The following is a 288,358-nucleotide window of genomic DNA, read 5'->3' as shown; positions in this document are numbered from 1 at the left end:
AAGCTGTCCATGGAGGCCAAGATACTGAAATGCCTCTCCTATACTACAGAGAAACATCAAAATAAAAGGAAAATCTCCAGCTCCTGGCAACACAGAATAAAAACACATTTACCTTTAATGAAACTAAAGTGCTGCCAACATGATAAATAATACTCTCTATAAATTCTAGAAACAATAGATTCAAAGAACTCATTCTCATGACAAAAGAGAAATCAGGATAAGCGTAGGCAGGGCTTTTTTCCAGCAGGATATTGGCTGCTGGGGGATCTATTGAAGCTGGAGGGGATCTATTTTTGCAGGGGGGTCTATTGTTGCTGGGAAGATCTATTGTTGCTGGTAGGAAATCTATTGTTGCTGGGGGTGGATCTTATGTTATGGGGGGGTCAGTTGTTGCTAAAAGGGATCCACTGTTGAGGGAGGGGCCTATTGTTGCTGGCTGCTAGAGGGTCTATTTATGCTTGCTGTGGATAAATCTATTGTTGCTGTGGGGGTATATTGTTGGAAGCAGTCCATTGTTGCTTGGAGGATCTGTTGTTAAAGTGGGGTCTATGGTTGCTGGCTGCAAGTGATCTATTTTACTGCTTTTCTTGTTATCATTGAAAAATTCCGTAAAAAATTAATTAGCAATACAAATGTTACTTGGTTCTGTATTCTCTAGCAGGAAAGATAAGGACCTGTCATCCGCATGGTCAGCTGGGAAATCAGCGGAGAGATCCCCTGCTGAGTGGGTGGATCCGCTGGTGGACTCTGCCAGTGTGAAAGGGGCCTTAGACTTGTATTGGCTCCAAGTGACAAAAAGAGACAGAAATGTTTTCCTTATTTTAGGAGAGGAGAGCGAGTGAGTCACTCAAGGACTACAGAAGAAATAAAGATGGAGGCTGATCCTTGAAACTGAACGTCACCAAAGATGGTATAGTTTGCTTCTTTACAGGTAGCTTGGCCCAATGTAAGTATGCACATGTGATACCTGACCGGCATCTGTGGACGCTGTAAATCACTGTGGTAGCCTCCACGATGGCTGCAATCTTCCAGGTGCTCTGCCATGCGGCTGCCCTTCTGCATATTACAAAGGAGGTGGTGGTCTCTTAGCAGGGAACATCTTGCATTTTTCTCAATAAATGCAAACCATTTTCTGATTGGACAAGGTGGAGTTCATAATGGTACCAACCTTCCTTTCCAACTTGTTTAATCAGAGAACATTTTGCATTCACTGAGAAAAATGCAAAGTGTTCTCTGAATGGCCGCAGTGTGGTTACTATGCAAAAGGGCAATTTACTGCTTTTACAGTACATAGGGCCAACCTGGCTCAGTGTAGGTATGCAAAATATTTCATCTCTGGAGTCGAGCTTTAAAGAGTATCTATGGTCACAATGTAAAATCGTATATTAATTTCTAAATTGTATTTCAATCATTTCTAGCCTCCTCCTATTAATCTGAGCAATCTTGAAGTCCGTAGGCTTACTTTGTGAAGATCCCCACACATTGGCTTTCTTAAAGCCTATGTCACACCTATTTACTTTGTCCTATGAGTAGGCACTGCTGTATCACACATTTCACAGAGCCTGCCTTCTGAGATATAGAGGTTCTGAGAGGAGGAGTTTCAGGACTTAGAGTCAGTACATGAATCACTCTTTGCAGGCAGCAAGGTACCATGGGATATATAGTCCTTAGAAACTGAAAGTAATCAGCAGACAGGAAGCTGCAAAGCATACAGGGAAACCAGGAGGTTGTGGAAAGGGAAGGCCAACGGACAGACAGAACTCACATCACAAAGGAGATTCTTTTAAGTAAGCTTATGTTGGATTGTCAAATATAACTATTGTTTGTATTGTTATTACAATGCTGATGTTTTAAAATTAAAGCGTATGTTAAAGCTAGAAAATTACTTGAAAACCCCGAACATTAAATATTTTCTAAAAGCAGAAAAAATGCTGGCTGTTGCAATTTTTATGTCCCCCAATATTTGTGCAGCCAAAAAAAATTATATATATATATATATATATATATATATATATATATATACAATATCTTACAGGAGTGAGTACACCCCTCACATTTTTGTAGAAATTTTCTTATCTTTTCATGTGACAACACTGAAGAAATTACACTTTGCTACAATATAGTAGTGAGTGTACAGCTTGTATAACAGTGTAAATTTGCTGTCCCCTCAAAAACAAGTCAACACACAGCCAGTAATGTCTAAACCGCTGGCAACAAAAGTGAGTACACCCCTAAGTGAAAATGTCAAAATTGGGCCCAAAGTGTCAATATTTTGTGTGGCCACCATTATTTTCCAGCACCGCCCTAACCCTCTTGGGCATTGAGTTCACCAGAGCTTCAGAGGTTGCCACTGGAGTCCTCTTCCACTCCTCCATGATGACATCATGAAGCTGGTGGATGTTAGAGACCTTGCGCTCCTCCACCTTTCATTCGAGGATGCCCCACAGATACTCAATAGGTTTTAGGTCTGGAGACATGTTTGACCAGTCCATCACTTTTACCTTCAGCTTCTTTAGCAAGGCAGTGGTCCTCTTGGAGGGGTGTTTGGGGTCGTTATCTTGTTGGAATACTGCCCTGCAGCCCAGTCTTTGAAGGGAGGGGCACATGCACTGCTTCAGTTTGTCACAGTACATGTTGGCATTCAGGATTCCCTCAATGAACTGTAGCTCCCCAGTCCTGGCAGCACTCATGCAGCCCCAGACCATGACACTCCCACCACCATTCTTGACTGTAGGCAACTAGGCAAGACATACTTGTCTTTGTACTCCTCGTCTGGTTGCCGCCACACACGCTTGACAGCATCTGAACCGAATACGTTTATCTGGGTCTCATCAGACCACAGGACATGGTTCCAGTAATCCATGTCCTTAGTCTGCTTGTCTTCATCAAAATGTTTGCAGACTTTCTTGTTCATCATCTTTAGAAGAGGCTTCCTTCTGGGATGACAGCCATGCAGATCAATTTGATGCAGTGTGTGGTGTATGGTCTGAGCACTGACAGGCTGACCCCCCATCCCTTCAACCTCCGCAACAATGCTGGCAGCACTCATATGTCTTTTTCCCAAAGGCAACCTCTGGATATGATGCTGAGCACGTGCACTCTTTGGTCGACCATGGCGAGGCCTGTTCTGAGTGGAACCTGTCCTGTTGAACCACTGTATGGTCTTGACCACTGTGCTGCAGCTCAGTTTCAGGGTCTTGACAATCTTCCTATAGCCTATCTTTAGATGCAGAGCAACCATTCTTTTTTTTCAGATCCTCAGAGAGTTCTTTGCTTTACTAGGTCTCAGGTGTGAATGGGGAGCAGGTGTGTTAAATTTGGTGTTATTGCTCTCACTCTCTCATACTGGTCACTGAGGATATGAAAAAAATAATTTTTGCTCTACATAAAGATGGCCTAGGCTATAAGTAGATTGCCAAGACCCTAAAACTGAGCTGCAGCACGGTGTCCAAGACCATACAACGATTTAACAGGACAGATTCCACTCAGAACAGGCCTTGCCATGATCGACCAAAGGAGTTGAGTGCACATGCTCAGTGTCATATCTAGAGGTTGTCTATGGAAAATAGACGTATGAGTGCTGCCAGCATTGCTGTAGAGGTTGAAGGGGTGGGGGGTCAGCCTGTCAATGTTCAGACCATAAGCTGCACACTGCATCAAATTGGATCAAATGCATCAAATTGGTCTGCATGGCTGTCATCCCAGAAGGAACCCTTTTCTAAATATGATGCACAAGAAAGACCACAAACAGTTTGCTGAAGACAAGCAGACTAAGGACATGGATTACTGGAACCATGTCCTGTGGTCTGATGAGACCAAGATAAACTTATTTGGTTCAGATGGTGTCAAGCATGTGTGGCGGCAACCAGGTAATGATAACAAAGACAAGTGTGTCTTTCCTACAGTCAAGCATGGTGGTGGGAGTGTCATGGTCTGGGGCGGTATGAGTGCTGCCGGAACTGGGCAGCTACAGTTCATTGAGGGAACTATGAATGTCAACATATACTGTGACATATTGAAGCAGATCATAATACCCTTCGGAGACTGGGCCGCAGGGCAGTATTCCAACATGTTAACTAACCCAAACACACCTCCAAGAGGACCACTGCCTTGCTAAAGAAGCTGAGGGTAAAGGTGATGGACTGGCAAGCATGTCTCCAGACCTAAACCCTATTGAGCATCTGTAGGGCATCCTCAAAAGGAAGGTGGAGGAACGCAAGATTTCTAACATCCACCAGCTCTGTGATGTCATCATGGAGGAGTGGAAGAGGTCTCCAGAGGCAACCTGTGAAGTTCTGTTGAACTCCATGCCCAAGAGGGTTAAGGCAGTGCTGGAAAATAAGGGTGGTCACACAAAATATTGACACTTTGGGCCCAATTTGGACATTTTATCTTAGGGGTGTACTCACTTTTGTTGCCAGCGGTTTAGACATTAATGGCTGTGTGTTGAGTTATTGTGAGGTGACAGCAAATTTACACTGTTATACAAGCTGTACACTGACTACTTTACATTGTAGCAAAATGTCATTTCTTAAGTGTTGTCATGTGAAAAGATATAATAAAATATTTACAAAAATGTGAGAGGTGTACTCACTTTTGTGAAATACTGTATATATAAATATATACTAAAATGAATTTTAATGCATACGAACACAATATAATACCCAATTTCGGTAATATATAAAAGATGGGGTTGCGTTGAGTAAATAGATACCAAATATGTAAAGCAGGGCTCGACAAATCTCAGGCACCAGGTCGCCATGGCGACTAGAAATTGCTTCCTGGCGCCTTGGGGTTTTGTCAGCCCAATCACTACAGGGATGCACAATTGATATTGTCCCACGCTCAGGAGATACAGTTCCGGGTAATTAGTGTTTGTTACATTTGTCCCTGCTGCGGGCAAGCAGCAGGGTTTACTTGTCAGGTGGAAGCATTCGGGCAGCTGCACCAGAATGCCTTCACACACCCCAGTAAAGTGACTCCCTGTGCGTGCGCCCCTCCGTTGTGTAGCTCGGGCTTCTTTTGCCCATCTGCGGGTCCGGGACCGACATAGAGGGTACCGCTGAGGAGGGAGGAGAGTGGACACACATGCCCTTTCCTGCCCATCTTGTTCCTGACCCAGAAGCGATGTGTATGACAAATCTTCCGAGTCCTGTTGTCAGTGTCCCCGGCCAGGAAAGAATGTAATGCGATCTGTACTGCATTACATTCAGTGGAGCACAGGGGAAACATCTAGGGTCTTTTAGATCCTGGATGTCTCATTAAAGAGAACCTATCACCAAAAAATCATCACATAGAGGACTTTTTGTCCCCTAAGAGGAAAAAAAAAAAATTAAGTTATACCCAAGCACATAAAATCCCACAACCCAAAAAATGTTGAGGACCCCCATCCCCACATATATGCAAGTACAAACAAACACACTTGTCAGTGCACCTATGCATGAAAACATAGATTGCGATACATATGTTACATCGGGCAGCCCACCCAGTTCTAACATGTAAATAAAAAAACAAAAGCTCCAGCTCCAGCTCCAGCTCCAGCTGCTTCTTACCCACAGCAAAGCCAAAGTTTTCCCTTTCTTCCCCAAACACCAGCACTCCTGTGCACTCCCCATCCCCTCCCCCAGCAGACCGGCTGCCGCTGTGCTGAAAGGCTCCCCCACACTCCCCCTCTCAGCACCAGCCAATTTGTGCACATAGTGGCCCACACTTCCCTATCCCCGCCAGTCCTCGTGCGGCGCCAAAGACTATCAGGGAGGTGAGCAGAGTGCAGCCCACACAGCATGCCATACACCACAAGACAAAAACTCCAGCCCCAACAAACTCAAGTGTCAAATCCCCACACCCCAAGAGCCCCAAAGGGACACCAATCCCAGAAGCCAACGAGTGAGAAGCCAACCAGTGGGAAAGATGTCCCAACCGGCAGTACCACAACTGAATGAGACAGATGCCCAACCCTAAATAAATCAAATATTATTTTTACTTGGCTGCTAAATTTTTTTTAGTTGGCTCCTAGATTCAAAGCAAATTAGTCAAGCCCTGATGCAAAGGATCAAAACTGTGTGCGTCTGTGAAATGGCGACAAAATATGGTACCTAAAATTTTTTAATAATTGACACTTTAAAGGTCTTTACAGGTTATTAGTCTAGAGTTATCCATGAATGATGGCCCTAGAAGTATTGCTCTCACTTCAACATTCACGGCAATACCTCACAAATCTAGTGCAATCACTGTTTACATACATGTGCAGACTGAGCTATGTGCGTGTTTAAAATTGTGCGAATGCACGAAAGGGGAGTTGGGTATGCTTTGAAGTTTTAAATTATTTTTTCTTATTTTATTACAATTTAATTGTTTACACTTAAAAATATATATATAACAATTTTACTTTATTATTATTACAATATTACTATTATTATGTGATAGCATGGACAGGTAGATAGAAGTGGCAAGTAATCTTTATTGAGACATCAGGGGTGAATTTGACCCCCGATGTTTCCTCTGCCCTACGCTGCAGTGAATCAAGCACAGACCGTGCTTAATTAGCTACATCCTGGGCTACAGTAGCCAAAGAAAAACCAGCTCTTATAATTTCATCACTTCCAGGTTCAAGAGTCACACCCATTCACTGATGATCTGTGTGTCTAACTATTCCTCTGTTTACTGTTGTCCCAGGCTCCCTGGAAGAAACCAACAGGAACCACCGGAACCAGGAACTAGTGATGTTGCGAACCTAAAATTTGCCGTTCGCGAACGGCGAGCGCGAACATCGGCAAATGTTCGCGAACCGGGCGAACCGCCATAGTCTTCAATAGGCAGGCGAATTTTAAAACCCTCAGGGACTCTTTCTGGCCACAATAGTGATGGAAAAGTTGTTTCAAGGGGACTCACACCTGGACTGTGGCATGCCGGAGGGGGATCCATGGCAAAACTCCCATGGAAAATTACGTAGTTGACGCAGAGTCGGGTTTTATTCCATAAAGGGCATAAATCACCTAACATTCCTAAATTGTTTGGAATAACGTGCTTTAAAACCTCCAGTGTGTGTATACGATCAGGTATGATGTTGTATCGATCAGGTAGTGTAAGGGTTACGCCCGCTTCACAGAGACAGACCAAACTCCCTGTTTAACGCACCGCAAACAACCGCAAACAGACCAGAACCGACCAAAATGGGACAGGAACTGGGCTTTAAGGGTTAGGTTTAGTGTTAGGGGCTAGGGTTAGGGTTACGGTGAGATACTGAGGGTTAGCACTAAAACCCTAAAGTACCCTAACCCTAAGCACTAAAAATAACCCTAACCCTAGCCCTAACCCTAACCCTAGCCCTAAGCCTAATTCTAATTTTGTTTCTGGTTCTGGACATGCTACAGAGCTGAAACTTCACAGGTACACTTTTTAGACCCCCAGACACTGAATCACACAAAAAAAAGTTCTTAAAAATTGTCCTTTTTGATAGAGAGCCAATTATTGGAAAAATAAAAAAAAATAAAAAATTTCTTTGGATTTAGCGTCTGGGGGGTCTAAAAGGTGTACCTGTGAAGTTTCAGCTCTGTAGCATGTCCGGAACCAGAAAAAAATTACCAATTAGGGTTAGGGCTAGGGTTAGGGTTAGGGTTAGGGCTAGGGTTAGGGCTAGGGTTAGGGTTATTTTTATGGCTAGGCTTAGAGGGTTAGGGTTAAGGTTAGAGGGTTAGGGTTATGGTTAGAGGGTTAGGGTTCGGTTTAGTGTTAGGGGATAGGGTTAGGGTTACGGTGAGATACTTAGGGTTAGAGTTAGTAGCCCTACCCCTCTAACCCTAACCCTCTAACCCTAAGCACTAAAAATAACCCTAACCTTAGCCCTGACCCTAACCCTAGCCCTAGCCCTAACCCTAATTCTAATTTTTTTTTCTGGTTCTGGACATGCTACAGAGCTGAAACTTCACAGGTACACTTTTTAGACCCCCCAGACAATAAATCACACAAAAAAAGTTCTTAAAAATTGTCCTTTTTGATAGAGAGCCAATTATTGGAAAAATTAAAAAAATAAAAAAATAAAAAATTTCTTTGGATTTAGCGTCTGGGGGGTCTAAAAAGTGTACCTGTGAAGTTTCAGCTCTGTAGCATGTCCAGAACCAGAAACAAATTATGAATTAGGGTTAGGGCTAGGGTTAGGGCTAGGGTTAGGGTTAGGATTAGGGTTAGGGCTAGGGTTAGGTTTAGGGTTATTTTTATGGCTAGGCTTAGAGGGTTAGGGTTAAGGTTAGAGGGTTAGGGTTATGGTTAGAGGGTTAGGGTTAGGTTTAGTGTTAGGTCGATAGGGTTAGAGTTAGTAACCCTACCCCTCTAACCCTAACCCTCTAACCCTAAGCACTAAAAATTACCCTAACCTTAGCCCTGACCCTAACCCTAGCCCTAACCCTAACCCTAGCCCTAACCCTAATTCTAATTTTTTTTCTGGTTCTGGACATGCTACAGAGCTTAAACTTCACAGGTACACTTTTTAGACCCCCAGACAATAAATCCAAAGAATTTTTTTTTTTTTTTTAATTTTTTCAATAATTGGCTCTCTATCAAAAATGACAATTTTTAAGAACTTTTTTTTGTGTGTGATTTAGTGTCTGGGGGGGGGGGGTCTAAAAAGTGTACCTGTGAAGTTTCAGCTCTGTAGCATGTCCAGAACCAGAAAAAAAGATAATTTTTCAGTAGAGCAGGGATGGTGGGAACCCTCCTTTTTATAACTATATGATCTTTTTTTTCTGGTTCTGGGCATGCTACAGAGCTGACCCTAACCCTAGCCCTAACCCTAGCCCTAACCCTAGCCCTAACCCTAATTCTATTTTTTTTTCTGGTTCTGGACATGCTACAGAGCTGAAACTTCACAGGTACACTTTTTAGACCCCCCAGACAATAAATCCAAAGACATTTTTTTTTTTTTTTTTAAGTTTTTTTTTTTTTCAATAATTGGCTCTCTATCAAAAATGACAATTTTTAAGAACTTTTTTTTTGTGTGATTTAGTGTCTGGGGGGGGGGGGGGGTCTAAAAAGTGTACCTGTGAATTTTCAGCTCTGTAGCATGTCCAGAACCAGAAAAAAAAGATAATTTTTCAGTAGAGCAGGGATGGTGGGAACCCCTTTTACACCTATATGATCTTTTTTTTCTGGTTTTGGACATGCTACAGAGCTGAAACTTCACAGGTACGCTTTTTAGACCCCCCCCCCCCCAGACACTAATCCAAAAAAAGTCATGCCTGCCACCGTATATATCAGTGGTGGGTGGGCAGTGGCACTGCAGTGGGCACAGTAGACTCTGTGGACCTGACAGTCACTAGCATCCAGGCAACTGCAAATATAAAAAAAAATATATATTTTTAATTTGCAAGCTGCTGTGCCACCGTATATATATCAGTGGTGGGTGGGCACGCAGTGGCACTGCAGTGGGCACAGTACACTCTGTGGACCTGACAGTCACTGGCAGCCCGGGCAACTGCAATAATAAAAAATATTTTTTTTTTTTCAATTTGCAACAAGATGCTGTGCCACCGTATATATATCAGTGGTGGGCAGTGCACTGCAGTGGGTACAGTACACTCTGTGGACCTGACACAGCATTCACTGCAATTATGACAGAGGAAAAAAAAAATATTTTTTAAAATGCAAGGTACTGTGCCACCCGGAATGAGTGTGGTGTGCACACAGTACAGTCTGTGGTGGGTCTGTGGCCTCTCACACACAGCGGGTAAGTAACTGCAGTGCACTATATATATATATATATATATATATATATATATATATATATATATATATATAAAAATACTCAAATACCAGCCCTCAAAAGGGCTTTTGGGGACAATATATATATATATATATATATATATATATATATATATATATATATATATATATATATATATATATATATATCACAGAACAAAAAAAATTACACAAATACCAGCCCTAAACAGGGCTTTTTGGGGACAATAGATATATATATATATATATCCCAAAAAACCCTCAAATACCAGCCCTAGGAAGGGCTTTTTGGGGTGCTGTCCTTACAGCAGGAGTGTACCAAGAACACTGGCTAACAACAAGACCGGGAACACTGACTAACTGTCCCTAGCTATAACAGCAGCAGCAGCACTTTCCCTGCTCTCAGTAACACACTGCTTCAGAAATGATCTAAGATGGATGCTGCCCTTGCTTATTTATAGGAGGTGGGAGGGTGTGGGAGGGAGGTATGCTGATTGGCCTGGAATGTGTCTGCTGACTGTGAGGTTCAGGCTCAAAGTTTGCCTCAATGATGATGTATAGGAGGCGGACCGAACATCGCATATGTTCGCCCGCAGCGGCGAACGCGAACATGCTAAGTTCGCCGGGAACTGTCCGCCGGCGAACAGTTCGGTACATCACTACCAGGAACCAGTGTGGGAGGAATGTGTGCAAGCCCTTTTCAGTACTGCAAAAGCGGACTAGATCACCTTTACTGCACAGCCAATCTCCAGCTGTAAATAATTATACCAAACTCATGGTTGCAGAGCAATTAACAGTGTGAACAATGTCAAACAGAAGCTTCAATAATAATAATAATTTACAAACTGGATACTATCAAACCAAATTTTACAAGGTCTCCAAAACCTAGCTGAGAGGGGAAAAGTCTGCAGCTCCTTAGCCCTGACATATGAAGGGAGCCCTAAATACAGGATGTACAGTTGTGTTCAAAATTATTCAACCCCCACTGAAATTGATTGTTTTGGCCAGTTTGACATTGAGTTTGATCATTCAGTCATCCTGCTTACAATTAAATCAAAGAGGCACGTGTAGGTCAGACAAATATAACATAACATTTATAATGAAATAACCACAAATGTCTTTTCTGTGCTCACATCATTATCAGTTTTATTCAACCCCCAAGTGACATTCAATCTTAGTACTTAGTACAACATCCTTTTACAGTTATAACAACTTTTAAACGTGAAGCATAGCTTGACACAAGTGTCTTGCAGCGATCTACGGGTATCTTCGCCCATTCGTCATGGGCAAAAGCCTCCAGTTCAGTCACATTCTTAGGCTTGTGCACTGCAACTGCTTTCTTTAAGTCCCACCAGAGGTTCTCAATCGGATTTAAGTCTGATGACTGTGATGGCCACTCCAAAATATTCCAGCCTTTAATCTGCAACCATGCTCTAGTGGACTTGGAAGTATGCTTGGGATCATTGTCCTGTTGAAAGGTCCAACGTCTCCCAAGCCTCAGGTTTGTGACGGACTGCATCACATTGTCATCCAATATCTCCTGGTACTGAAGCTTCCCTTGTACCTGCAGAAGCAGAACAGCCCCAAAGCATGATTGACCCCCCGCCATGCTTCACAGTAGGCAAGGTGTTCTTCATAGGCCTTGTTCTTCCTCCTCCAAACATAGTGTTGATCCATGGGCCCAAACAGTTCTAATTTTGTTTCATCAGTCCACAGAACACTATCCCAAAACTTCTGTGGTTTGTCCACATAACTTTTGGCATACTGCAGTCGACTCTTCTTATTCTTTGGAGACAGCAAGGGGATGCGCCTGGGAGTTCTGGCATGGAGGCCTTCATTACGCAGTGTGCACCGTATTGTCTGAGCAGAAACTTCAGTACCCACATCTGACAAATCTTTTCTCAGTTCCTTAGCAGTTACATGGGGACTTTTTTCCACTCTACGCTTCAGGTAGCGCACAGCAGTCGAAGTCAGCATCTTCTTTCTGCCACGACCAGGTAGCGTTTCAGCAGTGCCCTTTGCCTTGAATTTGCGAATGATGCTTCCTATGGTGTCTCTTGGTATGTTTAACCGCTTTACCTCTAGCCACTGTGCTGCTACTGCGGCACAGTGGCTCATCATCGTCTAGCGACGTAGACCTACGTCGCTAGACTCCTCCCCTGTAGGCGGCGCTCGCGCGCCGCCGGGGGGCGCGCTCCCTCTGTTTTCATTCACAGCGGGAGTCGGGCCAGGGGAGGAGCGGCGGCGATCGCCGCTGCTCTGCCCCGATCGTCGGGGAATCCAGTTTGGAGATCCGCCCGCCTGTGTAAACAGAGCGGGCGGATCTCCTAAGTGACAGGGAGTGACAGATCGGAGTGTTCAGCATAGCTGAACATCCGATCTGTCCCTGGCTCACTCAGTCAACCCCCCCCCACACGTTAGTAAGCACCAGGCATACATTAACCCCTCCCTCTCCAATAAAATTAACCCCTTCCCTGCCAGTGTCATTTTTACAGCAACAGTGCATATATATAGCACTGATTACTGCAGTAATGTCACTGGTACCCCCAAAAGTGTCAAAAATGTCAGTCAAGGGTCCGATCTGTCTGTTGCAATGTCGCAGTCCCGCAAAAAAAAAATCGCAGATCGCCGCCATTACTCGTTAAAAAAAAAAACACCAAAAATGACAGAAATCGTTCCCTTAGTTAGTAAACGCAATAACTTTTGCGCAAACCAATCAAAATACGCTTATTGCGATTTTTTTTACCAAACATAGGTAGCAGAAAACAAATTGGCCAAAAATTTTAAAAAAAATTGGTTTTTACATCTTTTTTGGGGGGAATTTCATATAAAAAAATGTTAAAAATATTGTTATTTTTTCAAAATAAACGCTCTTTTTTTGTTTATAGCGCAAAAAGTAAAAATTGCGCAGGTGATCAAATACCACCAAAAGAAAGCTCTGTTTGTGGGAAAAAAAGGACGTAAATTTCGTTTGGGTACGGCGTCCCATGACCGCGCAATTGTCAGTTAAAGTTGCACAGCGCCGAATCGCAAAAAGTGGCCCAGACGTAAGACAGCAAAATGCTCGAGTGGTAAAGTGGTTAACATCTTTGCAATCTTCTTATAGCCATTGCCCTTCCTGTGAAGAGTAATCAGCTCTTCTCTTGTCTTCCTGGACCATTCTCTTGACTTCACCATGTTTGTAACCACACCAGTAAATGTCTAGAAGGAGCTGAGTATCACAGTCATTTTAAAGCTGCCTAATTGGTGCTTATTAGGCTTTATTGCTCCCTGACATCCACAGGTGTTTTCAATACCTGATTGAAAACACTTCAATGAACCTCTGTTCTTCAGAGTGGTAGTCTTTAAGGGGTTGAATAACTGTGTCAATGAAGAATTCACAAAAGAAACATTTGCTACTGTATTACAAAATCAATTGATGTCATTTTAGTTGCATATGGTTCTTTAAGAAGTCCTTGTAGGATTTCATTCTGAATACAATTACAAATGTACACTAAACTCCCTAAAACCCTTTACAGCATTGGGGGTTGAATAATTTTGGACACAACTGTATATACTCAGGTAAAATGTAACAGTCCTCCTTATTCCCTCTCACTGGCCAGCAATATACCTGCTGGTGGACAGCTTTCTGCTTTGGAGTTCTCTTAAACAGTTTTTTTTTTTAATCCCAATGAAAAGGGGGTAATCCTCAAATCAAATTCCTGTAGGTCCTAAATTGGGATGATGCTGTCTCTTCATGTGGCAAGAGTATAGCAAAAATGGTGGACAACGGACTCTCATTACTCCTTACTACTACAGTAAGGAGTAATGAGAGTCCGTTGTCCACATAAGGGAGAGACTTCAGAAGTTTGTTCTGAAGTCTCCTCCCTTATGTGGCCATCCAGAACCCTGGACACCAGATGAGGCTATCTCTTACAGTCTACGAGGGTGGTTGCAGCAACTCTGAACACTGTAGAAGAAATTCCACAGATGTTCTGAGCACAGGAGTCCTCTACTGCAGCTTGCTGGGGTCCCTCCACTCCAGGGCATGGTTCCCTGTGCACGGTCAGTGGTCTCTTCAGTTTAATGGAATCTAGCTGGTACAACAGTTCAGTCCCATATCAATGACACAGGGAGCACTGGCACCCATCAGAGTCACCAGCACACCAGCAGTTTCACGCAACACAACCCTCTTCCCCCAGCTTTCCACTTGGGACTCCACCAGATCCCCAGGCTTTCCAGTTCTTTTTTTCCTTTCTTCCACACTTCCCCCTGCATCTTGTCTCCCTGGGACCTCCATTTGCATTGTGAGGCCTTGGCCAGGAAGTGACAGCTTCCAATTTCATGGGGTCGGTGGCCTCTCCTTCAGCAGAGATGATGTGTCCAAGCTAAGTTAATAAGGCTAATAAGGGGGGGCGGAGCCGGCATCCAGAGCGGATGGACGTGTAACACCGCCGCTCTGCAACAATGGGTGGATTTAAGCTATCCCCAGTAATCAAAAAGCTCCTAAAACCGGCCAGACACCTCGGCAGAATACCAGACAGGAGGATGGCAAGCGTCGGTAAACGGAAACAGCGGGACCGGCCGAAAAAGCTAACGGAGTTCTTCTCTACTACTCCAGGCGGCAATAGCAAAGATGGCGCTGGCGCCTGGCCCCGCAATGCTGCCTTACAGGGAGCCGCCACAGCACAGCCTGCAGTAGTGACTAATGAGGTAGGAGAGCTGCATAATGATGCTCATCAGCCACATCCATCCCCATTCACCAGCCCAGCGGAGGAGACTGACAGGAGACAGGGATGACAGGGAGCTGGAGGATACTGTTAATGATGAGGGGGAGGCTATGGAACAAACGGTAACTTATGGCCAGCAACTAGATGCTTACCCCACTACAGGCCAGACTATCACAGACACCGCTATGAAAGACATGATGAGAACCTTAAGGGGAGCACTACAACAGGATATGTCTGCATTCATGAGATCCACTAATAGGGAACTCGCCAAGCTGGCAGACACAGTAGATTATACTGAACACAAGATGGGAGAGATCACAGGGGCACATAATGACTTGGTGGACGCACACTTTGAAGTAGAGGAGGAACTCAAACAACTCAAATTGAAGGTGGCAGACCTTGAGGACAGGTCCCGCAGGAATAACGTTAAATTCAGGGGGCGTGGCTTGGCCCCGGACTGAGATGGCTGCCTGATCTCCTCACTCCCAGCCGATCCAGGGGAAAAAGCCCGAAAATAAGCTTACCCAACCGACCTAACATCTTGGAAAGAGCATGGGGAGATCCTCGGCACACTCCTCTCCCTCCAGATCCCGCTCACCCCGAGCTTCGCCCGCTACAAACAGCCGCAGCATACCCGATCTATTCCGGCAGCAGCAACAATCACGCGAGGCCCCGGCTTCATCTCGGGCCTACGCAGACGCCGCTCGCTCACCGCCAAAAGTAAGTCCTGACAGGGAAATGAGTGGATACTCAACCCCTCCACAATCTTCTGCAGATATGGGGGCTATAGCACCGGCACAACTGCCCCACACAGTGCAAACCCCCCCGCTGAACTTTAATGACCTGAGGTCCATTGCGGACGAGATTAAGTCCTCTCTGGCGGATGAAATTAAGGCCTCATTAGCATTTGCTGTGGCGGACATAAAAAGGGACATCCACCTAATAACTGGCAGAATTGAAGCTGTTGAGGCCAAATCCAACCTTCAAGAAGAATCCATAAACTCTCTGACCTTTACAAGTGAGTCTCACTCGATCCAACTCAAAGACTTAAGCTGCCACATGGAAGACCTAGATAATAGGGGTCGTCGGCATAACTTAAGGATCAGGGGTCTTCCCGAGTCGGTAGAACCTGCTCAAATTACCCGAGCTACAGTGGAAATTTATAATGACATTCTGGGAAGGCCCCCTGACGTGCCAATTGATTTTGAGCGAATACACAGGGCTCTCAGACAAAAACCCAGAGACTCTGACCCCCTGAGAGATATCATTTGCTGTATTGTTAACTACAGGCTGAAGGAAGATATCTTGAGAGGGGCTAGAGACAGACGCAACATATTGTACAATGGAACGGAGATAAAAAATTTTCAAGACTTGTCACCCATCACCCTTTAGCGCAGGAGAGATTTCTTTTTGCAACACGCTAGGCCTGCAACAGATTAACCTCCCAGATTGGTTCAGGAGCCTTCAACCTCCTCATCTTCGCAGAGCCACATCCATGGACACCATACCGGAACGTGAGGACTTCCAGCTGGGACGAAGAAGATCCTCTTCATCACGACAAGATGCCTTACCACAATTGCACTCCAACGACGTTGCTAGCCCTACCGCTTCCCTGGCTCATCGCAGACCCCGAACCGAAGAAATGAACTAGCGGAAGTGTAAAATTACTTATTGAGGAAAGACTCAGAGTTCTGCACTAAGAGATACTTCCTCTCATTACCGCTTACCCTTTCTTCCTGATCTTGTCTTGTCCTTCCCCTCATACTTCTTCTCTTGCTCCTGATCTCTTCCCCCTACCCCCCCCTCTCTCCTCCACCGCTCTTCTTCCCCAGCTACAGGTACCCCAAAAAGCAGAAGATGACATCACAGAAAGAAATCCTACTCTACAGGATTCCCTGCATCTCATCCAATCAAGAACATGGACACCTTCAATCCTTTTGCCTCCCCCCCTCTACTGGACGGTAAACCATGTTATCCTGAACTTATTAATACCTGTAGTCTTCTTCAACTTCACAGACTCTCTACTATGCTTACCCCTTAAGGCCCGGTAATATTCGACCTATCATACCCTCATACCTATCATTTACCCAACCACCCACAGACAGGGTTTTCTGTTGTCTCTCTTGAGCCCGGCCTCCACGCCTTACTCGACAGTTGACAACAGGCTACCTATTCCTGATATCTTACTATCTGAATTCTTCCCAAGTTTTTTACAACTGTCTTAGACTAAGAAGTTGAGCCTATTCATATCCTCATATATGATATCAAGTTAGATGTCTGCTGTGATTATTGATTCTGTTTTATAGAGGTTTACAGGCCCTTATATGGTTATCACACCTGATACTAAAGCTAAAAACTTTTACTAAAGTTATGTGATGATCCAATACGAGGATTGACTTACTAGGGCCCCCCTAAATACAGCCCCCACACCTCCATCTTAGACCCTCTGGAAATTTCTTACAATGAGCCCCAGCTCACAAGAGATTCATCTCAATTCAGATTGATTAAAATTCTTCCCAGTTGGGGCCCTAGTCCTCCGATCCTCGGGTAGGGGACCTATGTTTCTAGTTTTCTTGGTTTATATTGCTTAAATGTATCGTAAATAATTGAAGGTTGAAATATACTTTGTACCCATACCTACTGTCATGGTCTTACCTTCTTGCTGTTCTCCTTCGTTTGACATGTGCTGGCGGCCATCTTGGTTTCTGGGTTTCTTGTAGCCTCCCACCCTGCGGCTCCTCCTTCCCACTGGGAGGAGCTGGATACCTAGCTCATATATATAGGAGGTCTGTGGCTTCAGTTCCCTGCTTGGTCCTCCTGTGTTCACATGCTACTAAGACTGCTGCTACTTCTGGTTCCTGTTCCTGGCTTCGTCTGACTACCCTGCTGGTTCCTGTTCCTGGCTTCGTCTGACTACCCTGCTGGTTCCTGATCCCTGGCTTCGCAAAGACTCTGCATCGGTTTCGCCATCCGTTTGGACTTTTGCTTTACGCTTGTTTTTCAATAAAGCTTTCTTATTTTCACTTATCTGTTGTTGTACGTCTGGTTCATGGTTCCGTGACATTAGGACCAAGCCATGAATTCTGACGGTACAGGGCCATCCTCGCTACCCACGCTGGTTGCCAGACTTGATCAGCAGGATCACCTGTTGGGTCGGTTCGCCGTGGTGTTGCAAACCCTGCTTGAACGCACGGTACCCCAGGCCACGAATTCTGACGGTGCAGGGCCATCCTCACTACCCACGCTGGTTGCCAGACTTGATCAGCAGGATCACCTGTTGGGTCAGTTCGCCGTGGCGTTGCAAACCCTGCTTGAACGCACGGTTCATTTCGCTCCCGTTGCCGATGGGTCGGTTGTCGCTCCTGGGTCCGCTCCTACTGCCGCTCCGGTTGTTGCGCCAGAGTCTACCCCGACACCTGTTGTTGCGCCTGCGGTGTTTCGGGGTATGTCCGGTTCTGCCCCCCTTCCACAGCGCTTTGGGGGAGAGCCAACTCAGTGCCGAGGTTTCCTTAACCAGGTGGGCATTTATTTCGAGTTGCTGCCACATGCCTTTCCTACTGAGAGATCAAAGGTGGGCTTCTTAATCTCGCTGCTCTCGGACAAGGCCTTGGCCTGGGCCAGCCCTTTATGGGAGAACAACAATCCGGTGGTTGCCGAGTTTTCCGGTTTTGTTGCTTCTCTTCGGAAGGTATTCGATGTGCCGGCTCGTGCTGCCTCTGCTGCGAAGCTCCTTATGTCCATCAGACAGGGTTCACGATCCGTAGCTGAATACGCCATTGAGTTTCGTACCCTGGCAGCAGAGGTGGGCTGGAATAATGAGGCTCTGGTCGCTGCTTTCTCTCATGGTCTCTCGGATGCCTTGAAGGATGAGGTTGCAGCTAAGGACCTACCAGTGGAGCTCGAGTCTCTTATTTCTTTCCTGATTTTGATTGACACCAGACTCAGGGAGAGACCTTCCTTTAAGGAGAGTCTGCGGAGGCCTCCTAACAGATTGGCGCCTACCTTTGTTGTCCCACCCGTGCCTCCCTCTCCTCCCACGCCTCCTGGGGATGACTTGTCTGGGGGTGAACCCATGCAGCTGGGGTTTGCTCGCCTGTCCGAGGGGGAGAGGGTACTCCGGAGACGCGAGGGCCGATGCATGTACTGTGGTCTCGGTGGGCATTTTCGGTTGGCATGTCCGAACCGTCCAGGGAAACGCTCGCACCTGAGATCCTGTCGGGGGCAGATCTTGGGTGGAGTCTCCTCGTCCCCGGTTTCCCGTGTTGACAAACCACTGATCACTGTTGTCCTTTCCTGGGTCGGGGGCTCGGTGACGACCCAGGCGTTGGTGGACTCTGGTGCTGGTGGTTTGTTCATTGATAGTGTGTTCGCTGCCGCCAATTCCATTCCTCTGCAGGCTCGAGGTTCTCCTCTGGCTCTTGAGGCGATAGACGGCAGACCCCTTCTGCCGCCACACGTGACTCATGAGACCCTTCCAGTGGGGTTAGCCATTGGTGCCGTCCACAGAGAGTCGGTCTGCTTCCAGGTTATTTCGTCTCCACACTACTCGGTGGTCTTGGGGTACCCCTGGCTCCAGAAGCATAATCCGATTTTCGATTGGAGATCGGCCGAGATCCTCTCGTGGTCACTGCAGTGTGGGGCTAGTTGCATCCATGGGCCTGTCAAGTTGCTGTGTACTTCCTCGGACTCTCTGTTGCCCCCTGAATACGAGGAGTACCGGGATGTATTCGATAAGGTGCGCGCGGTTGCCCTACCTCCGCACCGCCCATACGATTGTGCCATCGAGTTACAATCTGGTGCCGTTCCTCCTCGTGGCAAAGTCTATCCACTGTCGGTAGCGGAGAATGAGGCCATGGAGGAGTACGTGAGGGAGGCGCTTTCACGTGGACACATTCGCAAATCCTCGTCCCCGGCAGGGGCTGGATTTTTCTTTGTGAAAAAGAGGGGCGGTGAGTTGAGGCCTTGCATCGATTACAGGGGTCTCAATCGCATCACGATCAAGAACGCTTACCCGATACCCTTGATTTCCGAGCTGTTCGATCGCCTTAAAGGGGCCACGGTCTTTACCAAACTCGACCTGAGGGCGGCATATAACCTCGTAAGGATCAAGGCGGGCGATGAGTGGAAGACCGCGTTTAACACCAGGACCGGTCATTATGAATCCTTGGTTATGCCCTTTGGGCTGTGCAATGCGCCCGCAGTCTTTCAGGAATTCATCAACGATGTTTTCCGTGACCTGTTGCAGCAGTGTGTGGTGGTCTACCTGGATGACATCTTGGTATATTCTGAGTCCATGGAGACCCACATTCTGGATGTCAAACGAGTGTTGCAACGGTTACGAGAGAACAAGCTGTTCGGTAAGCTTGAGAAATGCGAATTTCACCGATCCCAGGTAACCTTCTTAGGTTACATCATTTCCGCTGAGGGGTTCTCCATGGATCCTGAGAAGGTTTCGGCTGTCTTACAGTGGCCCCAGCCCAGTGGTCTTCGCTCCCTGCAGCGCTTTTTGGGCTTCGCCAATTATTATCGGAAGTTCATCAGGGACTTTTCCATGCTAGCCAAGCCTCTCACGGATCTGACCAGGAAGGGCAGTAATTCCCAGGTCTGGCCGCCCGAGGCCATCCGAGCTTTTGAGGCTCTAAAGTCCGCCTTTGTGTCGGCTCCGATTCTGTCGCATCCCAACCCTGGGTTGCCCTTTGTCCTCGAGGTGGACGCGTCTGAGACGGGAGTAGGCGCCCTTCTGTCTCAGCGTAGAACACCAGAGGGTCCTCTGCTTCCTTGTGGGTTTTACTCCCGGAAACTGTCTTCCGCGGAGTGCAACTACCAGATTGGTGACAGGGAGTTATTGGCCATCGTGCAGGCTCTTAAAGAATGGAGGCACTTGCTCGAGGGTTCGGTGGTTCCGGTCCTCATCCTGACGGACCACAAGAATCTGACCTACCTCTCTGAGGCCAAGAGATTGACACCACGTCAGGCCAGATGGGCTCTGTTCTTGTCACGTTTTAATTACGTGGTCTCCTACCTACCCGGTTCCAAGAACATCAGGGCTGATGCCTTATCACGGCAGTACTCCGACCTGTCCAGGGAGGAGTCGATTCCGACTTCGGTCATACCTCCGAATCAGATCCTGGCTGCCATTCGCACCAGCCTGACCTCTCCCCTGGGTGAGCAGATTTTGGCGGCTCAATCTGGTGCTCCCTCTGGGAGACCCAACGGCAGATGTTTTGTGCCTGAGGAGTTGCGCACTCGGTTGTTGCGAACCTACCATAACTCCAAGACCGCGGGGCATCCTGGAAAGAATCAGCTATCCTGGGCTGTTTCACGTCTGTTCTGGTGGCCTTCCCTACGTTCCGACATCGCCGCATATGTAGCGGCATGCTCCGTTTGTGCCCAGAGTAAGTCCCCTCGGCACCTTCCGTTGGGCCTTCTGCAACCCTTAGCCACCGGGGAGCGCCCATGGTCACACCTGGGGATGGATTTCATTGTGGACCTCCCTGCATCCCGAGGCCATACGGTCATTCTCATGATTGTGGATCGGTTTTCCAAAATGTGTCACTGTGTTCCTCTCAAGAAGTTACCCTCTGCACAGGAGTTGGCCACGATTTTTGCCAGGGAGGTCTTCCGGTTGCACGGTTTGCCCAAGGAGATTGTGTCGGATCGGGGGAGTCAGTTTGTGTCCAGGTTCTGGCGCGCCTTTTGCTCCCAGTTGGGGATTCATCTCTCCTTCTCCTCGGCCTACCACCCTCAGTCCAATGGGGCCGCAGAACGTTCCAATCAGGCCTTGGAGCAATTCCTTCGTTGCTATGTCTCCGATCACCAAGACAATTGGGTTGACCTCCTGCCTTGGGCTGAGTTTGCCAGGAACACGGCGGTGAACTCTTCCTCTGGGACGTCTCCCTTCATGGCCAACTATGGGTTCCAACCTGCCGTGTTACCGGAGGTATTCTCTCCCCAGGATATTCCGGCTGTGGAGGATCACCTTTCCGTCCTACGTGCTTCTTGGGTACAGATCCAGAAGTCCCTTGAGGTCTCTGCGCAGCGCCAGAGACTCCAGGCTGATCGCAGACGAGCGCCTGCTCCTTCCTACCAGGCCGGAGACCGTGTATGGTTGTCCACCCGCAACCTCAACCTTCGAGTGCCCACTCCCAAGCTGGCGCCTCGCTTTGTTGGTCCCTTCCGAGTGCTTCGCAGGGTAAACCCGGTAGCCTATGCCCTTGCGCTTCCTCCTGGCATGCGGATCTCCAACGTGTTTCATGTCTCCCTGTTGAAGCCTCTGGTGTGTAATCGTTTCACTTCCTCGGTTCCTCGGCCTCGTCCGGTCCGAGTGGGCAATCGTGAGGAGTATGAGGTGAGCAATATCCTGGACTCACGCCTGGTCCGCGGTCGGGTGCAGTTTTTGGTTCATTGGCGTGGTCATGGTCCAGAGGAGCGTTCCTGGGTTCCCTCCGAAGATGTCCATGCTCCTGCCTTGCTCCGAGCCTTCCACGCACGCTTCCCTCAGAAACCGTTCTTTACTCCGCGGAGGAGGGGCCCTTGAGGGGGAGGTACTGTCATGGTCTTACCTTCTTGCTGTTCTCCTTCGTTTGACATGTGCTGGCGGCCATCTTGGTTTCTGGGTTTCTTGTAGCCTCCCACCCTGCGGCTCCTCCTTCCCACTGGGAGGAGCTGGATACCTAGCTCATATATATAGGAGGTCTGTGGCTTCAGTTCCCTGCTTGGTCCTCCTGTGTTCACATGCTACTAAGACTGCTGCTACTTCTGGTTCCTGTTCCTGGCTTCGTCTGACTACCCTGCTGGTTCCTGATCCTGGCTTCGTCTGACTACCCTGTTGGTTCCTGTTCCTGGCTTCGTCTGACTACCCTGCTGGTTCCTGATCCCTGGCTTCGCAAAGACTCTGCATCGGTTTCGCCACCGTTTGGACTTTTGCTTTACGCTTGTTTTTCAATAAAGCTTTCTTATTTTCACTTATCTGTTGTTGTACGTCTGGTTCATGGTTCCGTGACACCTACTCACTCGGGTAGACCCATCTTCTTTGCTCTCACCCCTTTAACACACCACTTGCCCCTCACACTAATGTATATACATAAGCAGCAGATACAGGTATACACTTTCCCCACTTGGGCTATTTTTCGTCCCCTTTTACACACCCACCCTACATATGCTGCCGCTGACTTGTCAAAAGACATTCTGACTTCCCTGCCCCATAATAATCTTCCTAGCTCAAATCAGACGATAATCTCTTCACAGTCTCTAAGCTGATTCGCTTCATCGCACTGACAGCCAGATATACCACATCTTATTATACCCCTCAAATAATCCCCCCCTCCACATGCTTGCTGATCAAACTTTCCTCTCGGTTGAGACCCAATCTAGATTGGAAACTTACTCCCCTGGATGGACTGGGCCTCCTGTCTGGTCTCCTTCTCTACCCAGACGTGAAACACGCTTCCAAGAGACAGGTTTGGGATTTCCCCTCTCCTTGTCGCACTTATCCGATTTGTAAAAACACAACTGGAGAGTTAATCCCCTCTCTCTCTCCAGTCTCGGACTACCTCCACACACCTACACACTCTTCCCACCCCCCCCCTCCTCTCCACTCACCCTTCCTGCCCCTACAACGGTGACTCCCCTCGGTCTCTGCCCTTCCCCACTTGTTATACACGCTCACCCTCCTGGCTACATATCTCCATACCAAACTACTCAGCCCCCTATCTAATCATTGACAGACTTCATTCTATACATACTTGAAAATGCCTAACCAACCACAGGCTCCTGACTCCTCGCTACTCAAAATCGTTTCGCTCAACGCCAAAGGCCTAAATATCCCAGAGAAACGCACACAACTGCTAGACCTCATGAAGAAAATGAAGGCTGACATAATTTACCTTCAGGAAACACACTTCCGATCAAATAACATCCCCAAACTCTCGAACCACCTATATAACACCACCTACTTCTCTAATAATCCCCTGGCCAAAACAAAAGGAGTAGCAATCCTTATTTCCAAAAGAATAGACTGGATACTCCATGACTCCATAATAGACCAAGAAGGCAGATATATTTTCTTGAGAGGGCAAATCGGTAGCAAAACATTCACTTTGGCTAACATATACAGCCCTAACTCGGCCCAAGTTTAATTTTTCAGAAATATTGCACACATCCTCTCAGAATTTCAGAAAGGCACAACTATCTTAGGAGGAGACTTCAACTATCCCCTTTACCCACTACTCGACACCTCGACAGGCACCTCCTCCATGCCTTTTAGAGCCCTTAAACAAATTAGAACCCAACTTCAAGACTTGTTACTGCACGACTCCTGGCGTACCCTCAACCCATCCTCCAAAGATTACACATTCTTTTCCCCACCCCACAACAGATACTCGAGATTGGATTATCTCTTTCTATCCCAAACAGACCTGCCTTTTCTCAAAAACACCTCAATTGAACCATTGGTTCTCTCGGACCATCACCCGATCTCCTTGACCATTTCTATCCCCTTGTATAACCCACACCATAACCCAATTCTGGCGACTAGACTCTACACTTCTTAATAAGGCCCCTGATATTGAATATTTAAAAAAAGCACTAACAGACTTCTTCCTCCTCAACGATACACCTGACACCTCCCCAATTAACATATGGGAAACTCACAAGTGTGTCTTGAGGGGCATTCTGATTGCTCTCAAGACCTCCAAGAAAAAAGAAGCACAGGCAAAATCCCACACGCTCATACAAAAAATTAAATCACTTGAATCCTTACACAAACGTACACAGGCCTTGGCCACTTATGGTGAACTTACCCAACTTAGACAACAACTTCTGGAGGATCTACATATAAAAGTAAAGCGCAAATTTATATTGAGACAAAAACTCTTCTATGAGTATGGCAACAAAGGTGGCAGGTACCTTGCGAGAGAGCTCTCCAGGCGAAAAAAGCGGCCTCCACCGTACACTCCATTAAAAATAGTCAAGGACAATCTTTTGCCAACATTATAGACATTGCAGACCAATTTAAACAGTATTATTCCAAGCTCTACAATCTCCCTTCCACCTCTCCAGCTGCAGCTAAGGAATCTCTTATAAATAACTTCCTAACACAACATTGCCCTGATCCTATTCCACGAGATTTTGCTCGAACCCTAGACGAACCCATTTCCCCAGAGGAACTTTCAAATGCGATCAAACAGCTCAAGGTTGGAAAAAGCCCTGGCACAGACGGCTTTACAGCCCCGTATTATAAAACATTTATTCACATCCTCTCTGGCCCCATGATTAAAGCATTCAACTCTCTGGCATCTCCCCCCAATACCCCTAACAGACTCCTAGAAGCACACGTCACTGTAATCCCTAAAGAAGGTAAAGACACTACATCTGTTGTAAACTATAGACCAATTTCCCTCTTAAACGTAGACATCAAGTAATTTGCAAAAATCCTCGCAAACAGATTACTCCCCATCATTCCCTACCTAATCAACAAAAATCAAGTTGGCTTTGTCCCAGGCCGAGAGGCAAGAGACAATACCATCAAAGCCATCAATGTCCATAACTGGATTTCTTCTTCCAAGTCTGAGGGATTCATGCTGTCATTGGATGCTGAGAAGGCGTTTGACAGGCTTGACTGGACCTACATGACTAACGTCTTAAAACAACTGGGTTTCCCAGACAGAATGCTAAATTTCATCTTATCGCTATACTCTACGCCTACAGCCAAAATAAAGGTTAACGGTCACCTGTCAGACGCCTTCTCCATCAGTAGCGGAACCAGACAAGTTTGCCCCCTTTCCCCCATCCTTTTTGTTCTCACCCTGGAGCCGTTCCTTCGTTCCCTAGATTCTAATCCGGACATACATGGAATTAAAATACATACACACTCCTACAAAATAGCCGCCTTTGCGGATGACATTCTACTCTTTTTAAGCAAACCTCTTCTCTCCATCCCAACCCTCTTATCCCAATTTAAATTCTTCCAGTCTATATCCAACTTCAAAATCAATTTCTCTAAATCGCACGCTCTCAACATCTCGTTACCCGCAAACATCGTTACTCAATGTGAAAGTAACTTTCCATTCCAGTGGCAACGGGAATCCATCAAATATTTGGGCATAAACCTCCCCCCTAAACTTTCAGACCTCTTCGACAAAAACTTCACACCCGCGCTCAAAGCCATCAAAGAGGACATCCAGAAATGGAATAGGCCTTTTTTCTCCTGGTTTGGTAGGGCTACAATCATCAAAATGAATATCCTCCCACACATCCTATACCTCCTCCAGACCATCCCGATTAAAATCCCCTCAACCTTTTTCACCTCATTCAAATCTCTATGCACAAAATTTCTATGGTGCCAAAAAAGACCCAGACTGGCATTCGCTCTTCTTTCCAAGCCAAAACTGAAAGGAGGCATAGGTCTTCCCGACCTACAAAAATACCACTGGGCTTGCCATCTCACCAGAATCCTAGATTGGTCCCTACATGAAAAAAATAAAGATTGGGTAACTCTAGAAAACTCTCTTGGAAACACCCCACTCAAAATCCTCCCCTGGTTGGGTTTAGACCATTCCCCTCAAATCCTGAAGTCTCATCCTCTGATTGGAACTACCCTTCGCATCTTCTCAGAAGTTTGCAAACAAACATCACTCTCCTCCATAATAGGTCCCCTCACGCCAATCCAACATAATCCTGATTTCCCACCTGGAATGTCATCCTCCTTTCGTCCCAATCTCTGGAAATTTTAATTAATGCGTGCACACCAATTTTTTAAAGATGGATCATTCCTTGATCGATCCCGCTTGCCATATTCATCCGAAGCATCACTCATGCCACTTTGGTCTTTTCTGCAAACCAGACACTTCCTTACCTCCCAGAAACGTGCGAACCTCTTCTCAAGACAGCTGACACCATTCGAAAGGATCATCCTTACCAACAAGCCACAACGACACTTAATCTCCTTTACATACAATCTCCTCTTCACAGACTCTAGCATACTGAAACCCAAAATCTTAAGGGATTGGAAATCTGACCTAGACATTTCGCTTTCTGAACACGATTGGGAGAACATTTGTTTTATTACCCACAAAAACTCTCTAAATGTCTCAATGCAAGAATCCTGTTACAAAGTTCTAACACGCTGGTATAGGACACCATCTATCTTACACAGGTTCTTTCTGGATATTCCCGACAAATGCTGGAGAGGCTGCGAACACTCAGGCTCCCTACTACATATTTTTTGGACATGTCCGAAAATCCAGCCCTTCTGAACAAAAATCCACGAAATCCTCTCAACTAACCTTGACCTCCAAATTCCATTCTCCCCAGCACAATACTTACTCCACCACACAACAATTCCACCACGCCGTTATTGCAAATCAATGATCCCCTACCTAATAAATGCAGCCAAAGCTTGTATACCAACCCAGTGGAACTCCAAATTCCCTCCCTCTCTGAAAGACTGGATACATAGAATCGATAAAATTGTAAAACTAGAAGAACTGATCGCAATCGCACATGATACAAATGACAAATTCGCCCTCATCTAGGACAAATGGTTCACCTTCACATCATCAGATGCCTATTTATCATCTTTAACCTAATAAGCTATACCCTAGGACACCCGGCACCCTCTAATCTGGCCAGATGTAATTCACTCTCATACAATCATTCTACAGGGAGTCCACTCTTACCCCCAAAACAGGGTAGTAGGTAAGAGTCCTCCCCACTTACCGGTCAAGACTCTTCCCTCTTAGAATGTGCCATACTCACACAGACCCTACTCAATTATGGTTCTCTTCCCCCCCAATACACTCCCATCGACTCTTTCTCAGAGAGGGGCAGAGACCGAGTTGACCTGACCTCCTATATTTTTCCCCTTTCCCACTCACCCTTCCCTCCCCCTCCTCTCCCCCCCCCACACCCTCATACTATACTCTTTGTAAGCCAAACGAGAGAAGTAGGGGACCTATCCCCTTAGGACATCCCCCTCCTCTCGCCCATAATATCTCACACAGCTTCTCCATACCGAAGATTCATAAGCAGCAACATTTCAAGTCTAATATCGTGCAACTCGACCTCTCACATCTTTTGAAAACTCCTGGCACGATACATCTCAACATGCAGCTGATATCCTTACAAACACGATAGGTCTCTAAAGATACACTGATGACTATATCCTCAAGAATACGTTCTGATTGATACTCACAACTACATAAGATGCTCGACTATCCCAGTCGTGTCACGACGATCTGACCCTACGTGCCTGATCGTCTCCCCTTCTTGTAACCAAGGCCTATAACATACAGTGTAACATTATATTCTTTATTGGAGTTTTCTCCTCCTTTTCTCTAAATACTCCCAATAGGTTTTACTTACTACGTTTGTTTAGTATTTAAAAATGTCAATGTGTTCTGTTCAACAAAGTCCGTTTTGCGCTAAGATTGACATGTTTGTTCGTATAGTACGAAACTGAATGTTCTTTATGTGAATATTTGCACAAAATCCATTGTTCCATTTATATGTTGCAATTCTTTCAAATAGCTGTACTTTTGGTCCCTTAAAAAGTGGGAGGCACATATACAAACTGTTGCAATTCCTACACCGGTCACCTGATTTGGATGTAAATACCCTCAAATTAAAGCTGAAAGTCTGCAGTTAAAGCACATCTTGTTTGTTTCATTTCAAATCCATTGTGGTGGTGTATAGAGCCAAAAAGATTAGAATTGTGTTGATGTCCCAATATTTATGGACCTGACTGTATGTTTGTAATATACAGTAAATGAAAACCATATTCTGCTTGTTGCATTTTGCAGGGAGAATTTACCATTCCCTAACATTTGCTCCTGAGAGAAAATAGCCTTAAGCACATTCAACCAGCATGATTAAAGAACATAGAATCATAAGAGAAAAAAACGAAATCGATAAGAACATTTGACCAGAGGAAAAATTCAAGGGAGATCTCTGCACTGTGTATAAAGTGTATGGAAAGTCATCCATTCTTTGGGAAGTTCAGCGAATGGCCAAACTATTGAGTGCTGGGCAAGGGTAGCTCCACTTTTGTGGGGGGGGGGGGGGGGGATAGCAAATAAAGGAAAAATAATATAGCATATACAATTGCAGCACAAGTCATATTGTAATTGAATGTTATTAGAAAATACCTTTTCTTTTCAATCTGTAGCCGCTGTAATTTTCTAAAAAAGGCAATGCAATATGGCTACCTGGAAGTGTTCTGTACTCAGCCCCGTACAGGCAAAGTGACGTAGTACTACGTCGCTAGCCTGAGAGCCTCTAGGGGGCGAGCGCGCGGCGCCGGAGGCGCACTCCTGCCCCCGCTCGTTCCCTAACATGTCCGCGCGTGTGACCAGCGGACCCGATGTCCGCTGGTCACTCGCGATCTCCCAGTGCAGAGGGAGAAAGGCAGGCGGCTAATGTAAACAAAGCCGCCTGTCATTCTCCCTGATCTAACTGCAGAGATCATACGATCCTGCTATGTAGGATCGTATGTCTCTGTAGTTACATCACTAGCCACACCCCTTTACAGTTAGAAGCACACCCCTAGGGACACACTTAAACCCTGCATCACCAATAAAGTTAACCCCTTCCCTGCCAGTGTCATTTTTACAGTGACAGTGCATATGTATAGCACTGATTACTGTAGTAATGTCACTGGTAACCCCAAAAGTGTCAAAAATGTCAGTCAAGGGTCCGATCTGTCCGCCGCAATGTCGAAGTCCCGCAAAACAAATTGCAGATCACCGCCATTACTCGTTAAAAAAAAAAAAAAAAACAATAAAAATGACAAAAATCTTTCCCTTAGTTAGTAAACGCAATAACTTTTGCGCAAACCAATCAAAATACGCTTATTGCGATTTTTTTTTTACCAAACATATGTAGCAGAAAACAAATTGGCCTAAAATGTTAAAAAATTTTGATTTTTACATTTTTTTGGGGAATGTCATATAAAAAAAATGTGAAAAATATTGTTATTTTTTCAAAATTTTCGCTCTTTTTTTGTTTATAGCGCAAAAAGTAAAAATCGCACAGGTGATCAAATACCACCAAAAGAAAGCTCTGTTTGTGGGAAAAAAGGACGTCAATTTCATTTGGGTACAGCGTCGCATGACCTCGCAATTGTCCGTTAAAGTCACGCAGTGCCAAATCGCAAAATAGGGCCTGGTCAGGAAGGGGGTAAAATCTTCCGGGGCTTAAGTGGTTAAAATCCTTGCAATTTACTACATAGATCACCTAGGGGGGAATGTTTTTTTCCCAACAAAAGTGAAGTTACACTTTAAATATTTATCAGCAGTGTTACTACAGCTTTCTGCTCAGGGCTCCTGCCCAAGACACTCAGCTGTCAGCCAGTGCTTCCCGACTGACAGGTGAATGTAAACAAAAAAAGGTGAATGTAAACACAAAAAAAGTCCCACAATATGCAGATCAATGTCAATCACCATAAATGATGGCCACCGACCTGCCAAAAGAAAAACCTAGGCACACGATCCACTCCTGCCAACGCCTAACTGCAAATGACAGCCCCTGGTACCCATCACACAATGTAAACAACAAAGTGAGATCTCCTGAGTGACATCATTGACCCAACATGGACATGTCATTTGTTGTTGACACTGTACTGGGTTGACTATAGGTCAGAGACACTGGCTGGCTACTCTGTTAACACTATGTGGTAGTGCAACAATCCAGTGTCCCTGACCGCTAGTCACACCAGTACAGCGTCACCATATCAGTGCAGCTAGTCAGCATCTATAATCACCACCACACCAGTACATGGCCTTATGCCAGTACAGCCAACCAGTGTCCCTGATCACCTCAATACACCATGGCCAATGTCACCATACCAGTATAAGCCAGCAGCAGTGTCCCTGATCACCACCAAAATAGTACCAGTATCACCTGAGCCAGTGAAGCCAGAAACAGTGTCCCTGATTGCTGCCACACTAGTTCCAGGTGTGCCAGACTAGTGTAAGCCAGCAACAGTGTTCTTGATAACTAGCCAAACCAACCACATTGCCGTCAGATCAGTGTAACTCAGCAACAGTGTTCCTGATCGCAAGTCACACCAGTCCCAGTGTTGCTAGACCAGTGTGTGTCAGCAACAGTATTTCTGCTCACTGCCATTGCCAGTGTCATCAGATCAGTGCAGCCACCAGAAATGTTCCTGAGTGCTAGCCACATCTGTACCAGTGTTGCTAGAGCCAGTAAAGTCATTAACAATCTCCCTGATCGCCACCTCATCATTACATCAAATCCAGTACAGCCAGCAACAGTGTTCCTGATTACCGCCACACCAGTGCAGTGCTGCTTCTGCCTACCACCTGTATTGGCCCTAGTCTATTTCCTGGACAGATCCTTTGCCTGTTTTTTGACCATGTCTCTGCCTGTTGCCTGACCTGACCCATCTAAACACCCCACTGACTATGTTTCTACGAGACACCAGTACCAGCCATCCTCTGCGGACAACTTAGCTCCTGCAACCGCAGAGACTCTTTTTTTGTTTACCATTTGTTTAGCTTCTTGTACTCCCTGGCTAGTGAATATAGCAATCCTGGGTGCAGCCATGTACCAGTAGGCTAGGCTTGCTTGGTTGATAGGAATAGGGACTGTTATAAGTGGCAATACACTAAGCCTGGGATCTTAAAATTTTCTAAAGAAAGGGCCAGTTTACTGTCCTTCAGTCTTTAGAGAGGCCGGACTGTGGCCAGTGGGAGTATAAAATGTCCTGGTATCAGTGGAAGTGAACAATGCCCTATATTTTAGTATTAGAGAAATAGTGACCCATAATTGCTGTCAGTAAGAGAAATATTGCCCTATCATTGGTGTCTGTCAAGGGAATAGTGCCTCATTGTTGATATCAGTGAGAGGAATAGTGCCCCATCATTGGTACTAGTGGGAGGAATAGTGCCCCATCATTGGTATTAGTGGAAGGAATAGTGCCCCATCATTGGTATCAGTGGTGTGTGGGGGGGAATAGTGCCTCATTGTTGGTATTTGTGGGAGGAATGGTGACCTAATGTTGGTATCAGTGGGAGGCAGAGGTGGCTCTAGACTTTGTGAGGCCTTAGGCAAAACTTAGATATGAGGCCACACTCACGCCCATAAACAGAAAAATAAGCGAGGCCTGCTTGAGTAAGGTAGGGCGCATAACGCTGCCTGTGCACAGCAGCGCTAAGGTCCCTTTTTTCCTCAAAACTGGGGTAATGCACAGTGGCAAAGCATGAGTTGTCAGCACCCGGTGCAAAGCAAACCTGTGGACGAATTCTCAGCTCCCTCCAGTCTTGTCACATGACCGCCTGTGTTAGTCAGCGGTGGCTGCAGGGGAAAGGAGAGAGCGCTTGGCATTAGCCAGTAAAGCCTGGAGCAGTGACATCACCCATAGGTTCCCATGTCCCATAATTTGTTGGCGCTCCCGCTCCTCCCCTGCATACACCACTGGCTCACACAGGGGATAATGTCACCAGACTGGAGCAGCCTGAAATAGGTGTATACATCTTTTCTACACAGGTTAGCCAGACTAGGCATTAGGAATGGGACATTTTTATAGGATAGTTAGGTTTGAACTGGAAATTCTACTTCAATCATTGCCCTATTGTTGGTTATTGGCGGGGTTAATTAAACCCTTTGCGCTGCATTAGTGGCCACTGGGAGTGTTTTATAACCCCTTCATAAAGGGGTTAATTAACACTAGCACTGGTGCAACTAATACAGCACAAAGGGGGTTAAATAACTGTCCCCGGTCAATAATGCGCCAGTGACAGAACATTAACCCCTTCTTGCTGCCCTTTACTGACTAATGACATTGTTTAAGGAATTAACCCATTACCCCCTACAGGAGTTAACCAGTCCAATTCACAGGAAAGAGAGGGGTGTGAACAAAAAGGGGGGGGACAAGAGAGAGAGGGGAAACAGAGAAAGGTGGGATGAGAGAGAGAGAGGGGGAAAGGGGGTTATAGAGAGGTGGGCATTGGAGAGAGGGGAGGGCTGAGAGACAGGTGGGTGAGAGAGAGAGAGAGAGAGAGGGAAAGGGGGTAAGAGAGAGAGGGGGGGCTGAGAGAGAGTGGGGGAGTAAGAGAGGGGGTGAGAGAGGGAAAGGGGGTAAGAGGGGGTGGGTGGGTGGGTGAGAGAGAGAGGGGGTAAGTTTAAGAGAGAGGGAGGTGGGAGGGGGTAAGAGAGATGGGGTGAGTGTGAGGTTGCTGAGAGAGGGACTGAGAGACAAAGGGGGCTGAGAAACAGAGGGGGGGGAGCTGAGAGACGGGGAAGTGAGAGAGGGGTGGAGTGTGGGAGAGAGAGGGTAAGAGAGAGATAGAGTGTGAGAGGGGGCTGTTTGTGCTCCAACGTGCATCTCTGCAACCGGTCTTCTGTTCTCCGTGTATGATCTGGCTTGGCTAATGACTCTCCTGGCTCTGGACCCTGCATTGGCAGAAGACCTGGCATCGGCAAACTACCCACTACTGGACTCGACCCCGGCTTGGATGACTGCCTGCTTCTGGACTTGACACCGGCTTTTTTCTGCTCCCACTTCCTCACTCTTGCTGTGCGTTTATTGTTGTTTGCTCCAATAACCTGGTTTATTTTACCTGCATCCCTGTATGGTCTGGTTTCCTGGCACCCTGACAGAAATTAGATGCCTAATTTATGCCTCTCAAAGCCTGAAGGGTCTCCTTAGATTTTGAAACTCTCTATGTGGCTAGGTATGCTACTCCTCTTGAATATGTGGATTCCAAAAGAGTAGCAAAATGTGTTGTATAATTCTAAGTATGTTCATGCTGTGTGCTAGAAATGTCCAATTAATTTTCAACTCTGTATAAAAAAAATATAGGTTTTTATTTTCTTTCCCCAGTTTCCAAAACTTGTGGTAAAAAAAATGAACTCTTCATAAGATTCACTAGGCTTCCTAAAAAATACCTTGGGAAAGCTGCTTTTTAAAATGTGGTAATTTTGTGGGTGTTTCTAGTGTCATAGCACTCCAGGACCTCCAAACATGTGATTGGTCAGGAATTAGTCAGGAATATAGATGCCTAATTTATGCCCCATGAAAACCTGAAGGTGCTCCTTGGATTTTGGGCCCATATATGCGGCTAGGCCGCAAAAAAAGTCCCACGTATGTAGTGTCCCCATACTTGCAAAGAATAGCAGAAAGTGTTTTGGGGTGCAATTCTAAGTATGACGTTGCTGTTTAAGAGAAATATCTTAATAACTGATAGCTGTGAATAAAATATATTTTTATTTTCCTTCTACATTTTCCAAAAACTTGTTGCAATAAATGCAATCCTCAAAAGACTCATCAAGCTTTTAATGAAATATTTTGGGGGTCTACTTTATGAAATGTGGTAGAGGAGAATTGAGGGGGAAGAAGGGTTTGTACCGGGATGTAGGAGGGTTGTGCTGGGACGGGGGTTTTTGGGTGGAAAAGGATTTGTGGTAGGAGGGGAGATTTGGGGGAATGAAGATTTGTGCTAGAAGTGGGAAAATGATTTATACTTGGAGGGATTTATACCTAGAAGGAAGATTGGGGGGGTGGATGTGTGCATGAAGGTCGAAAAATAATTTTTCCTGGGAATTTTGCACTCTTCTGACCCCTACACTGTGTGTTAACCACCATTGACTCCTGCACTCTTTTCATTTTGTACTCCTGACCCCTACAAAGGAAAAGGGTTTAACATGCTGGCCTTCAAGTGGTTGAATCCATTTCACACCTTATGGACCTTTTCTTTACACATTTCTTTGTTTTAAATCACCTGTCAGCCAGGAATCCCCAGCTAACTGTGGCAGGCAGGGATGAGTCACTGGTTGTTTGGATACCAGCGTGTGCGGCTCCCTTAAGTGGAACTTTACCCATAACAACTTTCTTCTTGCTGGAGGCTGCCATTTTTCTGAAGCCCAGAGCCCCCAAACAGCAGTAAATTATAAATTGGAACTAAACCCATTGATTTAATATTTTGAAAAAAAAAAAACAATTGCTGTTTATTCCTGGAATGCTGGGGTTGCTAACTGTCACATTTGCTTTTGTCCTCAACCAAACTGTCAAACCATCAAATGGCTGGTGTCCTAACTAATCACATGTACAGCACCATGGCAGTTGCAGTTTAAACAGAAGCAGCGTCCTTGACTGTAAAAGATAGGCGGGTTTATTCTGCTTTATGGCAGTCAGCAGATTGGCCTCTACAAACTCAGCAGTGCCTAAAAATGCCTAAATTGAAGAACAAAATGGAGGTGAGGTTGATAGGTTAGCAGGCCAACATCCCAATTAATATGAAGAAAGGAAGAAAATGGGTACCCCCTAACTGGACTTTAGCGGCCTGACATGTTCATTAACAATAATGAATATATCCAAAGTCACAAAAATATGTATAAAAAATATAAATCCATATTCATTAGAAATATCAATGTTAAAAGAAACAAACACAAGCAGATGATGTTGAAAGGGTTATAACAATGCATACAATTGGCAAATGTGAACATTCAGCATAAAAGGAAAAGGACTGCCACTGAAAAAAATTGTAAATAAGCAGCCCTAGAAGAAACTCCTTTCTTTAAAGTAGCATAATATACAAGCTACTTTAGCCACATTCTTTCTCAGAGCTACCACTAGGAATATACCTTTTTCTTTTTGTAGGCTTAATCCTCAAATATTATTTTACGCCTTTGTTATGCACTCCTGTCCCTGGTCTGGTTGGACTTCAGTAGACTGGCCCGTAGGCCTCCCCCCACCCCCTTTTTCACTTTCAAGGACCTTAAAGATACTGTCTTTCTGGTTGAGCAAGCGGATGGACATCACTACTGGGTTTTAATCTATTTGGCTGATGTATCTTGGGCTTCTATGTATTGACATGCAAGTGTTTTTCTGCATTTGAGCGACAACCAAAAGATATGGCTTAATAATAACTGTTGATGTGTACATATACATAAATTCCCATTTGCTTCATTTCAGAAATGCTGCACTCTTGCTCAATATACACCCATGAGGAAAGAAAGAAGTTTCTGAAAGGCGTCGGGTGTTTCTCCTAGGGCTGCTCATTTACAATTTTTTCAGTAGCAGTCCTTGTGCTTTTATGCTGAATGTGCACATTTGCCAATTTATGTATTGTTTTAACCCTTTCATCATCAGCTGCTTGTATGTGTTTCTTTTAACATTGATATTTCTAATAAATATGGATTTATATTTTTTATACATATGTAGCAGGTTTTCCAGGCCTGTGGCCTGATGTGGGTATGCCATTGTTACCGGTTACCTCTCCAGCCCATGTGAGCTGCGACCCTGGGTGTGAGAACTGACACATGGACGACTCCGGCATCTTGGTTTTGTGGTTTTTATTGTAGAAAAGGGTATGGGAGAAGGGAATTAGTGGGATACTCCTTTAGGCTTAACTAATTACACTTGGGACTTAATCCTAGAAAAATGCCCGTTGGCGCTTCCTTGACGCCAGCCGACGCCAGCCAACGTTCACTAACACTGAGAACACTCTGTAGCTTGATAAAAGTGCTGGATCCTCGACAATAAGTCCAGAAGACCCAAGACTGTGAATTGTAGAATTACTGACACTGCTGTACTGCAAAGTCACTGAATACTCCCCTCCAGCCTTGCACTGGCTTGAGGTAGTACGCTGTAGATTTCTGTAAAGCTGCAACTCTCAACTGTCACACTCTGTCCAATTCAGGGCCCATATGCAGGTGCCCCTCTTCGGGGTTTACTGACTACGTACCCCCCTCTAAAACTTCAGGGTCCTCAACCTAGGTACCCCCTTTCAGCTAGCTGGCACTGGATCCCAGAACCTCTTCCGGAGTTGTCCCCTCTAACTCTGGCAGACCCCCAGGGGCAATCCGCAGTACTTACGACCTGTGTAGGCTTTCCTGGGCCTGGACCTCTGTCTGCTCCGCAGGCTCTCGGCACACCGGATCCCCTCAGCTCAGCTCAACTCTCTCTAGATTCTCAGGCGACACCCAGAGACATCCACTTCCTCAGACAGTAGGAGAGACAGCTGTACTCTCCCTCCTGGGACTCTGCTGCCGCCAAAGACACCCTGTCACGCACTTCCCCCAAACTTATACCCACTCCCAGAATCCTTTGCAGCATAATCTGCCTTCTGGGGTAGTTGCAAGCTTGGATGTGTCCCCTGATTGGGCTTCCCACACTGCCCTATGAGAAGCCTCTCACAGGAGCCAGTGGGGATACTTCTCCCCTCAGCAGGCACATCTGGAATCCCTGACACCCTAACTAAATAAAATCACAGCCCTGCTGTTAGGCAGACAAGGCCCACTATACATGTACCTAGCACCTACCTGTAGGGTGCTACATATATTTTTGTGACTTTGGATATATTCTTTATTGTTAATGAACATGTCAGGCCGCTAAAGTCCCATTAAGGGGGTACCCATTTTCCTCCTTTTCTTCAAAAATGCCTAAATGGGGGAGCAACTGAGCTTGTGCAGAACCGGGTGAAACAGTGTATTACTGGATTTTAAACAATATTTTTTTGTGTTTTACATAGCTATACCTGCAAAATGGGCCAGCCTGAACTGATCTAGCAGGACTTAATTTTCTTATTAAAATTCCACTTTCACAACCAGGATCCCTGAGCAGGAAACAGTTACATTTAGCAGCGGGAGTAATACTGCTGTTTAAAGTTTCTTTTGCAGCTGCGGTTGGATGTTAACTCAGCCCAACACCCATTAGTTTTGCCGTTCACCAAATCTCCCGAAGAATGGATGAATCTCCATATACTTTGTACACAGTGAAGATATCTCCCTCAGATTATTTCCTTTTCTGGTTGAATGCTCTTAGCCAATAATGATGGGTTATTTCTTCTATTGATTGAATATTCTTTAACTATGCTGGTCAAGTTGTTATTTTCACTTAGATGCTACTGCAGGTAGCGCAATGGAAGAGAGAGGGGTAAAAAGAAGTGGCGGAGCTAGACTTTTAAAACAGGGGTGGCAAGGTATTAAAAGGGATATAAAGGGGATCTATGGGGACCCTGCTCTAAAGGGGGATCTATGGGGACCCTGCTCTGAAGGGGGATCTATGGCATAGATCCCCTTTAGAGCAGGATCCCCATATACAGTGTCTTGCGAAAGTATTCGGCCCCCTTGAACTTTTCGACCTTTTGCCATATTTCAGGCTTCAAACATAAAGATATAAAACTGTAATTTTTTGTGAAGAATCAACAACAAGTGGGGCACAATCATGAAGTGGAACGAAATTTATTGGATATTTCAAACTTTTTTAACAAATAAAAAACTGAAAAATTGGGCATGCAAAATTATTCAGCCACTTAAGTTAATACTTTGTAGCGCCACCTTTTGCTGCGATTACAGCTGTAAGTCGCTTGGGGTATGTCTCTATCAGTTTTGCACACCGAGAGACTGAAATTTTTGCCCATTCCTCCTTGCAAAACAGCTCGAGCTAAGTGAGGTTGGATGGAGAGCGTTTGTGAACATCAGTTTTCAGCTCTTTCCACAGATTCTCGATTGGATTCAGGTCTGGACTTTGACTTGGCCATTCTAACACCTGGATATGTTTATTTGTGAACCATTCCATTGTAGATTTTGCTTTATGTTTTGGATCATTGTCTTGTTGGAAGGCAAATCTCTGTCCCAGTCTCAGGTCTTTTGCAGACCCCATCAGGTTTTCTTCCAGAATGGTCCTGTATTTGGCTCCATCCATCTTCCCATCAATTTTAACCATCTTCCCTGTCCCTGCTGAAGAAAAGCAGGCCCAAACCATGATGCTGCCACCACCATGTTTGACAGTGGGGATGGTGTGTTCAGGGTGATGAGCTGTGTTGCTTTTACGCCAAACATAACCTTTTGCATTGTTGCCAAAAAGTTCGATTTTGGTTTCATCTGACCAGAGCACCTTCTTCCACATGTTTGGTGTGTCTCCCAGGTGGCTTGTGGCAAACGTTAAACAACACTTTTTATGGATATCTTTAAGAAATGGCTTTCTTCTTGCCACTCTTCCATAAAGGCCAGATTTGTGCAGTATACGACTGATTGTTGTCCTATGGACAGAGTCTCCCACCTCAGCTGTAGATCTCTGCAGTTCATCCAGAGCAATCGTGGGCCTCTTGGCTGCATCTCTGATCAGTCTTCTCCTTGTATGAGCTGAAAGTTTAGAGGGACGGCCAGGTCTTCGTAGATTTGCAGTGGTCTGATACTCCTTCCATTTCAATATTATCGCTTGCACAGTGCTCCTTGGGATGTTGAAAGCTTGGGAAATCTTTTTGTATCCAAATTCTGCTTTAAACTTCTCCACAACAGTATCTTTTTAGTTTTTTATTTGTTAACAAAGTTTGAAATATCCAATAAATTTCGTTCCACTTCATGATTGTGTCCCACTTGTTGTTGATTCTTCACAAAAAATTACAGTTTTATATGTTTATGTTTGAAGCCTGAAATGTGGCAAAAGGTTGAAAAGTTCAAGGGGGCCGAATACTTCACAAGGCACTGTATCTCCCTTTAGAGCAGGCCAGGGCAGGTCCCCCATAGATCCTCCTTTACAGCAGGCCAGGGTGAGGTGAGGTCCTCCATATAGATCCCCCTTACAGCAGGCCAGGGTAAGGTGAGGTCCCGTCCCCCATATAGATCTCCCCCTTACAGCAGGCCAGGGTGAGGTGAGGTCCCCCATATAGATCCCCCCCTTACAGTAGACCAGGGTGAGGTGAGGTCCCCCATATAGATCCCCCCCTTACAGTCAGCAGGCCAGGCATTGGGCAAGGGCAGGTTCCCCATGAGATAGATCCCCTTTCCTTTACAGACTTCTCACTACTCAGTCAGTCACTAGTACAGTCAGACAGTACTACAGTAGTAGTCTCTTACCTACCTTTTTTTCACCTGACTCCCCAGGCGAGGTTTTGACCTGGAGCACCACAGACAGACACCAGCTCTCTGTCCTCTCCCCCGCCGCCTTCTTTGCTGAGCCTGAATAATTGATGGCGATTGGCGATGCTGCTGATGCTGAGTCCTGACTGGACTCCTGTCGTCCGACTCCTCCTCTGCTCCTCGCCGCGCCGGCTTCTTCGATTGCTCACTGCCTGGTTCTCTCCCGCGCTGCGCTGGGCGGCCGCTGCACAGGCTAGTCCCTCCCCCAGACAGTCCCTCTCAGTCTCCGCACCGCACGCCTTCCCCACCAGTCTACAGTGGGCGGCACCGACAGGATTGGGTTCGGGAGCTGAGCGGCCAGGGGCAGAGAGCAGCAGACACAGTGGCGGCAGCCATGGCAGAAGCACTGCATGAGGGTGATTAGGGAGTAATGTTTCCAGCGGGGTGGCAACAGGGGTGGCAAGGACTTTGTCTGGGGTGGCAATTGCCACCCCAGCTAGCCCTCTGGCTCCGCTACTGGTAAAAAGAGAGTGGATCGTGCCAAAATTTGAAAGTTGAAATGTACACTTACAGCTAACACTGTCACTAGCATTTCCCAACAGTGTACATCAAACTGGTAGACTCTCTGTTGTTTGAAAAATAAATGAAGTTTAAACAGCCTGTCTTAGGGTATGTGACATATAAATGCAGTAGACTGAGTGCTGACCAGACCTGCAGCTGTATCTCCTGGATGCTGGTAGACAGAATAATACTGCTATTTCAAGCAAGTAATTTGTGATACTGCTGCACAATGACTTCCTCAGCGAACTGTGTGCAAAGTCCATAAAAAGGCAGATCATACCATACACCACTCATTTTTATTCCCCTTATAAAATTTTGCCTGAAGCTGGTTTGGTGACCCTGTAAGGTTACAGTGAAGCCTGAGCCAAGCCATTCCTCTTTTCTGAACACAACCCCAGCTTTCCATCTGCCAGCTCCACATCTGCTCAAGTTGTCTGGCTTTCTGCACGGCTGCATGCTAATGTCAATGGGGCAGTCTTGCAGATAAAGCAATCAGTCATGTGAAAAAGTCAGAGACTGAATCGGTGGGGGAAGTGGCCCAACTGCCTGAAGGAAACACAATTCTTTTCTCTTAAAATAATTCTCATTCCTGCTACAGAACTGTAAGAAATGAATCCAGCAGAGGTGCAGAAATCCACACGTGCTGCCACTGTTTCAATATCATGGTTTAGCTGCCTCTTATTTTCTGCCCCAGGAATGATGGGTTTTAAATCAGAAAGGTAATGTACACAAAATGACCAATTTAAAGGAAAACTCTAGTATATTTAGTGAGAGAACATTATGAGTTACTATTGTAAAAATGACCTGAAAATATTTTTTGATATTGCATACCCATTTTTAGATACTTGGTATGCCATATTTCCATAATGATTTTTAAGATGTAGAGCCCATTCTCAATCTGATTAATAAACAATACAGTGAACTTCCTTGATGAATACTTGCTGAGATAAAGTCACTTGTAAAATTAACCACCAGAGCTTATACCTTTTTCAATGAACCCCCTATACAGGATGATGGACAGGAGTTTGAAAAAACAGTACTCTGCAGATTTTCAACTCTAAATGGATTTTTACAAAAACAGAGGTCAAGACATGCCGTTTGAGTTCCTTATTCAGTTATGAAAAATAAAGTCATTTAGATGATGACCATCCTCTTGAATGCAGCTTTTAATCCTTCGCTTGAAATTGTCCATCACTGGGCCAACAGTTGTTGATCAATCGTGAGCACTTCTTGCTGGATGGCATCCTTTATTCATTCAAATTACAGGGTTTGTGATGGTACACACGGATCTTCAGGTACCCCCATAGGAAGAAATCACATGATGACAAGTCAGGAGACCTTGAGGCCATGACATATATCATGAAACATGAAATGAGGAACCCAGGAAACATGTTTAGAAGAACTTCCATTGGTGGGTTGGCAGTATGTGCTGTGGCACCATCTTGCTGAAAAAAAAAAATTCTTATGTTTATTCGTCGTCTTCGCAGTTCTGGCCATAAGAAGTTGTTCAGCATATGAATGTAACATTCTGAGTTAACAGTCAATGTTACGCCGTTTTCCTCAAAAAAATATGGGCCGATAACGCCAAAAGGGGCAACCACACTGTAACATGTGCAGAGTGGAGAGGTCTTTTGGGAGCCAAGTAATGAAGGTTCTGCTTGTTAACTGTTCCATTCAAATGAAAATGAGCTTTGTCGCTCATCATGATTATTGCATTTTTATTTTCTTCCAAGAATACTTGTAATCTCTCACGTTGAGCTGTTGAACAACCTGCATTTTGTATGGATGGAATCCTAAACCCCTCTGTAAAATGATTCTCACTGACTCAGCCCTAACTCACTTGCATGTCTTCAAGCAGACCTTCCCCTTTCGGGCTCCTAACCAGTGTCTCTCTCACCCTTGAAATGTTTTCCGGTGTCCTTGCAGTGCGGACAGGGCCTGGTGGTCTCTTGTTCATAATGTTTCTGGTTGTTCTGAAATGTTCAATCAACCTGAGGACCGTGTTGCAACTGGGAACAGCCCCATTTTGACCAAAATTGAATTATCAACAAAAGAGCCCCTGAGTTACTGTGATAGACTCACCGCTGCGAAAAAAGCTATTGAAAGCAAACAAACGATGTTGTAACATCCACTGCTTCACTGTGACTGAATAGGCATTCCAGTGGGGGGGGGGGGGGGAGTACACCTAGCTCATCCCCCTCCCCTCACCACTTACCGTGTACTACCTGTTCTGAAAATGTCTGACTCCCGTTGGCCCCCCTGCAGTATACCTGTGCTATGTCCATGTAGGGCAAAGCAATAAGTTCACTTTAATGTCCCCAGTCCAACGGCACATTCTTACCTCACTTTCCTTCATTCCTGTATTGTTCTGTTCCAGAAGCAGTAAGAGAGAACCCAGTGTAAATCCAAAGTCCATCCTGTCAGAGGGAATTTAGAACTAATATGTATACTTTTTTTAGGTTAGTGATAGTAGCAACTATTAAAGTCAACAGATCAGGGTAGCTTGCATTATCAGAAAGGTCTCAAATGATAGTCCCTGTATTTCTGGCTAAGTTTAGGCCCCTTTATATGCTGTACTCTACTGTGTGCTCACATTAATGTGTTTTATTTAGCTGAATAACATGCATTTCATTAAGGCTCCATTAACACAGGCAGCCAGGAGGTGGTGAAAACAGGCAGTTGATCCATGTTTTTACCATCCCCCAAGTGCCCACCTACCAGCAGACACGGTACTGCTCAGGTGAGTACATGGCCACGATGCTTTGCATCATGAGGAGGCAATTTTAATGCAACATGCTAAGTTTGACAGGCAGCATCGTCTGTCAAACTCTCCCATGTAAGTGAATGGGATCCCACTGCAACTGTAAACCAAACGCTTGACAAGCGGTAACGTCTCCTGAATACCTACACACCTCATTTCACCATTCTCTGAAAAGCATTTCACTGCACGGCTAAAAAAAAATATTAAACCTTTTTCTTAATGCAGGGCACCACAATACACTGATGGTACCCATCTTTGAGTTCTGGTGAGCTGAAATGCATGTATGTCCGCAAGCTGCATTTGAGTATAATTCAGAATAAATTGCATTGTAATGTACTACACCACCAAAAGTGTGGTACCAAGCTTGGCAGCACCGCGACTTGAGTCTCACATAACCCTCTTGTATTGTATTGTAACTGTACTGCACTGTGCAAACTGTTGACAACAGTTATATATATATATATATATATATATATATATATATATATATATATATATATATATATATAGTAGAGAGTCAGCCTGGGACAGGCTGAAGAGAGGTTTAATTATAGAGGGCAGTTACTTCCCTTTCAGACCTGTTTATTAGGCAGCTGGTCTGAAACAAGGAGCTGATTGCTAGGAGCTGTTGGTGTGGAGCTGTTTGCCAGGAGTGAAGAGACACCAGTATGCTGAGAGGGAAGCACCATTGCTGTCTGTGACCTCTATTGGGTGAGCAAAGCCTTAGGAGAGACTGTAGCTCGGGCTAGAGCTGTGTTATAAGTTGCCTATAAGCCTGTTTGCTCCAAAGACTGTGGAATATTATTTCAAGACAAGCCTGTCATTTTCTGTTTGTTTTGCTGAATAAAAGCACATTTAATTTCACTGGACTGTCTCTGAGACGGCTGTTCACCCCTCTGATCCCCTACAATATATATATATATATATATATATATATACACACACACACACACACACACATAGAATGAATGAATAATAACAATAATAAAAATAACATCTTAATGCATAAGTGAGAAGCCAGACTTATACAGTCAGTGTTCAGGACCATGGACAGCTATGTAAATTTGGACTTCTCTTTCCATAAAGGCAAGTGAGAATGTCATCTCAGAACTAGTTCACCTACTAGATGACAAAGATGAGGTTGTTCGCACTTTACCTCAATGTTCTTTGTTCATTTGCTGTCACGGATACAATGCATACAAATAGGGAATGACTAACTTCTCCTACGTAAAATCATTGCCCCAAGGGGGGATAAAAGCATCCAAGTTGTCCAGGATTGGTGAGGTTTCTCTCCCTTTACATTCTGGTGACAAATAACAAAACTAATGGGAAATCTTTCCAATTTAGACAGACACAGCAACAAAAATACATTTTACTACTAGAGCGAGTAAAGGTTAGGATTTTATTGCTGTTTGTTTTGATATCCCCATGACCCCTGTACACTGAATTTCTTATTCTGATGTCGCAGACTAAAGCATGAAGAAAAAACCTGCTCAAAGTGTGGGCTGGAAATGGGCTTTAAACACTGCAAAATCATAGTAATAGTATCATTGCAATAGAGTAATAAAACATCATGATAAGGACTCTGATAAATGAGATTGCATTACTCACCATATATACAGAGTTTGGCCAGCAGAGGTCCTCAGCACATGAGGTCCTTGCAAAGTGGTATACTAAGCCAGCAATAGCGGTGACAGTGGATCCCTTGTCAAAATCTTATTTAGAATATTTGTATGAAAATCAATTCATGTGAGGTATTAAGATATGAAGGTATTAAGATACGAAAAACAGTTTAAACCACTAAAATTAGGCAATTGTTTAGTATTAAGACTAAGCAAAAGATCAAAAAGCTTGATAGAGCATACAAAGAACAATGTAAAAGCAGGTTGTTAGCAGTAGATTTCAAACAATCTAAGATAATATCATGAAAATTTTTGTTTTATCGACCACAGTAAAGTATACATCCATTTCTGAGGGAGATTTATATACAGAATACAAAGCACAAATATTTCAACATCATTAAAGGGGACAAATTCTTTCAAAATCTTTTAACAGGGCAAGACGCAAAATGCAGCAACCTACTGCATCCAACCACAAATCACCTGTGATTGCTTACACTGGTCCAAATTGATGAAACTTGAAATATGATTGGTTGCAATGTCTTACTGCACTTTGAGCATTATCATTGTTCTTTGGGCTGCCTAAAAAAATAAGCCCACTTAATATGTTTTTATAATGGGATTCTACATAAAGAAATGTTGTCTCCCTAATTTAATTACGCACTGCCGAAAGCCATAGTGTACAGTAAGACACAGCAAACACGATCTGACTGTACACTCTAAAAGGCTGAAAGCTGCATGAGCATGGTTGCCATGACTTAATTTGAACCAGTGCTTTTTATAAAACGTTAGTAAATAAGACCCATTGCAGCAGGAAATATGGCCACTTGGAGGTTGATAGCACAGCAAAGTTTACTAACTTACTTCTTCACAGCCCTTACCTTAAACATTTCCACTGTGTTGTTTTGAGCCAGCTTGGTACACCTGCAATAACCCTTTTCCTTCTGACTCTGAATTATTCTGAGCGATAAGAAGCTGTTAATAACACTAGAGTTGCCATAGTTACCATGGCACACAATGTTTTGAACATTCTGTAGCACTGATTGCATTTAATCAAACCTCAGTATTATACTTGCCAATACATAACACCTATAGAAAGCCATTCATTACAAACACATTCAGGCTTAGGCTTTATTTTCACTGATTTCAGTACACATCTGACTTTCCACTGAGCTCTACTACGGAAAGAGAGAGCAAAGCCATGTTAGAACACATATAAAGTGCTAGACTACATGTTCTAGACTGCTATCTGTGTTGACCTTAAAGGCAGCCACAGACAAAGATGGTGACCATTCAGCTGTACTACCTAGCTATCCCTATGTAGTATTAAAAATGATTGAAGAGGCTGTAATTTTCCATTTCTCTGCTGACGCATTTTGCCTCTAGTAGTAGAATTTAGCTTAAGGAAAATTGGTCTCTCCGAACTAATGTTAATTCCCCAATGAGATCTGCACTTCAGCACATTCAGCTCACTCTTCATTATCCATGTCACCAGTGGAATCTGTACTCCAGCATACACAGAATACTTTTCAGTAACTATGTCACCAGTGAGATCAGCTTTCCAGCACACACACACAGAGCTTAGTCCCCAATATTAGTGTCACCCGTGAGATCTGCACGCCAATATATACAGCACACTCCTTAGTGTCCAAGTCACCAGTGAGATCTGCACTGCAGCACACAGCATACTTTTCAGTGTTCGTTTCACCAGTGGGATCAGCTAAACAACACACACACAGCTCAGTCCCCAAAATCAATGTCACCAGTGAGATTTGTACTCCAGCACACAGCATACTTTTCAGTGTTCATGTCACCAGTGGGGTCAGCTATCCAGCACACACACAGCTCAGTCCCCAAAATCAATGTAACCAGTGAGATCTGTACTCCAGCACACAGCATACTTTTCAGTGTTCATGTCACCAGTGGGATCAGCTAAACAACACACACACACAGCTCAGTCCCCAAAATCAATGTAACCAGTGAGATCTGTACTCCAGCACACAGCATACTTTTCAATGTTCATGTCACCAGTGGGGTCAGCTATCCAGCACACACACAGCTCAGCCCCCAAAATCAATGTCACCAGTGAGATCTGTACTCCAGGACACAGCATACTTTTTAATGATCATGTCACCAGTGGGGTCAGCTATCCAGCACACACACAGCTAAGCCCCCAAAATCAATGTCACCAGTGAGATTTGTACTCCAGCACACAGCATACTTTTCAATGTTCATGTCACCAGTGGGGTCAGCTATCCAGCACACACACAGCTCAGCCCCCAAAATCAATGTCACCAGTAGGATCCGCACACCAACACATACAGTTCACTCCTCAGTGTCCATGTCACCAGTGAGATGTATACACCAGCATACACAGCATACTTTTCAGTGTCCATATCACTGGTGTGATTGGCTATCCAGCACACACACATCTCAGTCCCCAATACACTCCTTAGTGTCCATGTCATCAGTGAAAGCTGTACACAAGTATACACCGCATACTTTTCAGTGTCCATGTCACCAATGGGATCAGCTATCTACCACACTCCCAGCTCATCAGTCTGAAATACCTATTTCACCCATGAGATTGGCACACCAGCACATACAACTCACTGCACAGTGTCCATGTCATCAGTTAGATCTGTACTCTAGCACACACACACACACAACTCAGTTCCCAATACTAATGTCATCAGTGAGATCTGCATGCCAATACACACAACTCACTGCTCAGTGTCAATGTCAACAGTAAAATCTAAACTGGGAATAAAATTTAGCCCTGGAAATAATTTCATACCAGCCCCATAGCATTATTATACCAGCCCAACAGCATAATGTCATTATTTTCTTGTTTATAAAAGGGAAAACCATGCATTTTAAAGCACATTTGAAGAGTGTATTATATAGATAAGACAGATATGAAAGCATATAGGGCTTGTAAGCTGGGGAACAGGTAGCAGGTGGAAAGCTCCCTGGGATGAGCAGTCTTTCAGGCACAGATACCAAATCCAATGAGGTAGTGACAAACAGTGCGGTGTTTATTGGTGCTATATACAAGTTTATAAACAGGTGCTGTACAGTGCTTTAAGGAAAACAAGCAGGAATAATAATAATAAACAAAAGCCTAGCCGTGTCCCGGCACTTACTACACACAATGCAGTCCCTAACTAATGCCTCGTACACACGCATCGATTATTGGCCGGTAATTTTCGGCCAACGTCCGATCGGCCGATTTTCGGCTTGTTAGTATGATGCACTCGACAACCAACACCAAAAAAATCTGGTGTGCAGGCTATAAAATTTTTGTTGGCCGTCAACATAACGGCCGATTTTCCGTCAGTCATTACAGATTTCGGCAGATAAAAATCTGATGAGCAAGACTGGGCATGCTCAGAGAAGAAAAAACATGTGGAAAGTAAACCAGCACATGACATCACTTCTGAAGTAGATTTTTGTTGGCCGAGAAAATTCGTGTGCAGTCTAGGCACATTCCAACCAACAAAACACAACTTGGACAAAAGTCGGACGATCGATCGGCCGATAATCGTTGCGTGTGTACAAGGCATAACACAGACTGAGCAAGCCTACAGCTTGTCAGCTTCCAAAGACACACACTGACAGTGTTATCAACCTTTTGCTCTCCTAGACAAACGTTGTCTGTGTTCCCAGGCTGAGAGAGAGATGCTGTCTGTCTCAGGTGAGTTTAAATTGGCCGGGGGAAGAGGAGCAAGATCTGAACTAGATCATGGATCAGAGATCCCTAAAGGTATACGAGAGATGCCTGGGTGATGTATAAACCCTGAACAGGACTTTTCCTGGCTCTCTCTGGGACGCTCTGCTACAGGCTTTAGATATATAAGAGTAAATTCCGGCTAAAAGTGGTAAAAGTGTAGACGTGGTACAAGAGATGTCATAAGCAGTGTGGGCATGGTAGAGGAGATGTCAGAGGCTGCGGGCATGGTAGAGGAGGACATGTCAGAGGCTGTGGTCATGATACAGGAGATGCAAGGGGTGCAGGCATGGTACAGGAGGACATGTCAGAGGCTGCTGACATGGTACAGGAGATGCAGGGGCTGCGGACATGGTACAGGAGATGCAGGGGCTGCAGACATGGTACAGGAGATGCAGAGGTTATGGACATGGTACAGGAGATGCAGAGGTTGTGGACATGGTACAGGAGATGCAGGGGCTGTGGACATGGTACAGAAGATGCAGGGGCTGCAGACATTGTACAGAAGATGCAGGGGCTGGGGACATGGTACAGGAGATGCAGGGGCTGGGGACATGGTACAGGAGATGCAGGGGCTGAGGACATGGTACAAGAGATGCAGAGGCTGAGTACATGGTACAGGAGATGCAGAGGCTGCAGACATAGTACAGGAGATGCAGGGGATGCGGATATGGTACAGGAGATGCAGGGGCTTCGGACATAGTGCAGGAGATGCAGTTTTCGGGCATGGTACAGGAAATGCAGGGGCTGCGGGCATGGTGCAGGAGATGCAGTTTTGCGGGCATGGTGCAGGAGATGCAGGGGCTGTGGGCATGGTGCAGGAGATGCAGAGGCTGTGGGCATGGTGCAGGAGATGCAGGAGCTGCAGGCATGGTGCAGCAGATGCAGGGGCTGCGGGCATGGTGCAGGAGATGCAGGGGCTGTGGGCATGGTACAGGAGATGCAGGGGCTGTGGGCATGAAACAGGAGATGCAGGGGCTGCGGGCATGGTACAGGAGATGCAAGGCCTGCAGGCATGGTACAGGAGATGCAGAGGCTGCGGACATAGTGCAGGAGATGCAGGGGCTGTGGGCATGGTGCAGGAGATGCAGAGGCTGCGGGCGTGGTGCAGGAGATGCAGAGGCTGCGGGCATGATGCAGGGGCTTCGGGCATGGTACAGAAGATGCAGGGGCTGTGTGCATGAAACAGGAGATGCAGGGGCTGCGGGCATGGTACAGGAGATGCAGGGGCTGTGGGCATGAAACAGGAGATGCAGGGGCTGCGGGCATGGTACAGGAGATGCAAGGCCTGCAGGCATGGTACAGGAGATGCAGAGGCTGCAGACATAGTGCAGGAGATGCAGGAGATGCAGGGGCTGTGGGCATGGTGCAGGAGATGCAGAGGCTGCGGGCATGGTGCAGGAGATGCAGAGGCTGCGGGCATGATGCAGGGGCTTCGGGCATGGTACAGGAGATGCAGGGGCTGTGTGCATGGTACAGGAGATGCAGAGGCTGCGGGCATGATGCAGGGGCTTCGGGCATGGTACAGGAGATGCAGGGGCTGTGTGCATGGTACAGGAGATGCAAGGGCTGTGAGCATGGTACAGTAGATGCAGTGCTGAGGGCATGGTACAGGAGATGCAGGAGCTGTGGGCATAATACAGGAGATACAGGGCCTGCGGGCATGGTACAGGAGATGCAGGAATATAAAAGAGGAAATATACCCGCGCCCTTATATGGAGCAGCGAACTCAAAAACACCTGAAATGTCTGGTAAAAAATATAAAATACAGAGAGTCGCACTAAAATAACATCAAGGAATCTGCTCTCAAACAGAACCATTTAGTAGAAGTGCATAGTCCAGATCTAAACTTGCAGCATCAATAATGAGATGGGTGGTGTGATCCACTTCTGCGATAGTTCAAGTAAAAATAACGGTAAAATATATCCACCCTGGTGTGTTTTGAGATGACATACAGCAACTTAGTGAATCCATCCACCACATAGAGCCTCTTACCAGAGGGGAGAAGTTAATGCACAGTGAGTAGTTGAGGACTACTACCACCTATATCCAGCACAGCAGCTCCAGTATAATAAGCCACAGGGAGTATACCAACCAATAGATAGCCTCCAACCAGACTGGACAAGATCAGCTCTCACCAGGTACATATGCAGTAGGGAATAAAAACGGGAAAGCCCATAGCGTGATACCGCTTAAAAACAGTTTTATTGAAATGTACAAGTTGCACTCACCCACAGGTGGATAAAACAGGCATGTAGCAGCTAGGAAGCACCAACAGCGGAGCAAACACTTCCGGTTCCCGGGTGTGACAGGTGACGTCGGCTCGACTCCTCCCGAAGCTTTTCGTCGAAGGATGTTGTCAAGGGGGCTGCAGGCATGCTGCAGGAGAGGCAGGGACTGCGGGCATGGTACAGGAGATGCAGGGGCTGTGGGCATGGTACAGGAGATGCAGGGGCTGAAGGCATGGTACAGGAGATTCAGGGACTGCGGGCATGGTACAGGAGATGCACGGGCTGCAGGCATGGTACAGGGGATGCAGGGCTGCGGGCATGGTACAAGAGATGCAGGCTGCGGGCACGGTACAAGAGATGCAGGGCTGCGGGCATGGTACAAGAGATGCAGGGCTGCGGTCATGGTACAGGATATGCAGGGCTGCGGGCATGGTACAGCAGATGCAGTGATGCGGAGGGGTCTTACTTACCTATCGGTGAGGTGCCTTACATTTAAAAATGGCACCACCCGGCACATCAGCACATATCACTCACTCCTCAGTGTCCATGTTACCAGTGAGATCTGTACTTCAGCACACATACATCTCAGTCTCCAATAGAAATGTCACCAGTGAGATCTCCATGCCATTACATACAGCTCACTCCTCAGTGTCCATGTCAACAGTGAGATCTGTACTCTAGCACACACACAGCTCAGTTCCCAATACCAATGTCTTCAGTGAGATCTGCATGCCAACACATACAATTCACTCTTCAGTGTCCATGTCACCAGTGAGATCTGTACTCTAGCACACACAAATCTCTTTTCAGTGTCCATGTCACTGATGAGTTTGGCTTTCCAGCACACATGGCTCAGTCCCCAGTATCAATGTCACCAGTAAGATGTGCTCCAGCACACATAGCTCACTTTTCAGTGTCCATATCACCAGTGAAGTCTGTACACTAGCATAAAAAGCATAGCGGGAGCCAATGGCTAATATGTGCCCATGTTCAACCAATAGTCAATCAAAATTAATCTGTGGTCTAAATGTAATTCTGATTAGTTTCTAGTGGTTGTTGCACACTGTCTTATCAATTAAGCCTCCTTCTGCAGATTTCCCCAAGAGATCATTGCACAAACATCATTGTTACAGTCTCATATGTCTCTAAGCTCGTGCAGAAAAGCTTCAGTGTGAAAAAAATGCACTGATGACACCCATCATAATGCACACAGTGTCATGATGAGATTGATTTACTAAAACTGCAGAGTGTAAAATTTGGCGTAGCTCTACATAGAAACCAATCAACTTCTCGTTTATTTTTTTTTTTGTCAAAGCTTAACTGAACAAGCTGAAGTTAGAAGTTGATGGGCTACCATGCACAGCTGCACCAGATTTTGCATTCTACAGTTTTAGTAAATCAACCCCAATGATTTACATTGCAAAGGTAACTACACCCCAACCAACATCTACAGTGTCCCTCAACACATTGGGGTTGATTTAAGTGCAAAATCGGGTGCAGCTCTGCATAGATACCAATCATCTTCCAGATTTTTTGTCAAAGCCTAATTGAACAAACTGAAATTAGAAGCTGATTGGTTACCATGCACAGCTGCACCAGATTTTGCACTCTACTTTTTCAGCAAATCAACCCCTATGTGATGGTATGAAGCCCTGCCACTGTGAAAATGGTTGAGAAGAGGACAATGGGTTCGCACATATGCAGAGTGCAAGACTCCAGAGTATTGATTATGAGTGAAGAAATATTCATTACCTTACCTGCTGGATCCTGCAAAATATGCACAGTAGACAAAAATGTTTTATGGTGTACACACTATGCATTCTATATTCCTGAACCATTGGTTCAGTTCCTCTTATATCAGAGCAGCCTGCCCCTAGCACTCCCCACTTCACCCATACCAGTTTTATACTCACCTGCTCCTGGTTCATTGAGATATTGCCTACTAGTCTGCCTTTATCCTAACTTGAAAGTCCATAGAAATGAATAAGATTGCAGCCAGTGATATCTCGCTGGTCTGGGGGAAGGTTGAGTATACCCTGGGGGGAAGGGGTTGTTCTGATATAAATGTAACTGCACCTTTGGTCTCTGGTCCTTTTTAAGGTTTAAAGCATGCAGGATCATTTGATAGCTAAGTAATGTGGGATTTACACACTGTTCACACATTTCCTACCTGTAGCAAAATAATACAGTGCAAATTAAGTGATTGCCAACAAGAGGTTAATCTGTGAGTACTGCTGTTTAGGCTTTAAATTGATAAAAAGCTGCGTTGTGCGTAATAAAATGGAATGCAATGAGAGAATTGATTATAAGTCTCCATTTTACTTTGCATTTACCCACAATATAGTCGTATGCATCAGTGCGTGTGTGGGCAGAAAATTTATGAAATAGTCTACATGGGAAAAACATGTTCTGAAGAATGACGTAAGAGACTGAAAAGAACATTAGAATGATAGCCGGGAACAAAGAAGAAGGGAAAAAAAAAAAAAAAAAACAAGGACAGTTTAAGCTGGAGATAAATGCATTTGGATTTTGTGTTCTAGACGAGTGCATCTATCCTTCAAGTCCTAAAATGAAAGGCTTGGTAGTCTGTTTCCTAGGTGATGCCTATGACTCTAAGCTCATATGTTGTTCAGATTTACCCAGTTCAGACACTTTAGAGACAAGATGACAGAACTGCTAGTCGTTCTGTGACTCATGGTTTATTTTGGATTTGCTGGTCATGTCAAAAACAGTCTCATCATGTGGTCTGGGTAATAGTGTGTGAACTGACTCTGCTGAAGCAGCTCAACTGTGACTATGGCTACTGTACAAACAGCCAAAACAAGGGTAATATTTTGCCACCACCTCATAATTAGGTGTAGATATATTCTTTTACACTTGCCCTAAATAAACTTCAAGGGTTACTAATGATGCCTTTACAAATGCTCTTGCCTAGGAACAGGACCAGCCCTACCATGGGTCCTGCTGGGTCCATTGGACCCAGGCAGCACTCGGAGAGGGGCAGTAAATTGACTCCCAAGAGTTTTTTTCAGCAGTTTTGTGTGTCAGTGTGCAGCGCGTTATGGGCGACATTTCCCCATCTCATACTGCAACCCGTAGTGCAAACTGTTGAGTATGAGCGTCTCCTCCGGGGGAATGTCCCTCACGTGATTGCGATGTGCGCAATGACGTCAGACATCAGCGCACTCCATCTCACAAAGGGCAGGCTGGATCTTCTAGGGCGGTGTCCGTGGCAGACACAGGAGTGAGGAGGACTGAGGACAGACAGTGGGTGTTAGGTGGACCGGTCAGGTGAGTTATGGAAGTAGATAACAGTATATATAATATTTTCTACATTTTATATTTATATAAAATAATGAATGGGGGGATCCTTTTGGTGGGCGCGATTTTTTTATTTTGGGGGGGCAGCATTTTGTTCTTGGACCCAGGCAGCACAATGTCTTTGGCCAGCCCTGCCTAGGACGACCTTTTAATTTTGCATGCGGGTAAGCAACAATGGAGCATTTTTTTAATCTAATTAAAGAGGGCAATGAGGAATTGAATTTTGCAACCTGAAAACCACGGGACAACACAAATGTTGCTTCCTGAATGCTTTTTAGTTTATCTAATAGATTTTTAGCTGCTACTCATGAAAATATCTTTAAAATATCCTGTGAGTTAACCTATCATGTACTGTTTTAACCAGTTCTGGACCGGTAGGATTTGCCCCCTTAATGACCAGGCCATTTTTTGCGATTTGGCACTGCGTTACTTTAACTGCATGGTCATGCGACGCTGTACCGAAATAAAACTGATGTCCTTTTTTTTCCCAAACATAGAGCTTTCTTTTGGTGGTATTTGATCACCTGTGCGATTTTTATTTTTTGCGCTATAAACAAAAAAAGAGCGACAATTCGGGAAAAAAAACAATATTTTTCACATTCTGGTATATAACATCCCCCCCCCCAAAAAAATTTAAAAATCTAAATTTTTCATCCTTTTAGGCTAATTTGTATTCTGTTACATATTTTTGGTAAAAAAAACCCCAATAAGCGTATTTTGATTGAAAGTTATCGCGTCTACAAACTAGGGGAAAGATTTGTCGTTGTTATTTATTTATTTACTAGTAATGGTGGCGATCTGCGATCGTAAGCAGGACTGCGACATTGCGGTGGACAGATCGGACCCCTCTGTTGGTTATGCTGCAAGTGTAGCTGGGTGTGCTGCTGACTGCATGTGCCTCTCTCCTTTAATTTCTCTCTCCCATAGTCATTGTGCGGCAGCAGCTGCCTTTCCCCTTAGCTTGAGCCAATGGAAGCATCAGAGAGAGGACTTGCTGTGTAGCAGTGGATCATGAGATATATAATCCTTAACCCCTTTGCGCCTAACGGTAAAATAACTCTTAATGCCTAAGCCCAATTTTGCAACTTTGACATGTGTTAGTAAAACCAAACATGCATCATCACAACTACCAATTGGATTATACCTTGTTTTTTTTTTTCAGGACAAATTGGGCTTTCATTCGGTGGTAAATTGTAATTGATATCTACTGATTTTTTTTTTATTATTATTATTATCTAAGGAAAACTCACCCAAAACAGTAAAAAAAAAAAAACATCTATTTAAAACTGAACTGGGTATTTCTTGGTACTACCATAACCTACCACCAAAAAACAACCTAAAATAAATTCTCCTGCTCCTGACGATCACAGCAATACCACATATGGTTGTTGTTTGTACCCGTAGTATAGCCCAGAATCAATAGTGCGCAATTTACTTTTTTCTTTTTTTATCCTACCTAAAACACACTGACGCTAACACTGATACAAATTTAAAAAAATAAAATCCTGTACAAAAAATACTGAACTTTGACCTTGACCCTTAACCTTGACCTTGACCCAAATATAACCCTGTGACTAACCTAGATCAAACCTTGATCTAGGTATTTTTTTTTTTTGTTTTGTTTTAATTATTATTATTATGATTTTTATTTTTTTCCACACACACTTTTTTTTTTTTTCTATCTCTGCAAGAACAGAGAAAGATACAATGTATCTGTCTCGTCCATTCACAGAGACAGAAGACACAGGTGCGGGCTTCACAGGGACTGATTACTGTGATAGGCAATCAGAGGCTATCACAGCAATCAGGTGACCCGGAATCGGACACTAATTAGGACAGGTCCCGAGGCTCTTGGTGAGACCCATGCAGCACGCTTCCAGCACAAAGGGAGATACTCAAATATGTGGCCCAACTGCAAAAAGGCCAGTCCAGTGAGGCCGCACATTTGTGTACAGTCAGCGTAAAGGGGTTAAAGGGGCACTGCTCAATACAAGTGAATAGAGACAAATGACTGCAGAACTACAGGCACACAATTCCCTGCATACAGAGAAGGAGAGATACAGGGGTTTGTTTACTAAAGGCAAATATGCTGTGCACGAGCAGTTGCTCCAGAGCTTTGTAAATGAGCAGATGCTCTGCTGACTTCCATCATCCAATCATGTGCAAGCAAAAATGCTTTTTTTTTACTTGGGTATTGGGTATTCTTTTTAAAGTGAAGCTTTTCCCGCCAGGGGCGCAGGCCAGGGGGGGGGCGCAAAATACATTGGCAGTGTTAGTGATTTTTTTAGACCTCCGCTCAGTCTGCGCTCCCCAGAACCCCCAGGCAGCATGCAGCTTCATCCAGGTGTAAAACATTGAGAGCAGCTGAGCCAGCAGACCAGGAGACTGAGACTGCCTGTCACTGCATCCCCAGCACACCTCCGGTCTTACACACACTGCTGTAGCCTCAGCATTCTTCCGGCTCTACCGTTTTTTTTCCCCTCTAACAAACTAACAGCTCCTGCAAATGATACATCCATCCTTGCTTCCATGTCTCTGGTCTCTTACTCCGGGTCAGCAAGGAAGGTGGCTCCCTTATTCCTCTTTCCCTGCACCAATTCCCCCTCAATGCCCTACATCAAGCCCTCTGCAAGTTCAGGCCCCTCTCTCTCTGTCACCCCCCTCCTCTCTCTGCAACCCCCCTCCTCTCTCTCACACACCCCCTCTTTCTCTCCCTCTCTCTATCTCTCACCCCTCTCTTTCTTGTTGTTCACACCTGAGACAATGATTGCCCACTAGAGAGCTCTACACTGGGCAAACAAGGGACACATCAGAAACTTTAAATTCCCTTTTATTTTTTGTTCGTTAAATTTTGTAATTTTTCATGGGGGGGGAGGGAGGGGCGATACAGCTCCTCGCCAAGGGCACTGGAGACCCTAGGTACGTCACTGGCTACAAATTGGAAAAATATCAACTGGAACTTTTTTTTTTTCACAATCTAGAACTTGTGCTTCAAGTGCTCAGGAAGTGTACAACTTGTCAGTGAAAATGTGCAGCAAGTTAACAAGACTTACAATTCAAGACTGCCACAAATTTGTGACTAGCTATCCTTGCTGTCTGAGTTATAGTACTGCTAAGACAGGGAAAGGAAAGAAGAAGCTGCTCCTACTGGATGATTCCATTTCGCAAAACCAGATAACAGTAATGTCTCTTCCCTCTTTTAACACAGGGTACTAAACTCAGTGAAATGGCTATTGAAAGCAGGGTCCATATCTTCCCACAGTGGGAAACATTTCCCTGCAAGAACACTGGAGTGACCCCAGAGTTTTTTCTAAAACCCTCATGTTGTGATGGTTGCCAGCTTCATCTCTTTAATGGAGTACAAATTATCAGTTATTTTCTTAACATGTTTCTTGAACTTCAGCTGACAGTATAGCATGCCCAAACACAATGCCACCATAAAGCTTATCAGCTTCTGCTCCCTTTCAGTTGGTAGTCATCAGTCTGTACAGAACAGACTGGAATGTGTACTATAAAAATAAGGGGCCCAGATATTCTCTTTGAGGGAGCTTTTTAGTATGCATCTTGTCCAGCCGTTGATGAGAAAGCAGTGTTGGATCACTGACTAAAAAAAAAATCATTGGCCAAATAATATGCTTGCCTGATTTTGTAATGATTGGAAAGTTCCAACTGTCATGTGGAAGAAGATAATTCCAAAAAAAAGGAAGAGGTGCATGAGTTTAAGAGGATACTAGGGTGGAATGGCAGCAAGGTTGTGTAAGATCAGGTTGTAGTATCTTAAACATTATAAGGAAATGTAGACCCAGATTGTCAAAAGCTTTGTACTTAGGTGTTTGAAACATATTATTTCTCTAGCTGGAACCCAGCGGAGAGACTATTACAGAGAAGTAGGCTTGAAATAACAAGAGGAATATAGATGGACCTATAAGTAGAGCTCAAGATGTAATGAAGTTATGTCAGTGTGTTCTTTGATAGGTCACCGAGGATGGCATTAAAACAGTCAAGCTGAGATATGATGGGGGCATTTTCAGACATTGGAATATTGTGCGTTTCTTAAGCAGACTACTAAGGAAAGATTGGTGGGCCTCTCCACAGCTACAGTGACTAGCATGCAATAGATAATTATCAAGTTATGGCCATGTGCCTTCAAAAATATTGATGTGTTAATCTTTTGCCCTGGAAAACCTTTGCTTTTTGTTTGCAACTGTTCAAGAAATGTACAGGGGTTCCAATTTCTAACATCTACTTTCCCTCTTTTTTTTCCATAACCCCCCTCCCTTTTTTCATGAAATGTTATTTTATTTATTTGTAGCACACTCCTAGTCAGGTGCTAGATAGACAGAATAGTTTTTGGCTCTGTCTGTCTGCTTAACAGCAGAGCAGCAGGCTAAATCTATGTGCTCCCTGCTTCACAAGGAGCAGGATCTGTTAGTTAGGCCTGTTCCATGTGTCCATGTGTGATTCATCTGGGCTGAGGGAGTGTCCACTGTGTCCAATGGGGAGGCCTGTTGGACAGTAGAGGAAACCCAGCCAGTGACACACATGCTTTTGTAGCTGTTTCAGTGGGTTGGCACAGACAAGTGGTGCATCCTGGGATATGCTATAAAAGCCAAGGGCACATGTGGCAGGGGGTCTTTGGGCGGGAAGCCAAGTTCCAGAAGGAGGGTGATGGCTGTCTGCTCTTCTGAAGCTGTGGAAGGTGGTCACAGGCAGTCGGCCTGGTGAACCAGAAAGTGTGGCTGAACCCAGGGGTCCAGTGGAGGCTGACTGGCGGAGTTTGGAGGCAACAGTGACTCTGGAAAAACAGTGTCTATGAGTACAGAGGAAATTGCCCAGGGGTCTGCCAGGAAGGGGACCACTCCAGAGGCTAGAGTCAGCGGACAGGGGTCAGTACACAGGCAGAGAGAGTAAAGTGGGTGCCAATTTTAGAACCCTGAAGAGAATATTCAAGCAGGAACATTTAAGGCATCTTCACTTCAGTAACAGAGTGAAGCAGTGGCCTTGCCGCATTCTACAGTTAGCTGTCCTCAAGACTGTGAATAGTTAATAGTTGGAGTATTCCACTCATCTCTTCTCCTATCCAAGTTCTCAAAAACACAAAGCACAAAAACAACATCCCCTGGATTGTTTATTGACTGTGTTTATTGACTGAGCCAAGAACTTTCATTGCTGTTTATCTGTTGTCAGTTGCTAAAGGTAACCCAGGGCAATCCAAAAAGTGTAATTCTCATAAACCCTCTAGGGGGCAGTCCTACATATTTATATTATTATACAGTATTACTTCATTGTTCCTTTTGTACTCAAAAGTCAAGTTGTGTTTATTATAACATTACATATATTACTATTGTTTGTTGTAAATACCTCTTGTATGTTTTCTTGAGCTGTAGTATCTCATACTTCTTAAAAAAAAAAAAAAAAATTGCATTAGGAAATGTACAAATATTGTAATTGCCAGTTCTTTATACCATTACTTTGTCCTGAACCTCAAGGTTTAACCAACATTATTTATTCAGTTGCAAATTGACTCCAGATTCTCAGTTGACTAGCAAACACAATATCACATTATCAACAACAGTAACTGTTATTTCAGGCAGAAAACCAAATTGGCATGGCAGAAATATGGCAAGTTCTCTTTTACTTATAATAACATATTAAGGAAACAAAAGGACATGAAATTAAATAGCTATTAGATTGTCAGGAACAGGACATCATAGGCAAGTAGGATCTGAAAGTTAAATTTCAGTGTTAAGGCCACTACACACTATAAGAAAATCTAAAGTAAAATAACGTATGATGAACGATCTGCTGATTTTCTGATCGTTAGTATAGCGCTTTCGACAGCCGGATCTTTTGGATGACAAAAACTGAAGGTGCGGGCTATAAAATCTTTATCGTACATTAACTCAACGTCTGATTTTCATTTATTAGTACAGTTTTCGCCTGTAAAAAAATCGTAAAGAGCAAGACTACACAAGAATACATGACTTCTGAAGTTGTATTCTGTTGTACAAACATATTTGTATGTTGAATAACATCTTTACTTTCGAAATGAGACTAGCATGCAACAAAAAATGGATGAATATTCGTCCGATAACCTGATCGTGTGCATGAGGCTTTATCTAATAAGTGGTATAGTTGGAAAAAAAAAAGAGAGGATTGGGCCTTCCTGTGAGATAACCTAGCCTGTCAATCCATTCAGATTGACCAGTTAAATTGAATCCTATTTAACTTGTGGCTCAGTTCAATTAGCAGTCATTGTTTTGCTGCATGATCAGAATTTACTTATGTGAGTTTAAATAATTCATATTATTCGCTTTGCGTTATGGTACGTTGACTGCAGCTGAGCTATTGTGCCCACCAGCAAAATGTAACAATACAAACTCTCTGTGTTGTATTGACTAAATTCAGTTTAAGGAACTCACAAACAAACAATTAGGCTTTGGAAATGTTTACTACCACCAAAAGAGTTTTTTTTTTTTTACCTGATATGCATAATAATGGAGATATCGTATCCTGCAATAATTTATTAGTTACAGGGAAGATAATCTTTTGAATGGGAGGTCCAGATTTATGGCACCCACAGGCATATAATGAATATGCTGGAAATACAGGACAATGCAATTTGTTTGAATTTAGCAGATTGAACTCATGGTAAATTTTGTGACGTTTATAGGCCATCATCCGTATTGTATATGTAGAAAGAAAAAAGAGAGCACCCAAATGTCGGACTGTACAGGTCAGAAACCAACAATTTTATTTTCATTTTATATTGATTTCAATAAAAATGACAATTTTATTAAATATATCACATTAAAACAATAACAAAACTTTGATAAAACCAATAGTACTGGGAAGTTGTACACTTAAGTCAGATGAGAAGGATTGCTGTAGAAGCAGTACTCATAGGCTAATGCGCTTCGCCATGTTGCTTCATTAGGGCTTATGAGGAATACCCAGCATATATCTATAAAGAGACAACGTCATTTTTAAAACATCCATGTAGGTTTCATAAAGCCAACATCATTTATAGTAATCTATTTGTTTCCCCAGGCCCACCTTCACCTTTCTGACTGCAGTTTTGAGCTTCGGGCCTGATAATTGCATAATATATGGTGTTTATTTCACAGTGATTCCTGCTATACTGAAAATATTAGCAACCAGTGATTTCACACATGTAGATGGTCCCCAAGTGCTCTTGATGCTCCGATGCCCACCCAGGGAATAATTTAGCCAGTGCTGCCTTGCATGAAGGTAGGTCTGGAACAAATAGATTACTATAAACAATGTTGGCACTATGTAACCTACATAAATGTTTAAAAAATGATGTTGTCTCTTTATAGATACAGTATATGCTGTGTATGCCTCATAAGCCCTGATGAAGCAACATGGTGAAACATGTTGGCACATGAGGACTGTTTCTACAGCACTCTATCTCATCTGGCTTAAGTGTACAACTTCTAATGCTATTGGTTTTATCAAAGTTTTGTTATTGTTTTAATGTGATATATTTAATAAAATTGTAATTTTTATTGAAATCAAAACTCCTGGTTTCTGGCTTATACAGTCCGATATTTGGGTGCTCTCTTTTTAATTTCTAAAGTTTGAATTACAACTAGTTTGAACTTAGCAGAAAATCATCTAGGTAAAAAAAAAAAAAAAAAAACACTAAGTCAAGCCCATGTGGGTCAAGACCAATGTGTATGTAGCCTGGCTAGTGTTGTTTAGACTGTTGTTCTGTCATTAAAGTTTTGCAGAGGTGTGGACTTGTGAATGTTGGGAGATGTTGTTCCGGGAGGAATAAGGACCATAGACTGCCTTGTAATAAGGCTCTTCTCCCAGGGAGCAATGGGACTCGCAGAGCCTGCTGGGAGTGTCTTTATAAAGGGGGGTGGGACCAACGCTCGCTCTCTTGCCTCGAGGACAGCGTGCTGTAAGCAAAGGGAAGAGCTGCTGCGGAGCGCAGACTAGTAGGCTGGAGGCCTGGCAGAGGACACCGGAGTCAGAACGAGCGGTGTGTGGAAGGATCTCGGTAGTGTGACCTAGTGGAAGGACGTCTTGATAGGCCATAAGAGTCGCCAGAGAGAGCGGGACCTTGCTGAAGGAGACCGGAGAATGGATTTTGGGACCTTGGGTGAGAGAAATCCAGTCAAAGTTCTGACATTACGCTTAGACTGAGCCAAGGCGGGACTGCAGAGCTGTTTAGCAGAGGGCCTTATTAAACATAACGGTCGCCACAGGACACTGTGGTTCCGCATAGTGCGTGGCAGGCAGAAAAGGCCCTAAGCCCTTCTCACAGTGTTAGGCTGCCTACCTACTGTGAAGTACCGGAATCTATTCTCCTCTTTCATCTGTTTGGATTACAAATGCTGGTTATTACCCTGAGGATTACATTTGATTAATCACCTTTACTGTGGATTACAAATACTTTATTTGGATTGGCTGAGGATTCCTTGCCGGTAAAGACTAGTGAGGCCTCACTCATCCTGGAGACTCTTGCAATTCAGTGTAAAGGGGGCCCCCATTAGTATACAGAGTGCACTCTGACAGTTATTTAGTGTAGATATAATATTTTGACTAAAGAGTTATTAATGGTAAAGTTATTCTTTAAGTACTGTCAATCTTGAATTGTGGTCACTCTCTTTCTTACACTAAAGCACAGTGTATTTTCAGCCTTAAAAGGTATCAATCCTCTAGCATATATATGTATATATACTGTGTGTGTGTGTGTGTGTGTGTGTGTGTGTGTGTATGTATGTATGTATGTATGTATGTATATGTATATATATATATATATATATATATATATATATATATATATATATATATATATATGTGAGGATTGTATCTTTGATCCTGAGTGCTGAACTCTACTCAATTTATAGGTTGGGGATTCAGGATCTATACTGTTATTGATGTTCTAAATCAATTGGTCTATTAGCCTTGTTTGTGTATTCTACTAACTGCAAGTCAAAGAGCAGTAAATTTGATTTTTTATTGCAACCTTTCTGTGGTCTTGATTATTTACAATGACAGAACCAATAGTGTCAGGTGGTTTGGAGATCATTCATGGCCATAGAAGTGAAGAGGATACGTCTGCATTAAGCCACTCCCCTGGGAGCAGGGCTACATTTAGGGGCTCGTCCGGGATATCCAGTGCCACTTCAGACCTGAATGTACCTCCGAAGTGTGGTCCTGGAAGTCGCAGGAAACGAACCTACAGAGACCGAGATTAGACGGTGGGTATGGGCCTTAGCCCCAGGTCAACCGGTCTATATCTTGGATGCTCGGGCTGATTATGGCCTAGACATAGTTTAAGCCTTGGTTGAATGGGGAGAAGATGTACCTGACGTGTTCCAAACGGAAGCAGTGTTGCTGGACAAGAATGTTGCAGTTAAAGTGTTTTTGTCCTTGAAAAAGAAGGAGAACCGAGAAGGGAGAGGGCTACCGCTCAGTTAGTACGAGTGGAGAATAGCCTCTCCAGAGATGAGAGTGAAGCTGAGTTGGAGTTGAACCATCAAGAAGAGGCTGCAAATAAAAGGAAAGTCGAGGAAGGTTCACCATCGGCTGATTTGATGCTCCAGGTAGCTCAAGCACAGACCCAAATGTACCAGACCCTTCTGCAGGTCATGGAAGCCCAAGGGAAAGTCCCAGAGACGCGAAAACCCTTCAAAGGGTCAAATTTTTTCTCTCCCCGGGATCGAGGATGTTTCGCTTGTGGAGAAAAGGGGCATTTCAGGGCCCAGTGTCCAAAACGGGGCCTTAGTCCTGACGTAATGGAGGAATTTGTTAAAGGCCATACAGAAATTCTTTCTCAATAAGAAGGCGGAAAACTTCAGGGGACCTCAGTGAAGGAGCCAATTGAGAGTCCCTCTAAAAGTCTGAGCTCCATCAGTTATGAGAATGGTCACAGTGGGGCGGGGTTTGCCTCCCTGTCCCTCCCCAATGCCTCTATATCTTTGTGTGGGCCACCTGGATCTGGCAGAGAGACACAGGGAGTTGGTATCTCCACTCCTCTTTAACAGAGAGAATTGAGAACTTCAAGAACCAAGTCCATCAAGGTACAGACTTTTGAACTCCCCGAAGGCCCCAAGCCCCTGAGGGTGAGGAACTCCCAACACTAAGGCTTGCAGGAAACTGTTCCAGTCCACTAAAGAAATTGTGTCCAGGAAATTAGTGGGACTATCCCCTGTGATGCCACTCCAAGTGGAAGGCGTTTATACAAAGGACTTATTGGACACAGGTGTCCAAGTGACATTGCTCTATAAAGATTTCTACCAGAAGCATTTGAAGCACATCCCCTTATGTAAATGAGAAGAATTGGAGATCTGGGGTCTAATGCCTGAAAAATTCCCCTATGATGGATACATCCCCGTGAAGATATCTTTTCAGCCCACAGTGGGGGTGAAAATGGAAGTGTTCGACACCCTGGCTGTGGTGTGCCCCCAACCACCGGGTGCCAAGCAGAACTCGCTGATTATTGGTACCAACACTGATGTGGTTTGATGGATGCTTACCCCTTTGGCAATTAAAGGGTCAATGGAGGAAGAGGTGCACCCTTAGCTGAGATCAGCTTTCCAGCGGGTGTTGCAAGAGCAGAAGACCCCCGTTGAAGTAGGGAAGCTCTGGAGGTTGGACACCAAAGAGTGGGTGTTGCAACCCGGAGAGAGAACCTGTATGAAGGCTGTGGTGAAGCTGTCATGGGACCAGTCAGGCCCCTTTGTGATGGTGGAAGGGGATCTGCTAGCAAAAGATAGCAGAATTGAGCTGGTGCAGGAAGTGGTCCCAACCAGGGCTCTTCAGAGGGTTGGTGGTAAGATTCCTATAAGTGTTCGGAATATCACGACCCAGCCTATACGCCTAAAGCCTAGGATGGTGATGGGGCATGTGAGTGCTGCCACTCCGCTGTCTCCTCTAGAGATCAAGGAAGAGAAGAATAAGGAAAAGGGGTCAGGACATACTTCTCCTAGTCACCCAGCTGTCCCTTTCAAGTGGGGGAGCGGGTGAAGACACAACTGTCCCGATGGGAGAAGCTGTTTTCCAAAAACGATTATGATGTGGGTTGTGCTGAAAGTGCCCAGCACCAAATTAGTCTCAGGGAGGACAGACCCTTTAGAGAGAGAGCTCGGAGGATACCCCTGAGTGACCTGGAAGACCTTTGAGAACAATTAGCCGAGCTGAAGAAGTCAGGTGTCATACGGGAGTCCCGTAGTCCTTACTCCTTGCCCATAGTGGCGGTCCGCAAGAAGAATGGGACCATCAGGATGTGTATTGACTATCGCACCTTGAACCGTCGGACCATTCCTGATCAATACACTACTCCTCGCATAGAAGATGCTCTTCAATGCTTAGCTGGGGCTAAATGGATTTGTGTGCTGGACTTAAAGAGTGGGTACTATCAAATACCCATGCATCCTGAAGACAGAGAGAAGACTGCTTTCATTAGCCCATCCATTGGGTTTCTTTGAGTTCAACTGCATGCCACAGGGATTAGCTGGAGCCCCAGCAACCTTCCAAAGACTCATGGAGAACACTGTGGGGGACATGCATCTCATCAAAGTACTTGTATATCTTGATGACATTATTGTTTTTGGAATGACTCTGGAAGAACACGTGGCTAGTCTGGAGAAGGTATTTCAGAGACTTCATGAGGAAGGGTTGAAGTTATTCCTGGAGAAATGCCAGTTTTACCAGACATCCATTGCCAACTTGGGTCATGTGGTGTCTGCAGCAGGGGTGTCCACTGACCCGAAGAAGTTGGAAGCTGTCACTACCTGGCCAAGGCCCACAAATGTGACTGAACTGATATCCTTTTTAGGATTCTGCTCTTATTACAGAAGGTTCGTGGAAATCTTCTCCCAGACCCTTGAATGAGCTGCTGAAGAGGGGAACTGAGGAAGAGGGCATGTCACCTCGGAAGATGGAGACGTTGAGGAAAGGACCTAGAGGGTCCAAAGAATCTACCCAAGCTCAGTGGATACCAAGTGTGAGCAGGCCTTGGAAGTTGAAGGAGAGCGTCACTAAGGCTCCTGTCTTGGCCTAGGCAGATCCGACAAAACCCTAGGAGCTACATGTGGATGCAAGCAAAGATGGCTTGAGGGGAGTGCTGTATCAGGAAGCTGAGGGGAGGCTGCACCCTATTGCTTATATTAGTCGCAGTTTGTCTCCATCAGAGAAAAATTATCCCATTTACAAACTGGAGTTCCTGGCTCTCAAATGGGCTGTGGTAAACAAACTGAGAGACTATCTTTATGGAGCATATGTCGTGGTCAAGACTGACAATAACTAGAGTTGAGCGAACACCTGGATGTCCGGGTTCGGCGAGTTTGGCCGAACGTGAAAAAAAAGTCCGTGTTCGTGACCCGAACTTAACCCAAACTTTACCCGATCCCAAACCCCATTAAAGTCAATGGTGACCCAAACTTTTGAGCAGTAAAATGGCTCTAAAAAAACATGGAAAGGGCTAGAGGGCTGCAAATGACAGCAACATCTTCTTAAAAGCATGGCAAGTGCTCTGCAAACAAATGTGGATAGGGAAATAACTTAAAATAACATAAAAAACATAAAAATACAAAAGAATCATCTTCTTGATCTAGGAGGACGAGGCCCATATGGAGTAGGAGGTTGAGGTGGCGGTGGATGTGGCGGTGTAGGTGGAAGCGGCGGTGGAGGAGGACGAGGTAGCCAACACTGGTTTTTGTTTTTAATTATACATGTCTATTCTGCACAAGGTACGGACAAGTCCTGTGGGATCCATGCCTGGTTCATTTTAATGAACGTGAGCTTGTCCACATTGGCTCTGGTCTGTGATAACGCCCCCAGCCGTGCTAAATACACGTTCAGATAATACACTGGCTGCAGGGCAGGCCAGCACCTCCAAGGCGTAAAGGGCAAGCTCAGGCCATGTGCCCAATTTGGAGATCCAGAAGTTGAAGGGGGCAGACCCGTCATTTAGTACGTGTATAGTACGTAAGGAACGGTAAAGAACTGTATATGGTATATGGCAAGGAACGGTGATGCTGGCGGGGGGGCTTTTTTCCCCCTTCTGGGTTGAGTCTGGCCTTGGAAAAGGTATGTGCCCCTGGTTGTGGGCCTGGGCTCTCCCAAAGCTGTCTAAGTTCTGAGGCCTTCTGGTAGGGACGGGGCTGCACTGGTCTTGCCAGGGACCGGGATTCTGAAAAGCCTGTGGTGTATTTGCCCCTGGAGTGGCAGTCCAAGAGTGCCATAATTCACGGTGGATGGCCACACTATGAGTATGGCCAAGGACACTGCACTTCCTACACACGTTTTTCACTGCAAATAAAAACAAAGAAAGGGGCGCACCAGCCTAGCGCATTATCCTCAGCGGGCTTTTAATAACATAAGTTTTAAAATCAGCTACTCACAAACATGCGTAATAATCCAGCATTTCAATTCCATAGAGCAGCATCTTTTTAAAAGTCCAAGTAGCTGATTTTAAAACGTATGTTATTAAAAGCCCGCTGAGGATAATGCGCTAGGCTGGTGCGCCCCTTTCTTTGTTATTATTTGCAGTGTTTGGTTGACCACCCCGGTCGTAGAGGGCAGCAAAGCTTAGCCATAGTGGATGCCAAGTGTGAGTTCCGGTATAGAGGCAGCCCGAGCACCTAGTTCTGAGTGCAGGAGCAGGGTGCTCAGCATCACTATTTTAGTTTCTGGACACGTTTTTCACACCTGCCTCTAGGGCCTTTTGGTCAGGAGTCAGGACCAGAGGAATTTTTTTATTCCTGGCCGAAGGGCCTGCCATAGTATTGCAACGTGGCACTAACCTTGCAATTCTCCACTATCCCTTTCCCCACTTTTATGTGTTGTGTGTCTCACATTTTGTGTTTTTTATTGTGGCGGTACACTTTATTTTGCACAGCGTGATTAGTAGGGTGTAGGTCCTTGGGCCTGTCCCTGAAAGTCTTGGGAGGGGGTGGATATGGCCTTCTGACTTGGTTTGCCCTCTCTCATGGGGGTCTCTCTTCGGGAGAGCCCCACCTAGTACTTGGGGTGGTCTGTTTCAGCAGACCTCCTAAAGAACGGGGATGCCTGGTTTTGGCCAGATTAGCCAGTGTAAGTACCTCAGTCCCTGTCAGGAGCCTTGTGCCCTGGGGGATCAGGGTCAGGGACCATGTGTACACCCTGTGCACTTTTTGTGTTTCACTTTTTTGGTGTGCACTTTTTTATGCACCCACCGAGTGATAGTCTGAGTGTGTTCACACACCAGGGGCTTAAAAAAAAAAAAAAAAAAAAAGCTGGTGGTCCTGGTTGTTGTGGTGTGCCGACAAAGCTTTTCCACATTTCATACATGCTAACCTTGCCTTCTGAGATGCTGGTGGTGCCCTGGCTGCGTTGGCGACCTCCTCCTCCTCCTCTGCCTTCGCCTTGTGCTTCCACTGTGCCCCCGCTGTCAGGTGGGAATGCCACCAGCATTGCTTCTCAACCTTTTGGTGTTGTTATCAGTTATCTGGGTGCCCCCCTGCTGTGAACATGGTTCCTCCTCCTCCATCTCCTCCTCCTCATCCTCCACCTAGTCATCCTCCAGAACTGTGCCCTTGCTGGACAATTGTGTACCTTGCGTTTGTGGGTGCAGGAACCCACCCTCAGAGCCACTTGTGAATGACTGCCCTGAAAGCCTTGGAAATTATCACTGCTCCGGATGCAGAGGCGGTAGAGGATGAGGAAGCGGAGTAGGAGGAGTTAGCAACAGGAGGCAAACTGAAGCGCCCTGCAATCCTCGGTGGTGGAAGTAGATGCGCCAAACAAATTTAAAGGGTGTATCTCACAGTAACATAATCAGCAAACGCGTCAAAATGACTCATTTTCAGAGGTGGCAGGTGAGTTGGGGGCGCAGGAGCGCCGCCCCCCCCCCCCCCCCATCCATGCGTCCGGCCCCCTAATCTGCATGCGGGGCGCCGGACGCATGGAGTTCAATGGGGCTTTTTTTTTTTAAGTCACCTGATTAGAGCCAGAGGCTTCAGCAAAGGGTGGATCCAGGGCGCAGAGCAGTGCACCCCGAGCCCACCCATTGTGCAACAATAGCGAATGAAAATTTACTATTGTCACACGGATCCTCCTTCTGGCCAATCAGGATTGGCCGAAAGGCAAACCCCCTGCCATTGGCCGAGGAGGAGGCGGGAGGACTGAGGACTCGAGGAGAAGCCGCCGCTACAGGTAAGTGCACTTGGGGGGGGCTTTGCACGCTGTTTACTCTGCATTGAAAGGGGGCACGCTGGCATCTGTGCATTGAAAGGGGGCACGCTGGTATCTGTGCATTGAAAGGGGGCATGCTGGCATCTCTGCATTGAATGGGGGCATGCTGGTATCTCTGCATTGAAAGGGGCATGCTGGTATCTCTGCATTGAAGGGGGGCACGCTGGTATCTCTGCATTGAAGGGGGGCACGCTGGTATCTCTGCATTGAAAGGGGGCACGCTGGCATCTCTGCATTGAAAGGGGGCACGCTGGCATCTCTGCATTGAATGGGGGCATGCTGGTATCTCTGCATTGAAAGGGGGCACGCTGGCATCTCTGCATTGAAAGGGGGCACGCTGGTATCTCTGCATTGACAGGGGGCACGCTGGCATCTCTGCATTGAAAGGGGGCACGCTGGCATCTCTGCATTGAATGAGGGCACGCTGGTATCTCTGCATTGAAAGGGGGCACGCTGGTATCTCTGCATTGAAAGAGGGCACGCTGGCATCTCTGCATTGAAAGGGGGCACGCTGGCATCTCTGCATTCAAAGGGGGCACGCTGGCATCTCTGCATTGAATGGGGGCACGCTGGCATCTCTGCATTAAATGGGGGCACGCTGGTATTTCTGCATTTAAGGGGGCACGCTGGTATCTCTGCATTGAAAGGGGGCACGCTGGTATCTCTGCATTGAAAGGGGGCACGCTGGTATCTCTGTATTGAAAGGGGGCACACTGGCATCTCTGCATTGAAAGGGGGCACGCTGGCATCTGTGCATTGACAGGGGCGCGCTGGCATCTCTGCATTGAAAGGGGGCACGCTGATCTCTATGCATTTAAAGGGGACACGCTGATCTCTGTGCATTGAAAGGGGGCACGCTATGCCTTAATTACTGAAGGCCCCTTTCAGACTTTTGTGACCTCAGAGTTACGCAATTTATTTTTTAACGCGTTTTTTGCAATGCCTATTACATTTTTTTGTTTGCGCCCCCCCAAAAATGTTGAGCACCAGCCGCCACTGGTGTTTAGTGAATAGCAGAATAGAACAGTATGTAAAAGGGTGTATCTCACACATACAGATACAGACTAAGCCTCAATTTAATATCTTTCTTTTCCTTAAATGGGTGTTTATTGAATAGCAGAATAGAACAACAGTATCCAAAGGGTGTATCTCACACGTACAGACACAGACTAGGCCGCAATTTAATATTTTTTCCCTATATGGGTTTTTATTGAAAAGCGGAATAGAACAACAGTATCCAATGGGTGTATCTCACAGTAAAATATGCAGACTAGGCCGCAATATAATTTTTTTCCCCTAAATGGGTGTTTATTGAATAGCGGAATAGAACAACAGTATCCAAAGGGTGTATCTCACAGTAACGTATGAATGAAAATGTTTTATTTTTCCCTTTTAATTGGGGATTTTTGAAGAGCAGATTAGAACAGCAGTGTCTAAACACTGTATGTCACAGTAAAATATGAAGGAAAAAAAGTTGTTTTTTTTAAAATCCAGATTAAGCAGACACATATGCACTGAGCTTGCATTACATGGCTGCTACACGCTGCACGCCGCCCACCTAACAGACTGATAAAAGTTTTTTTTTTCTCCCTCCTCCTCACTGGGCTCAGGTCAGGGCAAAAAGATTGTGCACTGCACCCCCACACAATAAAATAGATGTAGATCGCTGTCTGATTAAAGAAGATTCTCCTATTTTTTCCCTGAAAGCAATCTCCAGCCTGCCCCTACAATAATCTCCTATCTCTCCCTCAGCAGCATCAGGAACCTCTCCCTACAGTAGTTAGAGCAGAGTGACGTGCGGAGCTACGTGACTCCAGCTTATATAGAGGCTGGGTCACATGCTACACTGGCCAATCACAGTCTTCTGGCTTCTAACGGCACACTAGTTAAATGCTTGTTGATTGGCTGCCCTGCAGCTGTTGAAACAGCGCCATTAAAACCACGCCAAAACATTAAAACCGCGCCAAAACATGAAATAAAATTACCGAACAACGGACTTTATCCCGAACATACAGTGAAATGTTTGGGTCAGGGTACTGAACACCCAAAAGTCCGGTATGATCCCGAACAATACAGTCCGTGTTCGCTCAACCCTAAATAACCCATTGACTTATCTGCTGACCACGGCCAAGTTGGATGATACCGGTCATAGGTGGCTAGCTGCTCTCTCAGAGTTCCAATTCAGTTTGAAGTATCGGCCTGGGAAAGAAAAACTAGATGTTGATGCGTTGTCTAGACGCACGCATCCTGCTGATAGAAGGGAACGTGAATGGGTGCACCTGACCTCTGAGGGAGTGCAAGCCACCTGCCAAGGGATGGACTATCATCTGAAAGGAGCCATGGGAGCTGAGGTAGCGGGGGTTTACCCTTCAGGGGTGCCCAGATGTTATTGAGACTTAACCCAAGTGAGGAATGAAGAACTTCCTCAACTATCTAAAGAAGATATGAGGAAAGCTTAAGGGGACGATCCTCTGGGAGCAGTAGTATAGAGGGCTTTGAGAACCAATAACCCTAAACTCTTGGTGGAAAGTTCTATAGTGGGAACTAAAGTAGTATATCGGGACTGGGAAAGGATGAAATTGAAGGATGGGATTGTCTACCGAGTAAATGCTGTGAAAGACTTGGATGGGGTGTGTCAGCTGATGTTACCAGAAAAATATTGGCTGACTGTTTTGGCAGCTCTACATGATTCCCATGGTCATTTGGGGCCTGATCGGACCTTCCAGTTGGTCAGAGATAGATTTTACTGGCCATTTATGAGAAAAGAAGTGGAGGCCTATTGCCACTCCTGTATTCACTGCATTCAGAGAAAAACACTACCTCACCGAGCGGCTGCTATGGGTCACCTACGGAGTCATGGTCCCATGGAGCTGGTGTGTATTGACTTCCTGTGTCTCGAACCTGATTTGGGTGGGCTTAGTAATATCCTGGTAGTGACCGACCATTTTACCCGATATGCTCAGGCTTTTCCTACTCGGGACCAGAAGGCTAGCACCTTAGCAAAAGTGCTAGTTGAGAAGTTTTTCATTCACTATGGCTTGCCACAGTGGCTGCATTCCGACCAGGGTCGAGATTTCAAGAGTAAACTGATCAAAAGACTGTGTAGATTGCTGGACATACAAAAATCTAGGACCGCTCCTTATCATCCCCAGGGAGATCCTCAGCCGGAGAGATTCAACCGAACATTGGTAAATATGTTAGGGATGCTACCTCTTGAGAAAAAGCAAAAGTGGAGTGAATATGTTCCAGTACTGGTACATGCTTATAATAGTACTGGCAACGACTCTACGGGATTTTCCCCTTACTTTTTGATTTTTGAAAGAGAGGCTCGACTGCCCATAGACTTGACTTTTGGTACCTCAGTAGATCATACTTCACAAGCTTCTTACAAGAACTATGTTGACCGACTTAGGCGCAATTTGAAGTTGGCTCATGAGAAAGCTATGGAAGCCTCTGCTAGTCGGGAGCAACGAAGTAAGAAAAACTTTGATTTATAGGTGAGGGTGCAGGACTTACAACCAGGAGGAAAAGTACTTTTGAGGAATCTGGGGGTGCCGGGAAAGCATAAACTAGCTGACCGGTGGCGTCCGCAGCCTTTTATTGTTCATAAGAAGCGTCCTGCACTGCCAGTCTATCAAATTCATCCAGTGGGTAAAGTGGAGCCTCTTAAAGCATGGCATAGGAATCACCTGTTGCCCATTGCTGTCAGAACATCAACTGAATGGACTGAGGAGGAGGATACTCCCAGGGTTCCTAAGTTGCGGTCTCGACCTTCACAGGATCCTCAAACTTCTGGTGTGTTGGAAGAAGAGGGTGATAGTGAAGATGAAAGTGTTATCTTTGATTGGTGGTGGCCATCCTTTGAGGAAAATTCTTCTTGTGAACAGTCTTCATCTAGTGCTGATTGGCCCTCTGCCCTCTTCCTAGACGGGAAAATAGCCTGGAGCTCAGCCCACCTATAACTAATGTAGAATCGAGACCTTTGGAGGAAGAGACCATATTGACCCCTAAAGGTCAGTCATAGAATGTCTCTGTGGATTCCCCTTCTTTGGGATTTTGAAGAATCTGTTGTCAAGAACCCAAGTTTCTCTCCCATGGAATTATTTGAAGATCTATATGGGAGTCAAAGTCTGGAGATGCCTGCACTTCCGGATGAAGCGGGCCTTTCTGATGGCAGGCAGAGCTCACCAAAGAGTTCTGAGATACAAGTGGAGGAGGACATTCCTGAAAGTGATAGTGGAATATATTCTAGACTCAGAAGAGAAATACACCCTCCTAAGAGACTAACTTACAGTACTTTGGGGGAAAGTTCTGAAGAACAGATCCCCACAGCACAACGATCCATGTCGTCGGCTGTCTCTTCTATTGACAACTCTCATGAAGAAGGTTCCATTCCACCCACTCACACTATTAGGTTGGCCACTGATCTTTTGTTGGCCTTTTGTGAGAGTGACCCAAATTTATCAGATGACATGTACAATAATTTGTTAGACAGTGCGTTTATTAATCAATTTTCAGTTGCTATGAGTGCTACTTTAGATAGTAATTAAGACTCTTGATATAGATTACTTTTTGTCTACATGAAGAGAGACTTCATTATCTTTGGGGACCAAAGATGTTCAAGTGGAGGGAGGATGTAGCCTGGTCGCAAGGCTAGTGTTGTTTATACTGTTGTTCTGTCATTAAAGTTTTGCAGAAATGTGGACTTGTGATTTATGGGAGATGTAGTTCCGGGAGGAGTAAGGACCATAGACTGCCTTGTAATAAGACTCTTCATCCAGGGAGCAATGGGACTCACAGAGCCTGCTGGGAGTGTCTTTATAAAGGAGGGCGGGATCAACGCTCGCTCTCTTGCCTCAAGGACAGCGTGCTGTAAGGAAAGGGAAGAGCTGCTGCGGAGCGCAGACAAGTAGGCCGGAGGCCTTGCAGAGGACACCGGAGTCAGAGCGAGCGCTGTGTGGAAGGATCTCGGTAGTGTGACCGAGCAGGACGTCCTGAGAGGCCTAGAGAGTCGCCAGAGAGATCGGGACCTTGCTGATGGAGACCGGGGAACAGAGTTCGGGACCATGGGTGTGATAAATCCAGTCAAAGTTCTGACATTACGCCTAGACTGAGCCAGGGCGGGACTGCAGAGCTATTTAGCAGAGTGCTTTATTAAACATAATGGTCGCCACTGTAGTTCCGCATAGTGCGTGGCAGGCAGATAAGGCCCTAAGCCCTTCTCAAAGTGTTAGGCTGACTGCCTACTGTGAGGTACCAGAATCTATTCTCCTCTTTCATCTGTTTGGATTCCAAATGCTGGTTATTACCCTGAGGATTACATTTGATTAATCACATTTACTGTGGATTACAAATACTTTATTTGGATTGGCTGAGGATTCCTTGCCGGTGAAGACTAGTGAGGCCTCGCTCATCCTAGAGACTCTTGCAATTCAGTGTAAAGGGGGCCCCCCATCAGTATACAGAGTGCACTCTGATAGTTATTTAGTGTAGATATAATATTCTTACTAAAGAGTTATTAATGGTAAAGTTATTCTTTAAGTACTGTCAATCTTGAATTGTGGTCACTCTCTTTCTCACACTAAAGCACAGTGTATTTACAGCCTTAAAAGGTATCAATCCTCTAGCGTACAGTGGGGATCGAAAGTTTGGGCACCCCTGGTAAAAATTTGTATTAATGTGCATAAAGAAGCCAAGGAAAGATGGAAAAATCTCCAAAAGGCATCAAATTACAGATTAGACATTCTTATAATATGTCAACAAAAGTTAGATTTTATTTCAATCACTGACATTTTCAAAATTACAGAAAACAAAAAAAATGGTGTCTGCCAAAGTTTGGGCACCCTGTAGAATTTATAGCATGCACTGCCCCCCTTGCAAGGCTGAGACCTGCCAGTGTCATGGATTGTTCTCAATCATCGTCTTGTTGTGCGTTTTGGTATAAAATTTGACTATTTTTAATTTATTACTAAAAGGCGATGTCTGAACTATCAATAGAATTATGACGCAGTGCCTCCAGCCGATTACGGCAAATAATTTAATATCTAAGAAAAAAAACCCAATTAATTTTGTTCAGACACTCATAGTATACCACGCAATTTTCCCAAGTTCTTTTTTTATCAGTTAATTTCTTTTTAAAAGCATATACCAATCTTAGTGAAACAGTCTACAGTAGGGAATATATATATAAGAATATTTATTCGCAAGACATATTTTCACCATAAATGATCATACTTGAGTGACACAAAGAGATAACCTTACATAAAATATCAACTTAAAACGATAAATGCAATGTGATATTTAGCTAAACGATGAAAGTAAAATAAAGCAAGATTATGTATTTCCCAGGTGTAGTATGAACCATAAATTAATATTCTATATAATCAGACCACAATAGTCTGCGAATCACATGGCCGAAAGTCATTCCACTGCAGATGAAGTGAGAATAAGCCATGCAAAACGGAAGACGTAAAATCGCAAATAATGCGCTTAATCTGATATTAAAAATGTTATAAAAACAAAAATCATCTCTTTAGAGAAAAATCTACATATGGTTTATACGGCTGGGATTGTACTTTCGTTACCCTTTAAATACGAAATGTAAAACATTTAAGGAAGTACATAAACAATATTGAATAATAATCAAATAACAGCAAGGCATAATTACCATATTTAAAATGGCCGCTTAGCTTAGAGTAGTAGTTACCAGGTTCCTTTAAGATGGCTGCATTTCCAAGATGGTGGCCAATTAGGGAGGAGCTTTGTTTGGCGTCCCTCAAAGGTTCAGATACATGGCAGATTGAAATGGAGTCGTCTGTGTAGATGAGTCTGTGCATGGCTGTTAGTAGTGTGTATGTTGTAAGTGTGATGTATATTGGGCAAGATATGATGTGTGTTGTGTTGTGTTGTCTTCTATTACATCTCTGATTCCTTTTTATTTTGTGTTGAACAAAAGGGCAGTAAAAATTATCATAAGCCAAACCCAGTGGGAGGAACATTATTCCTATTGGTTGGAACATCTTATTCATTAACTGGTGATGTCATAGGGTGACACCTCTTGGTTAACCAGTATATTAAAATTAATTAAAGATTTCTCCATTTAAGACTATTCTAAAAAACATAAATGTAATCATGCTCTCATCTATGACGTCCATTTAATCCACCAGGTATCTGAATAAAGATTAATCTGGATACCACCATTCTCATATTTAATATCTCTTATGTAATATATATATATTGGATTTTACTCTTTAACCCAAGACTTCAATTAGTAGCAGTAAGAATTATATCGAAAAATATACGGTTATATATATATTGATACACAACAGCTTGTATATGTAACTTGTCCTATACATGGTTACTTCTGATCAGAATATTATCCATTTAGGCATTATTATGTTAACAGTACATTCATGATATGGGGACTGGATTATAAAATATGGGCGAAATTTCTGACCCTTTGACACTACTATATGATAGAATATAATGTACTTCTCAGTAGGAGGTTGTCATAACATCATAGTTCCATAACACCTTTTGTATATGATGGGGCAAAGATATCAATTTATGATTTTCTGAAATTCATTTTGAGATTTGCAGTTCTCATCAATCTAAGTGACAATGTTTATGTGACTCCGTGTAGATTTCAACAACTTTATCCCCCTGTTTGTGTTTAGGTAAATAAATGACAGATTCTAGTCTTTGTCCAAACAGTTTTGTTTGTCCTCTCATGATTTAGACAATGGCTTATTTGCTGGTAGGTGATTGAACACAGGTGTTATCCCGAAATTGAGTTTCGCCCATTGTGTGATAAATGTCTCATGGCCGAACAAAGTTTTATGATCTTTCTGGTTTCTCTTATTCAAAGTTTAACCAACACAATTTCCTTTCGGGGGTAGATGACACAGCTTCTTATCTCAAAGTTCAGGCAAACAAAACCATCTCAAACAATGGACGCAATGTGTGTTTCAAACTGAAAGAGTTTTGACTCAATATGTAGCAAGGTCAATGGGGGCCTCAAAGTTCACAATTCTTGACCTGTAATAATAAAAATTGTATTTCTATTTCGCACTGAAAGTTTAACAAATCCCCCCTCCTTGGAAAAAGTGTGAAAAATGCCGTAGCCATTTGGAACATTTTTCCAAGGCAGACTCTTGAAGAAATAGGGCTTAAATCGGACTTTGACAGCTTTGTAGATAGGTATGGAATAGTTGAATGGGGTGTAGACACCTGCAAGTAGGTGTAGTGACTTCAGTAAACAAGCATGGTGACTCCGAGTGAGGTGTGGATCCAAGGGTGATCATCTGTTGGTCAGTGGAATGTGGATTTCTCCGGGCACTTTTGCCTTTGGCTGTCTTGGCAGTTTCGTCTTGGTAGACCCGCAATATGGGGTATCCCGGGGTCCTTCACACTGTACCCCTCTTTTGGGTGTCTCAGACACATCAGACTCTCGGTTTCCTGCTTACTTCCTGGATCTCTTAGTCCTATAAAGGAAAATTGATTCCATGAGAAAATGATACACACAGTTTTCAGCCATAACTTTTAGTTGGAATTTCAATGTGAGTTAGTATCCTGAGCTTCCTCAGAGTCCTCCTTTTATTCCATCGTGTGATCAGCCTTTTATCTGACCACCATGGACGGTGAGACTATATATGCAACCTTTCCCAGGGGAGACTGACTTCTGGGGCTCATTAACATGGGGACGTATTCATCACCATGGATACCACACATTGAACAATTGAACAGTGATATACTATTTTGTTAGAATTTACCTTCTACTTGGGAGGAAAAAAAAAATATATAATATCCCCCCTTTGGGGCATCAATGCAATTCATGGTAGGCAACAAAACTACCTGACATTGAGGATTCTTCTTGGTTACCGTAATACCACCTTTAACCTCTTGACTTCATTACGTCATTAGGGTTTGATCCTCCTTGTATCACCGCCATTGGCGATATTTTCGAAATGTGCCCGCTTTGAGCGACCTGTTTGAGTCAGAGGGATGAAGTGACCACTGAAAAATAGGAGAGTAGTTATTATCTAACAACCAAGATCCCGGGTATGGATTTCAGGATCCTTAATACTGTGACCTGGGGATAAAATGGTGTTAGCACCTCTGTCTCCTATGCATTAATTCAGTGTGTCCCTCTGATCCCTTGCTATTTGGGCATTTAAAGATTTGTTCCTAAAGAGGAATTATTTTAGTTCGGGCTACAGCACCCTGAGTGACCCAAGTGATCATCCGATCCACCTTGGCATCTACTCTGCTGAAAAACCTTTTCAGAAATAGAATTATTGGCTTTTTTTTTTTTTTTTTATATATTTGGCTCCGCCTCCTGCGGTGCCTATGTCTCTCGGGTACAGACAGATGGGACAGATCCCTATCAGAACCATTTGCTCGGTTCTGGCGGGGTCTGGGCCTTAATGTCTCTTCATCTTCCCGAGGATTTTGGGGAGCCCTAAGATGGGGCAAACCCCTATTTATTTGTGGGGTCCCCCCTTTTGTTGAGGATATTTGGCATAGCGAGGATTTCCATCCTCAAGGGTGAATTGGGCTCTTTGGGGATGCTCCCTGGAGATTCTTTGAACCCTTGGGTCCTGTCCCCTTGGAAAGAAATCCTAAAATGGCCTCTGTTCCCCCCTCCTTATTTGTGGGGTGTCCGGTGTCCTCCTTGAGGTATCCGGTATAAAATCTTGCTCCTTTTTATTTTTATTTATTTATTTATTTTTAGTGTTAAGGTTGAGGAGAAAGGTGTGTTCCTGCCACAATTTTGGTGACAGGCTCACGCCTTTCTTTGTATTCACTGGTCTGTTGGATGGAGTGCAAATTGTCGCTCTCTTGCCAACCATTCCAGTGAACACCCCAACTTGTAGTCCCTGGCCAAACTTATTTTTATATACCTGGCCGATGCCTCAAAGCACAGGGTTTTAAATTCTGGATAGTTGTACTCAGGCTCCTCCATTGAAGGGTGTTAGGCACTTTTGAGTACAGTACAGCAAAAATTCAGTGGGCTTTGGTGCTGTGTACATTTTAAATTATATATAGCAGCTCTAGCAGCGTAAGGGTTTTTTTTTTTTTTTTTTTTTTTTATGTGTGGGCCGACTTTTAAATTACATCCTTGAGGCACAACACAGATAGGCTGTTTTCGTAGACCTCAAGATGATTAGTAATATCTAAGGACCCTTTCTTAATAAAACTCGGGACAGTACTCTTTTTAAAACAAACTTTTTAAATTCTGGAGGTGTATGGTATCTTTTTAGGGGTGCTAGTCTTTTTGCGGTGACCTGATATGACTCATACCTAGTTATGTATGGCTGCCCAATTTCTGCCCTCCTATCTTAGGAATATGGCTGGGGTAGGACGTGGACTCTTTGCCTGACTCTCCCCCCCTTGTCTGGGTCATAACCATCAGACTGGGAGTCATATCTGGGTCTAATTAATTACTTCATTTGATTTATAATGCAGGACTGATAAGCAGTACCCTTTTGTATGGACACCATAACCTTTTTGAACTTTCCTATTTATTTATTTATGAATTCCTGTCCTTACTGGAACTGTTACATTTTTATTTTTATTTATTTATAAATTTTCCACTGCTGGTTACTCGGCAACTTAATTTTCAACTGCTGGTTACTCGGCAACTTCCACTAATAAAAAAAAACATTTCCTTGCTCAAAACTTCCTACTTCTTGCATTAATCGTTTACATTGCTCTTTCAAATGGTTGCTTATATTACAGCTTTCTGAATACAACTTCTGCCACAGTTCTACTTTTTCCTACAGTTTCGTGCTACATTCTCTTAACCTATGTGTCCCAATAGAGGTCACTTTCACCTGCTCAAGGAGGTTCCTTATCTCACTTCTTATTATTTGGAGTGGAGATTAGAACTTTACTAAATTCCTTTTTGCTGAGCCTTATGGTGCAGTTCCTCACAGAGATACAGTAAGATTGGCCATGATTCTAAAAGTATGTGATCACGCTTCCTGACGTCTTTGGGGTTAGAGAAGCTTTTGGTGAGTTCATACATCAGGTTTTCCCCTACCCACGTCTGGTGCCCATTTTTGGCCCGACTTTTTCTGAGGATTTTGGTATGACTCCAACTAGCCTATACATATACCACCATTTTAGACTCAGAGAGGTGTCTCTACATATTCTAGATCTGTGCCGAATCTACTGGGGCTGTGGGATTAACATCTAGCCAGAGTTGGCAGCGTGAACCTTACCTTATGTAGACATTTTAGGGCATTACTATCAATATTCATAATTAAATAATTTAAAAAAAAATTATTAAAAAAAAAATTCTCTCTTTTTTTTTTTTTTTTTTTTGCAAAGTTATTAATTATGTCACCATGATCAAAATTATGATTAGCATATGTAAGAAATTAATGATATCTCAGCAGTGCAACTCCATTTAATATGTTGTGCGTTTTGGTATAAAATTTGACTATTTTTAATTTATTACTAAAAGGCGATGTCTGAACTATCAATAGAATTATGACGCAGTGCCTCCAGCCGATTACGGCAAATAATTTAATATCTAAGAAAAAAAACCCAATTAATTTTGTTCAGACACTCATAGTATACCACGCAATTTTCCCAAGTTCTTTTTTTATCAGTTAATTTCTTTTTAAAAGCATATACCAATCTTAGTGAAACAGTCTACAGTAGGGAATATATATATAAGAATATTTATTCGCAAGACATATTTTCACCATAAATGATCATACTTGAGTGACACAAAGAGATAACCTTACATAAAATATCAACTTAAAACGATAAATGCAATGTGATATTTAGCTAAACGATGAAAGTAAAATAAAGCAAGATTATGTATTTCCCAGGTGTAGTATGAACCATAAATTAATATTCTATATAATCAGACCACAATAGTCTGCGAATCACATGGCCGAAAGTCATTCCACTGCAGATGAAGTGAGAATAAGCCATGCAAAACGGAAGACGTAAAATCGCAAATAATGCGCTTAATCTGATATTAAAAATGTTATAAAAACAAAAATCATCTCTTTAGAGAAAAATCTACATATGGTTTATACGGCTGGGATTGTACTTTCGTTACCCTTTAAATACGAAATGTAAAACATTTAAGGAAGTACATAAACAATATTGAATAATAATCAAATAACAGCAAGGCATAATTACCATATTTAAAATGGCCGCTTAGCTTAGAGTAGTAGTTACCAGGTTCCTTTAAGATGGCTGCATTTCCAAGATGGTGGCCAATTAGGGAGGAGCTTTGTTTGGCGTCCCTCAAAGGTTCAGATACATGGCAGATTGAAATGGAGTCGTCTGTGTAGATGAGTCTGTGCATGGCTGTTAGTAGTGTGTATGTTGTAAGTGTGATGTATATTGGGCAAGATATGATGTGTGTTGTGTTGTGTTGTCTTCTATTACATCTCTGATTCCTTTTTATTTTGTGTTGAACAAAAGGGCAGTAAAAATTATCATAAGCCAAACCCAGTGGGAGGAACATTATTCCTATTGGTTGGAACATCTTATTCATTAACTGGTGATGTCATAGGGTGACACCTCTTGGTTAACCAGTATATTAAAATTAATTAAAGATTTCTCCATTTAAGACTATTCTAAAAAACATAAATGTAATCATGCTCTCATCTATGACGTCCATTTAATCCACCAGGTATCTGAATAAAGATTAATCTGGATACCACCATTCTCATATTTAATATCTCTTATGTAATATATATATATTGGATTTTACTCTTTAACCCAAGACTTCAATTAGTAGCAGTAAGAATTATATCGAAAAATATACGGTTATATATATATTGATACACAACAGCTTGTATATGTAACTTGTCCTATACATGGTTACTTCTGATCAGAATATTATCCATTTAGGCATTATTATGTTAACAGTACATTCATGATATGGGGACTGGATTATAAAATATGGGCGAAATTTCTGACCCTTTGACACTACTATATGATAGAATATAATGTACTTCTCAGTAGGAGGTTGTCATAACATCATAGTTCCATAACACCTTTTGTATATGATGGGGCAAAGATATCAATTTATGATTTTCTGAAATTCATTTTGAGATTTGCAGTTCTCATCAATCTAAGTGACAATGTTTATGTGACTCCGTGTAGATTTCAACAACTTTATCCCCCTGTTTGTGTTTAGGTAAATAAATGACAGATTCTAGTCTTTGTCCAAACAGTTTTGTTTGTCCTCTCATGATTTAGACAATGGCTTATTTGCTGGTAGGTGATTGAACACAGGTGTTATCCCGAAATTGAGTTTCGCCCATTGTGTGATAAATGTCTCATGGCCGAACAAAGTTTTATGATCTTTCTGGTTTCTCTTATTCAAAGTTTAACCAACACAATTTCCTTTCGGGGGTAGATGACACAGCTTCTTATCTCAAAGTTCAGGCAAACAAAACCATCTCAAACAATGGACGCAATGTGTGTTTCAAACTGAAAGAGTTTTGACTCAATATGTAGCAAGGTCAATGGGGGCCTCAAAGTTCACAATTCTTGACCTGTAATAATAAAAATTGTATTTCTATTTCGCACTGAAAGTTTAACAGTCTGGGAAGACCAGGTGATGTCAATCTCAAAGGTTTTAAATGCCCAGACTCATCTGACCTTGCCCCAACAATCAGCACCATGGGATCTTCTAAGCAGTTGTCTAGAAAACTGAAACTGAAAATAGTTGACGCTCACAAAGCTGGAGAAGGCTATAAGAAGATAGCAAAGCGTTTTCAGATGTCCATATCCTCTGTTCGGAATGTAATTAAGAAATGGCAGTCATCAGGAACAGTGGAAGTTAAAGCAAGATCTGGAAGACCAAGAAAAATATCAGACAGAACAGCTCGCAGGATTGTGAGAAAAACAATTCAAAACCCACGTTTGACTGCACGATCCCTCCAGAAAGATCTGGCAGACACTGGAGTTGTGGTACACTATTCCACTATAAAGAGATACTTGTACAAATATGGTCTTCATGGAAGAGTCATCAGAAGAAAACCTCTTTATGTCCTCACCACAAAAATCAGCGTTTGAACTTTGCAAATGAACATATAGATAAACCTGATGCATTTTGGAAAGAAGTTCTTCGGTCCGATGAGGTTAAAATTGAACTTTTTGGCCGGAATGAGCAAAGGTACGTTTGGAGAAGAAGGGGCACAGAATTTAATGAAAAGAACCTCTGTCCAACTGTTAAGCATGGGGGTGGATCAATCATGCTTTGAGGTTGTATTGCAGCCAGTGGCACAGGGAAGATCTCACGAGTAGAAGGAAAAATGGATTCAATAAAATTTCAGCAAATTTTGGATGGTAACTTGATGCCATCTGTGAAAAAGCTGAAGTTAAAGAGAGGATGGCTTCTACAAATGGATAATGATCCTAAACACACCTCAAAATCCACGGGGGATTACATCAAGAGGCGTAAACTGAAGGTTTTGCCATGGCCTTTACAATCTCCCGACCTCAACATATTTGAAACTCTATGGATAGACCTTAAAAGAGCAGTGCGTTACAGACAGCGCAGAAATCTCAAAGAACTGGAAGACTTTTGTGAGGAAGAATGGGCAAAGATACCTCAAACAAGAATTGAAAGACTCTTGGCTGGCTACAAAAAGCGTTTACAAGCTGTGATACTTGCCAAAGGGGACAGTACAAGATATTAACTCTGCGTGGTGCCCAAACTTTTGCAGACGCCATTTTTTTGTTTTCTGTTATTTTGAAAGTGTAAATTATGGAAATAAAATCAAACTTTTTTTGACATAACATAAGAATGTCTAATCTGTAATTTGATGCCTTTTGGAGATTTTTCCATCTTTCCTTGGCTTCTTTATACACATTAATACAAATTTTTACCTGGGGTGCCCAAACTTTCGATCCCCACTGTATATATATATATATGTGTGTGTGTGTGTGTGTGTGTATACAGTGGGTACGGAAAGTATCCAGACCCCCTTAAATTTTTCACTCTTTGTTATATTGCAGCCATTTGCTAAAATCATTTAAGTTCATTCTTCTTCCTCATGAATGTACACACAGCTCCCCATATTGACGGAAAAACACAGAATTGTTGACATTGTTGCACATTTATTAAAAAAGAAAAACTGAAATATCACATGGTCCTAAGTATTCAGACCCTTTGCTGTGACACTCATATATTTAACTCAGGTGCTTTCCATTTCTTCTGATCATCCTTGAGATGGTTCTACACCTTCATTTGAGTCCAGCTGTGTTTGATTATACTGATTGGACTTGATTAGGAAAGCCACACACCTGTCTATATAAGACCTTCCAGATCACAATGCATGTCAGAGCAAATGAGAATCATGAGGTCAAAGGAACTGCCTGAAGAGCTCAGAGACAGAATTGTGGCAAGGCACAGATCTGGCCAAGGTTACAAAAAGATTTCTGCTGCACTTAAGGTTCCTAAGAGCACAGTGGCCTCCATAATCCTCAAATGGAAGACGTTTGGGACGACCAGAACCCTTCCTAGAGCTGACCGTCCGGCCAAACTGAGCTATCGGGGGAGAAGAGCCTTGGTGAGAGAGGTAAAGAAGAACCCAAAGATCACTGTGGCTGAGCTCCAGAGATGCAGTCAGGAGATGGGAGAAAGTTGTAGAAAGTCAACCATCACTGCAGCCCTCCACCAGTCGGGGCTTTATTGCAGAGTGGCCCGACGGAAGCCTCTCCTCAGTGTAAGACACATGAATGCCCGCATGGAGTTTGCTAAAAAAAACACCTGAAGGACTCCAAGATGGTGAGAAATAAGATTCTCTGGTCTGATGAGACCAAAATAGAACTTTTTGGCCTTAATTCTAAGCGGTATGTGTGGAGAAAACCAGGCACTGCTCATCACCTGTCCAATACAGTCCCAACAGTGAAGCATGGTGGTGGCAGCATCATGCTGTGGGAGTGTTTTTCAGCTGCAGGGACAGGACGACTGGTTGCAATCGAGGGAAAGATGAATGCGGCCAAGTACGGGGATATCCTGGACAAAAACCTTCTCCAGAGTGCTCTGGACCTCAGACTGGGCCGAAGGTTTACCTTCCAACAAGACAATGACCCTAAGCACACAGCTAAAATAATGAAGGAGTGGCTTCACAACAACTCCGTGACTGTTCTTGAATGGCCCAGCCAGAGCCCTGACTTAAACTCAATTGAGCATCTCTGGAGAGACCTAAAAATGGCTGTCCACCAACGTTTACCATCCAACCTGACAGAACTGGGGAGGATCTGCAAGGATAAATGGCTGAGGATCCCCAAATCCAGGTGTGAAAGACTTGTTGCATCTTTCCCAAAAAGACTCCTGGCTGTATTAGATCAAAAGGGGGCTTCTACTAAATACTGAGCAAAGGGTCTGAATACTTAGGACCATGTGATATTTCAGTTTTTCTTTTTTAATAAATCTGCAACAATGTCAACAATTCTGTGTTTTTCTGTCAGTATGGGGTGCTATGTGTACATTCATGAGGAAGAAGAATGAACTTAAATGATTTTAGCAAATGGCTGCAATATAACAAAGAGTGAAAAATTTAAGGGGGTCTGAATACTTTCCGTACCCACTGTATATATATATATATATATATATATATATATATATATGTATACACACAGTGCATTGCAAAAGTATTCAGCCCCCTTGAACTTTTCGACCTTTTGCCACATTTCAGGCTTCAAACATAAAGATATAAAACTGTAATTTTTTGTGAAGAATCAACAACAAGTGGGACACAATCATGAAGTGGAATGAAATTTATTGGATATTTCAAACTTTTTTAACAAATAAAAAACTGAAAAATTGGGCGTGCAAAAGTTACTACTTTGTAGCGCCACCTTTTGCTGCGATTACAGCTGTAAGTCGCTTGGGGTATGTCTCTATCATTACAGTCTCCAGTCATACATCCTGGAAGTTTTACAATTTCTCTTAACACATAACTATTTTTCCTTTGATGGCAGTTTCTACCTCCAAAGATGTGGGGCAGCGATGGGGGCCAAGTTTTCCCCCTCTCTCGCCAACCTCTACATGGGATGGTGGGAGAGACCCCACATCTTTGGAGGTGGTAACCCTTACAGAGACCAGATCACTCTATTTTTCTGATATATTGACGATCTGATCTTTGTCTGCCATCGCGATGTGAATTTGGACGAATTCTTAGTTTATCTCAATCAAACAACATTAAATCTTAAATTCATAGGTCAAAAAAGCTTCAATAAAATTGAATTTTTAGACGTCGCCTTGGACGATTCTGGCAACAAGGTCACGTCTAATCTCTACAGAAAACCTTTATCAGGCAATAGCCTATTACATGCCAAATCCAGCCATCCAGTACATACGATAAAAGGTATACCTGTTGGACAGTTTTTAAGGCTGCGCAGAATCTGTAGTAATATGTCTGATTTTAACCAACAAGCCTTTTCATTGTATTCTCGCTTCCTCGAAAGAGGGTACCCTAAATGGATGCTGGACAGAGCTTATTTTATAGCTCTTAATAGAAACCGTGTTGACCTCCTGTCTGCAGGAAGCTCACGCGAGAGTCCCAACACAGGGGAACACACAGCCCATGATAACTCTCAGAACATCTGTAACTGCAATACATTCACGAACAAACATAGATACAGAAGCAACAAGACCGTTACAAACACAAAGAAATCGTTCTCTTCTGTCACACTGTCTTTGCCTTACAGTTTAGAGTTCCACAAAGTGAAGAAGATAATCCAGAAACATTTACCTATCTTAAACTCAGACGACATCTGTGCCAATATTTTGGATGATGGAGTCAACATAGTAGTCAAAAGAGCAATCACTCTAGGAAACTCCTTGTCACCCAGTCTATATACATCCAAGAAACAAATTACATCTAGGACTTGGCTACACTGTAAAGGCAATTTCAAATGTGGTATGACAGATTGCATCACTTGCCCTCACATTATCCAGAGAGACAAATTCACTTCCACCTATGACAATAAAACATACAATATACAAAAAATCTTCAACTGTAATACCCAATACTTAATTTACCTTATTACATGTAAAGCGTGCTCCGTTCAATACGTTGGTAGAACTACCCGCAAACTTAAAGAACGGTTTAGAGAGCACCTTAGTGATATACGTACACTCAAGTCTACAAACGTAGCACGACATTTTGATAGTGCACATGGGGGTGATACATCCCTGGTACATGTCCAGATCATAGATCATATTACTAGACCCATTAGAGGTGGTGATGTTTTTCGATTGCTCTGTAAAAAGGAGGTCCTGTGGATTTTTAGGCTCCACACTCGTATACCTCATAGCCTTAATTGGGAATGGGATGTTACACATTTTTACGAGTGACATCTCTTTTCCCATGTGAGCCATAATAATAATATTATATATATATATATATTATTGATCTTTTTACATACCTGTTATGACCTCCTTTTTATCCTTTTTCATATTAGCTGAATTCGGTTTTAGGTAGCTCATATATTTACAACCTATAGCCTTTATTACATGTTTTGGTTTTGTCTTTATTGCACCGATGTTGCCAGAGATTTATCGGTCCATGTATGTCAACACATTCATGATGCATCAGGTCTCTGGTTCCCTGCTTCTGTCTCTTGTCTGTTAACTGGCTTTATGGAAATTTTTGTGCAATCAGCCTTTTACTTATTTATTCCATATATGTTTGCCAGTTTGGTTGCCAATAGTACTGCTTTTCAAGATAAATCGGAAAGGGGGTTTTTTCCTTTTTTTGTCTTTGGTACCGGTCTCAAAACTTGATGCCATGGATTTATGATAAATTTTTTGTTATATATCTATGTTATGACACTTTTCTGCTTTTTTGCTTTGTTTTTATGAACATATATTGCCAACTTTTTATATGCATCTGCATACAAGTGTTTTTGCACCTTTACATATATGTATTATTATATTGGCCTATGACTCATTAAAACAGGCAATTTTTGTATGCATATATATATATGTTCTTTATTTTTTCGGAAAGTGTCTATGCATTTACTTTGGTCCATGGCACCAGTGCTATAAGTTTTATTCTGATTTGAGACCGATCCCAATGTTTTTGGACATATTGCGCTTATGGAACACATACATACAGGCACCTGTTTTGGATTCCTTGCAGATTGTTTTATGACTCCAAATTGTTCTCCTTGCAAGTGTTTTTCCACATATATACTACATTTATCCTTCCAATTTTTTGTACTTTGATACACGCTCCTGTCCCAGGATCAACATTTAATATCAATATTGTCACACACTTTATTGTTCATGATTTTCTTCTTTTATTCATTAATTTATTCATTCCTTCACGTATTTCACTATTTACTCATTTGTCACTATCGAGTTTTTCCATATATAACCATATTGGTTTACATAGATAGTGATTTCTACATCACACTTAGCAACACTCTTTACACATAGAAAGAAGTCTATCTTCTTTTCTTTTATATTTATGAATGTGTTTGGATGAATCATTTTGGATGTAGGAAGCACTTCTGCTTTTGTACACACTATTGGTGGTTTCACATTCATATCTGTACAGCCTGTCTCTATGAGGTTCCATTGCGCATACATGATTTTTATCATTCCATTATATATACATTTTCTTTTTATTATTTGTATTAGTCTTATATGTTTTTCCTTCATGATTTCATATTGTATCCCCCTAGTGGGATTCTCATGTGTCATTGATTGTCCAAGCTGTGAGATCGCAGACAGACCGGCTTCTTTTTACCCTTCATTAACCTAAGTGGCACAACCTGTGTGTGATTACACCAATTTGCTTTGTTGGTTTGTCCATCTATTAATATCAGCCGATCTTTGCTATCTCTCAGTGTGGTTATGAGTAAGCGACTGGATATGTCGTGAAACGCGTCAACCTGACACGTCTGTCTGTTTTATTTGAGGAATAAAGAATATCATTGGTTTCATCAAAAACCCTGAGTGCGGTCTCACACTTCAAATTTGCGTATGTCTCTATCAGTTTTGCACATCGAGAGACTGAAATTTTTGCCCATTCCTCCTTGCAAAACAGCTTGAGCTCAGTGAGGTTGGATGGAGAGTGTTTGTGAACAGCAGTTTTCAGTTCTTTCCACAGATTCTCGGTCTGGATTCAGGTCTGGGCTTTGACTTGGCCATTCTAACACCTGGATATGTTTATTTGTGAACCATTCCATTGTAGATTTTGCTTTTTGTTTTGGATCATTGTCTTGTTGGAAGACAAATCTCCAGCCCAAGTCTCAGGTCTTTTGCAGACTCCATCAGGTTTTCTTCCAGAATGGTCCTGTATTTGGCTCTATCCATCTTCCTATCAATTTTAACCATCTTCCCTGTCCCTGCTGAAGAAAAGCAGGCCCAAACCATGATGCTGCCACCACCATGTTTGACAGTGGGGATGGTGTGTTCAGGGTGATGAGCTATGTTGCTTTTACGCCAAACATAATGTTTTGCATTGTTGCCAAAAAGTTTGATTTTGGTTTCATCTGACCAGAGCACCTTCTTCCACATGTTTGGTGTGTCTCCCAGGTGGCTTGTGGCAAACTTTAAACGACACTTTTTATCTTTAAGAAATGGCTTTCTTCTTGCCACTCTTCCATAAAGGCCAGATTTGTGCAGTATATGACTGATTGTTGTCCTATGGACAGAGTCTCCCACCTCAGCTGTAGATCCCTGCAGTTCATCCAGAGTGATTATGGGCCTCTTGGCTGCATCTCTGATCAGTCTTCTCCTTGTATGAGCTGAAAGTTTAGAGGGACGGCCAGGTCTTCGTAGATTTGCAGTGGTCTGATACTCCTTCCACTTCATTATTATCGCTTGCACAGTGCTCCTTGGGATGTTTAAAGCTTGGGAAATATTTTTGTATCCAAATCCGGCTTTAAACTTCTCCACAACAGTATCTCGGACCTGCCTGGTGTGTTCCTTGTTCTTCATGATGCTCTCTGCGCTTTAAACGGACCTCTGAGACTATCACAGTGCAGGTGCATTTATATGGAGACTTGATTACACACAGGTGGATTCTATTTATCATCATTAGTCATTTAGGTCAACATTGGATCATTCAGAGATCCTCACTGAACTTCTGGAGAGAGTTTGCTGCACTGAAAGTAAAGGGGCTGAATAATTTTGCACGCCCAATTTTTCAGTTTTTTATTTGTTAACAAAGTATGGAAATATCCAATAAATTTCGTTCCACTTCATGATTGTGTCCCACTTGTTGTTGATTCTTCACAAAAAAAATAGTTTTATATTTTTATGTTTGAAGCCTGAAATGTGGCAAAAGGTTGCAAAGTTCAAGGGGGCCGAATACTTTCGCAAGGCACTGTATATATATATATATATATATATATATGTATGTATATGTAAATGTGTATATATATATATGTAAGGATTGTATCTTTGATCCTGATTCCTGAACCCTACTAAATTTATAGGTTGGGGATTCAGGATCTATACTGTTATTGATGTTCTAAATCAATTGGTCTATTAGCCTTGTTTGTGTATTCTACTAACTGCAAGTCAAAGATCAGTAAATTTGATTCTTTATTGCAACCTTTCTGTGGTCTTGATTATTTACAACGACAGAACCAATAGTGTCAGGTGGGTTGGAGATCATTCAGGGCCACCAAAGTGAAGAGGATACGTCTGCATTAAGCCACTCCCCTGGGAGCAGGGCTACATGTACATTTTTAATCAAGAAACAATTCAGTCAAATCTGTCAGATCAAGTTAGATAAAAAGCAAAAACATGAATAATCATTAAGCTATTTGCATCTAGAGATTTTCTTGTACCTTCATTGTGTAATAAGTGTTGAAATGTATTTAGCTTCCTAGGCTCAATTAAAAAAAATAATAATAATAATAATAAATGCCTTATTGTAGTTATTATGCATTCTTTGCTTTATAAAACCAAATAATTTGAAATCACTGAATATATTACTGCAAGGTTTAAATGAACTTACCTTACAAATGTTATATTAACTATATGGTAGAGACGTTATTGCAACTCTCTGCACTAGGGACGAGCTTCGAGTTAGAGTCGAAGCTAAGTTCGACTCGAACAACTGTCATTCGACTGTTCGTCAAATGACGAACAAATGTGCTTCTTCGCGGGAAATTTGAGATCCCATAATGCACTGCGCGTGCAGCACATTATGTGATTGGCCAAAGCATGCACCCTGACCTCATGCTTTGTCAATCAAATGATCTCTGCCATGATTGGACTAAAGGCAGGCTGACTTTAGCCAATCATGGCTCAGGGGCCAAGTACACGCCCACACTACATAAAGGCTGCCCGTGCAGCCGCAGCGTGCAGTGTGATTGTGCGGGCAAGGAAACAGGGAGAGGAACGCATTTGAGGTAGGGCGAGAGTAGCTTTTTTTGGAGTTTGTCAGACAGTGCCGAGAGACATTCTTAGCAGTGTAGGGAGAGACAGAAACATGTTTGAGGCAGGGAGAGAATCGTTTCTCTGCAGTATGTCAGACAGTGCCAGTGAGACATTCCTAGCACTATAGGGAGGGCCAGGAACATGTTTGAGGCAGGGAGTGATTCGTTTCTTTGCAGTTTGTCAGACAGTGCAGTGCCAGTGAGACATTCCTAGCAGGGAGGGAGAGAGATTTCTGCTTTTTACAAGTTCAGAGATCAGATAGTGAGAAGTATATTCAGTAGTGCATACCATAGACCATATACCATACATAGATCTCTATATATAGGGCTATCGATTACATCATATCAGTGAGAGTATTGTTAATCAGTCACTTGCGTACATCCTATAAGCAGCACAGCTCATCTATAGGGCTATAGATTACATCATATCAGTGAGAGTATGGTTAATCGGTCACTTGCGTACATCCTAAAAGCAGCACAGCTCATCTATAGGGCTATAGATTACATCATATCAGTGAGAGCATTGTTAATCGGTCACTTGCGTACATCCTATAAGCAGCACAGCTCATCTATAGGGCTATATATTACATAATATCAGTGAAAGTATTGTTAATCAGTCACTTGCGTACATCCTATAAGCAGCACAGCTCATCTATAGGGCTATAGATTACATTATATCAGTGAGAGTATTGTTAATCGGCCACTTGCGTACATCCTATAAGCAGCACAGCTCATCTATAGGGCTATAGATTACATCATATCAGTGAGAGTATTGTTAATCGGTCATTTGTGTACATCCTATAAGCAGCACAGCTCATCTATAGGGCTATAGATTACATAATTTCAGTGAGAGTATTGTTAATCGGTCACTTGTGTACATCCTATAAGCAGCACAGCTCATCTATAGGGCTATTGATTACATCATATCAGGTCATTGAGTATATATTGGTCAGTTGCGTATACCCTATATTGATCTGCATCAACATCATGTCCGAAAGGCCGACAAGGAGAGGCCGACGCTCACAGGCCACGAAAAGAGGGCAAGCAGCCTCTCTGTCACAGTCAACATAGTGCATCCTCTGCAGGCGGGGCACGCCCGTCCTTTATTTCCGGTGCTGCCCGTGCTTTTCAGCCACAACATGTGGAAGAGTTGGTGGAGTGGATCAATGAGCCGTCCTCATCTTCCATATCCTCTGACACCCACACTCACAGTAGTTTTCCTTCCACCGCAGCTGCCAAAGCAGCCCGTTCCACAGGCTCCTTCTCCACAGCTTCTCCCTCGGTCACCCCACCATCATGCATGGAGGAGTCACCTGAACTATTCGATCATAGTGTCAGTAACATGCTGCTGGAGGATGCACAGCAATTTGAAAGCTGTGATGTTGGTTCCCAGGTTGATGAAGAGAATAATGTGAGCCTAGAGAGAGGGGGTGACAATGACGGACAAGAAACCAGCAGTCATGTTGCCACAGCTGAAGCATATTGCAGAGTTTGCTCCAGTGACGAGGAGGGAGGGGATGATGAGGTCACTGACTGTACTTGAGTGCCTGACAGTAGAGAGATGGAGGAGGAGGGGGGGGGGGGAGGATGAAGAGGATGCACAACTCCAACGAGGCAGTATGTGCTCCAGGGGCCACCATAGCAGAATCCAACCTATTGCATCACAGCACAGAGCTCCACAGGTGCAGGGTGCTGCAAACTCCCCGCGGACTCACAAAAGTTTATTAGTGTGGGCTTTTTTCAGCACATGTGCATTAAACCGCAGCGTTGCTGTTTGCAACATCTGTCTAAAGTGGATCAAGCGTGGCCAGAACACCAGCCGCTTGGGCACCACATGCTTGACAAGGCATATGACGACCTGCCATGCAGTCCGTTGGCAACAGCACCTGACAGAGGCACCAGATCAAAACAAGCATACATCACTTTGCTCCTCATCTGTGATCTTTAACCCTACTATACCTCATGCCTTCTCAAATACCAGCATTGAGAGGGATGATGGTATAGTAATGAGTGGCACAGAGACTTGCCCCCAATCTGCTAGCAGTACACCACCACTTGATTTGAGCAGCAGGCAAATTTCACTACCCCAGTTTTTGAACCATAGAAAGAAATTCTGTCCCAGCCAGCTAACAGGGTTCTGGGATGTTACTGAAAAGTCAGGTGACAAATCACATCAGAAGTCTGTACAGGTGACTGGGTTTTTTGGGACAAACCAGAAGTATGGTTCTCTATACTCACCTCTCCTCCAGCAATCCCTTTTCCGGTCCCCAATTTCTTCCCCTGATTTTCTTTTTATCAGATTCAGCATCTTCAGCCATCTTGGATGGCAAGTCCAAGATTACACAACTATTACATAACTCCTATGTACTATATGTGCCTGAAATGCTGCAGAATCTCACTTGCTACAAGGGAGCAGCAAATGAGCAATATCTTACTGGTCCAGCCAGCAAGGAGTGACTACACAGAATAAGGTAGAGTTTGTTAGTGATCTGATTGCTGGAAAGCTGTCACCAGTGACAGAATCACACATGTGACATCAGCCTAAGGAGGAGAGCAGAGGGTGAGTTGCAATGCTCCCTCCTTTATTATTTGCTCTTGATATTGCACCACCTGCTTTCAGCACCTTCTCCTTCGTCAATCGTTTAACAAGGATGTGCTCAGACATGTTCAGACATGAGTCTGAAACCGCCTTGTAGGCAGGGCTTCCACAAAGGAAAATAATTTGTATTAATCTGTACAGGTCTTCAGTGATCAATCATAGACAGTTCTGTGAGCACTAGTAAAAGTCCACATTCACAACTATGAATGGGCCTGTTAGAGTTTACATGAGAGAACTCCAACGGGGAATCCTGGCGATTGGCTGCATGGAGCAGCCCCATTGAAAGCATTGGGTGAGTGACAGCAGACAGTCTGCGTCCAGGGATGAACACCCACAGGTGATCGCTGCATAGCGATTATATGCGAGCGGCCACGATTATCTGCAGCCATACTGCAAATCCTTTCATTGGGGCTGCCTCCTGTAGCTAATCACCAGGATCCCCCACAAATGTTCTGGCACGTAAATGCTGTCCAGCCCATTCATAAGTGTAAATGTAGCCTAAGGCAATCTAGAGATTGTAGTATCACAGTATTATCAGTCTTTTAGTTTCTATTATCAGAGGATATCTTCCGCTACAGGGATAGCGGTATAAATTGTACCCAACCCGTACTATTTCCACTGTATGAGGGGACCTCTTACTCCTATTTCAGGCATGATGTGATAGCCCACACTGAAGGAGTTCTCCCTTGGATATCCTAACTCATCAGGAACCTGCGCTGTCCCTGCGCTGATCTCTTTCCCTAACAAGCGGTTACTAGTCCTTGACTTACTACTCACTCCAAATGATGCAGACCACCCTATTTATAAGGTCCCTCACATAGCCAGGTGCCTTGCCAGCATGATCCTCCACTCTTTTACCCCCAGTGCTAGGGTGTGACTGGATGGTGAGCTGCAAAATTTGATGGAACTGATGAGCTGCTGCTGAGGGAATTTACTATCTGCTGCTAGAGAGAGAGTGAGAGAGAGAGAGAGAGACTGAGCCCTTTAGGGATTGACCATACAGCCATTTAGTAGCCTTACTTGTGGAATGCAATTGTGACTTGGACTGTACTCATGTGTACCAATGTTACAACTGGGCCCCAATGCTAGCCAGCTGAAGAGTTAAGACTAAATAATGCCCCTTTACAGTTGTTCCATAGAGACCTTTACTTGTTCCTTATACTAAGAGGTACCTCTCAGGGGACATTGCAGTATATCATAGCCATTCTCCTAGAGTGCACTCATTAGCTATGGCACTATTATTTGCATTGTAGGTAATGCTTATATGCACTGTTTATTGCTGACTTTGCTGATTCATAAGTTAAGTTTGATCTAGTGGTACAGCACTCTATTCTAAGTTACCTTGGTATAGTGATTATATTGTCTAGTGGACTGTGTTTGAATCTACCTTCAGAGATGGCCTTGCGGTTTGCCCGGCGGGTCGGTTCGCGGCGAACTTTGCTTGTTCGCTGTCCGCCAATCATGTGAGCATATGGCGATGTTCGCTGCCGCCATATTCTTTTACATTGTGAAGAACTTTGATCCATGACACATCCATCAGGTGGTACAGGACAGCCAATTGAGACATTTCAGCACATCGACTTACCCCCTACCTTATAAATAGACCTGATCTGGCTGCCATTTTACATTCTGCCTTCTGTCAGTGTAGGGAGAGGTTTTCTGTGTGGAGCAGGCAGGGCCGGCGCTACCTGTAAGGCGACCCAGGCAGTCGCCTAGGGCGCAACACAGCAGGGGGCGCCAGCATCCACTACACCGGAATTAGTATGGACCAGCGGGTGCGGGCGGTGCCCCTCATGCTGTGCTAGCCTGTTCCGGCTGCGCCCTCGGCCCCCTGGGCACTTTTGAGCTGAGTGACAGTGAGTCTCAGGGGCAGGGCTGAGTGCCAGGATCCAGTGTCGGAAATCTTTGTAGCGGTGGTGCCACGCATATGCACTAGGTTTCCCCTGCCGATGACGTCACCCGGCAGAGAAGACAGGGCAGGGGAGACCTAATGCGCATGCACAAGTCAGGACAGCGGCAAAGTTTGACTCAGCGCCGACTCCGCCAGCCACCAGGTAAGTAGTCACTGACTCCCACTGTCTAAAGGGTTTTTAACCCCTTCCACTTGGGATGGGGGGTGGGAGGATGCCTGAAACACAGGCTCTCTTTTGGTGATGGTGAGGCTCCTCATTGGTTAGGCTCTCTAAGTCTCTATATCATATAGACTATGATATAAAGACTTAGAGAGCCTCACCAATGACTATATCACATAGTATTGTAAATTAATAAATGCAGGATTAATGTATCTGATTCTTGCTTGATTTTTATGGAATGGAAGTATTGATTTTCCTGTATGTTTTCCTAACTTCTTTTTATTAGGTTTGGAGTATAATTTTTTAGTGTGGCTGTTTTTCTTGAAAAAAGTATTCTCTACTTCTCCTGTGCTCCCTGTTTGTCAGATTTTCTTAGGCCTAAAGGCTGCTACATATTTTTGGTAAAAAAAATCGCAATAAGCGTATTTTGATTGGTTTGCGCAAAAGTTATCGCATCTACTAACTACGGGAAAGATTTATGTTATTTTTATTGGTTTTTTTTTACTAGTAATGGTGGCGATCTGCAATTTTTAGCGGGACTGTGACATTGCAGTGGACAGATTGGACCCCTAACTGACATTTTTTACACTTTTGGGGGGACCAGTGACATTACTACAGTAATCAGTGCTAAAAATATGCACCATTACTGTAATAATGACACTGGCAGGGAAGGGGTTAACACTGTGGGTGTTACATCATGGGACGAGCATATGGGGGGGCAGCTTTTTTTTTTTGCCTAGGGCACCAAAAATCCTTGCACCGGCCCTGTGAGCAGGAACAGACTGTCATTGACACAGATCGCTCGGTAATAGGTCCACAAAAGTCCTTTTAAGGACTGGTATAGGTGTACTGTCTATATTCTGTCTTTTGTCAGTGTAAGGAGAGGTTTGCTGTGGGGAGCAGGGACAGACTGTCAGTGACGGTTCACACTGATGCAATGTGGGAACACTGCGAATATACTGCGTGTTCCCGCATCGCATCCGCAGCACAGGCAGTTCACACTGCCATATGCGATATGCTGGGGTTGTCAATTCAAAGTTAACGACACCCCCAGCTCAGATCGCAATCGCAGTGAACACGCACAGGACCCTTTTTTTGGTCCGCAGCAGAATCGGTTTGCATGGTGGTTCACACCAGTGCAATCCGATTCTGTGCGAACTGGCAGATCGCACTGCGATATGCGATCTGAGCTGGGGGTATTGTTAACTTTGAATTGACACCCCCAGCATATCGCATATGGCAGTGTGAGCTGCCTGTGCTGCGGATGCGATGCGGGAACACGCAGCTATATTCGCAGTGTTCCCGCATCGCACCAGTGTGAACCGGCATTGAGTGACACAAATGGCTCGGTAATAGGTCCACAAAAGTCCTTTAAAGGACCGACATAGGTGTACTATTGTTTGGTGTGCAGTATATAGGGGTGTAATACACTTATAGTATACTTTCTAATATAGAAAGCATATTATAGTGTATTTGGGTACTGCAGAAATTTTGCCTCTTTCGCTGCGTTAACTCTGCTACACACAGTGACAAAGGTTACTAGAAAATATTTTTCATAACTGGTGTGATAAACGAGTGGCCCCCCAAAAGGACAGATTAAAGCGGGGTGCTATATAACAATATACTTTCATAATAGTGTATTTGGGTACTGCAAAAATGTTACCTCTTTCGCTGCGTTAACTCTGTTACAAACAGTGACAAAAGTTACTAGAAATTATTTTTCATAACTGGTGTGATAAACCAGTGGCCCCCCAAAACGACAGATTGAAGCGGGGTGTTATATACCTTCTTCCACATATACTGCGCTTCTCTAGAGACTTTTGTCACAGGGTCATTTAAAAAATGACAGGCAGAGGAAGAGGCAGGCCCTTCCGCAGGGGTGGTAGGGGTAGGGCAGGAGCACCAGGCTGAAGCCAAAGTGGGAAGTTGCAGAAAGTGCATTCTATTACGTCAAAGGTCGCACCAGACTTAGTTGAGTGGCTCACTCAGCCTTCCTCTTCTGCACCCTCCTCATACTCTCTATCTGCACCCTCTTCACTCTATGCGGTGTGCACCCCCAAAGACACCACCAACAACACCACCACCACCTCCCCCATATACCCTCCGCTTGAGTCACAGGAATTATTTTCCAATCCATCACAAGACATTTACGATGCGCAGCCATTCATGGCATCGGATCAGGAGGAGGAGGTAGCAACAGCCGCTGTTGCTGCCTACTCCGAGATCTCTAATGTTAGTGGTGGGGAAGGTGACGTCGAAGCAAAATTTCTGCAGTACCCAAATACACTATTATGAAAGTATATTGTTATATAACACCCCAGCTTCAATCTGTGATTTTGGGGGGGGGGGGCACTGGTCTATCACACCAGTTATAATACTTTTTTCTAATTGCGTTTGTCACTCTTTGTAGTTGTAGTATCGCTGCGGAACCGCTCACCAGTCACAATGCTCCACAATACAAATCCACTATAATATGCTTTCTATATTCATCCAGCATTGCGACTTCCGCATCTTCCGGCTCCTGCTCCTCGACGGCTTGATCAAAGACATGACACAATGCACGTTCCAGAAAGAAGGCGTAAGGTACGTTGTCACTGATGGTGCCCTGGCTGCGACTGACCAGTTTGGTGATCTCATCAAATGGCCGCAGAAGTCTGCATGTGTTGCGCATGAGCAGCCATTGGCGGGGTGAAAAAAACCCAAGCTCCCCAGAACCTGTCTTGCCGAAGAATTCGTACAGGTAGTCGTTAACTGCACGTTTCTGCTGGAGCAGCCTATCAAGCATATACAAGGTTGAGTTCCATTGCATCGGGCAGTCACAAATAAGACATCTGACAGGCAGGTTGTGTCGCCGCTGAATGACAGCAAGGCGAGCCATGGCTGTGTAAGATCTTCTGAAATGGGCCGAGATTTTCCTGGCCTGCCGCAAGATGTCCTGGACCCCAGGGTATTTGACAACGAATAGCTGCACGACCAAGTTGAGGATGTGTGCCATGCATGGCACGTGTGTAATTTTGCCCTGTTTCAGCGCGCTCAGCAGATTGGCACCGTTGTCGCACACCACTTTACCAACTGTCAAATTGAGCGATGTTAGCTCCTGATCTGCCTGTGAACGCAAAGCTGAAAGGAGTGCAGGACCAGTGTGGCTCTTGGCTTCCAGGCACAACAGCACAGCACGGCAACGTCTCACCTGGCATGCCAAATAGGTTCTGGGGATCTTGGGTGGCGCAGTGGAAGAGACGGTAGCAGTGGAAAAGGTCAGCCGAGGAGGAGAGGGAGGATGGAGTAGGAGAAGGAGAAGAAGAGGCAGGCCTGCATGCAATCCGTGGCGGTAAAACCAAATCTACACGGGCACCACGGTTTAGATGCTTGACGGTCATCAGAAGGTTCACCCACTGGGCAGTAAAAATTATATACCTTCCCTGCCCGTGTTTGCTAGACCACATGTCTGTGGTCAGATGTATCTTGGCACCGACACTGTGTGCCAGAGATACATTCACTTGCCGCTGAACATGGCCATATAACTCTGGAATGCTCTTCTGCGAGAAATATTTCCTTCCTGGGACCTTCCATAGTGGTGTTCCAATGGCCACAAATTTTTGAAAGGCCTCCAAGTCTACCAGTTTATATGGCAGTAGTTGGCGGGCTATCAGTTCCGATAAGCCAGCGGACAACCGTTGGGCAAGAGGGTTATCTGGCGTCATAATTTTTTTACGCTCAAACATTTGGGCCATGGAAGCCTGCCTTTTTCTAAAAAAACGTGAGGATTGCATGATGGAAGGTGGAGTGGAGGACAATTGTGAGGAGAGAGGAGAAGGAGAATAGGCTGGACGGTGAGAGCCTGGAGTGTGGCTTTGTGGGTTCTGAGGGCGTTGCTCCCACTGGGCTCAGTGATGGGAGTCCAGGTGCCATCTTAGGCCCCTTTCACACAGGCGGACCGTTTAGATCCGCCTGTCTGTTTTTTTGGCGGATCTGAACGGTCCCCCCATGCATGTCTATGGTGCATCGGATGTCAGCACAGACATGTCCGCTGACATCCGATCCGTCAAATCTGGACGGATGGAAACCCTATTTTCCATCCGTCCAGCAGATCGTCCCTAGGTGAGTTTTGGGCTTACCGCAACTTGTGCGTTGACTGCAAAGGCTCCAGCATCAGGGAACGCATAGACCGACAGGTGTCCGACTACATCGGGTTAACGGCCGATGTGGACGCTCTGAGAAGTGATGAAACCCTGACTCCTGGGTGGGCAGGCTAGACCTCTGGCCAGAGCTTGCACAATTTGCAATGGAACTGTTGGCTTGCCCCTCGTCCAGTGTCCTGTCCGAAAGGATGTTCAGCACAGCAGGGGGGATCGTGACTGATAAGCTCACTCGCCTAGCTCATGACAGTGTTGAATACCTAATGCAGTGTTTCTCAACTCCGGTCCTCAGGGCACACTAACAGGCCAGGTTTGCAAGAAAACTGAAATACATCACAGGTGATATCATATGCTGCTCAGTGATTGCAGTATTCTAGTCTGCATCTCCCCAAGGTAATACCTAAAATCTGGCCTGTTAGTGTGCCCTGAGGACTGAAATTGAGAAACACTGGCCTAATGTACCTCCAGCCACAGAAAACCAAGTTCTTTGCTGTCAGGTGAACGCCTGTGGGCTAATTTTTGGGGCCTGTACTGGCCGACAATTACTTCTGTATCCTGTGTATGCCTAATGTACCTCCAGCCACAGAATACAGAGTTCTTTGCTGTCAGGTGAACGCCTGTTGGCTAATAGGGATGATCGAACTTTTGAAAAGTTCGGTTCGACCAGAACACCCGAACTTCACGAAAGTTCGGTTCGGATTTCAGAACCCCATTGAAATCAATGGGACCCGAACTTCGGTAATCAAAAAACACCATTTTGAAGCCCCAAAACCCAATAAATGCCCCTAAAAAGTGCCTAGGGTTCTGGGTCATGCCCCATTAACTATTAATCACACAAAAAAAAGTTCTTAAAAATTGTCATTTTTGATAAAAAAGACAATTATTGAAAAATTAAAAAAAAAAAAAAAAAAGAGATTTTTTGATTTTTACTTTGGATTTAGTATCTGGGGGGTCTAAAAGGTGTGCATGTGAAGTTTCAGCTCTGTAGCATGTCCAGAACCATGAAAAAAAAGAGATAATTTTTCAGTAGAACAGGGATGTGGTTCGGGAGCCTCCTTTAACTTTAACACCTATATGATCTTTTTTTCTGGTTCTGGACATGCTACAGAGCTGAAACTTCACAGGTACACCTTTTAGACCCCCCAGACACAAAATCACACAAAAAAAAGTTCTTAAAAATTGTCATTTTTGATAAAAAAAAGCCAATGATTGAAAAATTATAAAAAAAAAAAAAAAAAAAGAGATTTTTTTATTTTTACTTTGGATTTCAGATCTGGGGGGTCTAAAAAGTGTACATGTGAAGTTTCAGCTCTGTAGCATGTCCAGAACCAGAAAAAAAAAAGATCGTTTGTATTAGAAAACTTTAAGCACAGGAATATGGCTTCTCTGCTGTAACACCTTGCCGGTTTAATAGAAGGCATTTTTTTGGGTTCTTTGCAGTCAGGAAAAACATCTGAACTTGTGTATAGTGGTACTGTGCACAAGTTCTGATGTTTTGCCTGCCTCCAAAACCCCCCAAAAAATGCCAGCAAAAACACACCTGGGCATTTTTTTTTCGACGCTAGCGTTTTTTTTGGCATTTTTTGGGGTTCTTTTGAGGCAGGCAAAACATCTGAACATGTGTATAGGGGGTATATATAGACATATATGTCTGAATATATACCCCTAGACATATATAGGTGTGATAGTAGCAGAAATAAATGCTTGCGCTAATGAAATCATTTACAGTAATATATTTCTGCTACTATCACACCTATATATGTCTAGGGGTATATATTCAGACATATATGCCTATATATACCCCCTATACACATGTTCAGATGTTTTGCCTGCCTCAAAAGAACCCCAAAAAATGCCAAAAAAAACGCTAGCGTCAAAAAAAAAAAATGCCCAGGTGTGTTTTTGCTGGCATTTTTTGGGGGGTTTTGGAGGCAGGCAAAACATCAGAACTTGTGCACAGTACCACTATACACAAGTTCAGATGTTTTGCCTGCCTCAAAAGAACCCCAAAAAATGCCAAAAAAACCGCTAGCGTCAAAAAAAAAATGCCCAGGTGTGTTTTTGCTGGCATTTTTTGGGGGGTTTTGGAGGCAGGCAAAACATCAGAACTTGTGCACAGTACCACTATACACAAGTTCAGATGTTTTTCCTGACTGCAAAGAACCCAAAAAAATGCCTTCTATTAAACCGGCAAGGTGTTACAGCAGAGAAGCCATATCCCTGTGCTTAAAGTTTTCTAATACAAACGATCTTTTTTTTTTATGGTTCTGGACATGCTACAGAGCTGAAACTTCACATGTACACTTTTTAGACCCCCCAGATCTGAAATCCAAAGTAAAAATACAAAAATCTCTTTTTTTTTTTTTTTTATAATTTTTCAATCATTGGCTTTTTTATCAAAAATGACAATTTTTAAGAACTTTTTTTGTGTGATTTTGTGTCTGGGGGGTCTAAAAGGTGTACCTGTGAAGTTTCATCTCTGTAGCATGTCCAGAACCCCAAAAAAAGATCATATAAGTGTAAAAGAGGGGTCCCACCATCCCTGCTCTACTGAAAAATGATCTTTTTTCTGGTTCTGGACATGCTACAGAGCTGAAACTTCACAGGTACACTTTTTAGACCCCCCAGACACTAAATCCAAAAAAAGTCATGCCTGCCTCCAAAAATGCCCGATAAATGCAAGAAAAAGCGCCGTAGAGAAGCCGTATACCTGTTCTAATAAAAATTATAAGAAAATGCTAATTTTTGGGGGGTTCTGGACATGCTACAGAGCTGAAACTTCACATGTACACTTTTTAGACCCCCCCAGATACTAAATCCAAAGTAAAAATCAAAAAATCTCTTTTTATTTTTTATTTTTTTTTTTTATAATTTTTCAATCATTGGCTTTTTTATCAAAAATGACAATTTTTAAGAACTTTTTTTGTGTGATTTTGTGTCTGGGGGGTCTAAAAGGTGTACCTGTGAAGTTTCAGCTCTGTAGCATGTCCAGAACCATAAAAAAAAAGATCGTTTGTATTAGAAAACTTTAAGCACAGGAATATGGCTTCTCTGCTGTAACACCTTGCCGGTTTAATAGCAGGCATTTTTTTGGGTTCTTTGCAGTCAGGAAAAACATCTGAACTTGTGTATAGTGGTACTGTGCACAAGTTCTGATGTTTTGCCTGCCTCCAAAACCCCCCAAAAAATGCCAGCAAAAACACACCTGGGCATTTTTTTTTTTTGACGCTAGCGTTTTTTTGGCATTTTTTGAGGTTCTTTTGAGGCAGGCAAAACATCTGAACATGTGTATAGGGGGTATATATAGGCATATATGTCTGAATATATACCCCTAGACATATATAGGTGTGATAGTAGCAGAAATATATTACTGTAAATGATTTCATTAGCGCAAGCATTTATTTCTGCTACTATCACACCTATATATGTCTAGGGGTATATATTCAGACATATATGTCTATATATACCCCCTATACACATGTTCAGATGTCATGTCTGACATCAAACATGTCCTCAAAAAAACACTGGCAGTGGCAGCCCCTGCAGCATAAAAAATGCTTGGCTGGTGAGAAGCCACATACCTGTCCCGAAGCAACTCAGAGAAATGATCATTTCTCTATAGCGGTCACCCTGCTATGGAAGGGTTTTGTCACCCTGCCATAGCAGTCACTGTCAGTTAACCCTACACTACACTACGGTCCCCTGACACTTAACACTTTCCCTACAGAAACTAAATTTTTGAAGCTAACTTAAGTGTAAAGGAGCACTCTAACTACACTAGATATCCCTTTCCTCACACTAAAAATAGCTAAATGACACTTTTAAAGTAAAATTAACAGAACTGCTTCCACTCTCTTCCATGTCCAGTATAACAATGCTGGGAATATGGCGGGGGCGATCTTATATACTGGGGGGCGTATTCACTAATGATTGGTCTAGGGACCCCCTAGTCACTCCAATCACATTCCTAGCATTCTCCTGCCCCCTCAATTGGCTTTTGCTAATGGTTCTGGTCCAATCACGGGCTTTTAAAGCCCATTTCCTGAAGCATTGCATTTTGGGCGGTTCTGGTTGCCGAATTCCGAACTTTTTGGGCAAAAAGTTCTAAATTCGGCCGAACCTCGAACACCCAATGTTCGGGCCGAACCGATGGTGGACCCGAACCGTTCGATCATCCCTATTGGCTAATTTTTGGGGCCTGTACTGGCCGACACTTACCGTACTTCTTTATCCTGTGAATGCCTAATTTTTCAGACTGGCATTGAAAATCAATGGGTCTGTAAACGTTCCGCTAAATTGTGGAACGGATGCGGACCCATTTTACAGACGTGTGAATGGACCCTATATGTATTTAACATGTATTTACCGGCTGCTGTCAGTTCTGGCTGATTTAGAAAAAAAATAAAAAATGTTTTGGCTGAAAAAAAGAAACATTTTTTTTATGGCAACTTTTCCAATAGCAATACTTCTGGTATGACAGTGTCCATGTTGTGGGACTATGTGTGCACAGCTAGTAAGTATTGTGTGGCTGCAAATATGACCTGGAAGTTTTAAATGTTCGCCTGCCATTAAAGTGAATGGGGTCCGCCGCGAACTTGCGGTTCGTGAAAATTTGAGAAAGTTCACGGATCGCGTTCGCGAACCGCCCCGTCCCATGTTCGTCCATCACTACCTACCTTCTGTGTGCTCATATATGCTCAAACCACCAGTTATTCTAACCCGTACTAATACATTGAGTTTATTTACCACTAAACAGTCCTGTGTCTTTTTCCTGGTGCTAACTAACAGCCGAGTTAAAGGTATCTATGCTTGTGTTCTTGTTCTGAATTTCACTCAACTATGTGTGTCAGAGGGGCTGAGTTTGGTCTTGGAGTCGAGGTGCAGAATACAGGCTCCCGATGTACACAGTACATGCAGCTGCAGGGTAGGGCATGCCTTTGTCACCTAGGATTAGCTGTCTCCTTTGACATCTTCCTGGCGGGATAACGCAGGTGAGTTTGAACTCTGAACACACCTTATCCATCCCTTTTGTTCAATGATCCTGACACATATGGGCTTTTTATGTCCTCTGTGGTCATTCCTCCAGCATGCTTCACTGTCCAATAGGAGTTAAGTTGGATTTCATCATCACCTCTCAGTTTTGTGATGGTAATATGAACTATATGGGTTAATATGAAAATTACTATACAGAGCAAATGGCAAACTTTTGTCCATAAATTGCAATTTCGCTACTATAAAAATAGAATAACGTATAATTCTCTGCATTCCTTTTCCCCTTGGTCAGCTAGATCACACAAGCCAATTTGAAGACATGGGTAACCTATTTCCCTTTCTAACAGGGTGGGCTTGCAGAAAGCAAATGTTAGTGTGCGTTAAAGCGTTTAGGAAGAGCTGACAATTCTATGTTGGGAAAGACATTGTTTTTTTGTTTTTTTTTTGGAATTGGCACATGTCCCTCATGGCAGTGCCCACCTTCCCACGCCTTTTGTTTTATAAAAAGCTTGCTTATTAGCCCTACAAACTTCAATGGGGTTGGCCGTGAAGTTCCCAAAAATTGCTGATTTCAACAGTCCAATGGGGAACTGCTTCTCACATCTTCTCAGAATTCTTGAATTTGAGGCATGTGCCTTATATAAGTCAGCATGCTTGTTCCTACCTTGAAGCTATCATCTCCTGAAAATCTAAAAAGGTTGAAAAGCCAGGCATAAATGCATTTCAGTACTTGTGCTTCCTGATAGCACGCAGTAGTCACATAATAATAATCACTGGAAACTACTTATTTTCCAAATCTGGTTTCCCGAAACATCATTGTGCAAGGTAAACTCATACAATAGTCTCAAATTTCCTTTACAACATCTTCCCCTAACGTTGTCAAGCTCAATCTGCCTTGTCCATATATTAAACTCAACTTCGCCTGAACATTGTGCCTACTTGGCAAACTTTCTCTACCACCACCTGCTCACATAAATCAACCAAATCTTGTTATGTGAGCCATGAATGATGGACCCAGAACAGGATGGATGTTTGAATTTAGACATGTGGACTAACACAAGCTTATTTTTGTAATGTTCATTATGTTTTCTCAGCCCCTATTTTTAGCATTATTTTTCCCTCTGCCACCCTCCCTACTCTTTACTGGAAGCAGCATGTACTCCTACGTATGTCTGCAGTTTCTAAGCAACCAATTTCATTGTGAATACCGATTGGATCAGCCAGCACGATGAACACTAAGGATGTTACACACACATAAAAAAAATAGTGTGAGGATTACAAAGAAAGCGTGGAAAGGAAGTGTAGGAGGTAAAATGAGCAAAGAGAGACTGAACTTGAGAGAAAAACGATGAAGCAACACAGAACAAAGAACAATAACAAATGACTTGGGTCTAGTCACTTGTATTTGACCAGAATATATAGTCATGTCCCTTCCCAGAGAGATGAATGTCTTACTAAATTACACAGGAGATTGTGGATTTCCAAGTATTGGCTACGCTTTTAAATGTCTGTATTATATTTACCCTTGTATAAGGTTGTCCATCTTCCTCTTGCAGACACACAGATAACTGAAACATTTTGAAAGGGATAATATTACATATATCGGTCTCTAGCCCCATTGGGGAGATCATTTTTAACTCCTTGTCCTTATGACACCAATACAAGAAATAGTGTATTAATAAGGTGTTGTCACTAGGACAGGATGTCACAGACAGCAATAAAAGCTTTAGGGGCTTTTCAATAAGGCATTTGCAACACATTTCTTGTGGTGTGAAGGTAGTCAGAAGCCTTGCGGCAAATTCATGAAAACCCTGCCACTTTTTTCTTGTTAGTACTGATGCATGCAACAAATTCAAGTAGCTCTTATTCCCAATACTGTATGACAATTTTAGAAATATCCGTGACATATGTGGCCATCATCCATAATTATATAGTTAAAAAAAGGGAGTAAAAGTTCGGACTATGCAGGCCAAAGAGAGGGAATGTTCATCATCAAATAAAATCCATGTTTTATTTATATCAAAATATAGTAAAAACAATACAAACATTACAAAATGAACAAGTAATATAAAAACAATCCCTGAAAGAGAGGGAAGTATATGATGACTACTTAGTCATCGATATGATGGGGATTTTCAGTGCCAATGCGTTTCACTAATCACTTTTTCAGGGCTGCAAAGACCCTATAGTGCTCATCTCCGGCGGGACACATGCAAGGAATGTTCCTTGGGTGGATGCCAGGACCATATTATAGGAGAACCATCTAAAATTATTCTTTTTGATGTTCTACTATACGTATTCACAGGAAATATAAAGAGGTATGTGCGAGAAAATCTCAATACACATATGCGAGAATATCTCAGTACACAAAGAAAGTTCCTTCAAAGGGATCTGTCCCTTTCTAAGCGAGATAAACGCCCCCTGGAATGGGGGGAGAGAAAAAAGAAGTTACCCCACTACATACAGTGCCTTGCGAAAGTATTCGGCCCCCTTGAACTTTGCAACCTTTTGCCACATTTCAGGCTTCAAACATAAAGATATAAAACAGTAATTTTTTGTGAAGAATCAACAACAAGTGGGACACAATCATGAAGTGGAACAAAATTTATTGTATATTTCAAACTTTTTTAACAAATAAAAAACTGAAAAATTGGAGGTGCAAAATTATTCAGCCCCCTTAAGTTAATACTTTGTAGAGCCACCTTTTGCTGCGATTACAGCTGTAAGTCGCTTGGGGTATGTCTCTATCAGTTTTGCACATCGAGAGACTGAATTTTTTGCCAATTCCTCCTTGCAAAACAGCTCAAGCTCAGTGAGGTTGGATGGAGAGCGTTTGTGAACAGCAGTTTTCAGTTCTTTCCACAGATTCTCGATTGGATTCAGGTCTGGACTTTGACTTGGCCATTCTAACACCTGGATATGTTTATTTGTGAACCATTCCATTGTAGATTTTGCTTTATGTTTTGGATCATTGTCTTTTTGGAAGACAAATCTCTGTCCCAGTCTCAGGTCTTTTGCAGACTCCATCAGGTTTTCTTCCAGAATGGTCCTGTATTTGGCTCCATCCATCTTCCCATCAATTTTAACCATCTTCCCTGTCCCTGCTGAAGAAAAGCAGGCCCAAACCATGATGCTGCCACCACCATGTTTGACAGTGCGGATGGTGTGTTCAGGGTGATGAGCTGTGTTGCTTTTACGCCAAACATAACGTTTTGCATTGTTGCCAAAAAGTTTGATTTTGGTTTCATCTGACCAGAGCATCTTCTTCCACATGTTTGGTGTGTCTCCCAGGTGGCTTGTGGCAAACTTTAAATGACACTTTTTATGGATATCTTTAAGAAATGGCTTTCTTCTTGCCACTCTTCCATAAAGGCCAGATTTGTGCAGTATACGACTGATTGTTGTCCTATGGACAGAGTCTCCCACCTCAGCTGTAGATCTCTGCAGTTCATCCAGAGTGATCATGGGCCTCTTGGCTGCATCTCTGATCAGTCTTCTCCTTGTATGAGCTGAAAGTTTAGAGGGTCGGCCAGGTCTTCGTAGATTTGCAGTGGTCTGATACTCCTTCCATTTCAATATTATCGCTTGCACAGTGGTCCTTGGGATGTTTAAAGCTTGGGAAATCTTTTTGTATCCAAATCTGGCTTTAAACCTCTCCACAACAGTATCTCGGACCTGCCTGGTGTGTTCCTTGTTCTTCATGATGCTCTCTACGCTTTAAACTGACCCCTGAGACTATCACAGTGCAGGTGCATTTATACGGAGACTTGATTACACACAGGTGGATTCTATTTATCATCATTAGTCATTTAGGTCAACATTGGATCATTCAGAGACCCTCACTGAACTTCTGGAGAGAGTTTGCTGCACTAAAAGTAAAGGGGCTGAATAATTTTGCACGCCCAATTTTTCAGTTTTTTATTTGTTAACAAAGTTGGAAATATCCAATAAATTTTGTTCCACTTCATGATTGTGTCCCACTTGTTGTTGATTCTTCACAAAAAATTACAGTTTTATATCTTTATGTTTGAAGCCTGAAATGTGGCAAAAGGTTGCAAAGTTCAAGGGGGCCGAATACTTTCACAAGGCACTGTACATCCAATGTGTGTCAATCACAATAAGTAGAACTGGAATTCCTCTGGAGAAAATACAAGTCCAAAATCCTTACGGAGGATTCCAAGAACTCTTGCATCAAAAGTCTTGCCCTGTGGTTGTCCATATAGGATAACCCAGGGGGCCCTGAAGAAGCGATTTGTGAAACGCGTTGGCACTGAAGATCCCCATCATATAGTGCCCGTCTAAGTAGTCATCATATACTTCCCTCCCTTTCAGGGATTTTTTTTATATTACTTGTTCATTTTGCAGTGTTTGTATTGCTTTTACTATATTTTGATATAAAACATGGATTTTATTTAACGATGAACATCCCTCTATTTGGCCTGCATACTATGATCTTTTTCTCCCTTTTTTAACTGTATGAAAGTATTGTTGAGAATTATTTATAGAAATATAACTATGTTGGTAATAAGGAAAGTGGAAGTAAATAAGACTTATTCCATGTTGGAATAAATTGTTGATTGTGTCGAGTGTATAATTATAGTTGCAGCTTTGAGTCAATTCTGAAACAAAATTTGTCCTTTGAGTTTCTCTGATGCTGATAATTATTATTTCCATTACTTCTTTTATTAGCTTCTATTGCTGTAAAACTCCACAGGAAAGATGCATGTGATAGTTCTGTCAGAGCAGCAACAGTTTCAAAAACACTTTGCCAACATGTCCATTAATCTTTTGCAAGTACTACTATTTGTCACACTGCCGCAAGACAGGTTTCTATTTTTTTTTACACTCTTTATGAATTCCAGGGACTGTCCAAACCTTCCTTAATTGCCAAATACAGGTCAACCCGAACGTCAGTGCATTATTCCGTATGTGTTTTGTGTGTTCTTAAAAGGGAAAAATAATTTTAAAATAAATAAACTCGGTCTGCTAGTCACATGGCATACTCCATTAAAACGAAGTGAAATGCACTAAACTACTGCCCTACATGCTCCATGTTACATTTAAGTAGAGGTAAAACCTGAATGTATGATAATTAGTATGCATGTGTACTGTATATTGTTTTTTGTAATACAACAAACTTTATATGAGAAAATAAAAGAGGCGTACAAAGGCAGAAAATAGTACATTTGTCTCCAGTGCATAATGTTACGATTAGCACTTAGAATAAGCAAGGGTTTGCAGACACCAATAAGTACCAGACAGTGAAATTTATTCAAGGTCAACCGTCAATTATAACAGTGTGGCAAATTGCAGTAGATCAGGTGTACGAGATGTATTCAGAAAAAGTATAACCTCACGTTAGTCCATAAGTGCATGAATTAGGCAGAGGAGGTGGTATTATACATGCTTTCAGTACTCAGATTATAGCTGGTTCTTCCTTGTAGAAGTAGATACCAAGTCTATCCAGCGATCCCAGATTTTGTGATACTTAGCAGGGCACTTTCTGTGTGTATAAATAACTTTTTTGTATGGAAAGGACTGATTGACAGCCATCATCCAGTCCCTTAGTGTAGGTAGGGAGGCCTGAAGCCATACTTTTGCTATCATCAATCTAGCTGTAAACAGTGTTTCCTGTAGGAAAAAGTGGTGATGGCGGTTACTTTCCTGGTCGGGGAGTATCCCCAGTAAACACTGTTTGGGGCATAGGGTCAGAGGTGAACCCATGTCGTGCAAAAACTGAACTATTTGTGCCCAGTATCACTGAATGATCGGGCAGGACCACAGCAGATGGTGGAATGATCCACGGGAGTCTCTGCATCTAGGGCAGGAAGAGTCCTATCGCTGTTTATACTTAAACAAGCGGGTAGGAGTGATGTTGGATTTGGGTAATATATATAACTGTGTAAGTCTATCAGGTTATTTTGGAGAAACCACACACAGCTCAGCTTGGGAGTGAGCTTGCACGTCTGTCCCCATAGCAAGCTATAGCGGCAGGCACAGAAGAGGATTAGCCAAGATCGCCAGCGGGAGACCCCAGAAGTGGAGGTTCGGGGTCGTTCTGTGCAATACCATCGCACAGAGCAGGTGAGTATAACATGTTTATTATTTTAATTTAAAAAAATTTCTTCAGAACACTTTAAGCTTATAAAGGTTATGTAAGATTTTAGTGACTGGGACTAGATACTTCTCATTTCTTTCATTTTTAAGGGTACTAAAATGTACATTGACACAGCTTGCAAAACACAGCAAGGCAGCACAAAAATATCACTAGATCTGTGCATATAAAATAATTAATCATCTTATGGGAATGTGCATTTAGAACCTCTCTCTTACATAACAAGCTGTGTGAATGTACTTAGCTTCATTGGATAGCAAAAACCTTTTTCTTTTTTGTTTGATAGAGAACGGAATGCGTAAAACTCCTGACAAGTTTTTCTTTATCTGTCCATTTTGGGATATTTTTTTCACTTTCACTGGAGGCACTAAGTGAGAGGAGATCTTTGCAAAGAGCAGTCATCACTGGAAAAGGTGTCCCCAGTGGAAGCTTTCTCTTTTATACCTGTTCCATTGACAACCCAAATTTTTTGGATTTTCTCTCACTCTTTGTCTAAGTGGTAATGGTCATCAGGACAAGTAGAAATCTAGATTTATTGATAGAGGCTATGATGAAACTAACCTAATCTCCAACATTAGGGTAGTGACCCTTATGGACAGGGTAGATTTGTTAAACAATACTAGACGCAGAGACTAACCCAATGAACCTTTTAAAAGTTCTTTCATTACTTCTTTCTCCACTCAACATTATGCCTTGAAATAGAGTTTTCAGAAGCATTACCCTTAAAAAGTGTCCTGCGGGCCTGTGCTTCCAGAGCAACCCTGTGTAAGTTTTAGAGGTGTACCATCATTGAGACAGAAACATGCACATAATGTAATAGACCGACCAGTGAGACCAACGTTTTTTATGATTGAAAAGGCCTTTTCCCATGTCGCAGATGCAATTTTGTGCACTTAATTGGAGGAGTATAGAGAGTTTCTGGTCTCATGAAACTGGGCGGGAATATACCATCAACTCCTTCATCACTTGTTCTACCAAGAATGTGGTTTACATGTTGCAATGTAAATGTGGGAAACAATATGTGGGCCAAACTATTAGAGCCCAATAAGTGAGGCTGGGTGAACATGTTGGCAACATCAATAAGGGTTTCCCTGGCCATAGCAGGTCTAAACACTATGACCAGTGTCACCATAGGAATCCTAATAATACCTTTTTTGTTGCCATTGATAAACTGTCCCCACAAACAGTGGAGAGGTTTCAATGTGAGAAGAGAAATCTCTCGAATGGAAACACGTTGGATATATTGTTTAAAATCTTATATACCGTTCGGATTAAATGTCAAATGGGATGTAAATTGTTTAATTAATAATGGTTGATGGTCTTACTAATTGTATTATATTCTTTTATGTGAGTATATAATGTTATTATTTTCAGTTGTATAATTAATTTTTTATTAGGCATTTAGTTGCCTTACGATGTGGTGAGGTACTACATTTTAATGTGTATGGACCCTACTATATTAAACATACAGTATCTCACAAACGTGATTCCACCTCTCACATTTTTGTAAATATTTTAATATATCTTTTTATGTGACAACACTGAAGAAGTGACACTTTACTACAATGTAAAGTAGTGAGTGTGCAGCTTGTATAACAGTGTATATTTGCTGTCCCCTCAAAATAACTCAACACACAGCCATTATTGTCTAAACCGCTGGCAACAAAAGTAAGTTGCCCCCCTACACCCCATAAGTAAAAATGTCCAAATTGGGCCCAATAAGCCATTTTTCCTCCCGGTGTTATGTGACTCATTAGTGTTACAAGGTTTCAGGTGTGAATGGGGGCAGGTGTGTTAAATTTGATGTTATCGCTCCTACTCTCTTATACTGGTCACTGGAAGCATAACATGGCACCTCATGGCAAAGAACTTTTTGAGGATCTAAAAAAAAGAATTGTTGCTCTACATAAAGATGGCCTAGGCTATAAGAAGATTGCCAAGACCCACAAAATGAGCTGCAGCATGGTGGCCAAGACCATACAATGGTTTAACAGGACAGGTTCCACTCAGAACAGGCTCCGCCATGGTCGACCAAAGAAATTGAGTGCACATGCTCAGCATAATATCCAGAGGTTGTCTTTGGGAAATAGAGTTATGACTGCTGCCAGCATTTCTGCAGAGGTTAAAGGGTTGGGGGGGTCAGCCTGTCAGTGCTCAGACTATATGCCTCACACTGCATCAAATTGGTCTGCATGGCTGTCATTATAGAAGGAAGCCTATTCTAACGATGATGCACAAGAAAGCCCGCAAAGAGTTTGCTGAAGACAAGCAGACTAAGGATATTGAATTACTGGAACCAAGACCTGTGGTCTGATGAGACCAAGATAAACGTATTTTGTGTCAAGCGTGTGTGGCAGCAACCAGGAGTACAAAGACAAGCCTGTCTTGCCTACAGTCAAGTATGATGGTGGGAGTGTCATGGGCTGGGGTGGCATGAGTGCTGCCAGCACTGGGGAGCTACAGTTCATTGAGGGAACCATGAACGCTAACATGTACTGTGACATACTGAAGCAGAGCATGATCCTCTCCCTTCGGAGACTGGACCGCAGGGCAGTATTCCAACATGATAACGACCCCAAACACACCTCCAAGACGACCACTGCCTTGCTAAAGAATCTGAGGGTAGAGGTGATGGACTAGCCAAGCATGTCTCCAGACCTAAACCCTATTGAGTATCTGTGGGGCATCCACCAGCTCTGTGAAGTCTGCATGGAGGAGTAGAAGAGGACTCCAGTGGCAATCTGTGAAGCTCTGGTGAACTCCATGCCCAAGAGGGTTAAGGCAGTGCTGAAAAATAATGATGACCACACAAAATATTGACAATTTGGTCCCAATTTGGACATTTTCACATTTGTTGCCACAGTTTAGACATTAATGGCTGTGTGTTGAGTTATCTTGAGGGGACAGCAAATGTACACTGTTATACAAGCTATACGCTCACTACTTTACATTGTAGCAAAGTGTTATTTCTTCAGTATTGTCACATGAAAAGATATAATAAAATATTTACAAAAATGTGAGGGGTGTACTCACTTTTGTGAGATACTGTATATACAAATTTTTCCTTTGATAAAATCTATTCCCTACCAATGGGTATTACTTAAGAAAGCCACTAGATGGCCTTTGGAAATGTTTTTCCTTTTTCTTCTTTTTTCCTTTGAAGATGGACTGGTCTTCTTACATATTGGATGTAAATACAATACCTGTCTGATATGAGTGTTCTTTATAGTCTAATTTGCCCCTCAAGATATATTTACATATGAACTTGCTGTTCATTTTAATTACATGTGGGATATATGTGTTTGCCTTGTGGATTTAGAGAAACCTTCCCCTTTTTTTGCCCTTCTTCTGGTTGGTTCCCTACACATATGACAAAACGCGTTGGGTGGGACCAGACGTGATCTCACCATGCTTTTCGGCCGCCCGCTATTTTGTTATGGCCATTGCTGCAGCAAATGTTTAGATTGTATACATCAGGGGTAATGAATTAAAATTCAAGGAGGTCCGGTCGCTAAAATTTTCTTTGGGCCGAGGTCCGAATCTGAAGTCTGTGCTATGACTCAGAAAGATGGGCAAAACAAAACGTGTCCATCAGCGTTGCTCTTAACATAAAATATGCCCATTAGAGTGTCCCTTAACATAAAATGTGTCCATCAGCGTGACCCTTAACATAAAATAAGGGGCACACTTGATGGGCATATTTTATGTTAGGGGGCACTCTGATGGGCACATTTTATGTTAGGGGGCACTCTGATGGGCACATTTTGTTAGGGGGCACGCTGATGGGCAAAACAAAACGTGTCAATCAGCGTTGCTCTTAACATAAAATATGCCCATTAGAGTGCCCCTTAACATAAAATGTGCCCATCAGAGTGACCCCTAACATAAAATGTGTAAAATGTGCCCATCAGAGTGCCCCCTAACATAAAATGTGCCCATCAGCGTGACCCTTAGCATAAAATTTGTCCATCAGCGTGCCCCCTAATATAAAATGTGCCCATCAGAGTGCCCCCTAACATAAAATGTTCCCATCAGAGTTCCCCCTAACATAAAATGTTCCCATCAGAGTTCCCCCTAACATAAAATGTGCCCATCAGAGTGCCCCCTAACAAAATGTGTCCATCAGCGTGACCCTTAGCATAAAATTTGCCCATCAGCGTGCCCCTTAACATAACATTTTATGTTAGGGGACACTCTGATGGGCACATTTTATGTTAGGGGGCATTCTGATGGGCATATTTTATGTTAGGGGGCACTCTGATGGGAACATTTTATGTTAAGGGGCACGCTGATGGGCAAAACAAAACGTGTCCGTCAGCGTTGCTCTTAACATTAAATATGCCCATTAGAGTGGCCCTTAACATAAAATATGCCAATTAGAGTGCCCCTTAACATAAAATGTGCCCATTAGCGTGACCCTTAGCATAAAATTTGCAGATCAGCATAACCCTTAGCATTAATTATGCCCATCAGAGTGACCCTTAGCATAAAATTTGCCCATCAGCGTGACCCGTAACATAAAATAAGGGGCATACTGATGGGCACATTTTATGTTAAGGGGCAAGCTGATGGGCAAAACAAAAACGTGTCCATCAGCGTTGCTCTTAACATTAAATATGCACATTAGAGTTCCCCTTAACATAAAATTTGCCCATCAGCATGACCCTTAACAACATAAAATAAGGCACAAGCTGATGGGCACATTTTATGTTAGGGGTCACTCTAATGGGCATATTTTATTTTATGGGGCACTCTAATGGGCACAAATGTGCCCATCTGTGTGCCCCTTTAAAAAAATATGCCCATCAGTCTGCATTTTAAAAAAATAAACAACCCCCTAAAAAAATGTGCCCCACATACCTTTGGGAGCAGAAAATGTCAGAGCCAGGAGCAGCGAACATCAGGGGGGCGGGGCGTGCATGTGATGTCATGCCCCAGCTCGCAGCTAGGCTGAGTGTGAGTCAGGAGCCACAGTTAGGAGCAGGGGGCGTGGCGCGCACGTGACGTCACTCCCCAACTCGCGGCTGACTGGCAGGGAGGCGAAGAATGAAGCAGGGGGCGGGGCGCACACACGGGATATCACTGGTTGCTGGGACACCCGCGGTCCCAGCAAACCAATGACTATTTACAGTGGCGGCCTGACGGGTCTGGGCGGAAGCATCGTGCGGGCCACTCCTGGACCGCGGGCCGCCATTTAATGATGGCTAGTATACATGCTCGTTTTTATACTATGATATGTGAGTGCACCTTTTTATTCAATTAAAGCCCTTTTATACAGTATTACGCTATCTTTTATATTTAATATGCATACATCAGTAACGATACTTTGATCTGAAGCACGCCAAGATTGCCAGTGCTTGCATGGTTTTGTTTGGGAAGGTATCTCCCTACAGCGCATTTGGCTTTTTCATTAAATTGGAAGCCAACACACTCTGGTAAGCTGCCATCTTTCATGTTGCTGGTGCTGTACACGAAGGATCTGGGGAAGCTGGCTCTCTTATGCATGCTTTCATCTGTGGCCTTTCCTTTTGTGGAATATGCTCTTCTGTGACACTGGAACCTATTCTTAATTTTTATGTTTTTTCTTCATTTTATTTCTGAACTTCAATGGACTTTTATTTGATTAATTGGAATTTATTGTCACATTATTTTGTGTTACACTTTTATCATTATTTGATTATTTGCTGCACTATATGTATATTGAATACTAGAAAATGGTAAACTAGGTTGCTTTTTACTTGAAAGATGTTCAAGATAAATTGAACATACTGAAAGATAACAATGCAGCAACGCATAAGCACCTTTCAAAAACAGAGGGTAGTAGCACCTTGCTCCCCACAAAGGGAAGCGCTCTAAAATGTTACTACAAGATCCATCTCCTCTTCCAGGGTCTAGTTCACTGCATCCCAGCACCTCCCTAAGGGACTTTATTTATTACCTGGTAAACAGACATGGACATGCATTGCCCCCTGGCAACACCGGGGCATGGCCACTGAGAAAAGGGACTTACACAATAACATAACGGAGGGGTCAGAGATATGCACTTCATGTCAAAGTCAGATTTGTGTACAGTAGGTAATCCCTGCTGTTTACCAATAGGACCTCTACAATAAAAACTTACTGTAAATAACTTTTATATAAAGAAATTAATTTTTTACAAGATAATCAATTGATTAATAAAAGTGATTCTTCAAAGCAAGAATCTGCCAAGTGAAAAATAAGACTAGTGAAAATAAAGTAAGATCCCAAATTGTTATAACGGCATTGTACTGATCAAAGCAATAACATTTCCTACAAAAAACATTAGAGAGGGAGCATCTGTAAAAGAATAACATTGGCAGAGAGATCTAAAAGCAAGCCAAGTACCACCCATACAACAAACCACCATCATTAACCACTTAACCCCGGAGGATTTGGCTCAAAGACCAGGGCCTATTTTGCGATTCGGCAATGCGTGATTTTAACGGACAATTGCATGGTTGTGCGACACTGTACCCAAATTAAATTGATGTCCTTTTTTCCCACAAACAGAGCTTTCTTTTGGTGGTATGTGATCACCTGTGCAATTTTTACTTTTTGCGCTATAAACAAAAAAAGAACGACAATTTTGAAAAAATAACAATATTTTTCAAATTTGTTTATATGAAATTCCCCCCAAGAAAATGTAAAAATCAAGTTTTTTTAACATTTTAGGCCAATTTGTTTTCTGCTACATATTTTTGGTAAAAAAAATCACAATAAGCGTATTTTAATTGGTTTGCGCAAAAGTTATTGCGTTTACTAACTACGGGAAAGATTTATGTAATTTTAATTGTTTGGTTTTTTTTAACTAGTAATGGTGGCGATCTGCAATGTTTTTTGTGGGATTGCGACATTGCGGCGGACAGATCGGACCCTTGACTGACATTTTTGACACTTTTGGGGGTACCAGTGACATTACTACAGTAATCAGTGCTATACATATGCACTGTTACTGTAAAAAATGACACTGGCAGGGAAGGGGTTAACTTTATTGGTGATCAGTGGGTTAAATGTATCCCTAGGGGCGTGATTCTAACTGTGGAGGGTCGTGGCTTGTGATGTAACCACAGAGACATATGATCCTACATAGCAGGATCGTATAGTCTCTGCAGTTACATCAGGGAGAATGACAGGCGGCTTTGTTTACATCAGCCGTCTGCCTTTCTCCCTCTCCAGCGGGAGATTGCAAGTGGCCGGAGGTCACTCGCGCGGGGATGTCAGGGAACGAGCGGGGGCGGGTGCGCGCCTCCGGCGGCGCGCGCTCGCTCCCTAGAGGCTTGTGGGCGAGTGATGTACCGGTACGCCACTTTGCCCAGGAGGGGCTGACCGCCGCAGTATATAGTCGTGCGGCGGTCGGCAAGTGGTTAAAAAAAAAAAAAATATTATTATATCAGCCTGCTAAACAAGTGACTTGATATAATAAAAACAGCTCTTTACTAACCACTTGCCAACCGCCCACAGATATACTGCAGGCTGGCTCGGCTGCGTGAACCAAAGTATGGGTACTTCAGTTTGCGGGAGCACTCCTGGGGGTCGCGTGCCCGCCCCCATTAGGAAGCAGGAAAGCCTATCCACCGGACTGGTGGCCGCGATTGCCGCCGGGCACTCGCGATCGCTCCCCTCTGGGCGAGAACTACGGTCTGCTGTTGTAAACACAGCAGACCGTTGTTCTCTCTGGAATGAACACAGAGAGCATGCGATCCTCCTATTTAGGATCACAGGTATCTGTGTTGATTCCAGAACTACATCCCCCATACAATTAGAAAACACTCCCCTAGGCTCACACTTAACCCTTTGATCACCCGTGGGTTAACCCCTTCCCTGCCAGTGTCATTATTACAGTAACAGTGCATATTTTTAGCACTGATTACTGTAGTAATGTCACTGGTCCCCCCAAAAGTGTCAAAAATGTCAGTTAGGGGTTCGATCTGTCCGCTGCAATTTTGCAGTCCCGCTACAAATCGCTGATCGCCGCCATTACTAGTAAAAAAAAGAATTACATAAATCTCTCCCCTAGTTTGCAGACGTGATAACTTTTGCGCAAACCAATCAAAATACGCTTATTGGTATTTTTTTTTTAACTAAAAATATGTAGCAGAATACAAATTGGCCTAAAATGATGAAAAAATTGGATTTTTACATTCTTTTTTATTGGGAATGTTCTTTAGCAGAATGTGAAAAATATTTTTTGTTTTCAGAATTGTCGCTCTTTTTTTTTAAATAAAAATCGCACAGGTGATCAAATACCACCAAAAGAAAGAGCTATTTCTCGGAAAAAAAATGACATTTTTTTTGGGTATAGCATTGCACGACCGCGCAATTGTCCGTTAAAGTAATGCAGTGCCGAATCGCAAAAAATGGCCTGGTCATTAGGGAGCAAAACCTTCCGGTCCAGAAGTGCTTAAAGGCCCCTTTCACACACGCTGTCCGTTTGTCCGTTTTTCATCCATCTGTTGACAGATGAAAAACGGACATCAATGTATCTCTATGTAAAAACGGATGACAACGGATGAAAGACGGATAACAACTGACAAAAAACGGATGACAACTGACATAGTGTGAAAGGGGCCTAAATAAAAAAGATCAATCCTGGGCTTTTGCCCTTTTACCCCTCTAAGGCTAACCCTGTTCCATTATCACACAAGCACTGAAGAAGCTTGCATATTAGCCTTTACTACTAACAAGGCTTAGGGTGGATATCTTGTTTTTAAGGGGCTGACCATGATCAGAGCTCAATTTTTATATAATTGATAATCAAAAGACAACCATGTGAAATAAACCTTTAACAAGCAGAGATACAGACTTGTTACATGTCATGTCCTCGAATTACTCCAAAATCTGATGTTCTAAAAGGCTCTTCAGTACAGCTGCATTCCTTCGACTAAACTTGTAATTATCCCGCTTGCGGCAGATAAGGACTTTGCTGTGGGTGTTTCAGGAACCGCTCAGCAAGCAACCCCAAAGGCTGTGTTCACAAAGACAATCTTGAGGAGTTGCTGCTGGCTACAGTAAGCGCTCACAGTCATGCCAAATAACATTAACAGGCAAACGTCTGGGAATAAGTATCACAGGGAGTCATTTGGGAAGGACTGATAGACTGTATTTGACCACAACCAGAAAGTAAGACTTAAATTGAATAAACAAAAAAAAAAAAAAAAAAAACTGCAGCTAAAGGGAATGTACAGTATTTTATTAATGCATGCTATTGTCTTATAACCCTTGTTTCTATGGGGTTGATTCACTAAAGCCAAATAGACTGTACACTTTGCAAGTGAAGTTGCACTCACTTTCCCCAGAGCTTAGTGAATGTTGTGAAGCTTCACTTTGTAAAGAATACCCAATCAGGTGCAAGAAAAAAAAATGTTTGCTTGCACATTATTGGATGATGGAAATCAGCAGCGCTTTTCAAGGAGCTCTGGGGAAAAAGAGTGCAACTGCATTTGCAAAGTGCAGTCTATTTGCCCCTAATAAATCAAACCTTATACGTTCGTTGTATTGATATACACTATATTGTCAAAAGTATTGGGACACCCGCCTTTACATGCACATGAACTTCAATGGCATCCCAGTCTTAGTCTGTAGGGTTCAATACTGAGTTGGCCCACCCTTTGCAGCTATAACAGCTTCAACTGTTCAGGGAAGGCTGTCCACAAGGAGTGTGTCTATGGGAATGTTTGACCATTCTTCCAGAAGCACATTTGTGAGGCACTGATGTTGGATTAAAAGGCCTGGCTCGCAGTCTCCGCTCTAATTCATCACAAAGGTGTTATATTGGGCTCGCCTTGAGTGCCCCCATAGTAGGCAGCTCGGCAGGAGGGAGGGGCTAGGAGCGCCGACGAGGGACCCAAGAAGGAGAAGATCTTGGCTGCTCTGTGCAGAACAAATGCACAGAGCAGGTAATTATAACATGCTTGTTTAAACAAAAAAACAAGACTTTACTATTACTTTACCACTTCCTGCAAACCGACGTAGCTCTACATCGGCTCGGAGAAGTGGTTGTACCGGGGTGATGCCTGCCGCTAGAGGCATCAACCCAGTTTTTTTAGAGCCGGCATTCGGCTTTCAGGGGGTAATTGCCGATGTGCCTCAGGAGCTGCTCGGCCATTACCGCAGCAAGCAGGATGGGATGACCCCCCTCCCGCCACCTTCCGAGGCTCTGCCTGGGTCTCCTGTCCCACGGAGAGACCCGAGCAACCAACTGGCACATCCGCCAACTGGTTGGAGCCTCAATCAAAGCCGGATTCTGCATTGATTGAGTCTCCAATGTAGTAACCCAGAAGCAGCATTATGACGCCATGTCCGGGTTACTCGGCGGCTAAAGGCGCCAAATTTGAAAAAGTGTCAGTATTCAAAAATGCTGATTTCAGCATTTTGAATACGTTGAAGTGCAGTGGAGGGGTCTGGTGTCTTTTAGACCCCTGATCCCTCCATAAACACAGGAAAGGAATTGCCAAATGGGACTTTAATTGAAGTGGACACAATAGTCATTAGTGCTCAATGCATATGGTTTATTTTGTAAAACCGACAGACAAGATAATAAAGCATAAATTAATATCTCAGTATAATAAAGCATAAATTAATATCTCAGTATAATAAAGCATAAATTAATATCTCATTATATACATCATACATTGCGTATACATTGCATAGTAATGCAAAATATCAATAAAACATGACATGACAATATCAGTATGCACATAAATACATCTTGTTTTTGGAACTCAACGTGTTTCGTGGGTCGTATTGCCCACTCATCAGGAGTATATGTATAGGAGCATGTCTGAAAAAAATGTAATAAAATATTGTTTGATCAACATGCAGAGTAAATGGCTAATAAAGTATGGCCACTCAAAAAATAGAACCCAAATGGGGAGACACCATACTCACATGACAACCACGCCGTCTTGCTTAAAACAATGTTGCCACATGGCGGCAGCCAATTAGTCCGATATGGGAGCTGAAGGTGTAGGACCCAGAAGTGCTGTATCGGACAACAGGTGAGGGATGAGGATATATCATATGTATAAAATTCTTAAACCTGGCCAGTCTCTGAATGAAAAACATGACCCACGAAACACATCAAGTTCCAAAAACAAGATGTATTTATGTGCATACTGATACTGTCATGTCATGTTATATTGATATTTTGCATTACCACGCAATGTATTGATGTACATACTGAGATATTAATTTATGCTTTATTATCTTGTATGTCAGTTTTACAAAATAAACCATATACATTGAGCACTAAGGACTATTGTGTCCACCTCAATTAAAGTCCCATTGGGCAATTCCTTTCCTGTGTGTGTATACAATTGGGATGGAGGTGTACTCAAAGGCAGTGGAGGCCCATTTTATCCTGATCCCTCCATAAAGAGTACCCGTCACTGCCTATTACTGCCACAAGGGATGTTTAAATTCCTTGTGACAGCAATAAAAGTGATCAGATTTTTTTTTTCTAAAAACTGTGCTAAAATTAAAAAATTTAATAAAATAAATAGGAATTTTTTTTTTAAAGTGCCCCCCGTTGCCGTGAGCTCACGCACGAAAGAAAACGCATACTGAAGTTGCGCCTGCAAATAAAAGGGCTGTTCAAACCACATATGTGATTGCCAGAGTGAGAGCAACAATTTAAAAAAAAAGAGCTACTCTATAACTCTAAACTGGTAACCGTTAAATAATTTTTAATGCATTGCCTATGGAGATTTTTATTTAACCGTAGTTTGTTGCCATTCTGCGGGCATGCACAATTTTAAACAGTAACATGTTAGGTATCTGTTTACTCGGCGTGACATCATGTTTCACAATATACAAAAAGTGGGCTAACTTTACTGTTTAGTTTTATTTAAATGCAGTGAAAATTTTTTTTTTTTTAATGGTGTTTGACAGACCGCTACGCAAATACCGTGTGACAAAAAATATTGCAACAACCGCCATTTTATTCTCCAGAGTCTTTGCTAAAACAATATATATAATGTTTGGGGGTTCAAAGTAATTTTCAAGCTAAAAATACAGATTTTAACTAGTAAACAACATGTGTCAGAAATGGGCTCAGTCCAGAAGTGTTTAAGTGGGTACACAGAGTACTTGTAGTAACTAAACTACTCTGCATCTAGTGGTAATTTGCATATCCCTAAATATAAAATTGTAACAAAAATATAGAGTAGAGATAAAATGTTGTAGCTGCTGACTTTTAAGAATAAGGTACTTACCAGACCATGGAGTACAGCAATGTCTCCCTGCAGCTGATTATTCTCACCGCCGCAGTCTATGGAGTTCCCAGTACCACCATCTTGGATTTTGGGATCGGATTGTGATTTCATAGTGAATCAGAGTCAACTCTCCACTGCGCATGCACAAGATAGTGTGCCACAATGGGACAGGTCCTACCTCCTCCTGATATATGTGACATGTCCCAGGAGGCTACGGGCAGGGAGAGGGGCAGAACATGGGACATCATCCTAACCTAGGCAAGGATTGAGGGAGTGGGAGTGACAAAATTAAATGGTACCTGCTCCCCCCATTTACCAAAAAAAAACTGCAACTCAGTTACAGGCTGTAGGGAAGAAGATAATAGGCAGTACTTCACTTTTTTAATGAAGTTCCACTTTAAATGAGTAAACAATAAAATCAGAATGGTTTGTATTTGCTGAAAATATATTCTAATTTTCCTTTAATTTACTGCATGAGAATTTAGGATTATTAAGGTTCTGTTATAAGTATACAGCATTAGGTCTTTTGTTCAGCCCCGACCATTTATGATTGTACGATTTTACATTTCCATGTGCTTAGTTCATCAATAAACTGGTTGGGTCTGAAAATGTAAATCCTATAGGGATAGGCATGGACACTAGAGATGTCCCAAATTATTCGCCGTCGAACAGTTCCCGAAGAACATCGCTTGTTCGCATTCGCTGCGGCGGGCGAACATACGCCCCCTATACGTCATCATTGAGCAAACTTTGACCCTGTACCTCACAGTCAGCAGACACATTCCAGCTAATCAGCATACCCTCCCTCCCAGACCCTCCCACCTCCTATAAAAAAGCAAGGACAGCATCCATGTTAGATTAATTCTGAAGCTGCAGTGTTAGTTAGAGCAGGGAGAGTGCTGCTGCTGCTGAATTAATACCTAGGCCAGTGTTCTGTGTCCACTCCAGTCCTCAAAGACCCATCTGCTGTAAGGACAGCGTCCTGACAGCACCCCAAAAAGCCCTTTTTAGGGCTGGTACATCAGTCTGCTTTTTATACATATACCTGTATATATATATATATATATATATATTGCAGTTGCTTGCCCGTGTGTGAGAGGCCACAGGCCCACAGACTGTACTGTGTGCACACCACTCATATATCGTGGCACAGTACCTTGCACGCATAGTATCACTAATATTCTGAAGTCTCAGTGTTAGTTAGAGCAGGGAGAGTGCTGCTGCTGCTGAATTAATAGCGAGGCCAGTGTTCTGTGTCCACTCCAGTCCTCAAAGACTCATCTGCTGTAAGGACAGCATCCTGACAGCACCCCAAAAAGCCCTGTTTAGGGCTGGTACATCAGTCTTCTTTTTTTTTTTTTTTTATGTATATATATATATATATATATATATATATTGCAGTTGCCTGCCCATGTGTGAGAGGCCACAGGCCCACAGACTGTACTGTGTGCACACCACTCATATAGGGTGGCACAGTACATTGCAGGTACTGTGCCACCCTATATGTGCCTATACTGTGCCAAGTAAGAGGACCGACCAACCATCTTTTTTCATCTCCCGGTTCCTAAAATCTATTCCATACACCGGCCCCTGATAGGGGACGTAACAGGGATTAAACTGATAAGAATAGTACTACATAACACACCACTCATATAGGGTGGCACAGTACATTGCACAGCGCACGCGTAGTGCCCCAAATTGGAAGTAAGTGGACCGACCAACCATCTTTTTCCATCTCCCAGTTCCTAAAATCTATTCCATACACTGGCCCCTGATAGGGGACGTAACAGGGATTAAACTGATAAGAATAGTACTACATAACACACCACTCATATAGGGTGGCACAGTACATTGCACGGCGCACGCGCAGTGCCCCAAATTGGAAGTAAGAGGACCGACCAACCATCTTTTTCCATCTCCCAGTTCCTAAAATCTATTCCATACACCGGCCCCTGATAGGGGACAAAACAGAGATTAAACTGGTAAGAACAGATTTTTTTTAATTTAAAAAAAAAGAGGACAGTCTGTGCGGAGCTGGGTATTTTTTGGCCGCGTTACTGAACGCTCATGCACAATGGCTGTAGGCTCATGCGTCCTTTTGCAGAGATGACAAGCCTGGTCAGTCAAACCCAAAGCAACATCATCAACCTCATCCCATATGCGTTTTTTCTGGAGCGTGCCCTGCGAAGAGTGCTGGATCAGGCCGTAGATGAGCATGAAGAGGAAGAGTTGTGGTCACCATCACCACCAGAAGCAGCCTTATCGTCGTCGATTGCTGGACCTGCGGCAACGCAGAGAGAGGAGTCTGATAAAGAGGAGTCAGAGGAGGAAGGTGGCTTTGAGGAGGTGGAAGACCAACCACAGCAGGCGTCCCAGGGGGCTTGTTTTCACCTTTCGGGGACCCTTGGTGTTGTAAGTGGTTGGGTGGAGGAAGAGACCTTTAATGACGTCAGTGAGGACAAGGAACGGGACATGGCTAGCTTGGTATCCAACCTTGTGCAAATGGGGAGTTTGCTGTTGTGCAAATGGACTGTTTGCGGTTGTTTGCGGTGCGTTAAACGGGGAGTTTGGTCTGTCACTGTGAAGCGGGCGTAACCCTTACACTACCTGATCGATACAACATCATCACATCACAACGAACATTTGTGGAAATTCGCGTTCGCGAACGGAAAATGTTATGTTCGCGACATCTCTAATGGACACCTCTGTTGTTTTTTTTGGCATGAATCCCAGGATTTAGTTACTCTTTAGCTAAAATAATGTATAAATGTATTGCACCATGATGATGGTCATCATTGGAAGATCTTTGTTCATCCAGGTGATTAAAGAAGCTCCAATCAAGTTTATATCAACAATACATCATTACTCCCAATCAATTATCTAATGTATCATTTTAGAATACATATACCTTCACATTCGAGAGATTTTACTTGCTTTCTCCAGGAAAAGTGAAGATAAAGCTCTTTAACAAAACAAAAAAAAAACAACACTGATGTGGGTTGTGCCTATTCCCTACCCCATCCAGAGATATATAGAAATATATTTTAGGGTCATTTCAAAGGTTGCATTCGATTTTTGGAAAGGAAAGAATTTAATTACCATGTACCTTTTTATATACAACTATTTATTTTAGAATTTTTGCACTTTTTTTTCTTGCCTTTCATACCAATATTCATATTGGATGTCCCATAGTTGCAAATTCTCCATGTACTCAAGTGTACATCATTGTGTTGTAGGTATTTCTTCACACATTTGTTATTTGAAAACCAAAATACATTTTTAAAAAATGATCTGGGTTTAGGTAAACTGAAGAAAAGCTGCAATGGAAACACCATTAAACTGGAAAGTAAATTATTTAACCTAGTTTGAAGCAGATCATCCAGCTTACTCAAACACACTGTACATTTCATAAATTACTTTTTATGTCTGGATCAAACACATTAGAAGTATGAATTTTTTTTCTCATATAGAATTACATTTAACATCCTAATCTCCCAGCACCTGTCTACCAGAAAACTAACATCACTGCTCTCCGCTGTTTGTAAAGAGCAAGTATGATGGTTTTAGATTGTTTGCATGTTTTTAAACCATTATTTCAACATTTCGTACTATTTATAAAAAAATCTTCACTTTACAAATGTACATTTATTACATGGTGCACTAAAGACACTGGATTCACTGCTTTTAATGAGAGGGAAACATACTGTCTCTCTCTAACTAAAAGTCCCAACAGAACCTTTCATAGCAAGGGGGATAAATCACATTTCTGACATGAGTTTTGTATGCAACTTGAGCTTTCTCTATGCAGCCAGGTGCTTGACCAGAGAAAGTGATTTGGGACACTATGTTCCTACTGGACTGCCAAGCCGAATTTAGTACCACTGTCTGCTTCTGGCCAGTAGAGGAACTATAAGCAGAAGTGCTCAAGAGACTGTAGTGTAAGCTGCACTGAACTATGGGAGGTGTAGTTTGGAAAAAGGAAGCCTGCTATGGAAGTTAATATACTGGTAGACTACAATCCCCAGAGATAGAATGTTAGGAGGAGACAGAAGAGTTTTTTTTTTTTTTTTTTACGGGCTGTATACCAAAGGACCTCCTCTTGCTGCGAGGTGACAAGAGAGCAAACATTACTACTGCACACATCTGATTTTGCAACTCTACAGCCAGAGACTGTGGACCGGGGTGCCGATAACCTGTGTGCTCTGACTGGACTTGCCTAGGGGCAGAGCCGCCAAGATTGTCAACCACTGGGGACCTGAGTTGAAGTTTGCTTTATCACTGGGACTAGTGAGAGGCCATTTACTGCTGTAAGCAGAGCCTGCAATTATAGAGAGACTGTCCATTTGCTTAGTGGCTTCACTATTACAATCACTACATGCAGAGTCTAAATGGATTGTACTAATGTACAGCACCCTAAAGAGTGGGTCCCACTGTTAGCTGACTGAAGATGTAGCACCAAGGACTGCTTACCAACTGGCTGCTTTATAGGGACTTTGCCTTAAGCACTCATAGGCAGAGGTACTTCTCTAGGGACATACAAAGATACACAGTTATTCATATAGAGTGCACATTGAAGTGGCTATGGACTACTGATTGCATAGGAGGTAATATGGAATTAGTCAATAGTGCTAATACTGTTTGCTGATACTGTGTAGTGCTGGATTCTCTTTGCTTATTGGATACAGTGCCCTATTCTAAAATGCACAGCTCAATTATAACAATGTTTAACTTACTGTGAGACAACTAATTCTTCTATTTGTTAATTTATGTACAGTATGTATCACCTTTGATCTTAAGATTTGACACACCCACTTGATATACCCACTCTGTTCAAAGTTATCCAGATTAGTGCCTATTTTCTGGTACTGAAACACAGTTTTGTGCAGGATTTTCATATTTGTGCTCCCATAAGTGTTTTCAGGAACCATCCGTTTATTCAGGTGTGGGGCCAATGTTGTTCATGAAGTTGGGGCAAAAACAGAGAGCCCAATATACCAAACCGCTTCTGCGGGGGTAGCTCTACCTGTAGAGGCTCGTCTGGGATGTCTCTGATCTGACAACCAGGACAACTAGCCAGAAACATGGATCCTGTCGCTATCACCACTGTGTGTTGTCAAGACCAGAATGCCTGGTTGAAGTCAATCAAAGTAACCAACATGCCTGGAAAAGACTGCACTGAGGAGCAGATCCATTAATTTGTGATGGCCCTATTCCCTGATCTGTAAGTGTTCGCCCTGGACTTGAAAACAGAGCAGGCCACCTCTCGCACTTTTGTACTGTTAGAGTGAAGGAGAGGAATCCTCATCTGTTTCCAATGGGCTAATCTCCAGTTGAGCAATGAGGCTGAGGCTTGCCTGATTTAGCTAAAAGTGTCAGATACCAACCCAGAAAGTTTGGGCCAAACCACGCCAGAGCCTGAAGTGGTTGCTACCACATCCATAACCCTCTCAGGGTTCCCTCCCACTTTTTTTTTTCACCAATGTGGGGAAGCTGGTAAATCATTTTGTGAAGAATACATTTGTAACAGTCAACTATGGGTACAGAAAACTGAGATTCTTCTCTGGGAAGACCTCCACACCCTTAGGGGAAGGTGACTTAGACACCTGGATAGACCAAGCTGTGCAAGCTGTTGAGGAATGGGAGGCGACTGACACCATAAAGAGGCAGAAGGTAATCAAAAGTCTACAGCACCCACTTTAGATGTTATCAAAAACCTAAAGTGAGACAAGTCAGACTGCACAGTGGCAGAATGCATGGAATTTCTCTGAGAAATTTATAGTAGACTAAAGAACTGTGCATAGCTGATCTACCTCTTTAAACGCACCTATCGGGGGGAGGTGTAAAGTTGTCATCTTTTGTTAAACAAATAGATAAGATCCTACATCAAGTCATCCTAAAGTGTAGAATTGAGACTGAGGGCTTGAGCAAGATCTTACTAACTCAAGTTCTAAAAGAAATGCAACCTCTAGATCCGAAAATATTTAACTTGAGGCAAGGTTCCAGATTGACCCTCTCACCTACTCCAAAACTCTGAAAACAATTCAGGAGGAGGAAGCTTTGATTAATGCCAAGACTCACAAACTTGACATTTCAAAGCAGCCTAGATCATCAGGGAGAAGGCACTATGGCTGTGGAAAAGGTTGACAACTCAGAGTCCAATACCCAAGAGAAAGATATCCACCTGAACTGGCAAAAGGAGTCCTAGAGATGATGGTATGAAAATTAGTAAAAGCCAGCGGAATCCTGCAGTGGGCCCTGCTGAAGGAGCCAACTGGATGTCTTCCTACCATATCCAGCTCAGCACCTAAAGATGCAAGGAAACAACAGTGGGGGGTCCAAAACCCTGCAGATGGTCCCCTCCTGAGCAACAGTCCAACTCACTCCCTATGATTTCATGTATCCAGCCTCATGGAGGCAATGCACACCAATCTCCAAGAACGTCTTTAAAACAGTTACAACAACAGAAGCAGATCAAGAAGTAAGTGTATATTCAGGCTGCTGAACCTACTACCCCAAACAAGTTCCCTGACAAGTTAGTATGGTCATCACCCATAGTACCAGTTAAAGTGGCAAGTATTTATAACAGGGCCTTACTGGGCATAGGAGCTAAAGTAACCCTGTTGTATCAAGACTTCTAGAATAAATATCTGAAACATTTACAAACATTTAAAAGCCTAGAGGGCCTAGGAAGCTTCAAGAGTCAATTCAAGATCAGTGGACTGATCAGTGTGACCAAGCCTTGCAGCAGTTGAAGAGGAGCTTAACAAATGTTAGCCTAGCCTATTCTGTACAAACCAAACCTTATGAACTACATGTCAATCGAAATAGGCTAAACAGTGTGCTGTATCAAGATGCATTTGTGGTTCATAAAGAATGGGATCAGTTACAGCTACCTAATGGGGGGGTCTAGCAAGGGGGCCCCCTGGATGATTCTGAAGACAATTGGCAACTGTTCCTGCCAGAGAAACAACGTTGACTGCCTTGCATGATGATTCTGGTCATTTAGTGCCTAAAAAACTTTTTAACCTGGTGAGAGAGCAATTCTACTGGTCCTGTATGTGGGCTAAGGTTGAAAGTTACTGTCACTCCTGCAAAGGCAGCATACAAAGAAAGACTTTGCTCGCCAGAGTTACCCCAATGAACCATCTCCAATGCCAAAGACCAACGGAGTTGGTGTGCATTGACTTGTTGTGCTTGGAGACTGACTTGAATGGACAGGGAAATGTCCTGGTGGTGACAGGTCCCTTCTCCCATTACGCCCAGGTGACCAACAAGCTTCTAGAGTGGCCAGAGTTCTGGTAGAGATGTTTTTTGTTCATTACAGGCTGCCTCAATGCACCCACTCTGACCAAGGAAGAGACTTTGAAAGCAGACTTATTGCTGGATACTTTGAGCATTCAGAAGTCCAGAACAATCTCATACCATCCTCAAGCAATCCTCCAACCAAAAAGATTCAGCCACACTCTAGATATATTTGGGCTGCTCACAGCTGAAAAGAAACAACACTGGAGCAGGCACATCTCAGCAGTTGTGCATGCCTACAACAGCACTAAGAATGATGCCACAGGGTACTCCCCATAAATGCTCATGTTTAGGAAAACACCTATTTATGGATTGGCCTAGCATTAGGTACATTTTTAGATCAAACATATGCGACATCTCATAGGAGATATGTGAATCGCCTGAGAAAGGAATCTGAAAATGGCATATGAGAAGGCTTAGGTTGCCTCAGGCACTCAAGGTCAACAAAATAAAAAACTTCAATCTGAGAGTCAGGGTACAGGACTTACAGCCAGATGATAAAGTGCTGCTGAGGAACTTGAGTGTCCCCGGGAAGGATAAGTTATCTGACCAAGTCAAATCCTAGCCCTACATTGGCAGTTGCCCGGATAGCTGCCATTACATATCCAGCCTGATGGGAGAACAAGTCAAATGTCTGCCATCACAACCACCTTTTACCCTTGGTGGAAGCAGCTTGCATACCTCCGCAGCCAGACTTGCCACCCACTCAGATTTCTTCTCTGAAGCCATGACCAGTAACTAGATTTCAGTCTTCGCCATCAGACATCAATGAAGGGGAGAGCAGTGAGGAGGATGTGTGCATGGATTGGTTATGGGCATCTACACGCCCAGATGCCACCTGACCCCTTTCTTTTGGGGAAAAAGACACAGGAACCATCAGGTCTGAAGCTCCAGAACTATACAACACGGTCACCAACTGGAAAGCCAGGAAGATCTTCCAACCCCATTGAGGAGACAGAGACTTTTCAATAACACCAGAGATTCAATGAGGAGTCTGCTGAAGAAGGGCCATCCAGGCTGAAATAACAAAGATTGAAAAGAATAATTTACCTTCTCTAAAGACTAACTTATAGCTCACTGGGTGAGAGCTCTGAAGAGACTATCTTTACCACCCAGAGGACTCATGAAAGGTGAGCTTTGCCCACCACAACTTTGATGGGGGGGGGGGTGACTTTAACTTACCCCCTGACACCTAGGAGGGCCATCCCAAAATTGGTGGCTTATGGACAAGACAATCTCTCTCATTCTGATAAGCAGTGAAAGGTTCCTATGCCAAATGTGTATGTATCTGTATGAATCAGTTAGTTTTGTGTAACTGTTAACTTAAGTTTGTCTTTAGTCAATTATTTAGGATTACCTAAAAGTTATAGACCTTTTATGTTGTTGGACTCAGTCCTTCTAAGGTACTTGGCTACAGAGAGCATTTAGGACATGGTGCTGCAGCTGCTCTCTATACTCCCACTAGACTTTATACTGAATTTAGTAACACTGGCCGCCTCTCTCTAGTAAGGGGACACTACAAGCAGACGTACTCAGTAAGCCACACTGAACCATGGGAGATGTAGTTTGGAAAAAGAACCCTGCTATGCAAGTCAATAGACTGGTGGACTGCAGTCCCTGATCCCTGTGCTGTAGACTGAAGGACTCCCTCTTGCTGTGGGAAGACTGGAGAGCGTGCCCTGTTACTCTTGTGCACACATCTGATGCAGCAGCTCTGAAGCTGGAGACTGTGGACTGGGGTGTTGATACTCTGTGTGCTGTAACCGGAGTTACCTAAGGGCAGAACGACAAAGACTGTCAACCACTGGGGACCTGAGTTGAGGTTTGCTTTATAGCTTGGACTGGTGGGAGGCTGCTGTTGCAATTGATTTACAACCGCTAGCAGAGACTGCAAAAAAATAGAAACTGTCCATATACTTAGTGGCTTCTATCACTGCATGCAAAATAGACTGTATTAATGTGCACAACCTTAAAGATTGGGCCCTACCATTAGCTGGCCAAAGGTGTAAAACTAAGGACTGCCTACCAACTAACTGCTTTAATAGTACTTTGCCTGAGGCACTCATAGTCAGAGGTATCTCTCTAGGGACTGGGCCCCACCATTAGCTGGCTGATGGTGTAAAACTAAGGACTGCCTACCAACTAGCTGTTTTATTGGGACTTCACCTGAAGCACTCAAAGCCACAGGTATCTCTCTAGGGACATATAGTAGCTCACAAAAGTGAGCACACCCCTCACATTTTTGTAAATATTTTATTATATCTTCTCATGTGACAACACTGAAGAAATTACACTTTGCTACAATGTAAAGTAGTGAGTGTACAGCTTGTATAACAGTGTACATTTGCTGTCCCCTCAAAATAACTTAACACGCAGCCATTAGAGGCTAAACTGCTGCCAACTAAAGTGGATACACCCTAAGTAAAATGTCCGAATTGGGCCCAATTAGCAATTTTTCCTCCCCGATGTCATTTGACTCGTTAGTGTTACAAGGTCTCAGGTGTGAATGGGGAGCAGGTGCATTAAATTTTGTGTTATCACTCTCACTCTCTCATACTGGTCACTGGAAGTTCAACTTGGCACCTCATGGCAAAGAACTCCCTGAGGATCTGAAAAAAAGAATTGTTGCTCTACATAATTAAAAATTATATGTTGGAACATGATTTAAAACATGAAGAAGCATCAATAAGATTTGTTATGTTAAACTGACAAAATAAATAAAAAAAAAAACATAGAATTGAGAAATAAAGAAATCTAGGAAAATGTATAAGCCTCTGTTTAAAATGCACACATAAATATATTTTCACTGAAAGGTTTTCCAAAGTTATTTTATAGTGCTGCCTACATTTGCATTCACAATCATATCTATTGTAGTGGTGGCTCCCCAGGAGTCCAAAAACCCCAGGGTGCCCTTCTTCTGCTTCTATGGTTGAGAACTCGGCCATGCTGCCCCCTCCTCCTATGCCTTGCTATTAAGGGAGCCCTGATAAACCGATAGGGAGTTGGCAAATTAGGCTTTCAGCTACAGAAACTAATTGAGATTTATATAACAGTAGCTCCTTGGCTTGTGAAACTCTTGTAGTTTTCCTGTAGCGTTATCCATGTACTCTGCTCTATACCTGGCTGATTTCCATTACTGCATCCCATTTAGCACTTTTTATAGTGACTGCAGAATCACTCTAAATTACTCAGAAACTGTGCTATGTATAATCTTATGTTTAATATGTATGTCACTACATATGTCACTACATGGTCGTCCCCCCCCCCCCCCCCCCCAGTGCAGAGGCAGCCAGGGACACAGCAACTGTCCTTTTACTCTGGCTCAGAAATCAGTCTAGGGGATGTCTTTTTGCAATTGCTGAAGTAACTTGTAACAGGTGCGGGATACTCCAAAGATAAGCACAGCTTGCTGAGGACACCTCTCTCTCTGTTGCAACAGCATAGGTAAAAGTGCACTAGGACAATCTAGAGTTGCAAAGCTGGGGACCATGCAGAGGTCTTTAGCAGAAGTAAAGAGGCACTACAGAGTCCTTATACGTACATAGTCCATATGCAGTGCCCAACAAAGTAGTCCAGCATTCAGTCCACGAATGCTCCAAGGGCAAGCAGCCCCCTGGAGCTCACTGATCCATTCTCACTCAAGGAAATGACCCTCTGTTCAGTGCTCCAGCTTTGTAATGGAAACCCAACCACCATCTGGGCACCCCCAGGCTCTCAGCCTGTGAAGCTCTAATTAGACCAAGCTAAACAGTTACTGTGTCTGTGATTACAGCAGAAGCCCCCCCAAGTTTACCTAGCAACCTAACTAGGATGGTGCTACACATATTAAGCTCCTATCACATGCATGCCTGCAAAAGTTTCATATAGTTGGAGTATCTACTCTGTGTGCAGATGGGAGAATAGAAGCAGGAGACAACTGACATCCAATTCTTTCTGCCTCTCCTTTATGAAAATATTTCTATGTAAATGTCCATATAGTCGGAGTACATGAAGGATTTATTAGGCAGTACACAGAGTTCAGGCATGCATCCAGAAGGCGGGGTGGGGGATTCATAAGTAGCTAATTCTAGGTATAGAAAGCCTCATTGTTTTCTATAAAGCAAATATATACTGTAGCGAGGATGTTAAATAAAGTAAACATTTTAGGGTAGTCAGTGGCGATTACCAAGAATCTATTCAGGAGAGACATGTTAGAGAACAGTTGTGTTCAAATGGCACTTCTTGCTAAACAAGTACATGAATACAAAAACATACAGCTCCAGACAGATAAAGTATGCAGCGACAGACATGAAAAATAAATGAGATGGATTAAAACTAGAGTGTGATGTGTATATGACAAGACAGTATGGCCTAAGAGAAAGCCTTAGGGCAAAAACACACAGTGACCTATTACCTGAAACAATTTCAGCCTGGGTATTGCCAATTGAACATCTTTAAGTATAGAGATATGCTGTACTATTTTATTTATGTAGTGGGCAAAGTGTTGACAAAAAATTGAATATTTCTTTGGAATGCATCCTAGACAGTGGGGGAAATTTACTAAACTTGGTGCATTTAGAAACTGGTGCAGCTGTGCATGGTAGCCAATAAACTGATTTCTATGCACAGCTGCATCAGATTTTGCACACTCCAGTTTTAGTAAATATCCCCTGTGTTTTTATTATTCCAAGAGAATGTGCACGTTTGGATCCACATAATTTTGCTTGCCATATGCTTGAAGACCCCTTCTTGAGGTTCTATCCTTAAAGTGGTTGTAAAGTCAGAAGATTTTTTATATTAATGCATTCTATTCAATGGGATAAAAAGCCTTCTGTGTGCAGCAGTCCACCTCAACCCCCCTAATACTTACCTAAGCCCATCTCTAAATATCCACCAATGCCACGGCCTTCCTGGGACTCTCCCAACTGATTGGCTGAGACACAGCAAGAGCACCATTGGCTCCCGCTGCTGTCATTTGAGGTCAGTCAGCCAATGAGGAGAGAAAGGGGCGGGGCTGGGCTGTAGCTTCGTGTCTAAATGGACACAGGGAGCTGTGACTCGGCTCGGGTGCCCCCATAGCAAGCTGCTTGCTGTTGGTGCACTCACCAAGAGGGAGAGGCCAGGAGAGCCAAAGACGGACTCGAAAAGAGGAGGATCCAGGCTGCTCTGTGCAAAACCGCAAAACCAACTGCACAGAGCAGGTAAGTATTATATGTTTTTTTTTTTTTTTTTTTTATTGAAAGATTGTTTACTGATAGATTGTTAATCATACTGACTTAGGATGGCCATGAACAGCCCAACTTTCACAAAAATTGCTCCCAGGTAAAGCATCATTTGCAAACATAATGCTGCTCAGGACATCCCTAGGTGGCAATAAACAGCTATTTGGGCCAATTCAGGTGCTTGCTATTGTTCACAGGTATATTCCAACTCTATGCAGAAGAGGAAGGATCAAAGCACCTGCTAGCATTTGGCATATATATTGATGGGGTCAGGCACTCCACCAACTTTCCATGAGAAGAGGCAGAAATCTCCTTGTACATTGTTCTTGGGGGAGATTTCAGTCATTTTATGGGATGCCTAAGGCAGAGGTCAGGCAAGTGTGTCCCACTGAAGAGTTTCCATAAAGTGATTGTAAAGTCTTATTTGAAAAAAACAAACATGTTATACTTACCTGTTCTGTGAAGTGGAATTGCACTGTGTGGCCCTAAACCTACACTTCTTAGGTCCCCGCTGGTGCTCCTGGCTCCTTCTCCTTTCTGAGTGCCCCCATAGCAAGCCTCTTGTTATGGGAGCAGTACAATAAAATGGCCACTGCCCCCACTCATAACTGGCCTTCGCAGAAAGGAGCACATTGAGGGGAACGCATGTAAAACAGAACCAAAGAAAATTCCCAGCTTAACTTGCCAGCCAGCCTGCTACCAACCAAAATAACTTGCCTAACAGTTTGCATGGGCGTAGGAAACGGGGGGGACACATCCCCCCCAGGAAATAATGCGGGGGGGACAGGTATGGTGAAATCCCCCCCAGTTTAGCAGGACCGTCTTTTCCACTGGGCATGCCCGGCGGTTGCCAAGGGGCCCTACATGGATGGTGGCATGTCCCTGGTGGTCTAGGGCCCCCCCCCCGTTATGTTGTCCGCCGGCCCGGGCCCCCCCTTATTGCTTTCGCCCGCCGGCGGCGGTGGCCGTGGCTTCAGTCTGACTGCAGTGTACACTGGTTGCTAAGGCCAGCCCGATTGGCATCTAGCAACCAGTGACGTTAGCAGAGCAGACCCAGGATGCACGGCGCCGCAGCGGAGGACTCGGAGGAGGATCCTCCTCCTCGTCGGCTCGTCCTCCTCGTCGGCTCGTCCTCCTCTCCTCCCACCGGCTCCGTCTCAACCTGACTGGCTCCGCCTCCACCCACCTCCTCCCATGTGCAGCTGAGCCGTTGTAAAGGTAAGGCTGCCACGGCCCACAGCCTGCCAGGCTGAATGCAATGAATCTGATGATATATATTATTTTTTTAACTCTCTCATCCCCATTTTTATTTATGGATTGTCTCCATATTTGATAGTCATTTCTTTTGCATGTGTGCGCTATTCTTTTTTAATATACATGTTGCTTGGTCCATAACAAACAAAGAGCTGGGGGGGGGCACACCCTGAACATGCATTTCTAAAGCTGGTGCAGCTATGAACCAAGCGACATGCATATTTACAGAGAATAGCGCACACATGCAAAAGAAATGACTATCAAATATAAAGGCAAAAAATGGGGATTTAGTCCCACCATATGGCCATATAGTGCTCAAGCCCACCACTACGCCAAAGTACCCCATTGTCAGTGGGTCCTACACTATCCATAAAAAGAAGGATGAATCCAACCTCTCACCATTGGAGATGCTTACTCCTTACTGAGAGAGATGTGCAACTGCACTATAAGGGACTCCTCCCATATCTGCTTGCTAGTGGACACTGATAGAGTACAGGTGTGGGAGGGTGGGGTGCTCAGCCCCAGAAGTCTGGTCAGGACCGAATACATAACAAACAAAGAGCTGGGGGGGGCACACCCTGAACATGCATTTCTAAAGCTGGTGCAGCTATGAACCAAGCGACATGCATATTTACAGAGAATAGCGCACACATGCAAAAGAAATGACTATCAAATATAAAGGCAAAAAATGGGGATTTAGTCCCACCATATGGCCATATAGTGCTCAAGCCCACCACTACGCCAAAGTACCCCATTATCAGTGGGTCCTACACTATCCATAAAAAGAAGGATGAATCCAACCTCTCACCATTGGAGATGCTTACTCCTTACTGAGAGAGATGTGCAACTGCACTATAAGGGACTCCTCCCATATCTGCTTGCTAGTGGACACTGATAGAGTACAGGTGTGGGAGGGTGGGGTGCTCAGCCCCAGAAGTCTGGTCAGGACCGAATACATAACAAACAAAGAGCTGTGGGGGGCACACCCTGAACATGCATTTCTAAAGCTGGTGCAGCTATGAACCAAGCGACATGCATATTTACAGAGAATAGCGCACACATGCAAAAGAAATGACTATCAAATATAAAGGCAAAAAATGGGGATTTAGTCCCACCATATGGCCATATAGTGCTCAAGCCCACCACTGCGCCAAAGTACCCCATTGTCAGTGGGTCCTACACTATCCATAAAAAGAAGGATGAATCCAACCTCTCACCATTGAAAATGCTTACTCCTTACTGAGAGAGATGTGCAACTGCACTATAAGGGACTCCTCCCATATCTGCTTGCTAGTGGACACTGATAGAGTACAGGTGTGGGTCCATTGGTCCATAGCTGCACTGGCTTTAGATATACATGTTCAGGGTTTGCGCCCCCAATTTTTTGCTTGTTTATTATGTATTCGGTCTGACCAGACTTCTGTGGTTGAGCATCCCATCCCCCACACACACCTGTACTCTATTGGTGTCCACTATCAAGTAGATATAGGAGGAGTCCCCTGTAGTGCATTAGCACATCTTTCCCAGCAAGGAGTGTTGTCTCCAAGGGTAAGAGAGGCTGGATTCACCCCTTTTTTATGGATAGTGTAGGACCCACTGATAATGGGGTGCTTTGACGTAGTGGTGGGCTTGAGCACGATATGGCCATATGGTGGGACCAAATCCCCATTTTTATTTATGGATTGTCTCCATATTTGATAGTCATTTCTTTTGCATGTGTGCGCTATTCTTTTTTAATATACATGTTGCTTGGTCCATAGCTGCACTGGCTTTAGATATACATGTTCAGGGTTTGCTCCCCCAATTTTTTGCTTGTTTATAATGATAATGATGGAATCCATGACACAAGAGACAGACAACTCTGTCCTGGAGGATATACCTTTCTATATATATTGGTCCCTGTAATATGTATATAGTAAGGTATATATCCTCCAGGTAGTAGTTGTACTCTCTTGTAGTATAGTGTTCCCTGTAATGTGTAAATAGTCTATATACATATTACAGGGACCAATATATACTACAAGAGAGTACAACTACTACCTGGAGGATATATACCTTACTATATACATATTACAGGGACAAATATATACTACAAGAGACAACTACCTGGAGTATATACCTTACTATATACATATTACAGGGAATCCTATATACTTCAAGAGACTCTTGTAGTATATAGTGTTCCCTGTAATATGTATATAGTAAGGAATATACTCCAGGTAGTTGTACTCTCTTGTAGTATATATTGGTCCCTGTAATATGTATATAGTAAGGTATATATCCTCCAGGTAGTAGTTGTACTCTCTTGTAGTATATAGTGTTCCCTGTAATGTGTCTATTTTTTTCACGCACACGCACACACACGCACACACACACACACACACACACACACACACACACACTCTCTCTCTCGCAGTTTACTGAAAAAGCATATACCTGGCGAGTAAAAATGCTGTCCCCCCCAGATTTGTGTGGGTTCCTACACCCTTGACAGTTTGCATTAAAAACAGGGATCTAGTTAGCAAACGTTTGCAAATATAAGCATACATGCATATTGCAAATGTTTGTACTGTTGGAATACTGGTGAGGGGACACACTGGACATCTTTGCTGCCAATGCGCTGTATGCTGGGTGTCCAGTGCACTCCTGTGCCTTTAAGGAGGGGTGAACTCCTTCCAGGCTCACCTGTCCTCTGTCTATCTATTATAATGTGTGTGCTTCTACTATGGAGGCTCTCAAATATGTATAGCGTTAGGACTGCTGATAAAAAACGGGGTGCCTTGTTGCAGCCTCCGCAGCTTACGCATGTATTTGCAAATGTGTGCTAACTAAACCCCTGTTTCAACGCAAACTGTTAGACAGGTTAATTAGGTTGGTAGCAGGCTGGCTGGCGAATTAAGCTGGGAATTTTCTTTGGTTTTGTTTTACATGCATTGCCCTTCCATGTGCTCCTTGCTGTAAAGACCAGTTATAGGTGGGAGCATTTGCCATTTGTTTGTACTGTTGGAATATTGGTGAGGTGAGGCACTGGACACCTTTGCTGCCATTGAGCTATATGCTGGGTGTCCAGTGCACCCTTGTGCCTTTAAAACCACTTGCTGACAAGGCCTTTTTTGGAACTTTTTGTTTACAAGTTCAAAATAGTATTTTATGCTGGAAAATTACTTAGAACCTCCAAACATTATATAAACTTTTTTTTAGCAGAGACCCTAGAGAATAAAATGGTGATCGTTGCAATATTTTATGTCACACTGTATTTGCGCAGCTGTCTTTCCAACCCAATTTGTGTGAAAAAATACACTTTAATTAATTGCTTGCAGCAGCTGATTTATAATTATGAAACCACTCCTATTAGTATCACCCAGCACAGAGGCACAGAGGAACAAACAATGATTTCTTCAGAATAACAAAAGGTAGGAATCCGCAACAACGTTTGTTAACCTGATCGCGCCCGCGCTATAGCCGATAGACGGCTACAGCGCGGGCTCTAATTTCCGGGAGGCCGTCTTTAAACGGCCTTCCAGTAACAGGCTCCCCACACACTCCCGCGCGCGCATCGGGGAAAATCTGTGTCGGCCGTGTCCCTTGGACACAGCCAATCACAGATCGTGGTGAATGGCCAATCACAGCGGCCATTTGCCACTCGATCGGATCGTCCAATGAGAGATGATCTCAAATGTAAACATATGAGATCATCTCTCAGTGACAGCTCTCCTTCCTCACACAGAGACTGCGTGTGAGGAAGGAGAGATCTGTGAGTGACATTGAGCGTTGAGAGCGATCTGAGTGCCAATCAGTGCGCCCATAGTGCCCACATTGCCAATCAGTGTACCCACAGTGCCCATCAGTGTGCCCACAGTGCCAATCAGTGTGCCCACAGTGCCAGTGTGCCCATCACAGAGCCAATCAGTGTGCCCATCACTGTCACAGTTCCCATCAGTGTCAAAGTGCCCATCAGTGTGGCAATCAGTGTCACCGTGCCCATCAGTGTCACCGTGCCCATCAGTGTCACCGTGCCCATCAGTCATCAGTGCCACCAGTGTCACGTCTCAGTTTCACTGTGTCAAAAGGGCCTACAGTGTAATCAGTGTCATCTGTGCTATCAGTGTCATCAGTGCCATTAGTGTCACCGTGCCAGTGCCCACAGTGCCATTGTCAGTGTCATAAGTGCCATCAGCATCACCGCTACAGTGTCACCAGTGCCTACAGTGTCACCGTTCCTCGCTGTGCCATCAGTGTCACCGTGCCTCATTGTCAGTGCCCATAGTATCACAGTGCCCATAGTGTCAACGTGCCATTAGTGTCAGACAATGCTGGATATCAGTGCCACCTATCAGTGGAACCTCATTAGCATCCAGCAGTGTAGGATCAACACCACCAACGATGGCAAAGACATTATTTTCAGCTGAGGAGGCGTACAATATCCTTAGTGTGGCCGACGAGAGCAACGGGGAGCTCTGCTTCGGATTCTGACTCCAAAGTAAATTACGAGCCGGTCGTAAGCAGTGGGACGCTGACAGACTCCGACGAAGAAGAATATTGCGTGCCTACCAAACAAAGGCGTTCTGGTGAGGAGGAGGCAGTGGCATCCACCAGCACCACCGTGCCATCCACCAGCACCACCGTGCCATCCACCAGCACCACAGTGCCTCGGCAAGAAAGGCCAAGTACAAGTGGGGTGTCACCTCACCCCCAAAGGGTTAGGACCCATGCCAGCCTTCCCTATGCCCTTCAGAACCACTTGTGGCTTCCTCCTAACTCAGGAGAAGCCATCATCCCCCCTTTCACTGCCCAGCCAGGAGTCCAGGTTAATACTGAGGACTTTGCCCCGATAGACTTCTTCAATTTAATTTTTACAGAGGACCTGCTTTCCTCAATTGTGGCCCAGTGCAACCTGTACGCACAGCAATTTATTCTGAGTAACCCCACGTATTATTATTCCCGTCCCTATGAGTGGAGAGACCTAACAGTGGAGGAGTTTAAGTTTTTTTTTAGGCCTCACCTTCAATATGGGACTCAATAAAAAATGAATTGCGTGCATATTGGTCAACCAAACCCATCTACCACATGCCAATCTACTCTGCAGTAATGCCCAGGACCAGATATTTAATGATAATGAGGTTCCTACATTATAATGACAATACCCAGTGCACTCCCCGAAATTCCCCAACATATGACAAGCTTTATAAAATTTGGCAACTTCTAAATTATTTTTCAGAAATATTCCCTCAATTATTTACCCCAGACCAACATATATGTGTGGATGAGTCCCTTGTTAAATTTACCGGCAGGCTGAGCATCAAACAATTTATCCCCAGCAAACGGGCCCGCTATGGGGTGAAGCTTTATAAATGATGTGACCGAGCCACAGGGTACACATATGCCTTCATGGTGTACGAAGGGAAGGACACCCAGCTGCATCCCCCTGAATGTCCAAACTACTTGGGATCAAGCAGGAAAGTTGTTTGGGACCTCATATACCCTCTCCTAGAAAAAGGCTACCACCTTTACGTAGATAACTTCTACACAAGTTTGCCCCTGTTCCACAACCTTCACAGGAAGAAGACTCTGGCATGTGGCACAGTCAGAAAAAACAGGAAAGGCTTTCCTCAAAAGCTCGTAAACACGAAGCTAAGAAGAGGGGAGACGGCTAGTCTGCGAAATGAGGAAATTCTGGCTGTGAAGTAGAGGGACAGAAGAGACGTCTAAATGCTGTCTTCAATCCACAATGACAACTACGTGGAAGCCCCAAGAAGGAATGGCCCAATCCGAAAGCCAACATGTGTCCACGAGTACAACTTGTTCATGGGGGGAGTAGACTTCAATGACCAAATGATAGAACCCTATCTACCTACAAGAAGAACATACCATTGGTATAAAAAAGTTTCAATTTATCTTTTTCATTTGGCCACATACAATTCCTACATAATTTACCGCAAGTCCACCGAAAGCCCCCAACCCTTCCTTTATTACCTGGAGGAAATCTTCACTGCCCTTATATTCCCAAATGGCCCACCAGAAAACATTTGATCCGATGTAATAAGTAGACTTTCTGAAAGCCATTTTCCCAGTAAAATCCCTCCCACACAAACAGACAAAAGACGGCAGAAAAAATGTAGGTTGTGTACCAGTGCAGGAGTTAGAAGAGACACCCGTTTTATTGTCCCCAGTGTCTTTCCAAACCAGGCCTCTGTATAGAAGACTGTTTCTGCCGTTAGCATACTTCTCTAAATTATTAGTGAAGTATGGTAAACGTAGTCCTCAATTCCTGCCATTTACCTTCACCCCTTTTGCCACTGTATGCTCCTGAACTGACCCTGGCCTGTTATTCAACTACGCCTTTGCCTGCTGCTTTTGTACATATGTCTGCCTGCTCCGGAACTGACCCTGGCTTGTTGTTTGACCACGCCTTTGCCTGCTGATTTTTTACATACCTCTGCCTGCTCTGGAACTGACTCTGGCCTGTTATTCAACCATGCTTCTGCCTGCTGCTTCTGTTCATACCTCTGCCTGATCTGGAACTGACCCTGGACTGTTTGACCACGATTTTTGCCTGCCTCTTGGAGTAGTGGGATTCATACCACAGGGGTCTCACATATGTTAGGGGCTCCAGAATTGTTTTTCTGGATGAAGAAAACACATTTTTTTGTTTTTCTTCTTCCCAGATTAGGGTCTGGAGACCGGAGGCTTCAAAGAGATTTGGGTGGGAGAAGCCTCTTCCCCTGTCCCCATTCTATCCCGACAGAGGCCCTACTTCTGCCTGCAGGACTTACTGCCATCATGCCTCTGCCTGCCGCATGAACTGACCACACCTCTGCCTACTACCTGGACTGTGGACCATGTTCTTGCCTACTACCAGGACCAATATTTTGGCACTGCTCACAATATCCCAGCCTGCACTGACACTGGACTGGTATCCTTACCTGTTGCCTGGACAATTGCATTCACTGTTGCTGACCAAGTCCCTGCCTGCTGCCTGGACTACCAGTGCTCAACTCCTGTGGACAACTGCGCTTCTAAAACTACAGGTAAGCTTTTGTTTACCCTTTGCTCAGCAGAATGTATTTTGGGGTGTATTTCATGGTATGTGCATGCTATGTGTCCCTAGAACACCTGATGATGTTCTTTGCATGTTGGGCCTCTGTATGTGACCAGACTGCGTAAAAGTCTTACACATGTGGTATCGCCATACTCAGGAGGAGTAGCAGAATGTATTTTGGGGTGTCATTTTTGCTATGTACATGCTATGTGTTGGAAATATCTTATAAATGGACAACAAGAAAATGCGTTTTCATTTTTTTTCCACATTTTCCAAAAACTTCTGGAAAAAAAGGACATGTTCAAAAGACTCATCATGCCTCATAGATTATACGTTGGGGTGTTTGCTTTCCAAAATGGGGTCATTTAGTGGGCTTTTCCATTGTGCTGGTGCTCCAGGGCCTTCAAAAGTGTAATAGGTGGGTGAGAAATGAAAAGTGTATTTTATGCTCCTAGAACGCCTGGAGGTGCTACTTCAATGTTGGACCTCTGTATGTGGCCTGGCTGTAAAAAAGTCTCACACATGTGGTATCACCATACTCAGGAGGAGTAGCAGAATGTATTTTGGGGTGTCATTTTTGCTATGTACATGCTATGTGTTGGAAATATCCTATAAATGGACAACTTTGTGTAAAAAAAATGCATTTTCATTTTTTTTTTCACATTTTCCAAAAACTTCTGGAAAAAAAGGACATGTTCAAAAGACTCATTATGCCTCATAGATTATACGTTGGGGTGTTTGCTTTCCAAAATGGGGTCATTTAGTGGGCGTTTCCATTGTCCTGGTGCTCCAGGGCCTTCAAAATTGTAACAGGTGGTCAATAGGGATGATCGAACTTTTGAAAAGTTTGGTTCGACCAGAACACCCGAATTTCCCGAAAGTTCCGTTCGGAGTCCAGAACCCCGTTGAAATCAATGGGACCCGAACTTCGTTAATCAAAAAACACAATTTTGAAGCCCTAAAACCCAATAAATGCCCCTAAAAAGTGCCTAGGGTTCTGGGTCATGCCCCAGGGACTATTAATCACACAAAAAAAGTTCTTAAAAATCTCGTTTTTTTTTTTTTTTTTTTTTTAAAAAAGAGAGATTTCTTTGTATTTAGTGTCTGGGGGGTCTAAAAGGTGTACCTGTGAAGTTTCAGCTCTGTAGCATGTCCAGAACCAGAATTATAGCATACCAAACCTTCAAAAAAATTACTTTTTTGCTTAACCGCACCTTTCTTTTGCTCCTAATCAACGGCACAGCCAATGTGTATGATGGGGACATAATGCAGTGCACTGGGAACAAGATTAGAGTTTTTTTTGGAAAAAGGTGCTGTCTCTTTAAATGTGCATATAATTAACGGGTGTATTTTCACAATGGGGCTATTATTACCAAATGTTTTCAAGAAGTCAAAAGATGTATGTAGATGCACTTTATTTCATGTAAATCTTTAACTTGAATTCTCACAAGAAACAGACATATATGCACGGATACATTGAGGGTTAGGGTTAGGGGTAGGGGCCACAATGTAGCGCAGAGTGAACAAGATTAGAGATGTTTTGGATGAATACTGTTGTCTCTTGACTTTGAATAGAAGTAAAGGATGCTTAAAAATTGGGCCTTTGGTGGTGCCGACGATGCCTTGACACCATAACCCTATGAAAGTGCTGGTCATGAAGGCAATAATTGCCTTTGTAAGGAAAAAAATTACAATGATATGCATCTGTGTGACAGGTGCGCAAAAATTGTTGTTTGGGTGTTGGCGGAGCCATACCACTGTAAGCCCAAAGAGCTGGTGTTGAAGAAGGCGTAAAAATTATGAAGGTGTGCACCTGTGGAACAGGTGCGCAAACATGGTATTTTTGGTGTTGGCGGAGCCTCCCCACCATAACCCCAAAGAGCTGGTGTTGAAGGAGGCCAAAAAATTATAAAGGTGTGCACCTGTGGAACAGGTGCGCAAACATGGTATTTTTTGTTTAGTGTAGCCTCCCCACCGTAACCCCAAAGAGCTGGTGTTGAAGGAGGCCCAAAAATTATAAAGGTGTGCACCTGTGTAACAGGTGCACAAACATGGTATTGTTTGTTTAGCGTAGCCTCCCCACCGTAACCCCAAAGAGCTGGTGTTGAAGGAGGCCCAAAAATTATAAAGGTGTGCACTTGTGGAACAGGTGCGCAAACATGGTATTTTTTGTTTAGCATAGCCTCGCCACCGTAACCCCAAAGAGTTGGTGTTGAAGGAGGCCCAAAAATTATAAAGGTGTGCACCTGTGGAACAGATGCGCAAACATGGTATTTTTTGTTTAGCGTAGCCTCCACACCGTAACCCCAAAGAGCTGGTGCTGAAGGAGGCCCAAAAATTATAAAGGTGTGCACCTGTGGAACAGGTGCGAAAACATGGTATTTTTTGTTTAGCGTAGCCTCCCCACTGTAACCCCAAAGAGCTGGTGTTGAAGGAGGCCCAAAAATTATAAAGGTGTGCACATGTGGAACAGGTGCGCAAACATGGTATTTTTTGTTTAGTGTAGCCTCCCCACCGTAACCCCAAAGAGCTGGTGTTGAAGGAGGCCCAAAAATTATAAAGGTGTGCACCTGTGGAACAGGTTTGCAAACATGGTAGTTTTTTTTTAGCGTAGCCTCCCCACCGTAACCCCAAAGAGCTGGAGTTGAAGGAGGCCCAAAAATTATAAAGGTGTGCACCTGTGGAACAGGTTCGCAAACATGGTATTTTTGTTATAACCAAAATGAGGTTCTGTGAACCTAAACAGAATGAGAGGAGGGTTTGAGGGTGGCACCATGGTCCAGGCTTAAACTGAGGCTCAGCAGCCACATCGCAACGATAGCCTAGTCTACAAGGTCTGCATCAGGTGCATCAAAGCTTGATATCCATGACTGATTCATTTTAATGAATGTCAAACGGTCGACTGAGTCGGTGGAGAGTCTCGTTCGATGGTCTGTGACGAATCCTCCTGCTGCGCTGAATGCCCGTTCCGATAGGACACTGGAAGCAGGGCAGGCCAAAAACTCCATGCCGTACTCGCATGGATATTCATTGAGGGCCCTCTGCTGCGTGTACAGGCGCTGCAGCATAGCCAAGGTGGAGTTCCAGCGGGTGGGCATGTCACAGACAAGGCGGTGTACCGGCAGGTGAAACTCGCGCTGCACTTCGGCCAAACCTGCAGTGGCACTGTACGACCGCCTGAAGTGACTGCACACCCTTCTTGCCATCCTTAGCACATCCTGCATTCCCGGGTACGAGTTCAAAAACCGCTGTACCACGAGATTCAGGACATGCGCCAGGCATGGCACATGGGTCAACTTTCCCTGACGAAGGGTGGCCAGGAGGTTTGACCCATTATCGGTAACCACCATCCCTGGCTGCAGCTGGCGTGGTGTCAACCACCTCTGGGCCTGTGCCTGCAGAGCCCCAAGAATCTCAGGGGCAGTGTGCTGCCTGTCCCCTAAACACACAAGCTGCAGCACTGCGTGACACCTTTTGGCCTGAGACATAGAATAGCCCTTTGAACGCTTACGTGATACCTCATCATATTCAAAGGACCATTCTGCAGTGGAGGGCATGGAGGAGGTAGAGGAGGAGGAGCAGGAGGGGGTAGAAGTGATCGATCTACCTGGATCAGCGACACCACCAGCTGTTTGCAGACGTGGGGGCAACACTGGCTGCAGCACCGAGCCCTGACTACAATCCCTTCCGCTGGCAAGCAGTGTCACCCAATGAGCAGTGACAGAAATGTACCGTCCCTGCCCATGTTTGCTTGACCAAGTGTCAGCCGTCAGGTGTATCTTACGGCTGACTAACTTGGCCAGGGACGACACTACATTGCCTTCCACATGTTGGTATAGGGATGGCAGGGCCTTACGGGCAAAGTAATGCCGACTTGGCACCTGCCACTGTGGAACTGCACATTTTGCGAAGTCACGGAAGGGAGCAGACTCTACCAGGTTAAATGGTAACAGTTGCAGAGCCAGTAGTTTTGCCAAACTACTGTTTAGACGCTGGGCATGTGGGTGGCGGGGAGTATACATTTATTTTTCGTTCCAGCATGTGTGGAATCGAAATTTGGCATCTAGATGTTACAGCTGGTGGTGTGCTGGAGGTAGATGCGACACTGCCTGCTATATCATCATCCCTGTCAGTGGAGGCTGCCAACAGGTGACGAGTGACTATAGCAGGACCAGGAACAGACTGATGTGCAGGTGGAGCACGAGGAGGAGTGCGAGGAGGACTAGGAGGCCGACTGACCGATCTTTGGCCCTTTTGTGGGTTCTTCAAATGCTCCTGCCAACGGGCCGAGTGGTGGGTTGTCAAGTGCCTGTTTAGGCAGCTTTTACCCAGGTGGTTGACATTTTTGCCACGTTTTATACCCTTCTGACAAATCTTGCAGATCGCAACTGTTCGGTCTGCATGGGATGTCTCAAAAAAGGCCCAGCAAGAAGAGGTGTGTATAGTGGCCCGGGAGACAACAGGTGCGGCCTTAGATGGAGCGGGCTGTCTGCTCTCCCCTCTTGCTTGCTCTGCCTCCTCCTCAACCTCAGACTCAACATCAGACTCCATCAAGGACTGAGCATCAGGCGTGGCCCGGGAGACAACAGATGCGGCCTTAGATGGAGCGGGCCGTCTGCTCTCCCCTCTTGTTTGCTCTGCCTCCTCCTCAAACTCAGACCCAACATCTGACTCCATAAAGGACTGAGCATCAGACGTGGCCCAGGAGGCAACAGGTGCGGCCTTAGATGGAGTGGGCCGTTTGCTCTCCCCTCTTGCTTGCTCTGCCTCCTCCTCAACCTCAGACCCAACATCAGACTCCATAAAGGACTGAGCATCAGGCCGGAGTAGATGGCCGACACTGTGGTCAAACAGCTCAGCTGACTCCTCTGCCATGTCTGAAGTTGGGTCTAAGGGAGGACGTGAGGTGGACATGGACTCATCTGTATTTGTTCCGCCAACTGCAGAAGACTGACCACTTTTCTCTGCCTGGGTCACTGTAGTTGCAGATGATGCCGATGATGAGGGTTTGGTCATATAGTCCACCACCTCCTGTACATACTGTGGACGTATAGCTTGGCCACTGCCGGAGAACAATCCAAATGGTGGCCTGGCTGAGGACTGACCACCACGTCCACCCCTGCCTCTAGACACCCTAGAAGCTGTGCCCCTTTCCGCAGCAGGGCCACGTATGCTTTTTCTTGGTCTACCTGGCATATTTGTCACTGAGGCGTTGGCAACTGTGTGCGGTGAAAAACGCACACTGCTATGCGACCCACAGTTGTCGCTGAATACAGCACAGCAGATGCGTGTCACGCACAGTTTCAAAGCCTTTTGCACAGTGGACCTAACGCTTTCAAGAACAGGCGTTAAGTTGTCACTGAGGCAATGTATTTTGCTGCCTAGCAAGCACGTATACCTGCTGTAGATATATCAGCAGCACTGTGCAACGTGCTCACTACACAGAACCTCAAACTTTCACTTTCCCTACAGAAACTCGATTATTACATCTAACTACTGTGGTACAAAGTTCCCTAACTACACTAGATATCCCTTTCCTCACACTAAATAAAAAGCTCCATACAGCAGAAGACTGACACTGTCCCTTAAAAATTTTTTTTTGTAACTCAAAAAACCAGCACAATCGCTGTATCTAACTACACTGGCTGTAAGCTGAATGCAATTCTGCTATATGGAGCTTTAGAACCACTCGTTTATGCAGAAAATGTAGTGTTCCAAAGCAAGAGTCAGGGAAATGCTTCCACTCTCTTCAACAGGCTATGTATCACTGTGCTAGGGTTTAGGCGGGGCTATCTTATATACTGTGGGGCGTATTTACTCCTGATTGGCCTCTGGTCCCCGTAGTCACTCCAATCACGTTCCTAGTAGACTCCTGCCCCCTCTTTGGCTTTTGCTGACGTTTCTGGGCCAATCACGGGCTTTTAAAGCCCAGTTCCTGTCCCAGTGCATTTTGGGCGGTTCTGGTGGCCGAATTCTGAACTTTTACCGCAAAAAGTTCGGAATTCGGCCGAATATCGAACACCCAATGTTCGGGTCGAACCGATGGTCGACCCGAACCGTTCGATCATCCCTAGTGGTCAACAAGTTAGATGTGTAGTTTATGCTCCTAGAACACCTGATGGTGCTCCTTGCATGTTGGGCCTCTCTATATGAGTAGACTGTGAAAAAGTCCCACACATGCGGTATCGCCATACTCAGGAGGAGTAGCAGAATGTGTTTTGGGGTGTAGTGGCAAGCATGCATATGCCATGTGAGAGAAATAACCTGTTGGAAATTACAATTTTGTAAAAAAAAAAAAAATTGATTTTGCAAAGAATTGTGGGAAAAAATGACAACTTCAAAAACTCTCCATGCCTCTTATTAAATACCTTGGAATGTCTACTTTCCAAAAAGGGGTAATTTGGGGGTCATTTGTACTTTCCTGGCTAGTTAGGGTCTCAAGAAATGAGATAGGCTGTCAGTACATTAGGTGTGATCAATTTTCAACGATTAGCATAATAGCTTGTAGACTCTCTAACTTTCACGCAGACCAAATAATATACACTTATTTGGGTTATTTTAACCAAAGATATGTAGAAGTATAAATTTTGGCCAAAATTTATGAAGAAAAATTACTAATTTGCAAAATTGTATAACAGAAACTAAAAAAAAATCATTTTTTTTTTACATTTTCGGTCTTTTTTCATTTATAGCGCACAAAATAAAAAGCCCAGTGGTGATTAAATACCACCAAAAGAAAGCTCTATTTCTATGAAAAAAAGGACGAAAAATTCATATGGGTTCAGTGTTGCATGACCAAGTAATTGTCATTCAAAATGTGAGAGCACTGAAAGCTAAAAATTGGTCTGGGCAGGAGGGGGGTTTAACCGCCTTAGCGGTAAACCCGAGCGTGACTCGGGGTAGGAATTTTCTGCTATTAGCGGTATCCCCGAGTCACGCTCGGGGTCAATGGGCAGAGCGTGCAGACAGCGCAGCGGAGCTTCTCTTACCTTATCCTGGCGATCCAGCGATGAGCTCTCATTGCTGTGACCGCCAGCGAGATCTCCGCCGCTCGTCTGTCGGTAGGAGGACTTCCTAGTTCCGTTCCCTGCAGCAGCAATGCTGCATGGGAGCGGAACCAGGGAGGGAAATTCAAAAAAAAAAAAAAAAAAAACGTTGCACAAAACACATAACACATTTTATATTATATATATATATGCATATATATATATATATATATATATATATATATATATATATATATATATGCAAATATATATATATATATATATGTATATATATATACCTATATACACACACACACATATATATATAAAATTATATTATTGATTCGATTATAATTCATGCGTTATATATATATATATATATACACACACACACACACACATATATATATATATATATATATATATATATATATCTATATACACATATCTATATATATATATATATATATATATATATATATGTACACACATATATATATATATAATATATAGCGCATGAATTATAATCTAATCAATAATATAATTGTATTATATATATATTATATATTAAATAATAAAATAATATTATTGATTCAATTATAATTCACTTGTTTGTGTTTCAAATTTATCACATCTGGGATGTCTACTAGAGTCTTATTTTGGTCAGGTTTAAGTCAGTAATTACTAAGAATTGTAGGCCTATAATACATAACGCCAAATTTCCATGAAAAGAATTGTACCGCTTTTGGAACAGAATTCCTGACAGAATCATACCGCCAGGGAGGTTAAGTGCCCAGTAGGCAAGTGGTTAAAATCCTTGTAATGTACATAGATCATTCAGAGGGAAATGCTTTTTTCTCAACAAAAGTGGAGTTACTCTTTAACCTGCAATCAAGGACAAGTTAAAAAAAATATGGATTATGTTCTGAAAGAGCGACAGCTGTAAAGAAAAGCTGCATTCAGGAACACAAGAGGCAATGGGGTTAATTTACTAAAGGCAAACAGGCTGTTTACTTTGCAGGAGATTTTTTCTTTGCAATGGAATTTACCCTTACTTATAAATGAGGTGAAGCTCTGCTTAATTCCATCATCCAATCATGTGCAAGAAAAAATACATTTTTTTTATCTTTTCTTTGCATGTGACTTGGCTTGCAAAGTGAACAGCCAATTTGCCTTTAATAAATCAACCCCAATGTACCAACAATAGAAGAACAATTGCAACAGAAAGATGGAATTGATTTTTAAAAAAAAGGGATCGTTCCTCTGAAAATGAGGAGTTAAAAAAAAAAAAAAGGGTTTGGGTCCAAAAAAAAAAAAAAAAAAAGGGATTGCTTCTCCAAAAGAAAGTGGTTTAAAAAAAAAATAGATGGATTTGGGTCCAACAGGATAGAGTGATTTGAGATCAAAAAGAGTATTTGTTCATCAAATAGAAGAAAATATGGATTAGGGTATATGGATATTTGTTCCTCAAATAAAAGGACAATTGTGAAAGAAAGATGGTTTTTGGTCCAGAAAACAGAATGTCCCTCCAAAACCTGGGCGGTCAGGAGCTGCGCGGATAACATGCAATCAAGCTGCATTGTTCAAACCTGGTCTTTTTATGATAAGCTCTCCACACTGACTAGCAATTAGTTACAGTTGCTAGAAATCCTGCCCATATGCTAACAGTTATCATCTCCATCTGACCATGTTAGGATGTTATTTGTAACTGCACATCCTGCGTCTATTATGGTTCCTTCATCACCTCACACTCTCGCTTCTCTTTGGTTGTGTAATAGTCCCAACTCTTTTTTTTTTTTTTTCCTTTCTCTTGCTGAGTCCTAGTATGATACAGAGTAATCTGATGGGAGAAAAACATTCACTTGTGTCTTTCTCTCCTCCCACACTCATGACTGCAGCAAGCAGCTACAAGCAGCACCAGGAGAAGGAGTGAGAAGGCAGAGGGGATCTCAGGCGTTCCAGGTTCATTTCTGTGACTCACAAGGTAGTGGCATTATTTCCATCACTCCTGAGCCCAGGGAGATCTTGTGTTGCTGCACCTCTCCTGGGCTACCTTACCCTGACTTTTTCTAGATATTTATTGCTCTGCACTGATACTGAGCAACAAGACCTGCTCTGTGATCTATGTAGCAAGGTATCATTTATGCCTTTATTTGCTCTGTGTGTGTGCTTGTGTGTGTCTTTGGCCTCATCACTGGTACCTAGACACATGTCAATGTTCATCTTATAGAAAGGATGTCTGTCTGCTGAGGATGGCAATGCCATCAATAAGGGGGCAGCACGTGCTGAGATAGTAGATGCTCTCTAGTCAATGTGGCATGATTCTTCAATGTACATTTCAAGTGAATGTGTTATGACCATTCAATTTAGATTTTAGTAGATGCATCCAACTGAATGTGACGTGATTAAATAATGTAGATCTCATTTTTTTTTTTTAACACTTCCGTTTTCAAAAATACATTTTTTTAATGTTAACTTGCTGTACTCATTTCAGTTTTTGCACACTTGCACCTTGCTTTTATTTTAAAAAATGGTCACCATGTGTGCTTTACTTGAGACACAGAATAGCAGCTTTTATCCTTTTCTTCTTCTGCGATTCATCGAGGCTGATGTAGTAAAGGATTTGCAGAATGTTCACACAATAAAATGGGTAAACAATTTCTTCAATCATCAAATCACGTGAAAAGCAATCTTCTCTTTACTTATTAATCTGCACATGATTGGATAATTGAAATTATTATTCGCACAGTTTATTATGCTATGTTATGCCATTGTAAACATGCCTTTTAGAAATGGCCCTTTATACTGTACTTCATCGTTGGTTTGTATGCTTGCACATCAATGCTGTCATTACAGATACATCCATATAATAGCTGTTTCTGTATGGTTTTTTTTTCTTTGTTTTACTTTTTTTTATTGTTAAACATTTGAAATTTTAACTGTGATCCAGGGTATTATCACACACACACACACACACACACACACACACACACACACACACACACACACACACACACACACACACACACACACACACACACACACACACACACACACACACACACACACACACACACACACGTTGAACTGGATGGACTGTTGTCTTTTTTCAACCTTAACTACTATGTAACTATATGTACCCAAAGAGAAGTGTAAAATGTGGTCAAGATTTTGCAAATTATTTAAAAATGTATGATATAATAGAAAGATTTAGCTTTATTATGTACATTGTGAGTCTCTTCAATATTTTAGGTGATTAACTACTAGAGAGTGACAGATTTGAGTCACCTGTGCTGTGCATTCAAAGCCCAGGTCTCTTTCAGGTAGGGCATAGCATGAGGTCATGTAATTAGCAGAAGCTATTCCATTCATGCCTCGTTCTTTCATGTGGAAGAGAGTTGTAGTCAATTTATCACAGTATGGCTACATCAGTGACTTTAGCATTTGTGTTCTGCTGTAACATTTTAACAGAGGGGATTCCATTTCTTCGTATTGCATGCAGCTAGATGCGTGTTTCCAAGGAGACGACTGGCCTGCCATCGTACTTACACTCTCTGCCTCCACTATTTTGGCTTTGTGTGTGTGTGTTTTTTTTTTCTACCTCTTTTGTTGTCTGTGCCCATTTTTCTCCTCTTCTAAAGCTAGAGTTTTTCTTGACATCCAATACAGAGCTGATAGCCTTGGGAAATATCCTGGATCTCTTATCTCATCATAAATAAACATATTTAATGCAGGTGACAGTTGCTTGAGGCTGTTTAGTTGCATGGTGTAGGCACTTGTGGGACTGCGTAGTCTATACACCTCCAGACTATGAAATGGATGTGAATTATTGCTCCAAATGAATCCAAATCCTTTATGAAAACCGTAACTTGCTTTTGGTTGGTTATTTCACATTTGACATAAAGGAGTAACTATATAAACTGCTGTTGGGTGTTGGGTAGTAGAACAGCACCACGTTTTGTAGGTGGTAATGGGGAACTTAATATTACCCATCATAACAAAGGTACAAACAAGTTGGGGTTAGTGGAAATGATTCCGGGCTATGGTGTACCATGGGTTTGGCACATTATTAAAATATCACCCCTGTTTCATGTGTGCTGAAGTGCAGCTTCCCAATGACAGCACTTAGCTGCAGGGAGGCTGTAAACCGTCACCTTTGTAGTGTTGTTCAACACCTTCATGCATATTCCTATGCTGGAGAAGGCTGCAAGTATACATCAGCCCAAATGCATAGCTATGGTTTAGAACAATATAAATATATATATATATATATATATATATATATATATATATATATATATATATATATATATATATATATATATATATAAACACAATTATTATTATTAATAATAATAATATATTTTTAGCAGGCTGTCATTTCATAGTGTATTTTGTTATCCTTTTAACATTTACAAAATGCAATCAATTTGGTAATACATCAGTGATAACCCTTTGTCAGATATAATTTATTATAGAAGCTATTGGGTATATATAGTACAGTTGTGGTAAAGCACTGTGTTCATAGGCTTTATTAATTCCCACAATAAATTATTTAAGCTTGCTTACCAGTGTCTGTAAAATGATGTATGATATGTGAAAGAAAAAGGTTTTCTGGTAGTGTTGAAGTAATGCAACAGCATTGTATCATTATTACCATGACAATTGATGTTCCTGGAGCTCTATAAATCTGCATATGATGTAGACTTCATAGCTGAATTATTCTCTCTATAAAGGTGGAGTATTTTTATGAAAATCTATGTACTGAACTTTTTTTTTTTTTTTTTGTTATTTTTGATTTACAGTAAGTATTGTCAGTTTATTTGGAAAGGTTTTTGAGCCTTCTGCCCGCCCCAGATCCAACCCCCCCCCCCCAACCCCCCATATCAGCCTTTTGTAACCTTTTTGACACGGAGGAAACCTTGAAATATCTTACTGGTCCCAGAGAACCCCTGCTAATAATTAATATAGCTAAAGCTCATTGTACATTAGTGTGATGGTCACTGGGAAGAATGTATAAGTAACGCTGTTTGATGAAATCCACCACCAAGCACCAACACTTAGCATATGCTTCTTATCAGATAGCATGGACCAAAAAATTATAATGGTCAAAAAAGCACAAAATAACCCAGCATCCAAGATAGGCGGTGGCTTCTCAGCAGCAGCTCCAAATGGATTGGGAATAAAAAAAAAATGAACAAGCATAGTGAGGCCTGCTAACATTTAAATCCTTTTATTTAAAAAATATAAGAAGTACCTTTGATGAGTTGTAAACAGGCAGAAATGATTAAAAAACCAGCAGACTATCAGCTCGTGAGAAAGAAACGCAGTGAGTAACAGCTAAGCAAGCGTGATGTCTTCAGTAACAGCCAATACCGACGCGTTTAGTCATCAGTGATGTCTTCCCAGGGCAGGCCGAACTTTAGATACCTATCTGAACATATCTGACATTCAATGTGCCCTGGGTTGCCGGGCTATTTTGTGCTTTTATGATCATTATAATTTATGATCCATGCTATCTGGTAAGAAGCATATGCTAAGTGTTGGTACTTGGTGGTGGATTTCTTCAATCAACTAATTTTTTGCACTTTATGGACACTCTTGTTTATTATTGAAAAATACTTTTTCATTGAAAGGACTTTTTATGTTCACCTAACACTGGATTTTGCACCTATTTCATTATATCACTTTCATATGATTGATTTTTTTCAAAGATACATTTTGCTCATAATTTATTCACTGCATGTTGTTTTCATGCCACATTATTTGCCATATGATTATTCATGATTGCACTATTTGGATTTAGCGCCGCTTCCTATTTATATTGATCATTTACAGCTTTTTTTCCTGTTTTATACTGGGTAGAATGTGCCTTACACTTGTGGTCTTTGGGTAAAAATCAGCTCCTAGCTACAAAGATCATTGTTGTCAGTGATCACTTATCTGAGAGGCAGAATTTGTTCATTGCCCAAGGAACCCCTAGCAATTTCTGGATGAACCCTAGGATGCCATGGAACCCTGGTTGAGAAAGGCTGCTCTAACTAATATCTGCCCAATAATCAGATGGCCTTTACCATGGCATACAGCAACACAAGGAAAACCAATTTTCATGTCCCTCAAAGCTACTGAAAACTGATTTCTGATCAATTGCAATGGATCGTCTCATACTGTTTTATTAAAAGACCCTTCTGTACATCAAGAAGAGATATCTTGGTGCTTGGTGGGTCCTACAGACTGAGTTTTTTCCTGGATTCTTATCTTTTTTGAATACTCCAGCATTAAAATCGTACTGACTTTGCTCTTGCTTACCCGAAAGTTTTGGCTTTCCCTTCCTACCTTTTCATGCTTAGACACCCCCTTTACATAAAATAAATACATAAACATGACATAGACTGTCGGGCAATATAACTGCAGCTCCTAGGAGAAATTCGTTTAATGGATTGCTGGGAAACAGTTGGGCACAAGTATACCATGATAGATATTAGCTGTATTTGATGCTTGTGTTTACATCGGAACAGACAAAACTGTTATGCTCTTGGTTTACATCCAATGATGTAAACTTATAAACTCTTAATTAAAAGAAAATATTGTAGCATGTGTACGATGTGTGAGTAAGCAAACTGTTTCCATAGCAAATTGATATCTACTTGTTTTTTTTGTCACTCCTTTCATAGAACAGTAAGGCCCATATCATACGTGCAATCCTGTTGCTGGTTAGAACATGTGTTTCTGGTTAGAACATGCTAGCAGCACAATCACTATGGAGGACAATTGTGGGCAATGCAACACTTTCCTGTTTGCATGTGTTGCTCTCTCACCAACTGGGTAAGTGAGATATCACTTTCGCTGGTGGTTTACATTCTGCAGTGTTTTCGGCAAAGGGAGAGTAACGTACTCACCCAGCCAGCGAGGGAGCAACATGCCCTGCACATTTTGCAGCCCTATTTATAGCAAGTTTTCACCAGTGAAACAGTCTTCAGGATGACATGGACCTAATACTGGTGGAAATACTGAGAATTTTGCATAGAGGTATGGACCTGTATAACCAATCTGATTTTACTTTTTTCTTGTCCTGTACTAGCCAACTGCTATAGTTGGAACTAATTGGATACTTTAGGTAACACCGACACCTTTTTTTTATGTTTTTAATGAGCCCTTTAATTCGTTTTCAGACATACATAGTTAGTCAGGTTGAAAAAAGACACAAGCCCATCTAGTTCAACTTATAAAAAAAACAAAAAAACAAAACTATACAATGCAATGTATACAAACCTATACTCACAGGTGATTGAGAGGAAGGCAAAAAAACACAGCAAAGCATGATCCATGTTGCTCCAGTGGAAAAAAAAATCCTTCCTGATCCCCCAAGAGGCAATCGGATGTTCCCTGGTTCAACTTTACCTATAAATGTTAGTACCCAGTTATATTATGTACATTTAGGAATTAATCTAGGCCTTTTAAAAGCAATCTACTGAGCTGGCCAGAACCACATCAGGAGGGAGTCTATTCCACATTTTCACAGCTCTTACTGTGAAGAAACTTTTCCGTATTTGGAGATAAAATATGTTTTCCTCTAGATGTAAAGAGTGCCCCCTTGTCCTCTGTGATGACCCTAAAGTGAATAACTCAACACCAAGTTCACTATATGGACTCCCTATGTATTTGTACATGTTGATCATATCCCCCCTTGATTTTCTCTTCTCAAGAGAGAATACAATCATTTCCTCTAATCTTGCCTCATAGCTGAGCTCCTCCATGCCTCTTATTAGTTTTGTTACCCTTCTCTGCACTTTCTCCAGTTCCTCGATTTTCTTTTTGAGAACTGGTGCCCAAAACTGAACTGCATATTCCAGATGAGGTCTTACTAATGATTTGCACAGGGGTAAAATGATGTTTCTCTCTCCAGAGTCCATACTTCTCTTAATACAAAAAAAAAGAACTTTGCTCGCTTTGCAAACGACAGCTTGGCATTGCATGCTATTATTAAGCTTATCACCTACCAAAACCCCCAGATCCTTCTCCTCTATGGATTCCCCCAGTTGTACTCTCCCTAGTATGTATGATGCATGCCTCTCCTTAGCCCCCAAGTGTATGACTTTACATTTATCAAAATTAAACTTCATTTGCCATATAGTTGCCCAATTAAACAGTGCATTGAGGTCAGCTTGTAAGTTGGAGACATCCTGTAAGGACGCTATTTCAACTGCATAGCTTGACATCATCTGCAAAGACTGAAATCGTAATTTTAATCCCAGACCCTATATAAATTATAAAGATTATAAAAAGTAAGGGTCCAAACACTGAACCTTGGGGTACACCACTAATAAATTTAAACTATTCAGAGTAAGAATCATTAACTACTACTCTCTGAATTCAGTCTTTTAGACAGTTTTCTATCCATTTACAATCTTAATTTTCCAAGCCTATAGACTTTACCTTACACATTAGCCGTGTGTGGGGAACTGTGTCAAACACTTTTGCAAAATCCAAGTATACTACGTCCACAGCCACCCCTCTGTCCAAGGTTTTACTTACCTCCTCATTAAAAGAAATCAGGTTTGTTTGACAACTTCTGTCTTTCATGAATCTATGCTGTCTGTTGCTTATGTGTTTAAGATGAATTTACCCTATCTACGACGTCAGTCCAAAAACTGGCCAAGCCTTAACCCTAGTACACACGGCTGAACGTTGGATGGCATCAGCAGGTTCAAAAGAAACCGGCGGACATCTGGTCCGTGTGTACTGGAGTCAATCCGACAGAAGCCAGTCATTCAACCGGTTTCTGTCGAAGGAGTATGATAGAAAAAGGTCTTCCGATTGGCTCCTGATCAGCATTCTCAACTAATGACTGAGAGCACTGATTGGAGTGTTCTGGCGGGGGAAGGGAGGGGATTCCCCCTGTCCGAACACAATAGAACAGCAAGGGAGATTGCTGTACTAACGTTGGAGAGTTAGTACAGCGGCTGCTCGTGAGCTGTCAGTTTTTTTTAGTTTAGCCCTGCTGGGTTAAAAGGAAAAAACTACTTAGGCTTAAATGCGGTCCTAAACATTTTCCCATTGTTTGCGACCACCGAAATTAGCTAATTACATAAGACATTAGGGAACTTCTCCAAGTTTGCTAACCAAAAATGTTCCACTATAACTACAGCTTACACATAGATTAATTGCTAATTCCCACACTGATCCTTTCCAAATTCAGTAATGATTCTGTAGTCAACTGGAAGTTATTACTTAATTGCAAGTTACTGAACATAGCTTATTGAGGCATATAGTTGCAATTTTTCTATTGAATTCCGTGACTAGAAAATGCAATAGAAAAATGCAATTCAAAGATAAATATTACTTATTTCAGAAGTTCATTGAACTCCTAATATAAGAGTTTATAAATACAGTGTAAATAAATAAATAAAGTGTAAACAGCTGTATCTTCTAAAAAAAAGTATACCCAAAACATTTTTTATCTGGAACAAAACTTTGGCAATGCAAAAAGTAAGAAATAAACCCCCATAAAAACCCCATTTTGCATTTATTTTTTGCATTGTGTAAACAGCCACCTATATGCAAACTGTAATGATTTTGGGTCAATTTAGATTTAATCTTCTGTGTGCCTTTCTAAACTGATGGTTTATAATCCTCGCTGTTTACTATTTATAAAAAATCATTATTATACAAACAAGCGAATAAATGTCCCCCCCCCCCCCCCCCCCAGACGTGAGATCCACTGAGAATTGTTCTCTAAGGCCTGGATCACACTTGCAATTTCTGATGCAACTTGTACAACATGAAACTGCATGACAATGGAAACAGCATTGTTTTTAATGGTGGCCCTTCATATCCATGCAGCACAACTGCGATGTGAGCTTGGGGAAGGGTTCTGTGCTACTTTGGTGTGAGGTTGTGCGATTTTCTGGCCCATTGACTTGAATGGGAACATATCAAAAACTCACGTAGATGCGTTTTTGATATACGATTGTGGAGCGTTTTTTGCTGAAGAGTTCTGTCAAAGGTGATAGTAATAGTAAAAGTAGTAGTAGTCGTGTCCAAAAATGCAGAAAACTAAAATCGCATGACAACTGAAAAGTACTTGCACACAAGTTGCACAACACCTGCACTGCATAATTACACCTGTAATCCCATTCAAAACTCATCGTACTAATGTGAACCAGGCCTAAAGCAGGGCATTAGCAGAAGCAGTTTGTCTTCAGACTTTCTGTCCAATCAAAACTTTGTATGGCTTTACTGAATAGCCAGAAATAATGGTTGATTAGTGTCATTCTATTGTGTGTGTATGTTGGACTGGGCCATGGTCTCCCTCCCTCCGAGCCTCCAGCCAGTTGCAGTTTCCCTAACCTCCCACAGTGACTTTCAGCTCCTATAGTATCCCCCTACCTCCCATAGTGGCTTATAGTGCCCCTTCAAATTCCCACAGTACCCCCCATTTCCCTAATAGCCCCCGGCACTCACAGTACCCCCCACCCTTCAGTCCCCCCTAAATTGCTGTAGAGCCTCCAGCCCCCACAAAGCTCTATACTGTAGTCTCCTACATTGCCTTGCAAAGCCCCTAGTCTCCTGGAGAGTCCCCATACATCACAGTTGCTCTCAGCTCCCTCCAGAAACCCCATCCCCTGCAAGGTCACCCTGCCCCATTCAGCATTTAAATATATATTTTCTATGTATTCCCAAACTTTTATTGTATAAGTATATTTTTTTTTCCTTTTTAATATTATGCCATGGAAGGTTTTAGAAAAATCATTTGACCCCTGGTCTCAATAAGTCTGTCATAGAGAAAGATGGCCTGGCAAGAGTGCCAAGATAAAGATACAGATGGACCCTACTTTGTTTAGAGTCCATGACTTGAAGGTAATGATTACATTTTTTATAGGAGTCTAACTATGTCTGCCACTTTCCTTTTCAAAATATATGTATATATATATATATATATATATATATATATATATATATATATATCCATATCTCTTTTATTTTGTATGTTTGGCATCATGCCTCTCACAGTTTTCTTAAAGTTAAGTTCCAGGTATAGTTTGTGTTGCATAATTATATTGGTCTAGCTAGACAAATAAAACTCTGGGATGCCTGTGGATGCTGGAAATGACTGTAGTAGTCACCACTACAGCAGCGAACATTGCGGTCTTCCAGGTCCTGTGCAGGACTGGTGCAAGAATTTTTGCCGCCCTAGGCAAAAAAAAAATTGCCGCCCCCCCATATGCTTTCCCACCCCCCATCCCAAGTTGCTGAAGGGGTTAAAACCAGTGGCGGCTGGTGCTCCATCGGTTGGGGGGGCGGCAGACGGACCTGGCCATGGACCCCCCCCCCCTCACTCCAGAGTCCAGTCCACATCATATCCCTCCCGGGCGCCAGTTCTCTTACCTTTTTCCTCCGGACGGCGACGGCTTACCCCTCAGTCTCCTCCATGTCCCCTCTCAGCGGCGGTCTCCTCCCTCCTCCACCAATAGGATGCCTTCTTCTTTGGCCAATTGGGAAACAGGTCTCAGGACCCGCTTCCTGATCGTCCTGGAGGAGAATCAGTGTGACAATTGGAAATATTAATTTGCTATTGTTACACAATTGGGTGGGCTCAGGGCGCAGTGCTATGCGCCCCGAGCACACCCTTTTTTGAAGCCTATTAGAGCCTCTGGCTCTAATCATGTGCTTAAAAAAAAAAACATCATTGGAATCCATGCATCTGGCGCCCTGCATGTAGATTAGGGGGCTGGACCCATGAATGGGGGCGGTGCCCCTGCGCCCCTAATGGATGGGCCGGCCGCCACTGGTTAAAACCCCTTCAGTGACTTATGGTAAGTCACTTACCTTGGGTCAGGCTCGGCAGGTGCCCCTGCTAAGTTGCGCCCTAGGCGGCTGCCTAGGTCGCCTTACTGATAGCGCCGGCCCTGGTCCTGTGCTGAGTAGCTGCCGCGTTGCATAGTAATCACGGGGAGTTGCTCACTGGGCTTAACTGCCATTCAGAGAATGTTTTGCATTGTTGTCAATTAATAGAAAGTGTTCTTTGATTGGACAAGGTGGAGCGGTGGGGTGTTGATGTTTTGTTGCTGGGTTTTTAATCGGGGATCCTGATATTACCAGTGATTTCTATTGCAGGCTGATAAGCCACTGCATTTAAAATAACAGCACCATTTTCAGCTTGCAATGTGTGCTCCTTCATTAGACTGCTTGGTCACTTATCAGTTCTATCATACAGACAATGCTGCTAAATGTGAGGTAGTGCTTTAACCCCTTGGCGCCGGCCATATGCAAATATGTGGCCTCTCGGTGCCTAGTTTTTAGGGCAGAGGGGGTGCATATTTGCATGAATTGCTGTGCTGAGAGTATGCGCCCTGCACGCTCCCAGCACAATTACCATCCCCTAACTGAAAGCAACGAGCGATCGGGAGTTTTCGGATCATGTGACCGCCATGACAGCCAATCACGGGATCTTAAGCTGCACCCCGCCTTCTGGCATCATAACCCGCTTAAAGGGCCAGGAACTGACAGCGCTAAGAGGTTAAGCATAATACACATGGGCTGAATGTCAGGTGACATCAGCTGGTTCAATAAAAACCGGCCAACATTCAGCCCATATGTACGCCAGCCGGTCCGACAGAAGGCCCCCATTCGCGTGCATGCTGGAAAACCAGCAGCCGATCGGCTCCCCATCAGTGCTCTCAGCCAATGACTGAAGTGTTCAGAGCACAATAAGTGGGGGAGATTGCTGTACTAACATCGGATTGTTAGTACAGCGGCTCTGACTCGAGCTGTCAAGTTTTTTTTTTTGCTTTTAGTGTTGTCAGCCGGCAACAGGAAGTGCTAGTATACGCCAGATCTCCAGATAGGAAATTTTGCAACAGATTCACCAAAAACTATCTGATTATCTGTTGAAAACCAGATTTATGGTTTGCATACACTTAAGCTGGCTAAGTTGTTTTACACAGAGCTATTGGTGCATGCATTGTGGGATATTACAGCGAACATGTCATGATTTAAAATGATTTAACATTGTATATTACACACTAGAGAAATATGTTATGTCCTAGATCTGATAAGGCTTTTCGCATTTAGGCATGGTCTATTTTGAGAGCGTGATGCCCTAGACAACCATCCCCACCACTTTTATAATTAATCATATTGCTGAGGAAATGTTAAATGTCTCTATTGGCTTCAGCATTCTGTCTGCTTTGTATGCAGAGCCCATGTTTAGCTGTGTAGCCCTTTTAAAAAGTCTGAAGGGAAGGATGATAAAGCATGTAAGATGTCTTACAGAGTGTCATAATTCCATTTAGCAGAATCTGTGTACCCTCTTCAACTCTCCAGTGGGGCTTACCCAGTCTCCACTTATGGCCAGAAAATGCAAAAGTGTCAATAGAAGTTGTTACTATGGGGTAGATTTACTAAAACTGGTACAACCAGAATCTGGTGCAGCTGTGCATGGTAGCCAATCAGTTTCTAACTTCAGCTTGTTCAATAAAGCTTTGGCAATAAAACCTGGAAGCTGATTGGTTTCTATGCAGAGCTGCACCAGATTTTGCACTCTCCAGTTTTAGTAAGTAACCCCTATAAGACTTTGCTGCTGTCTCCTCTCTTAGGCTGAACTTTGTTTTTTTCTTCTGTCACCTTGAATACGCACTATCCTAGGCAGTTTGGAAAGAGATTCCCCTTGGGGTGGGACTTTTAAGGCACGGATAAATGTATCACTTACAATAGACATGTATAATTAAATACATTTATTGAAAAAAAAAAAAAAAACAAGTACAAAACATAGATTAAAAACATATGGCAGGTTGTCTACAATACATAGGGTCAAGAGGCAGAAACAGATACCGCTGTACTGAAGGTATATGCCCAACGCGTTTCAGAGATACAGCAGAGTTCCTTCTTCAGGGGCAACCTTTAAATGGCGGCATATACCTTCAGTACAGCGGTATCTGTTTCTGCCTCTTGACCCTATGTATTGTAGACAACCTGCCATATGTTTTTAATCTATGTTTTGTACTTGTTTTTTTTTTTTTTTCAATAAATTTATTTAATTATACATGTCTATTGTAAGTGATACATTTATCCATGCCTTAAAAGTCCCACCCCAAGGGGAATCTCTTTCCAAGTTCTATATTACGGGATGTGGCACATTTAGGTGTGATTTCACATGAGCATACATTATGTATCCTAGGCAGTTAACCGCAAGCATCTTTTCGTAATTTAGTTCTAAATCCTTGCTCAGGGGTCTTCAATCCTGTTGTTCAGGAACTACAATTCCCATCATGCCTAGTCATGTCTGTGAATGTCAGAGCTTTACAATGCCTCATGGGATATGTAGTTCCTCAACAGCTGGAGGGCCGTAGTTTGAGGATCCCCGTCCTAGCTACCTTCTCTTTTATTAGAGTGCGTGAGTTTATTTATTTAAGAAAAAAAAAAGACTACAGCACTCCATCCCACCTCTGTCCCATGCAAAAGTCACTGAGAAGCTCCAGCCACAGAAACAGCACCATGGACAGCTCCAAGCTTCCTCTGTTTTAGCCCAACAAAGTTCTTTCTTTAAAGGAATGTTTAGACAAAACAAATCTTTGACTTTTATCCCATGTGTATAATAACCAGCTATGTGATTTGGAAAAACAAAAAGGAAAATTAAAGTTTGTCCTTATGTTTTAACTGCATGCTGAGGCTGTTAATCCGTGACTCTTGTCAAGTTTAATTTTTAAAGATCCCTTAAGCAGGTTTTAATGTGATTATCCCTCATAGACAACTCTAGATAAGATCACCCAAAAAGGATTTAAAACTCAAATCCCCAAGAAATGTGAACAGTCTGTTAACCCCCATCATCCCTAGACAATGCAGATGTGCTGGCATACACAAAATGAGAAAGAGTTTTTAAAGTGGTATTAAACCCAAAAGCAAACATTTATTATATTGCAGCTTAACCGTTCTTAGATGTGATGGCTGAATTTGTTTTCTTTTTTAGGTTTTCTTTCTTCTTTTTTCATCTAGTGATCCAGCCAGAAAGTCTTTTGTTTTTTAAAAGAATAATCTCTCCTGCAGATGTTTCAATTTACAGGGATGAGACAAATAATTCATCAATGACAGGGGTGCTTAGAATGATCAGCTTTTATTTATGTGAAACCTTTATTCCAAAAGAAAAAAAAAAAAACAGTTTACTGTAACTGATTATAAAGTGTGAGCTGGAGTTTGACAAAATTGTTTTAGTGTATTTAAATCCGCTAGTTCGTTTAACACCACCCTCCCTCCCAGACTGACAATGCTGCTGTCTGCTGTGCCCCCTGTGCTCTTTCATCCAGAGCGGGGGCACTCTAATATAGGAGCTGTCTTACTGGCCAGATCACTAAGTAAAAACAGAGGCAAAAAAGCCTAAAAAAAATAAAACGTATGCAACCACCACATGTAGAAAATGGTAAGTGAGAGAGCACAGGAGCTTATCGGTTTTACATGCCAAATCATTTTTTAATCTTTTAATTTTTTAATGTATGCACATTTTCCACACTACACAGCCAGACTCATAATATATTTGATTTTTTAATAAGTTATTTATTTTCCTGCTTCAGCTTCTTATGTCCCCTCTCTGCTTCCTAACTTCTCATTGGAGAATGAATCTTCATCATCGTCATCTCTGCCTGGTACTAAAGCAGTACAGCTGACCCAGAAAGTAGTAATGCTAAACCATGAAGAAGATGTTCCTGACTAACAAATGACAAATACTTTGGCAAGCTTTGACTTTTAAATAGGTTTTCATAGATTTCCAAATCTTATAGATGTAGATATACATTCACCGGCCACTTTATTAGGGTACACTTTTCTAGTACCATGTTGGAACCCCTTTTGCCTTCAGAACTTCCTTAATTCTTTGTGGCATAGATTCAACAAGGTGTTGGGGACATTCCTCAGAGATTTTGGTCCATATTGACATGATAGCATCACCTAGTTGCTGCAGATTTGTCGGCTGCACGTTCCACCACATTCCAAAGGTGCTCTATTGGATTGAGATCCGGTGAGTGTGGAGGCCATTGGAGTTTAGTGACCTCATTGTCATATTCAAGAAACCAGTGATGAGATGATTGGAGCTTTGTGACATGGTGCATTATCCTGCTGGAAGTAGCCATCAGAAGATGGGTACACTGTAGACATAAAGGGATGGGCATGGTCAGCAAAAATACTCAAGTAGGCCATGGCATTTAAATGATGCTCAATTGGTACTAAGGGGCCCAAATTGTGCAAAGAAAATATCCCCCACACCATTACACCACCACCAGCCTAAACCGTTGATACAATGCTTTCATGTTGTTTTCACCAAATTCTGACCCTACCATCTGAATGTTGCAGCTGGAATCAAGACTCATCAGACCAGGCAACGCTTTTCCAGTCTTCTATTGTCAATTTTGGGTGAGCCTGTGCAAATTGTAGCCTCAGTTTCCTGTTCCTAGCTGACAATAGTAGCACCCGGTGTGGTCTTCTACTGTTGTAGCCCATCTTCTTCAAGGTTCGATTTGTTGTGCGCTCAGATATGGTATTCTGCATACCCTGGTAGTAATGAGTGGTTATTTAAGTTTTTTCCATTCTCCTCTGACCTCAACAAGGCATTTTTGTTCACACTACTGCCACTCACTGGATATTTTCTCTTTTTTGGACCATTCTCTGTAAAACCTAGAGATAGTTGTGCAAGAAAATCCTAGTAGATCAGCAGTTTTTGAAATACTCAGACTAACTCGTCTGGCACCAACAACCATGCCACGTTCAAAGTCACTTAAATCCCCTTTTATTTCCCATACTGATGCTCGTATTGAACTTTAGCAAGTTGTCTTTACCACGTCTAGATGCCTAAATGCATTGAGTTGCTGCCATGTGATTGGTTGATTAGCGATTTGAGTTATCAAGCAACAGAATAGGTGTACCTAATAAAGTGGCCAGTAAATATATATATATATATATATATATATACAAATATACACACTATATTACCAAAAGTATTGGGACACCTGCCTTTGCACACACATGAACTTTAATAGAATCCCAGTCTTAGTCCGTAGGGTTCAATACTAAGTTGGCCCACCCTTTTCAGCTATAACAGTTATAACTCTTCTGGGAAGGCTGTCCACAAGGTTTAGGAGTGTGTCTATAGGAATGTTTGACCATTCTTCTACTCACCTCATATGTGAGGTGAGTCAGGCACTGATGTTGGAGAGAAGGCCTGGCTCACAGTCTGCGCTCTAGTTCACCCCAAAGGTGTTCTTTCGGGTTGAGGTCAGGACTCTGTGTGGGCCAGTCAAGTTCCTCCACCCCAAACTTGCTCATCCATGTTTTTATGGATCTTGCTTTGTGCACTGGTGCACAGTCATGTTGGAACAGGAAAGGGCCATCCCCAAACTGTCCCCACAAATTTGGGAGTATGAAATTGTCCAAAATGTCTTGGTATGCTGACACCTTAAGAGTTCCTTTCACTGGAACTAAGGGGCCAAGCCCAACCCCTGAAAAACAACCCCATACCATAATCCCCCTTTGACCAAATAATTTGGACCAGTGCACAAAGCAAGGTCCATAAAGACATGGATGAGTGAGTTTGAGGTGAAAAAACTTGACTGACCTACACAGAGTCCTGACCTCAACCCGATAGAACACCTTTGAGATGAATTAGAGCGGAGACTGCAAGCCAGGCTTTCTCTTCAACATCAGTGCCAAACCTAACAAATGCGCTTTTGGAAGAATGGTCAATCGTTCCCATAGACACACTCCTAAACCTTGTAGACAGCCTTCCCAGAAGAGTTGAAGCCGTTATAGCTGCAAAGGGTGGGCCAACTCAATATTGAACCCTACGGACTAAGACTTGGATGCTATTAAAGTTAATGTGTGTGTAAAGGCTGGCGTATCAATACTTTTGATAATATAGTGTATATATCTACGTACACTCACACACAATATCTCTCTCTCTCTCTATATATATATATATATATATGTATAGTGTGTATGTATATATAAATAAATAAATATATATATACGGTATATATAATTATATTATTAATTGTAAATATTTTATTAATAATTTATTATTTATTTAATATTATTCACAACAATAGACAGCAGCAATAACTGCCCATCATGGCTAAAAGCCATAAACATCATCCTTAACTTTCCAGGCATGTAATATGGAAAGACTAAGTGACAGATTTCTATTTTCCAGTGTGCTATAAAATCTGACTGACAGCAGTTTTGAGATCAGTGACACAGCATGTCATGTCTTATATGAACTGAATCGGTCACCTTCCATGTGAAAACTGCGAAGTGTGGCCAGTCTCAGTAAGAGCGGCCAAAAAGTGTCACTTTCCATATTCGTATCCACCCAGGTGCACTTTGATGCTAACTCTAAGCAAAATGCTGACTACATGGATGAACTACATACTGTATGTATTTCATATAAACTGATACAGCTGTCAAAAGATTATTAATTATTAGTTCAGCCAGGCTTGTGATTCACACATCTCTGCCACATACTTCAAAGCCAGAGAAGAGATGCTAGGAGCAGCTAAAAAGCTAAACCAGCAAATGGTGGTGCCACCTGCATAGATATATTGAATAATAAGGCTGGCTGAACAGCATTACAAATCCGTTGGCTAGTAAAACTGTTTACATACTTGTAAATCCAATTCAACTGCGTGTTTAGCTGTTTGGCTAGAAATCTATTTTAAAGCTAATTCCACTGGCATCTGATATATGACCTGTATGCATTGATCCAGCCACAAGACCCTGTAGAATTGTGTTGGAACCGCATAGAATTACATAGTCTTCTGAAACTAATACGTTTTAAAATCCTATAAGCATCGATTCTGATATCTCTGAATAGCTAATAAATGAATATATAGAGTATTTCTCAAACAAAACCCAGTACTGTTTGCTTTTTCCATTTTCTGAGTGCTCTATAGCGAATGGCAATGCATCAGCCTGTAAAATGAAGTGTTTGTTGAGGGGAGATTTATGTATATAAATCAAGTTTGCTATAATGCAGGAGACAGACCCTCTCTATTTAATGGCAGGCAGCAGTCTCATCACAGGGACAAGCAGAAATCTAATCTGACATCTGTAGCTCCTCCACAGGGATAATCCTAAATACTTGTGACCTGCCACACACTAGGACTGTGCTTAGCCTGTTCTTTTAGGCATGTCACTTACAGCCAAGATTGCAAAACGTTTATTCCTAATCCCATAATTTTCAAATCCAATTTTGAGAGCAAATCCTAAAAGATCAGTGGGTCACTTGACTTTTCATTGTCTTTTTGTAGACTTGATAAAATGCCAAAAGGGATGTTATCTCTTGATCCCTGTGGCCATTATCAAGGGAATTCCAAGCTAAACTCCAGGCAGATAAAACACCAATAAATGCTGATATATATCTATTAAAAAAATAGCAAAGAACATGCTGACAAAGTGATAAAAGAATGAGCAGAGGGATGAGCTCATTGGTAAGCTGCTGCTTCATTGCTTATTCACAGGCTGGGATCAGAGAGGTGACCGAGCTGTATTACTTCACTACGGTAGAGAAAAGTCAAGTCATCAACCTACCTGTGCTGTCTGCCAGGGTTGTGTAATTCTCAGTACTGGATGAACAGAAATACAAATCCTATGGCAGGGAAAGCAGCTCCCAAATTTGCATTTTAATTGTGGGGTTGATTTACTAAAGGCAAATACGGTAATTGCTCCAGAGCAGAATAAATGAGCAGAAGCTCTGCTGACCTCCATCATTTATTCATGTGCAAGCAAAAATGCTCTTTTTTTTTTCCTGGGTATTCTTTGCAAAGTGCAGCTTTACCTTATTTACTAAGTTCTGGAGCAACTGCAAACTTGCAAAGTGCACTGTCTATTTGCCTTTAGTAAACCAACCCCATGTATATTTAGCTGAAGCTCAGCTTTAAAATGAATCTTCCCTCGCTGGTTGAGATTATATTACTATTATTCTTTCAACTTAACATTTATGTATTGGAAAAGGCTTTTCATTTTCTAAAATGTAAAGAATATAGAAAGAGTAAGCTATTTTGGAGGTTCAAATAAATTAAAAGGACACACTAATCACAGAATCAGTCAATGCATCCACCCAGCGCCAATGCCAGAAAATGAGTGTGGTGTTAAATAAAAAAAAACAACACATAAACTACAAACAACAGCCACTATAAAGAGAAAACAATTTCAAAAACACAATATGCCAGATGATAGTCCAGTCCAGCATTAGCAGCGCTTAAATGCAACTACCCTTAAAATTGCACATAGACAGAAATAAACGTCCATTATGTAGAAAGTCCATAATGACGTAAATTGATGGTAGGTTAAAGTGACAGAGGTGATAAATGTGGTCGGGAAGGAATATACTTCAACTGAGCCGTCACCACACCTCGTGGATAAAACCCCTCAAAGTAGAACCCACCAAAAACCAATGATAATAGGGCACATAACCTCACATGCACTGACTCAAATAACCACCTCCACTCAGGTAATGATGTGAGTAACTCCGGAGCTGTTTACTGGTTGTGGAGCTGACCAAAAGCCTCCCAATTCCACTCGGTACAACATGAGATGACAAGATCAGGATTAATGGAAAAATGAGCTCGTACGTTTTAAATCTTTATTAATAAACTCTTCCAAATTACAAGCCCCCCTTTAATATTGCATTCACAAGTATTATTAAAAAACAGGCACTTAAGATCCAAAGTAGTAATCCAAGCTAGAGCCGAACCACCTCACTCACCGCCCTCCGTCCGGCGGTGGGGAAGCACCGGTAATAGCTACTGACCGTAATGTCTTAGCTGCGTGGTCACGCCCTAACGTTTTGTAATCAACTTCGTCAGAGGGCCTCAGCAACCAATAATGGAGCTCTATATCCAACTGATCGGGGTACCTTGAGCCCTCTTCACAGAGAAGTCATGCCATACCAGCCATGACCAAGTTCCTGCCAGCCTTACATTTTTTTGGAAAGGCGTCGTACAAGATGGTCACGGGTGAGATTGTGGGGATTTCCCTGTCTTTGTTTTCCCATCTCCTCAACAAAGCTCTAATTGGATTCTGTGCAATAGCACCAAAATACATATTTTCCCTGATTCTCGCCAGAATGTGACATTCATGTGAGATACGTGCGATAACTTACTGCATAAGATCATGCAGTGTTTTCGACTAGATAACGCATGCTAGTTCATAACAAGAGTTTCTTTGTAAATTGCACTTTTTTTTTTTTTTATGTTGTGCGATATGTTAGCACTTGAATGCGATAACATATCACTTAGTGAATTGTGCCCATATTTCTACTTTAAGTGAATCGATTATTTGTACAGTAGATGTTAAAATATACGTAACAGAGGTAAACAGAGTTTAGCAGAGCTTGGAGTTTGGGCTTTTATTTATTTAATTGGCCATAATTGTAGTTTATTCTGGCCATTGAAATAAATAAATAAACGTTGAAGTGCTAGATGCGCCTAGCATTTAGGCCTGTATAACAGAGTGTAAAGCAATATTTAAAGCCTTGGTTTTTTTTTAATAACAAACATGTCACACATAACTGCTCTGTTTAGTGCTTTGCACAGAGCAGCTCAGATCCTCCTCTTTTCGGGTCTCACACTAGTGCTCCTGGCCCCTCCCTCCTGTCGGTTGCCCCCACAGAAAGCAGCTACGCTCCCAACCCATGGCTCTGTGTGTCCATTTACACACCGAGCCATGGCTTGGCCCCTCCCCTCCATTTTCTGATTAGCTTCCTGGCTGTGATTGGCAGAAGCAAGAGCCAATGGCTCCCGCTGCTGCCAAAAGCTAATCAGGAGTGCAAGTCCCCGGAGAGGCAAGGCTCGTATGGACATCGCTGGATCAAGACGAGGCTCAGGTAAGTATTATAAGGGGCTAATATTTGTTTATTGTTTATCTACATCATCCTGCACATGCATCCCAGCAATTCTTTTCATCTGAAATCATTACGTCACGCGTGTGACATCATCACAAACTCTAGTCCCTCCCAAGCTTGTACCCATTGCTAGGTTTTTTTAGAAAATTAATAGGATTGTGCTGCTACAGTACTGTGCTTAAAGGGGTGGCATAATACTAGTGACCTTGGTTAGTAAAACAACTGAAATTCCTTCATGGTTTATCCCACTTAAAATATATCTCCCCTGTCTGTTTTTTGGAATGTTATAAGGCCAGCTGTGCACAGCTTTTTAAATTGAAAGTGGTTGTAAAATCAGAGTAGGATTACTGCCACCATGTAAAGACCTTATTTCGGATCGCCTCCTCTGATCTAAGGGGCTGAGATCCCACTTGGACATCAGTGACCTCCCGCTGCTCTCCTCCTCTGATCTAAGGGGCTGAGATCCCACTTGGACATCAGCGACCTCCTGCCACTCTCTTCCTCTGATCTAAGGTGCTGAGATACCACTCGGATATCAGCGACCTCCCGCTTCTCTCCTCCTCTGATCTAAGGGGCTAAGATCCCACTCGGACATCAGCGACCTCCCGCTGCTCTCCTCCTCTGATCTAAAGGGCAGAGATCACACTCAGACATCAGCGACCTCCCGCTGCTCTACTCCTCTGATCTAAGGGCCTAAGATCCCACTCGGACATCAGCGACATCCCGCTGCTCTCCTCCTCTGATCTAAAGGGCTGAGATCACACTCAGACATCAGCGACCTCCCGCTGCTCTCCTTCTCTGATCTAAGGAGCTGAGATCCCACTCGGACATCAGCGACCTCCCGCAGCTCTCCTCTTCTGATCTAACGGGCTGAGATCCCCCTCAGACATCAGCCAGAACTGCTGTGCTGTCCATTCAGCCCCCCCCCCCCACTATAGCCCTTATATCACGAGAGGAGAGCGGTGGGAGGTCATGAGGCGATCTGAAAGAAGGTATTTAGCAGCATCATTTTAAACAAACATTTACACTGTGTAGTGTACCTCGGTATAACAGAGGGGCTGGCAGTAATCCTACACTGACTGACTAGCTACTAAATACGGCAGGAGGGGAGGAGCAGGGAGGAGATTGCTCACAAAAAGGAGATGACAGGCGAGGAGGGAGTGGGAGAGAGGAGAGACTGCAGGATGGGGGAGGCATGTAAACTGACCACGGTATCATTAATCAGCAGCCATGATTACCGTGGTCAGTTTACATAGGGGAACACAGGAACAGGCAGGATCAATCAGGTTTTTTTACAGCATAGAACGGGACAGATTAGACAGCACAAGCTATATGATGTTTAACCTGCTTTAAAGGAACCGGATCTCTCTTTTTTTTTTTTTTTTTTTTTTTTTTAGGGTTATAACCCCTTTAAGTGATGAATCCATTTCCAGCAGATAGTATAGTAAGTAACAAGGTGATAATCAGTACCAATTGTACTGAAAAACTTCCAATGGCCAGCTAAAAGGTATTCCTAAATGTTTAATCTACCATTCGTGGTTAGACATCTGACTGTCTATGAGCAGCCCAACACAGAAGGAGTTACAGGAGTAATTGGGGTTTATTTACTAAAGTTAAATTACTGTGCACTGCAATTGCACTGCAAATGCACTTGGAAGTGTACTTGGAAGTGCAGTCGCTGTAGATAGAAGAGGAAGATCTGAAATGAGGGGAAGCTCTGCTGATTTCTATCATGCAATCGTGTTCAAGCAAAAATGCTGTTTTTATTTTCCTTGCATATCCCCCTCAGATCTACAGCGACTGCACTTCAAAGTGCACTTGCAGTGCACTTGTAGTACTCAGTGGATTTGCCTTTAGTAAATAAACCCCATTGTTTCAACGAGTCTACTGAACCTTTGTTTAGTTTAAAAACATTCAGTCACATGCAGGTAAATTTACTAGTACCAAAACCAATGAACATAAAATGTAATATTATTGCGGATTCCTCTTTCTTAAATATATAGTCTGTATTATGTTTTTGTTTCAGGGTTTTGGTGGTTTATTATCACTTAGTGATTCCACAAGTAACACACGTCCTTTCCTAGATGAGTTCACTCATTCACTCACTATGCTGTATCTATGCAGGGGCAATGTTTTCAACCTAAGCAGGATCAACAGGTATTTTTTAGTTATTGAACAAATAACAAAACCCTTTAAATGGTAAGCGGAGAAGGATCTGGGTGTTCTAGTAGATCATAAGCCTAATAATAGCATGCAATGCCATGCTGCGGTTTCCAAAGCAAGCAAAGTCTTTTCTTGTATTAACAGAGGCATGGACTCCAGAGAGAGAGATATAATTTTGTCCCTGTACAGATCACTAGTAAGACCTCATCTGGAATATGCAGGTCAGTTTTGGGCACCAGTTCTTAAAAAGGATATCGGGGAACTGGAGAAAGTGCAGAGAAGGGCAATCAAACTGATAAGAGGCATGGAGGAGCTCAGCTATGAGAAAAGATTAGAGGAACTGAATTTATTCTCTCTTGAGAAGAGGAGATTAAGGGGGGGGGATATGATCAACATGTATAAATACATAAGGGGTCCATATAGTGAACTTGGTGTTTATTTGTTCACTTTAAGGTCAACACAGAGGACAAGGGGGCACTCTTTACGTCTAGAGGAAAACAGATTTTGTCTCCAAATACAGAAAGGTTTCTTCACTGTAAGAGCTGTGAAACTGTGGAATAGATTCCCTCCAGAGATGGTCCTGGCCAGCTCACTAGATTGCTTATAAAAAAGGCCTGGATTCTTTCCTGGGTGTACTTAATATAAGTGGGTACTAATATTTATAGGCAAAGTTGATCCAGGGAATATCCATGCTTTGCTGGGGTTTTTTCGCCTTCCTCTGGATCAGCTGCGGGTATAGGATTGTGTATATGGGATTGTATGGTTGGGTTTTCTTTACTGTTTTTTTTTTTGGTGGAGCCAGATGGACTTGTGTCTTTTTTCAACCTGACTAACTATGTAACTATGTAACTATGTATGATTAAAAGACCAAAATAAAGCACACATTAGGAGTTTGATACTGTGTTTTTCATAAATTTTAAAGGCCAAACAATAACTCCTCTTGCACATGAATTTATGTTTGCAGAAAATATAGTATCACTAGGACCAGTATAAAATAGTCCTATAAATGAGCATTGTAATGTTCATTTTATGTCTGTGAGCAAATAATTGCAGAAGCCTCAGCAAAATAATTTGTGATTTATAAAAGTATCTTGCAAGAATTCAGAGTAGTCCTATATTTACTGAGCAATAAACTGCACGAAAAAAAAGATTCATTCAATTATGTTATAGAAGCTAGAACCAGTGCAAGAAAGATCCCAAAGATTTTGCGCTAAGCAGTATAGAGCAAATTAACCATTGTCTTAGCAATTTACCATTTTATCTAACAATGTTTTTCCAATGAGTTTATATTTATTCATACATTCAACTGCCTTTTTCTATTATTTAGAATGTATCTATAGCCAGAACTATTTGGCTGTATCTATTGCCTAAACTTTTTTTGGATGGAGTGGGGAGGTTTACAATCTTATTCTGGTTTTTATCACCCTGTGTGTCACTAGGGAGATTTATCCCTCTGTTTGCCTTGTTTACAAATTTTACATGAATAAAAAGTGATGGAACATATAATATTTTGCAGTTGTCGCCAGGGCAGGAAGTGAGGGAAAATCTTCCAAAAGGGACACCTGTTCCGGTGACAACTGTCTGGGAAGGCATTTCCTCTCATTATGGAAAGATTTTCATTGAGCTCTGTCATTTCATTGAGCTTGTTTTGCCTCCAAGACAGGAACTGAGGGGCAGTTTCCCTAATGGAGCAAAAAAAGAAAAATCAAATCCATTAACTATTTTACACTCTATTACTAAAAGTATTGTGACGCCGGCCTTTACACGCACGTGAACTTTAATGGCATCCCAGTCTTAGTCCGTAGGGTTCATAATTGAGTTGGCCTACGCTTTGCAGCTATAACAGCTTCCACTCTTCTGGGAAGGCTGTCCACAAGGTTTAGTTGTATCTATGGGAATGTTTGACTATTCTTCCAGAAGCGCATTAGTGAGGTCAGGTACTGATGTTGGACGTGGAGGCCTGGCTCGCACATTTAACTCTAATTAATCCCAAAGGTGTTCTATTGGGTTGAGGTCAGAACTCTGTGCAGGCCAGTCAAGTTCCTCCACCCCAAACTTGCTCATCCACACTATATTGCCAAAGTATTGGGCCACCCCTCCAAATCATTTGCTGGAGGGGGGTTATGGCGAGGGGTTATTTTTCAGGGGTTGGGCTTGGCCCTTAGTTCTAGTGAAGGGAACTATTAAATAGGAAGTAAACCCTCCTCTGTAACTTGTACCTATAGGTAAGCCTATGATAAGGCTTACCTATAGGTACTGTAATATCTCCTAAACATGTACCGTTTAGGAGATATTTACCTTACATGCAGCCAGTGACGTCACTGGCGCATGCGCTCTGAAGGAACGGCCGCTGGTGCCGTTCCTTCAGAGACCCGTGCCGTGACCGTCGGCTCCCGCGCGCGTGCGCGGGAGTGACGTCACCGCGGCTCCGGTCAATCAGATGGCCGGATGCTGCGATCCCGGAAGACGGGCATCTGGACATGTCGCCCGTCATACAGGTAAGCGGGCAGCATGGCGGGGGCTCGTTCTAAGGTAAGTATTTCATAATGAACTAGTATGCGGTGCATACTAGCTCATTATGTGTTTCTCTTTCAGGTTGCAAAAAGAAAAAAACATTTTTTTTCTGGTTTACAACCTCTTTAAGGTGTCAGCATACCAAGACATTTTGGACATTTTCACGCTCCCAACTTTGTGTGAACAGTTTTGGGATGGCCTCTTCCTCTTCCAACATGACTGTTGACCAGTGCACAAAGCAAGGTCCATAAAGACATGGATGAGCGAGTTTGGGGTGGAGGAACTTGACTGGCCTACACAGAGTCCTGACCTCAACCTGATAGAACACCTTTGGGATAAATTAGAGCTCAGACTGCAAGCCAGGTCTTCTCTTCAACATCAGTGCCTGACCTTACAAATGAGCTAATGGAAGAATGGTCAAACATTCCCATAGACACATTCCTAAATCTTGTGGAAGGGTGGGCCAACTCAATATTGAACCCTACGGACTAAGACTGGGGTCATGTGCGTGTAAAGGCAGGCGTTACAATACTTTTGGTAATATTGTGTAAATTGGCCACTCACCTTAAGATGTGGACCTTTAGATAAAAGGTCTGAACATGCGTGTACCCCTTTAAATAGCTGGGAACAGCTGTAAGCTGTAAATATCCAATGTGGACCTCTCTCCCATAAGTTAGTGAAAGCAATCTACAATGCAGCTCATAAAAAATATAAAAGTAACCCAATAGTTCTCTGTTCAATAGTTCAAATTTTCTCTGTTTAAAAACCTTTAGGTCTCTTTATTTAAAAATGGGACACTACACAGAGTAACGTGTGCATAAAACAATAAACAGAGTGGGATTCACCACTGACACAGAAGTCTCCAGCTGACAGTTTAGGGAGCTGGTGAAAACAGAAGGCGGGGGCTATAAAACAGGGGATCACCTCCGCTAAAGCAGACACCTAAAGGAAGGCTCTGCCCTACTTGTTACATTGGTACACTGGCTTCTTCCAGGGGGAAGAACTAACACAGGAATCAGGTAGTCTGTCAATAGATTGGGATTGCAGGGGAGTGCAAGGAAGGTAAGTAAAAGCTCAGTAGGATCCCTACAGTACAGTGAACCTCTTAGCTTGCTAGGTATGAGCAAAGTATAGGTTGCAATATTTAAAATTTTAGTTTTTTAGGTTTAATGCCACTTTAAAAAGAATCTGCCATTACTCCTCTCAAAAAAAATCTTCTGCAGGTATAAAGTGCATTTGTCAAAACCTGACTCAACCTCCAATATTGCTCTGTACTTAAGTATCTTCAATAAAGCTGTACATGGAGGAATTGCTGTGTGCCAGCACTTAAATATTTTATAAATTGCAGTTATCTAGCAGTACCTGCAAACACCTAGTTGGCATCAAAAAGATTTTCGTCATGACTGAATTAATAGCTGTGCTGACAGCCAAAACTCTTGTAGTGTTGTAGATTGCCCAATTCCTCCTTCCTCTTTCACATTCCTATTAGCCAGTAAGACAACCTATCATAGTTATAGGCAAATAGGAATATGGTGGTTAGTAAATTAGTAGCATGGGCTGACACTACCTGGAAGTGTCAAAACGTTTCCAATCAGAACAGTGTTTGGTTATAATGTCAGGATATTGGAAGTTGCAATAGGTATGCAACTCTCCTTAGTTAGGATTAAATTTACTCTACTGTAACAAGGAGGTCCTGTAGCACTCTTGTTCTGGATCAAAAAAAAAAATCAGGTCACATGGCCCTCGGCAGCTCTGAATTAATTTCAAAAGCAGACAGTGCTTGGCATTTGGTTGCCTGGGTACTAGGTCATGTCAACAAGAACACAGTGAAATCTCCTTGTTACAGTGTAAATGTCTTAATACTCATTTTATTAACCTTACACATCCTCCCTTATGCACTTTGTGAATGCTTAATAAACACAGTCATTACAGAAATTAGATTCCTATTGGCCACTTAGGCTAGGTTTACACTTATGGGTTTTTTAGTGTGTTTTTCATTTTGCAGAAACACATTACAGTCCATTTACACATGGTTTTCTATGGGACATGTTCACATCAATTTGTTTTTCAACCGCTGTGTTTTTGTAAAGGGTCAGGGACTTTTTTTTCCCCCAGCATATTGTGTTTTGAGTGTAATAGACTTTAATGGACCCACACCAGAAACGCAACCAGACCAGCCATCCTCCAAAACTGGAAATCTAAGGTGGTCCCCAATCTAAGCCAAGTTAAACGTAGGGTCACAGAAATTTATAAATACGAGCAGATAATGGTATATAAAGAGAGCAGAGGCGCTCAATTTAAGAAACAATGGCAACCTTGGCGATGCTTTATCCATCCAACATGTATGGTCCCTTGAAAGGAAGCAAAGAAAAAAAAAGGGAAGAAAGTCAGGGGAAAAGTAAAATTCTGACCTGGCTTTGGCAATTCACTTCTTTTCACTTTTTATTTTCTTCACTTTTCACTTGTTTAAGTAATGACAATTTCAACAGTTGTAGCCCATATTAGACCTGGCAAACAGTTGACCAGAGGTATGGGCGAGTATTTATTGAATGTTATGTTGTTTTATATTGGCACAACGTGGACATAGACTACAATTGGCGCTATAGCATCTGTATAATATGGTAACTCCTACAGTATATTGTACCTATGCCAAAATATTACATGCTTATTATTGTAAAATTGTTCCTACGTGCCTAATAGCATAAAGTGGTTAATTCTACTTGTGCCAAAGTTTTTGTAATTGTCGAAAATGCAATAAAAAATTTGTGCAAAAAAAAAAGACTGGGATGCCATTAAAGTTTGTGTGTGTAAAGGAAAGCGTCCCATAACGTTTGGTAATATAGTGTATAAATATATTCTACTTGTTTGCGTCTGCACTGTACTGCAGACAAGAACTGAGAGCAAAGAAGACTACCCCACCTACCAGTCTGATGTAATGTCTTTAGTGGCATGAAGCAAGAACTGTGATCTCTATACTCCAGAGTATTTTAATCAATGAGATCAAAAATTGCTTTAAGCAGGCATATATTCAGTTAAAGTTGAACTTTACCCATAACAACTTGATAAAAAAGAATGTTCTTTAGCACGGAACATACATTCCACATTAATAATTATGCTCAGGGCTTTTTTTTCTCAGAGAATAGGTGCAGGAACTCACCCTCTCTGCATCTCTCCGCCCCAGCCACGCCCAAATCCCACCTTAATCATGCCCAAACCCCACCCCCAGACACATCTTCCTTAGAGGAGAGAAGTACAGTGGCACCAATAAATTGTAATAAGTTAAGGTTTAGAACTGTGTATCACATAAGGTATATGGTTCAGGAATGTGTAACACACAAAGTACAAGACTCAGGAGTTCATAACACGCAGGGCACAGGAGTGAGCACTGTGCAGTTGTGAGAAGTGCGTATCACACAGGGTGCAGAAAAAAAAAAGCAAAAGGGATAGTACTTACATTCAGTGATTACTTATTCAATGCGAAGCATCCCTTGTGCTCAGAGATATGCAACATATAGCCCTGTGTACCGAGTGCAGGGGTCAGGAATGTGAAATACAGAGGTCATCACACAGAATGCAGTGGTAAAGCATTTGTAATATGCAGTCCAGCATACAGAACGCAGGGCTCAGGAGTATGTAATGCAAAACTGTACAGAGTACAGCATTCAGGAGTACCATCCCAAAGCCTTGACTATGTAACATACAGCACAGCATGCAGAGTATAGTGGTTCTGAGTATGTAATGTACAAGGTGTTACAAAATTCTCACCACTGCACTCTGCATGCTGTGCCATACATCTTGGTCACTAAACTGTGTATGCTTTACTATCCCTCCGCAAATTTCCCTGGTCTTCCCCAAGCAAAAATCCCCCCACAGCTTACACCCCCAGTCCACAACTTACCTCTGCACCCTATCCACATTATCTCTGCCCCCTTCTACACCCCCATCTAAATCTCACCCTAATCCACAGCTTTCACCCTCGCCACCCCCCATTTTTCACCTCTGAGCCCCCATCTTCCCCCACAGCTCTCACCTCTGCACAACCTGCCCCGCCCTCCACATCTCTCACTTTGCACAACCTGCCCCGCCCTCCACATCTCTCACTTTGCACAACCTGCCCCGCCCTCCACATCTCTCACTTGGCACAACCTGCCCCGCCCTCCACATCTCTCACTTTGCACAACCTGCCCCGCCCTCCACATCTCTCACTATGCACAACCTGCCCCCCCCCCCTCCACATCTCTCACTTTGCACAATCATCCTTCTACCCTCTGAAGCTCTTACCCCAGTTCTCCTCTTGGTTAAAATCCCCCCCCCCAAGCTCTACTCTCTGCACAAACCCACCCCCTCCCCCCCCCCAACACACACACATTTTTCCAGCTCTCCTCTCATTACAAATCTCCCCCAGCTCGGTCTCATTACAAATCTCCCCCAGCTTTTCTCTCATCACAAATCTCCCCCAGCTCTTCTCTCATCACAAATCTCCCCCAGCTCTTCTCTCATTACAAATCCCCCCAGCTCTTCTCTCATCACAAATCCCCCCACCTCTTCTCTCATCACAAATCCCCCCCCCAGCTCTTCTCTTATCACAAATCCCCCCAGCTATTCTCTCATCCCAAATCTCCCCAGCTCTTCTCTCATCACAAATCCCCCCCCCTCTTCTCTCATCACAAATCCCCCCCGCTCTTCTCTCTGCTTACCCCCCCCCCCCCCCACACACACACAGATACACACAGACACACACACTTGCTTTCCATCTCTGCACATATTCCCCCTCCCCCAAACACTTCTCTCTGAACGAATTCAGAAAACTCTCCCCCTTATTTTCATTCACAGTGACAGATCCGTCACCTCTTCCGTTGTCACTGATCTCTGTGCTATGTGCAGGCTTTTTTTTTTTTTCATGACAGTACTGTGGATTGGAGAGCTCCCCTCTACTGTAGCATAGAGCTGAGGAGGTGTTTCAGGGCTCCTCTGCTCCGTGATACAAAGTCGGAGTTGCAGCAGCAAGCAGGGACAGAAGCTCTCTCCCAAATCACTGCAGCAGCTGCTTTAGGTTGGGACCTGTGGCACTCATTAGGGCTCGATGGCAGCAGCCCTGAGTGTACAGCGCTTAGTACAAAGAAGCCAGTAGAGGAAGTAAGCTGTAAAGAAAACTTCCTCTACTGGCTTCAGTTTTGCATGACAGGTTGAAGAGGAGAGGGCTGCCAGAGGTTCCGGAACACCGTTCCGGCGAGTTCCGGCTGAAAAAAAGCCCTGATTATGCTACCAAGATTAGTGAGTGATGTAAATTGCCTCCAGCAGTGCTTGCTGGAGGCTGCCATTTTGCTGAAGCCCAGACTCCCAGCAGTAAAACATAAAGCTGAACTAAGCCAATTGATTTAACTGTTTCAAAAACAGTTACATTCCAGGATTAACTGTCACATTTGCTTGTGACCTCAACCAAACTGTCAAACCATCAAATGGCTGGAGTCATAACTAATCACATGTGCAGCCCCATGGCAGTTGCAGATCAAACAGAAGCAGCTTTAATTCCACTTTAAAAGGATACTTCACCTTTACAAAAAACTTGCAAGTAAGGGATGCGTGTAGATTAAAACAAGCTGGGCAGCTCTAACTAAAGATGAACAATACCCTTGCTGTAGGTGTAGGCCATTTACATACCTTATGAAGCCTGATTGGAATACTCCCAGGACAGTGCTAAGTGAGGCCTAGTCTTCCCTGCTCACCTCCACCATCACAGGAGTGAGCTTTCTCTGATTCAAATCCCCTGATGCTGTAGCTCTGAGCTCAGCATTTGAGAGCTTACTCTTGTGATGGTAGAGGTGAGCAGCGATAACTAGGCCTCGCTTAGCAATGTCCTAGGAGTACTTAGCAATGTCTTGGGAGTATTCCAGTTAGGCCTCATAAGGTATGTAAGAGGCCTACACCTTAAGCAAGGGCTTTACTGAGCTTTACTGTTTGTTTTTATCTACAGACGCCCCTTATCTGCATGGGCAGTATTTTTGGAAAGGTGAACTAGGCCTTTAAGGCAGTCAGCAGATAGGCCTCTACAAATTTGGCAGTGCCTAAAAATCTAGTGCAACTGAGCATGTGCAGAGCAGAGTGAGACAGTGTATTACTGGATTTTAAACAGTATAAGCACTTATTTATAATGGTTTACATAGCTAGACCTGGAAAAGGGGCCAACCTGAAGTGATCTAGCAGGACTTCATTTTCTGACTAAAGTTCCACTTTAAGTCCTGTCTATACCAACATACCATGTGATTATGGGCAGACAAGGCGGAATGCAGAGCAAGAAGGATGCATGGTGTGATAACTTAACTGTATGCAAACATAAAATAGAAATGATCATATTTGGCTCCTGGTACTGAAGAATTCAAATCAAACAGGTATGCGTAGCAGATATCTTCATTGTTTCTTCCTTTCTTGTTCAGTGTTATTCTGAAGTTACAGCACCAGCTACAGAAAAAGCGAATTTAAACAATGCAGTGTTGCTCTGGCCTGACTCCATGATGATACACTGGAAAAAAATGAAGGATAAGGGCTAACATTTACAAGGTTGCTTGATATTCCTCAATATATTTAGAGTTAAAGCGGAGTTCCACCCTGGGAATAAATTTTTTAATAAAAATACCCCCGGGACAGTCAGGGCTAGTACATTCCACAACGGCTAGCCTCTGATCTGTCCCGGGTTGCACTTACCTTTTAGGAGAAATACTTACCTTGAAAAAGTATTGTCCAGTGCTGCCATCTCAGGTGTGGGCAGCTTGAAGCCAGCGCGATCCTCTTCTGCGTCCTCTTCCGTCTTCTTCGGTCCCACGATGCACTGCACCGGCCCCGCCGTCACTTCCGGTGCGCGCGCGTCATCCCTCCACAGCTTCTGGGCATGCCCAGAAGCTGTTTAGAAGGGAATGACGCGCGCGCACCGGAACTGACGTCCGGGCCAGTGCAGGCGCAATGATTCCTGGGAGCGATGACGTTCAGTTCCCAGGAATCATTGCAAATCCAGGAAGTGACGACGGGCCGTGGCCGCAGAGGGAGGAAGAAGGAAGTAAGGTGAGTATATTTACTTCTTTACAAGGTAAGTAAAAAAAAAATAAAAATCTGCGATTATCCATTTGTTTTTCAGGTGACCCGGAGCGAGAAGATGGAGGTAAGTATAAATTTAGGGTGGAACTCCACTTTAATGTGTGCACTGTACTATTACCGGGGGAATGATGTTCCACTCAGGGGATGCCCTTTACAGAGACACTGTCACTTCACCCAGCATGGCCAAGGTGACAGTATTTCTTTAAAGAAAACTCAAAACATCCAGTGGGTGTTGAAAAAAAGCAGCTTTCTGCTAATTATTTCTGCTGGTACCATTTATATACAAGACATAAAAAAGTCACCAACTTTCACTATAAATTTTACAGCATTTTTTTCTGGTTTTACTAATAAATGAATGTGCAAATATCATATCACAAGAGTTGAAAACACTGATATGAAAAGCCTCTCATCTCTGAGCCGTGCCCACCTCACAGTTTGAGGCTGTCTGACATAGAGAATTGTAGGAAAGGTAAAAGAGTTGCCAGTAAGAGAAGACACAGGAGAGCAGACAGAGAACAAAGAAGAGGTAAGAGGTGATAGGAGAGACATATTACTTGAGAGGGAAGACTTATGGTGGGAGTAGAGAGATCACAGCAGAGGAGCAAGGTGGATGACAGGACAGAGAAGGGAAGGAAGAGAGAGATTACAAGAATAGATGAGAGAACAAAGAAAAGAGAGATAGAGAAGAAAATTCAATTTAGCAGAAATTGTCTTTATAGTTACAATACTTTATAAACAAACTAGATATGAAGATCCTTTAGTACATGATGTCCTGCAGAACACAAATAAATGTATAATCTTCCTGAGGACTTATCCCCTGGTGTCATTTTGGCCCTTATGCAAATTGTGTAATTTTGACATTATGCTTTCTACACATTTTTATTTGACTATCGTGTTCCCAGGAGTGACCCATATTTAGAGATTTAGGTGTGTGTGGAAGAACAATAGGCATTGAAATAATGCAGGAAACATTTGTGCACAGAGACAGGTCTATTAATGTTGGTATATAGTGATGCATAACCATGAAACCTGGAATACACAGGAGACGAGAGCCACTCAGGTGTGTGTAGTCCAATGATCAGCGGTCGGGTGCACGTCAGATCCGCAACTCCGGCAACAATGTTCACACAAACGATGAGAGACTGCACTCCGTCTTAAAACGATTTATTGATCAAGATGACAGACAATATTGTACAGAGACAGGACCAAGGTTAACGCGTTTCACAGAGTTAGATCCACTTAGTCATAACCATTATGACTAAGCGGATCTAACTTGGCAAAACGCATTAACCTTGGCCCTGTCTCTGTACAATATTGTCTGTCATCTTGATCAATAAATCGTTATCGTTTCAAGTCAGAGTGCAGTCTTTCATCGTTTGTGTGACCATGAAACCTGACATGTTCACCTAATTTGCCGGTCAGGGAGGGGGGAAAAGTATGGTTTTCTTTCAGGAAGGTGCTTGGATCTTCAAATGGCCAGATCCAAAGTAGTGATCACTAAACAACACTTATCTCAAAGAAATTATCAGAAAATGGGGATATACGAACTTCAGTCTAACGGTGACTAAGGGAAATACCAAATCTCCAGAGTACTCCTCGAGACTCAAAAACCCAGAAGCAATCAGGACAGATGCATTAGTCAAGATTTGGAATTACCCACTAGCCACTACTTTCTCTCACTAGTTGCTTAGGTCTTGTAAACACATCTGATAATCTTCAAAGAATGGGCAGAAGCAATTGTGATAAACCTGTCCTTGCCAGATGATGTGGTTCCCACTGCTGTAGAGTATGAAGATTTGGAAGGCAACACAGCTGCTCGTAAGGAGCTATCTATTACATCAAGCAGCTCTACAGCATCCTTATCCATAGAGACTGAATTTATTAACTTGGAGGTTGAGTGGAAAAGGCTATTTTCTGTAGACTTATCTCAGTTAGTCATCACAACGATGCTCTAAGCAAAAAAAAAAATATTGACTAATTCTATCTATTTTACAGTTTGTCAGAAGTTTATGAGCTTTGCCAAATCTCTTAAGCCCTCTGTAATTAACCACTCGCCGACCAGCTGCTGTACTTATAGTGCAGCAGGTCGCCTCTGTCCGGGGAAACTATGTACCTGTACGTCACTTCGTGGGACAGCTAGTGGAGGCCTGCGCACGCTCTGATTGGCCACAGGGGGAGCCAATTAGCGGGTCCGGGGGACGCGATGTCCTCCGGGCACCCACGATCACTCCCTATGGAGACAGAACAATGTAAACACTGCAGACCGCTGTTCTGTCAGTGATGAACACAGGGATCCTTTGTTCCTCCTATTTAGGAACACAGGTCTCTATGTTCATTCAGCAAGCCCATCCCCCACACAGTTAGAAAGCACCCCCTAGGGACAGATTTAACCCTTTGATCACCCCTGGTGTTAACTCCTTCTCTGCTAGTGTCGTTAGTACAGTAACAGTGCATATTTTTAGCACTGATTGCTGTAGTAATATCACTGGTCCCAGTGGTGTATTTAGGTTTTGTGCTGCCCTAGGCCGGACTAAATTCGTGCACCCCCTAATTTAACTAGGACCCACCCCATCCTGTCAAGGCCACACCCCTTCCTGTTTCGTGCAGCTGGCGGTTGGCAAGTGGTTAACCACTTGCCGACAGGCTACCGCCGAATTACTGCAGCAGGCTGGCTCGGCTGCGCGAACTGAAGTATGGGTACATTGGTTCCTGGGAGAGCTTCTGGGGCTAAGCGCGCGCTCCTGGGGCCCCCATTAGGCAGCGGAGATGCCAATCCACAGGGTCGGCAGCCGCAATTGCCACCGGGCACATGCGATTGCTCCTTGCTGCGAGAGAAGGACGGTCAAATGTTGTAAACACAGCAGACCGTTGTTCCCTCTCAAATTATCACAGAGTGCCTGTGATCCTTCTATTTAGGATCACATGTCTCTATGATCATTTCACAAGTCCCCCCCATACAGTTAGAAAACACCCCCTAGGCTCACATTTAACCCTTTGATTACCCCTGGTGTTAACCCCTTCCCTGCCAGTGTCATTATTACAGTAACACTGCATATTTTTAGCACTGATTACTGTAGTAATGTCACTGGTCCCCCCAAAAGTGTAAAAAATGTCAGTTAGGGGCCTGATCTGTCCGCCGCGATGTCGCAGTCCTGCTAAAAACCACAGATCGCCGCCATTACTAGTAAAACAAAATGAAATAAATAAAAAGGACAAATTTTTCTCCTAGTTTGTAGATGCGATAACTTTTGCACAAACCAATCAAAATACGCTTATTGGGATTTTTTTTTACCAAAAATATGTAGCAGAATACAAATTGGCCTAAAAGGATAAAAAAATTTGATTTTTAATTTTTTTTTTTTGGTAATGTTATATAGCAGAATGTGAAAAAAAATTGTTGCTCTTTTTTTGTTTATAGCGCAATAAAAAAAAACGCACAGCTGATCAAATACCACCAAAAGAAAGCTCTATTTGTGGTGAAAAAAGGGACATCGACTTTTTTAGGGTACAGTGTAGCACGACGACCGCGCAATTGTCCGTTAAAGTAATGCATTCCTGAATTGCAAAAAATGGCCTGGTCATTAAGGGGGAAAATCCTCCAGTCCATAAGTGGTTAAAGCTTGGAGCAGTTTCCAGTACATGAACCTTCACTGCATGTGAACTGTTAAATGAGTTTGCATAGATTTCAGCATGTATGGAGCACTTTGCACATGCTGAAATCAATGCAAACTCATTTAACAGTTCACATGCAGTGAAAGTTCATGTACTGCAAACTGCTCCATATTTGTTGAACAAACTGACATTTACGGCAAAAAATAAATGGAATTATTATATAATTCTAGCAATGCCACTTGCCAATAGCAGTGGTGGTAGTGGTAAGTGGTAACCTAAATAATTTCCTAAATATTTCCCTTATGTTGTAGACCTGATAACTTTTCCCCTAGTTTTTGCCGTGTTCGTGCCTAGCTTGCCTAGCTTGCCTGCTTTTTCACGTCCCCACAGCTCCCGGGAGGGCTGCATTCTTTGCCAAGTCCAGCATTCTATGCCAACGTGTTGTGTAAGATCTGAGCTATATTGTAAGTTGATTGGGGTTGATTATTTCCTCCTTTTCAATTATTAGACCCTTTGGTATCTTTTTTATATACATATATATTTTTTGCAGATACGCATCATACACCTGCTCCTGATGAAGTGGAACACAGTCCACAGAAACACGTCAAGCCTATTTTGATTCAGTTTTATTATTATTATTATGTGTTTACAACCATATCACACAATACCTTGTATAACATTGGTTGCACCAATGTGCGACTCTGGGGAAAGCATACCAGCTCATATCTATACTTTTTATCACCAATATTTTTTATTTTTGTTACATGTCATGTGCATTGCTATTGTAACAATAAATATGCTATTATGTTTTTACTTCATCGGCCGTGTCACATGTCTCATTTAAAGTCTCAACTTCCCTTTCTCTTCTAATTACTATTACATGATTTAGTATGCTATGATAGTCATAGCAAAAGTTAAACTTTATGGAAGCATACAACGTTAGTGAATACCTTACTGTCAACTTGTCTTTAGTGTATAAATGAAAAGCAAGTTTGAAAAGGCAATAAAATCTGTCTCTGTGTGTCTTTCTCTATCCAAATGGCTTTTTAGCCACCCCCCACAGACCCCTCATGGGAGCTATGTATGCAACTTCCCTAACTTGTTCTTAAGCCATGCCAATAGATAGGTTCTGTCCCATTATTTATAAATACAATACAGGAGCTTCGGCAGATAATACAGTACCCAAAATCAGCCTGCTGAGTGGCAAGGTCATGGCTTATGTTTAAGTCAGAAAAATCAAGATCTGTAGTACGTGGATATTATGTCTGGATTAGTGAGGGGAGTATCACTGAAAAAACAGAACAGAGAAATCAACTTCTGTTACATACTATTCTGTAATGTTTAGTTGATACACTAGGTGGCCTGTGACAGGATCGTGTTAAACTTGAAACTAAATCCTTCAACCCAAGAAGAACAAGTGGCAGTATCAACTGCACCTATCCTCCTCCTTGACAACATTAAGTTTACTACTGCAGTATACATTCTCCTTAACTAACCAAAGACTAAAATAACCCATAGACAGGTCTCGACAGGTATTACAAATTGGCAAAAATGTGTTTTGGCAAAAAATATATATACATTTTATTAGTAGCAAGAAAGTACAGAAAAGTTAAAGAAAACTTGAAAAATTCCAAGACCTTCCAAAAAATAAAAATGACAAGGTTTTACCAGAAAGCAATACAATGTAATGTCTGGACTGCTTACATCATAACATCACACACATTGATCTTTTGGAACAACCCCCCTTAGGATTCTGTTGCACAATTGCTCAAACCAGAAAGGATATCCCAAATGACTGAGAGTTATGCCACTCATTTGCAAATCAAACTAAGGGTAACTGTGCAAAATAACTTGTAATGCTTTGACCCACAGGATTACCTTTATTGAGAGCCACAGTGTCCAAAGGATATAAGCACTTTTGAAGTTTCACCTTCCCTATAAGCCACATTGAAAGGTCCACCTTTAAATGGTGTCATTGCATTAGAAGAAGTAGTTCATTGTTAGATGTGGACAGCTCATGCAGTAAAAGCCAAAGTGAAAGTGGCAACCTAGATAAACCCAAAGCAAGCTTAACAGAGAAGCAAATTGATAAAGTTAAGGCAGTAAAGCATGATTGGCAAATCTGCAGCTAAGTGGCATTGAGACCCTTGTTGTGGGATCTGCAACTAACTGTTTAGCCTATTAAACTGTTCAGATATGGTTGGCAATCTGAATCTCCTTCACTGAGTTTAAGTGGAAATAATTAAGAATCTAGAGTGTTTCATGAAGACTACAATGATTGAACTTGGACAAAGATAACAATGTTTATCAAATGAGGAGTTCCACACTGAGAAATTAATCTTTTCAATGGTAACTTCACACATTCTTTTAAATGCATTATTGACTGTGGAAACATGTAAGGCTTTATTAGTGACACGTGGTACCCAATATTTTAGATATTTGTCTTGATGAACTAACTTACAGATGCCATCTGTATAACCGCTATTAATTGATTGGCACTTTGACCATTGTACAGTTTGTACACCATACTGCACACTCCAGAACTAGCCGCTTACAAGTCCAGAATGGCGACATTTCTGGCAAATGAATAATGTAGCAGGTTTTTGGCTTTCATTTCCTCCTGCTGCTCTGTTGGTTCAGATGGATAGCTCTCATACTTTGAAAATGTAAATACAGTTTAATAGTGAACATAAACTCTATTATTCTAGCAGTTTGGAAAGCTAAATTAATATGCAATGGGGTTGCAGCCAGAGCAAGAAAAGCCTTGGCCATCAAATATAATTTAATAGCCACTTAAAGTTATACATCTGTTAAATAATACGCAGTTAACCTAGGTAGTGTAAAGTCACATCATAAACTTGAGTTTCACTTTTGAAGGATTATGCCTTGAGCACTCACACCACAACAGAGATTGTTCTTTGTATAGTAGAACATCTGCCTGTCCACTATAAAGTCAGTTGTCTCTTGCCTCTGCTGCTCAATCCAGTGTTCCTAAAATTCCACAGCTCAGTCTCCACACTTGCTGTTATCCACTCTTCTTGAAGTAATTCATGGACTTGTACTTCAAACCAGGTCTGAGTAGCCAGATAGCACAAACTCCCACTAACAGTATTGTCAGAGTTCCGCTGTCAGAGTTCAATACTAATAGACTATTCCTTGAAAAAACAGATGGAGTGTCGGCTAACAGTCATAGACAAATCATTGTGGGCACCTTAATATAGCTCAAAACTGATCTCTTTTTGAAAGCTGTTTGAATTGGGAAAGCCAGGAAACAGCAAGTCATAGTTCTCCTTGCTGTCGTCCCAAGCCACTCTAAGATGCTATTTGTAATGGATCCCCAATACTCTTGTAAGAATATTTAATAATAAATATCTTGCGCTCGTACTTATGTCAGAATATTTATACTGCTCTGAATATAGCAGTGTATTTATTTATGGTTAATAAGCAAAGATCTGTGAAAAAGGAGAGTCTTCACCTATTGCCATAAATCAATGTCGTGAATTCTTTTTAATTGATTAATTTCTTTTTAAAAGCATATACCAATCTTAGTGAGTACAGTCTACAGCGTGGAATATATATAAAATATTTATTCTCAAGACATGCAAACACAATGTATGATCAAACAAGAAGTGACACAAAAAGATAACTCTGCATAAAAATACTAACTTCAAATAATCAATGCAATGTGATGTTTAGCTCAATAATGAAAGTGAAACTGAAACAAAGTGAAACCAAAATGAAAGCAAGATTACCATTTCTTCCCAGGTATAGTATAAGCCATAAATTAATGTTCTATATAAACAGACTACAATGGTCTGCGAATCACAGGGCCCAAAGTCATTCCACTGCAGAAGGAATGAGAATAAGCCATGCAAAACGGAAGACTTAAAATTGCAAATAATGCACTTAATCTGATATTAATAAAAATGTATAAAAACAAAAATCAGCTTTTTAGAGAAAAATCTACCATGGTTTATACGGCTGGGATTGTAATCTCATTACCCTTAAATATGCAATATAAAACATATAAGGAAGGAATAAACAATTGTTGAATAAAATCAAATAACATAGCAAGGCATAATTACCACACTTAAGATAGCCGCTAGCTTCAAATCGTTACCAGAGTCCTAAGATGGATGCCTTTCTTAAGATGGTGGATTCCCTTCAAGTTTCAGATGAATGATGTGGATCAGGGAGTATGTCTGGATGAGTCTATTGAAAAATGTAATAGCGTGTGTGGTGTAAGTGTGAGGTGTGTTGTCAGTAGTGTAAAGTAATGTGTCATCTCTCATCTGGGTTGGTCTTTTATATGGTAAGAACAAAGAGCTATAAAAATTACCATAAGTAAAACCCAGAGGGATGAAACATTATCCCTATTGGTCGGGATATTCTATACCTAAACTGATGAGGTCAGAGACACACCTCTTTTGATAATTAACCCCATACTTGGATAATAAAATTAAATGATGATTTCTCTATATGTGAGATTAATCATATAACACAACATAAAACTTTGTCTAGACTCCCAGTACATACATAAATGTCCACTTGTATCTCCATAATTCACCTGGGCAAGTAATGCCATTCCAATAATTATATTATTTAACACAATATCATATTTTTATATGGAAATCTGAAATTATCTCAAGACTGCACCTGGTATTTTGTCTCCAGAGGGCAGTGTCGTACCGTTCATTAGATTTTGTATTTAACACTTTTACCACCATGTCCTTATCTGATGACCTCTCTGACCTCTGGCTAGTGAATAGCCATTACTTATTTGGATTCTGACATAACTGTCAGGCATCTAGTCTAGGTTTGGAATATTTACGACACAAACTTCTCTGAAATGAGGTAATTAGTGGCGAGATACATCTGTCCTACACTCAAACATAATGTATTCTAAGAAAGATTACTATTGTAAGAATATAAACCCAAAATGTGATATAACATTCCTAAATATATATGTATATGCCTTACATAATATAATGACATAATTATGGCTAATATCTTCTCACATATGATAATGTATCTATAAAAACTTATATGGTTCATCTTTAAATGTATGCTGAAAAACACTGAGCCATTGTCTATTGTTAAATACTTATAGACAGACTGACACTACCATCCCCTTAACTTCTGTTATCTGATAGAGGTGTCAATGTATAAGCTTATTTATGACAAAAGAAAATAGAAATGTCTGCTGAAAGTATAGGACCCTATTGTTGAAATTCTATGCTCTCTTGTAAGCTTGTACGAGACATTTTGTTTAACAAGTATATATATGAACTTTGTTTCACCTTAAAAACAAGATGGACGCCATCCTGTTCAGAATCTCTTATATGCATAATATGAAATATACATGGCTTTTAAAAATAATTTTTCTTTTTACCTATTATTATTTTAATCAACCCCCAATAACCCCGACATATCCCCCCCTTTCTTCCCAGTAGACAAGTGAGCAACTTAGGCCTATCTGGAAAGAAAGCTTTTTAAGGAGTAGTGGAAAAAAAAAAATCTTGTTCTCTTTTTGTAAGAGAATAGTTCATATTGGGAATTGTTCATAACTTTTAAGTAAAGCGGTAAAAATGAGAGAAAAAAAATCAGTTCAAAATGTCAGTTCGTAGCGACTTTGCTAGTGTTAGCTATGTCACAAACTGTTCCTTGTTAGTCTCTTTGAATTCTGATCTCCTGGTAAAGAAACGCAAATGTTCCTTGAAATTTGCATCATCAGTTTGCAAAGTCTTGATGGAGACAGATATTAACTGCTGCAATGGCAATAGCAACTACCATTCAAAGTGCAGTAAAACAATGTTGTCAATCAGGAATCCGAGAAATCTGTTTGGACATTCAACCTTGGATGTTGGTTGGATAATGAATGGTTTCAGCATGGCCTAGAGTGTTATACACCAAGACTGAGGTTTTGCTCACGTGTGCAATGCACCATTCTCACATCTCCTTCAACTGAAAACAGGAGGTAGTGCGATTTCTCTCAATGGATTTCCTCGGATCAAATGCACAAAGATCTGTTGAAACAAATCTTCCTCTCCGTCAACAAGAATCTGGGGCGTCTCGCAGCTTGATTCCTGAAGAGGGACCTGATGCAATGAGGGGTTCCGTCCTGAGCTGTGCTCTAGGGAGAGATGACCCATCCGATCGCTGTGTCTTTGGCAAACATCATCGTCTGTACCAATCAAGGACCTGGCATGGAAGGTTAATCTCTTCCTATTGGATGAAACATATAGTATGAATATACATTCTTATCAATTGACATTTCAATGCGATGTTGGTACCCTAAGCTTCCTCAGAGTTCTCCTTGAATCCACCGTGTGATCAGTCCTCTTATATAATTACCAGGGAAGGTGAGACTATATATGCGGCCTTTCCTAGGGCGACTGACTTCTGGGGCTTATTAACATGGGATGTATTTATCGCCATGGATACCACGCATTGAACAATGATACAATGATACAATGTTTGGTTAAAATTTACCTACTACTTAGGAGAAAAAAAAAATATATATATCTCCCCCTATGGGGCATCAATGCAATTTATTGGAGGCAACAAACTACCTGGCATTGAGGATTCCTTCTTGGTTACCGTATACAACCTTTAACCTCTTGACTGCATTACGTCAGTAGGGTTTGATCCTCCTTGTATCACCGTCATTGGCGATTTTTCAAAATGTGTCCGCTTTGAGCGACCTGTTTGAGTCAGAGGGATGAAGTGACCACTGAAAAATAGGAGGGTAGTTATTATCTAACAACCAAGAATCCCCTGATAGGGTTTCAGGATCCTCAATGCTGTGACCTGGGAATAAAATGGTGTTAGAACCTCTGTATCCTATGCCTCTATTCAGTGTATCCCTTCTGATTCCTGCCACTTGGGCATTAAAGGATTTTATGGCCTTTGGCTGGCCATAGGATTTGTTCCTGAAAAGGAATTTATTTTAATTCTGGGCTTCAGTGCCCAAAGTGAACCAAGTGATCAGCTGATCAATTTGGCATCTGCTATGTTGAAAACTTTTACAAAATTAAATTATTGGCTCCGCCTCCTGCGGTGCCTATATCTCTCTGGTTCAGACAGATGGGACAGATCCCCATCAGAACCATTTATTGTTCTGGCATGAGGTCTGGGCCTTAATGTCACTCTAACTTCCCGAGGATTTTGGGGAACCCTAGGATGGGGCAAATCCCTATTTATTTGTGGGTGTGCCCCCCCCTTTGTTGATGGGATGTCCGGTGTCCTCCTTAAGGTATCCGGTGTTCCCCTTGGGGCCTAGGTGGCATATCTTGCTCCTTTGCCAAACTTATTATTTTTATGTGCATGGGCAATGCCTCAAAGCACAGGGATTTAAATTCCGGGTGGTTGTACTCAGACTCCTTCATTGAAGGGTGTAAGGCACTTTTGAGTACAGCAAAAAAAAAATTAAATGGAGCTTTGGTGCTGTGTACATTTTAAATTGTAGATAACAGCTCTAGCAGCAGTAAGGATTTTGTATGGGCAGACTTTAAATGACATCCTGCAGGCACAACACAGAAAGTTGTTTTCATAGGCCTCAAGATAATCAATAATGTCTAAGGACCTTTTTCATGACAAAAATCAGGACAGTACTCTTTTTAAAACTTTTTAAAAAAAAATGGAGGTGCATGGTGTCTTTTTAGGGGTGCTAGTTTTTTTTGCAGTGACCTGATATGACTCATACCTATTTATGCATGGCTGCCCAATTTCTGCCCTCCTATATTAGGAATATGGCTGGGGTAGGACATGGACTCAATGCCTGACTCCCCCCCTTGTCTGGGTCATAACCAACAGACTGGGAGTCATATCTGGGTCTGTGAATAATTATTTCATATTTATATAATGCAAGACTAATTAAGCATTACCCTTTTACATGGACACCATGACCGTTTGGAACTCTGCTATTTACTTACTTATGAGTTCCTGTCATGAATTGAACTGTTACATTTTTATTTTATTTTTATTTTTTTAAATAAAATTTTCCACTGCTGGTTACTCGGCAACTTTTTGCTAGAAAAACATTTTTCCTTGCTCAAAACTTCCTAATTATTGCATTAATCATTAACATTTCTCTTTCACATGATTACTTTCATTACAGCTTGCTTGATAAAACTTCTGCCACAATTCTACTTTATTTTGCAGTTTCACGCTACATTCTCTTAACTTATGTGTCCCAATAGAGGTTACTTTCACCTGCTCAAGGAGGTTCCTAATCTCATTCTCTCATTTATTTGGAGTTGAGATTGAAACTTTACTAAACTCCTTTTTGCTGAGCCTTCTGGTGCAGTTCCTCATAAAGATACAGTAAGATTGGCCATGACCAAAAAGTATGTGATCACACTTCCCGATGTCTTTTGGTGTTAGATAAGCTTATTGGTGAGTTCATACATACAGGTTGTCCTCTACCCATGTCAGATGCCCTTTATTGGCCTGACGTCTGAGGATTTTGATATATGACTCTAACCAGCATTTACATATTCCACCATTTCAGACTCAGAGAGGTGTTTCCACACATTTATGATCTGTGCCAAATCTACTGGAGTTGTGGCATTACCACTAGGGATTCACACCTTGCCAGAGTTGGCAGCATGAACATTACCTGCTGTAGACATTTTTAAGGCATTTCTATCAACATTCACAATTAATAAAAAAAAAATTTCCCAAAAAATTTTTTTTTTTTAAGTTATTGATTATGTCACCTGATCAATATTTATGATTGGCATATGTAAGAAATCAATAATTATCTCGCTGGGGCCTCCATTATATGTAAGAATATTTAATAATAAATATCTTGCGCTCGTACTTATGTCAGAATATTTATACTGCTCTGAATATAGCAGTGTATTTATTTATGGTTAATAAGCAAAGATCTGTGAAAAAGGAGAGTCTTCACCTATTGCCATAAATCAATGTCGTGAATTCTTTTTAATTGATTAATTTCTTTTTAAAAGCATATACCAATCTTAGTGAGTACAGTCTACAGCGTGGAATATATATAAAATATTTATTCTCAAGACATGCAAACACAATGTATGATCAAACAAGAAGTGACACAAAAAGATAACTCTGCATAAAAATACTAACTTCAAATAATCAATGCAATGTGATGTTTAGCTCAATAATGAAAGTGAAACTGAAACAAAGTGAAACCAAAATGAAAGCAAGATTACCATTTCTTCCCAGGTATAGTATAAGCCATAAATTAATGTTCTATATAAACAGACTACAATGGTCTGCGAATCACAGGGCCCAAAGTCATTCCACTGCAGAAGGAATGAGAATAAGCCATGCAAAACGGAAGACTTAAAATTGCAAATAATGCACTTAATCTGATATTAATAAAAATGTATAAAAACAAAAATCAGCTTTTTAGAGAAAAATCTACCATGGTTTATACGGCTGGGATTGTAATCTCATTACCCTTAAATATGCAATATAAAACATATAAGGAAGGAATAAACAATTGTTGAATAAAATCAAATAACATAGCAAGGCATAATTACCACACTTAAGATAGCCGCTAGCTTCAAATCGTTACCAGAGTCCTAAGATGGATGCCTTTCTTAAGATGGTGGATTCCCTTCAAGTTTCAGATGAATGATGTGGATCAGGGAGTATGTCTGGATGAGTCTATTGAAAAATGTAATAGCGTGTGTGGTGTAAGTGTGAGGTGTGTTGTCAGTAGTGTAAAGTAATGTGTCATCTCTCATCTGGGTTGGTCTTTTATATGGTAAGAACAAAGAGCTATAAAAATTACCATAAGTAAAACCCAGAGGGATGAAACATTATCCCTATTGGTCGGGATATTCTATACCTAAACTGATGAGGTCAGAGACACACCTCTTTTGATAATTAACCCCATACTTGGATAATAAAATTAAATGATGATTTCTCTATATGTGAGATTAATCATATAACACAACATAAAACTTTGTCTAGACTCCCAGTACATACATAAATGTCCACTTGTATCTCCATAATTCACCTGGGCAAGTAATGCCATTCCAATAATTATATTATTTAACACAATATCATATTTTTATATGGAAATCTGAAATTATCTCAAGACTGCACCTGGTATTTTGTCTCCAGAGGGCAGTGTCGTACCGTTCATTAGATTTTGTATTTAACACTTTTACCACCATGTCCTTATCTGATGACCTCTCTGACCTCTGGCTAGTGAATAGCCATTACTTATTTGGATTCTGACATAACTGTCAGGCATCTAGTCTAGGTTTGGAATATTTACGACACAAACTTCTCTGAAATGAGGTAATTAGTGGCGAGATACATCTGTCCTACACTCAAACATAATGTATTCTAAGAAAGATTACTATTGTAAGAATATAAACCCAAAATGTGATATAACATTCCTAAATATATATGTATATGCCTTACATAATATAATGACATAATTATGGCTAATATCTTCTCACATATGATAATGTATCTATAAAAACTTATATGGTTCATCTTTAAATGTATGCTGAAAAACACTGAGCCATTGTCTATTGTTAAATACTTATAGACAGACTGACACTACCATCCCCTTAACTTCTGTTATCTGATAGAGGTGTCAATGTATAAGCTTATTTATGACAAAAGAAAATAGAAATGTCTGCTGAAAGTATAGGACCCTATTGTTGAAATTCTATGCTCTCTTGTAAGCTTGTACAAGACATTTTGTTTAACAAGTATATATATGAACTTTGTTTCACCTTAAAAACAAGATGGACGCCATCCTGTTCAGAATCTCTTATATGCATAATATGAAATATACATGGCTTTTAAAAATAATTTTTCTTTTTACCTATTATTATTTTAATCAACCCCCAATAACCCCGACACTCTAGCTGAGTATATCTGTTGTATGTCTCCCAAATCCCAAGGGATGTAGTGAGTATAGCTCCAAGCTCTCCAAACATCAGCCTAGACTTGATGAAGGGTAGAACGAATCTCTTTATTGAACAAGAATACATGCTTTTTATACACTTGAGAAGTGTGTCAGTGACTACCCAAATATTTACCCAAAACATCACACACAGGTCAGATAAGCCTATGCAGATGAAATTGTATACAGAAACATAATTAACCTGAGCTAATTAACTAGCCATCTGGACAGAAACAATAGATGAACGAGAATCCAGACCTATACAATGTTATAATTAACATGCCAGTTAACTCAACACTGCAACAAGGCCAAAACAAAGCACATTACACATTATCCTAAGTATAAACACAGAACACCTTAATAAACAGACAATAGCAGAAGACCCTAGTAGCAGACTGTCTGTCTCCCACATTGAAGCACCTGGAATCCACATTCAAGCAACGCCCCGACCATTCAGAAGTCATAGACTTAATGGCAATGGTCTACAGCAGTCTATGAGGCAAAGCTCATACAATGTTCTATCATTCTGATAAAGTGGAATGAATGTATCATCGATTTCTTGAGGCATATTGTGGACAAATAGCACTGTCCCATTTGAAGCAATCAAAACAACATTCTCAGTGTCCACCAAGTAGTTGTCCATCATTTTCTCGGTCACCCTGTGCCCCTAATAGACACAGGGTGATTTACACATAAGAGGGGCCTAGTAAGAGAGGGATTTCTCAACCTGTTCCATGGGCCATAGTCAGTGGGCAGGAGGCTAGCCTCCACCCTTCTCCAGGAGCCCATGGCGAACCTCCAGGCAAAGGGGCGTTTGTCATATATCTCCCACCTTCTGGGGAGACTAGCCAGTCCCCAGACCTCCAACTGGATTTGGCCTGTGTTAGTCTGGTGTCTTTTCCGAGACTTTGGCATGCTCCAGAGGGCCTCCTGCCCCATGTTCCCTAGCAAGGCACCAACCATAATCCCCTCCAGAGGAATCCCATTGTTGCTGGAAGGAAGGGCGCAGTTCTCCCCTCGCAGGGATACACAGAGCCCTTAGAGAGGGAGACGGATGGCACCATATCCCAGACTCTCGCTCTGCTGAAGCTGCAAAATCAGCATGGCTTGGGCTCCCACACTAGGGGGTTAGGGATCTGGGCTGACTGTCCAGCATCCCTTTACTCCAGGGGTGGAGACCACGGTCCCATCCACCCTTCCTGTGCCAAAAGCTTCACAGACTGGTGGGCAGAGACCAGCGGTACTCTGCCCTGCTACCAGCTCTTCCACTGGGTAGACACTCCGCTGCTGGGGAGAGAGACTGACTGTCTCTATCCACTGAAACTCCTGCTGCAGTTGGGGATCTAGGAAGGCAGCCCAGCATCCCTGTTGGGTTTTACGCAGAGACCTCGGTCCCATCTGTACCATCCACTCCAATTGCCCTGTCTCCTGATAACCAGTACTGCCGCTGGGGAGAGGAACCGGTTGCCTTCTCTCTCTTTAAATCCTGCTGCTGCTGGGGAGTCGGACCGACTGTCTCGACTCCCAGTAACGCTTCCTGGTGCTGGGTCCTGAGACTGACTGTCTCCACTTCCAGGACTGTTGGCTGCTGCTGGGATGAAGGACCTACAATCTCCTCTCCCGGTAACTCTGGCTGCCGCTGGGGAGACAGACCGGTTGTCTCTTCTACCTTTAAATCCTGCTGCTGGGATGAAGGACCTACAATCTCCTCTCCCGGTAACTCTGGCTGCCGCTGGGGAGACAGACCGGTTGTCTCTTCTCCCTTTAAATCCTGCTGCCGCAGGGGAGTTGAACCGACTGTCATGACTCCCGGTAACACTTCCGGGTGCTGGGTAGTGGGACCGACCATCTGCACTCCCCCTACTGTTGGCTGCTGCTGGGACAAGGGACCTATAATTTCCCCTCCTGGTAACGCTGGCTGCTGCTGGGGAGAGAGACCGGTTGTCTCCTCTCTCTTTAAATCCTGCTGCTGCTGGGGAGTCGGACCGACTGTCTCGACTCCCGGTAACGCTTCCTGGTGCTGTGTAGTGAGACTGACTGTCTCCACTTCCAGGACTGTTGGCTGCTGCTGGGATGAAGGACCTACAATCTCCTCTCCCGGTAACTCTGGCTGCAGCTGGGGAGACAGACCGGTTGTCTCTTCTCCCTTTAAATCCTGCTGCCGCTGGGGAGTCGTTCCAATTGTCTTGACTCCCAGTAGCGCTTTCGGTTGCTGGGTAGTGGGACCGACCATCTCCACTCCCTGTACTGTTGGCTGCTGCTGGGACAAGGGACCTAAAATCTCCTCTCCCAGGGTTACCCAGCTTATACCTTTCTCCGCATCAAGGGCCTGTTGCCAGACCAAGTCTAGTAGGTGTTGGTAGTCCTGTCCCCACTCTATGGTGACCAGGTGGGTGAGGTCTGGTCACAGCTCAATAGGAATGGTAGCATCCTTTGCCGGTAGTAACAAATAGCCCAGAACTCATGGCCTTCCACAACAGGCCGGGGCCATCATAGCCTTCCCCCTCTGGCTGAATGCCATCTGCAAACCAAGTGTCTCGCTGGACTGCGTACCACCATAGTGCCCGGTACAAGTCCTCCAGCATTATCTCTTTCTGGACCAAGAACTCAAGGTGCCTTACCTACTCTGTCAAGGGTTGCTCTCCTGGGATCAACATCTGTTGGCTCACTTGTTCCTGCCAGCGGTGCCCTGTACTTGGAAGCCTCTCTTTCCGCCGAAGGTGTGCTACCACCATGGACTCCTAATAGAGTTCTCGCATTACATATTCTCTCCAGGACACCTCGTCCTCAGCTGACATAGGGCCCTATTCTTGTGCCAGTATGTCTTGTAGTCTCCACTGGAACTCCACCTCATATGGGGACGCTGCCCGAGGGCTAGCTCGCTCCATCTCCTGAGTTCCTATTTAGACCAAGATGCTGCTGGGCTCCTCACTGCATTCCTGGTTCGGGAGAAGAATCCCACCATTGCCACCAATATAGTGGATCCCCCATACTCCAGCTGATTTTATACATTGTAAATCTCCCAAATCCCAAGGGATGTAGTGAGTATAGCTCCCAGCTCCCTAAACATCAGCCTAGACTTGATGAAAGGTAAAACAAATCTCTTTATTGAACAAGAATACAGGCTTTTTATACACTTGAGAAGTATGTCAGTGACCACCCAAATATTTACCCAAAACATCACGCACAGGTCAGGTGAGCCTGATTACATTATCATATGCAGATGAAATTGTATACATAAACATAATTAACTTGAGCTAATTACCTAGCCATCTGGATAGATACAATAGGTGAATGGGAATCCAGACCTAGACAATGTTATTATTAACATGCTAATTACCTCAGCACTGTAACAAGGCCAAAACAAAGCACATTACACATTATCCTAAGTATCAAAACAGAACACATTTTTAAACAGACAATAGCAGAAGACCCCAGTAGCGGACTGTCTGTCTCCCATATTGAAGCACCTGGAATCCACATCCAAGCAACGCCCCGACCATTCAGAAGTCACAGACTTCATGGCAATAGTCTACAGCAGTCTATGAGACAATGTTCTATCATTCTGATACAGTGGAATGAATGTATCATAGATTTCTTGAGGCATATTGTGAACAAATATCACTGTCCCATGTGAAGCAATCAAAACCACATTCTCAGTGTTCACCAAGTAGTTGTCCATAATTTTCTCGGTCGCCCTGTGCCCCTAATAGACACAGGGTGACTCACACATAAGAGGGGCCTAGCAAGCTGAGAGAGGGATTTCTCAACCTCTCCAAGGTAAGCTGGGTTCCACGGGCCCCCCAACCAACCTGACTGTCATCACATCTTATGAGCCTGTTCCATGGCCCATAGTCAGTGGGCAGGAGGCTAGCCTCCATACTCCTCCAGGAGCCCTTGGCAAACGTCCAGGCAAAGGGGCATTCGTCACACTGTTTTAACCAAGGAAGATCAGAATAGAAGACTGGGTTTCAATATACTAAGCCTTCTTCCTACAGACATAAGCAGACTTTAAAACTAGAAGTTGTTGGATAAAAAGAAAGGAGTGTGTGTGTGTTAGGAACTAGCACTCAAACACCTAAGGTCTAGAATACACAAGAACTGTATTTGTTTTTTACTTCTGACACCAGTTTGTTAAGTATTTTTAATGAATGTGAGATGCTGTGGTTGCATTTTGAATTGGCTCATACAGAGCAGTATACCTTTGCAATTGTTACTACTTTTTCCATGGTTAGCATTGCTTTGGTTTTATTTTGTGTTCCACACAGTTCATTATAAATGCATCTAAAATGCATTCAAAACTGATATCAGGCTGATTTCTGACTGACCTAAAACTGATACCTGAACTGTTTTAAGATTGATTGTAGAAGAAAGCCATTTTTTTTGCGTTTGAGTTGCTTCTGAGTCTAAAACCTGTATATACTAGCTCTTAGGACTTCAAAGTAGGACAAAACATCTATGATCTAGGTAGGTAGGAAACATTTAAAAGCAACTCTGGCAGAATAGAAAAGAAAGAATAGAAAATAATACCTACCTACCCATCCCACTGCCACCCAACTGACCTTCACTCGCTCCTAAAGAGCTAAGCTTGCAAAACAATTCTCAGCATACAACACATATATTTGATGTCATGTGCCATTTGAGTGCTGTCGTTTCTTCCACTGACCGCTATGGTACTACAGGACACATGGACCTGTGAATGGAACCACAGCATGCAGAGGAATACCAAGCATCCTACACTCCCCGAAGGGTCAGATGCATAAGATACTTCAGCAAGCTTAGCTTGAGAATGAAGATCTGCTGCAAAAGCAGTAGGATATTCAAGTATAATTTCTTTTCTTTGCAGGAATGATGGTTTTTTTTTTTTTTTTTCAGTTTTTAAAACAGCAACAGAACCACTTTAGCACACATATTATATACATTTTCAGAATGGATAGCTACTCAAAATTGCTGCTGGAATTGATTTATATTGTACATTTGATGCAATGATTTTATAGGCCAGTTGTACAGACAAAAACCTGATGCTGACTTGTGCCGTTGCGTGACACACAAACAGCAAAGAGCTGGAATGTCTACCCACACAGATAATGAGAGGCATATGAAGAGAAGAACTTGTAGTATATTTGTGACACAAGATCTGGGAGGTGGGAAGGAGGCTGCAATCGTGGAAAGGGGCATGGTGGTAATGTGTGATCACAGACCTCAGCACTTAGCAGTTTAGTGAACATCAGGGCACAGCTCAGCTCTGTGAAATTGTTCCTATAGAAACAGCCTTGAGACTCAAAATACTGTGGAGGAGGATTTTTTTCTCATGTTAATTTCCATTCTGCTTTATTTCCTCTTGGCCACCGAACAACAAATTAGAATCTGTTTGTCAGACTGAAAAGTCAGAATGATCTTCTCTGTAAATAGCGGACTCAGCTCTCATTGTCTCCATTGATGTGTGTTTGGTATTTATACATGCTAGAAGTGGGCTCTACCATTTTGGAGGAAAATATTTTTCTATATTGCTTGGACAAGCATGTTATGACCGGTATGGGTGACCTCAGTAGTGGAAGCATAATTAAGTATTCAGGATTGAAACTAATAAAATGTCACAAAGCATTTAATCTGTGCTGATAACAAACAATCATGAGAACATGAGCAGGTGTGAGGATGTAAGATGTATGTTAGTGAATCTCCAAGCAATTCTCTGTACATCCAGTGCTCCCCCATTGTGGGGAAAATAGGGAATGTAGAGATACTGTAGTCTTAAAGCTGAATTCTGGGTAAACCACTAAATAAACTGTTAAAATACATATATGGGGGCTTTGTTTATGTGCCAAAAGGTTCGTATTTCTGTCCATTGTGTTCTGACATTTAAACAACCCTACTACATAGTCCATCAGAGCCAGGTTGGTGACCCTATTTTTCACTACTGCATATAAGCAGTACAGCTAGGCCACCTCTCCAACATAAGGCCCCTTTCACACAGGGGAGTCCGTCGGCGGACTCCGTTTTCTCAGTGGGGGATCGATCCCCTGATCCCCTGCTGAGCAGGCCGGTAGCTGCTCTGTCTCCGTGATGTGTGCGGAGACAGAGCTGTCAGGTCCCCGCTGTTCTTTATGGGGGGAATCGGATGGGAACGGCCCATATGTCCGTTCTCATCCGATCCCATCCAATCCGATCCACTGGACAGATGCAAAATAGGGTTACCATCCGTCCAGATTTGACGGATTGGATGTCAGCGCTGACATCTGATGCCCCATAGAGATGCATGGGGCATCCGTTCAGATCTGCCTGAAAAATGGACAGGTGTAACTGAACGGTCTGCCTGTGTGAAAGGGGCCTAAGACTGTAATTGGACAATTAAGGAGAGGCAGCTGACACCAGTTCTTTGTTAGCAAATGTTAATACAGCAACGACTAATTAGCTCAGAGCCACTACTCCCAGTTCGAGTTCTGCTGTGCAGGAGATTACAATAAGCTGATATCAAGACAAATTCAAGTACTTGCAGTAGTCTAAAGTGTTACTAAACCCACAACAGTAAAATCAGTCTGTATATGCAGTAAAGCATGCTTATTATACTCACTGTGGAACCTAAAGCCCCGTACACACGTACCGATGGTCGGCATACAAATGTTCGTCTTTTCTCCCCGGGATGTCGGTGTCTGCTGAAAAGTGCAAAGACAGCACAAGGACAGCACAAGAATTTTGTCCGCCGACTGCAGAAGTGATGTCATGTAATGGTTAACTTTCCCTGTGTTTTCTATTTTCTGAGCATGCCCAGTCTTGCAAATCTGCGGTCTGTCGGCCGAATTGTGTACTGACAGGCGAACAATCGTCCGTTCTGGTGTCGGCATACAAAAATTTTCATGTTTGCAAGAAAGACTTTTGTCCGCGGATTGTGCGCAGACATCTGTCGGAGGCACCATACTAACACGCGTACAATCGGCAGATCCTTCGTCCACCGACGTTTGTATGCCGACGATCGGTACGTGTGTACGGGCCTTAAGGGTTTAGTCCTCTGCATGATGTAAAAAGACTGTTTGATCCTGTCTTCTCAGATCCCTCCCCTTCTTTTACTGTCCCCAAACCATCTCTTGATAGAACAAAGCCTTGGGGGCAAGCTGCACATGCTCATTTTGGTGTGTATTGCTAGAGAGTTTTCTTTTTCTTGGGAGAGTGTATGTGAATAACACAGGGCCAACAGCACCCTACGGACATAGGGGCAGGGGTCCTGCAGCCTCATAGGATAATCAGAGGAGATTCAAAACTCCTCCTACAAGCTTTAACCAGTGCTCTGCTGGACACTGATAGAAGTCACAAGACTGCTCTAATTGCTGATGATAAAAAGGTTTTTAGCTGTTCATATTTACTAAAAATATTGCATTTCCACGTTCTGTGTACCGTGGGAGACCATATATTGTGAGTGCAGGGTCCTGGGTATAATAAACTTTAAATTGTATGTATGTGAATTTTTTTCTTTTTAAAAGAGTACACACAGCAGGCTGACACTGCTGCTATTATTTGTAAGGCAGAGGTTTAGCATCATGTGCCTGCTAGAGGAAATGCTGTTTAATGGCAGGATCCCCAGGTAAGTTTGAAACATATTCATAACAAATATTTGCTTATGAATACTGTATACAATGAGACATGGTGCCAAATATGCTGAAAAATAGTTTTGGGTTTTCATACACCTAACATTACATATTTCCAATACAGTTAAATAAGTGTAGCACCCTCCTAGGTAGGTGCTAGTGAGAGAGTATAGTTTTGAGCTCTGTCTGCTTACCAGAAGGGCTGCTGATAAATCTTTATTGCTGTCTACCTACCAGAGAGCAGGATGTGTTAGTGAGGTCTGCTCATTGTGCTCAGTATGCGATTCATTCAGTCTGGAGAGTGTTTCACGCTGGTCCAATAGGGAGGCATGTTGGACAGTGGGAGGAAACCTGATGAATTGGTGCATAGGCTTTTGATAGAGTCCTGATGATTGGCAGAGGGCAGGTCGCCTCGGTGCATTCTGAGATACTGTGTAAAAGCCAGGAGCACATGTGCTGTGGGGGTCTTTGGCTGGAGAGCACAGTCCCGGAGGGGGGGGGGAGTGGGGCGGCTGCCTCCTCCTCTGTAGAAGTGCCATGCGGTCACAGGAGGTCATCCTGAGGGCCAGAGGAGCGGTTGAGAAGAGCTGAACCCAGAGGTCCACGGAAGCTGGCTGAGAGGGGAGACATTGGAGACCCTGGGACTGCAGTATCGTAAGTACAGGGACTCGCGTCAAGGGGCCTGACCCGAGGGGGGCCACCCCTGCTCTCTGGATAGTCAGTGGACGGGTGTCAGCAGAAGAAGAGAGAGGATACTAAGGAGAGTGTCCTGAAGATAACTGATTGTTCATCAAGTCGTCTTAAAGATAAGAGACTTAATCCATATTCATTCAAAGTGGCAGGATGAATCAACAGCCTGACTGTTTCATACCCATTGCAAAGTAGAGAAGACAGGAGTCCTTAACCACTGTGACTAGTTAAATTGGGGTATCCCACTTTTTCCTCCTACTATCCCCATTCTACAATAAACAACAAAAACAACCAAATACCCCTGGACTGATTATTGGAGTGTGAGCCAAGGAGAATTAAAGAATTGTATTTGCTTATGGCCGTTTGCTGCTAACCAGAGGGGGGGGGGGTGGGGGGGGGGGACCTTCAGAGTGGATATCAAGCAGTCCTTTTGGGGGCAGTGCTGAGGCATGCAAAAAAAAAGATTATTTAGCCAATTAGGCATTAATATGTTTTGTTTCTTAAAAAACCTTATTGGTGCTTTTATCTAGCTATTTAAAAAAAAAACCTGGGTGATGAAAAGCTGTGCAGTGATAGATAAAAGAGGCAATATTCCTATTCAGCAAATGGACACTTAGATGAGCGACATTATAGAGTTAAGTTTACGTGGTCGTGCTTTCCTGTAGCATATGGGTTACACTATAACATATTGTACTCGCCTACATCCTGTCACACTACAGTGGGTCTTTTTTTTTTTTGCCTTCAAAAAGATGCTGAACACAGTCACATGCTCTAACACAACATTTCCCTCGCCCTGTTGCAAAGCACTCTACAGAAGGACAAGAAAACCATTTGTTAAATGCTACTGAAAATGTTCCATATTGTCCAACCTTGTAAGACTTGACATTGTTAGACCTTGTCCTTAGATCAAGTGTGGTGTCAGGTAAGAGCCTTTCCTGTCAGTGGTTTATTTAAATTGATCATCCCTGCAGCAACTCAGTGGGAAAATTTCATCACACAGACACAGCATTATTAGAGAACAGATATTTTAAGAGCAGGCATGAAATTATAGAAAGAAAAAGTTTTTCTCTGACATTGCCCCTAGGAACAGGTCCCTGTAGATGTGTGTATAGAAAAACCAAGGGATGTCCATTACCTGATCCAGATACTTTCAGATCATCGTTGTCATACTTGTTAGTAGAAGCAATCATACATTCATATATGCACAGTCAGGTCCATAAATATTGGGACATCGACATAATTCTAATCTTTTTGGCTCTATACCCCACCACAATGGATTTGAAATGGAACAAACAAGATGTGCTTTAACTGCAGATCTGAGGGTATTTACATCCAAATCAGGTGAATGGATTAGGAATTACAACAGTTTGTATATGTGCCTCCCACTTTTTAAGGGACCAAAAGTAATGGGACAGATTAACAATTATAAATCAAACTTTCACTTTTTAATACTTGGTTGCAAATCCTTTGCAGTCAATTACAGCCTGAATTCTGGAATGCATAGACATCACCAGACGCTGGGTTTCATCCCTGGTGATGCTCTGCCAGGCCTCTACTGCAACTGTCTTCAGTTCCTGCTTGTTCTTGGGGCATTTTCCCTTCAGTTTTGTCTTTGGCAAGTGAAATGCATGCTCAATCGGATTCAGGTCAGGTGATTGACTTGGTTATTGCATAACATTCCACTTCTTTCCCTTAAAAAACTCTTTGGTTGCTTTCACAGTATGCTTCGGGTCATTGTCCATCTGCACTGTGAAGCGCTGTCCAATGAGTTCTGAAGCATTTGGCTGAATATGAGCAGATAATATTGCCCGAAACACTTCAGAATTCATCCTGCTGCTTTTGTCAGCAGTCACATCATCAATAAATACAAGAGAACCAGTTCCATTGGCAGCCATACATGCCCACGCCATGACATTACCACCACCATGCTTCACTGATGAGGTGGTATTCTTTGGATCATGAGCAGTTCCTTTCCTTCTCCATACTCTTCTCTTCCCTTCACTCTGGTACAAGTTGATCTTGGTCTCATCTGTCCATAGGATGTTGTTCCAGAACTGTGAAGGCTTTTTTAGATGTTGTTTGGCAAACTCTAATCTGGCCTTCCTGTGTTTGAGGCTCACCAATGGTTTACATCTTGTGGTGAACCCTCTGTATTCACTCTGGTGAAGTCTTCTCTTGATTGTTGACTTTGACACACATACACCTACCTCCTGGAGAGTGTTCTTGATCTGGCCAACTGTTGTGAAGGGTGTTTTCTTCACCAGGGAAAGAATTCTTCGGTCATCCACCACAGTTGTTTTCCATGATCTTCTGGGTTTTTTGGTGTTGTTGAGCTCACCGGTGCTTTCTTTTTTTTTAAGGATGTTCCAAACAGTTGATTTGGCCACACCTAATGTTTTTGCTATCTCTCTGCTTGTTTTTTCAGCCTAATGATGGCTTGCTTCACTGATAGTGACAGCTCTTTGGATCTCATATTGACAGTTGACAGCAACATATTCCAAATGCAAATAGCACACTTGTAAATGGGATAATGAGGGAATTACACACACCTGGCAGCATATTGTCCCATTACTTTTGGTCCCTTAAAAAGTGGGAGGCGCATATACAAACTGTTGTAATTCCTAAACCTTTCAACTGATTTGGATGTAAATACCCTCAAATTGAAGCTGAAAGTCTGCAGTTAAAGCACATCTTGTTTGTTTCATTTCAAATCCATTGTGGTGGTGTATAGGGCCAAAAAGATTAGAATTGTGTCGATTTCCCAATATTTATGGACCTGACTGTATGTGTAGCGCTACCCCCAAAGGAGCCGCAGGAATTACTGTCCAGGTCTTCTCAACTTTAGCCCCGCAGCCAGGCACACAACAGGCTCATTCACTCTTTCTCCAGTCTAGGGGATGTCGTTTTTGTTCTTTTTATTTTTGGAGAATTTGAATAGGGATGAGGGAAGTGGTGGGATTCTCGAAGAATAGGAACTACTGTATGTACAACTGAGGACTTCCTGTAGCCTAACTAGTAGTAGTAGTAGTAGAGCGAAGTCCCTTTAAGTAGCAAGGTATCTGGACAAAGCTCTTCAGGACACCAGCCGGTTTCCCCTTTAAAAGACCCACAGCTGACTATACCTAGGCACCAGAGCGGTAGCTAGAGCACAAGGTCCCCAAGATCCAGTAATGTCTGTACTCACAAAGCATAAGGACAGATGGAATGGATGCCACCTTCCAATCTTCAAAGCGATGCCCTCAAGTGATACCAGACAGATCTTTAGCAGACAGGTCCCATCAGTGAGCTAATTCTAAGCACCCGGGTCTCTGCATTTTTCCCCTCAGGTAACCCACCTGAGGCCTCCTCATGGCACCCTTTGACTGAGAGGACAGTGTTCCCCCTCAGGCTGGACTCCACCACTCTGGGACAAGACCCAGAGCTCTGTGTGCTCTAAGAACAAATACAGTCTTGCAACCTGCCTTCAGAGCCTGCGTCTCTGAGATAGGCCGGGGCTGTTTCAATTTCCATGCTGCTATCTGTATGGCTCCACACCCAGGGCTTTTTTTCAGCGGGAATGTGAGGGAACACAATTCTGATGCCTCCAGCACTAAATGTATGTAATGGCAAGGGCGGTGTGTGTTCTGGAGGGTGTATTGTCAATGTGTAGGATCTATAGTTGTGGGGGTCTATTGTTACTGGTGGAGGTCTTATGCTGCTGGGGCGTCAATGGTTGTTTGGAGGGATCTACTGTTGAGGGCGGGGTCTGTTGTTGCTGCCTGCTAGAGGGTCTGCTGATGCTGGCTGCTGGGAGATCTATTGTTGCTGGGTGGGGGGTCTACAACAATTTCTACACAACAAATTCTGAACAAATTCTACACAAATTACTTTGCACCACAAAATGATACTTGGTTCTGTATTCTCTATAAAGGATGATACTGGCAGGTGGGTAGGGGGTGGAGCCAGGGGGTGACTGAGAAAGCAGGGGGTTACCTGCACCTTTTCTCTAAGAAAAAAAGCCCTGTCCACACCTGTTAGCACAGAGCAGCCTGGGTTCTTCTCTTCTTAGGTCCCACACCGGTGCTCCTGGTCACTCCTTCCTGCCAGGTGCTCCCACAGCAAGCAGCTTGCTGTGGGGGCACCTAAGCAGGCATGCTCCCAACCCATGGCTCCCTGTGTCCATTCACACACAGAGCCTTGACTCGGCCCCGTCCCCTCTGTCTCCTGATTGGCTCACTGGCTGTGATTGACAGTAGCGGGAAACATTGGATCCTGCTGCTGTCAAACACAACCAGTGAGCCAATCAGGAGATAAGGTTCTTGTGGACATTGCTGATTGAGTGGGGGCTCAGATTAGTATTAGGGGGGCTGCTGCACACAGGAGGTTTTTTACCTTCATGCATTCTAAAAACCTTGTGCCTTCACAACCACTTTAAGCACTTGTTCACACCAGACAGCCACGCTGATCACATGGCTCCTGGTGTGTGCTGGTAGGAACAATGCCAATGTGCTGATCCTGGTGCCTCACATTGTTTTAGGCTCCTTTCACAGAGTCCGCTGTCAGGTGCGGTCCGTTTTCTGCTCAGCGGGGGATCGATCCGCCGATCCCCGCTGAGCAGGCAGGTGACAGCTCCCTCTCCGCTCTGTGTGCGGAGAGGGAGGTGTCAGAGCCCCTGTGCTGCCACGCAGCTTTAACTGTCTAGCAGTCGTTATTACATGTTATATTATTGGTATCATCCTTGCACCCCTGCTGTTTCCATCTAGTTGGTTGCTCCCACCTCCATTTCCTGCTATAACTCCCATTTTGTTTAGTTGTTATGAGGAGACTGCAGAGTGTGGAAGCTGTGTAACTTCATTGGAAATTTACCTATGGAAAAGTCTCTATGTTTATGCCTTTGCTAACTTGAAGCATAAAGAAGCATTGGAGAACACCTCTGGAGTCTTTATTCATTGAGTAAACTAGCTGTTAAAGCCATCATTCAACCTGCTGCACACACTTTCAGACTGGGTCTACAAGAAGGTCACAGGTACAATCGATGCTGAGTAGTGATGTCGCGAACCTAAAATTCGCGGTTCGCGAACGGCGAACGCGAACATCGGCAAATGTTCGCGAACCGGCGAACCGGGCGAACCGCCATAGACTTCAATAGGCAGGCGAATTTTAAAACACACAGGGACTCTTTCTGGCCACAATAGTGATGGAAAAGTTGTTTCAAGGGGACTAACACCTGGACTGTGGCATGCCGGAGAGGGATCACGCAAAAAAAAGTTCTTAAAAATTATAATTTTTTGATAGAGAGCCAATTATTGGAAAAATTAAAAAAAAATAAAAATAAAAAATTTCTTTGGATTTAGCATCTGGGGGGTCTAAAAAGTGTACCTGTGAAGTTTCAGCTCTGTAGCATGTCCAGAACCCCTAAAAAACAGCATTTTTCTTATATTTTCAGGAATATGGCTTCTCTGCGGCTGGCTTTTACTCTTGCAGGCATTTAGCGGGCATTTTTTTAGGCAGGCATGTCATTTTTTGTATTTAGTGTCTGGGGGGTCTAAAAAGTGTACCTGTCAATTTTCAGCTCTGTAGCATGTCCAGAACCCCTAAAAAACAGCATTTTTCTTATATTTTCAGGAATATGGCTTCTCTGCGGCTGGCTTTTTCTCTTGCAGGCATTTAGCGGGCATTTTTTTAGGCAGGCATGTCATTTTTTGTATTTAGTGTCTGGGGGGTCACAAAAGTGTACCTGTCAAGTTTCAGCTCTGTAGCATGTCCAGAACCCCTAAAAAACAGCATTTTTCTTATATTTTCAGGAATACGGCTTCTCTGCGGCTGGCTTTTTCTCTTGCAGGCATTTATCGGGCATTTTTTTAGGCAGGCATGTCATTTTTTGTATTTAGTGTCTGGGGGGTCACAAAAGTGTACCTGTCAAGTTTCAGCTCTGTAGCATGTCCAGAACCCCTAAAAAACAGCATTTTTCTTATATTTTCAGGAATACGGCTTCTCTGCGGCTGGCTTTTTCTCTTGCAGGCATTTATCGGGCATTTTTTTAGGCAGGCATGTCATTTTTTGTATTTAGTGTCTGGGGGGTCACAAAAGTGTACCTGTCAAGTTTCAGCTCTGTAGCATGTCCAGAACCCCTAAAAAACAGCATTTTTCTTATATTTTCAGGAATACGGCTTCTCTGCGGCTGGCTTTTTCTCTTGCAGGCATTTATCGGGCATTTTTTTAGGCAGGCATGTCATTTTTTGTATTTAGTGTCTGGGGGGTCACAAAAGTATACCTGTCAAGTTTCAGCTCTGTAGCATGTCCAGAACCCCTAAAAAACAGCATTTTTCTTATATTTTCAGGAATACGGCTTCTCTGCGGCTGTCTTTTTCTCTTGCAGGCATTTATCGGGCATTTTTTTAGGCAGGCATGTCATTTTTTGTATTTAGTGTCTGGGGGGTCACAAAAGTGTACCTGTCAAGTTTCAGCTCTGTAGCATGTCCAGAACCCCTAAAAAACAGCATTTTTCTTATATTTTCAGGAATACGGCTTCTCTGCGGCTGTCTTTTTCTCTTGCAGGCATTTATCGGGCATTTTTTTAGGCAGGCATGTCATTTTTTGTATTTAGTGTCTGGGGGGTCACAAAAGTGTACCTGTCAAGTTTCAGCTCTGTAGCATGTCCAGAACCCCTAAAAAACAGCATTTTTCTTATATTTTCAGGAATACGGCTTCTCTGCGGCTGTCTTTTTCTCTTGCAGGCATATATATCAGTGGTGGGTGGGCAGTGGCACAGTACACTCTCTGTGGACCTGGCAGCAGTCACTGGCACCCAGGCAACTGCAATTTAAAAAATATATATATATTTTTTTTACTTTGCAAGCTGCTGTGCCACTTTATATATCAGTGGTGGGTGGGCAGTGGCACAGTACACTCTCTGTGGACCTGACAGCAGTCACTGGCACCCAGGCAACTGCAATTTAAAAAATATATATATATTTTTTTACTTTGCAAGCTGCTGTGCCACTTTATATATCAGTGGTGGGTGGGCAGTGGCACAGTACACTCTCTGTGGACCTGACAGCAGTCACTGGCACCCAGGCAACTGCAATTTAAAAAAATATATATATTTTTTTACTTTGCAAGCTGCTGTGCCACCTTATATATCAGTGGTGGGTGGGCAGTGGCACAGTACACTCTCTGTGGACCTGACAGCAGTCACTGGCACCCAGGCAACTGCAATTTTAAAAAAATATATTTTATTTTACTTTGCAAGCTGCTGTGCCACCTTATATATCAGTGGTGGGTGGGCAGTGGCACAGTACACTCTCTGTGGACCTGACAGCAGTCACTGGCACCCAGGCAACTGCAATTTAAAAAATATATATATATTTTTTTACTTTGCAAGCTGCTGTGCCACTTTATATATCAGTGGTGGGTGGGCAGTGGCACAGTACACTCTCTGTGGACCTGACAGCAGTCACTGGCACCCAGGCAACTGCAATTTAAAAAATATATATATATTTTTTTACTTTGCAAGCTGCTGTGCCACTTTATATATCAGTGGTGGGTGGGCAGTGGCACAGTACACTCTCTGTGGACCTGACAGCAGTCACTGGCACCCAGGCAACTGCAATTTTAAAAAAATATATTTTATTTTACTTTGCAAGCTGCTGTGCCACCTTATATATCAGTGGTGGGTGGGCAGTGGCACAGTACACTCTCTGTGGACCTGACAGCAGTCACTGGCACCCAGGCAACTGCAATTTAAAAAAATATATATATTTTTTTTACTTTGCAAGCTGCTGTGCCACCTTATATATCAGTGGTGGGTGGGCACACAGTGGCACTGCAGTGGGCACAGTACACTCTGTGGACCTGACAGTCACTGGCAGCCCAGGCAACTGCAATAATAAAAAATATTTTTTTTTTTCAATTTATTGCAACAAGATGCTGTGCCAACGTATATATATCAGTGGTGGGCAGTGCACTGCAGTGGGTACAGTGCACTCTGTGGACCTGACACAGCACTCACTGCAATTATGACAGAGGAAAAAAATATATTTTTTAAAATGCCAGGTACTGTGCCTGTGCCACCCGAAATGAGTGTGGTGTGCACACAGTACAGTCTGTGGTAGGTCTGTGGCCTCTCACACACAGCGGGCAGGCAACTGCAGTGTACAATAGATATATATATATATATATATATATATATATATATAAAGAAAAAAATCTATTACCTTACCAGCCCTTAAAAGGGCTTTTGGGGACACTATATATATATATATATATATGTATATATATAAATAAAAAAATCCTCAATTACCAGCCCTTAAAAGGGCTTTTGGGGACACTAGATAGATATAGATATATATATATATGAAGAAACAACTCAATTACCAGCCCTTAAAAGGGCTTTTGGGGACGCTAGGTATATATATATATATATATATATATATAAAAAAAAAAAAACCACAAATACCAGCCCTTAGAAGGGCTTTTTGGGGTGCTGATATTACAGCAGTAGTGGACCAAGAACACTGCAAGACCAGGAACACTGACTAACTGTCCCTAGCTTAACAGCAGCAGCAGCAGCAGCAGCTCTCTCCCTATTCTCACTACACACACTGCTTCAGAATGATCTAAGATGGATGCTGCCCTTGCTTATTTATAGGAGGTGGGAGGGTGTGGGAGGGAGGTACGCTGATTGGCTGGAAATGTGTCTGCTGACTGTAAAGTTCAGGGTCAAAGTTTGCCTCAATGATGTCTTATGGGGGGCGGACCGAACATCGCATATGTTCGCCGGCAGCGGCGAACGCGAACATGCTAAGTTCGCCGGGAACTGTTCGCCGGCGAACAGTTCTATACATCTCTAATGCTGAGACAGAAAAGTACATTTCCAAGAATCCATCACATGGTTATCTCTGCAGCTTCAGAAAGTAAATTTCCAGAAGCATCCATCACAGGTATCTGCAGCTTCAGAAACGTGAGTAAACACTTGCCTGTGTGTCACCAGAAGCATTACTCTGCATATGAAACCAGCCACCTACTGAATGCTTCATTACTGTTGCAGCCTTCTGAGATGAGCTATCCAGTCTGAACCAGTTTCAGCACTAGCTAGCTATTGTAACAACAAATACCCAGCTTCTCAGCCCAGCCTGCATACTAACAGAAGTCACTACTTACAGAGCTGAGCTCTGGCAGATTTCTAACAAGACACCAAAAATACAGTACTTATTATGTCTGACAGAGATCTCACAGAGTTACCTGCATTTAGTCAAGATAAAGCAGACTCCTAACTTCATTCTTCTCGTCCTGTCAGAGCCCCTCATCCATCCTTGAAGGCAAGGGAGGTTTATGAAGCAAGTAAGGAAGAAACATCTAGTAACCTGACTGCATTAAGGGAAAAGACTTTAAGTTGTATAACAGCCACTAATGAAACTAGCAACAATTCTGAGCAATTGAACACTGCTCTCTCAAGGGTTAAGAAGGCATTTGAGAATTATAAAAGACTTTCTGAGAAGTACTATTCCCTATTGTCACATTCCAACATAGAGGAAGCTGCATTGGAATTAAAGGACTTTACTTCTAATGACCAGCAGAGGCATAGCACATATCTTGAAGCAAAGGCACAGATAGAAGGTAGATTAGCACAGCTACATGAAACTATATCCTGTAACTCTGCTTCTTCCAGACACTCAGGAAAATCTTCTAGGTCTGCCCGCTCATATCATAAATCTTCTTCTAAGTCATTGCGGTCCTGCTCTATAAGGTCAATACTGAGCGACCAAATTCTCAAAGCTCGCCAAAGGGTTGCAGTAGCCCAGGTTCAAGCCGCCTGCTCTGAAAAAGAAGCAGCCTTCAAGGCAGAAGCTAAATGCAAGGAAGCAAGAATACAAGCAGAAACAGAGGCTCAGCTAGAAATTCTTCAGAAGAACAGAGAAAAGGAAGTAGCTTTAGCAGTTATCTGTCTTGGAACAAGCCCTATTGGAAGAAGAAGGAGCAGCTTGTACCAGCTTGGCTGCTTGTCAAGACCCTGTTGAAAGGACCCTACAGTTTGTCTTAACTCAGAACCACGACAACACAGTCCCACCTACAGTTGGAGATTCTTCTCATAATCATCCAGCAAGTGGATCAGAAGGCAATGTGTCGCCAAAGCAAGCTGGTCAACTAGACACACCTACTAACAGAGACCCTCCACAACTACCGCACGTCACAAAATCAAGTGAATCAACCTACACAGCTCATGTGCCACCACAACCCTATGTGCATAGAGATTACAAGGGCACAGCAGAAGACTACAGAATGAACTCTATACCCCCTTTGATACAGCTCTCTTTAACTTCAAATGCTCAGAGACCTTCAGACGACAGACCCTTACCTAGATTAAACCCATCTGCAACACCTTTCTCTCTACCTACCAGGCAACATCATATACCAACCATGGTCCAAGACGGCGCACCATCAGTACCCCCTGTGGCTATAAAAACTGAAAGCACTGACATTGCAGAGTTCAGCAAGTACAGTGGGTACGGAAAGTATTCAGACCCCCTTAAATTTTTCACTCTTTGTTATATTGCAGCCATTTGCTAAAATCATTTAAGTTCATTCTTCTTCCTCATGAATGTACACATAGCACCCCATACTGACAGAAACACACAGAATTGTTGACATTGTTGCAGATTTATTAAAAAAGTAAAACTGAAATATCACATGGTCCTAAGTATTCAGACCCTTTGCTGTGACACTCCTATATTTAACTCAGGTGCTTTCCATTTCTTCTGATCATCCTTGAGATGGTTCTACACCTTCATTTGAGTCCAGCTGTGTTTGATTATACTGATTGGACTTGATTAGGAAAGCCACACACCTGTCTATATAAGACCTTCCAGATCACAATGCATGTCAGAGCAAATGAGAATCATGAGGTCAAAGGAACTGCCTGAATAGCTCAGAGACAGAATTGTGGCAAGGCACAGATCTGGCCAAGGTTACAAAAAGATTTCTGCTGCACTTAAGGTTCCTAAGAGCACAGTGGCCTCCATAATCCTCAAATGGAAGACGTTTGGGACGACCAGAACCCTTCCTAGAACTGGCCATTCAGCCAAACTGAGCTATCGGGGGAGAAGAGCCTTGGTGAGAGAGGTAAAGAAGAACCCAAAGATCACTGTGGCTGAGCTCCAGAGATGCAGTCAGGAGATGGGAGAAAGTTGTAGAAAGTCAACCATCACTGCAGCCCTCCACCAGTCGGGGCTTTATGGCAGAGTGGCCCGACGGAAGCCTCTCCTCAGTGTAAGACACATGAAAGCCCACATGGAGTTTGCTAAAAAAAAACACCTGAAGGACTCCAAGATGGTGAGAAATAAGATTCTCTGGTCTGATGAGACCAAAATAAAACTTTTTGGCCTTAATTCTAAGCGGTATGTGTGGAGAAAACCAGGCACTGCTCATCACCTGTCCAATACAGTCCCAACAGTGAAGCATGGTGGTGGCAGCATCATGCTGTGGGGGTGTTTTTCAGCTGCAGGGACAGGACGACTGGTTGCAATCGAGGGAAAGATGAATGCGGCCAAGTACAGGGATATCCTGGACAAAAACCTTCTCCAGAGTGCTCTGGACCTCAGACTGGGCCGAAGGTTTACCTTCCAACAAGACAATGACCCTAAGCACACAGCTAAAATAACGAAGGAGTGGCTTCACAACAACTCCGTGACTGTTCTTGAATGGCCCAGCCAGAGCCCTGACTTAAACCCAATTGAGCATCTCTGGAGAGACCTAAAAATGGCTGTCCACCAACGTTTACCATCCAACCTGACAGAACTGGAGAGGATCTGCAAGGAGGAATGGCAGAGGATCCCCAAATCCAGGTGTGAAAGACTTGTTGCATCTTTCCCAAAAAGACTCCTGGCTGTATTAGATTAAAAGGGGGCTTCTACTAAATACTGAGCAAAGGGTCTGAATACTTAGGACCATGTGATATTTCAGTTTTTCTTTTTTAATAAATCTGCAACAATGTCAACAATTCTGTGTTTTTCTGTCAGTATGGGGAGCTGTGTGTACATTCATGAGGAAGAAGAATGAACCTAAATGATTTTAGCAAATGGCTGCAATATAACAAAGAGTGAAAAATTTAAGGGGGTCTGAATACTTTCCGTACCCACTGTATATGATTTGACGAGAGTTAATTACAACTGGACTGTCTAGATTTGATGACCGCCCAGAGAACTACAGGAGTTGGAGATCTACATTTAAGGCGGTAACTAAGAACTTGGACATTGATCCTCAAGCAGAACTTGACTTACTAATAAAGTGGTTGGGGCGTCAATCTTCAGAACAAGTAAAGAGACTTAAATCTGTCTACATTTATAACTTTAAAGCAGGCCTTGATGCTGCCTGGGAACGTCTAGAACAAGACTATGGGAGCCCCGAAGTCATTGAATCTGCCTTATTCCAGAGACTAAACGACTTTCCTAAAATCTCTGTTAAGGACAATCATAAGCTTGGAGAGTTAGGTGACCTTCTTCATGAACTTGAAATTGCTAAGTTAGATCCTAGTTTACCAGGTCTTAGCTATTTAGACACTGCTCAGGGCGTAAATCCTATTGTAGCAAAGTTGCCTAGTCATCTTCAGGGAAAGTGGACTAGTGTAGGATCAAAGTATAAGTATGAACATCATGTTTCCTTCCCTCCCTTTTCTTATTTTTCAGAGTTCGTGCGGAAGGTTGCAAGATCCAAGAATGACCCAAGCTTCTTCTATCCAGATACAACCACCATTCCTTTAAGTACTTCAAGGGGTATTGCCACCAACAGTAAATTCAAGGATTTAAGGCATCCTATTGCCGTGAGGAAGACCACCATAGCATCCAACGTCTTAGCTACAGACATTAAAGCTAGCAATCTTAGTCAACAGTGTCCTATTCATAATGCGCCACACTCTCTCTCCAAATGTCGTGCATTTAAGGACAAGCCTATTAAAGAACGCAAGTCATTTCTCAAAGAGCATAATATCTGTTTTAAGTGTTGTGCATCCTCCGGTCATTTAGCTAGAGACTGTAAGATCGCCATCAGATGTTCTCTCTGCAATAGTGCCAAACATGTGGACGCTCTTCATTCAGACCTGTTCAAAAGGAAACCTTCACCCGGCAGCAACCCCAAGACTACATCAGATGATGGCGGGGAGAGAACTGAGCAATATGCCAACCCCGTAACCACAAGGTGTACAGAGGTATGTGGAGAAGGGCTTCATAGCAAGTCTTGTAGCAAGATATGTCTTGTAAGGGTTTTTCCTGAAGGATGTCCACAAAATTCCATAAAAATGTATGCCATACTCGATGATCAGAGCAATCGCTCATTGGCCAGTTCAGAATTCTTCGACCTATTCAACATTCAAGGAGAGACCTGGTCTTATACCTTGCAGACATGTGCAGGAAAGATCAATACTTCTGGAAGAAGAGCCTATGGCTTCATATGTGCATCAGAATATGAGGACACAGAGTTTCCTCTTCCAACTCTAATCGAATGTGATCAGCTACCGAACAACAGAGAAGAAATCCCCACACCAGAGGTTGCACGTCATCACCCTCATTTGAGCCACATTGCTAACTACATTCCACCACTTAACAAGGATGTTAAGATTTTGATTCTACTAGGGAGAGACATTCCTAGAGTTCATAAAATAAGAGAGTTATGTAACGGTCCAGATGATGCTCCTCAGGCCCAGAAACTTGATCTTGGATGGGTGATAATAGGAGAAGTCTGTTTAGACCAATCTCACAAGCTTTTGGATGTAGCTTCCTACAAAACTAATGTTACCTGTCGATTGATGAAATGTCCATTGCACTATTATGTGAAGGAAAGACTTGATTTCAAAAATGAAGTTCCATATCAAGCACTTCAAAGTATTAACTGCAAGCTCACTTCTCAAAAGGACTTTGGTGATTCAGTGTACCAGACTACTTGTGATGACAACAAAATTGCCCCTTCAGTCGAAGACAAGGAGTTCATCAAGATTATGGATGAAGAGTTCTTCAAGGACAATTTCAACAGTTTGGTAGCTCCATTAGCCTTCCGAGTACCAAGGCTTCCTCTCCCTAACAATCGAGAACAAGCTTTAACCAGATTTGCTGCACTTAAGAAAACTCTCCGTAACAAACCTGAGAAGTAAGAGCACTTTCTAGCATTCATGCAGAAGATTTTAGTGCCAGCAGTTGTCCTCACACAAACCATTTGGTTTTCAGGACCCAAGTTTTTAATTGACCAGTCTTCTACAAACTCAGAAGAAGATATAGATTTCCACCTGGAGGATCCAGATACTGATCCGGAAATCTGGCCTGAAGTTGTAGCATTGAGTTCCAACATCTGCTAGAGAAGAAATTTGGAGGATGAAGATGACTCCACAGATATGGGGGATGGAGCTGGTGAATGGATGCAGGCCAAGATTCTGGTTAAGCCTCCGTACCAGCTGGAACTCAGCGAGGCTGAACTTAAGGAGGAATTCACTCGTATCCTGTCTGCAAACAACCCTCATGCCCCCCAGAACATTGTGAGGTACAGTTTTAAGGAACGGGCCTACAAACCCATTAGCATCGTGGACCAGCTTGCCGTACACTTCTCCCTGGATGGAAACATGTTACACAAAGACTCTGATGAAGTGCGGTGACAGGGGGCGAAGTTGGGAGTCATTGAAGAGACTCAGACCAACGACTCCACAGAGCCGGGAGACAAAGATACAGATGGGAAGTCTGACGCTCAGGCTAGTGAAGTATGGACAGAAGGTGAGGAAATACCATCCAGGAACAAGAAGGAGAGAAAACTGACCAACCAGTTCAATTATAGCGAGAGAGCGTCCCAGAGCATTAACAAACCCCTGCGGGAGCGAGCTTCTCAGACAGAGCCACCTCCAAGGGCCACCTTCTCCGCCACTGCAAACCAGTGGAAATTCAACCCACCACACGCTTCACACATGGGCGGAGCATGGGAACGTATGATTGGGATAGCAAGGCGCATACTGGATTCTATGTTGCTTGATGTGAGTTCTTCACGTCTTACCCATGAAGAACTTACTACATTCCTTGCTGAGGTCGCAGCAATAATCAACTCAAGACCGTTGACCGCTGTATCCACAGACCCAGAATGTCCGACTGTTTTAACTCCAGCTGCATTATTGAGCCAGAAAATTGGACAGATCCCAGCGCCAAAGAGCATCTTTGATGAAAAGGACATATATAAACGTCAATGGAGATACGCTCAATACCTTGCAGATTGTTTCTGGGACAGATGGAGGAGGGAATACCTCACACTTCTCCAAGGATGTAAAAAGTGGCAAACCCAGAAGCTTAACTTAAAGGAAGGGGACCTGGTTCTTCTAAAAGACAAGCAAACCAATCAGATCCAGTGGCCAGTTGGAGTCATTACAAAGGCCATTGCTAGTGATGATGGAAAGGTCCGAAGTGTGGAAGTCAGGATTGTAAAGGACGGGAGCCCAAAAACCTTCCTGAGACCAGTCACTGAGACAGTCCTAATTATGCCTGCTTCCAAAAATTCTGATTCAGTGTTATGTGAAGGAGTCACTTAGACCTCTAGCATAGTTAGCTTAGAGGAGAGGGCTACATAGCATTCTACTGTATGCAATGTTAATTGTATGTTTATGGAAAATAATTGTGTAGTGGTATCTCACGATACCAGGCGGGGAGTGTGCTGCCACGCAGCTTTAACTGTCTAGCAGTTGTTATTACATGTTATGTTATTGGTATCATCCTTGCACCCCTGCTGTTTCCGTCTAGTTGGTTGCTCCCACCTCCATTTCCTGCTGTAACTCCCATTTTGTTTAGTTGTTATGAGGAGACTGCAGAGTGTGGAAGCTGTGTAACTTCATTGGAAATTTACCTATGGAAAAGTCTCTATGTTTATGCCTTTGCTAACTTGAAGCATAAAGAAGCATTGGAGAACACCTCTGGAGTCTTTATTCATTGAGTAAACTATCTGTTAAAGCCATCATTCAACCTGCTGCACACACTTTCAGACTGGGTCTACAAGAAGGTCACAGGTACAATCGATGCTGAGACAGAACAGCCCCTCTGCTCTCTATGGGGGAATTGGATGAGAGCAGACTGCCTGTCCGCTCTCATCCAATCCGATCCCCTGGACGGATGGAAAATAGGGTCTCCGCTGACATCCGCTGCCCCATAGGGATGCATGGAGGAACCGATCAGATCCGCCTAAAAAACTGACAAGCGGATCTGATCAGATCGTTCGTGTGAAAGGGGCCTTACTTTTTTTTTTTTTTGGTCCCAACTTTCTTGATAAGTCAAAGTTCTATTTACATGCCAGTGTTGTGATGTGGTAGTTTGGTGTGAACTGACACCACAGAAAACAAAACTTTTAGGGCTGGGGCTACACTGTGCAAGGCTGCCTAGGCCAGTCCCAGTGCACTTAGTGTAAACTAACCCTTAATCCACTTGTCATGAAGTTCCCACATCACAATGTGCCTTCTACATAAATGGTACGCTCTTTTAACTTTACATCCAGCCACACTTTTTTGTCTTATGCCCCCCACACTTATCCCTTGCCTGTTTCACTAATCTGTTCCAAATCTCTGAACCTTAAAAGATTATTTAAAACCAAGCACATAACTGGTAAATTTATCAGATTACCAGTCCTTAGATGTAGTGACTGCATTTATTTTCTTTTTTCAGGAAGTACATGAAGGGTCTTATTTCAAAACCCCTCTCGTCTCTACCTTATGTAGCAAGGTTTCCAGGCCTATGGCCTGATGTGGGTCAGCCATCAGTACCAATACTCTCTCCAGCCCATGTGAGCTGTGACCCTGGGTGTGACAACTGAAGCAGCGACAACTCCGGCATCTTTGTTTGTGGTTTTTATTTGGTTTAAAAGGGTATGGGAGAAGGGAATGAGTGGGATACTCCTTGAGGCTTGAACTTATTACATGTGGGACTCTACTCCTGAAAAATGCCCGTTGGCGCTTCCTTGACGCCACCCGGCGCCAGCCAATGCTCACTAACGCTGTAAATATCCTGTAGAACACAGAAGTGCTGAATCCACGAGAACTGTAGATCTCCTGACACTGTTGTGCTGTGGAAGTCACTAAATACTGTTCCCCGCTTTCTCTAGCTTGAGGTAGTATGAAGTAAAACTCTGTATAGCTGTACTTGCAACTGACACACTCTGTACCATTCAGGGCCCAACCGCATGTGCCCCCTTAGACTTGAACTCTTCAGTGTCCACTGACTATGTACCCCCTCTGTAGCTTCAGGGTACCCCCTTTACAACTAGCTGGCACTGGATCCTAGAACCTCTTCCGGAGTGGTCCCCTCTGACACCAGGCAGACCCCCAGGGGCAATCCTCAGTACCCACGACCTGTGAAGGCTTTCCTGGGACTGGATCCCTCTCTCTCTCTCTGCAGGCTCTCGGCACACTGGATCCCCTAAGCTCAATCAGCACGCTCTGGACACTCAGGCGACACCCCGATACATCCACCTTCCTCAGACAGGAGGAGACAGCCACACTCTTCTTCTGGGACTCTGCTCCCACCTAAGACCTTGCGTCATGTGCCACCCCCAAACTTATACCCACTCCCAGAATCCTTTGCAGGAGAATATGCCTTCTAGGGTAGTTACAAGCCTGAATGTGTCCCTGATTGGGTTTCCTTCACTCCCCTCACAGCAGACACTCTTGGTAGCCATGACAACCTACCTCACAAAAGAAAACATGGCTCTGCTGTTAGGCAGACAAATCCCACTATATTTTACCTAGCACCTACCTGTAGGGTGCTACACTTATCTTTACCTTATACAAATTCTAGTTTACCTCTTACCATAATTCAGCATTCTCAGAGACCGCTCAGGGAGTGCTATACACAGACAGATTACAATCAAGGTCGGTACAACAACTCAAAGATTTTATTTCCTTGCTTCCTTTTTTTATAGGTTTCATAACAACGACACACAACTGGATATGATAAAAAATGAGGGTGTCACTTAATTATCTGATAGTTCTAAATAAGGACACATTCAACACAGTGGGGTGTGTTTATTAACCCCCAAAAATACACCCTCATTTTATAATTATGTATCTAAACCCTTCCAATAAATGTTCTTATAAACGTATTATGTTCTTGTTCCTAATGATATTACAAATAGTTGTGGTTAATCCAAACCTTCTCTTTTTCTATGCAAGTCATTTCCTATATACATAATGTAACACTGTATGTAAGTTTAAAGCAGTCACCTAGCCTTAGTTTGATAAAGCATTGTAAATACATGTACAGTAAATGATTACCTTCTGCATAAAATCCATATTCAGAGAGATCAATATCCTATCAGTACAGAAAATTCCTGATGTTCTTGCCAGAAAAGCAGTCACTCCCTGTGAGGTGAACTTAAAGCACAAGCAATGCTATCTTTATGTACACTACTATATCCCCCACCCTACTGTAATAGAGATCAAGAGAGGAAGACATGTTTGTCCAGCCTGCATGACAACCTTAGCTTCCTTGATAAATACGGTGGAGTAGGCAAATGTAGCCACCCTAAGCTAGTAAGGGATCATTCACACTTCTGTTAGCCCTCTGAACCCTAAAGTGTGCACCACCAAGCCCAGAGAGGCTGTGAGGAGCTTTGTTCCTCCAAAGCCTCCATAGATGTCATCAGTAGTGATGTCGCGAACCTAAAATTCGCGGTTCGCGAACGGCGAACGCGAACATCGGCAAATGTTCGCGAACCGGCGAACCGGGCGAACCGCCATAGACTTCAATAGGCAGGCGAATTTTAAAACACACAGGGACTCTTTCTGGCCACAATAGTGATGGAAAAGTTGTTTCAAGGGGACTAACACCTGGACTGTGGCATGCCGGAGAGGGATCACGCAAAAAAAAGTTCTTAAAAATTATAATTTTTTGATAGAGAGCCAATTATTGGAAAAATTAAAAAAAAATAAAAATAAAAAATTTCTTTGGATTTAGCATCTGGGGGGTCTAAAAAGTGTACCTGTGAAGTTTCAGCTCTGTAGCATGTCCAGAACCCCTAAAAAACAGCATTTTTCTTATATTTTCAGGAATATGGCTTCTCTGCGGCTGGCTTTTACTCTTGCAGGCATTTAGCGGGCATTTTTTTAGGCAGGCATGTCATTTTTTGTATTTAGTGTCTGGGGGGTCTAAAAAGTGTACCTGTCAATTTTCAGCTCTGTAGCATGTCCAGAACCCCTAAAAAACAGCATTTTTCTTATATTTTCAGGAATATGGCTTCTCTGCGGCTGGCTTTTTCTCTTGCAGGCATTTAGCGGGCATTTTTTTAGGCAGGCATGTCATTTTTTGTATTTAGTGTCTGGGGGGTCACAAAAGTGTACCTGTCAAGTTTCAGCTCTGTAGCATGTCCAGAACCCCTAAAAAACAGCATTTTTCTTATATTTTCAGGAATACGGCTTCTCTGCGGCTGGCTTTTTCTCTTGCAGGCATTTATCGGGCATTTTTTTAGGCAGGCATGTCATTTTTTGTATTTAGTGTCTGGGGGGTCACAAAAGTGTACCTGTCAAGTTTCAGCTCTGTAGCATGTCCAGAACCCCTAAAAAACAGCATTTTTCTTATATTTTCAGGAATACGGCTTCTCTGCGGCTGGCTTTTTCTCTTGCAGGCATTTATCGGGCATTTTTTTAGGCAGGCATGTCATTTTTTGTATTTAGTGTCTGGGGGGTCACAAAAGTGTACCTGTCAAGTTTCAGCTCTGTAGCATGTCCAGAACCCCTAAAAAACAGCATTTTTCTTATATTTTCAGGAATACGGCTTCTCTGCGGCTGGCTTTTTCTCTTGCAGGCATTTATCGGGCATTTTTTTAGGCAGGCATGTCATTTTTTGTATTTAGTGTCTGGGGGGTCACAAAAGTGTACCTGTCAAGTTTCAGCTCTGTAGCATGTCCAGAACCCCTAAAAAACAGCATTTTTCTTATATTTTCAGGAATACGGCTTCTCTGCGGCTGGCTTTTTCTCTTGCAGGCATTTATCGGGCATTTTTTTAGGCAGGCATGTCATTTTTTGTATTTAGTGTCTGGGGGGTCACAAAAGTGTACCTGTCAAGTTTCAGCTCTGTAGCATGTCCAGAACCCCTAAAAAACAGCATTTTTCTTATATTTTCAGGAATACGGCTTCTCTGCGGCTGGCTTTTTCTCTTGCAGGCATTTATCGGGCATTTTTTTAGGCAGGCATGTCATTTTTTGTATTTAGTGTCTGGGGGGTCACAAAAGTGTACCTGTCAAGTTTCAGCTCTGTAGCATGTCCAGAACCCCTAAAAAACAGCATTTTTCTTATATTTTCAGGAATACGGCTTCTCTGCGGCTGGCTTTTTCTCTTGCAGGCATTTATCGGGCATTTTTTTAGGCAGGCATGTCATTTTTTGTATTTAGTGTCTGGGGGGTCACAAAAGTGTACCTGTCAAGTTTCAGCTCTGTAGCATGTCCAGAACCCCTAAAAAACAGCATTTTTCTTATATTTTCAGGAATACGGCTTCTCTGCGGCTGTCTTTTTCTCTTGCAGGCATTTATCGGGCATTTTTTTAGGCAGGCATGTCATTTTTTGTATTTAGTGTCTGGGGGGTCACAAAAGTGTACCTGTCAAGTTTCAGCTCTGTAGCATGTCCAGAACCCCTAAAAAACAGCATTTTTCTTATATTTTCAGGAATACGGCTTCTCTGCGGCTGTCTTTTTCTCTTGCAGGCATTTATCGGGCATTTTTTTAGGCAGGCATGTCATTTTTTGTATTTAGTGTCTGGGGGGTCACAAAAGTGTACCTGTCAAGTTTCAGCTCTGTAGCATGTCCAGAACCCCTAAAAAACAGCATTTTTCTTATATTTTCAGGAATACGGCTTCTCTGCGGCTGTCTTTTTCTCTTGCAGGCATATATATCAGTGGTGGGTGGGCAGTGGCACAGTACACTCTCTGTGGACCTGGCAGCAGTCACTGGCACCCAGGCAACTGCAATTTAAAAAATATATATATATTTTTTTTACTTTGCAAGCTGCTGTGCCACTTTATATATCAGTGGTGGGTGGGCAGTGGCACAGTACACTCTCTGTGGACCTGACAGCAGTCACTGGCACCCAGGCAACTGCAATTTAAAAAATATATATATATTTTTTTACTTTGCAAGCTGCTGTGCCACTTTATATATCAGTGGTGGGTGGGCAGTGGCACAGTACACTCTCTGTGGACCTGACAGCAGTCACTGGCACCCAGGCAACTGCAATTTAAAAAAATATATATATTTTTTTACTTTGCAAGCTGCTGTGCCACCTTATATATCAGTGGTGGGTGGGCAGTGGCACAGTACACTCTCTGTGGACCTGACAGCAGTCACTGGCACCCAGGCAACTGCAATTTTAAAAAAATATATTTTATTTTACTTTGCAAGCTGCTGTGCCACCTTATATATCAGTGGTGGGTGGGCAGTGGCACAGTACACTCTCTGTGGACCTGACAGCAGTCACTGGCACCCAGGCAACTGCAATTTAAAAAATATATATATATTTTTTTACTTTGCAAGCTGCTGTGCCACTTTATATATCAGTGGTGGGTGGGCAGTGGCACAGTACACTCTCTGTGGACCTGACAGCAGTCACTGGCACCCAGGCAACTGCAATTTAAAAAATATATATATATTTTTTTACTTTGCAAGCTGCTGTGCCACTTTATATATCAGTGGTGGGTGGGCAGTGGCACAGTACACTCTCTGTGGACCTGACAGCAGTCACTGGCACCCAGGCAACTGCAATTTAAAAAAATATATATATTTTTTTACTTTGCAAGCTGCTGTGCCACCTTATATATCAGTGGTGGGTGGGCAGTGGCACAGTACACTCTCTGTGGACCTGACAGCAGTCACTGGCACCCAGGCAACTGCAATTTTAAAAAAATATATTTTATTTTACTTTGCAAGCTGCTGTGCCACCTTATATATCAGTGGTGGGTGGGCAGTGGCACAGTACACTCTCTGTGGACCTGACAGCAGTCACTGGCACCCAGGCAACTGCAATTTAAAAAAATATATATATTTTTTTTACTTTGCAAGCTGCTGTGCCACCTTATATATCAGTGGTGGGTGGGCACACAGTGGCACTGCAGTGGGCACAGTACACTCTGTGGACCTGACAGTCACTGGCAGCCCAGGCAACTGCAATAATAAAAAATATTTTTTTTTTTCAATTTATTGCAACAAGATGCTGTGCCAACGTATATATATCAGTGGTGGGCAGTGCACTGCAGTGGGTACAGTGCACTCTGTGGACCTGACACAGCACTCACTGCAATTATGACAGAGGAAAAAAATATATTTTTTAAAATGCCAGGTACTGTGCCTGTGCCACCCGAAATGAGTGTGGTGTGCACACAGTACAGTCTGTGGTAGGTCTGTGGCCTCTCACACACAGCGGGCAGGCAACTGCAGTGTACAATATATATATATATATATATATATATAAAGAAAAAAATCTATTACCTTACCAGCCCTTAAAAGGGCTTTTGGGGACACTATATATATATATATATATGTATATATATAAATAAAAAAATCCTCAATTACCAGCCCTTAAAAGGGCTTTTGGGGACACTAGATAGATATAGATATATATATATATGAAGAAACAACTCAATTACCAGCCCTTAAAAGGGCTTTTGGGGACGCTAGGTATATATATATATATATATATATATATATAAAAAAAAAAACCACAAATACCAGCCCTTAGAAGGGCTTTTTGGGGTGCTGATATTACAGCAGTAGTGGACCAAGAACACTGCAAGACCAGGAACACTGACTAACTGTCCCTAGCTTAACAGCAGCAGCAGCAGCAGCAGCTCTCTCCCTATTCTCACTACACACACTGCTTCAGAATGATCTAAGATGGATGCTGCCCTTGCTTATTTATAGGAGGTGGGAGGGTGTGGGAGGGAGGTACGCTGATTGGCTGGAAATGTGTCTGCTGACTGTAAAGTTCAGGGTCAAAGTTTGCCTCAATGATGTCTTATGGGGGGCGGACCGAACATCGCATATGTTCGCCGGCAGCGGCGAACGCGAACATGCTAAGTTCGCCGGGAACTGTTCGCCGGCGAACAGTTCTATACATCTCTAGTCATCAGGGGAGCAGCTGTCCTTTTGGATGATTGTGAACAGGACTTAGGGCACCCTTGTGGTCCATATTTAAAAGCTAGCAGGGTAGCTTGCACAGCTAACAGTTTGTAATCCATGGTTATTCTTCCATACTTCTACAGACACAACTTTTGTTGGGGTTCACCTCTTCCCCAGGTCTACAGCATTTCTGAGCTGGTACTGTGGATCTTGTTCTAGTCTCCACCAACTCAGCAGTCCTGTCACCTCACTCCCAGTGACAATTGTTCTGTGGGTTACTAATGGATACAGGAAACACACTTCTCCCTCACTCTACATTCCTCCATAAATCCATGCTTTTTCTCCTTCCAGGGGTCCCCCATCACATCTCTCTCTCCGTGACTCTCAGGCTAGGTCCCTAGGTACTCTGTGCTGCTAGACTGGTCCCAGTATGTGGGGAACTGGTTGCCAGTTGTCCCCGGTACCTGGTCAGTGAGCATGACGTGTAGAGGAGGGCCTCTCGTACAGCTCTGGCTCGAGGGCCACTGATAGTGGGACAGCAGCCACAGGAGCACGGTGACGTAGGAGTGCCTGTAATCAGTCCAGTAGTCTGGGCAGCAGCAGTCAGCAGGTAGATGTGGCAGCAAGCAGGCTGGTAGTAGAAGAGCTGGCACGGACCTTGGCAGACTGTAAAAGGAAGCTGGAAGCAGGATTCAGGGTCAGACAAACCAGGGTGGTAATGGTCAAGCAGATTAGACATAGACAGCAGACAGCAGGATGGTTGGATCACAAGCCAAGTTGGTACCAGGAGAACAGTTAAGCAGAATAAGGGGGCAGAAGCGGAATCCAGTAGACAAGCCGGGGTCAGGGTATAAAGCAGACAATCACAGGTTAGGGATAAGCCGGATCAAGATCAGAGGTCACACGGAATTAGGAACAACACACAGAAGATGCAGACCAAACAGCAATGAGTCCATACAGAAGGCCTGTTTAAATCGCCCACCTGGCGCCAGTATTAGTGACGGGTGCGCGCGATAATATGTGAGTGCGCGTGCACCGATTCACGAGTGCTCGTGCGTGCGCGCCTGTGCACACTTCCTAATTCACGAGCATGAACATCTGCCTCGCCAGTAGCTGGTCTGCCCATATGCGTGTGCGCCATGGAACTCCATCTAACCCATGGACCTGACTTCTCTGACACCAGTGAGGGGGCCAAGCACACCACTTCTTCACTAGCAGAAAATCTATCACCCTTGCCATGGCACGTATTTCCTGACTGGTTGGGTGCTTTACAAATACAATAGTCATAAGCAATGGCAATATAGCCATCTGTATCTTCTCTAACATCTGTTTTGTCCCCTGTTGTAAGCCCTGTTCTTTTGATACTCCTTACATGCACCCTTTAAAGACTTTAGACCAGGCAATTTAGATGAACAACAACGATCTTTTACTGAGGCAGATAAATGAAACGGTGAGCAGTACCTGATAGCATCTTTCACACATTCCTAACAAAGTTCTCTCTAAGTGCCCTTGAATAGTGCTGCATGAGGTAGTCATACCTTATTTAGGTAGTAAGTTCATAAAAGAGTCCTTTTCAGGGAAAAGGTCTATAACTGGCAGTAAATCCATATGGGGTAGTAGTAATCTACAACAGGTAACACAAGTCTATGCAAGTCCACAGGCTTCCTAACCCATTGGGAACCCAATTTGAGACTTTAACCACTTGACCTTCGAAAGATTTAACCCCCTTCATGACCAAGCCATTTTTTGCTGCATTATTTTAACTAACAACTGCGTGGTCATGCAATGCTGTACATAAATGAAATGTTATTTATGTTATTTATGTTAGTTAGTTATGTTATTTTTAACCCACAAATAGAACTTTCTTTTGATCACCACTGAGTATTTTACTTATTGCGCTATAAAAAAAAAAAAGGCTGACAATTTTGAAAAAAAAAAAAACAATATTTTTTACTTTCTGCTTTCAAATTTCTGTATGTATGCCTTGTGTGCTCCCAGCTCAGTTACCGGCAGGGACCAGAAAGCTCCTGATGCATACGTGCAATTGGGAGCTTTCCAATCATGTGACTGCTGTGACAGCCAATAACATCGGTCATGACCGAAATGCCCACCTCTGCCTCCCGGCAAGCTCTTAAAGGCCCGGGAGGCAGCAGCAGGGAGCAGTTAAGGAGGGGGGGAGGGGTGGGCTGGGAGGCACTGGCATTGGAATTTTTTTTTTACCTTAATGCAGAGAAGGAAATAAGGTTAAAAAATTTAGACAACAATGTTTTTTGCTACGTATTTTTGGTAAAAATAAATCTCAATAAATGTGTATTGATTGGTTTGTGCAAAAGTCATAGTGTCTACAAACTATGGTATATATACCAGAATTTTATTTTAATTTTTTTTATACTAGTAATGTCAGTGATTAGTGACTTGTAGCTGGACTGTGATATTGCGGTGGACAATCTGACACTAACTGACACTTTGTGGGAACCTGTGACACTAATACAGTGATCAGTGCTAAAAATATGCATTGTCACTGTACTAATGACACTGGCTGAGAAGGGGTTAAGCATCTAGGGCAATCAAAGGATTTGCCTAACCAGTGTTTTTGTGTCCACAGTGTGCTGCTTTTACTAAGGAATGTGCTGGATTTTATTCCATGCTTTGCAGGGAAACTAAATCCAGCACATCCCTGCTGACAGAACGAAGCTCTGCATTGTTTACATATGCAGAGCTCCCTCAAGCCTGTTTCCTCTCCAATCAGAGGGTGCTGGCAGACATCCATTGGGCGGCACCCACTGATCGGCCTCTGCTGTGACAAATTACAGCAGAAGCAGCGCGTCCCCTATCCAGAAGTGCAGAAACATGTCGATATACTGTATGTGATTCTGAACAAATCGGCTGCACTGTAGCAGTAAATCTTCCATAGGGTGGTCAGCAAATGACAAGTGAGCTGGGAGGAGGATCCTTATATCAGTCTGCTAAGCATGCCTGCACTGCTGCTCTGCCAACCAGCCACCACCTTCACTCAAATTCTGCTCTGGTCACGTAAGCACTATTAAAGTGTCATCTCAAGTGCCGAAACTGTATTGAAAGTACCACCAATGTTGCTGAGAACTGTTGTACCCAAGCTGCCTGCGGCATCCAGGTTCCAATCCCATATATTCGTTAGTGCCACAATTACTAACATATTGACATACTGACATACTTCTGCTTTACACATATAAATTGTAGTCATTGTACACTCATATATTCATACATTTAACATACCTTTATACATGTTCAAGATTAATATATGATTCACCTTGAGTGTCTTTTTTTTTTTCTTTTAGGGAAATAATTCCCCTCCCCCCCCTTTTCTTTATTTCTATATAAAATATAGCAGACAATATACACAAAAAAAAAATTTATATAAAGATAAGGGAAAAAAGGAGAAAAAAGAAGAAAGGGAAAAAAAGAAAAAACAAAACAAAAAAAGATTTAAAAAAAAAAAACACAGTTTTAACCACATACACATTTTTAAAAACAATTCATTTTCAATTACATATATAATAATAAAGTTTTTTCATTTTAATTTTTATCTTTATTTTTATTTTTCCCATATCCTTGCTATTTAATTAGTTTAACTGGGAGTATAAGTGCCCATGTACTTTTCCTTTGCACTCATAAACACTATGCATTACGTATATAGAGATTAGCACCTTAGGTCAGACTGCGGTGACAGACCTATCCCTACTCCCCACACGCATGAGTTGCCTATCCCAATGACTAAGCTCCGGGAGGCGGAGCGAAACTCATTAGGGGCGTGGCATGGTGGGAGTCTAGGCTGAGGCTGCCACTTGACTTATCTCTGCAAGACACCATAGATGTGTGGCTTCCAGGGGCCACCCTCCTTCTCTCTGATCCCATATTGTTTGGGGATGTTGAGGAAGCACCTTCCCGATGTCTTCCATGTGTTGTCACTTCTAATTACCCAAATAACAATAGTGCCACTTTCCTTGGTCTCTGTTTACCTTAACTGCCTCTTGGGGACCAATCAACTGGCCCTGCCCACATGTGTTCTTTAGGCCATACTGGCCATCAAACATGACAGGGGGGATCACTTTTGCGGGTGCAGCATATGTATACCTCTGTACAGCTACCTTTGCAACTTTGGGGGGCGGAGTGTTAAAAACATAGCTCAATTGCCTCTTTTTACTGCCCCCCCAACCACAAGTGTAAATTAGGCCTTAGTGTGTTACATGCATGATTACAAGCTGAAAATAAATGTAGCAAGGTTTCCAGGCCTGTGGCCTGATGTGGGTCTGCCATTAGTACCGGAATCCTCTCCAGCCCATGTCAGCTGTGACCCTGGGTGTGAAAACTGAAGCAGCAACAACTCCGGCATCTTTGTTTGTGGTTTTTATTATAAGTTAAAGGGGATGGGAGAAGGGAATGAGTGGGATACTCCTTTAGGCTTGAACTAATTACAATTGGGACTTTGATCCTGAAAATGCCCATTGGCGCTTCCTTGACGCCAGCCAACGCTCACTTATACTGAGTACACACTGTAACTTGATAGTAGTGCTGAATCCTCGACTGAAAGTCCAGAAGATCCAGGACTGAGAAACTGTAGAACTCCTGACGCTGTTAGGCTGTACAATTCACTGAATACTGTCCCCTGCTTAGACAGCTTGAGGTAGTATAAAGTAGAACTCTGCAAATCTGTACTTGCAACTGACACACTCTATACAATTCAGGGCCCTAATGCAGGTGCCCCCTTGACTGTAACTCTTCAGGGTCCACTGACTATGTTCCCCCTTGGTAACTTCAGGGTCCTCAACCTAGGTACCCCCTTTGCAGCTAGCTGACACTGGATCCCAGAACCTCTTCCGGAGTGGTCCCCTCGGACTCTGGCAGACCCCCAGGGGCAATCCTCAGTACTCACGACCTGTGTAGGCTTTCCTGGGACTGGAACCCTCTCACTGTCTGCCGGTTCTCGGCACACCGGATCCCCTCAGCTCAACTCAGCACTCTCTGGATACTCAAACGACACCCCGAGATATCCTCTTCCTCAGACAGGAGGAGAGACAGCCGTACTCTCCCTCCTGGGACTCTGCTCCTGCCAAAGACACCGTGCCACGCACTCCTTCCCCAAACTTATACCCACTCCCAGAATCCTTTGCAGCCTAATCTGCCTTCTGGGTTAGTTACAAGCTGGGATGTGTCCCCTGATTGGATTTCCCACACTGCCCTATGAGAAGCCTCTCACAGGAGCCAGTGGGGATACTTCTCCCCTCAGCAGGCACATCTGGAAGCCCTGACACCCTAGCCAAATAAATCGCAGCCCTGCTGTTAGGCAGACAGGGCCCACTATGCATTTACCTAGCACCTACCTGTAGGGTGCTACATAAAGTAAAAACAGTCCTCATCTAAGGACTGATAAGCTACGATAATACATTTTTGTTTTTCTGGTACACTTGAATCAAAAAGTGGATGGGAGGGACTATCTTTCCAGCTGCAAAATGGACACCCTACCTAATGCTTTTCTCCATATGCTCCTAAACCCTACACCTTCTTTTAAACTATCAAGTGGTAAAAACATGGCTCAATTGCCTTTTTTTGCTGCCCCCCAGCCGCAAGTGTAAATTAGGCCTTAGTGTGTTAAATGCATGATTACAAGGTGAAAATAAAGCAAAAACAGCCCTCATTTAAGGACTGATAAGCTACAATATTATATATATATATTTTTTTGGTACACTTGAATCAAAAAGAGGATGAGGGGGGGACTAACTTTCCAGCTGAAAAATGGACACCCTACCTATTTTTTTTCCATATGCTCCTAAACCGTACCCCTTCTTTTAAACTATCACATGCTTTTCTTTGTATTGTTAATTAGGGTTGAGCGGACACCTAGATGTCCGTGTTCGACGGGTTCGGCCGAACTTTAAAAAAAAGTCCGGGTCCGTGTCCCGGACTTTTACCGAACTTTTCCCGGACACCGAACCCCATTGAAGTCAATGGGGACCCGAACTTTAAGGCACTAAAATGGCTCTAAAACACCAAAGGAAAGGGCTAGAGTGCTGCAAATGGCAGAAAAACGTAATTAAGAGCATGGCAAGTGCTCTGCAAACAAATGTGGATAGGGAAATAACTTAAAACAACAAAAAAAAACAGAAAAATAAAACAATGTTCTTCTTCATCTCTGAAGGACGAGGCCCATATGGAGTAGGAGGGAGGTTGAGGTGGTGGTGGATGTGGCGGTGACATAGGCGTGCGCACAGGGTGTGCTGGGTGTGCCTGGGCACACCCTAATCACCTAGGGCACATAGCATTGCCAGTGAGGAGATGGGAAAGATCTCCCTGGGACCTGCTCTGCTCTATTTCTCCTTGCCTACAGGTACATGGCCCCGATACATTACTCTCCCTGCTGGCAAACACATGCATGTGTATTTCAACTTTGGGGTGCACACCTTAATGCAATAGGCTGCGCACACCTATGGGCGGTGTAGGTGGAAGCGGCGGTGGAGGAGGACCAGGGCCGGATTAACAGCATCATGGGCTTGGTGCTGAGGATTTTGAAGGGCCTTAAGGGCCGTGCCTTGCCATGCACCCAGAGGAGGAAGGGTGCAGCCATGCATGCCTAATTCAACATGGGATGCTGTCTCTGAAGCCCATAAACACATCCATGCATCGCCAACTGTCCCTCCTTGTCCGGCCTTCACGCTGTGTGGGGAGGTTCTGAGGGTGCTGCCTGGGGAAGCGAGCATAGAAGCCAGACTTCTGTGTTTACAAGTGACAGAAGAGCGGTAACAGTGAATATGGCCAACCCGGGGCCTATATAAAAGGTAGGGGCCTGGAGCTGCAGCTCCAATAGCCCCTACATTAATCTGGCCCTGAGGAGGAGGACGAGGTAGCCAACACTGCTTCTTTTCAAAAATTTTAAATGAGGGTACACCCCAAAAGAGTGAGAAAGAGCAAAAATGGAACAATGGGTGGGTAAGGTCGGTATCCATTGCTATTCTGCATAAGGTACGGAAAAGTCCCGTGGGATCCATGCCTGGTTCATTTTAATGAACGTGAGCTTGTCCACATTGTCTCTGGACAGGCGGCTGCGCTTGTCTGTTATAACGCCCCCAGCCGTGCTAAATACCCGTTCAGATAATACACTGGCTGCAGGGCACGCCAGCACCTCCAAGGCGTAAAGGGCAAGCTCAGGCCATGTGCCCAATTTGGAGACCCAGAAGTTGAAGGGGGCAGACCCGTCATTCACTACATGTAGGCGTGTGCACACATACTGCTCCACCATGTTGGTAAAATGCTGCCTCCTGCTAAGACGTTCCATCTGAGCTGCTGGTGCTGCTGTTTGTTGTGGCGTGCTGACAAAGCTTTTCCACATTTCGGCCATGCTAACCCTGCCTTCTGAGGTGCTGGCGGTGCCCTGGTTGCGTTGGCGACCTCCTCCTCCTCCTCCTCTGCCTTGTGCTTCCACTGTGGCCCCGCTGTCAGATGGGAATGCCAGCAGCATGGCGTCTACCAGCGTGCGCTTGTACTCGCGCATCTTGCGATCGCGCTCCAGTGAGTGAATTAAGGACGGTACGTTGTCCTTGTAACGGGGATCCAGCAGCGTGGCCACCCAGTAATCAGCACAAGTTAGAATGTGGGCAACTCGGCGGTCGTTGTGGAGACACTGCAGCATGTAATCGCTCATGTGTGCCAGGCTGCCCAGAGGCAACGAAAGGCTGTCCTCTGTGGGAGGTGTATCGTCCGTGTCCTCTGTATCCCCCCAGCCACGCACCAGTGATGGCCATGAGCTGGCCTGGGTGCCACCCTGCTGTGAACATGGTTCCATCTCCTCCTCCAGCTCCTCCTCCTCCTCATCCTCCTCATCCTCCAGAACTGTGCCCCTGCTGGACAATTGCGTCCCTGGCGTTTGCGTGTGCAGGAACCCACCCTCGGAGCCCCTTGCGAATGACTGCCCTGAAAGCCTTGGAAATGTTACCTCTTCATCCTCCTCCTCCTCCTCATCCTGTGCCACATCCTCTTCCATCATCGCCCGAATTGTTTTTTCAAGGAGGCATAGAAGTGGGATAGTTAAGCTGAGAACGGCGTCATTGCCACTGGCCATGTTGGTGGAGTACTCAAAACAGCGCAACAAGGCACACAGGTCTCGCATGGAGGCCCAGTTAAATTAAATAGCGGAATAGAAAATATGATCCAAAAAAAGTGTATGTATATCACACGTACACAACCACACTGGGCCCCAATTACTATTGTTTGTACCCCTAAAAGGCTAGATGAGGAGTAGGGGGAGTATGGAACAGGCAGCACCCTCAAACCTTCAGAAGTATGAGATGAACCCCAACAACTTGGAAAGGTGGATCTCTCTCACACGTACCAACACAGACTATCCCCCAATTTAACTGATCCCCAAAGGTTTTTGATTAAATAGCGGAATAGAAAATATGATCCAAAAAAAGTGTATGTATATCACACGTACACAACCACACTAGGCCCCAATTACTATTGTTTGTACCCCTAAAAGGCTAGATGAGGAGTAGGGGGGGTATGGAACAGGCAGCACCCTCAAACCTTCAGAAGTATGAGATGAACCCCAACAACTTGGAAAGGTGGATCTCTCTCACACGTACCAACACAGACTATCCCCCAATTTAACTGATCCCCAAAGGTTTTTGATTAAATAGCGGAATAGAAAATATGATCCAAAAAAAGTGTATGTATATCACACGTACACAACCACACTAGGCCCCAATTACTATTGTTTGTACCCCTAAAAGGCTAGATGAGGAGTAGGGGGGGTATGGAACAGGCAGCACCCTCAAATCTTCAGAAGTATGAGATGAACCCCAAAAACTTGGAAAGGTGGATCTCTCTCACACGTACCAACACAGACTATCCCCCAATTTAACTGATCCCCAAAGGTTTTTGATTAAATAGCGGAATAGAAAATATGATCCAAAAAAAGTGTATGTATATCACACGTACACAACCACACTAGGCCCCAATTACTATTGTTTGTACCCCTAAAAGGCTAGATGAGGAGTAGGGGGGGTATGGAACAGGCAGCACCCTCAAACCTTCAGAAGTATGAGATGAACCCCAACAACTTGGAAAGGTGGATCTCTCTCACACGTACCAACACAGACTATCCCCCAATTTAACTGATCCCCAAAGGTTTTTGATTAAATAGCGGAATAGAAAATATGATCCAAAAAAAGTGTATGTATATCACACGTACACAACCACACTAGGCCCCAATTACTATTGTTTGTACCCCTAAAAGGCTAGATGAGGAGTAGGGGGGGTATGGAACAGGCAGCACCCTCAAACCTTCAGAAGTATGAGATGAACCCCAACAACTTGGAAAGGTGGATCTCTCTCACACGTACCAACACAGACTATCCCCCAATTTAACTGATCCCCAAAGGTTTTTGATTAAATAGCGGAATAGAAAATATGATCCAAAAAAAGTGTATGTATATCACACGTACACAACCACACTGGGCCCCAATTACTATTGTTTGTACCCCTAAAAGGCTAGATGAGGAGTAGGGGGAGTATGGAACAGGCAGCACCCTCAAACCTTCAGAAGTATGAGATGAACCCCAACAACTTGGAAAGGTGGATCTCTCTCACACGTACCAACACAGACTATCCCCCAATTTAACTGATCCCCAAAGGTTTTTGATTAAATAGCGGAATAGAAAATATGATCCAAAAAAAGTGTATGTATATCACACGTACACAACCACACTAGGCCCCAATTACTATTGTTTGTACCCCTAAAAGGCTAGATGAGGAGTAGGGGGGGTATGGAACAGGCAGCACCCTCAAACCTTCAGAAGTATGAGATGAACCCCAACAACTTGGAAAGGTGGATCTCTCTCACACGTACCAACACAGACTATCCCCCAATTTAACTGATCCCCAAAGGTTTTTGATTAAATAGCGGAATAGAAAATATGATCCAAAAAAAGTGTATGTATATCACACGTACACAACCACACTAGGCCCCAATTACTATTGTTTGTACCCCTAAAAGGCTAGGAGTAGGGGGAGTATGGAACAGGCAGCACCCTCAAACCTTCAGAAGTATGAGATGAACCCCAACAACTTGGAAAGGTGGATCTCTCTCACACGTACCAACACAGACTATCCCCCAATTTAACTGATCCCCAAAGGTTTTTGATTAAATAGCGGAATAGAAAATATGATCCAAAAAAAGTGTATGTATATCACACGTACACAACCACACTGGGCCCCAATTACTATTGTTTGTACCCCTAAAAGGCTAGATGAGGAGTAGGGGGAGTATGGAACAGGCAGCACCCTCAAACCTTCAGAAGTATGAGATGAACCCCAACAACTTGGAAAGGTGGATCTCTCTCACACGTACCAACACAGACTATCCCCCAATTTAACTGATCCCCAAAGGTTTTTGATTAAATAGCGGAATAGAAAATATGATCCAAAAAAAGTGTATGTATATCACACGTACACAACCACACTAGGCCCCAATTACTATTGTTTGTACCCCTAAAAGGCTAGATGAGGAGTAGGGGGGGTATGGAACAGGCAGCACCCTCAAACCTTCAGAAGTATGAGATGAACCCCAACAACTTGGAAAGGTGGATCTCTCTCACACGTACCAACACAGACTATCCCCCAATTTAACTGATCCCCAAAGGTTTTTGATTAAATAGCGGAATAGAAAATATGATCCAAAAAAAGTGTATGTATATCACACGTACACAACCACACTAGGCCCCAATTACGATTGTTTGTACCCCTAAAAGGCTAGATGAGGAGTAGGGGGGGTATGGAACAGGCAGCACCCTCAAACCTTCAGAAGTATGAGATGAACCCCAACAACTTGGAAAGGTGGATCTCTCTCACACGTACCAACACAGACTATCCCCCAATTTAACTGATCCCCAAAGGTTTTTGATTAAATAGCGGAATAGAAAATATGATCCAAAAAAAGTGTATGTATATCACACGTACACAACCACACTAGGCCCCAATTACTATTGTTTGTACCCCTAAAAGGCTAGATGAGGAGTAGGGGGGGTATGGAACAGGCAGCACCCTCAAACCTTCAGAAGTATGAGATGAACCCCAACAACTTGGAAAGGTGGATCTCTCTCACACGTACCAACACAGACTATCCCCCAATTTAACTGATCCCCAAAGGTTTTTGATTAAATAGCGGAATAGAAAATATGATCCAAAAAAAGTGTATGTATATCACACGTACACAACCACACTAGGCCCCAATTACTATTGTTTGTACCCCTAAAAGGCTAGATGAGGAGTAGGGGGGGTATGGAACAGGCAGCACCCTCAAACCTTCAGAAGTATGAGATGAACCCCAACAACTTGGAAAGGTGGATCTCTCTCACACGTACCAACACAGACTATCCCCCAATTTAACTGATCCCCAAAGGTTTTTGATTAAATAGCGGAATAGAAAATATGATCCAAAAAAAGTGTATGTATATCACACGTACACAACCACACTAGGCCCCAATTACTATTGTTTGTACCCCTAAAAGGCTAGGAGTAGGGGGAGTATGGAACAGGCAGCACCCTCAAACCTTCAGAAGTATGAGATGAACCCCAACAACTTGGAAAGGTGGATCTCTCTCACACGTACCAACACAGACTATCCCCCAATTTAACTGATCCCCAAAGGTTTTTGATTAAATAGCGGAATAGAAAATATGATCCAAAAAAAGTGTATGTATATCACACGTACACAACCACACTAGGCCCCAATTACTATTGTTTGTACCCCTAAAAGGCTAGATGAGGAGTAGGGGGAGTATGGAACAGGCAGCACCCTCAAATCTTCAGAAGTATGAGATTGTGTTCACTGTACCCCACAAAGATTGAGTTCACTGCACCCCACAATGATTGTGTTCACTGCACCCCACAAAGATTGTGTTCACTGCACCTCACAAAGATTGTGTTCACTGTACCCCCCAAAGATTGTGTTCACTGCACCCCACAAAGATTCTGTTCACTGTACCCCACAAAGATTGTGTTCACTGCACCCTAAAAGGATGTTGTTCACTGCACCCCACAAAGATTGTGTTCACTGCACCCTAAAAGGATGTTGTTCACTGCACCCCAAAAAGATTGTGTTCACTGTACCCCCCCAAAGATTGTGTTCACTGCACCCCACAAAGATTGTGTTCACTGCACCCCAAAAAGATTGTGTTCACTGTACCCCCCAAAGATTGTGTTCACTGCACCCCAAAAAGATTGTGTTCACTGTACCCCCCAAAGATTGTGTTCACTGCACCCCACAAAGATTCTGTTCACTGTACCCCACAAAGATTGTGTTCACTGCACCCCAAAAAGATTGTGTTCACTGTACCCCCCCAAAGATTGTGTTCACTGCACCCCACAAAGATTCTGTTCACTGCACCCCACAAAGGATTTTGTTCACTGCACCCCAAAAAGATTGTGTTCACTGCACCCCAAAAAGGATTTTGATCACTGCACCCCAAAAAGGATGTTGTTCACTGCACCCCAAAAATGATTTTGTTCACTCCACCCCAAAAAGATTGTGTTCACTGCACCCCACAAAGATTGTGTTCACTGCACCCCAAAAAGATTGTGTTCACTGTACCCCCCAAAGATTGTGTTCACTGCACCCCACAAAGATTCTGTTCACTGTACCCCACAAAGATTGTGTTCACTGCACCCCAAAAAGATTGTGTTCACTGCACCCCAAAAAGGATGTTGTTCACTGCACCCCAAAAAGGATGTTGTTCACTCCACCCCAAAAAGATTGTGTTCACTGCACCCCACAAAGATTGTGTTCACTGCACCCCAAAAATGATTTTGTTCACTGCACCCCAAAAAGGATTTTGTTCACTGCACCCCAAAAAGGATGTTGTTCACTCCACCCCAAAAAGATTGTGTTCACTGCACCCCAAAAAGATTGTGTTCACTGCACCCCACAAAGGATTTTGTTCACTGCACCCCAAAAAGATTGTGTTCACTGCACCCCAAAAAGGATGTTGTTCACTGCACCCCAAAAAGGATTTTGTTCACTGCACCCCAAAAAGATTGTGTTCACTGCACCCCACAAAGGATTTTGTTCACTGCACCCCACAAAGATTGTGTTCACTGCACACCAAAAAGGATTGTGTTCACTGCACCCCAAAAAGATTTTGTTCACTGCACCCCAAAAAGATTGTGTTCACTGCAGCCCAAAAAGATTGTGTTCACTGCAGCCCAAAAAGATTGTGTTCACTGCAGCCCAAAAAGATTGTGTTCACTGCAGCCCAAAAAGATTGTGTTCACTGCAGCTCACACACAGAAAAATGGATGTGGATCACTGACACCTGCCTATCTCCAATCCCACACCACACAGCAATATCGATTGTAGTTTGTAGAACACAGTTTCCCTAAAATTCAGCAGACTCTGTCCCTAACAGGATTGAGAAGAGATCGTAGATTAGGATTGAGTGCAGATTCACCCCACCCCCCACACAGCAATATCGATTGTAGTTTGTAGAAGACACTGACCCTATAATTCAGCAGACTCTATCCCTAAAATGCCTACAACTCGCCCTGCCTAAACACTCCGACCTGTCCCTCAATTCTATCCGGACACAAATGGTTTTTTCCTGCCTATCTTTCCCTAATCAGCAGCCAGCACATTGATGTGTGCTCTGTCCCTTAGCTAAGCAGCAGAATGACGCTGCTGCGGCGGCTGCCTCGAACTTATAAAGACTTGGTCACATGCTTCAGACGGCCAATCACAGCTACTAAGACATTTGCAGGCATGGCTGGGATGGCTTAAGGCACACCAGTTAAACGATTGTTGATTGGCTGTTGAAAGCCCGCCATGAAAAGAGCGCCAAAGCATGCAAAACCCGGAAATAAAACGACCGAACACGGATTTTTACCCGAACATACAGTAAAGTGTCCGTGTCCGTGTTCGGGTAAAAAAAATCCAATTATTCGGTACGAACACGAATAATACAGTCTGTGTTCGCTCAACACTATTGTTAATCCTACCTTGTCCTTCCACACAAAGAGGCTGTGCCATGTGACCCTTTAGCCTAACTTCTACAGTTTGCTGTATTCTGTTATACAGTTAGATTGGGGGCATGGGTTATAGCCTAGGGTTCTAAGGAATACATTATCAGCATTCTAATGACAGACGTCTCAATGTAAATTTTTAAACTTACATTTTGCTTTTTCCTATTAGTCCTGAATATGTAGAATAGGGAGTACTTATGACTAATGCGCTTCACAGTTGCAGAGTGCACAGCTGCCCCCATTGAGTCAGCCATGTTCCAAGAAATGCTAGGTGCAGTCCTATTAAAATATATTGAAAACTGGATGACGTTTCATTTACTAAAGCACTGGGTATCATATCAATTCTCTTTTTTTCAGTAGCCATAAAATACTGCTTGTTAAACACCTTCTAAAAAGCGATCCACTGTGGATTACTTTTCAGAGGGTAATTTATTTTGCAATCTGAAATAATAATGAGCTTGTACCCTTACTAATATTAAAATTAATTTTAAAATTATTTGTTTTAACCTAAATGGAAGCTCTAAAAGAAATTAAAATGGACCCTGCATTGCAATCATTCTTTTTTTTTTTTTTTTTACAGCTTTATGAAAAAAATCATTCAACCATGGCCAACGGTCAAGTCTTGGGGGTCTCACCCACGCATGTATGCCCATTAAAGAGCATATTGGGGCAGATGTGCACTGGCTGTGAAGTAGAATTTAGAGGTTGTTCAGATAGCTGACGCTTCATTAAACAACCAGTGTGTCATCAGGAATATTAATGGCTCTTCAAATAAATATTTGATTTTATTCTTTTACACTATAATTAAAGATAAACATGGTTACATTAGAAATTAAGTATCTTGTTCCCTGATTGCCTAGTTGTATCTTACTTAAAAATTGCTTAATAGAGATGCAGGCTTTCAGTTATAAGTGCCCACAAACATTTCATGTCTAGACCATCATAAAAAACTGCAAAAATATATGAATAAACATACACTGATAATAAAATAATCAATATACCATCAGTTAATTAAAATTAAATAAAGAATAGTATTTTTTTAAACTAATTGAAATAGCATATTTCCTAAGGCAGTGGTCTTCAAACTATGGCCCTCCAATTGTTCAGGAACTACAATTCCCTTCATGCCTAGTCATGTCTTTGTTTGTCAGAGTTTTACAATGCCTCATGGGACGTGTAGTTGAGGACCCCTGTCTTAAGGTGTCTTTAGACACGAAAATGACAATATGCTAATTTGGACATTTTTTTGGGTGGATCAGGAGACCATCTTTTGTTTGAAGGTAGCTTTAGCCTAGGATGACAGATCTTGGGATGGAATGTGACTGGGCAGATAAATAAAACCTTGCTGAAACTTGAAGTCTCTGAAATATAGTATAGTAGCCAGGCTGAAGCCGGGCTAGAATATATTGTGCAGTAACACCCACTGGGATCTATTGCAGGCTCTGAGAATAGACACGGTATATGTGAACCCTTACCTTTTAAAACATTCAGTTTAAAATAGAAATGAAAGGCAAAACGTGTGTGTGTGTGTATATATTAGAGCTGCACGATTAATCGTATGAAAATCGCGATCTCGATTCACCCCCCCTGACGATCTAAACCTGACATATGCTCGATTCTTTGCATAGCTGAGGGAGCAGAGAAAACAGCTGTGGAAAACTCCCAGTAACTATAAACAAAATGATTACATTGTATCTTTCCTCCCGCAAACGCCTATCAGCATTAAATCTCCCAGTAACTATAAACAAAATGATTACATTGTATCTTTTCCTTCCCTCTGCCAGGGAGAAAGGAAGTTTAACCTCTTCTGACACTTGTTGCTTGCAAGTAAGGCTCGGTTCACACTATTGCGATGCGGGAAGGCTGCGAATTCGCAGCCTGTTCCCGCATCGCACACGCACCCCCGGCAGTTCACACTGCCATATGCGATCCGCTGGGGGTGTCAATGTAATCTTAACGACACCCCCAGTTTGATCGCATATCGCAGTGCGATCGTGCAGTTCGCACAGGATCGGATCGCACAAGTGTGAACCGCTGTGCGATCCGATCCTGATGCGGCAGCAAAAATGCCTCCTGTGCGTCTTTGCTGCGGGTGCGGTGCGAATTTAGCCATACAAACTGTATGGCTAAACTCGCACCGCACAGCTGATCGCATGTCATGTCGGAGCAGTGCGCTCCGACATGACATGCGAACCCGGCACACGCAGAAGTGTGAACCGGCTCTTAAAATCAGTTTTTTTTGCTAGAAAAGTACTTGGAACCCCCAAACATTTTATATATTTTTTTTTAGCAGAGACCCTACAGAATAAAATGGCGATTATTGTAATATTTTATGTCACACTGTATTTGCGCAGCAGTCTTTCAAACGCAATTAATAAACTTTAATGAATAAAAAAAAAAAAACGTAACAGTAAAGTTATCCCATTTTTTTTTTTTGTTACACAGAGAATCGTGAGAGAATCGTGATCTTTATTCAAAGCTAAAAAATCGTGATTCTCATTTTGGCCAGAATCGTGCAGCTCTAGTATATATATATATATATATATATATATATATATATATATATATATATATATATATATATACAGTGCCTTGAGAAAGTATTCGGCCCCCTTGCACTTTGTGACCTTTTGCCACATTTCAGGCTTCAAACATAAGGATATAAAACAGTAATTTATTGTGAAGAATCAACAAGTGGGGCACAATCATGAAGTGGAACGAAATTTATTGGATATTTCAGTTTTGCACATCGAGAGACTGAAATTTTTGCCCATTCCTCCTTGCAAAACAGCTTGAGCTCAATGAGGTTGGATGGAGAGCATTTGTAAACAGCAGTTTTTAGTTCTTTCCACAGATTCTCGATTGGATTCAGGTCTGGACTTTGACTTGGCCATTCTAACACCTGGATATGTTTATTTGTGAACCATTCCATTGTAGATTTTGCTTTATGTTTTTGATCATTGTCTTGTTGGAAGACAAATCTCCGTCCCAGTCTCAGGTTTTTTTGCAGACTCCATCAGGTTTTCTTCCAGAATGGTCCTGTATTTGGCTCCATCCATCTTCCCATCAATTTTAACCATCTTCCCTGTCCCTGCTGAAGAATAGAAGGCCCAAACCATGATGCTGCCACCACCATGTTTGACAGTGGGGATGGCGTGTTCAGAGTGATGAGCTGTGTTGATTTTACGCCAAACATAACGTTTTGCATTGTTGCCAAAAAGTTTGATTTTGGTTTCATCTGACCAGAGCACCTTCTTCCACATGTTTGGTGTGTCTCCCAGGTTGCTTGTGGCAAACTTTAAACGACACTTTTTATGGATATCTTTAAGAAATGTCTTTCTTCTTGCCACTCTTCCATAAAGGCCAGATTTGTGCAGTATACGACTGATTGTTGTCCTATGGACAGAGTCTCCCACCTCAGCTGTAGATCTCTGCAGTTCATCCAGAGTGATCATGGGCCTCTTGGCTGCATCTCTGATCAGTCTTCTCCTTGTATGAGCTGAAAGTTTAGAGGGACGGCCAGGTCTTCGTAGATTTGCAGTGGTCTGATACTCCTTCCATTTCAATATTATCGCTTGCACAGTGCTCCTTGGGATGTTTAAAGCTTGGGAAATCTTTTTGTATCCAAATCTGGCTTTAAACTTCTCCACAACAGTATCTCGGACCTGCCTGGTGTGTTCCTTGTTCTTCATGATGCTCTCTGTGCTTTAAACGGACCTCTGAGACTATCACAGTGCAGGTGCATTTATACGGAGACTTGATTACGCGCAGGTGGATTCTATTTATCATCATTAGTCATTTAGGTCAACATTGGATCATTCAGAGATCCTCACTGAACTTCTAGAGAGAGTTTGCTGCACTGAAAGTAAAGGGGCTGAATAATTTTGCACGCCCAATTTTTCAGTTTTTTATTTGTTAACAAAGTTTGAAATATCCAATAAATTTCGTTCCACTTCATGATTGTGTCCCACTTGTTTTTGAATCTTCACAAAAAATTACAGTTTTATATCTTTATGTTTGAAGCCTGAAATGTGGCAAAAGGTCGCAAAGTTCAAGGGGGCTGAATACTTTTGCAAGGCACTGTATATACACCGACAACTGGTGTACAGGCAGACTGTTCTTTCATATGGTGAAAACGAGAGGCAATGCAGTTTCAGGTGAAATAATCCTCCATCTAATGACTGGATGCTGGTCCAGTCCACGGTCTGAGCATGGTATCCAGTGTGAAAGAGATGATGACTACACTAGATTGTAAAGGATGAAAAACTTTATTCCATAACTCCAAAAGTGACTTAGCAAGGTTTTTCTATTCAATCAAAATTTATTGGGAACTATTTACCATATAAAATTGTGTTTCAAAAATGGTAAAAAAACATACCAGAAGATAAGAAAAAAAATGAGAAAGATAAAAAAAAAAAAAAAAAGGAGTATTCATGTAAGTTAATAGAAAATACTGCATTATAAAAGTGTACATAATATATGACATAAACATCCCCCGGGAACTATTACTTGTGCATAATAGGGACTGGTACTAATGCTGGTAAAGAGGAAAGACTAATACAGAAAGAAAAGTTTTTCATGAAACGTGTCAACCTTTGCTGCTATCTGTCTGTATCGTGATGTCTTGACATAATTTACCTTTTGGATTCTATGGATCAAAGTTTTTCATCCTCTACAATCTGGAGTGCGGTCATCATCTCTTTCACATTAGAGGCTGTTCTTTCAGTACAGCCAAAAAACTGACCATGGTGGAAAGGATGTGATCAAATGCCTAGTGTGGTCAGTTAGAAATAGAAAAGCATGGGTGGGGACTGGCAGGATCACCAGGTTTCTGACTCAAAGGAAGCAATACAAAGAGAAGAGGACACATATTTAACACAAGTTAATGGTACATACACATATCAGGAATGTAAAATGTTGGAGCAATATAATCTCTAATAGAGAACTTAAAAAAAGTGTAATGGGGGGCGTGTCCGGCCGGCGAGCATGATGGCCGCATGAACTGAGTGCTCCGGCATCCACCAGACCAAAGCAACTCACAGCGGCTGACGACTTCCACTACGAACACAGTGAACGGCTGTGGAGACTCCCTACACTACCGGGCTACGATGTCCAAGCGCAGAAAGGCGACGAAACCGCCACAACGGCTGACCGACTTCTTCCCGGCGGCGCCGGCTCGGGGTAAGCAAAATGGCGCCGGGCCCGGCGCAGCTCCCGGGCATCAGCGATACAGCGGTGGAGGTGATCCCCTTATGGAGGACATAGCAGACATGGGGACGCTGGAGGAAAGCTCTCCACCCTCCTCTCCCACAACATCCAGCCCTGCTAAATCGAAGCAACGCCGCAATAGTGGGGATACTTCCCCCTTCACACAGCGCACCTCAGACAAGGCCCAGAGGCCTCATAGATCCCCAGACCTCTCTATTGACTCGTTCCCTGCCTCAGACCAGCCCATATCCGAAGCGACTATGAAGCGGATGCTTCTGTCCTTCAGGAGCACACTCCATGCGGACTTTGATGACATGTTTCATGAAATTAAAGGCAATGTACAGACCAATGAACATAGAATTCATCATTTAGAGACTAAGATGGCGGACCTCTACAACGCGCACAACGACCTTGTAGATGCCTACACTGACCAGGAGACAGAAGTTCAGCGACTTCAAACTAAAATTGCCGACTTAGAAGATCGCTCACGTCGGAATAACATTAAGTTTCGGGGGATCCCTGAAACTGTCCCTCACAGTGAGCTGACCCGCTATGTGCAACGCTTGATGAAGGCACTCCTTCCCGCCCTGAGCGACATTGAGCTGTGCGTGGACAGGGCCCACCGAATTCCGAAGCCTAAGTTTCTTCCTGACACAACTCCTAGGGACACCTTGGCCCGCATCCATTATTACCATGTGAAGGAGCGTGTTATGTTGGCAGCAAAGCAGAGCCCTGCAGTGCCCGAGGAATTCATGGGCATCTCCCTCTATACAGATATCTCGCAGCAAACTGCACTTAACCGTAAGAAGCTAGCACCCCTCACTAAGAGGCTTCGCAATAATAAAGTGATCTACAAGTGGGGCTTCCCCACGAAGCTGCTGGTCACCTGGAATGGCAAGACATACCCTATCTACAGTGTGGAGAAAGGAATACAGCTTTTTAAGCAGTGGCACCTTCTACCTGACGAGACCCCGGTACCTACTGTCCCTCCATTGGAACGCCTGCAGAATGAATGGACATGATTCTCTACAGTCCTCTTTTTCCTGCATGAGTCAGATTTTCCAACTATCTGGAGGAATGCCGTGAGCTTCACCGTTTGCTATTTTTGCTGTTTTACTTTTTATTTTTGCTCTTGAAAGTTTTTTTTCTTTTCACTGCACTGACACCAGACTATTTTCCTCCCTGGTGCGTTCTACAAATACTCTGTGACAGCTCAGCATGTTGCTGAGCGTTTGTAGACCCCCCTCAGTCGCAGTGGCTTTTTTGGCTGCCCATCAAGCCTGCTTTTTTAGTCAGGCCTTTCTTATCTTTGTGTTGTCTGTCTTGTCTGTCTTGTCGTCCCCCCTTTTTCTTACAGCCTCTGCAAACCTACTCACCACCAGCCTACATCCACATCATCCCTGGTGCGCCCTGATGCCCCAAGTATCTGCTGGATCCGGATATCCCTCCTGCACCTCATCCATCTGGCTGCACGCCACCCTGGTGCTTTCCTGTCTACAAACTCTTTTAGTAAGGTACTGGTCACCACACATAGTGAGACCTATTCTTGGTAGGTCCCTCACTAATCATACATGCCACCATGACTCTGAAAGTTCTCTCGTTGAACACGAAAGGGCTCAATAGTCCTTATAAGAGATCGGCACTGATTAGAGAAGCCAAACTTCACAAAGCTGACGTTCTTTTTGTCCAGGAATCCCACTTTGCAGCCCATAAGTGTCCTATAGTGTCTCTCCCCCATTTCCCCCACGTCTATTTGGCCAATGCTCCGAAAAAGAAGTGTGGTGTTTTTATAGCTGTCAGAGACTCAGTAGCATTTAAGTATATTGACTCTATTGCTGATCCTGAAGGAAGGTTTATTGTGCTGATATGCCAACTGAACAACACTGTATTTACCCTACTTAACCTCTATGCCCCAAATACACAGCAAAGGAAGTTTTTGTCCCCGCTGCTCTCTGTGGCGATGAAAATGTTGCAAGGCACCCTCTTGATTGGAGGGGATTTCAATACGGTCCTGGACCCTGCCATGGACTCCACCTCACAAACCAGGAGGCCAATACAATCTATTGTGTCTTTACTGCAGTCTCATGATTTATATGATGTCTGGCGCTGTTTTAATGGCTCTGAAAGGGATTATACCTTTATGTCCGCACCCCATTCCTCATACTCACGCATAGACCTCTTTCTCACTACGAAGGGATCCTTGCAGAGTGTGACTAATGCTCGCATTGGCACAATTTCTTGGTCTGACCACGCACCGCTAGTTCTGGAGTTCGATGACAAGTTGCGCAACTCCCCTCCCCCGGTGTGGAGACTGAACTCTGAGTTGCTGGCGGATGAGAAGCTGCGCCAATCGATACTGCAAGAACATAACGATTTCTTTGAATGGAACGATGGCCCTGACGTTAACAGGTTCACTTTATGGAGCACATATAAGGCATACATGCGAGGTGTGTTGATCAAAATGTCTTATTATTTACGGAAGCAGAGGAGGAAACAAGTTGAGGACTTGCTGAAGTCCATCAATCTCAAAGAGCAAGAAAATAAACTCAATCCCTCCCCCGGTCTTACACAACTTATCGTTTCTGAAAGACAGAAACTAAGGTCTCTCCTCCTGTACAAATATGAAAATCACCTTAAGTACATGAAGGCTCAATTCTATGCACTTAATAACAGAGCAGGGGCTTCGTTGGCTCGGAGGGTCAAATCCAAGCGACTTAAACAGAAAACTCTAGCCTTGACCTATCCGACTACAGCTGACCTCCTGACCAACCCCAAAAACATAGCAGACGCATTCGCGTCTTATTACCAGAAACTATATGACCCCGGCTCTGACAATTCCACACCCCAACCCTCTCCGGAGGGCATTGCCGAATTTCTCTCCAAAACAAAATTGCCTGCCCTCTCTCCGGAGCTGCTCCAATCTATATCACAACCCATTACCTCACATGAAATCTGCTCCGTTATTGCTAAACTCCCTAACAATAAATCACCTGGAGAAGACGGTTTTTCCAACGACTATTATAAATGCTTTGCTCCAGAGATTGCCCCTCGATTACGGGACGTCTTCTCTCTTGCCTCCTCCACTGCTTCCTTTCCTTCTGATATGTTACGTGCTGTAATAGTTACCATTCCGAAACCGAATAAGGATCCTTCTCTGCCTGCAAATTATAGACCTATATCACTGCTAAATGTAGATATAAAAATCTATGCCAAGATATTAGCTCTGAGGTTACAGAGGGTACTTCCTCTCCTGATACACCCAGATCAGGTGGGATTTGTCCCTGGCCGCCAGGCCCCTGATGCCACTCAACGTCTTATTGACCTAATATCCCACCTGGGGACCCCTCAAACGCCTTCTCTGCTCCTGTCCTTGGACGCGGAGAAGGCGTTTGACAGGGTCCACTGGGGCTATCTACAACAAGTCCTCGACAAGTTTGGCATTCACAATTGGTTGCGATCTGCCATTTTATCCCTCTATTCTAATCCCTCTGCGGTAGTCCTTACTTCGGGAATCAAGTCCGAACCCCTGCACATTACCAATGGAACCAGACAAGGCTGCCCCCTTTCGCCCATCATTTTTACACTACTTATGGAACCCCTAGCTCAAAGAATCCGTGACTCCCCTTTTATCTCAGGCCCCAAGATTGCTCGTTCTGAGCACAAGATAAGTCTGTTCGCGGACGATGTTTTGCTCATTTTGACCAATCCAGCCAAATCTCTCCCTGCAGTGTATGATTTATTAAATGAATTTAGTGCAGTCTCCTATTATAAACTGAATGCTAACAAATCCCAAATTCTTGCTTTACACTTGCCCCCGGCCCTACGTCAGTTACTATCTCATGATCTACCCTTCACTTGGGTCACAGACTCCATAGGTTTCCTGGGTATCCAGCTCACCCCAAATCCCTCCAGACTTTATGCCTACAATTTTAAACCCTTACTGGACTCTTTACCACGTACTCTGGCGTCCCTTAAAACGCAGGAACTATCCGTCATGGGTAGAATAGCCACATTTAAGATGATAGTCCTGCCTAAAATTCTGTACTTTCTTCGCACACTGATAATTCCCCTCCCACGCTCTTTCTTTACAGCCCTTCAAAGTATGGTTACCAAATTTATCTGGGACCGCAAACCCTCGAGATGCTCGCTGTCTATTATGTCCAGGCACAGGTCCCTAGGGGGGATGGGAGTCCCCAACCTTTATTCATATTATAAAGCATGTGTTCTCGACCAACTCAAGTACTGGTGGACTCCCTCCTCCAACAAATCCTGGTCGCAGATGGAAGGCGATTTAATGCCTCATAAGAGCCTCCAACTGCTATTACTTGGTACTCGAATAGGTGCCAAACCCCCACAATCCACAATCCCATCGATCCTTTGTTCGGTCCGATTATGGAAAGAACTTCCTCTTACCCTATCGCCTACGGACGGTGGCCAAAAAATTATGCTCCCGCTGAAAGCTTTAGCCTATCTCATTCCCAACCTAGATCTCACATTGTGGCTGCCTAAGGATGCCCAACCGAGATACGTAAGAGACCTTTTTCAAGGCACCTCACTTTCTACATACACGGACCTAGTGAAAAAATTTAACCTCCCGTTGAAGACCTTTCACACTTATCTCCAAATAAGATCCTATTTACGCTCAGAACCCATACCACACTTCGTTACACTGCCTACTTCCATTCATGAATACCTTCAGGATCTTCCTGGCTCCTCCAAGGGCATAACCCTTTTTTACAAAACACTCACTCAACCAGACCATTTCTCCAAAACACACACCATGATCAAATGGGAACAGACCCTACAGAAAGCATTTCCTAACTCCTACTGGTTGAAGGCCTTCTCATCCACGTACTCGGCCACTAAATGCGTTACACACTGGGAACAGCATGTTAAATTGACCCATCAATGGTATCTAACGCCATATCGGCTTTCCAAAATCTACCCTTCCCACTCGCCCTCGTGTTGGAGGGAATGTGGGGAGTGTGGTACCCTGTTTCACACTATGTGGGCCTGCCTGTCTCTTAGGTCATTCTGGAATAAAATTTTCTGCCTGATATCTGAATTATGTGACCAGCAGGTGTCCCCTGAACCGGAGTTAGCTCTCTTACACATCCGTATACAGGAATTACGGCCTGCCTCCAGGCAAGTGGTGATTCATCTTCTCTTAGCAGCCAAACTCACCATCACTAGACTGTGGAAGTCCACCACAGCCCCCTTGATAGGAGACACCATTGACACCTTGAACCAACAGTGTGATATGGAACGTATTCTTTCCCGCATTTACCTGAACACCAAAGCATTCCACAGGAAATGGGATATTTGGCTCCAGCACCCTAAATGCACAGTTAACATCTAATGAAATATTGATTGATGTATAATAAGGTGGATTTCATGACCCTGCCCCCTCCACTACCTACCCAACTTCTTAACCCGCTTTATGTACACCCCTCCCCCCCTTTCGTGTCTTCCCCATCCTCCCCCCACGCTCACCAACGCCTTTGCCCCACACCATTGGCAGTTTTTTCGGCAAGTTCACTTTAGTAGGCGAATTATTTACTGTTTATTTGTACTCCAAGGTGGACACCCCCCCTGTGTCACAGGTTGTTCCCATCGGGGTGCCAGGGGTGGAGAGGTCCTCCGTTTCATTGGGCAAGAGTTTTAACACCTTTACTTAAGCTCCATGTGAACGTGTACTGATAGCTGTACTGCATGCCTCATATCTGCATTTTTGACATTGCTATGTACATTTTCTTTGTTGTAATGGAGGCACTGTATGTAAACTGCTTGTTTTGAAGCTTCTGTTTTTTTCTGTTTAAATCAATAAAAATCTATTGAAACTAAAAAAAGTGTAATGAACCCAAGTGGTTAAAGAGAACAATTACTCTCTTTAAATAATTTTTTAGGCATCAATTAGATGTAAATAATGTTTAATAAATTGTTATTGTTTCAAAAATGAAGAGAAGAAGAAGACTCCTTTACATAAATTGGTGGGCTTTTAGTCCTTTATCGTATGTTGGACACTTGTGGAAGATGCCTATTCTTTGTTATATCATTTTATTCTCTTTGTTTATTGTGAAATACTTTAAAAAAAAAAAAAAATATTGCAACAGAAAAAAAATTGTTATTGTTTCTACGTATATTGTATATTCATATATGGAAAATAGAACATCAATATTTGCCCATTACATACTCATTTTCTGCTTCCTAATTTTCAGTGCCACACAATTATTGTGCTTTTATTGCTCTTACCCCTAATGCATATCTGTGTCTCAGGTGGCATATTTAAAACAAGCACTCCCTATGTGGCTGATATTTCAACAGTGGATAAAGGGAATCTGTTAGGAGTGATTTCCAATGTAGGTGGTCCTTAATAGTGTTGAGCGAACACGGACTGTATTATTCGTGTTCGTACCGAATAATTGGATTTTTGTTACCCGAACACGGACCCGAAAACTTTACTGTATTTTCGGGTTTAAAATCCGTGTTCGGTCATTTTATTTCCGGGTTTGTATGTAATGGTGCGCTTTTAATGGCGGGCTTTCAACAGCCAATCAACAAGCGTTTAACTGGTGTGCCTTAAGCCATCCCAGCCATGCCTACAAATGTATTAGTAGCTGTGATTGGCCATCTAAAGCATGTGACCAAGTCTTTATAAGTTCGAGACCGAGTGCCGCTGCGTCATTCTGCTGTAGTAGAGGGACAGAGCACACATCATACGTGCTGGCTGCTGATTAGGGACAGACAGTCAAAAATTATATTGTGTCCGAAAAGAATTCAGGGACAGGTCGGAGTGCTGCAGGCAGGGCGAGTTGTTAGGGCATTTTAGGGCGAGGCTGGAGATAGGCAGGGTCAGTGTTCTACATCGATTTTGCTGTGTGGGGGGTTTGCAGTGCCGGCAGTGACCGATCTTATCGATCATTTTAGGGCGAGGCTGGAGATAGGCAGGGTCAGTGTTCTACATCGATTTTGCTGTGTGGGGGGTTTGCAGTGTCGGCAGTGACCGATCTTATCGATAATTTTAGGGCGAGGCTGGAGAATAGGCAGGGTCAGTGTTCTACATCGATTTTGCTGTGTGTGGGGTGGTGTGAACACAATCTTTTTGCCCGCTGAGGAGGAGGGAGAAAAAAATCTTTTTTATCAGTCAGTTGTGCGCAGCGTTTTTCCTTCAGTGCTGCTGACTGTGATAATACACTGCTGTGTTCACATGTGCTATTATTGAGTGATTTTAAAATTTATACACTTTTTTCTATTCCACTATTCAATATACACCCTTTTGGGTTAAAAAAATTAAATTGTGGCATAGTCTGTACTAATCTATTTAAAAATTACAAACTTAAAAGGGGAATTTTCTTTTTTTTTTTTCCCTTCATAGCCTGCAGCAGAGCTGACTGATATAAGACACTGCTGTGTTCACATGTGCTATTGAAAAATCACCAATTTTATATCATATTTTCTATTCCGCTATTCAATCTACACCCTTGGGGTACAAACAATTAAATTGCGGGATAGTCTGTATCGGTACGTGTGAGATACACCTTTCCAATTTTTGGGGCGCATCTCATACCGCCGAGGATTGCAGGGTGCTTCAGTGTGCCTCCTGCCTGTTCCGAACTCCTCCTACTCCTCATCCTGCCTTTGGGGGTACAAAAAATAGTAATCGGGGCCTAGTCTGGGTCTGTACGTGTGAGATACATACACCTTTTGATATCATATTTTCTATTCCGCTTTTCAATCTACACCTTTGGGGTAAAAACAATTAAATTGCGGGATAGTCTGTATCGGTACGTGTGAGATACACCTTTCCAATTTTTGGGGCGCATCTCATACCGCCGAGGATTGCAGGGTGCTTCAGTGTGCCTCCAGCCTGTTCCGAACTCCTCCTACTCCTCATCCTGCCTTTGGGGGTACAAAAAATAGTAATCGGGGCCTAGTCTGGGTTTGTACGCGTGAGATACATACACCTTTTGATATCATATTTTCTATTCCGCTATTCAATCTACACCCTTGGAGTAAAAACAATTAAATTGCGGGATAGTCTGTATCGGTACGTGTGAGATACACCTTTCCAATTTTTGGTGGCGCATCTCATACCGCCGAGGATTGCAGGGTGCTTCAGTGTGCCTCCTGCCTGTTCCGAACTCCTCGTACTCCTCATCCTGCCTTTAGGGGTACAAAAAATAGTAATCGGGGCCTAGTCTGGGTTTGTACGTGTGAGATACATACACCTTTTGATATCATATTTTCTTTTCCGCTATTCAATCTACACCCTTGGGGTAAAAACAATTAAATTGCGGGATAGTCTGTATTGGTACGTGTGAGATACACCTTTCCAATTTTTGGGGCGCATCTCATACCGCCGAGGATTGCAGGGTGCTTCAGTGTGCCTCCTGCCTGTTCCGAACTCCTCCTACTCCTCATCCTGCCTTTGGGGGTACAAAAAATAGTAATCGGGGCATAGTCTGGGTTTGTACGTGTGAGATACATACACCTTTTGATATCATATTTTCTATTCCGCTATTCAATCTACACCCTTGGGGTAAAAACAATTAAATTGCGGGATAGTCTGTATCGGTATGTGTGAGATACACCTTTCCAATTTTTGGGGCGCATCTCATACCGCCGAGGATTGCAGGGTGCTTCAGTGTGCCTCCTGCCTGTTCCGAACTCCTCCTACTCCTCATCCTGCCTTTGGGGGTACAAAAAATTGTAATCGGGGCCTAGTCTGGGTTTGTACGTGTGAGATACATACACCTTTTGATATCATATTTTCTATTCCGCTATTCAATCTACACCCTTGGAGTAAAAACAATTAAATTGCGGGATAGTCTGTATCGGTACGTGTGAGATACACCTTTCCAATTTTTGGTGGCGCATCTCATACCGCCGAGGATTGCAGGGTGCTTCAGTGTGCCTCCTGCCTGTTCCGAACTCCTCCTACTCCTCATCCTGCCTTTAGGGGTACAAAAAATAGTAATCGGGGCCTAGTCTGGGTTTGTACGTGTGAGATACATACACCTTTTGATATCATATTTTCTATTCTGCTATTCAATCTACACCCTTGGGGTAAAAACAATTAAATTGCGGGATAGTCTGCATTGGTACGTGTGAGATACACCTTTCCAATTTTTGGGGCGCATCTCATACCGCCGAGGATTGCAGGGTGCTTCAGTGTGCCTCCTGCCTGTTCCGAACTCCTCCTACTCCTCATCCTGCCTTTGGGGGTACAAAAAATAGTAATCGGGGCATAGTCTGGGTTTGTACGTGTGAGATACATACACCTTTTGATATCATATTTTCTATTCCGCTATTCAATCTACACCCTTGGGGTAAAAACAATTAAATTGCGGGATAGTCTGTATCGGTATGTGTGAGATACACCTTTCCAATTTTTGGGGCGCATCTCATACCGCAGAGGATTGCAGGGTGCTTCAGTGTGCCTCCTGCCTGTTCCGAACTCCTCCTACTCCTCATCCTGCCTTTGGGGGTACAAAAAATTGTAATCGGGGCCTAGTCTGGGTCTGTACGTGTGAGATACATACACCTTTTGATATCATATTTTCTATTCCGCTATTCAATCTACACCCTTGGGGTAAAAACAATTAAATTGCGGGATAGTCTGTATCGGTACGTATGAGATACACCTTTCCAATTTTTGGGGCGCATCTCATACCGCCGAGGATTGCAGGGTGCTTCAGTGTGCCTCCAGCCTGTTCCGAACTCCTCCTACTCCTCATCCTGCCTTTGGGGGTACAAAAAATAGTAATCGGGGCCTAGTCTGGGTTTGTACGTGTGAGATACATACACCTTTTGATATCATATTTTCTATTCCGCTATTCAATCTACACCCTTGGGGTAAAAACAATTAAATTGCGGGATAGTCTGTATCGGTACGTGTGAGATACACCTTTCCAATTTTTGGGGCGCATCTCATACCGCCGAGGATTGCAGGGTGCTTCAGTGTGCCTCCAGCCTGTTCCGAACTCCTCCTACTCCTCATCCTGCCTTTGGGGGTACAAAAAATAGTAATCGGGGCCTAGTCTGGGTTTGTACGTGTGAGATGCATACACCTTTTGATATCATATTTTCTAGTCCGCTATTCAATCTACACCCTTGGGGTAAAAACAATTAAATTGCGGGATAGTCTGTATCGGTACGTGTGAGATACACCTTTCCAATTTTTGGGGCGCATCTCATACCGCCGAGGATTGCAGGGTGCTTCAGTGTGCCTCCTGCCTGTTCCGAACTCCTCCTACTCCTCATCCTGCCTTTGAGGGTACAAAAAATAGTAATAGGGGCCTAGTCTGGGTTTGTACGTGTGAGATACATACACCTTTTGATATCATATTTTCTATTCCACTATTCAATCTACACCCTTGGGCTAAACACAATTAAATTGCGGGATAGTCTGTATCGGTACGTGTGAGATACACCTTTCCAATTTTTGGGGCGCATCTCATACCGCCGAGGATTGCAGGGTGCTTCAGTGTGCCTTCTGCCTGTTCCGAACTCCTCCTACTCCTCATCCTGCCTTTGGGGGTACAAAAAATAGTAATCGGGGCCTAGTCTGGGTTTGTAGGTGTGAGATACATACACCTTTTGATATCATATTTTCTATTCCGCTATTCAATCTACACCCTTGGGGTAAAAACAATTAAATTGCGGGATAGTCTGTATCGGTACGTGTGAGATACACCTTTTCAATTTTTGGGGCGCATCTCATATCGCCGAGGATTGCAGGGTGCTTCAGTGTGCCTCCTGCCTGTTCCGAACTCCTCCTACTCCTCATCCTGCCTTTAGGGTACAAATAATAGTAATCAGGGCCTAGTCTGGGTTTGTACGTGTGAGATAGATACACCTTTTGATATCATATTTTCTATTCCGCTATTCAATCTACACCCTTGGGGTAAAAAGAATTAAATTGTGGCATAGTCTGTATCGGTACGTGTGAGATACACCTTCCAATCTTTTGGGGCGCATCTTCCACCGCCGAGGATTGCAGGGTGCTTCAGTTTGCCTCCTGTTCCAAACTCCTCCTACTCCTCATCCTCATCCTGCCTTTAGGGTACAAAAAATTGTAATCGGGGCCTAGTCTGGGTTTGTACGTGTGAGATACACCGTTTTATACAATTTTTTCTATTCCGCTATTCAATCTACACCCTTTGGGTAAAAATAATTTAATTGCGGCATAGTCTGTATCGGTACGTGTGAGATACACCTTCCAATCTTTTGGGGCGCATCTTCCACCGCCGAGGATTGCAGGGTGCTTCAGTTTGCCTCCTGTTCCAAACTCCTCCTACTCCTCATCCTCATCCTGCCTTTAGGGTACAAAAAATTGTAATCGGGGCCTAGTCTGTGTTTGTACGTGTGAGATACACCGTTTTATACAATTTTTTCTATTCCGCTATTCAATCTACACCCTTTGGGTAAAAATAATTTAATTGCGGCATAGTCTGTATCGCTACGTGTGAGATACACCTTCCAATCTTTTGGGGCGCATCTTCCACCGCCGAGGATTGCAGGGTGCTTCAGTTTGCCTCCTGTTCCGAACTCCTCCTACTCCTCATCCTCATCCTGCCTTTAGGGTACACAAAATTGTAATCGGGGGCTAGTCTGTGTTTGTACGTGTGAGATACACCGTTTTATACAATTTTTTCTATTCCGCTATTCAATCTACACCCTTTGGGGTAGAAAGAATTAAATTGTGGCATAGTCTGTATCGGTACGTGTGAGATACACCTTCCAATCTTTTGGGGCGCATCTTCCACCGCCGAGGATTGCAGGGTGCTTCAGTTTGCCTCCTGTTCTGAACTCCTCCTACTCCTCATCCTCATCCTGCCTTTAGGGTACAAAAAATTGTAATCGGGGCCTAGTCTGTGTTTGTACGTGTGAGATACACCGTTTTATACAATTTTTTCTATTCCGCTATTCAATCTACACCCTTTGGGGTAAAAAGAATTAAATTGCGGCATAGTCTGTATCGGTACATGTGAGATACACCTTCCAATCTTTTGGGGCGCATCTTCCACCACCGAGGATTGCAGGGTGCTTCAGTTTGCCTCCTGTTCCGAACTCCTCCTACTCCTCATCCTCATCCTGCCTTTAGGGTACAAAAAATTGTAATCGGGGCCTAGTCTGTGTTTGTACGTGTGAGATACACCGTTTTATAAAAATTTTTTCTATTCCGCTATTCAATATACACCCTGTTTGAGTGTAAAAAATTAAATTACGGCATAGTCTGTATCGGTACATGTGAGATACACCTTTTTAAATTTGTTTGGCGCATCTCCTTCCACCGCCGAGGATTGCAGGGCGCTTCAGTTTGCCTCCTGTTCCTAACTCCTCCTACTCCTCTTCCTCATCCTCTACCGCCTCCTCATCCGGTCAGCGTAACACCTTCACCACCAACTTCAGCACAGCCAGGGATAAACGACAGCAGGCAGTTTTAAAACTTGCCTGTTTGGGGGAAAAACCACACACCGCGCAGGAGTTGTGGAGGAGCATGGAACAGCAGACAAATGAGTGGTTGCTGCCAGCGAGCCTCAAGCCCGGCCTGGTGGTGTGCGATAACGGGCGAAATCTCATAGCAGCTCTGGGCCTAGCCGGTTTGACGCACATCCCTTGCCTGGCGCATGTGCTGAATTTGGTGGTGCAGAGGTTCCTTAAAAATTACCCCGATATGTCAGAGCTGCTGCAGAAAGTGCGGGCCGTCTGTGCGCACTTGCGGCTTTCTCACCCTGCTGCTGCTCGCCTGTCAGCGCTGCAGCGTAACTTCGGCCTTCCCGCTCACCACCTCATATGTGACGTGCCCACAAGGTGGAACTCCACCTTGCACATGCTGGAAAGACTGTGCGAGCAGCAGCAGGCCATAGTGGAGTTTCAGCTGCAGCACGCACGCGTGAGTCACTCTGCGGAACAGCACCACTTCACCACCAATAACTGGGCCTCCATGCGAGACATGTGTGCCTTGTTGCGCTGTTTTGAGTACTCCACCAACATGGCCAGTGCCAATGACGCCGTTGTTAGCTTAACTATCCCACTTCTATGCCTCCTTCAAAAAACGATTCGGGCGATGATGGAAGAGGATGTGGCACAGGATGAGGAGGAGGAGGATGAAGAGGTAACATTTCCAAGGCTTTCAGGGCAGTCATTCGCAAGTGGCCCTGAGGGTGGGTTCCTGCACCCACAAACGCCAGGGACACAATTGTCCAGCAGGGGCACAGTTCTGGAGGATGAGGAGAATGAGGAGGAGGAGATGGAGGAGGAGATGGAACCATGTTCACAGCAGGGTGGCACCCAGGCCAGCTCATGGCCATCACTGGTGCGTGGCTGGGGGGATACAGAGGACACAGACGATACACCTCCCACAGAGGACAGCCTTTCGTTGCCTCAGAGCAGCCTGGCACACATGAGCGATTACATGCTGCAGTGTCTCCACAACGACCGCCGAGTTGCCCACATTCTAACTTGTGCTGATTACTGGGTGGCCACGCTGCTGGATCCCCGTTACAAGGACAACGTACCGTCCTTAATTCACTCACTGGAGCGCGATCGCAAGATGCGCGAGTACAAGCGCACGCTGGTAGACGCGATGCTGCTGGCTTTCCCACCTGACAGCGGGGCCACAGTGGAAGCACAAGGCCAAGGCATAGGAGGAGGAGGAAGAGGTCGCCAACGCAACCAGGGCACCGCCAGCACCTCAGAAGGCAGGGTTAGCATGGCCGAAATGTGGAAAAGCTTTGTCAGCACGCCACAGCAAACAGCAGCACCAGCAGCTCATATGGAACGTCTTAGCAGGAGGCAGCATTTCACCAACATGGTGGAGCAGTATGTGTGCACACGCCTACATGTAGTGAATGACGGGTCTGCCCCCTTCAACTTCTGGGTCTCCAAATTGGGCACATGGCCTGAGCTTGCCCTTTACGCCTTGGAGGTGCTGGCGTGCCCTGCAGCCAGTGTATTATCTGAACGTGTATTTAGCACGGCTGGGGGCGTTATCACAGACAAGCGCAGCCGCCTGTCCAGAGACAATGTGGACAAGCTCACGTTCATTAAAATGAACCAGGCATGGATCCCACAGGACTTTTCCGTACCTTGTGCAGAATAGAGATGGATACCGACCTTACCCAGCCATTGTTCTATTTTTGATCTTTCTCACTCTTTTGGGGTGTACCCTCATTTAAAATGACTGAAAAAAAGCAGTGTTGGCTACCTCGTCCTCCTCCACCGCCGCTTCCACCTACACCGCCACATCCACCACCACCTCAACCTCCCTCCTACTCCATATGGGCCTCGTCCTTCACAGATGAAGAAAATTGTTTTATTTTTCTGTTTTTTTTTGTTGTTTTAAGTTATTTCCCTATCCACATTTGTTTGCAGAGCACTTGCCATGCTCTTAACTACGTTTTGCTGCCATTTGCAGCACTCTAGCCCTTTCCATTGGTGTTTTTGAGCCATTTTAGTGCCTGAAAGTTCAGGTCCCCATTGACTTCAATGGGGTTCGGTGTCAGGGTAAAGTTCGGAAAAAGTCCGGGACACGGACCCGGACTTTTTTTTTAAGTTCGGCCGAACCCGCCGAACACGGACATCCAGGTGTCCGCTTAACTCTAGTCCTTAATAGCATGCATGTTCCAGGTCTGTGATTTAAAAGTACCTAAAGTGTTACTAAACCCACAATGGCAAAATCTGTCTGTATAGGCAGAATAGCATGCTTGGTATATAATTATGGAACTTAAGTGATTAATCCTCTGCATTGTGTAAAAATGCTGTGTGATCCTGTATGCACAGATCCTCCCCCTCCTGCACAGTCACTCTGGACAAGTCCAGATAAGACACAGTCAGAGTAGTCCGGCTGCACATGCCCATTTTGGTCTCTATTGCTGGAGAGAACATTTCCTGTTTGAGCTGAGTTGGTCAGGTCACATGGTATTGACTTCACACGTTTGGGTGTGTATACAGATCTTAACCACTTGCCGACTGCCGCACAACTATATACTGCGGCAGTCAACCCCCTACAGGCAAAGTGAGGTACTGTATGGGTACATCGCTCGCCCACGAGCCTGTAGGGGGCGAGCGCGCGCCGCTGGCGGCGCGCTCCCGCCCCCACTCATTCCCTGCCTTTCTGGTGCGTGCGACCAGCGGCTCCGATGTCCGCCAGCCACTCGCGATCTCCCTTAGGAGAGGGAGAAAGACAGACGGCTGATGTAAACACAGCCGTCTGTCATTCTCCCTTAGATCATGACATAGGCTATGCGATCCTGCTATGTATGATCGTATACAGGCATACCCCGTTTTAAGTACACTCACTTTACGTACACTCGCGAGTACGGACACAGCCTGGTCAGCTTGGCATGGCATTACTCCCAGGTTTTAACATTGGCGTCTATGGGAAATCTTGGTCAGCTTGACATGGCACTACTCGCAAACCATAAGTGACAGGGATACCAAACTTGGGGAGCAATGTGAGGGGACACAGGACTACAACATATCCGTGTTGTGGCCAGCCAGCTTGCCTAGGAAATGAAAAAAGGTATTGCTTCACTTTAAGTACATTTTCGTTTTACATACATGCTCTGGTCCCATTGTGTACTTAAAAGCGGGGTATGCCTGTATCTCTGTGATGATCAAACAAACCACGCCCCTTGACAGTTAGAATCATGCCCCTAGGGACACACTTAACCCCTTGATCACCAATAAAGTTAACCCCTTCCCTGCCAGTGTCATTTTTACAGTAACCGTGCATATTTATAGCACTGATTACTGTAGTAATGTCACTGGTACCCCCAAAAGTGTCAAAAATGTCAGTCAGGGGTCCGATCTGTCCGCCTCAATGTTGCAGTCCCGCAAAAAAAAAAAAACAGACTGCCGCCATTACTAGTTAAAAAAAAACAATAAAAATGACATAAATCTTTCCCGTAGTTAGTAAACGCAATAACTTTTGCGCAAATCAATCAAAATACGCTTATTGCTATTTTTTTTTACCAAAAATATGTGGCAGAAAACAAATTGGCCTAAAATGTTAAAAAATTTAGATTTTTACAATTTTGTTTTTTGAGAATTTCATATAAAAAAATGTGAAAAATATTGTTATTTTTTCAAAATTGGCGCTCTTTTTTTGTTTATAGCGCAAAAAGTAAAAATCGCACAGGTGATCAAAAAATAAATATGAGGACCAATGCGCTACCTGAGGAGTTTGATTGAAGCACAAACAAATTCCAAAGTGAAAAAAACAGAAACAAAAATGAAAAAAACGAAAAAGCTGCCAATCTTAATCGGTGTCCCCACCGTGAATTGCAATGTGTATGGTGAACAAGATCGGCGCTAATTCAAAATAAATGTGAATAAAAATGAATCAGTGTTATAACTGCAACATAATATAGTGATAATGTGTCAAAACACTCGTGCTGTGGATGAATTCAAATATTTTTGAATATTTGAATTCATCCACAGCACGAGTGTTTTGACACATTATCACTATATTATGTTGCAGTTATAACACTGATTCATTTTTATTCACATTTATTTTGATTTAGCGCCGATCTTGTTCACCATACACAGGTGATCAAATACCACCAAAAGAAAGCTCTGTTTGTGGGAAAAAAGGACGTCAATTTAATTTGGGTACAGCGTCGCACGACCGCGCAATTGTCTGTTACAGTCACGCAGTGCCGAATCGCAAAATAGGGCCTGGTCTTTGAGCAGCCAAATCCTCCAGGGCTTAAGTGGTTAAATGAGAGCCCCTCCTCCTAATTAAACAGATCATGCCAAAAATGTGTTAGGTTTTCTTTTTTTCATATTTGTGATCCTTCTTTCTCTCTTTCTGTGCCGTTCCCCTTTTTTCTCTCTCTCCCGTCATCCTCATCCCACCTGGCAACCCACTGCCACCTTGCTAACACACTACTCCCTATCATCCTCATCCTCATCCCACCTGGCACCCCATTGCCACCTTGCTAACACACTACTTCCAGTCATCCTTATCCTCCTCCGACCTGGCACCCCACTGCCACCTTGCTAACGCACTACCCCCTGTCATCTTCATTTTCATCACACCTGGCAGCCCACTGCAACATTGCTAACAACCTACCCCCTGTCATCCTCATCTTCATCACACCTGGTACCCCACTGCAACCTTCCTAATACACTACCCCCTCCCATCCATCAGCACTATCCTCATCCTCATATTCATCACACCTGGCACCCCACTGCAACCTTGTTAGCACCCTACCCCCTGTCATCCTCATCCTCCTCCCACATGGCATCCCATTGCCACCTTGCTAACACACTACCCCCTGCCATCCTCATCACACCTGGCACCCCACTGTTACCTTGATAACACACTTCCCCCTGTCATCTTTATCATCATCACACCTGGCACCCCACTGCAACCTTGCTAACAACCAACCCCCTGTTATCCTCATCTTCATCACACCTGGCATCCCACTGCAACCTTCCTAGTACACTACCCCCTGTCATCCTCATTTTCATCACACCTGGCACCCCAGTGCAACCTTGTTAATAACCTACCCCCTGTCATCTACATCACACCTGTCACCCCACTGCCACCTTGCTAACACCCTACCTCCTGTTATCCTCATCCTCATTGTGATGTGTGTGCGGGATCACTGTGACCCTTGACCCTTTTCTCCTGATGCATGTTGGGGGGGAGGGGCTGTACCGGGAAGTCAGACACATTGTGTGTGGGACTGGAAGCAGCCACATGAGACTGAGAAGGGATTACATCTGGTAAGAACAGAAGCCTGTTGGATTAAGACTTCTCCATGTAAGAATGTCATCATGTTCTGAGTGAGTAATAAACCCTTCCCTGGTTAAGAAGAACATCCGGCCTGTGTGTAACTTGCTGAGCGGATACTAACAGCATTGCTAGCAATACCCCGAGAGACCTCGTGTCAAAGCGACAAAACACTCATCACACCATGCACCCCACTGCAACCTTTCTAACACCCTACCCCTTGTCATCCTTATTCCCCCCTATAACCCACTGCCAGCTTCCAAACACCTGCATTGACAAAGCAGCTTATTCCAAAGTTGAGAGGACAAGGGTCTCCTCCCCACAAATGTGTTGTGGGGGGTAACGGGGTCTGTGGATGGATGCATATTGAAATATGGGACACTATAATAACAATAAAGATGCCACCCAAGGGGAATGATTATGTATTTCTTGTTATACCCCTTAGTGTGGATCCTCAGCGTTGTGTAAAAAGGCTGTTTGATCCTGTCTTCTCTTATCATCTCCTTCTTCCACAGACTCCAAAAAAAAAATATTATTTACAGAGCCTATAGAATCAGGCTGCACAGTTTGGTAAGTATTGCTATAGAGTTTTTTTTTTTCTTGGGAGGGTGCATGTGATCAGCACAGGGCCAATCAGCACTGTTCAGACAGAGGGTCAGGGGGCTTGAAGCCTGATAGGACAATCGTGGGAGAAATGAAAACTCCTCAGCCTCTTGCAATCTATTTATAGCAGAGCTTAGAGTAGGGTAGGAAGAAGCAGCACTGTGGCCAATCTGTTCATGTGTTTACACTGAGCATGCTGATAGGAGGAGAAAGCAGTGACAGAGAAGTTAGGTTATCATTCTGCTCCTACTACTTCGCTGTCTAGTTACAGGCTGGGTGCAGGAAGGAGACCTGAAAGAAACCAAGGCACCTGCCCTGCTAGATATAAAAATGTGAAGGGTATTGGCGCTACTTCTAATATGTTGGTGTAGTAGACACTAGTAAGCAATGGCGTTCTGTTAAATGGGTGTGGAGATGGTGTACATATAACACCACTCTATGGCATATACAAAACACTCTATGGCATATATAAAAAGTTCAATAAAGTGCTCGCGTGCTCAGTGCCACAATAAATAAATGATAGTGAACTACTATTATGGTAAGATATAAATAAATAAATATAAAGTGCTGTTTTATATACTTGTGAAGCAGTGAATATCTACTAATTAGAAGGTGCAAATACACTATAGATAATTATATATATAATATCAGATGAAGATATAATTATATCAATTATAAAATTATAACAAATAAATGTATATATTGTGATATTTCATTCAAATACGTATATTAAAAAAATAAAAAATTAATAGAAGGTGCTGGTTCAAAAATAGTCCAAAATAAATAAATAGTTTGTGATCTTTACAAAGTGCTGATGTTGTTCCCAATCAATAAGGGTAAAAAAGGAAGCTAAAAATGTAGGTGAGACAGTGATATTTGTGCTAATTTCTTACTTGGCTGTGCTCTGTGCGGTGATGCAGTGCCCCTATAAGAATTGCACTCACCGCAATGCTTTCCCCTTAAAAGGGGTAGCAGGCTCTGCACAGCAATACAGATGGTCCAGGAGATCCTGCAGATATGCTTTTACTGGTTCCAGTCCGGCTATGTCTCTGGCACTGGTCCTGGTGTGTGTAGGTGTCTCCACGCTAACCCTCTGGTTTGATGTTTCTGAGGTGCTCATACTTTGTTCATATGTTGCCCCAAAAGAAGAGTAAACCGACCATAGTGTAGTAATTGATAATATATTTAATAAAATTAAAATATCCACTCACAGTATTGGATCGGTATATGCAGCAAACTTGCTCGGTAGGCACTCGGACCGGATGTCTGGGTATTGGTGCGTTCCACGAGATGGAACCACACTCAGCGGAAGTGACGAAGTGACGCGCGGTCCAGTTCAACGCGTTTCGTCAGCATTGACGTCATCAGGAGCTACCTGCCCTGCTAGACAAAGCTGTGAAAATCTCAGAACTGGATGGACAGAAATATAAATCCTTCGGCAGAACAAAAATGCTCTCTAATATGAATTGTATAAGTGCATGTAGCTGTTTTTCATGGAGTTCAACTTAAAGTGAGACACAGCCAGACACAGCCAGGCAACTTGCATTTAGGATAGAGTCACTTTAAACTTGTAAGCTTTATTAGGCTTATTCATAAACAATATTCCCTCAAGTGGCTAATCTGTAAATCTCTGTATTTAATGCAACAATACAAATAGGAAGAAAAATCTTGTAACAATGTCAAAAAAAGGTCATAATAAAATAAGGTACAAAAGGTAAAGGGCACACAAATAACTAAAAAATGCGCTGACTGAAATTCACTGTACTGTGCAGAGAAATTGCATAGACTTAAGCACGGTTTGCACACGTATTTTACATGCACTATGAGATTTAGTCCCGGTTCTCACATATGCAATGCGGGAACCCTGCGAATCCACTGCGGGTTCCCGCATCGCATTCAACTCGCAGGCAGTTCACACTGCCAAATGTGAATGGCTGGGAGTGTCAATACAAAGTTAACGACACCCCCAGATCAGTTCGCATATTGCAGTGCGAACTGTCAGTTCGGACATGAATCCGATCGCATAGGTGTGAACATTCATGCGATCCGATTCTGGTGCGGGCCCAAAAAACTTTCCTGTGCTAGTTGTGTCTCCGAATGTGATGTGAATTCATCCATAAAATCTGTATGGCTGAATTCGCATCGCACAGACACTGCATGTGATTTGCAGAAAAGTGCGCTGCGAATCACATGCAATGTCTGTCATCGCATATATGTGAGCTGGCACCTAATAAACCATGAAAATATCATCCCTGGGGATCAATGACCCAGTGATCCAGGTTAAAAACCAGAATCAGTCATACCCTGTATGTACTGTACAGGGTTACATAATTTGGGTTATCTTGGATTGTTGAAGTGAAATCTGTCCAGCTGACAGCTAAATTAGCCATCTGGTTATTAACAGCACGATTAGTGGGAACATGGCATCACCAGCTTGGGTGTGATTAATAATCAAATGAATTAAAATGTGTTTTTCCCTTTTATGAAGAGCAAATGCACTGCAATTTATTCTAAGTGCCTGCAACAAGACTCAGTAATATTAAGTAATGTAGCAATTTTGTGAAAAAATTTGCAAAGTTTGTGTGCAGAAATGTTGTTTTTCTGCTCTAAAAATGTGAGTCTCTGCAAGGGCACACATAAAACAAATGTTTTGTGCCCTGTTCACACTATAATGCATTTTTCCTCAAGGGATCTAAGCTGTGCTGAAGTCTCTGATTCTCTGTTTCTATGCATAATGGCTGAACTATGGAGAGTGCAAAATCTGGTGTAGCTGTGCATAGAAACCAATGGATTGGCTACTATGCACAGCTGCACCAGATTCTGAGTGCTCCAGTTTGGGTATATCACCCTCTTTGTGACATTTTTGAGATTCAGCCTAAGATCTTTTTGTTAGATTCAGCCACCATAGTTGGTGGTATTGAGAGCTACTGAGCTGCAGATGCAGCCATCTTTTCTGGTCCCTGAAGAGGGCAGTTACAGTAACACAACCAATCAAAGGGTCTGAAGTGCTAAAATGCTTTATGATGGTACATTTTAGAGATCGACCGATTATCAGCAACATCGATATATCGGTTGCCGATATGCACTTTCCCGGATATATCTGTATCCGCGTTTGGATTTACCGATATTGCCGATATTTTTGTGATGCCATTCCGTATGTTGCGCGCTCACGTTCTGCCCTCTAACACTGCCTCTCACGCCAGTGCAGCCCATACGTGATGCCATTTCACCGCGCGCTGCACTTAAGACCGCCTCACACGTCTCCCACAGCCTTGTGCTACAGCCACTTGCCACCATGTTTTCCTGTAAGCCAGCCACCCACAACAGGGTGACACCAAGCAAGCCAACCAGGCAGCACAGAGACGTTCCTGCAAGCCAGCCACCCATAACAGGGTGACACCAAGCCAGCCAGCCACCACAGTGATCCTGAAAGCCAGCCACCCATAACAGGTAGACACCAAGCCAGCCACCCACCACAGTGTTCCTGCAAGCCAGCCACCCATAACAGGGTGACACCAAGCCAGCCAGCCAGCCACCACAGTGTTCCTGCAAGCCAGCCACCCATAACAGGGTGACACCAAGCCAGCCACCCATCACAGTGTTCCTGCAAGCCAGCCACCCATAACAGGGTGACACCAAGCCAGCCGGCCACCACAGTGTTTCTGCAAGCCAGCCACCCATAACAGGATGACACCAAGCAAGCCAACCAGGCACCACAAAGACTGTTCCTGAAAGCCAGCCACACATAACAGAGTGACACCAAGCAAGCCAACCAGGCAGAACAGAGACTGTTCCTGAAAGCCAGCCACCCATAACAGGGTGACAATAAGCCAGCCAGCCACCACAGTGTTCTTGCAAGCCAGCCACCCATAACAGGGTGACACCAAGCCATCCAACCAGCCACCACAGACTGTTCCTGAAAGCCAGCCACCAATTACAAGGTGACACCAGTCACCAAGCCAGCCAGCCAGCCATAAAAGGGTAACACCAAGCCAGCCAACCAGCCATCACAGACTGTTCCTGAAAGCCAGCCACCAATAACAAGGTGACACCAGTCACCAAGCCAACTAGCCACCCATAACAGGGTGACACCAAGCCAGCCAGCCTAAATAAGTGTTCCTGCAAGCCAGCCACCCATAACAGAGTGACACCAAGCCAGCCAGCCAATGCCACCACAGTGTTCCTGCAAGCCAGCCACCCAGAACAAGAGTGACGCCAGCCAGCCAGCCACCACAGTGTTCTGGCAAGCAAGCCACCCACAACAGGGTGACACCAAGCCAGCCACACTGCCAGGCTTCAGCCACTAACCCACAACAGGGTGCCAGCATCAGCAGCAACTTCAGCTTCAGTAAGCCATTTCTTTAATCTTTTTTGTGTCTTTCAAGTTGAAATGGAGATGGATGAGGAGAGAAAGAGTAAAAGTGTGGTCTGGGACTATTTCTTGTCTCAACCATCTCCAGGAAAAGCACACACATGTAAAAACAACATAAGCATGGGATCAGTAACTGCAAAAAACAGAAATACGTCAAATCTTTGGGCCCATCTAAGAGTTCATCATATTGAATTGTATCATGCAGCACAGAAAAAAACAAAATGAATATCAATGTGATTTTGATTCAATACCTCCTCCACTATCCCAGGCAACAATAACAGATATGTTTGTGAAAAAAACAAATGTCACTGTCTAGATTCAGATGGAAGATCCCAACTGCTGGACAGAGTAATCACAGAGATGATTGTCACTGATAACCAGTCATTTACAATGGTGTCTGACTCAGGATTTAAGCGGTTGATGTCCATGCTTGAGCCAAGCTACATACTGAAGAGTGAGCAGTATTATCGAACCGAAATGCTGGCAAAGCTACACCAAAAGGTCGTTGACAAAGTAAAGGCTATGCTGCAACCAGAGAATGCTGGCAACTCACTCTCATTCACGACAGACTGCTGGTCACAAACGGAGTCAGAGTCACTGCTGATTCTTACATGCCACTTCATTGACGGCGGATGGACAAAAAGGCAATTGGTGTTGAATACAAAAGTGATGCAAGGATCACACACAGCTGAGTACAGTAGAGAAATGTTTGTAGGCATGCTTGAAGAATGGGGAATCAACCAAGACAGAGTGATGCTTGCGCAACTTGGAGACAGTGGGGCAAACATGCCTCAAGGAATGAGGCTTGCTAATACGTCAGACCTCTGTGTCATCATGGCACACAACACCCTCCAACTTTCAAATGTTGGTCTGTCAAACCAAAGAGCTTTTATTGATATAGGTTTTGAGAAGCATGAAGAGATTAAAAATGTTGTGCTTGCAAGTCTTTTGAATCCTCGATACAAGAACCATATTTTCTCTTCTGATGATGTATTGACTAAGGCGTAACAATGGCTGACAGAAGACATTCAACAGGAGGTGCAGGTCGTTCCTGCTGAAAAGACAAGTCCAGAACACTATTTTTATGAAGAGCAGCATGCTGCAAAAACAGACGAATGTCCAAAAATACGTCAACGAACAGAAGAGAATCTTCTTCATCGCAGTCGAATTTATCAGGACATTTTTAGTGTTTTATTGGGGCCTCATGCGGAGGATTCAATTTTTTCTGAATTTGCAACTATGAGCCCGGATGATGAACTTCATCTCTATTTGAAAGAAGCAGTAATTGACAGAAGAAGTCATCCTCTTCAGTGGTGGAGAGAAAATGAGGCACACTGCAAAAGACTTACTTCCCATGCTAGAAGATACCTCTCTCTCTCTCTCTGCTCCTCTGTCCTCCTCTCCTCCTGAGCATGTTTATGAAGTGGCAGCATTGTATGAACAAAACAGAAGACCTTTAACAGGTGCCATGGACATGCTGAAATGTTCTGCTTTCTGCAGTATAATATTGTTCTACTTAACTGGGAGTATTGAAAAGAGTAGTGTCCACTCCAGTGACTCCACTCCAATCCACTGTCTAGCTGTTGCCTACTGTTTTTTTCTAGCAGTTTTGCACTGACTGCTGTAGTTGCAGTGAGTGCCCTACTGCTAAGAGTCCAATCCAATCCAATGTGTAGCTGTTGCCTAGCTGTTTTTTCTAGCAGTTTTGCACTGACTGCTGTAGTTTCAGTGAGTGCCCTACTGCTAAGAGTCCAATCCAATCCAATGTGTATCTGTTGCCAAGCTTTTTTTCTAGCAGTTTTGCACTGACTGCTGTAGTTGCAGCGAGTGCCCTACTGCAGAGGTCGTCCACTGACTCCAATCGAATCCACTGTCTAGCTGTCACCTAGCTTTTTTTCTAGCAGTTTTACACTGACGTCAATAGCTGCAGTGAGTGCCATACTGCAGAGGTAGTCCACTGACTCCAATCCACTGTCTTGCTGTTGCCTAGCTGTTTTTTCTAGCAGTTTTGCACTGACTGCTGTAGTTGCAGTGAGTGTCCTACTGCTAAGAGTCCAATCCACTGTCTAGCTGTTGCCTAGCTTTTTTTCTAGCAGTTTTGCACTGACTGCTGTAGTTTCAGTGAGTGCCCTATTGCAGAGGTATTCCACTGACTCCAATCCAATCCACTGTCTAGCTGTTGCCTAGCTTTTTTTCTAGCAGTTTTGCACTGACTGCTGTAGTTGCAGTGAGTGCCATACTGCAGAGGTAGTCCACTGACTCCAATCCACTGTCTTGCTGTTGCCTAGCTGTTGTTTCTAGCAGTTTTGCACTGACTGCTGTAGTTGCAGTGAGTGCCCTACAGCAGAGGTAGTCCACTGACTCCAATCCAATGTCTAGCTGTTGCCTAGCTTTTTTTCTAGCAGTTTTGCACTGTCTGCTGTAGTTGCAGTGAGTGCCCTACTGCAGACAAAGGTAATCCTCCACTGACTCCAGCCCAATCCACTGTGACGTGTAGCTGTTGCCTTGCTCTTTTTCTAGCAGTTTTGCACTGACTGCACTGCAGTAACATATTGCAGTGAGTGAGTCCACTACTGCAGCACTTTATTATGCATTAATGCACAATCAGATGATGTGAAATGCAAAGCAAATGTCCATGCAATTGAAGTTTTCCTATCAGTTTTTATGCAGTTATGGTGTGAAGAACGAGCACTTAATGTTAAAAATTTTAATAAATAAAGATTAACATGTTTGTTAAGATAGTGGGAAAATAGCCTAATAGTGAGGCTACCTATAGCGCTTGCTTATATGTATACACCTTAATACAAATTAAATAAAAAAATAAATGTATGTCTTGTGATAAAAATAGTGATGATTTGTAATAAAATTGCTAGTTGATGTGTACCATATAAAACACCTAATACCTTGATAAGAACTGTTACTAAATAATACACTTAATATTTCATACAATGGTGAAAATTCAGTATAAATAAATAAATAATTAATACTGAGATATAAAGTGCTTGTGGCTTATATGATCAAGTCCATAACATGTGACTGTAGTGATAAAGTTCAAAGTGGATCTCTTGTGCAAATGATGCTTATCCAACGCAAAAAAAGTGCAGGAGCTCAACGTGGAAATTTTCTGTTCACTTTGTGACAGTAGTGCAGCTCTGGTTCCTTTTCCACTGTGGTAAGATAAGGGTGGGTCACTTACCAGATGGAGTGGGTCTTGTATACCTTATAGCATCAAGACCAGTAATGCTTTAATAGCCTCCAGGCTAATGGGGGTCTCCTCATGGCTCTCCAAAACGTGGGATGGATGGGATGGTGGACTCCCTCCTCTCCTCTCACCTCATTAAATATGGGGCCAGTATATGAAGGAAGACAAAAGGTGCTCTGGATAGTGTAGTATATTTTTAAAACGTAAAATGTATTCCCATTCCATGGGTAAAAAAATCAGGGCAAATACAAATAAATAGCAGAAAACATAAAAAATATATATAGTTCCTAGGCCGTTGTGGGCCGTTTGTGACCGTGTGTGCTAGTAGCAAACCAGCTGCAGAGTGGTGAGCGGGGAATATCCAGCTTGCGTTCCACCTGCAATCGCACGTCACGCTGTGTGTTGTAAATCGTACACGATTCGTCACATCCGGTGATGTCTTCAGAGATCTCCGAAGACTACCTGAGTGTCTGGGAGTACCTATTACTACCTGAGTGTCTGGGAGTACCTATTACTAAATATATAATATTGCTGCGCCAAGTGAATAAATCAATCCTTAGAGATAAAAAAATATATAAAAATATATATATATATATATAAATATATTTTGTGACCAAATCTTATCAAAATCAATCTAAATCAATCCATAAACTGTGATGCCAAGTGATAAAATCAAAACGTATAGTCCCAATTCGCAGTGAAAAAAGTGACACAGTAGTAACTGAAACAATCTTCATCCGTGAACGTGATCAAAGGTGCTGCATGCTTCACTCCAAGTGCTCCTGGTGACTAGTGTAAGATTAGCAGCTCACCTTAGAGATAGACTCCTGAGAGTCAAATACACTCTGGGATAATCACAGTTGCCTGGTACGCCTTCCTATCACCGCCTTCAGATACTCTCTCCAGGTATATAAGGCATCCGGTGTGGAAATAAAAAGAGATCTAGTGCTCTCTGATTTATAAGGCTATTTATTTATACATAAAAGATGAAAATACACTTACAATTTCAAGCACTTAAAGTAGTGCGGACTTTCTGAGCATCTAAACACTGCCTGTAGCCTCCGGGAATTGACGTGATGACGTGCAGGCTCCTCCCCCGTATGCGTTGCGTCATAGACTTCGTCAGCGGGATCATGTGGACAGATTACTGGGTGGGGCTGGGGAAGACCCAGCTGTCATGGTACATGTGGGTACCAATGACATAGGCAGAGGAAGATGGAGAGCCCTAAACGATTTCAGGGACTTAGGCGCTAAGTTGAGGAGTAGGACCTCCAAGGTAGTATTTTCAGAAATACTACCTGTACCTCGAGCTACACCAGAGAGGCAGCGGGAGATTAGGGAAGTTAGCAAGTGGCTGAGGAGCTGGTGTAGTAAGGAGGGTTTTGGGTTCCTGTAGAACTGGGCCGACTTCTCAGTCGGCCACCGGCTCTTTGGTAGGGATGGATTGCACCTAAATGGGGAGGGTGCAGCCATACTGGGTGAGAGGATGGCCATAAAGTTAGAGGAGCTTTTAAACTAGGTGATGGGGGGGAGGGTACAGATGTAGAATTAGCCAGCGGGGAGCAAGATTCAGAGAGCACAAATGGGGACATTAGTGGTAGGGTGTTTAGAGTACCTAAATCCAAGTTGGGTATGGGGAAAAAATCACAAGAGCAGCCTATAAACAACATCAAACGAGGATATATGCAACCAGTCAAAATTACGAGGTTTGTATACCAATGCCAGAAGCCTGGCTAACAAGATGGGAGAGCTGGAGCTGCTGATGTTTGAGGAGGACTTAGATTTTGTGGGGATAACAGAGACTTGGTTCGACAACTCTCATGACTGGATGGCGACCATTCAAGGGTACTCCCCTGAAGGTAAAGGGGGAGGGGTAAGTCTGTATATTAAAAAGGGGGAGGGGTATGTCTGTATATTAAGAACAGTGTACAGGTAAATATGAGGGATGATATTAATAATGGAGCTATGGACGAGGCAGAATCCCTATGGGTAGAACTTAAAGGGGAAGGCACTATAGGGAGGGTAATATTGGGCATATGTTATAGGCCCCCCAGCCAGAGGGAGGAGGGTGGGAGGCGGACCTCCTTTTACAGATAGGATTGGCAGCAAGGATGGGAAATGTCATTATAATGGGGGACTTTAATTATCCAGATATAGACTGGGCAGAAGGAACACGCATTCAGCCAAGGCTCGGCAGTTCCAAAATGTTTTGCAGGACAATTTCATGGGTCAGATGGTGAATGCACTGACAAGAAAATATACGGTACTTGACCTACTGGTTACCAACAATTCAGACCTGCTTACGGATATAGAAATACGGGGCAACTTAGGAAACAGTGACCATAGGTCAATAAGTTTCAGTATTAATTATAGCAATTAGGGTAATATAAGGACACTGAATTTCAAAAGAGCCAATTTCCCAAAACTGCGCTCTCTGCTAGAAAATATCATATGGGATAGAACCCTGGGAACAAAGAACACGGAGGAAAAATGGGAGTGCTTCAAGAGCATACTAAACAAAGGGATTGGCCAGTGCATTCCAAAGGGAAATAAATTTAAAAGAGCAAAACTAAACCCTGGGTGGCTAAACTCCAACATAAAAATGCATATTAATACTAAAGAAGAGGCCTTCAAAAAATACAAGGCTGAGGGGTCATTGGCAGCATTCAAGCATTACAAAGAGTGTAATAAGAAATGTAAAGGCGAAATCAGGGCAGCTAAAATAGAACACGAGAGACATATAGCGGAAGAGAGTAAAAAGAACCACAAAAAATTCTTTAAGTATATAAACAGTAAGAAAGCGAGGCCAGAACACATTGGCCCCATAAAAGACGACGAAGGAAATTTGGCCACAGAGGACAGGGAAAAGGCGAAGGTGTTAAATAATTTCTTCTCTTCAGTCTTCACAAAGGAATCGGGGGGCTACACTAACCCAGCTTGTAATGCTAAACTAAATAATAAACCTCAGGAAGTACCCCCATGGCTAACAGAAGATAGACTTAGAACTACACTAGAGAAACTTAACATAAATAAATCACCGGGACCGGATGGCTTGCACCCGAGGGTTCTTAAAGAGCTCAGCCAGGTGATTGCCAGACCATTATTCTTGATCTTTAAGGATAGTCTACTGACGGGTATGGTGCCAGCTGATTGGAAAAAAGCCAATGTGGTACCAATATTTAAAAAAGGGCCGAGATATATCCCGGGTAATTATAGGCCGGTCAGCCTAACATCAGTATTCTGTAAGATTTTGGAGGGGATGTTAAGAGACTATATGCAAGACTTTAGTAATGAAAATGGTATTATTAGTAGTGATCAGCATGGATTCATGAAAAATCGTTCTTGCCAAACCAATCTATTAACCTTCTACGATGAAGTGAGCTGCCACCTAGATAAAGGTAAGCCTGTGGATGTGGAGTATCTTGACTTTGCAAAGGCCTTTAAAACTGTTCCCCACAAACGCTTACTGTACAAACTAAGGAATGTAGGTCTGGACCATAGGGTGAGTACCTGGATAGAGAACTGGCTTCAGGGGTGAGTCCAGAGGGTGGTGATTAATGGGGAGTACTTGGATTGGGCGGGTGTGGAAAGTGGGGTCCCTCAAGGTTCTGTCCTGGGACCAATCCTGTTTAATTTATTCATAAATGATCTAGAGGAGGATATCTAGTACAACCTCAGTATTTGCGGATGATACTAAACTAAGCATGCCAATATCTTCTATACAGGATGTGGAAACCTTACAAGCGGACCTGAACAAAATAATGGGGTGGGCAACTACATGACAGATGAGGTTTAATGTTGAGAAATGTAAAGTAATGCATTTGGGCATCAGAAACACAAAAGCAAGCTACTCACTGGGGGGGGGGCCCTCTGGGTGACTCTAGGATGGAAAAAGACCTGGGGGTACTGGTGGACAACAGGCTTGGCAGTGGCATGCAATAAAAAAGGGGATTCACTCCAGAAATAAAGAAATTATTCTACCACTCTACAAGACTCTGGCCGGCCACATCTGCAGTATGCTGTCCAGTTCTGGGCACCGGTCCTCAGGAAGGACGTGCTGGAACTGGAGAGAGTCCAGAGAAGTGCAACAAAAATAATTAGGGGAATGGAGGGCATCGGCTATAAGGAAAGACTACAACCACTGAACTTATTCTCTCTGGGGAAGAGAAGATTGAGGGGGGATATGATATCCATGTACAAATACTGTACTGGCGACCCTAGCATAAGGAACAAACTTTTTAGAGAAAGGGAATACAATAAGACACGTGGCCACTCACTAAAATTAGAGGAAAAACAGTTTAACCTTAAAATACGTAAGGGGTTCTTCACTGTAAGAGCAGTAAGAATGTGCAGTTCTCTTCCACAAGCAGTGGTATCAGCAGGGAGCATCGATAGTTTCAAAGGACTATTGGATGGGCACCTTGGAGACCACAACATACAAGGGTATACAATGTACGGTTAACAGCAAACACACACGCACATCATAGGTTGAACTGGATGGACTGGTGTCTTTTTTCAGCGTTACAAACTATGTAACTATGTAAAAATTGCTATCACATCCTATGTTCTTCAATATATTCCAATTTTTTATCCCTGATTGAAACCAACTGTAATACATCTAATATACTGCTCTAAGGTCCATTCTATTGATCTTTATACCTGATGGCTACCCTCCCATGTGCCGGTTAGCTATAGAGGACCATTGATCTCTCCCTCCATTTAACACTGCATGCTACAATTTATCCAATGGGATTTGTTTTTAATTCTGTAAATAGGGTTACCGCCTGGGTTACCGCTAGTATCAACAGCACATTTAAGCATGTTCTCCAAGTGTGAGCACTGAGACAAGGAACAGTCCAGTATCTTTGGGTTTTTTGTATTTATTTTGAACTTGGATGGGAGAAGGGATGAGTGGGATACTCCTCTGGCTCAACTATACACAATTTGAGTGGGACAACTGAAAAACGCCCGTTGGCGCTGCCTTTACGCTGATTAAATGCTGGTCAAGGCCGGTTGACGCTGGTTAACACTGACTTGCTGTCTGTTAATGCTGAACTGACTTCTGACACTTTCATGTGGCACAAAGTCCTAATTAAAGCTTCCTTGACCCCTCTTCACTGAGGTAGCTACTTGTAAGACTGCATTGCTTAACACTTCAGGGCCCGCACCGGCACCCTCTTTCACACACACTTATCTTCAGGGCATAATCACAGGCACCCCTTTCCAAGCCCTCTCTACTGGTTATCTGGCTCCTGGATCCCTCCAACCTTCTGGAGTGGTCCCCTATCCTAGGCAGACCCCTGGGCAATTTACACTACTCACGACACTGCTTTCCTGGAAACTTCTGCCCCAGCAGCTCCACTCGGTCCTCAGCACACTGGATCCCTCTCTGCAGCACAGCTCAACCTTCTGTCCTTCAGGCCAACTGCCAAGGACACCTTCTCTAGCGCCTACAGATGGAGAGACAGCCATCACCCTCCTCCTGGGACTCTGCTTCCCACCAAAGACACCCTGTCATGTGCTCCCCTCAGACTTATACCCCATCCCAGGATGCATTGCGGCAGATTCTGCCCTCTGGGATATATACAGGCCCTGGTGTGCTATTGGTTAGGTTTCCTCTACTGCCCAATAAGAGCCCTCATTGGACACAGTGGGGAGACTCCCCAAGCTCAACAGACACACCTGGGAACACATGGCAGCCTAGCTGAACAATCAGACCCCCTGATAAGCAGGCCGGGCCCCCCCTATAGGTTTTCCTAGCACCTACCTAGGAGGGTGCTACATCATGTATTAAAATTTGTTGGTCCTGAAGAAGCGGATTACCCGCAAAATGCATTGACCTTCTCAAGAGATTTAACACACCTACTGTTGTAATGTATTTTGTAGATAGCATTATGTGTGTTTTTTTTTATAATGTATGAAATAAAACAAAGTTTTTAAAATAATTTCTGATTCTATCCTTTTATACACAAAGTTATCATAGTGGTGTATTTAAAGTCCCAAACACAACTTTCACTTGCCTCCTACAAATTAAAAAAAGAGTCATGGATGTTCTTTGTGTAGGGACCCAGGGCACCAAGTGAGAGATGTAGAGTCTGAGACCTAGGGGCCTGCCATCAGTGACACTTATGGGGTAGATGAACATATATTTGCAAATATATGAAACATTGGCCTTTTTCATTATAACCTAAATTTTGGAAACAGGTAATAGCTAGATTCTTAGTGCTTGCTAATTGGATTACTTTTTAGGATTTTCTTTTTGGTTTTTTTTCATTTATTAATTTAGTCTTCATTGCCACAGTCTACTGTCATACTTTTTTTTTACAATTACTCTTTTTTTTTCAAATGGTCAATGGCTCCTCAAAATTACACAGAGACATCAGTTAATATTTATTTTATTTTTCTTGAAAGTGTCTAAGGCCCCTTTCACACTTGTGCAACTTGTCATGCAACTTTGGACATCAGAGTTGCACGACATGTCGTTCCCCATGTTTTCCAATGATAACCATTCATATATGCGCAACTTAAAGTTGCAGCAACTTCAAAGTAGTTCACGCACTACTTTGGTCTGACTTTCATGCAACTTCAGGGCCATAGACTTCAATGTTAACCCTCAGAAGTTGCATGAAAGTCATACCAAATTGTTATACAATGCAACTTGTGTGCAACAGTTGTCCATTAAAACTGGTCAAAGCCAAAGTCTTATCCATGTTGCACCCATCCAACGTTGTGTCAAAGATGTATCAAAGTTGCACCAAAGTTGCATCAAAGTTGCACTCCAAAGTCGGTGCAACTTTGGAGTCGTACAAGTGTGAAAGAGGCCTTACTGAAACTGCCCTAGAAATCTGTCCTGATGACCACTGTCCCTGGGACTAAAAGTGAGAGAAAAGGAAAATTCATTCACAGGGACTTTTATTTCAGTGACAGTCTAAGAGGTATTTTCCTCTCTTTGGAGAGATTTCCTATTGTGTTTACAGGACAAGAAATAAAGGGAAATCTGGGAAATAGATTGAACACAGAGGTTTCAAAATGAAAAAAAAAAAAAAGATTCAGCTCAAGATACATTTTATTATTTTAATTTTAAATTGCTGTTTTAAAAAGGAAGTAATTCATATAACTCAGGACTGCTTACCGCTTTTAATACTCAACTTCTAATACAATGCTCTAGCACTAACCTTAGTAGGTTGCTGGATTTTTAAACTGCATGTTAAAATTTATATACATATGTGCTTATTGTACAATTTTTTGCATACAGTATATTCATACATTGAGAAAAATTTAATTGTTTTGAGACCTAGTGCATTTTTCAGTGAAACACAGGTTCAGACCAGCCAATTTTCTTTCCATGCTGTCCCCAACCAAAACAGTTTCCTCGCTTACTGGTCCTGGCACAGCATCGGGCCTTGATTGCAAGGTACTCTAGCTGAATAATTCAACATGGAATTTACTGCTCAGTGCCTGCATGGTTTTTGGAATCAAGCAGTAGTTATTAGGAGGTATTTTCATGCTTGTTAAGCATATGTTATTTGTTTAATATCTGTAGCCAGGCCACATGTCAGTTGTTTGATGTTGTGGATGAATGTAAGGCTCTAGAGGGCTAAATGAGAAATGACACAGATTAGTGCATTCTGTCAGCACCAAATGCATCGCATTTTGGTCTTTTATACCCAGGGCGCTGATATCCTCACCTGGTACATCTGTGTGGGCCACATAAAATGAATTTCACATTTTGATGTTCTAAGCAGCCTTCACAGGCACAGCTAAGAAAGACATGTTGTTTAGTGTACCTCACAGCTACAACTGATGGATGCACAGAGACAGAGACAGAAACAACCAACCAGCAGATTGTCTAAACCCTCACTATTCTATCACAACTAAACAAAATGTTTTGGCTTTCCTCACTTTTTAATTCTGATGAGTAAAGGTGCTAAAATTATGCAGTCTAAATTTAGTAGGCTTCTGTACTGTATTGCAGTCAATTGCCATGTAATTTGTGTGTTGTTCAACCTCTTTATCACACTGTAGTATATACAGTTTGTGAAAGAGAACCGTGAGATCAGAAAAAGATTGGTGTTGACAATATAGAGTATTCTGATCTGCACTTTAAAAGCTGAAATTTCAGGACCCATAAGAATATAGGCATTTTGGAATATACAGAGATCTAGCGAGCCACCAAGTTGCAGAAGGTCCAAATTAGAAATTTGGTGTGTTTTAGCATTTGACTGTATTGAGGCATCAAGTCACATCAACTGTTTTGTTAGCTCTTAACCTGGGTATACTATTTTAGTAATAATTTAGGAGTTAAGGTGCCCTTAGATTTTTGAAGGCACTTAGATATTCAGATATGATCCAATTGCCTTCAGATACTCCTGTCTGAGAGGGAAGAGTAGCTGGATGCTACTACCTTGTCTTTAGGGGAATCAATAATTATCAGAGCAGGTTTGCTAGCCTAAAGTGTTCATATAGCAAGCTCGATCTATAAATGTGACTTTAGTCACCCATATTGGCCATGAATGGGCATATAGATAGAATAGTAACCCATACTTCTCCAGACTTACAGGCTAAAACGTTCTTACAGATGTTCAGCCCAACTGAGCAGCCTACTTTTTAAATGTTTAATTTAGGTCTTTGGAGAAAAACTGAAAATGTCTCATATACGTAGATTATGTACACTTTTGTAATGCTACATTTGCATTGCTGTGCATTCTCTTTTTTTTTTCTCTACTTATGATTCTTCCTTTCTTCTTTGTAATTTATTTCAGGATATTCTCAGTGGGAGTTTTGAAATATTATGGAAAAGGCCTGGTCCAGAGATGGGCAGTCCTAAAGAGCTTCAAAGATTACAGTTGTCGAGACCTGATGGTGCCAGTGAGAATGTTCCTCTGCGTTCTCCTATATCTTCAAGGATCTGGCAGGCCGAAGATCCTTCACATAATTCAGGGTTCGATGGCGAGGATCTCTGCATGAGGAACTTCTGTGTCAGCGTACATGGAGACCATGAATTTCCAGAAGGCAGCTTCAGCTTTGACACTGACGCAGATAGTATCTTACAGGTGCATAAAGACATTTCTGTAGATGCTGAAATCACATATTCTTTCCATGAAGGCAGGGAAGACCAGACTTCTTCAAGACAAGTAGACTTAAACAAGTCTGATATCAATGTACAAGAGTCATTTATACAGAACCCAAGTATTACTGTGTCAAGTGTAATGGGAACAACTGAAAAAGATGTCTGCTACGCTGAAAATATTGGGGATTACAAAGGGCAAGCTATAAATGATCCCATTGTGACAGAGGCAAGACATTCTTTAGAAACAAACACAGATATTGTTCCTGGAGATTGTAGAACTCAAGGAGATACATTAGCAAAGATTTCCCTACAAAACGATAAGAAAGAAACGATTGAAGAATCAGAATTGGGGAAAGTCACAAACATCACTGCTAAGGAACAAAAAAAAGAAACCCAAGAAGAAGGGTCAGTGGAATATAAGGAGTTTTCCAATGGGGAACTAAGTGGAAAAACACAAATATCTGGCACAATGCTGTCAAACAGACAGGATGATACACAAGAAAAACAGTACAGATCTATTGCTGTTAGCCCAATTGTTCCACCTGATGGACAATCCTCTTTCAATTTTAAAACAATTGCTCCACGGCCAAGTGGTGAAAATACATATGACGTAAGAACTGACGATAAGGTGACCGACAAAAAAGGGGATCTACCAAAAACATTTTCCTTTGAGCTCACCCCTCCTAATCATGATGGTGAAACGGAAATAAAGTATAGGTCTGTAGCTGTAAGCCCTATTATTCCACCAGGTGACTCATCATCTTTCATATTTCAGACAGATCATGGTGCACAACCTCAAAGAGATCCAAAGGCATCTGCTACAATGCAAATAACAGATGCTGGAAAAACTGATACCCTTCAAAGAATTTGTTCACCAGAACACATCAATCACAGTGCTTTTGGAGTGGAATATAAATCAGTAGCTGTGAGTCCCATTATTATACAGGAGGGATCTTCATTTACATTTTATCCATTAAGAACTGATTGTGGTAGCACAGTGGGAGGTCAAGTAACAAATAAAACATGTTCTATTGAACTGGAACCTCCCAGTCAGGATGTTGGGACTCAGGCCAGAGCAGAGTGTGTGTCAGTTGCAGTTAGCCCAATTATCCCACCAGGTGATACTTCCTCATTTTTATTTCAATCATTACAACAAATTGGAGACAAAATACCAGACAAGCAAGCCACTTGTGCAAAATGTGCACACAATGATGATGCAAGCACACAGGCTGGCACTAGTGTGCAATGTGTATCGGTGGCTGTCAGTCCAATTGTGCTTCCAGGTGGACCATCCTCTTTCACTTTCTCATCTGAAAAGACAGCTCTTTCACCTGTGGCAGAGCACAACAAAGACGAGAAGACAAAAGATGCAGATAATCTCCCAAAAACATATTCGTTTGAGCTCCTGCCTCCAGATGAAGCTGCCAGAACTACACCAAGAGTAGAATATAGATCCATAGCAGTGAGCCCGATAATACCACCTGATGAAGTTTCTTTTACTTTTCAAAAAAAAGAAGAAACTTTTACATCCAAAGGAAATGAGAAAAAAGAAGATTCAGGTTGTGTGGATGTGCTACCTAAAACATATTCATTTGAAATAACGCCCCCTGATGATGATCCAGGCACACAAGCTGAACACAAAGTGGAGTATGTGTCTGTGGCTGTCAGTCCTTTTGTTTTTTTGCAGGATACTTCATCATTTCCCTTTCAGGAAGAACAAATGACCAAGCAACATGACCAGACCCAAAAACAAGGCCCTTGCAATACTGAACTTCCAAAGACATCATTAGTAACAAAATCACAATACCATGATGTAGGAACTCAAGCTGATATTATGGTACAGTGTTCATCAATAGCTATAAGTCCCATGATTCCACTGGATGGATCAAGTTCATTTGTATTCCAAATGGATGGGGTAAACCAAGCCTCATCAATGCAAACGCAGCTGTTAGAAAAGCCAGCTACGAAAGATGCTGAGATGCAAGTGTCCTTTCCAGTAGAAACCAGATCAATTGCAACTGACCCCATGACACCAAGAGTTAAATCACCGAGAGCTTCTTATCCTGAAGTTCATGTGAAAGAAGTAAAATCAGATCACCCAGAGCCAGTGCGGGAAGTCAGCTGGGATGAAAAAGGGATGACCTGGGAAGTATATGGAGCTTCAATGGAAGTTGAGGTTTTAGGCATGGCTATACAAAAGCACTTGGAAAAACAGATTGAGGAACATGGGAGGCGAGAGAAGGTGATGACACCTCAAAATACTCGAGTTAGTTCTGTTAGAGGTCCCGTGGTAAAGAATGAAAGCAAACGACAGCCTGGTGCTTTCCGCAGCTTTTTCCACAGGCGGCCCCGTTGCTGCTCTCGTGCTGCCCCTGCTGTTGAATAAAATAATAAGAGTTTAGCCATTTTAAGCCTTTTTAACAAGCATACAGATGATGACTGACAAACAGAAGTTAATGAATAGCTCACAAGGAGGTCACAACATACTGTATAAAATGATTTAGATGAAGGAACAGTTCTTGTTTCAGAAGTCAGTAACAGGCTTAAGAATGCTACAATCCATTGTGAAGATTGTTAAAGCTACATAAGGAATGAAGTTTGATAATTACAGAAATTGGAATGTTCAACATGTTACAGGATGTGCTTTTATTTTCAGCACTTTTTACTATTATAATTACAGTATGTTGCGCACAATAAATAAATGATCCTCTACACTTGGTGAACATGACACATGTTAAGATTTACTACATACATTTTTTAAATAATTTCCAGATCAATTTGTCATTTTATCGCTTCAAAAAAGGTGTTCATATATCTTGTTTAATGGTGGTAATTCACCACTTGATGATAAGCCAGTGCAAACCAATATTTTCTTCTTTAGTATTGATTTCTTATTTCATTACAGTCTGACTCTGTGGGGAAAAGATGACAGCACATGCTATACTTGGTCTTTAAATCTTTATATATTATTTTGGCATCCAGATGCTTATTATTCTAAAACCCATCTTGCTGTAGTAAAAGCACCAAAAATTTTCCATTTCACAGTTACAAGATGATTTCTACATCACATGATAAGTACAATGCATGGGGCGTTTGTGTGTATGGTATGTGTTTTAAGGGCAAGGAGATGACAGGAGGCTGCAGCCTCCGATTTTACAGTTATCTCCAGCTATAGCACTGACAGGTGCTCTGGTGAGTCACAAATACTTAATAAGAGCTCAGTTATGGAAATAGATTATAAAATGCCTTTCATGAAATGTCAGATCAAAGTAGCTATACAATATGACACAAGCAGTAGTAGGTGGTTGTCTGATAGAAACCTTTCTACAAAGGATTATCGCATTGAATAGTCAAACTAACCAAATACTGGTGAATTTGATCTCAAATCAATTGTTTATTGCGATAACGCTGTGCTTTTTTTTTTTTGGTGTGCGTACAAGTACATTTTTAATTTACCTTCAGAAAACAGAGTGTTTTTTTTTCATCTAGCTGCAGATGTATTCTTTTTATGTTGGCTCATTAGTGAAAATATGGAGACTGTCCTCCTTCTAAA

At 43.2% G+C, this 288,358-nt stretch overlaps 1 protein-coding gene across 2 annotated transcripts; it reads left to right on the top strand.

Moving 5' to 3' along the window:
• Window positions 1-152,881: 152,881 nt before the first annotated feature.
• Window positions 152,882-287,269, top strand: GPRIN1 (G protein regulated inducer of neurite outgrowth 1). Of its 2 annotated transcripts, none has more exons than XM_082256611.1 (2): window positions 152,882-153,013; window positions 284,498-287,269. In XM_082256611.1, the coding sequence occupies exon 2, from the start codon at window positions 284,549-284,551 to the stop codon at window positions 287,189-287,191; it is 2,643 nt and encodes an 880-aa protein (XP_082112737.1). In that variant the 5' UTR covers window positions 152,882-153,013; window positions 284,498-284,548; the 3' UTR covers window positions 287,192-287,269. The 2 variants fall into 2 exon arrangements, with proteins under 2 accessions (XP_082112737.1, XP_082112738.1); XM_082256612.1 differs by having other exon boundaries at window positions 152,882-153,016.
• Window positions 287,270-288,358: the final 1,089 nt, after the last annotated feature.

Source organism: Pelophylax lessonae, assembly GCF_965119305.1.
Source record: "Pelophylax lessonae genome assembly, chromosome: 4".
In the NCBI taxonomy this organism is placed as follows: domain Eukaryota; kingdom Metazoa; phylum Chordata; class Amphibia; order Anura; family Ranidae; genus Pelophylax; species Pelophylax lessonae.
The sequence above is the reverse complement of the archived record's forward strand: the minus strand, read 5'-3'. Positions and strand labels throughout refer to the sequence as shown.

Bases quoted from the DNA above. Each gene is read 5' to 3' on its own strand.
- GPRIN1 (XM_082256611.1), top strand. From the start codon at position 284,549: ATGGGCAGTCCTAAAGAGCTTCAAAGATTACAGTTGTCGAGACCTGAT.